Here is a 288,358-nt window from a genome sequence, read left to right on the forward strand (position 1 = left end):
TATTATAATTATTATTATTATTGTTTAGATCTAATTATGAGCAATGCAAATGTATTCAACCTGTCAATGTGATAAATTTTTAGTGCAAAGGGTTATTCTGTGGATAGGCAGTGATGTAAGCATTTTTCGCCAATAAGCTTTTTGTATTTGTAAGTGAACTCATAGCGCTTGAAAATAAAGTTTCTCTCAATTGCTTTGAACGTGTCTCTACTGTGTTATCAATCAGAGATTAAAACAAAATATAAACTAAACTCAAGTCGTGTTTGGGACTTTAACGCATGAAACTTAAGGCTGCGCGACAACTTCTGGGCTCGAACCGGAGACTTAGTAATGATTAACTTTTGAAACTTCCTGGCAAAAACTGAATCCAGGCCATTTTTTTCTCGTATATTTGTAGCTCTATTATTCACAGGCACAGTGAAAGAGAAGACTTTTGAAAAACTTACCTCTGCTGACCTCTTTTTGCAGCCAGACCCGTGCGTAAAATGTGACAGAAAACGCACTAAAATCCCCAAAATGCGAGGTGGCTTTGGCTTTACAGGTATATAGGCAAGGCTGTAGTTGGTAAAAATCTCCCCCTTACCAAAGATTGTATAGGCCTATATTACTTACAGACTGTGAAAAGTCACGTGAGGTCCATAAAGTTGGTTTTATGGTTTTGGGGAGTAGACAATGTACTATATAATTCACAACCTTGAATGAAAGTGACGGCTTAACTGCGTGGATGGGACTGGAAAGGCTGGACTGGCCAAGGAAGTAGTGTCCACTCATATGTTGATGCCTTTGAACTGCTGGAAAATACAATTTTATTATTAAATAATTTTCAAAATGCAAGTTTAAATATTTCAAAATGGCTAATCACCTTGTAAAAATATTATTTACGCTTTCACAATTAAAAAAACCAAAAGCCAAATGTATCAGTAAATATCCACACACTTTATTTTTATTCTTAGAACAATTAATTTAAATGTATATATTTGAACTTTTATGCTTTAAATATGACTTTACAGGCACTAAATTCTTCAAACCTTGCGCAAAACCTTTGTTTTCATAAACTATTATAAAAGAATGGTAATTGAACTGCTTTAATTTCATTAACTGAAACTTTTATAAAGTAAAATGAACTCTATTGAAGGGAAATATGTGGCTTTTCTGAGAGGGAGGGAGGAGGGAGTTGACATAACACGAACTTGAGCGAGCTCCTGGAGTGATTTATTCCGATGTGCAGAGTCACCGAGCGGCCAAAGGTGAAGTCTCGGACAGCTCGGAGCTGGACGCAGGCTTCACTGCTCCAACATAAAGAAAACTCGGCAGCGTGGCCCTATAGAGCTTTGTCTACCGGCCACTAATAAAACATAATGATATTACGCGCAGGAAGCTGAAAAGGCAGTGAGAGGACTTGTGGAATATTTTCAAAACTCCTTCCAAAATCTAATCTGCAGGTAAAGAAAAAAAAAATAATTAATGAAATGAAAAAGTTAAAAGCAGTGGTGGGCTATATGGGTCCCAGACATTCTCCACATATTCATAACTATTAAGTGGCAATTTAGCCTGCGTAATGAGTATTGCATATTGATAGGGGTAATCTGTACCCGGATCTCATGCATAATTCATGGTGCGGGATCATCGCTGGGTCAGGAGACGCAGGCTGCAGCCGCAGATGCGTCAGGAGGGACTGCGCTGCGCTGCGCACTCTGCACAGTCACCACCGTGGCGCAAAAACCTCTTGTAGCGTCACTTTAACGTGGATTTATTGTCATTTTAGTAGAGGAATCACCATGAACACGATGCGTAATTTGAAACAGGTTTGGCTCCGGTTCAGCTCCTACCTCTTTGTTTAAAAATGTCAGGAAAGTTGTAGAAGTGAAGTACGTGAACGCATCACAGAGGCTCCTAATTTAAGCACAAAGTGCATGTAAACCCGTCATCTTTAAATCTGTTAATTACTTGTTCTACATGTTGAAATAGTGAATATAGACAAAGAAACTGAAAATATTTGACATTAAAATGAACGTTAATGGTCAAAAAGCATCGAAACGCCTCTCAGCAGGACCCGGAGCGAACAGGGCCGGAAACATGTTGTCATTGTGTGAGGACGCATTTCATCCAAGAGTATCTCAAAAGCAGCGTATTTACAGCATTTTAAGCTCATCGTGTCTGGAATCAGCACAAAGGCATTTACTTTTAATTATGAAATTGTCCAGAACTAGTTTCCCAAAATGATCAAATTAGAATCGATGATATGTTTTTTTGTAGGGTGGTACCCCGTAAATGTGTGTGTTTGTGGGCGGGACAACACATAGAACACACACAAAATAACGTATTTGATAAATCGCAATGAATATATCATTTTACTTGATGTACTTTAATTGGACCATTATTATGTGTGTGTGTGTGCATGTAGTTAATCCAGCGAATGAATCTAAGGGGTGGTGGGTTTAAAAACCATGTGTTTCTCTAAGGACAGTGAGATCCAGACCGTTTTAGTGTGTCAGTACTTTTCATGAGGTCTGAGGTTACAGAGATTCTTGAAATGAGGCCCATGTACCAGCTTGTGTGTCTTCACCCAGATAATGAGTCAGAAGAGTTGATATCACAAATCCATTGTTATATGAGTTGAAACAATGAATTTAGACAGTAAAGGTGTTATTAACCAACCTTTAGAAACAGAGAAATATTCATTTGAGGTTCCTGTTGAGGTAATGGGGAGTGTGGAGATCATCATGAAGGCGGTTGGAGACGAGTTGTCGAAAACCTTGTTTTCACTTTGCACCAGTGCATTTAATTCTCAATCATCATGTTCTCTGATGCAGTTTCTTGAAATGAAGCATCGTTTTACACAGGTTGGGATTCAAACCATTTCCCCCTAGAAACAATATACGAGGAATAAAGAGTTCAAAACTGAATTTAAATATTTCTAATTGAAATTCAGTTTTGACTTTGATATGTCATTATCTTACTTCTAAATATAATTATAATCACATAGGAGAGAGAGAATGCGTGTGTGGGGGGGATAAATGCAGGTTTTGGTGTATATTTTAGTACATCTAACGCTTATTATTTAGTTTGAGATTAGACCTATGCGTGTTTCCACAGATTATGATTAAAATCAGGTAATATTAAAATAAAAGTTGCTAAACAGGTTGAAATAAAAAAAAACGTCAGGAAGGAATCTGTCCTTATTTTACCTTAAACCCAGAGGAAATGTCCACGTCCTCCATTAGAGCACGACAATCTGCTGGAGACTTGATGCAGGCAGATTTAGAAAAGCAGAGAAACATTTTCCGTGTTTCAATGGATTTTGAGGCATTTACAGTTTCTTATAAATAAAGTCCCTGAGAGTCCCACCTTATGTGTGTGTTTGAGCTGATTTTGATTCAGATGAATGCCTTAAAAATATGTTGTAATATTAGTTCAAATAAATCCAGAACTCAACTGTGGAAACTCTCAGATACTTGCTGCATGTGGCTTCGCAGGGTTTTATTCATATAATTTGTGCATTAACTCCTCAATTAGCGAAAAATGTAGTGACGTGTCTGTTATGTCCACGTGTGTGTCTTCACACAGATTTCGAGTCGCATCAGTTCCTTCTAAAGTTGAATTCAAATAATGAATTTAGAGGGGGAAACTAGAAATTTCACTTTTATATTAGTAGAAATAGTCAACGATCGGCGCTCGCTTCTCTTTTAAAATCTAATGCAGTCTTATAAATTCCAAAATAAACATTAAATGTATGACTGTGGTGTGTTTTGGTGTCGTGGATGCGCCTCATTAGTGTACAGTACAGCCGCTCGGCCAGCAGAGGGCGCCTCAGCCCTGCCCCTGATGATGATGGATGAGTTTTATTTGCCCTCAGCTCGGCTGTTTGCAGCGTGTCCGCAGGCCAGTCAGGCCAGGGGGGGCATTTAAATCCTGCTTTCAGTCTGAGCTGCTGCTTGTCTTCTCACACTTTATGATCCTAAAAAGTCAAAAATTCTCACATTTAAAAACTTAGCGGAGCCCTGTAATGTCAAAGTGGTAAATATAACATCTGGTAAAATGACTGAAACAATGTTGAAACGAACATTTCTTTTTGGGTAGCAAATTGAGTTTTCTTCCAAAATAAAACAAAAAAACCCTGACAAAGACTCTTTGAGGGACATGAGCCTCAGTTTGGGAAACACAAGCATGTGACCTTTCTCACACATAGTTAAACTTTTAAAAGCAGAATTTACAGATGTAGTGTCTCTCATGGATAAATAAATGAGGTTGAATCACTTCAACACTGTTTTTATTCTTGACCCAATGGCTCTGCCGCAGTCACGAAGTTACTGCAGCTGCAATCTGTCCACAACCTAACAGGTATTAGCTGAACATCTTGGTTCAGCTAATACCTTTTGTTATCAGTTAAAATACAACATGGGACAAATATTAAATATGATAAATATTAACGTTATGGTTTGCAGATTGTAAAGTTGTATTTTTTAACTGCAGATCTGGACAAAGTTTGTTTATTATCACTTTTACAGAATAGTTACTTCATTTATTATATTCAAAAGTGCATTTTGATGCATACAACTCTTAAATAATGACTTATTTACTATCATAGTTATAAAGTAACAAGTTCATGTAATTACAAGAGCTTGGAAGCTCGATATTAATTCTTTATCAACATAAAAATGACATTTATTAGTATTTAAACCTTCTAATAATGACTAACTATCATGTAAACCTTCAGGTCTCACATATTGAATGTTTTTTTTTAATGTTTTCAGCTTCGCTCTGCCTGTGTTACATATTTATAACAATTCATTTACAACAAATGCTGCAAGATGTGGGTTTTAAAATGGTTATTTATGAGTATTTACAGCAGTGGATAAATCCATTAATGACATATTGACGGTCAAACTGCAAACAGGATGAATTAACAAGTAATTTTTTAATATTTGTAGCTGCAATTTGGCTGCATTCAGACTTTGATTATTTACTTATTTATGAGCAGATTTTGTGCTTTTTAAACATTGTGGTGCTTTGCAGATCCTTTTAAGGCTTTACTATTATTCTTAAGTGTAAACTTCATTAATTCTAGATCCTGCACAAATGTATTATTCACATTTATATCTGAATAACTATTGATCAAACAGCATTTATTCATTTATTTTCAGCCCTTTTAACTTTATTCCTGGTAAAATAAAGCCTTATTGTTATTTGATGATTCAAACATTATATTTACATAAATATTGTTTTTATTTCCAACTGGAATAATCAAACGATTAAATGACTATTTCGTACTCATAGTACCTGTCATATTTGTGCAGACTTTGTTCAACAACATTTTATGAAATATTTATGGATACTCGGTTATAAATCTAAAACTTTAGCAAAGCCTAATGAACATGTATATTTGCTATTAAGCTTTTTATTGACATTTATAACTCAATACTTAATGTAGCCATATTATCGGTGAACTAAACTCTTTGTTCATGGTCACACGTAATTAATAACTTTGAGTTAAAACTTCATGAACACGTTTAACTTCTCTCCAGCAGGTTTGACCTGTTTATAGTGAGATTGTAAATGTATTTCGGGAGAAATAAACTTGTCCTGTCTGATAATGAAATCAGTGATTAAAACATTCTAAAAGCTTATAAGATTTTCCTAAATGTGCAAATGTGATGAAATAAGACATTGCTTCAGAAAGACTTTGTGCTATATATATATATATATATATACTTCTATATACACTTAATGCAATGAATCTTTTTTGATGCGTCATTAGAATTTGTGAAAACAATTGATCAAATACACATCTACTGATGTAATGACTCCAACTGTTTATTAAAGCCTTCTAACTTTATTCATGTACTGACATTGTTGATCACACACTTGTTGGTTTAAGCTGTAGATTTCAGTTCAGGAGCGTTTGCAATGTCACTCACTAATATGAGTGCCTGGTCTGGACGTTTCTTTGCAGGGTTCAGTGAGTCTGCGCCTGTCATCTATATTCACCCTGTAGATCCGAATTTGTGTAAATTCATCAGCAGCCACAAATTCGCACCTTGGGGAGCATGTAGGTGATGACACTTCAGCCCGAGCAGAGAAACGTGTACGCACATGCTGATGTTTCCTGAGTGAAACACTCAGAGTGCAGTTTCCACTCACACAGCCGCAGGCCGCCGTGCAGTTTGTGTCCGCTCTCTCTCCTCTTTAGCGCCTCTCTGCTGCTGAATATGACATCTGGGAAGAGTTGCAGGGCGAGCCTTCAATGTGGGCATTGTTCTGCACGTCATTCATCACCCGCTCCTCTTTTCACTGGGGCTGAGCCCGGCAGGAGGAGGAGGAGGAGGAGGAGGAGGAGGAGGAGGAGGAAGAGGGCTTGTTTTCTCCTCCAGTTTGCAGAGGGAAATGTGAGCCGGACCTGGACAAACAGCTCGGATGGGCCGGACACATCATGGAGAGTCTGCTGAGGAGATGAGACAGAGAAGGAGGAAAAGTAAGTTTCGTCAAGTTCTACTTTAACACAGTTTGTGCTTGTTGTTTAATAAAAATCAATGCAGAGAAAACATGATTTTATCAGTTGAATACAGGAGCCACAGACACACGAGTTGAGCCCAACAGACCAGTGATTTGGCTACATGGCTACTAAAGTGATGCATGGTGAGGAGAGCTTCTCGGTTTGAGCCCCGGCTGGGCCTCTGTGGAGTTAGTATCTTCTTCTTGTGCATTGTTCTCTGGTTTCATGCCACAATCTAAATACATTTGAGGTTGATTGGTAACTCTAAATGTATGTGAGACTGTGTGTGTGTGTGTGTGTGTGTGTGTGTGTGTGTGTGTGTGTGTGTGTGTGTGTGTGTGTGTGTGAGTGTGTGTGTGAGTGTGTGTGTGTGTGTGTGTGTGTGTGTGTGTGTGTGTGTGTGTGTGTGTGTGTGTGTGTGTGTGTGTGTGTGTGTGTGTGTGTGTGTGTGTGTGTGTGTGTGTGTGTGTGTGTCCAGTGATGGACTGCTCACCTGTCCAGGTGAAACACACACTCAGCTGGGATCAGATCCAACACTCTGCGAACCTGATGAAGCAGAACAGAAGATGAATGAATGAATGAATGACCACGTTTAAATTATTTTTTTCCTTCTATATTTATGAAATGATCAGTATTTATAGCACCCTTCTTCCATGTTTGAAAATCTTTCATTTTGCATTTCACAATCATTTTTCAGTCGATATTAACATCATGAATTAGTACTTCCCAGTGTATGTAACTTCAGAGAGAGAAGTACTCAAACAACAGCAAACAAGCGTCTATTTAGTCCAATTCAGTTGAGGAGAAATGTGCCGACGTGCAAAGAAACAAAGGAACTGTTGTTTGCTGCTGAATACTTTGCTGGAAGACAATGATTCAAATTGAAATTGGGTGATAATGCAACTTTTCCGACAGGCCAGAAGGAAGCCGTTCTATTTCAGTCACTAAGTCGACTTTTGAAAAAGTGTCTGAGTCTGTGATGCATCGTCCACAACTCAGGTAAACAAAGGTGAAGACATAATCCTCATGAGTTCAGGACTCATTTCCCAGATCTCCCTCGTCTCTGTGTCTTACCAGTTCATTTTCAACACAATCTGCTGGCTCCTTCATAGTGACGGTGTGTCTCTGACGACTCTGTTCATCATAATAACATTTACTGCATCATGCCGATCAGAGTCTGACCCAACTCCAACCCAGAAGGACCCTTGTGTCAGCTGATCCTCATTTCTATCACACACGCTGACTCGGCTCCTCGTTTCTCTTAAACTACTACAGGGTTAGGATTTGTGGGCCAAGTTATGAAATCTGTGCTGACATGAATTGTGAAATGTAACTTTTTTGTGGCGTCCAGTGCAACATGTGGAAACTGCACTCCTGTGGATGCTGGAGGTAATGTATGTGCGTTTGTGTGATGAAGAGGCTTTTTCTGGCGGCGTGAGGGGGAATCCACCGGCTGCCAGTGTTGATTCAAGTCTCCTGCATTAATTCAGAGCCATAAATCCACTTCTCTGCAGACACGTGGTTCCAGCAGCTAATTGACAGGAGAGGTTGCGGCTCTGCATTTGTCAGCAGGGCTGCAGACTGGGAAGGGGGGGTGAGGAGGAGGAGGAGGAGGAGGAGGGGTGAGGAGGAGGAGAGGGGGTGAGGAGGAGGGTGTGTGTCCATCAAGGATCAGACAGCAGCCTGAGGACTGATGGGATGTAAAGTGCAGCTGCAGGGATGTTGTCATATGTGAGTGATTGGCTGCAGTCTGCAGGGATCACGCATGTGTTTATATTTATCCGGTACGTCTTTATTCAAAGTACACAGACTTATCAGATCGGTCCATCTGCACCCCCCCCCCCCCCCCCCCCCCCCCCCCCCCCCCCCCCCCCCCCCCCCCCCCCCCCCCCCCCCCCCCCCCCCCCCACACACACACACACACACACACACACCTACACACTCATATATCAGAGCACGTTTATTTTACTTAAACAGCACACTTATTGCTGATTTTCTTTGTATTTTTATGGCACTTTTTATGGGCCATCAGCGAGAGTTATGGGCCATATGCACCATGTTACCAGTTTATAGGTACGCCACCTGTGTATCCTCCAGTACAGTACTTGAGTACCATTTTGAGCTACTTGAGTATTTTCTCCTTCTGTCACCTCATTATTGAGACGCGTTTCATTGCCCCTTGTTCATCTGAGATTAACAGCAAACGACATGTGCAGCAAATTAATATTTATTAAACCTAATTTCATAGGACAAGATAATAAAAATCTTTATTGATATTTGTTGAAGCTGAACCAAAACTCCTGCATCCACTTAAGCACATCGCAGGCTGTAAATGTGCACGTGTAACTCTGAATACATGACTTTTAACTGGCAAAGTAATGAAGTTACTTTTGCAGGAAGATCCTCTAGACGGACATACTAACACACAGGAGGACATTTCACACACAAATTACAGCCCCCATTGATAAAAACGTGTCTAATTGAAAGGACATTTCCAGAGCTTGGAGCCATTCTTATTGGATTCATCAGGTGTGAGATCCTTTATCTGTTAAGCCATTTCCTGTGCTTGTAAATGTATTTTTCACTCTCTATATTTCATCACAAAAAGCCATTTATACTCCAAATAATTAAATATCATGTGCAAAACTACAGACTTTTTGCATTATACAAAACCATTGTGACTGCATTCAACCTGAATAGATAGAGCAGCAACATAGAAAATCAGTCTGCTTCGTATCAGTGCTTTATGAAAGACCAAAAGTTAATGTGCCAAGACATTTATCCACAGATTGGGGTAATAATTCATTTTATGTGCTTGATTATGTGTTTTTTCTCTCTGATTTTTACCCACTGTCCATATTTTATCTCAAGCAACAACATTTGCTGTTGATATTTGAATATTTGGAAAGAGACTGATAATACTTTTTCTTGTTTATTTCAACTTTCAGACTGATTTTTAACCTGAATAGATGGAGCAACAACCGAGGGCAGAGCCCGCTTTTGTCAACACATCAATACTTTATATTTCTTAAAGACACAAATGTGCAAACACTGGACAAAAGAGCAAAATAAATTACTGTCATTTCTGTACTTTACACACATTGCTGCTCATACTCATACTTTTTGCCATAAAAACTTCACAGACTTTTCCAACAAGCAACAAATTCCTGTTGCCTCCCTGGTACAAATCCATCTAATTCTATTCCTGTTGCAAAAATTCTTCATAAAAACTTCCTGGCCTCTAGGATGCATCACAGATCAGATGATGTTTACCAGCAAGTACTTTGGACTCCTGCTTGCCTTTAACTTTACTTGTTTAAAGTTTGCAAACAAGCATCATAAGTACAGATATGCTTAAGAGCTTGAGAAGTTTCCTTGCAAATTAATATTGTCAACCACGCCCCCCCCCCCCCCCCCCCAGCCCCAAAAGTTGTACACATTGATATTTTGTATTGACATTACATTTGAGCCTTGACTTGTTGTAAAGTTTGCCTACAAGCATGTGTACAGTGGAATTTAGTTTTCCACCTCTGTATAAAATTGCTTTGTCTTCCAAGGGTTCCAGAAGTGTTGCATTAAACCGTATGAGTGCTCAGTTTGTTTGCGTGTACATTTTAAGGCTGCAGTGGCATTAAATACATCGATCTATTTTTCCTAATGGAAAAACTAGTTTAAATTGAATCCTTGAAAAAAAAAAAAACAACCTCGGTGTGATGCATCACAGATCAAGGGTCTCCATTTGCATGAATTAGTGCTTCTTAGTTAAATATTATCTTTAAAAGCCAATCAAGGCGATCGAGCTAAAACGTGTAGATGAGAGATCAAAGCGCCGCTGATCGATCCGCCTTCAATGTCCAAAACCTGAATCCTGCTCAGGCCTGATCACAGCATCCACCTCTCACTGACCGCTGCCTGCCTTAAAACCATCTGATCACTCATTTAAATTAGAGGAGCGAGAGGGAGAGAGAAAAAAAAAAATCTCATTACATCAAAGAAGATGTAATGCATCTGGTATGTGAGTGTGTGGAAACTAAACACTGAGTGATGAATCGCGTCTCTGGCGTGGCTCCTAAAGCGTGCATGTTTGGATTTATTGCTCCAGAGCTGGACGGCTTCCCGGGATTTTTTCAGCAGAACAAAGCTGTGGCTGCCCCAAGTGTGATTTCTGGGCACCGAGTGTGACCTGAATGCATCAGAGTGAAATGACAAAATCTGGAATCTTTTGGCTGGTTTTAACGCCGATGGTGATGGTGGGAGGCGTCGTCTTAACAGGCCATTTTCCTTATCTAAATCCACTTAAAACGAAGCTGAGTGCCAAAAATATGTCAGCTCTGTTTGCCCTCCGCTGAGCCCCCCCTCGACCCTCCCTTAGATGTTTTTGGATTTTCATTTTCCTCTAATTGCCGCGAGGATGTAGCCAATTTGCCATATAGAAATGCGTAAAAACGCTTTTCCTGACTTTATCGCGGGACCATTATCATATATGAAACTGAGCTTGCATGATCAGCAGAACGGGCTTTCTTTTCTCTCTCTCACACACACACCCCCACACCCCCACACACACCAACACTGTGTGCAGAAATGCTGTAGCAGGGCGGTTTGAGCTGCAGGAACAGTGTCCAGTCCGCTCCAGCCGCCTGCAGCCGCACCACGCAGCGCGTTACGCACCGGCTGCAGCCGCTCGGGATTATCTCGCTGCAGGGTCCAGAGTATCCTGAGCCGGGGAGGCTTTCCTGAACAGGTGAGAGGAGCCATGTGTTTGTGTGAGGATTTGGTGGATGGATGTGTGCTGGCTGTGGAGGTGAGGCGGCAGAGCTGCTGTCGCTGCGCCGCGGACGCACAGAGCGGGTTATGTGTCTTTATGATTTACGAGCGTGACTCCAGCCGCGGTTCAACCAGAGTTCATAAAGCTGCATGCCTCCACACTTCTTCTCACACTCACTGCTCTTTTTCTCTCTGCACCCTCTGCAATAATCTCATGAGGACTGACGTCCGTTTGAGATTATTGCAAAAATGTCATTGTTTATCCTGGATTTTGCGTTTTTGTTTTGCATATGGAAAGAAAAATATTATCAACAGAACACAATAACTGACTGGAGGCTTTTCTTTCTCAACAACCACAAAGGCCATAATGTAATATCAAGAAAACAGAAACAAATTAATATCTAGTCTCTCTTAATCCCATCGATGCTTCTGTAAATTAAGATATGGTCATTCCATGTGTTTATATTTTCCTGAGAACCCATGTGATCCAAACAAAAGGCTCCCTCAGTATAAATGAGGAACACTCGTTTTACACTCTGAAAACATTCAAGAAGGGAATCATGAGGGGAGGGAGAAGAGGTGTGGGACCCCCCCCTCCCAAAAGAAAAAAAAAGAAAGAAAGAATAACACACTGCTTGTTGACTGTTTTTAATTCTTCGAAGGTCAAATAACGACCCTTTAATGTGTTGAAACTTATCATTTGTAGTTACAGGAAGCTCTTTGGTGTTTATGTAATTTAAATCTATTTCTTTTTAATATAAAGACATAGTTACAAGGGGGGCAAGGAGGCCTGGACACCCCCTGCCAGATTCCTCACACTACAAAAACTATCAATCATTTTTACCCATTCAGTGGTAAAGTAATGCACATTTTCTCTGTTAGAATTTTTATTCACAATTTATTTACAATTTGAATCGTAATCTGCGCAAAGAACCTGAGATGACATGAGCAGTGCAGGATGTCTGACCCCTCCCCTTTGAAAATCCTATTTACTGGACTTCCTTTCAGTATAAGCTTGTTGATAATTTTGAAAATTTAAACATTTTCAATAATGATTGTTTATGCATATATGAAACGTTAAGATGAACACATTTTGCGTAAAGACAGAATTAACAACAGCCCCCTCCTAATTCTATTCCTAAATTTATCATGTAAACATTACTGATAGACTATTTGAAATTAAATATACAATAATTCAAGTTTTTTTTCTTTACGAAAAATGGGGGGGGGGGGGGGGTGTACAAACCTGCTTTCCTGGAAAACTACTGTCCCATTTTATATATGATTTGCAAAATAGAATGATAAAAATTAAAAATTAAATAATTGTAATTTATGATATATATATATATATATATATATATATATACGCTATTTACTGAAATGGCATCAATTTAAAGATAAACTGATTTGGTTATGGGTAGGTGACATTTAATATATATTGCTTGTGTTTTCTACTAATTTAAAGATTTAAAGACAAAATAATTGCATTTTTTTTTACAGCGGTTATTCGTACAAAGAAATCCGTCTTACTCAAAATTGTAATGAATTAGTTATTTTACTACAGTCATTAACTATGATTTTAAAGCAACTTATTGTCAAAATGAATTAATTTGAATGTAAACCTGCATAAAGAAACAGACAGGAGTCACAGGAGGAGGAACAGGAGAGGCTGGACTTCTCTTCCTTGATAACATTATTTAGCTGTTTTGTGCCCCCCTGTTTCATGGCATGTTTTCCTGTCGATTATTTCCAATCTAATAATTTAAAAGAATAATAAACGTATTTTTCTTTGTTCCTTACTATTATGAAGAACATCAACATTTGGTAAAGACGCAGTCAGAAATCAAGAATACATTATTGGAGTCTTAATATATATTTTTGTGATTTCTTTTTTGGTTTCTGTCCATATTGACAGAGACCCAGCTTGAATATTCGTGCTGCTTGCATCAGTGAATGACACAATAAAAAGATAACGAGTGGCAGTGAGGCTTTGCCTCTTAAGATCGAATAAACATAGAAGTCTAATTGAATTTCTGCACAGCTTTTACAGGACTGTCGTCTCTCTGTGTGTTTTTATTCCACAACAAACGCTTTCTTTCGGCCTCTCTGGCCTGGAGAGGCTTGGCTATTCATGTCAGCGCACTATTGAGTTGATAAGATGGATCATTGAGTCTCCTCCCTGATTCTGTCTCCGTCTTTCTTCTCCCTCTGGATCCTCTCATGCAGGCCAGAGGCGCTCGGCTCTCTGGAAACCTGCCATGTGACATTTGGCTGCCGGCTCCGCCAGAAGGTCAAAGGGGCCCCGGCGCACATTTCATGGAGATGCAGAAAACCAGCGCAACGACTCACGACCTCCGCCATCGCGCTCCCGGCCTCCTCCACCTCCAGCAGCACCTCCAGAACCCCCTCCAGCACGCCCAGCAGCAGCAGCAGCAGCAGCAGCAGCAGCAGCGCTTCTGCAGCACCTCCCTGGACTCTGTCGGTGTCGGGGGGTTTGGCTGCGCTCCGGCTCAGGCGCACCAGCAGCAGCAGCAACAGCAGGCGGAGGAGGAGTTTTCCAGGAGGTCTAAACAGCAAAGCCTCAAGTTTACCCCGACCAAAAAAATCTTCCCTTGGATGAAAGAGTCCAGACACACACAGCAGAAAGCCGGCAGGAGGATCGCAGGTCTGTATGACGTGAAGCAGCAAATGGAGCTTTTTCATTTACTCTCCCTGTAACGAGCTCCAGTGGCTGCAGTTCATTACGGATCTTAGATTTCCTCCTTTTCGGGTTCAAAGGGTCAGTTAGCTATTAATTAAGCTGCAGGCCGTGAGGGAGGAGGCCTGGGCTCACTGGCTGAGCATATTTAAAGAGAATAAAGACGAAAAACAATAACATTAGTTGGCTTTTGACCCTGAAACTTCACAGAAAAATTCTTACATTTACAACTATACAACACACAGGCACAGAAACGAACCCAACAAAATTATAAAACTGACATTCAAGCCAAACACCAGTTTTAGAAACATTTTCATTTAAAATGTAAATGTTTTGCTGATTTGATTATGATAAACTGCTAAAAAAAAAATTGTTTTTTTGTTTTTGTTCTATCTGACCACAAATCATAGGTGAATCTTTTTATATGTACCGATGACATCGAGGAAATGTGATTGATTAGGAAAGAGGAAAAAAGAGGAAAACATCCACTATTGGTGTTATTTTTCCAGTGTCTGGAAAAATAACATCTAAGTGGAATACTTAAAAATAGTCTCAAATTTGCTCAAATAAGATAATTATTTTACATTATGAATAGTGTATTCAATTAGTTGTTGTGGTTTATTTTTTAATCCACATCTTTCTGGGTTATTATGTTATTATTGATATGTGTGCTCATTGGTTTATTTTTTTAATCATGTAACAAAAATTGGTTTATTCTTCTTATCATTACGCAACTCCTTTAATATTGTCAATAAACAGATAAAATAGTCACAAAAGGTTAATGGTTGATGCTGACTCTGTGGAAGTGAGGCTTCATGTGAATGAGCTTCATAATAAAAAAGAATGGGTCATTGTAAAAACAAACAAAAACATATAGTGTATATTTGGTGCGTAAGATTACATACAGTGTTTGCAACTCGTTCAGATTTCCTTCCGTTTGTCACGTTGTCTCCACAGACTGCACAGTCGCTGAGAAGTGTCCAAGCGCGAGCCCGGCCTCCAAGCGGACGCGCACAGCGTACACGAGCGCGCAACTAGTGGAGCTGGAGAAGGAGTTTCACTTCAGCCGGTACCTGTGCCGGCCGAGGCGCGTGGAGATGGCTGGCCTGCTCAACCTCCACGAGCGGCAGATCAAGATCTGGTTTCAGAACCGGAGGATGAAGCAGAAGAAAGACGAGAGAGTCCAGGGCCTCACCTCCACCACCACCACCTCCTCCTGCTGCTCGCCCCAGTCCTCCCCCTCCGCCCCGGGAAGCCCCACTCTGTCGAGTCTGGGTTATGTCCATCTGGGAGGGGATTACCAGCCGGCCTCTCCTCGGCACAAGCCCCAGCAGCAGCAGCCGGCGTACCCTGCAGAATACCCCAAATACCCGGCTCCGTGCGTCACGCAGTTTGACGCACAGTTCAACACGCACAGCCCAGCAATCGGAGAATTGGAGCTGAGCGGCTCCTACTTCTCACAGAGCTGCTTTCCTCAGGACAGAATCATGCAGGCTCCAAAACTGACGCATCTGTAGCAGGAAGTTCTGTTAAAACCTGGACTGTCCAAAAAACTAAACATGAACAAGCACACCACTCTCTTGACTCAGTGCATGAATTCAAATCTTTTTATTCAACTGATAATTCCATATGTATTGAAAAGTTTATTTAGTGGTTTCTTCTTAATCATTTAGCCTGATGTGTTGACTTTTGGCCTCCTTCAAATTACTTGTGAGCGTCTTAAATTAAAATGTAAGCTGTTTTTAAGCCAATACAAATAAACATTTATATTTTGACATTTCAAATCAGTCTTAAACCTACACAGAAAGTGTAAAACCAGAAAACCAGTTGGTGAAAAATCCTTTGCGACACTTTTAGAACGTTGCAAACAATAAAAAAAAAAAATGCATATCTGGTCTTGAAACAAATCTAATTAACTCAAATTTTTACTTAATTCAAGGGTTATATCGCGTGAGAGTGGTAATTATAATGTTGCTTTTGGAAAGGTTTAACATGATAGTTTCAGTGTTGTTAGCTCTCAAGCAGGAAATGGAATCCGAAAAAAAACGCCTGCACGGTTTTTAAACTCGTCTTTTGTTCTTTTTATGGGTCAAACAAGCTGTCAGTCTTTAAAAAGAGGCATGATGGATCACTGAAGTCACTACGCTGCAGCGTTTCTCTCCGCAGCAGTCATCTGTTGGGTTGTGTGTCTGTAATACGACATCACTCCCTATGACCAGGCTCACACTTAGCCTGTCGACATTAAGCATATTTAATGGTTTTACGCATAATGTGGTTTACGAATTATGCGTAATGAAAGCGCGACAAACTATAAAAACCTCGGCCAAAACATACCTAAAAACCATAAATTATGATTACAATCAAATATCGAAAGGCTTAAAAGACAAATTAGAAACAGAAGTCAAACTGAAACCAAAATCCACGACTGGCATTGTTACTTTGAAGCTAAGATTATTTAAAATACATTTCAGGAGAACAAAACTGTAATCAATTCAAAAAAACTAAATGGAAAAACACTCATCCATTGACTAAACATACAGTACAGTAAGCCTAAAGTATGGAAGAATTTTGATCTGTACGAAGCACTTTTTTGCTGCTATTTTAAGATATTGATATAAGTATTCTAACAAGTAGTCATAACGATAATACAACCATGTTATTTATTTATTTATTTATTTATCTATTTATTGCGAGGTTTATTTGATTTTTAGTCATTAATTAGTGATGTTTCGCTCGTCTCACGCTGCAGGCTGAAAATGTGTCCTGATGTTTGTGTTCTTATCAGATGGATGAGCGAGTTTGATTGAAGCGTTTGTCATGTAAATGCGAGCCGTTTGATGGACGAGAGCGCAGACTTGACAGAGTGCTGCAGGTCCTTAGCCATTGGCGTGTAGAGGGTCACATGGTGTGTCAGGAAGGTGATATGAGGGTGGAAGGCAGTTTTACAGCTTTGACATACTACCTAGAAGGCTTAGGGGCAAAGGGAGCACCGATTAATGACCGCTCGGTCTTGATCAGTTCTTGAGCAAACAGCAGGCCGGGCTCCAGGATGAGCTCCTATCTAGATTACCCCGTGTGCAACCGAGGAGCCAATATCTTCAGTGCCAAGGCCGGATACCATAATCTGAACCATGGATACGCGTCGTCCAACTCGTGCGCAACAAGTGATACGTACGCAACGGACGGTCGCCTTGTGGCCCCCTCGGCCTCTGGCCCCCACCAGACTCCGACCCTCCCGCTGCACCACCAGCCACACTTGGATGTGCAGTTTGCAGCACCGGGGAGCTCCATGTACGCCTCCCCTCTGGAGTACGGACATCACCAGTACGGCCTCGCTTCAGAGCAGGACCGGAGCTTTATTCACAGTCAGGTTTCACCTCTCGGGACAAACATGGCTCCCTACACCGGGGACAGCTGCGGGGCCGGGGCCGCGGCGGGAGGCCAGTATCTGCACTTTGGCAGCGGGGATCAGAGGCAGCAGGAGTATCCAGAGAGCATTTACACGAGGTTACCGCCGCAGTGCAAGGAAAGGGATTTGGAGCATGTGGAGGAAACGTCTAAAACCTTCGACTGGATGAAGGTGAAGAGGAATCCCCCCAAAACAGGTTTGTTTCTATTGAAATCACTCCTGTACATTGTGCGTAAACACTGCGTAAAACCCACGTCTTTCAGATTGCTCTGAAAACAAATTGGAATCTAATATTTTCCTCAATGTCACATTTTTTCATCATCATATCTCAGGTGTCCCCCATTCCCCCTCCCTCCATCATCCATTCATGCATTTCTCACCCCTCCCGCAGCCATCGTGTCGGAGTTCGGGGTTCCCGGCCAGCACAACGTGATCCGCACCAACTTCACCACCAAACAGCTGACGGAGCTGGAGAAGGAGTTCCACTTCAACAAGTACCTGACGCGGGCGCGACGGGTGGAGGTGGCGGCCAGCCTGGAGCTCAACGAGACGCAGGTGAAGATCTGGTTCCAGAACCGTAGGATGAAGCAAAAGAAGCGGGAGAAGCTGGGTGGCCTCCTGCACAACACCCCCGCACCTGTGGAGAAAGTGGCCGGCTCAGATTCGGCCTCTCCGCAGGGAAAAGGAGAAAAACTGTGAAGCATGATCAGACTGGATAAAAAGAAAAAAAAAAAAAAAAAGGTGGAGGCCTGAAACGTTTGTTTTTTTGCACCATTCCAGAGAAAGAAAAAAAAATGCTTGTGGACTTGTCAAGTATACAGGGTTGGTTAATGTCTGTGTCTGCTTATGTGTTTATATTACATTAAGTGCTGAAGTAGATGCAGAAGAAAACGTTTTTAAATGATATGTTGTGTTTTTGATCCACCTATCATGAGGCCACACTGTTTTTTGTGTTGGAGCACTGACTCTGTGTCATTGTTTGCACTATTTATTTACAGGGTATTTTCCAACAGTTGTTGAGATGATTTAGTTTAATAAAGTGTATAAAATAATGAAAAATTGCTGTGATTTCTTTGCATGTGAAAGAGAAAATCAGCATCCATGAGTTAATTCAAGTTTTGGACCCCAAATTAATTTTAATTATTAAATCTCTGCGTGGCCTTTTAAACTTCCAAGTTATTTACTTCCATTAATAGTCTCACCAAAGTTCCCTTGCATAATGTGACAAGCGGAATCTTTCACAACACATGGGGTGGGTCCCAGCTGACCTTTTCACCTCGAAATACCTCTGGGGGCTCTAAACATGACAACAAACTCCAGGGAGGCAGGTCTCACCCCCAGTTTCTGCTCGGATACAGCTGACACAGGTCACCACAGAAATCTGCTTCAATTATATATCATTTACAGTAACATTTATTATGTTAAACACTATCTTGGTGGGTCATTCAGCATCTCTGAGCTCATTCTGCCCTCACCTTCCTCCAAACCCTTGCCGGACCTGACCACCTAGTTTCTTGTGATGCTGAAGGGGCAGCAGTTTCAATATTTGCACTGGGTGTTAGGTTTGCACACAGTTCCTGTCCCGACAGCACTGGCCTGTTGTTGCCCTTTTTCTCCCCCAAAGCCGAGGTTCACACAGAGTTCAGGCACAAATGAATGCAGAGGCAATCTGTCAAGACACCAGTGATGCTCGGAGAAATAAACACTGTCCCCCTCACACCTCCTGATTCTCACAGGTATTGCTTTTAATATTGAGAATTATGAAGATGTCGGGCATTTTTGGTCGAACTTTAATCTTTTTAAGGTATCTGAAAAACACATTTTTGGGGAATGAAAATCAGCCATCATTCGAAGCATATCTGCACGAGTGTGCACTTTCCTCACAACGAGATTAAGTACTAATACACATCCACAAATAGAAGTTACAGTTGAAATAGCATACAACACATTACTGTAGATTAGAAAAAGGTGGAGAGGTTTGTTGTCATGCATTTCCCCCTACAAGCCAGCAGCCTCCTCTTCGGATGAGTCACAAGGCCAAGGACCGAGGAGGTGACAATCGATAAGGTGAATAGTGACAGATCCAACAACAAAAAAAGGAAAACAAGTGTGGGACTTCATTCCAGAAGTGTGATCCCTGCCATCTCTGTAGGTAATACCTCAGCGCTCCCAGCGGGCTCTCCATCTGGAGGTGTCAGAGTCTGTGCTGCAGCCAACGCGGCGGAGACAGATGTTCAGCCGGGGGAGAGGAGGAGGATGTTTTTCACCTTCAGATCACCAGCACTCGCCTCTGCCTTCTGCCGGGGAATGTAGGGCAAAAGGAGAAGATCAGACAAGGGCACAACGGACACAAAGAGGCAGGAGGGAAGAGCTCTTTCAAGTCAGGAGAATACAATCAAATGGATACGACTGAGGCCTCATCAAGATAACTCAAGTGTTAATTCTTAATCATAGACATGAACCCTTTATTTCATATTCTGATACTGCTGATAAGTTTGGCATGTGTACTTCTCATAAGAACAGCTCGGAGACTGTGTATGATAGAAAACTGTCAGAAATCAGATGCAGTGGAGCTTTGAGAGCATGTAACCACTAAAGTGGCCGTCAGGGCTCGACCAGCGTGTCGCATATATGCAACAGGAAGTTCAGCTACTCCGGATTCTTCCTACAATCCAAAACCTTGAGTTTGAGGTTTTTTAATGACTCTAAAATTGCCCCATAGGTGTGAAGGTGAGTTTGTGTGTGCATGTGCGTGTGTGTGTGTGTGTGTGTGTGTGTGTGTGTGTGTGTGTGTGTGTGTGTGTGTGTGTGAGTGTGTTTGTTTGCCCTCTGATGGCCTGGAGACCTGGCCAGGGTGTGTCCTGTCTTCGATCTCATTCAGCTGGGATAAGCTCCAGTACGCACAGCGACCCTGAATCAGAAGACGGACAGACTGATGAATCAGTCCCTTGAACTAACTTGGAGGAAAACATGCCTTGCTAAAAGAAAGTTGCAAATCATAACGGCATCGCAATACTTCTCTCAAAATTCATCATTCAATCCTCAATTTACAATCAATAAACACTAACAAACGTCCATTTGATCAAATATGGTGCCTTGTCCAGTAGAGGGTTAATAGATGGAGCATGATCTTCCTCTTTCTCCTCTGATATCTCTTCCACGCTCTGGCGAATGGATGACAACCCCCCTATCTGAGATCCACTAAAAGAAAAGCTATATCAAAAAGTACCATAATAGAAAACTATTAAAGAGCAACTTTATGAGCTGGTTTCCATTGATTTTCTGCATTTCAATGCTCTTTCATTTTACCTAGATTGATGGGATTCATTTTGATTTTATGTTTCTAGAATTGTGAAAATCATTTTCCAAGATAACTTGAGCTTTTATTCTTCTTCAGTGTGTCATGTGTTTTTGACATTACTGAGAAACTCATGTTACAAGTGTGTGACACGCTGTTGAATCTTGTCTGTGATTGAAAAAAGGATTTAGAGGAAGTCCTTTTGAAATGTTTAGATATCATGAACAGTCTGCAAAGTGTGGTTATGAGACGTACACGTGCCAGATTTTGTTTGTGACGAGTGAAAAGGCGAGCAGATTTCACGACAGATTAATCGACAGGGTGGCTTCAGGTTGAACAAAACATTTCATGACATTATCTTGCAAACAGCGGCCTCTTGAAGCTCTTCATATATGATGCCTGACCTGGAGAAGTAAGATCATAATGAGACTGACACGGTCACTCAATCACACAAAAATCCTCATAATTCATAAAAAATGCGGAAACATGTCCTTTCTTATGAAGATTACCACGTTTATTGATTGTTTACAAGCATTGCAGGTTTGCAGATGCAGAAGAAACAATTGCATCATGATATTTAGAATGCAGAGATTACTTCGTTACACATATTACACATCCATTGAATTCCCTGTACACTTTGTCAAATCTTGTGAGCAAAACGAGCTGCCCTTTTTTCTAAGCCGCCCAAGATTGAAAGTGGAAGCTGCCATGCAACGTGGATCACCACCGGGAGAGACCTGGGGTTCACTTTGGCACGTGGTCTGGGCTCCAGAGCCCGGACTCAAACCGGGTTCAGGGTTACTGTGAGGCGAAATCACTTCACCAGCCGATACTCCGCCATATTTGATCTCCAATCAGGGATTATTTTTTTTAATAACAAGTTGCCCTTTGTTCAACTCGGTATCCATGAAATAGCTTTCAGGTTCAGAAAGGTTGCTGAGGAATTGTTTAAAGGAAAAACAAGCGACTATGTGATGGATTATATTTCTGTCGTTTTTTGTAGGAAATATGTTTGGATGTATGTAAAGAGCTCGTCTTCCTTTGTTGTGCCACTGAGCCTCTTTAAAGCCCAGTCTGGGAGATTCTTGACAACCATCCCCCATCCGAGTCAGGCTCAATTGGATCTGGAAGCGCCGGCCGACCTGAAGCTCTCGTCTCCTGGGTCCCCTCCCTACGACTGCATCCCTCTCTCTTCTCCATCAGCATAGTAACTGAGAGAGACAAGTGACTTGGCCTGGGTTAACATCTTAATACTCCCCGGGATTGCCTCCAGGATCCAAATGGCTACCCCTAATAGTTTTCCTCCTCTGTGTGCCTGTCAGGCCGCCAGGACTGTACGCCGTAAGAAAAACAAGACCAGCTGAGAGGCAGAGTAACGAAGCAGCACAATGAAATAATGAGGGGTGGTGAGGAAGAATAGAGCGCACGCCGTGAAAGGGTTTAGGGGTGAAGATAGCGGAGTAAAGAGATGCTGAAGTGACGCCCGATACTTTGCATGGGGAGGCGGTACACTTGAAATTAAACCAGCTCCTTCCTTCAGGAGCCAGAACTCAATCAGTGTCACGTCACATGGTTCAAAGCGGCCAATTCGAGGCTGCCAGGAGGCTGAGAAATGCAAGGTGACAGTTCATTTTACCAGTGACAGTGTGTCGGTCTCGCTTGCTGGTTCCCCAGTCAATTCCCAGCGAGCAGTGAAGGTTGCTGGAGACAGACAGCAGCTACCCCCCTCCCTGCTGCTCCTCTGCCTCACCACCACCACCGCTCTCTCATCGACCCCGCTCTGCTTTGTATTCCAATTAACTGGACAGAGGGAGAGGCGGCAGTGTGCAGGATCACAAGCGAAGGCAGACACATTCTTCTGGCGTCCTTCCAGTCTCTCAATCCCACCACTATCAATAGTGCTGTGCTTCCCCTTCTCCCGTCCCCTTCCCTTCTTCTCGGCTTATGACAAGGGCCAGTTGTTCCAGGGGGATAATTCATGGATTCTTCTTTAACAACCGCCTCTAGGGACAATGTCTCTGTAATGAAAAATAGGTCCCTCTCACACATTCATATATCACATGTAATAGAGGTGTGTAATCACTCAGTCGAGTAGACGCGCTACTAGCTGTAACTGCTACCCTTAACAGACACCTCAAATAATGCTGAATTAATATTTTGAAATGGCTCATATATCCTAACATAATACAATTTGAATGATTTTCTATTCAATGCTCTCAGGGGTAACATTGATTTGAGAACAAGCTGAGGTAACTCCGCGAGTCAGTCAATGCGAGGCTGACTGAAGGTTGTGGATTTAGCGCAACACATTTGCTCCTCTGTCTTTTGTGTCCTCAATCTATCATCACCTTTTTTTTCCTCCTTTAACTTTGCCGACACCGAAGTCCTCCCCCCCCCCCCCACACACACACACACTGACATGTGTTTGAGCAATGGGTGGGTTGGGAATACAATGATGCCGAGGATATCCGAAAAGTAAACTAGCTCTTTTTATCTCCTCCAGCAACACAAACATTTACAACAAACCCTCAAGAATCACACCAAACATCTTTTTTTTTTTTTTAATTAAGAGTTTGAATATGCAGTGGCGTGTTTAAATCAGGGATCAATCTGAGCTACAACATGAGATTAGGGCTTTTGTAAAAGGTGACAGAGTGATTGATAGCAAGAGTTTGGAATTTAACGACTTTTCCAAATGACTTTTTGGTGATTTCAAATCTGTCTGACACTGAAAAAGTCCCAAAAACCTGACATTTCTTTAGCAATTCAAGCTACAAAATCTGTATAAACAAAGGCAAACACATTATGAATTATTTACACTAATCCAGCTGCAAACACAGATGTGTTTTAAAGATAAACCAATGTTTTAATACATCAGTCAGGTCATATAGAGAGCTATTTTCCCTCTTATTGTTTCCCAAATCAAATAAATTGGATCTCACATCTTTGAGAGAAGAAAACGTTTTATCACTATGGACAAACCTTTAACAATCAAATAAAAACTTTGTTTTAAATGTAAAACCTGAAGTAAGTCTGGATATATTCAATTTAGTGCCTTGTTTGAGCTCCAGCTTGAGATTTTCTTTGTTTGGTGAAAGCTGCTAAATAGGTTAATGAGAGTGATTTCTAAATCTTGCTGTATTTTCTCTGTGTTTTCATAAAACTTTGTCCTGGAAAATGTCCTGAACACACATGTTTGTGGACATCAATGTTAATGAACTGAGAAAAGGACTGTAATTGAAGCTGTTTATAACAGTCAGGAAAAAAAAAAAATTTCTGAACATTTTAGGCAACGTTTTGACGTCACTGGGTCAATATTGGGTGATCAGTTTGGAAGATAAGCTCCAAAATGTGCAATATTACAGTTAAAGACATAGTGGACCATCAGTGGGTATTCTATTCAAGCTGACTCAAGACACAATATTGCATCGGTAAAGGAAAACACTGGATCATACCTTGAAATATAATTCAGGTTCTGTTTGACACTGTTTTCCCTCTTTTTATTTACAAAAGGGTAAAAGAGTAAAGAGTCAAAGTGTTAAAAACAGTCTTGAGAAGTTTAAATTAGGGCGTTATTTGAGCTCCAACTTCAGATATTTGCTTTTGTGAAGTGGTTTATAGCAATATTTTTAAAATAAGATTGATTTGATGATATCTAACATGAACACTCTGCCTTTTTTTGTGTAATTTCTGAGGATTTTTACTTGGATAAAGATAATTATCAAAATTTTTTTGGGGTGAAATGAAGATTCCTGGCAATATCACAGGCTGATGAAGGAATTATTCAGAAGCTCAGTGTTTAATTACATGACACAGATCAGATAATTAAATATGAGATCATTTGCAGAACAGCAGCTAAAGTAGTTTTGTTGCACAATGAGTTGTTGTATTTTATGTCTACATCTGGCAGCGCACCATCACAATGAGAGTCGGCACCATAATGAGTTAATTCCACCACAGGAAAGGAAGGAGGTTTGCTGCAATTAGGTGAAAAAATAGATGCATTTATTAGTACCAGCTTCCCAAATTGGCCTGAACAGTTGGGAGAATTGAGCAATTCTAAGTTGGAATACATTTTCCAGGGTGGAAAAACAACAAACTTTTAACCCTTAACAGGTTTCTTTTTTAATTAAAATTTTTTTTAAGATAATAAAGTGAATGTAACATTCTTAATAATGTATTTGCACTTTTTTGTATCGAAATAAATTCAAACAACTGGTGTCATTTTGCTGGTCGAGATCAAATTGACCTTCATGTGACCTTTGAACTGAAGTAAATTTGACACTTAAGATATCGACTGACAGAAACTAATTGAACCAGAGAGAAGTTGAAGACTCTGTCGGAAGATGACACAAACAATGGAAAAAAATGAGAAAAACATTAAATAATGAAAAGAAATTCCACGAAAACATGCCAAATGTCCTGTTAATTACTTAAATCTATCAAAGGGAGCTTTACAAGGGAGCTATTACAAAAGTACTTGTTGTTTTCTCAGTGTCGCCACAAGTGAGCCTACTTTATCTAACCTTATCCCATTATATGGCACTCACGAGAATACTTAAAGGTGGACAATTTACAAACTACTTTGAGGGTATTTAAAGGGTCACTTTTAAAGCCACAAAATCGTGATAAAATATGTGTTAAAGCTGCAAAGGACGTTGACACAACCCATACCACGGTCTCACAATGTGTTATCTGTTATTCACGAAGGAAAAAAGCTAAACAGGACTGTGATCAAACACTGTACCAACCATATTGAATCGCACTTTCAAAAAGCCTCAATCAGGTGACCTTGTCCACTAACTCGAGTTAAGAGTAGCTCCTCCAAGGCAAATGAGTAAATCAAACCAGTGCTCACGTCCATATGTGAGAAGTTTGAAATAGAAGTATTGAGCTTTTTCATTCCAACACATCTGTAAAAGACAGGCGTGGCTGCAGCCGTTCCCGGAGAATGCATTGTGGTGTGTGTGTGTTTGTGTGTGTGTTTGTGTGTGTGTTTGCAGGGCATCACACACTCAAACGCAGCACCTTGGTGCCTCGAAGTCCCTCCCGCATCTCTCTCTCACTTTCCTGCTTGCTCTATCAGATCAGAGAGACCTGCCGTCCCTCCCCGCACCGCAATGCAAATGAGAAGGAATGTGCTGATAAAAGGCCAGATCCAAAAGATGAGAGGGCAGAGGGAGGACAGAGGCAGCCAAATGCCACAGGGAGGAGGGAGGAGGGGGGTGAGGGATGGTGGAGGAGTCAGTGTTGGTAGTAGCGGGAGATCATAGCCCTTGCTCCCCCTCAGCGGCGTTTGATACAGGGCCTTTGTCGCTCTTTCAGCAGTGCATTGTTGGGTGGTGTAATCCCCGTCGGATTACAAAGGGCTTCCCTTTTCATATGGGGCTCACCCAGCAGGCAGGTGGCTGCGGCTCTGTGGAGCTGTCAAGGGGAGGGACCCTCTTTTCCAAGGGAGGGGACCCCAGTTCCTCTTACCTTCACAGGGGCTTTTTGCTGGGAGGCCAGTCAGGCCCAGGTCAGCGTGGGGACAAACCTGACGTGGAACTCAACTCGCTTTGACCCTGCAGCTTCCCCGGAGAGAGGTGACAGGGAAGGAGACCACATCTGTCGGGGACATACTGGAAAGAAAATAACGCCAATATGAGATTATCGCCTCAGTGAATCTTTCAAATTGTGATACAAGCTGGAACTATTCATTAGGCAAGTGACCAGAACTCACAATGAAGAGCTAATAATAATCACAGAAGCCATGAAAAATGAAATCAGTGCAGATTGTGTCAAAAAACAATTGTTAATATTGATAAAGCCTGACACTTTGATTTGAAACTTCTCATTTATTAACCTAAACAGCCGTGTGTTTTTCCCTCTTTCCTTGGAGAAGCACCTCTTACTGATTGATGCCATCATTTAGAATATATCATCAAATATGAACGATCAGGACAGTATAGTAATCACAGTGCCTATAGAACAAGTGAGTATACACATCGGGGGCTGCTTTGCAACCTTGTATTGAAATAACAGATTAAACTGTTGGACAGAATAGTAGAGGTACAGGTTGTAAAAATCCCATTTTTCAACCGTTCAATCTTAAAATACCTATAATCTTGCCCAGCGTTACCCTTTCACCCCACATTTTATTAGAAACAAGAAATAACAAATATAGGAGTTGACGTTATGTTTTTGTAACTTCTAAAAGTCCTGGGTAAAGATTCACCTTGAGAAAAAGTCTCAGGGGTTGAAATTTCCCACTTTGAAGTATTTTTGCGAACGCCCTCGAAAGGGTTAACCCTAACCCTAACCCTGTCAAGATGAAATAAAGGACATTTCTTAAGATAATTACCAAATACAATCACTTCTATTTGACTTTGTAATAGAAAGATGTTATTTGACATGTTGTATGTATTTTTCCCATTTAATACTTTTGACCTATTTTTCTATTGTTTCCATCCATTTCTCACAGTGTCTTTAGCTTAATTTTGATCGGTTCTCTCTGGATCAATTAGTTTTTATATAGATTTTAAGGTCACGTGCATCCCAAGAGGTATGAGTACATTATACGTATACCCCTTTTAATAAAAAAAAAAAAAAAAAAAACAGTGATCCAAGTTAACTTTGTAAAAGACAAATAAGTGGAATTTCGACATTATTCCGTCTAATGAGTTTAAACATTTTAACATCAGTCCAACGATTGATTGAAATCTGGTTAATTCATTCGACATGAGCATCGCTGATTGAACTTTGCTTACTTGATGGCTTCTGTTGTGCTCTTTCAGTATAACAGGATCAATAAGACCATGTTGGGCTCCAACACTGTTTCTATCAGTAACAGTGATTCCACTGCTGCTGCTTCCTCTGTGTGTGTGTGTGTGTGTGTGTGTGTGTGTGTGTGTGGGTGTGTGTGTGTGCCCAGTCCAGTCCATCCCGTTGCCTCTACTGGTAATCTAAACCATCCATCCTTGCCCTGTCAGATATGGTGAGAGACCAATTTAGTGATGCTGCATTCATGTGTTGTCAGAAAGATCCTAATTAGTTTTTCAGTTTCAATCAAAGAAGCATGAAAGTGGTAAATTCACACAGTGAGGGGGAGAATTTCTGAAACCCTGCCTGACAAGACGTGCAGCTCACTCTGAAGATTATTTTCAACCATTTAGAAATGGAGGGTTTAGATATTTCTGGTAAAATGCCAACAGCTATTCATATTCTTATCTTTGACACAAGACAGTTTTATTACACTGGGTTTCTATTATCCTTTGTTATTATTCATTGTGAAACATCACTTTAATGCATGGAGGGATGACTGAATGAGCCTATTGTGCACATCCTCCAGGGACCAGAGACTGACACAGTCCAAATATGTCACAAATTTAAGATGGAAAAAGAAATAAATACACACAATTAAATTCTGCCAGTGAGATGCTAAATACCTGCAACAAAACACAAAACACATACAGGAAACCACAAGGAAATGCAAAATCACCCCAACCCCAGGCCCCAAAAGACAAATACACAAAATAATAACTGTAAAACAGTATAAAACAACCATAACAAAAGATGCAAAACTAACACAAAGACTGATAGCGAGAGAGGAAGAGAAAGAGAGAAAACCACAAGATAAAATGACCAGAACCGAATAATAATAATAAAAAAAAACTAAATAGCATTAAGATCCAAAATTATAACCAAGAGACAGGACAACTGGAACTATGGAAGCTAAGTTTGTTTGGCCTACTGCCACCTGCTTGATTGTGACAGCCATGAATTGCACAGGTGTTCACCATCATAGTAAATTAAATTAAATTGCCCAGTTTTCTAAATTCACTCATGAACAAGCCTGCACACACCAGCTATCTCTGTTTGTTTGCCCTCAACAATGGCAGCAGGATTGTACCTGAACGCATCATGTGCACAAAACCTGCATGCAGGCCAGTAAAGCATCGTTGACATTGTTGCAAGCACTAAGTTGAAAAAGGTAAGAAGATTAAAGAAAAGCTGTAATAAAATGTATAAATCCAGGGACAGTTTAACTTACGAGTTTTGATTTTTGTGCGTTTACCATGAGCCCTTGAACGCACCATGGAGGGAACGTTCTGGAAAGACTGAATCGCTGATCTGAATGAAATAAAGCCATCTAAAAACGACGCGTTCGAATCCAGAGTCGATTAGAAAAACCTTAAATTATTAAAGGTTAAAGCGATGGGTAAGTTAAAAAGTTAAAGTGAACGGTAAGTTAAGATAGCTCGGCTCAATGTTGTTTCTCAGTAACTTTCCATGGTTAGCATGAAGCTAATGAATGCTAGCTTGTTAGCACATACTTAAAGGGAATTTGGGGATTTAAACTTTACATTTCTACGTTTACAGTCATTTTCGCCTCCAAATACAATGTGTCGCTTTATGATAAATTGAAAACAAAACCCTTCCATTATTTAAATTGTTAGTTAATAAGTTGTTACTATAATATTCCCTATAAATGATGCCTAAGTATTTTTTATTTAAAATACTTAGCCATCACTTTAGGTACTAGTAAATTTATTTTAATGGTACCTTTATTTATTTTTATTATTTATTTTAAAAGTGTCTTCGAAATCATGCAGTTTAACTCAAGTATTATTTACACCATGTAATCTACTTTCCAATTTATATTGTCAAACTGCCTAACATTTCAATTTATTTATAGTTGTGTAATTATTATATAGTACTAGTGCTTTATTTAAGTTTGACAAATGAGCTTTTAAATATTCCTCTTTGAATGAATCAAATGCAAGTTTTAGAAAAAGCCTATGGCTATTCTTGTATGTTATTTGTAATGGATTATAAATTTATAATTTAGATAATAGAATGGTATGGTCTCAGGAGAGGATTATAGAAGTTTAGGCTCATCCACCAGAAGATTGAAGCACCCAAACAGCAATGCGAAAGACACAAAAATGTACAGTTTGGGGTTGTTTTGCTTCTTTTCAAGGATGATTTGAACACAGAAGTTTACATGTCACGTCAATTACGCAACATGGTGGATTCAGTACTTGTTTAAACTTTTAAATAATCAATTGACAGCTTTGCTCTTGTTTAACCTGTGAACTTGCTTAAATACTGAGTGATTTTTAGTCAAATAAGTGTTTCGATGGCACAACATTGTTATATTTGTAATTTGTATGTATTAAATATATAGTTCTCTGAGTGATTAGCAACCGGTCCTGCCTGCCTTCACTCATATTCAGCTCTATTACCCTGAGACCCGAAAGTGGATAAAGCAGGAGATGGCTGCATGGTATGTTTAAGATATACTGTTATACTTGGATAGTATTGAATGTGAAATATGTTAACTGTATCACAGTAACGTCTATTTAGACTGCATATGTAGTTTAACAGTGGGCGAATCCCGGTCCTCGAGGGCCACATTCCTGCACGGTTTCTGTACCCTCACTTCAACACACCTGGTAGTAATGGATATCTCGTTATCAGGCTTCCTACAGAGCTTCATTATGATGCATTCATTAAATTCAGGTTTGTTGGAACAGGACAATATTGGAAACATGTTTAACTGTACCCCCCCACAGGACCAGGAATGCCCATCCTTTTATTATCATACTATTTAAATATAATTTCAACACTTTTAAACATAATGCACATTCGCTGTAGTTCGTAGCATTACTGCCAACTAGCATTTCTGTTCTTCACAGTGATCTTTATTATTCGAGTGTGAGATTAAAGAAATTAAAGGAGACTTTGTAGTTATGAGGCTATGTTTACACATACCTGGGTATTTACAAAAATGTGATGTTTCTCTGTGTTTCAGCTTTCAATCACCACAAATGATGATTTTGAAAAGCCCTGCGTGTCCATTTGCATCTAAAGAGGGGTTACAATTGGTGATGTTGTGTTTTTTTCCAGGATTATAATTGGCCATCATAGCTTCATGCGTCTCGTTATACTGCGCCCTACAGGTTTGGCATGCTCATGGTAGCTCTAAACCAGGGGTACATCCGAAAAGTCCCTCCTATCTCCTTATCTATGGACTTTAGCTTAACCAAGTGAATGATGTCACAGGTTTAAGGAAAGGTGTTAGAAGGCTTCCTAAAGGAGATAGTGAAAGGCGATCACGGTGGTGTGGCAGTCGGACCGCACTTTCAATTGGTGACGTCATAATAATGCGACAACGGCGCAAGTTAGTGACGTCTGCCGTGGTGGGGAAAGAACTACAAGTTTTCTAAAATGGACTACAAAAAGCGCATTTGGGTTTTAGATGATTTAATGTTGTTCAAGGCAGATTATTGCTTTGGTAACTTACATGAGCTGCTCCGTTTTTCCGACATCTTGAGTTTCCCTGAACGCTCGGATGAGCGGGTCCCTTTAAATGTTGTTGCCGGAAGGAATTGTGGGGCAGCATGAGCTCGCCTCCTTTGCTAAAGGAAGCATCAGTGGTTCCTAAGCTAAAGGAGGCTCTAAAGGAAGCCACGAGCCTCCTTTCCTTTGCCTGTTGAGAATTCGGACAGTCCTTATCATGGCCGCCACACAAAACACTTCCGGGTTAAGGAAAAATCGATAGATAAGGAGATAGGAGGGACAATTCGGACGTACCCCAGGTGTATATGTGGTCAGTGTAAATGAAGATTTTTTTTTTTTTAAATGTAGGGGGGTAAATTTTTGTTTTTAGAAAAACCTACTGACATGTAAATAAGCCCTGAGATCAAGTTAATAACTGATCTGGTTAAAGCAATAAGGATATGAAAAAAACACAAAACCAAAAAACAACACACCAGATGTGGCTGTAGGTTTTCTGAGGTTGACTTCCTTTAACCTTTCTTTTGCTAAAATGTACGTGACCTCAATCCCTCACTGCTGAACCTAACTGTGCAGCACTGTGAGCACACAGAGGGGGTTTTCTCACGTCAGTCAAACCTTCATCAGAGTGCAGAGGAAGTTGTGCTTGTGCACCTGCTCCTCCCCATTTGGTGCAAATGTAGATGCATGCACTGAAGTTGAGTTTCATTTCAAAAGGACACACGTGGTTCGATGGCTTGCCAGTTGATCTTCTGAGTGTGTTAGCACTGGTTCTTGTGTGCCAGTCTTGTGTTTCTGCCATGGAACTGTAAAGGATATGACAGAAGCTGGGAAAACCAAAGTTTGAAGGCAAAAAAACTCCAGATAAGTCATCGAATTGCAGCGTGTCAGGTTGCACTGCTGAAAACCAGAAATGGGGTCAATCCCGAGTGACATCAGGAGACTTTTGGATGGTAAAATATTTATTTTTTGTTGCTGGTACATCTTACTTTACACATTCTTAGTCGTATATTGTCTATATTTTCTTTGTATTATGTCTTGCAATTGAAAACAGCATATCAATGTAAATATAGTGTAAGTACACACATATTTCAACAGAATGTAAGCTAAAATACAGCAGTTTTACAGTCATGATGACACAAGAACAGCTGCCCCAAAAAAATGTGCATTGTCAAATGAACTGCAAAAACAGTGTACCATAAAACTAGTCATTTCTCCCCTTTATTTTCATACACAATAAACTGTTAGCAGCAGAATGATAACCTGGCACTTGCCACATTTGCATGTGCTTCCAGGCCAGTGAACACGCGTTTGAAAAGGAGATTTGCATGTGTCAGTATATTTATGTAATATCAGAGAGGCTACATAAAGAAATTAAACCAGATAAGTGATGTGACCTGACCTGTTTTGGCTTTGCTATCAGGAAGATGGGACCCACAATGTTCTCTGTAACGTCAGTGTGACTTGAAATCCAGTTAGCTTTTAGAGAAATGAGTTTTGACAACAGTATCTGTCTTTCTAAGGTCAAAACTGGAAAATAACAAAAGGATGTGTATAGTTTTAGGAATACAGTACAATGGTGAAATTAAAACGAACTAATTGGGCAGATGCTGCAATTCTTGGAAGGCAATTGTTATATTATTTAGAGTATGAGGAAATATTGAGGAAGTAATTTTAGAATACAGGTTCTCAGTTATTCACATTATTCTTTTAAACTTTTGACTTGAGGTTCTCTCCATATTACATCCCAATAAAATTGCAAATCTAGAGTAGCTGAAAGCTGTTTTTGTAAGGTTTTTTGGTTTGTGTACATTTTAGGACAATCAATCGTATTTCCAACTCATTTAATCGATTTGATGTCTCTTTAAATATGATCGCATGGTTGTTTTTGTAAAATAAACTTTCAACACTTCAGATTTAGAAGTTTTGAAAATTTGTGAGCAGTTGTAAGCACAAAATCTTACTGTTTCCAAACGTTTTGTCCTCCTCAGACTGTGAGATGTTTGTATCTGAGATCCTTCAAGATGAAAACCTGAGTGAAGAAGTTGAAGAGACCCGGCAAGTCCTGCTGAATAACTTCAGGGTTGTCTACAGCAGGTAGGATTCTAGCTCCAAAAACAAAGACACAAAAAGCTGTTTTGCTGCTGAAGCGGTGCAATGTAACTTCACCACACCATTATCCATGTTTTCTGTTAATACCATGAGCAAAATACCTATAATTGTAGCTGTAATTGCCTTAAACACAGTTTTCAAAATCACATTTGAAGGAGCTCATTTCGTCTAATCGTGTCACCTTCAGAAGTCCAGACACAAAGCAACGCTTGCTCTTATTGTTATATTAGAAGTTTTTAAAGCTCTGTTGTTGTAATCTGTTGTTGATTGGGATCATTTCATTAGAATGTGTTGTAATTTCCAAGCATGAGCTCAAAATTCTGACAAGAAGTGTAATAGTTACTCCGGAAGCTGTGTTGTCTGTGCTGCACGTTGAGCAAGACAATAGTTCAGATGCAGAATTATTTCCTGCACATAAGACCACAAAACTTGTGGTTGGTTGTAGTCCTCTGTGCAGGAAACACTTACTCAATTTGAGAAGTGAACACTAAAAACTGAGGTGCTCTAAACCAGAAAGACTATTGAAAAGTTTGCAAATCATGCAGGCAAATGTTGATTGTGTCTTTATCTGGATTTTTACAGGAACCCTCAGGAATTCCCCTCAAGATGTAAGTGAAATCCATCGTCACATTTTACTTAATATACACAAGTGATGTTGACTGATTTGGGTCTTTCTTTCCCAAAAATGTGGACCCTTTCATCAAGTGTAAACAGAAAGAAGTTGCTGGTATATAAGTCATACTGGAGCAATATTTGAACCAAATTTTTGCTAAAATTGATGACTTACTTTTTAGAATTTTTGCTCATTATCCATCATTTATATCTGCTTGATCTATATTAAGATGACAGAAGCCAGCAACATCTAAAAGGCATCATGGCTCAGAATTTGCATCTCATTGCTTTTTTTAATTGACCTTTTTACATAATGTCCGTTTATATTGAGTGTTGTGTTTGTCAGAGGTGCACTTATGTGTCCATCAGTGTTTCACATAATACTCAACATGAGTAAATGACTAGTTACTTCTTCAACAGAAAAACTAACACTTGCATCAGTTTTACATGTTTCCCTCTGTTAACCCTGTATAGAAAATGTGCAGAAGTTATGTAGTGTTGTTGTGACACATTAGCTGTGACACATTCTAATGTCAGGGTCTCGTATTAAGTTGAGCGAAGTTTCTTCAGTTAGTGGGTGGATGATTCTCTATTACCACATTTTTGCTGAAACATATCATCTCTAGCGCCCCACAACCTAAATGTGGTATGGAAGATGGATCAATACACCAAAGTACATATAAGAATGGAATAGTGAGACGTTACATCACAAAACAGTAAAACCTAATTCTTAATCAGTAACATTAACTGACATTGGTGATACTGGACAGAGGTTCACCAACCTGTCAAAAAAAAAAAAATCATCTAACAAATGTAGAACAACTGAAGAACAATTTTAGAAAAATTGTTGTAATTTTGCCAAGACTGAGGATTTATTTTTGATTTTAAAAGTTTACCGTGACATATCTAACTGTTATATCTAACATATATAACATTTTGTCTATTAGGGCCACAAACAGGTTTTTTCTTAATTTAACGTAAAACCCAACCCTCATACTTTCCCCATTAAAGAAACCTAAGAAATGAGGGCACAGAGACAGCAATTGGGAAAAATAGTTTCTATTAAATACAAACTAACTTTGAAGGTATTTCAGTGTCACCTATAAAAAGCAGGGTCACGTTGGGCTGGTTGTCCTTGGAGAGGGACAGACAGCCACACCGCGGTGCCCTTGAGGTTAGAGAGGCCAGCATGTGACCAGAAGCTGTTCAAAACCCACCGCTGACAGGATACCACTGTGGGTGCATACTGTATTTTTTGTAAACTATGAATATGATGAGTTGACAGAAATTATTTCCCCAGTGGGATTGATAAAGAATTTTTCACATTCAAACCTTTGCGATTTTTGGGTCAAGCCAATTAATCTCAAACGGCTGGAAAACCAACACTGTCACAGCGGCGAGCATAAAGCTTGACAGAAAGGCCCAGCCTGTTGACTCCAGTTGAGGATTTTTTCCCTGTGAGGAGAGGTGCTTACCACTACACCAACATTAGGGTGCCTATTGTCGTTATATATAGCTTTATGGAAATTGCAAATAGCTGTGTTAGTTGTTTCTTTATATTTAACATATTGTCCTGATGTTTTTGTAGTCTGGGTTGTGCAATCTGTTCTCTGTCTGGATATTTTTTGACTGGCTTCACTTGCTTCTCTTTCACCCTCAGTGGACGACGATGGTTCTGATGATAACCGCAGCTCCAGTCTGGGTCGCTCTGCCCAATCAGACGACGCGTCAGTGGCCTCTGACTACCAGGATGATGGAGCTCCTGAGTGTGAGTGAACAGCAGCCGTGCCGCTCAGTCTCTCTGCGTGTTTGTGTTTCATTCTATTAGCGCAATGCGGTGATCAGAGCTCAAAAATGCCTGATTATAAATGAGAGTGTCAGTGCACTAATGGCTCTTTGTGCTCAAACAGTAAATGAGAAAAGGAGAAAGGAAATTTGTTTCTGAGCTGTAAACATGAGGCCAAGACAATCCAGAGGCAGCGCAGCACAGCGGGGTGAAATTTCAACCCCGGTAGAGTCACGTCTATATTGTCATTATGAACACGTGTTTGTGCTGAACGGCTACAGGACCTCAGGGTGGACAAAGGAAAAGGTAGAAAGGAGGAGTCACAGAGGACGCTGCAGTATTCCTCAGAGAGCAGTGCAGTTTGAACCTGCCCACATGCCAACACCTCGCCACAGGAAGCACAGACGCTCCATTTTGTTCTACATTGCATTGGCGCTCGCCCCCTTAATTTGAAAAACAGATCACATTTGAGAGATTTCCCTGCTCTGTGGCCTCCTACCTCTACTGACATCAGTGGCTCCTCCTCTTTCGCTAGGCCACAGTTCAGGTAGACCAGCCTCACAGAGACCTGAATGGTGACCTAGAGCTCCCTCCAGTGGCAGATCCTTTGTTCCTCCGCTGCCTCGTGATCTTTTCCCCCTTGAGCTGTTGTGTGTGGACTATTCACGGCATGGAGGCAGCCCACACAGGGAGGAGGCTCTGGAGCTGCAGGCTAATGCAGTGATTGATTGACCCCGATCCCCTCTATTCTTTCACAACTGGGTTTGAAATACAACACTGTACCTGAGGGGCCATGTGTGTTCCATCCCTCTCTGCCTTTATCAATCTTTCCTTCTATCTTCCCTTCGCTGACTCGCCGCCCTCCCTTTCGAACTTTTTGTATGACTCTATGTGCCAGCTAATAGCCCTTGACGTGACATGCCGCAGGTGGGCATAATTGACTCTGCTGCCTCAGGTACCCATCCAAACAGCCTTTTTTTTTTTAGCTTCTTTCCGGGGGTAAAACCAAGATGTTTGTAGAATTTCAAGACTAGAAAAAGAAATATTTTTTCACTGCTTGTTAATCCCAGCTGGACCCAAACCCAAGCCCCCACGTGATTTTATAATTGGTTTAATGAACTCAACGGACGAGGAGCTGCCGCGTATCCCCGCAACTTTAGAAAACAAACCCCGGCAGATGGTGCGAAGATCGACCACAATAAGACAATGATGATTCATTTTTTTCCGAATTGTTCATTTCAGATTAAACATGGGGAGATTTACTTTGGAGAAACAAACAAAAAATCAAACCATAAAACGCTTAAAAATTTCCCCTTAAGGCCATAATGGTTGCGTGCCTAACTACAAACGGTGCCGTCTGTTACAGTGGAAAGTGATGGCTGTTAAAGCTGGAACGCGATGTCATGATGTTGTCTGTGTTAAATGTGAGATGCAGCCAATTATGCAGCAAAAACCAGAATCCTTTTTTCCCCCTCTTTGCATTTTGCTTTGAATATGGAGAATTAATACCCCTCCACGCTTAATAACTGCACGTTTTACTGTTTGATCGATAATCATAACATTTGACTTTGTGAGAAAAAATGTACACCTCCCAGCGCCGCATGGTTTATTGCAGCCGTGTTAGCGTAGTGAATGGCCTGTGTCCTCAGCGAGAGGGCATGCGGAGTTCATAGTTCATCCTCTGTTCACCGGCGGTTGAAAGATATGGCTCACACTTTGCTGCTGGGCGGTCCGTTTCAAGGCAAGAGGGAGCGTGAAATAATGACCAGACCGCTTAATGAAATAAGAGACATTTCAGGAGGAACGGGAGCGACTCTTTGGGTTTTATTTAAATTTTCTTTTCATCCTTTTAATCAGCAGAATGCCTTTGTTTTGAAAATGAATGATAATTTTGTGATTTAGGGAGGAGTGTGTGCCGTGTAAGGTAGAAAATTGAGTTTTTCTTTTTCCTCTTTTGAGTTTAATGGTATCGTTTCATTTGCGCTTACTGTACACAATGGAGACTTTGTGACTCGGAGGATGTATTATGTGTGGTAATCGACTGCCTGCCTTCGCCGCTCTCTGTTCCCTAACCAGAGAGTGAGTGAGTGTGAAGTCGATGGCTGCTTTTACACGCAGGAGGAGCCTGTGCCATTTGATTAGATGCGCCGGCCTGTTGTCTTCAGCGAGCTGGGTGACACCAGATTTGTAATAGCTGACAGGAACAGATGGAGCCTCCATTGTTGGCCCGGGTGTCTGCATGGTAATGTGAACTGAGTTTCACCCGCCGACCGCACCAGTGACCTGACCACGCCTGCAGCCACACCCCGGCTTCGTCTGCCCCCTCCAGCATTCTCTCTCACTCTCTTCTAAATATTCGGGGCTCTCAGGATTTTTTTTTTTTCGTCCACTCGCACTCCCACCATCACACGCTCGCAGCCATTCCAGTGCATAATGCATACACAAACAAATATAGGCACAGCATTTCTCCCTCTGGTGTGCAGGGTCTCTTCACATGCCCTCACGCACATGAAGAGACCCCAGGAGACAGCTGGAGATGTTTTGCTTTTAGCCCCGTCATGCTGTTTGCAGGTCAAGTTTACCAAGTCGAAATGGCCTGTTTGTTTTTCCTGTGATTGGGGAGCACCGCTGGGCACTCGGGGATGTTTGCTGGAAAGCTGCAGCAGTGACAGAGCACTGCACGAGCAGCTTTGTTTCGGGAGGCATGCAGAAAAGATGGCTCTTTAAATACGTCTCGTAATGATTCTGCTACAATGCTCCGTATTTACCCGGGAAGGATTGCAGACATCAGATATGTAAAACCTCAATTCTGCGTGTGGTGCTGTTTCAACCATCTTTTATCAGACTGGACAAATTAAAATTCGAGTCGATAAGACAATTAATCCCTCATTTTTTATATCACTAATGTACAATTATAGATATTTTACATAACTATTTTTATATTTCATCACAAAGCTTGAGATTTTAAATTTTTTTCTTTGGGATTTGGCGTTCTATTATGTATCATGATACATTTCAGGCTGCACCTAAAGGTTTGACAAACACTTGTTTACAATTTCTTGGCTTCTCAAAGACCAAACAAAACATTTTAACAAAAAAGAAAACACGATAAGCAGATGAAAAGACATTAGATCAGGAGTAGCTATTACAACTTCTGCACAATTTGTGCAAACTTTGTGTAAACTAAAGAAACATTTATTTGTACCTTTCATATTTCACTTAAAATAAAAGAAAAAGATCCAAACATCTACAGTCTGTTAGTTCAACAAACGATTCGGAGAAAATGCTCAGAAATCTTCCCGGACAAGAGACGAGTCTGACACCTTCAGACAAGTTTCGACCTTTTCTTCTCGGTATTGGGCTTAAAACAATACGCTATTCAGTAGTTTCATTTTACAGTGTTTAATTCTGTAAGTTAGTAGTGTAGATTATTCAATTTAGCATGTAGCTGGGTAGATATACAGGTCACAATGTTTTTTTTTTGTTTGTTTATTACTGATAAAACCAATTTTCATCTTTCTTTTCTATTAAACTCATTGTAGAGTAAATGAGCATATTTGGTAACTTGTGCACATCTTTATGTTTGCTTGCTAAATTGAAGGAAATATTAGAATTCGGGAAAGATAGTTGTGCCTACTGTTCGGACAGGGGTTATTTTTGTAGTCTTTATTAAAAAAACATGAACACAATAGTGTTTTTAGTGATCCAGTTAGTGCACATCATTGATGCACTTTTCTTAAGAATATGAAAAACTCAAGTAGTTTTTCATAACATTGATACACTGAAAATGACTGCAACTATTTTTGAAGAGACACCTAATATGTCTAATATGTCATATTCCGTGTGCTTTATTATAATCCATCTTTTATTAGTATTAAAGCTCATTTTGAGAATTTTGTAACTGTAAATAGTGTTATTTGTATGGTTTTGTCAGTTCTATTCCTGTTTGCAAGAGATTTGATTGTATTGTTGTCATATAATGGAGTGTCTTTATACTAACTTTAAAGTCTTGAAGTCTTTAATTCCGCCTTCATTTTTCAGTAGGAATCTATTAAGAGTGAAACTAAAATATTTGCTACTTTTACTGTAACAACAGACTAAAAAGCACCATCTTTAAAAGGACCCATGCCGATCATTTACAGATATAAATAGTCACAGATTAATATTTCTTGAAGCTGATTATTTGATCATTTGAATGGAAGTTTCTGCTTCTTGTGAACGAAGCGGTGATGTGACTTCTGTCAGTGATTGCTGTGCTGGCCCCAATTTTCCTAAAGCAATTACCGAATGCAGCAGGATAAACAATTTGAAGTTATGTCTCGCTGTTGCCTGTTTCTCATTTGAATATGCGGAGCCAGTGCACAGTAACAACATTATTACACTGCGCTGGTTAATAGAATATTAAATCCGAATTCTGTCCTTTTGGCTGAGGCTTGAAAAAGCGATTGAAGTCGGAGTGTTTGTGAGGTTACGTGCCCGGGTCCCCTGGCTGGTACGAGAGAAAAAACCCATGATGCCAGCTGATGGATTGACGCTCCATTAGGGGGTTAATCAGCGTTCTTTAATGCACCAACTGGCTGTTGTGTGTGTTTGAAGTTGAATTAACGCTTGGAAAAAGGTGAAGTTTGTGAAGACACACAGAAGAATGTTGAAACGTTTGCATGTGACACTCTTGGTTGTGATTGCCCCGGTTTCCCTTCTTTTAACCCTTTACTGGGCAAAAAGTCAATTAAAATAGTTTTTTTTACCATGATTTGTTGTTGGAGGATAATTCTAAAGAAAAATAAAGACACATCATTTGGTGCGAATTGTACGATCATATCTCCTGCAAAGTGAATGAAGGCTGACCGAAAACACGCATTATTTCTTGTAAGAAATTGCTCTAAATGAGGTTTATCCTCCCTTAAGGATTGCATAGAGAGTATTGTTTGTACATTTAAAGATAGGTACTGTCACTCTCAGTGGGTTTCTGAGTACAGTGCTCATGTTGAAGAACAGTTTTATAAAATATGTAAGATAAATACATCACTGCTAAATGTTCTAACTGGGAATAGATGCTTTAAAGTAAAGGGGCCAAACACTTTGCTGTTTATGCTATTATGAGACTAAAAATAATACCTGTCCTAATAATTAGTTGTTTTTTTTCCATTGAAGTGAGAACAGATGCACAAGTAACCAAGTATGCTGACCTGCAGATAGAAGGTGAAATGCAGAGCCTGGACAGTGTTTTGGCTCTGCAGATACACCCGCTGTGGGCTTGTCAGTCGTGCTGTCTGCACCCACTTACTGAACTTTTGACCTCCGGCCTCTCGCTCGACCAACCTGTGACCCGTCTGCTCTCCGTCCAGTCGCATGAAGGCGTGAGTGACCCTCCTCGTCACATAACGCCCATCAGTCACAAAGTTTCTGCGCACTGGCTGATCACCGTCTACTGTATCTGTTCGTCACAATATCTGCCCGGAGAGTCATTTTTCACCGTATTCATCGGTGTATGGATTTTGTGACATTTGGATAGTGGCTGCTCGTTTGCGAGGAAGCGAGGAATATGTTAATGACCTCCACTCTTCCTCATTCTCCTTCACTCTCCTCTCCTCCCTTCAGTCGCTGTCTGTGTGCTTTTCTAGAAAGACACACACACACACCACGAGGCAGAAGCAGGCTCTGCGCGTCGTTGCGACTGCTCGCCATCAGGGTTCAAAAGTTCATGCTATTCCCCTAGGGCTACTGTGCTGCTGCAGATGCTGATAGTCTTTTCTTTCTCCCTCTCTCCTGGCTGCCTTTCTTTCTCTCTCTCCCTTGCTGTTTACACTATTAATCTTGTACACTCTCTCTCACACACTCACTCACGCTGCCTGGCAAGAAGAGAGCGGCTTGAAGGGGGGATTTGGACGTGTTTAACCGAAGGGCATCCATCACTCTCATCTCTGGCTTCGCCCCCACCAATGGCCACACTGTGTAGTTTTTGCATCCTCCCGGTTTGTAAGCCCTCTGATGCAGCTCTCCCCTCATTTGCTTTGTTTTATTGTTGCACTGCATATAATTACATCCCTCCGTTGCCTCTGGTGCAGTGCCGTGTTGAAACCCAGGGAAAACAGGCGAAGGTAAATGTGCAGCAGTCCATCTGTAAAGAGGCACATAGGCAGAATGCAAAGTGGGAAGCTGGGGCAGGGTGGCTCCTAATCTCCCCCAGAGCTGTCAATGTCACAGACAAATAGCAAAACTATCAGATGCGGCGGGTTCACCCAGAGGTTAGCGTTCCCAGGTACCTCCTGCATTCACTCCCTCTCTTTCTCCCCCTGCCTTGCAAATGAGAATTTGATTTTGCCCTCCACTGGAATCCATTTCTGGAGATGAATGAAGTTTCAATGCCAAGCCCAGGTGGCCCCGCTGATTTCTTAGGGAAATAAATGGAGATGGGAGAGATGTGTTGGCCTGTACACAGACAGTGACACGGCAGCCTCCAGTACCTTCGGGATTCCTGTGTTTAATTGTTGCTGTAATGTAGCTCTTTGAGGTCATTAACATGCCCTTGTGGTGGAGTTATCCGGGTATGTGGAGGATGCTGGGTAGAAGTCACCGCGCTCTGTTTGTGTGCCCAGTGGGATCAGACGCTCGTTTACTGGCATTTCTCCTGGAAGGATGCTTATCTACCGTGCTTATTTTTACCCATGATTTATAGCAGCCTTTAGTGTAAGTCAGGGACCAGTTTCATTGTGAAGGGATTGAAAACATTAGTTTTTATTTAAAAAAAAAAAAAAAAAAAAAAGCACTCAGATAATTAACTTTAAAATATAAATTCCCTGCAGCGCCGATCACAATTAAAGTGAGTGAAATGTCAGGCTTAAATAAACACAATTGAATTATTTATTTTCAAATGTACTATATCAGGCTATTTGGCTTCATTTAATGGCCTCAGTGATTGTAATCTTGTAATCTGTTGTGTGGACGTAATTTTAAATTATTACCGCTATTCTTGCTGTTTTATGGTACATATATTTTTCACAAATGTACGCTCGGAAAGGAACTTCTGCCACAGATGCATTTGATTTACCGTTTTGAATGAAGAAACACAAAACACATGTTTTCCGTTGTTTTCCTGATTAATCTCCTCAGTATTTGTGAAAAAAAAAAATAAAAATCCAAGAATGGAGTCAAATCAGAGTTTCTGAAAAGTTTTTAAAGAATTAAAATAGATTGATCCAAGGGATTTTTCCATGATTACCTCTATGTGTCAGTTGAAATAATCTAATAAAATTGTAATTATGTGATAGAAAAATGAATGAATAACTTAATCACAGCTTTTTTTATAAAGTTGATACTAAACAGAAAACGTAAACAAAGAAGATCAACAATTATGTGTGTGTGTGTGTGTGTGTGTGTGTGTGTGTGTGTGTGTGTGTGTGTGTGTGTGTGTGTGTGTGTGTGTGTGTTGTATAAAAAGCAAAAAGTTCAAGAAAAATTATAGAAACATAAAATAATTTTGGCTATAAATTGATTTGCCCATATTAACAGTAACATTTGTTTTCATTCATATGAATGAAAAAATAAAAACAAATAAAAGTCACTGGTTTTCATTAACATGTGGCCCATTTTTTCACTTCAAAAGAGAGATTTGTTTAGTATCACCTGTTGCCAATGGACCTGCTGGTGACTTCTGAATAAAGTAAAAAAAAAAAAGAAAGTATCATGTAATTATTTATTGATATATTATGTACCAGGATTGAGTATAAACTGAGAGGCATTTGTGAAAAATGGCCATGGGTTTAAATTATTGCTCAGTGATCACACTGCAGGGCCACGGTCCTTTCTTAAAATTACATTTAAAGCATTTAAGTGGAAATAGCAGGAACATTTTAAAGGTGCAATAACTGTAGACTCAGAGGGCAAATGTGTTGATTTTTTTTCCTGAGTGTTTTTCCCTCCAGGCTCTGTCGTAGACTGCGTTATATCCCATTTTTATCGCAGACACGGAGGCTCCTCTGTGGGCCCGAACTCCTCCATTGTTGGTATTTATATTCTTACCACTGTTTTTTTTCTTTTTTCTGTCTCTTGTCAGTGAAGCAGCTGAGAACCATCCCCAGCGATTAGAGGATCATTGTATCTGCAGTTAAGCATTTGAATAGTGGTAGTAAATCTAGAAAAGGGAAATTCAGGGTCGCTGTAGACGCTGCTTATGGCTGCCCAGGGGGAAGCCGATGTCACATAGTAAATTTAGCCCCTTAGTGTCTTTACAGTGGCCGGCCTGTGATGTTTAAATGTTGGGATCCAGCGAAATGGAGACCAAAACGGCTTTACATCTATTCTACTGTAGAAGCTCTGAAATCCACTTTTTTATATCTATTACTGAGTAAGTCAGTCAACTTAAAGAGGAGAAACACTTGGTATCCTGGCATGACAGCAGAGATGCAGTCTAACTAAATGGGGATCATTTCAGAAGAAAGATAAAATATTTACCAGATTATGTCTCTGTACTTTTTATTCCTTTGTTCTCCTTCAATTTTATTTCATTGTGAGATTATTGTCTAATATGATTGGCGTCCCCTGATCAAAAAACAAAACAGACCCTAATCGTTTCTGCATAAATTCCGGCTCCCATTAAACATTATTAGGCGGTGATGCAGCCTGATATAATGCACTGCATGTTTTCTTTGGTTCAAACGCATGCATTAGGAGGTTCTAAACATGGTTTATGTATCGATGACTGAAGTCCTAATCAAATCAGGGGGAGGGAGGAGGGCAGGGAAGACATTCTGCCCTTAACCTCAGTGCCTCTCAGTCTCTCTCCGCCCCTCTGATGGCCGCCTCACTGGAGGGACATGCAGCCAAGGCCTCCTACTGTAATGAGGAAAAATGTATCAATTTAGCCCGGCCTGTGCGCAGATTGAGCGCCGGCTGGGTGAAGGTGCACCGAGTGAATCCTTTCTCCTAATCAAGGACGGTATCGAAGAGTATTGCGGTCTCCGGCTGGTAGAATCAGCAGCATTCCTCCTCGCAGCCCCCTCGGGGCTGGGGAGCCTCTGCCTTCTGTTTCACCTCATCAGCAGGGTTCACCGGGGGGTCAGGTCCTGCCCCCTGATGCTGCATTCAATGCAATACCTCTGCTGTGAAAGCCCCGCTCTCAAGGACTGAGCAGAGGAGAGCGAAAACATATGATAACTCTCAGATCTTTATTTCTACCTGTGATTTCAGGCGAGGTGGGGGGGGGGGTCACCTCACCACATCTCTAACAATACCATTCACAGTGTTAATGGAGGCTTTCCCTTGTGCTAAAGGATTAAAAATACATAGTTTCCTTCACATTTCTGTATTTCACAGTGAAAAGCTGATGCTCTATTATATTTTTAATTTGTTATGAGACAAGTAAAGCAGTAAAAGATGATGATATGGTGTAAACATGTATTTTCACTCTCCGTCTGTTGGCAGGTCGATTTTAAGAGGACAAACAAGACAATAAGCAGACGTCCAATAAAGCAGAAAGAATAATCGTTTTTAAAGAATTCTGTCACTAAAAAATGTCATATATTTTCAAAATAGGAGAGTAATTCTGTAAATTCTAACAGATATATCACCTTTCATAGTCAAAAGGTTTAATATGCAGTAATAAAACAAATAAAACAAAAGGTACAAGCAGCTCAAAAACACAATACAACTACATCAAAATCCTCCCAAGATTACCTAGTAGTAAAAACTATAAATTTACACTGCAATCTTATATTTTAAAGGCATCTCAAATCAATTTATTTTGTCTTCAAAAGTGGCTTTTTTCCTCTTTTTTGATCTGCAGTTTCTATGTTAAAAGACCAATCTGTAACTGTGAGATAAATTGAAAATAAATCAATAATGGTAGTTGCTGCAGCCCTAAAGCAAATAAAACAACACCTGATATCAGTTCTATACAACAAAAGATAAATCCATTACAACCTTATGAGCAAAACTACCTGTAATCGTCAACTTTGACATTCAGAAAAGTCTTGTTTTAATTTCATGTTTTTTTTAGGCCAAATGATTGATCCATCAACAAAAAACAACATCCGAGATGATCACATTCATGAGCTTCAGAAATTAAAATAATTCCCAGAAAGCTACCTGCAACCTTCCAAAACTTTGATATCAGAAATAGTATTTTTAAACAGTTATATTTTATATTAGCCAGAAGACTGAAGTGCAGTCGGGAAATAGAAAATTATTTTTTTATAAAAAAACCCCCCCCAAACAATTGTAGCCTATAAAACATCAACAAGTATCACAGTGAAATAGAACAAATTTACAAAAACAAAACAAAAAAATCCTACAAAGCTATGGAACGTCAGAATTAGAAATATACCCATATATTTATATAAAGATCCTCAGATTGTGACCCTTGCTCTTAGGAATGTGGTCTGTTATAAAATGGATGACAAAATGAATAATTCCTGACATTTTATATTAAAGGTTATAAAATGACATCTGACAATATTATTTGCAACTTTATTTTCGGTGACATTTTTCAAAATCATATCATTATATTGGCTATATTACTGATATATAATCAGACAGAAAATAAGGAAAAACTGAATTAGAAATGATAAAAGATAAAAAAAAAAAAAGAAGAAAGATAATGAGAGTCAAAGGCAGCAAAAATGAAAGTAATCCCGGTATACAATGCAAATTTCTAAACACAAATGTCACAGAAACTATTTGAATCTGACAACTTTGGCATTTTGGAAAACATTTTTAAAAACTTTTTCACTACATTTTATCGGCCTAAAAATTCACTTGTGTCACTTTGTCAAATGGATCAATCATTTTAATGCTTGTTAGTTAAATCTGTGGACGACCAAAACTACAAATATACAGTGCAGCCTTAAAAAACAAGCCCAAAAGTCTGACTTATTTATCAGGAATTGCATTTTTCACTGTGAATTATGTAGAATTTTACAGGTAAAATGACTGAATTGTAAGCAGGAAATGAGCAGAAATTGAATCAAAATGATATAAATTGCTCATCAAAGTCTAAGGACACAAAAATGTTATTCCCAAAAACCTTTATATCAACCAAAACTACAAATACACAAAAAGAGGAGCCCCAAATAAACAGCTTGATCTGCAGGAATGACATTTCTCACGGTTTAGTGATGTTTCAAAAACATTCCAAAAATAAAAAGATAATCTGACGCCACAGCTCAGGCAGACAACAAAAATGAAAAACATTTAAAAAAAAATGCCAAAACGACACATATTTATTACTCGAGAAATATAAATACTAGACTATTATTACAAAAAAAAAAAAGGAGATATAGGAGGAACATGAGAGGGTAGTATTGACAGACGTGACAAAATATTGCTACTTAATTTTATTACCACATCTCACTGAACATTTGGTTCACCCTGCAGGAAATGACACTTATTCCACGTGGAAGCAAGATGCTTTAGGCAGAACCATAAGAAAATGCTGCACTGGCCTGCATTTTCCTGCCTTATCGTATTTTTCCACTCATCGTGCACTGCTTCTCCCCAGTGTGAGTGTGGTGGATGGGTTAGAGACGCGGTTCAGGCTGGAGCATCAGAAAGTGCACGCAGCATCAGAAAGTGCACGTTTCCCCGGCTGCTGTCGCTCCGATCGGCCGCTCCACTCCCTCAGAAGCACGATGCTCGGAGGATCTCTCACTCTGCACCAGCCTTTCCATCTTCTGCAGCACCATCAACATCTCCACTGCATTTATTTTGGGGTGTTTTCATAACATCTTTGTTGGGTTATGACCACGGTTAGATCTAATGTAACGTATTAGTCCTCCCACCCAACCATTTCCCTTCATTTTGATTCACTCTCTATCCAGCCTTTGATTGACTTTCAGCCTAACTAAAGTGGATTTTAATGAGAGAATACATTAACTCCCTCTGGTCATGCTAACATAAATCAGCCTTTTCTTGCGGGATCAACTGCTGAGCTCATAACACCATGCTGAGAGAGTGTGAATAACCAAATGAGAGATTGCGACTGGGGCAAACCGCTGGCAGCTCAGATGCATTGTTGTGTTCCCCCTCGGAGGCGAACACGAGTTCAGAGCAGAAGCAACAGAACGCAGCGCTTATCAGCACACAGGTCAGCTTGCTCAAGGAAACGCTGCTTTGTCGGGATCAATTAGACACATATCTCCGGTCAATTTCTATTGATTATTCCCCTCCATTTGGAAATGGGGCAACTGAAATCTTTTCTTGCTGATGGGCGCCGAGAGATGTTAGATTCCGTTAGCCAGGCCCGTAGCAACTCCTCACCTTGATTTACGAAACGCGGGGATGCGACTCCAACATCACATCTATCTGCTTCTCTTTGTTGGTAATTGCACTCAGCTAAATAGGTTATGCTGAAATATCAATAAATTGCCATCAAATTAATGTCAATACCGAAGCTGTGGATGGTGCTAATTAAAAAGCAAAAGGGATGAAAATGAAGTCATGGCATCGCCCTGAATAATTGATAACGCAATTTATGATTTTTATGAAAGAGTGCCGTCTGTCTGGGACTTTGATGAGGCCTTAATTAGATGCATTAATGTGTCTCTCTGTGCCTGCACTCAAACTCCAAACTCAAACAACCATGATGGTTTTCGGAGGGTTTTTTTAACGCTCTAAATTACATGTTTTCAAATAACATTACCTCAAAAGATCCACTTAAGGTTACATCGGTCCCAGAGAGGTGTTAGTGTGTAATTTTCGTTTAAAGAGGCATTGTTAGCTCTGGGCCAATCAGCCTGTGCTTCTGTTTAGGGTGGGATCATGGACTTGAGCAAGGGGAGGCGTTTCAAGGTTGTGCAGTGACTCTGTGGCCGGATCCAGAACTCTTGTTTCTGTTATAGGCAGTGTTTGCGCCACGCTTAAAAAAATAAAGGTTCATGTCAAACTAAAGTGTTAAACAGGATTGTTTTGGAGTTTTTCTGACGCTCTCAATGAGACATTTTAGTGTGTGATTTTCATTAAAGGAGGTGCTGTTAACTCAGGACTAATCAGGCTGTGCTTTTATTCGAGGTGGGATCAAGGGGATGTGCAAGGCTTTGTGTGGTGACTCAGTGGACGGATCCAGAACTGTTGCGCCCCCTCCACTCACTGTTTTCACCCACTCTGTTGCACCCCTGTTTATTTTTTTATAGAGCCCTCAAAGAAATAGAATTTTGACCAGAGTGTGTTGTTGAACTTAGTTTAAAATCTTAGAAGTCGTGTTAATGGAATAAAATCTCTTAAAACTTAAGAGTGACCAAATGAAGAACCATTTCACAATTTCTACCTTCAAAAATTGGTAACTAAGCTAAATTTCCTCTGTGAAATATTCCTTCATATTCAGCAATATTATTTTTAAACAAATGAACCTAAATATGTTAATAAGCTGCTGCACATGCTCATTTAACCTTTAAAGGGTAAAGATTTTAAAGAAAGTTTAATATTGGAAGTTGGAGGGTCATTTTAACGCCTAAGTTACACATTTCCAAATAACGTTACCTCAGAACATCCACTTAAGCTCACAGAGACGTTAGTGGGTAATTTTCATTAAAGGAGGCTTTGTTAACTCGGTGCCAATCACGCTGTGCTTTCCTTTTAAGGTGGGATCATGGACTCAGGGGAACCAGGATTCAAACCGGTGTCCCACTCACTCAGGGGCGACCACCAGGGTTGACTACTCTAATTATAAACATTATTACGTTTATACCTAAATTATTAAGAAAGTGGGGTAGACAAATCATAACACATCAAGACAAATCAATAAAATGTGTTCACATGTCACTTTTCTCTAAAAAAAAACATTTTTCAGCCAGGCTGAGATTAGAGAAGGATCAGGTGATTTCAGACTTCAGAATATTCTTTGGCCAAGCCACCTCAAACTTCCAAACAAGAGTTTTTGCTCAAAAATGACTCATGAAGGGTAAGGTTGTATTATGTTTCACATCCAGGTCGGAAAAGTCCCAAAGATTTAACAACCGATGTGTTTCAGACTTCGTATCACAGCACATGTTTAAGACCTGCTGGTATGTTTCCACACAGGTTACATTTAGTGTCAGAGTCGGGGTGGGAGAGGTGTTTACTGTGACTATGGAATGATCTAAAGCCTTTGTGGACCCTACACTCAATGTTTGCACCCGCTTTGTTCCAGCCCTGTTAAAGATTCATACAAAGAACAGTCAAGTGAGGTCAGGTCACCTGCGTTAACGTGTTCAACACGCATGAATGTGTAATGTTTATTGACTCGAGCAGATCGGCGTGATCCCGTGTTGATTTTGCACCTCCTCATCTATTAGCCAGACTCGACCTTTGAGATAAATGAAGAGCGAGGGAAGCAGACAGATGAGGGGATTACAAGTGGGCCGCAACAGGGAAGCAGGCCAAGGAAAAAAATGGACGGACTGCCGGCGGATAAATGAGGTGGAGGAGCATAATGGCCGCTGTTTGTTATGATGTACTGAATCAGGTTCTCTTTGACAAAACAGTCCTTAGCACCCTCTGTATTTATAGTGTCACTGGTCAGTCCATCCACAAAGGCAGGCTGATGATATGTGAGCGTGTTAGTGCTGTGAGGTGTCTGAGGCTCTGCTCTGGAATGACCCGCTCATCCGTCAGCACTGCAAACTGAAGCAGCGCCGTGTTAGCGGATCACACATCAGTTTGGTTAGGAACTCAAATCTCTGTTTGATTCTGAGTTAGCTGAGCGCAAAAAACAATATCAGCCTGACTTTGCGCTCTGGATTAGAGTTACTCAAATGAAACTCATTCAGAAAAGAAACACCAGAGGTTCAGAGAGCTTTAGCTTTAAGTAGAAATACAGATATCAATGGAAGAAAATACTCAATGTACTGAAATCGGTTCTCAAAGTATGGAGGGTTTTGAGTTTTAATCTCATGAATCTGATAATAATGTGATAACTGTAGAAATTGTATAATGAACTTTAATGTGAGTGTGAACAGGCTCAGTGCAATTCCTCACGGAGGTTAAAACAATCCAGTTTGAAGAAGGTAAGGTGGATGAAATACAGATATTTGTCCACAAACTTAGACAGCAAAAGTAAAAAAATCCTCAGACAAATACTAAAGTGAAGTACCTGAAATGTATACTTAAGTACACTCTCAACATTACATTGTTTCTTTGCCCCTCTGAAAAGTGAGTACCAGCCTCTGAAGTGGACATTCGGCCGCCTTGAATGCCCACTCGGTTTTCAGATTTCTGTGAATGAGACTGAGGTTCCTGTTTGTGTGAAGTCGGGGTTTGCTCTTTGTTTGAGCCAGTTGTGGGATGACATGTTTGGTTTTTCCCAGCAGTTAAACAGGCCTCTCCTGAGGGGGATGGACTCCAGGCATTCCCCTTGTCATCCGTGCTCTGAATGGGGGTGTCACACCGGCTGTGTAAATGATCTTCCAATGGCTTCTGCGTTTCATGCTAAAAAGGAGCTTTGCTTTTTCTTCCCCTCTCTTGACTGATGAATTCAGAGGAAGCGGGGATTTTTTTCTGACATGCAGGAAAGCCAGGTACTCCAACCCCTCGAGGTCAACCTGAGGTCAAGTTCCCTCTTCTTATGGCAAAAGGCTTGAAATGAGACGACTAATTAGATTCTTTAGTTAAAGTTTGGCCCTAACCTCATCGCGGAGCAGCTGGTTCATAGTGAATCTCTGGAGGCAACCTGCTGTGAAGTAGTTAAGACACGTCTCACTCACACTGCACAGCCCCGGCCAGCTTCCAGCTGCCTGATCACAAGGAAATAAAACCCAACAAAGTGATCTTCTCTCCCGCACAAGTTACAAAGTAGACTAAAATCTAAATTAAGTTCATTGTGCATTACCGAAAACGACTTCTCTAATTAACTTAAAGCTCTCGGGCTGTGCCATTGTCTTATCATGTTTAAAATTTGAGTTTGCAAATGGAACTGAGTTGTTGAATTCCCACAGGACGGCTGCTGTCGTTAAGTTGCATTGTGAGCAGATGAACGGACTGCAGTGCTCAGCAGCACTGTACGAGTATTGATCCCAGTTTCTTAAAGCCGAGCGGGGATGTGTTTGATCCACCGGGGTTGGAGCCTTTATATTCCCAGTGAGCGTCTGAGTGAGCGTCTGAATGAGCGTGTGTTGGACAAAGGTTTATATGCTGGGAAATATTTTACTGACATTTGACCACATAATGTGTTTTAGGGGATTTACAAGGAAACAATAACAACTTTCTGTATTTTGAGCTTCTCAAATATGATGTTTTGCAGTTTCTCTCTTTTTTTAATATGAATGCAAATTACAGTTTTTTGCTCATTGGATTTTTAACCAGCTGATCTTCCTGTGCTCACAGACTTTGGTGACATCCCCCCAGTGGCAGCCCAAGAGCTCAGCAACATCCTGAAACAAGGATACCTGGAAAAGAAGCGAAAAGGTACAGCAACACACACCAAAGCTTCAGAAAGCACCTTCTGGACAAATCTCATATTTCTACTGATTCATTGCTCAATAAACTCACGTGATTTTTAATTTGGAACCTGCACTTCTTCCTCAGACCACAGCTTCTTTGGCTCAGAGTGGCAAAAGAGATGGTGCGTCCTAAATAACTCCATATTCTACTACTTTGGCAGTGAAAAAGGTTTGTTTAAATGCCCACATGCAGAGGGAGACTTTATATTTACCTGCTTTTAATGACTTTACATTGTCCTGCTCCTCCATTTCCTCCTCCCCCCCCCCCCCTCCTCACAGACAAACAGCAGAAGGGCTCTTTCTATATCAGCGAATACAACGTGAAGTTGGTGACCAACCTAAGAAAAGACTCGAGAAAAAATGCCTGCTTTGAGCTCAACGCTCCGGGACAACGGCCTTTCCAGGTCTGTACTACAACAGCTAATACGTCCACGTTCTTCTTCATAAAATTACATTTAGAAAAACAATGAGTGGATGAAAGATAAAAAACACTCAATAAATGAAAAATAATGAATGAAATGTCAAAAAATGAATGAATACGTTAAGAATAAATGAATGATTGAAATATATAATTTGAAAGTTAGATCAAGTTTAAATAAATAGATGATAAATGAACTTAATGAAATTCAGAGGTGAAAAGAAGAAAAGAAATAATGACAAATACATATGCGTTTGAATTCAGTTAAAATATGAGGTCAGAATATTTGTGAAAAAGCAACATGATGTACATGAATTATATTTCAGTTTAGGTATCATCTTTGAGCTTTTCGCATATTTCTGAGTGTATGCAGGCCAATAAGCCTCACGAAATTACAGTCCTGAAATGCTCCTGTTAACACCCCTCAGAGGTGTTGTTGATAATCAAGACAGCTGCTCACATACAGAGTAAAATGATGATTTCAATCCATTTTTGGGTCACAATGTGCAATAAAAAAAAGAAAACATTTTAATACAATATTTATACGGCATATCTTGATGTTTTTGTTTACGAAAATTATTTGTCATTTTTTTTATTGAGCCCTCATGAAAAAAACACCTCATATAAACCTTGAGCTCCTCATTTGGACCTTAATATTGTTGATATTAGAGGTCAATTACGAGCAGATGATTAAAACAAATTCATTTGCAACACTGTGCACTTGAGTGTGAATGGAGTGATATTAACAATGTGTTATTCTCCCCTATTGTATTTTTATTATGAGATTTTGATGCTCCACTATCGGCACAGCTTTATTGGAAATATTTTCATTTTATTAATTAACACCCACACTGACAAACATCGCATTCCCCGGTCACCACAATTGAATATGTCTTAATTAAATATCGCAGAGGGGAACCATCATGCATCTTAAAAATGTCCTATTTTTAATCGTCCTTTTTGGCCCTTATTGGCCATGTGGAAAGGGATTTGATGAATGTCACAGTGATTACAGATCTGTGTGTGTAAATGCGTGCTTGGCTGTGATGATAATCACGGTGTTATTGTCTCTCTCTCCCTCCAGTTCACTGCCAGCAGCCCTCAAGAGGCCAGGGAGTGGGTGGACCAAATCAATTTTGTGCTCAGAGGTCAGCCTGCACCCTTTTATGCTTCTTTGTTTCTGCTCCTTTCTCTCTCAGGAGTGTAAACATCTGCTCTTCAGGCTCTAAAACCTTTTGAATATTCAACATTACAAGTAAAGCAGGCTAACTTTCAATAAAGCATGAGCAAATTTTTTTCTCCACATTTCTGAAAAAAATCTATCAAACATAATAACTGGGAACCGTTTTTAGGTTTGCAGAAAAAAAGGAACCAAACACTAAGATGTTTCGACTATTATAAGAAATACAATAACAAATAGCACCCATGTCAATATTTATCAAAACTGTAAGTGATGCACAAGTTAGCAAATATGATCACTTGCCCAATAAAGGGTTAAAAATGTCATCTTAATGAAAAATGCAGGTGAAGCAGCATAAAGCGTCGAACATTTCTTTTCCTTCCACTGAAGTTTTCTCCTGTTTTCGAGAGGCAGAAAGGTCACAAGTGCAAAGGAGTGCTTTATCATCTCTGACTGGTATGAAAACCACCCGATCCATCACCGCTGACTCAGCCGAGCACACCAGTCCTGAATCTCCTCGTTCGACATGTCACCTGCCGTGTCACACACGCCATCACGAACCTTTAGTTGTAGTCCAGCCCCCCACCCCCACACAATCCCTCCTTCCCTCTCTCCACCCCGAACCCTCCTACCGAATTCCAACTTACAGGAAATTGATTGGTAGACGTTCTGGTTACCCTCCAGTGACATTGATTTCTGCTTGGCTGCTGGTGCTCGGCGGAGGACCTGATACCCTGTGTTGCAGTGTCCAGTCGCCTGCAATGAGACAGCTCCTCCATCTGAGCCAGCGCTCCAGCCTCCACTACTCTAAAATGGGCTCGGGCCGGGCCACTGATTTGCGGGAAGTAACAGACACTCTGCAGTTTGTCTTACTTCCTCCCAGCACAGTTTTTACAGTCTGATCCCGAGCATGCAGAAAATTACTTATCCCCTTCACTTTTACGTGAGAAGAAGACTGACTTTGAAAAACACGCAGTCATTTCTGTGTGCGACGACGGAATTTCAGGAATTTTAACAACATTTTGGAGGCTGTTTGCCTAAAATGCTGGCCATTTTACATACATCGAACAATTCAAGTGCAGTAGTGCCATCCAGTCCCGGTACTGCGTGTTTTTGATGTGCAAAACATCTGATAGTGACAAACTCACGACAAATGAAACATGTAAAACATGCAGGCGCAGCATTACTCCAACAGCAGGAGGGGACAACACTGAATTACAGTCATGTGAGTTCAACCAGAGAAAATACTTGGTCATCCCTGAACAATCACTGACAATAATGCTGTCTGAGACAAGTCAAATAACACAGAAAATGACTTTGTGCAGAAATCGTTTGGCGAACTGTAATGTTTCTTGGATGTCAAAGAGGTGAAGTTTGCATAATCTTTTCTGATTGTTACATTCATACCGATTGACATGTGCAGGATTAAAAGCTACATGCAGACCTTGTGCTGAAGTCTCACCTTTTGATGGTAATTGTATATAAATAAGCAGTCATCTGAAATCTATATAGCTTTATTTAATGTACATCATTTGTTTATCAGTTGACACGGATTCAGAAAGAATCAAATGTATAATTCCTCAGAAATGCCCTTTTTGAATTATTCTTGCACATGCATGACTGTGCAATATGTCTTCATCAAAAACACATGATAGAAACATGATTTAACAGGAAAATGTGGGGAAGATGTGAAAGGAGAAGCTAATGTGCACTGAAGAGCAGTAAGTTGATTATTTGTTTGGTGAAAATAAACAAAGAAATATGCTAAATTAGTTAATATTTGTCAAAGAAAAGTGATGAACATCTGATGAAATCTTTAGTTTTCATACGATCATATCATGTGAATGTCAATAGAGGCATTTGTGTAATTTTCTTCTCATTTTGAGCTGTTAGAAATAAGAATTGAAATAGTAAAAGCTCACTTTCTCATGGCCTGATTAAATTCTTACTAAATAAAAAGATGAACACTACATGCAAAGGGAAAAAAAATGAAGTAAACGGAGTGTGTGGTGCTCATGGCTGCTGTGCGGCTCGTGTGTGAGCCTGTTGTGCACTGCGGTCCCTTCAAACATTTCTCTTACTTTAGCCTTTAATGCATATCTATTGTCTTTTGTGCCACGCTGCGCTCCATCTTGACGCTAACGCCGCCTATGGCCTCGTCTCGCCCTCCCTCACAGATCTCAGCTCCAGCTTCATCCCTTTTGACGACGATGAGGAAGAGGAGGAGCCCTACGATGACATTGAGGGGCCGTTGGGCTCCGCTCCTCCTCTGCCTCTGCCGCCTCAGCCGACGGCCAAGGCCTCCCAGAGGGGCTTGCAGGACACGGGGGAGGTGGACGAGGAGGACGAGGATATCTATGAGGTGCTGCCAGGTAGGAGGACGTGGCAAAAGACACTCCAGCACAGACCCTCCTCATACTCACTCAGATGAATACCCAGTCCCTCTGACTCACTCCAGCCCGGAGGGATATTTGCGGCGGGATTTACTTGCGATCTCTCCAGGCTGCGAATTTTGTGTAAGCAGCTGCCCTCCTCGCATCACCCACACTCCCAGGCTGATCACTCATTTTAAATCAAGCAACACTAATAAGCTGGTCAGGGCTGAGGCGTCTGCTGCAGAGGCACACAGAACAGGAAGAGCAAGATTCACTTACTCCAAATCTGCTTCCTCTGCTCTCCCCCAACACTTATGTTGTTGAAATCAGTGAGAGCCAGCCGGTTTCAAAATGTTCTGTCATACAACGTCCAATTAGCTCATGTTGCCAGGCAACAAATAGCCACAATTCAATCCACTTCCACAGTTTTTAGGCTAAAATTGCCTGGCAACAGCAATTCAGTTGAAAGGAAGTGAAAACTGCATCTCCCAGTGCTTAAAATAGTTCTGGCACTCCTAATGTCCCGTCTTTAATAGAGATTAGAGTTTGACTGACGAGACGCCGGGACAGTGTGTGAGTCTCCTACTGTGGGAGGGTGAAAGGGTGAGGGAGGGGAAACAACCGCATGTGTCAGGACGGCTACAAGATCCCAAGAAGGACAAAAGGGGTGATCCGATCTTCTCAGGGCCGTCGTCCATCACGCTCCCTATTAAATAAGATACATCAAGATTCAGTTTCACTCAGTGAGTACATTACCTTTGCCAAAATCACTGGCGAGAGGGAAATCACTCTTCCAACTGTCACGCTGCCGTTCAAAGCCATCTGGGAAAAGGTACAGACCCTGACCACAGATGGCATATCGAATGACCCGCTCTTTCTTTCACTTTCTCACTCCTTCGCTTATCAATCACTCTGCACCACTCTTTGCTCAATTACAGCTTTTACACAGTGATTAGAGGATGATTGGTTATTGTAAGGAACTGATCAGGCTGGGAAGAGCTTAGCAAAGATACCTATGCTTACCAGGGTGGTTGACATAGCTCCCTTTCTGTTGAAAATACTTTTATAACAAGGGGGAGGGCGCAAAATCTATCCTCTGCCTCATAGTGATTATTGGCCTTTACCAGCAGAACGAACAAAACACATCAATAATGCACTGCTAGTAAGAGCTGCTAAACATCTTCTCATTTTATCAGAAACAATGACGATAAACTCCATTCTTTCAATCTTTTACCACTTTGTACTACTCAGTGTGGAGGGGGACTGAAAGAAAGATGTCGGTTTGAGTCCGGGCCTGGCCTTTCTATGTGGGATTTGCATGTTCTTCTGTGTGTGCAATGGTATTTTACAGCTATTCCAATTTTCTCCCACAGTCCAAAAACATGCATTTGAGGTTAATTGGTGACACTAAATTCCCAGGAGAGTGTCTGTCTCTTCTCTGTGTTTGTGATGCAGATTGTATTTGTTAATTTTTTGATGCAAAGCACATTTCATGTCATGAGAGCTGCTCAATAAGTGAAGCTTATAATTATTATTTATTCTGAAAGGCGTCTTCCTATTTAGCTTTCAACCGTCACACCTTTTACAGTATTGCTTATATACACGATACAGTAATATACATCATAGTGAGGTCAAAAATGTCCGAATTAATCAGAGCTAGGTTGAATACTGAATAAATTTCCCATGGAAAATTATTATTTTAGCAAAACATTACTTGAGGAGGAGTAATAAAGTATTTAGATGAAAACCTACTTAGTGAGTATTTTCTATGTAAAATTCAGATTTGCAAAATTAGATACGATGACAAAAATAATTTCTTCAGTTTGAAATAAACACATCTTTCCAAAATAATACATTAAAGCAACTTTATACGCAAAACGAATTATTATGTGAATTATCAAGATCTTTTTGTAAAATGTGTCCCTCAAAAACATTCTTGCCAGTCTTTTTCTTTTCAGTTTTGAAACTGTTTAGTTTGAACATAAAGACATTTTTTTCCAACAAGAGGCCAGAACGCTGAATAAAGTAATTTTACATTCCTTACGTTAATTTTGACAGTTAACTCGACCACCGTTTTTCATTTTCTGAACCGGGTGTTACAGTCACCATAATTTTCTTAGAAACTCATGAAAACCTCTGTTTTTTTAATTGTTTTTTAATTGTGTTTTAATTGACTTGTGCTTTGTGTGGATGACTATTGTTTGTAATTTGTTGTGTGACATGTAATCCCCAAGAGGCTGCCCTGTGATGCTCTGCTACTGCGACAACCACAAAAAGAGTGAAACGGCTTTCTGTGCTCACAAATAGTCTGAGATAAGATAATATATATATATATATATATATATATATAAAATCTGTCAAATAGACGTCGAAAAACTCTCATCTGCCTACAGAGTCCTGAAGTGATTTTACAGGGAAGGCAGGAAAATTTTAGTATTAAAAGCATTGACTAAAAACTAGAGTATTATTCACTATTTGATTTCATGTTCTAACGGCTTGAAATGTTTGTTAAAGTGTCAAAGTTTTGATTCACATTAACATTGATGAGACCGTTGGGGGGTCAGAGGTGAACCGCCTCCTATTGGACAACATAATGAGCGGATGGTGAGCGGCTGCAGCAGAAAGCTTTACCTTCTCTGTCCTAAAAAGACTCACTGTTGTTGATATCGAAGTGTTAAGTGTTTTTTTCTTCCTGCTGCTGCTGCAGAGTTTGTGTGCAGCCACATGACTTTGAGGCTTTGCCTGATTGGTCACATGCAATCCGGGGGCGGAGCCTGAGGCAGAAGCCTCTCCAACAGATAATGAGATTATTTTAACATATACCAGTTAAAAGTAAAGGTAACTAGTGGCTTAAGTTTTTCTTCAGAATCGTACTCAAGTGAAAGTATTCCTCTCATCAGTCCAATTCATACTAAAAGTTACTCATGTAAATGTATTGAAGTGAATGTGGTGTGTCACTTCTCACATCTACCTCTGGATTCAACAGACTGACGTTTCAGCGCTAATTCTACTATTTCGGTACCATAATGTCCTGCCAAGATTTACAGAGGACAGAGGCATGCTGGGAAAGACGGGCAGCGTGATTATAAGAGTCTTTCTCTCTCAATAAATAGAAATATTCCTCTCTCCGCTCATTTATAGCTCGCATGAATGTTTAAAATTACATCGCCAGAGCTGTCATTCAAGTTTTTATTTCCTGATCTTGTTAATATTAAACATCCAGAAATATTAAGTCTTTGCAGTATTCTTGACTGCAGCATAATTTTTTAGGTGATGTGAACCCCCCCGACCCCCACCACTACCACCACCACCAACCGCTCATCCACGCACAGCCTCCATCGGTTTTGTTGCAGCATTACTCCGAACACGCCTCGGTTTGCAGGCAGAGTTCAGAGCGACGGCTTGTATTGGCTCCGGCACTGATGACTGATTTTATTGACTGGAAAATTAAATCACTTGGATGTAGAAACCGTTGGCCCGTGGCGGTGGCCTCTGGATGGAAATGATTCTCCTCTGTAGAAGAGTCCCGGACAAATGTTCAAACCTGCTGCAAACAACATCATGAAAAAATGTGGCGCAGGAAATAAGTGACTGTGTTTCAGCTGTTAGTTGGAAGAAGTCGGGAGTTCAAAAGAAAGGAAAACAGGAGAATGCTAAAGAGCTTCAGGCATTTAAACACAAACAGAACCACAGATATGCTTGCAGATGCAAAGTGTGTGTGTGTGTGTGTGTGTGTGTGTGTGTGTGTGTGTGTGTGTGTGTGTGTGTGTGTGTGTGTGTGTGTGTGTGTGTGTGTGTGTGTGTGTGTGTGTGTGTGTGTGGGGTGTGTGTGTGTGTCATCTCTGGTTCTCTTCCTGGAAGCAGAAGTGCAGGTTGTGCTGGGAGGTGGATAGTGTTGCTGGGTTGTGGCACTGCTGTCAGGCCGCCCGGGTTACGGATGGATGTGGGAGACCGAGGGCAGGCGTATCACTGTGTCACCTCTCAGACCACCGCGAGCCACGCCCCACAGTCAATGACACGTCCGCCTCCGCACGCCTCAAAGACAGCCTTTTTAACATCTCCTGCCCCTGATTAATGCAAACAGATTGATCCTCGTGGAAGAGTTAGAGAAAATAAATACGTCACATGGATATTCATCAAGGATGTACTAAAGACCCTGTTTATTTTTTTTTTTTATTTGTCTTAGCCTGACAGGGTGACTCCTTGCTCATATGTCATCCACTTGTGAGGCAGAAATTAATACATTGTTACAGTCTGGATTCCAGCAGGTATTGTTGATTATCAACATTTTAGTCATTTATCACATTTAAAATTGACATATATGACTTGTCTGAGAAATGTTTCGTTTTTGTTTTGTTTACCAAACATTTGATCGTCTTTGAAACATTGACTACATTGATTATATTTGTTTTTATTAGACAAATGAAATGAAAAATTAGAGAAAGAGGCACAATGTTGCTTTTTTTCTGTATAAAAAAAATTACAGATTTATTCATTAGACTTTATTATCAATTAATCACAATTAAAAGCATTTTAATGTTATTTCAATCTCATCTCAGTATTCCATTCAAGAAGCAAGCTTTTTCAATTCAAACTGATTTTGCTTGTTGTTTAAATGTAACACTCGGATAACCTTGACATTAGCGTTGGTATCCATACTGTTTAGCATGTTTAGCAGGGAGGTGGTCCCAGAGACTTGAATTTCTTTGGTTTTATTTAGATCCTTTGATTATATTTTGCTTTCAGCCGTGCTCTCATCCACTCTTCAAATCCTCAGATTTTCTAAACTGAAACTTTTCATCCACAGAGCCAATTAACCCACTCTCATTCATTTTCTAATTTCTACTTTTTACACATGGTGGTCGTCTGATGTAGTGGGCCAGGGTGATCGCTCGACTGAAAGAAATTTTCTCATGTGCACTGAAATGAGAAAATCTTTCTTAAGAAGTAATTTTTCTGGAATTAACCAAAATTAATACATACTTTAAACGATTCTCAGTAGTTCCCAACCAGGGGTGTGGAGCCCGAAAATCAGGTTTGCACACTTCAAAGAAAGCCAGAAAAAGACCCGGGAAAATCCCCATTGCTTTCAGTTGGAAGGCTCCTGCTTTGGTATGTTGGTGAGAGTGGGCGTGTCCTCCAGCGTTTGGCTTCACTGTAATCGGAGAAGGAGTCCGCAGACTTTCTTTGAGGCAGTCATCAGACTCCAGGGAGAAAAAAAAAGTTGTAAACTGCTGGTTGTGATACCACAAATCAGATCAAACAACTTTGATATGAGTGTTTAAAAGCATTATAAGGATGGCTATTGTTTGGTTCAGAAAACATGTGCACAGCTACATAGTTTGATGAAACAACAGTTATTACTCCAAAACCAGGAAAAGACTTCACCGCTGTACCTTCATGTTACAAATGTAAGATTGAATACAAGATCATCTATCGTGGTATAATCTTGTTTGATCTCCCAGCATTATTAATTTGTGCTTCTAACACTGTGTCCTGTCATGTATGTTAATGAGAAAACTAAAACGTGATTATTTTCTTTATAACAAAACTGTCATTCCAACCTGTTTTACTGGGTCACATTAGACTGTTCGAGTGTATCAACTGAAATGTGTCCCAATCACAAAAACAGACTCAGCTAAATCTCTTACCTTTGCAAATGTGCTTTATCAAATATGATTTCTTTCATCTTTTAGAGGATTTTGTGGAGCCATCGGATGAGGGCGCTGAGAGAAACAGCAAATCAGGTCAGAAGCTCATGTCAAACGCTCATTGGGAATTATTTTGGCCTTTGTTTAAAATGTTTAAACGTGTGTCTTGTATTTTCTTCTTGGTCATCAGACTATGCTAACTACTACCACGGTTTATGGGATTGCCAAGCGGATGAGCCCGACGAGCTGGAATTTCAGAGAGGAGATCTCATCTACATCATTAGCAAGGTCAGCATCACCATCAGCAAAAATAATCTGGGAGGTTATTTAAGTTTCTTCCTGAATTCAGTGTTTTCTGGACCCTCATCTCCCAGTCAGTTCGATGGAGATTACTGCTCTGCTCTTCCTCCCTAATGGAAATCCATTCCTGATTGCCCCCTTGACTCGCAGATATAATTACAGTAGTTTAGGATGAGTAAAATGAGATGCAGACGTGTAAAATGTGTAATTATTTAAGGGTTAAACAACATCAGCTCCAGTAATAGTCTTCATTTCCCCCCTGAACATGCTGATTTCCCCAACATCTAAATTCCTCCGTTAGCGGAGCGCGTGTCTCCGTGCAACAGAGAAGCACCAACAGTGGCATTGTCTATTCCCGGGCCACTAGGGTGAAGTGCCGTTCGGGTGCTGCGTAATGGTGCTGTTGTTCATTATGGAGCCTCTATCACAGGGGTTAATTGAGTAGGCAGCCATGCGAAGCTCTTCAGTTCTGTTTGACGTAAACTGCAGGTGAAGCCATCCTGCATCTCAGCTCTTTTTCTCTCAATCTATTTCCTCGTGTTTTATGGCCATTGTGTAGTTACATGCAGAGTATCTACCAGTGAAAAGACACCCTACTGGAAATCAATGGCTTGTAATTTGGGCACTTTTCCTCCACTGTGTACAGGGACTTGTTCCCAGACTGTTGCTATTGGTCGGCCTCAAATTGAATCATCATGCTCTGCGTTTTGGCCAAATTATCTGAAGAAGAGAGGCAAGAAGAAGGAGGCATTTTCCTTAGTAATTATGTGTTTAAGGTTAGAAAATGATGCCTTTAATGTTCTTGCATCTTAAATCACTGGTTAAAGCAGTGGTTTTTCAAGTGTTCATTGTTTGTGAAGCTTACTTGATAATATAACTTCAGCATCACCTTGTGCTCTTTGCTCATTTTTTAATTTGGATTTATTTTGAAAATTCAGACAAGATCAAAACAACAAAACAAAGACAAAGCATGTGCACGCAATACATGGTTTAAACAATAAAAGACAAACTTATTTTATCCATGCCCATTCTCCATACGTTATAGGTAAGTCGTTAACCTGTTCACCCTTGAAAATATACAATGAACATCAAAACAATTATAATATTGAATACATTATCTATGTATATATATATAATGCCCATAAATATACATATATCATAAAAATGAAATTCAATATTGTCAATATTCTAAAAGTATGAATAAATCTATGTATTCACACTTACATCTAGTATGATATAATACACTATAATTTAAATACATATGAAACCAGCACTGTTGGATGGTAAAGCAAATCAATGTTCTCACATAGGATGAAACTGTTAATCTTTAAAGCTGAGCACAGGTTGGTCTGTTTGTAAGTTTGCATGTTCTCCCTGTGTGTGTGTGTCTATTGTCTCTGGCTTCTCCAGAAACATACATTTGCAGTTAATTGGTGACTCTAAGCTGCCTGTCTGTTTTTTCCCTGTGATGGGCTGTTGACCCAGCAGCCTCCGACCCTCAGTTAGATGGGCTTGGTCAGACGGTGGATGGATGAATGGATGAACGGACGGATGTTGTGTTTACAGTAAATTAAAGGAGTGAAGGTTTCAGGCTTTGACAGTGTGGGCCTGCAGGAATACGAGCCTGGTGTTTGTAACAGCAAATAACTTGCAGGTGAAATATGTCCTTCGCAGAAGATGGACTTTTAATTGAGGCTCTGGTGGCAGTGGCGGATAAATGAGATGCCAGCCGTCTCTGTCTGCGTGTGCTGCTTGATAGGCGAAAATGTCAAAACAGCCATGTTCATTTTTCACCCACCGATGACGAAGACCTGGCACTGGCGGGAAACAAAGGGGAGTCGGCTGTGCGCTGGCAGGTCCGCCTCACACAGCCTCGGCCTTGCTCTGCGGATTACTTTCCTCGGTATAGATCAGATTACTGCTTCACTGAAAACCTTAAAAGCAAAGTAAGTCCAGGTTGGAGGCAGGACTTGGTTGTTGTATCTCACAGTCTTAATGGCACAGATTACTCTTGTTTTGTCAAGCTGTAAGCTAAAGTCATAACAGTGACACACTATAAGAGAGTATTTTCACTATCTTCTAATGGACTCACAATGAGGGTCAGGTTGTAAATTATTTAAAGGTGATCTCCCAACTCCTCCTCAATGTTTGGTTTTCTGTGACGACTACCCGTGTCCTATTTTTTTGTGTGTGTGTCCTAACAGCGTCACATTCTTCTCATGAATAGCATTATTTGGATTATAGCTCGTAATCGGCGATTTATTTTAACGAGCCCTCGGGGAGGGCTTCCCCGCGTCTTCTGTGTGGACGCCGCAGACCCTGCCGCTCTTCAGCTTTTACGGGGGGGATCCCTGAGAACCCTGACCTCGATGAGTGAAATACGGGCCCTTGGCTAGAACTCAAGTCTGTCACTTAACTGGGGACGCAGACACGCGAAATGGCCGTAATAAAAGCAGGGCCCATAAATTCTCTCAGAGGGTGGGAGGCCTGGTTGTCTGTGCTGTTATGTCAACACTGACCATAATTACAAGGTAATAAGGACACGCTCTAAGTGCTAAATCAATGGTGCTAACAAACTGTTATTTTTAAAGCGGGGATGTGATTGACTGCTGAAGTGCAGAATGGGATAGCCACAGGCGTGGTGTCATATGGCTGTGAACTGAGGAGAACATGCCGATTGTATAAAAGGCCCTCATCCATCATTATTGATCTCTCACTTACTGTAAAGTGGGGGCATTTTTACTGTATCTGTGTGCACAGCCCCCCTTGTGAGTTGCTGTGTGTGTGCACATTTCTGTATCACTGACAAAGTAAATAAATTAGTAACCTCACAACTCATATGAATCCCATTAGTTTGAGATTATTAATCTGGCAGTTTGCCTCCGCTGCAGGTTTCTGCAGCCACTAACCTTCCGTCTGCACCGCTCCACGGCGGCGACGCTGCTCAGCCCGCTGACACACGATGTAGAAAAACACTTTGAAATCCACCCGACGACTTTGTTTTCCTTTTGTTCCTGCCTTTCATTTCTACGGCCTTACATTTTGCAACGCACATCATAGCTTTACAGTGACATTTTACCAAGCGCTGACAAATTCAACCAAGCTTAGGTTTTCTTGCAATATCACACTCAAATGTTCTTCGATTGCTTACACACGTCTTCACTTTGCAGCATGATCTATTTGAGGAGAAAAAAACTATCTGATTCACTAGAAGTTTGTCTTCATGGAAACCAGCGTAGACTTGATATTGCACACTGATCCACCAATAGGAGTTTATGGTAGTAGGATAACATACAATGTGCAGTGATTCAGCATTTGCATTGTTTATGATTGCATCTGTTTCAGGATGAGGATTAGATCAGGTCAGCCTTTAGCAGGGATTCTGCTGTTTCCTCAGTTAGCTCCTCCCATATTTTATTATAAGATATTTTCTCTGTTGTCACCCTTCTCGGTCCTTGCAATCTTTTCTGAATCTCTTGTGTTGCTTTTTTTTTTTTTTTTTCTATCTTTTTCTATCCAGCTTTGACTTTGTGACAGATAGTCCTAGATTTATTTGCAATTTCCAATGTGTTTGATAACTTTATCCACAAACACGTCTAACTCCATGGTATCACATTTCACTGTGTGCTTGCAGGAGCTCAGCGCTCCGTCCAATCACTCTGTGGTGAAAGCAGGAAATAATGCACGCAAAGCCGTCATTTGAATCCTCCTGTCTGCACGTGGTGGCACTGATGGTATCCTCGGTCGATCACTCGGAAAACACATGCAAACCAAATCTGCAATCTGCATGTGTGACCTTGAAATTTAGCACTTTATGCAGCATCTTACTTAATCAGGCCATATTAGTCTCAAAAAAATATTTAGATCAAGTTGGGCAACTGGGCGACATAATTCCCCAAAATGGTGAGGCAAAGAGGAAGGTCAATTAACCACATTTTAATATCGTTTGCCTTTATTCCTTAAATATTGTAAACCTAACTGAATTTTAAGGTAGAAAAGTATCAAATACATGCGTTTGATTCAATTAGCTTAATTTACAGCCATGCAGTTATTGCTTTACATTTAATTAGAAGTTCCAAACTGTCATGCATCATTAAATAGTCAGTTATAATCTGGCCCTCTGGTCGACAGGAGGAATTTTTCGCGGCCCTCACCATGATGGAATTTTTCCGTCCCTGTTTTAGATCATCACTGTTTCAAACTTTATTCATTATATAGGCTGCAAATCCTCATACATACAAACACATTCTGCATGATACAGAAAAGAAATGGAAGAGTGTGTCACACATATCACCATTCGCTGAACCATAGTCTGCAGGATTATTAAGGTAGTTGCAACAACAACAACAACAACAACAACAACAACAACAACTGTACATTGAAAATACAAATATTTATCTATTTATTCAACCAACTTTGGCAACTACCACAGTTGCAAAAGCCGTACCGATGAATTGTTTTTCTGTCTTGTACTGTGACTATTTACTATGAATACACTTTAGATTACTCTGATGTCATCACAGTTTCACCCTTTACTGGGAGAGAGAAGATGAGAACGAGTTTATGGTCTTATCATAAGTATGAAGCAGCAGTGTTGCCATCATTTTACAAATCACCCTATTTATTCATGTATTACAGTATGTCTTTCATGATTTTAGGGTTGTTGGTTTGTCATAAACTGGAAGAAATGTGAAAGTTACCAAACATGGCTTCTTGACCAGTAAGGCTTTAAGGAGAAAACATAAACTGTGTGTTTATATTCCTTCACATACGACAATAAACATATTACTTCACTTTGAGATAACAAAATAATAATAGTATAACAAAAGCAGGTTGACGACAGCTACTTATATTTTTCTACACGTCGTCACGGTGTATGTGAAATAACTTTGACCTCTCCAACAAACCTACAACCAAAATCTCAGGTCATGTGTACCCCACCCGAGTGTGGGAGGGGGACATATATTTACTGCGACTTTAAACGGAGCCTTAAAATGTTACACCTCTCATGTAGGGGTGAAACATTAATACAGATTAATAAATTAAAGTCTATATAGTAACACCAAATACCGGACAGAAAACACAATAAATCTAAATAAATGCTGCAAATGTGGTGATTTCCAATATAAAAGGGTGTTCAAATAAATAGATATTTATTGCTGTTTTCTTAACTTTTATTTTTTTAAACTGCCTCAATAACCCTGATAGCCCTGCTGACTTTGCTTAAGCTAATCGTGATATACTGTCGCTTGTCTGTATCGTGCACAGAGGTGTTAGTAGTAGGATTTACAGATGGTTGTGTCTATTAATTTATGGCATCAGCTAAAAGCTATCCTTTCACTTCTCCCTGACGTGTGTAATACCTGTGTACTTTGCCGGCCATGGCCGTCACTGAACCATAAGGTTGTCCTGCATTCTTGCCCTCTAATTTATGTATCCTGAATCAAAAGACACTACAGGCTCTACAGGTCAGCTGTCACATTCCTGTATTCCCACAGGCACTCATGGGGAACGGCGGGATGGAGTGGGAAGAGATTTATGGCCACAAACCCTTCCAGGGTCCTTTAAAACTGCCAGGCGCTGCTGCTGCCGCTGTTGCTAGTGCCGGTGCTGGTGTCTGTGTTGGTGCCGCCACCTCTCCCCTCTTTACCCTCTCTTCCTCCTGCATCCACCGTCCAACCAGAACCCTCGGAGAACGGAGACAGGCCAGCCAATCGGCTGCTGCTCCCAAAGCCAAGCATCACCTCATGTTTGGCTTCAGCGTTCAGCTTCAGCTGCAGGTCGGAGACAATGACAACGTGGACACCACTGACACCTTGTGGTGGTTTTTAGTTTTTAGACCTTTTTTTTTTTTTTAAATGATAATTTACACAAACATTAAAACCTGATTTACAGCTGTGTAAATTTACTTACTTTGATTTATAGTGACCTAAAAAAACTAATTCAAATTAAAAAAAAATTTAAGTTAGAAAATTCTTTGGTGTGTAAAAGGCTCAAATTCTTTCCGATTCTGTGGGGTCATAACAGGATTATTCTGTGTTTTACATACCACTTTGGCCTGCTGCCCAAAGGTCACACTGACTGAATGTGGCCTGAAGAAAAGGAAAGAGTGGGCTTAACAATCAGATGGGAAAAGTCAAGCAAGAGAGACAAAGAGTGTGTGTGAGGGGGGGGATCCCTTTATTCTTTTGTGTGAACTCCTGTCCCCCTCTCTTTGCTCCTTTTCTCTGTCACACACCCATTTAAAGACCCCTAGCTGCTATTGTGGCCATAGACACCACGACGCTATAGACAGGCAAGACATCCTATTTACCACCCAAAGTAGCAGGGGGTGAGTCTGGGGTTCGGGGTCATGCAGGAGGCAGCGGTCATCCCCCGGTCAACTACAGTAGGTCATTATTCAGCCCAAGCCAATAGCCCAGAACCGCCGTCCGAGCAACCCACCCCCCAATCCATTCTGCTTAATTATTATAAATGAGGGGCGGCGTAAACAGCCATCATTACAGACACTCAGTGGCATACACAAATCCACTTTAAATTGCTATTAAGTTAAGGAGCTATCTGTAATCCCAGGCGTGCATTAGAAAGGAGCGAGTAGGTTTTTCTTTTTATTAAATCTCATCGTCCCTGAGATATTTTCAAACGTTCTCATGCTCTGTCATGTTTCCAATTTGAAACCAATTCACTGATTTAATTAAAAGCCCACTTGGAAAAAAAAGTGGACACTAAGTAGCCATTTCCATCTGTGGTTATGCTGAGTTGTCGTCTATATTTCTGCATGGATTTCAACGGGATTACAAATTTTTTTATAACCTCTGTCAAATTATTTATTTTTTGTCCCCGACATGGTTTGAGGTGGAGTGAAGGTTCAGGATGGCGGTCTACGGATCCTCTGCGTTGGGCGCGAACATGTTTATCAGGGGAGCAGTGATGGAGGAACTGCAGAGAGCTGCAGTGGGTCCACATGGAGGAGAAGGAGCAAAAACAGAGAGGATGCAAGCAGCTTACAGGAGGGATGGGGACGACAGGAATGGGAGGAAAAGGAGGAGAGGAGGGGAGGAGGGAGTGGAAATGGGGAGGGAGAGATTGTAACACCCAGGCGGCGGGTTCAGCGGCAGGGCAATGAGAGACTTCCTGCGCTCCATCACGCCCAAGGCCTGCCTCAGTCAGCTGGTGGCCGAGGAAAGATGCCTCATGTGTCAGGCTTATTAGCACTCCCCCTAGTTTGTATGCATTTGGGATTGTGTGTGAATGTGTGTGTGTGTGTGTGTGTATATATATGTGTGTGTGTGTGTGTGTGTGTGCTTCATCTGTGAGATGTTTGTACGTGTGTGACGAGAAAAGGGTGGAAAACAGGGGCATGCAGGCCGGGTCTGTTCAGGATCGTACCCCCCGTGATAGAAGGTGTGTTTTCAGGGGGTGCAGACAGGTGTTAAAGAGGTGTTTTTGTTTGAGGTGGACCTGGAGTCACCTTCCCTCCTCTCCCCCGCTTCAGGCTCGGCTAGCTGTCAATCTGTCCTCCGGTCGGCAATGTGAGCGATGGGCCTATCAGGATGCCACCATTAGCCAGCCCCCTGAGTGGTAAATAAACGATCGCGCCGGTACACTGCAGGTGTTGTCATGGCAACCCGCTCTCAGCTGCCGGCCCCGCCCACACCCGTCCCCCCAACTCAAACCCCCCCCACCTCCCTCAATGCACTCGGTGGAGGAGTCACCGGGAGGTCAGCGAGTGAGCGCGCCGCAGCCGCCACGACACGGCGCTGTTCAGCTCCCCCGCACTCTGCCCAGGTTGTCGCAGCAAACACAGACTCCTGTGTGTGTGTGTGTTTGTGTGTGTTTGTGTGTGTGTTTGTGTGTGTGTGTGTGTGTGTTTGAGTGTGTGTGTGTGTGTGTGTGTGTGTTTGTGTGTGTTTGTGTGTGTGTGTGTGTGTGTGTGTGTGTGTGTGTGTGTGTGTGTGTGTCTGCGCGCGCGCGCGTCACCTCTCACACTGTGCAGATGCAAAGTGTGTGCCGCTACATCTTCTTAATGAGACAAAACCAGCCATTTCCCAGAAGTCTGTCGCTCAGGGGACGCTTTGATTTTCCTCAACCTCAACGCATCTCCCACCTCGCCTGAATACTTAACAGCTTGTTGGCGGTGCCGCAACGAGCCCCCAAAATGTCCCCTTTTCTCTTCCCGCACCCCTCCACGCACAAAATCACAGCTAAACAAATCAAAGCCCCCAAACACCAAATGAAAGAGACGACAAACAGAAGGAACGGGGGCATCGAGGAGTTTGCATAGTTTTTGTCATTTGGGTAATTTACCCTCCACGTCGTTTGCAATGTCCCTATTACAGCAGGTGTACTCTGGATGAACCCATTTCAAGAGTGAGGAAGATGGACTCTGCACGCCTGACAGACTTCCACTGCCATTGGCACCCACTCTGTGATGTAGCAGTTGTATTAAAATGGCGGCGCTGATAATCCAAAAGACCTTTCTCAGGGAGAATTTGAGACCGACTGCACAGATGGGCCACGGAGATAAATAAAACTCTCTGTCACTACGGTCGCTGCAATAGTGCTGCGACGCCCCCAAGGGAGAGAAAAACTGTTTTACTCCCTCTCTCCGTCTGTCTCTCCCCCATCTCCTCCTCCTCTTCTCTTCACGGGCCCTCAAATAGGAACCGGGGCCAGCTTTCCGCAACCGGGCTTTTCCCTGCGCGGTCTTATGGGGAGCATAAAAAAAGGCCATTTCGGACCCAACTTTCACTCAGCGAATTGTCTGTTTGTCAGGGAGCCAGGTGCAGTGGAGCAGCCCGGTCTGAGCTGTCAGAGAGGCTGGTGGGGGGGCGGGGGCACAATGAGGCCTGGGTGGACAATCTGCTTATTGTGGGTACCTGTTTGTGCTGCGAGAACACTTGAGTGTCGTTGTTTATCACCGTCTGAGTGCTTCATTTGTCCTCGATGCCCAAACGCCGCTCGTTAGCTGCAGGCCTCATTCCTCTGCCGGTAGAGGAGCTAAACCTTTAATGTCACAGCGTGTTTGTGCCCGTGTCCTTACATTTTGTGTAATGTTTCATCTGCTCGTCGGTGGCGAGACAAACTGGAGGAGCTCGGGGCTCCGTGGCTCCTTCAGGCTGTGAGAGGACGGCGACCCGGCTGGTGCCTCCTCTGCAGGCTTCAGCCTCCCTCTGGGCTTCGGCCAAATATTGATCCAGTGCAGATCAAGTTAGAGGCCCAACTGCTTTGTGTGTGTGTGTGTGTGTGTGTGTGTGTGTGTGTGTGTGTGTGTGTGTGTGTGTGTGTGTGATGTGACTTCAGTTCCTTAAATGCTCCAAGCTTAAATGGGTCTATATGTATGTACATATGTATAAAATGATTTATTGTTGAGGTGGAATAGGGGTAGGAGTACATAAGCTTAGGCTTCGTCCTCCTCTTTTTCAGTTATAGTTGGGCTTTATCTACTGAACCACTTCATTTTGGCTTGTTTCGTTTTTACGTTATTCTGTTATGGTTTGAATAATTTCATTGGTGCCCACATGCCCGAAATAAACTTAAAAGAAAGAAATAAAGAAAGAACATCTGGAAACATGAACGTATGCGTTTTCAGCTTTCCTAAATGTGCTGTAAAATAGTGACACTGTTAAATAATATCTTATTTTAATCGAATCAAGGATATTTTATCTTTGAGATGCAACATGAAGGCAATTGAGATTTATTTTCTTCCTAAATCTTTCACTTAGGTAATGAATTTATATTGTATTTCTTGTGATATATATGAATAACAAAGAATATTATAGCATAAATGTAAAAGCATGTCATGTTTATCTGTGTGCTTGGTGGGTTTTTAAGATTGATCGTTTTTGCTATTTTTATGTTTAAAACTAAAGTGTCTGAGTTTTTTTTTTAAATCAAAGTGTTATGAATAAAATATCTGAATATGTGAAATAAAAACATCCATTTCTCCTGAAATATAAACAAATTCTATACAATTAATGTAATATACATGTATAATATTAACTAATTTGAGTAATTTAATCAGAGTTGTTTCCTACAGATTATAATTTTATTTAAGCTAATTCAGTTAATTTCTAAGGGGATATTGTAATTTATGTTCATAGTTTTTGTCCGTTAAACTAAACAAAATAAAATAAACAAAAAATCGTTGATAGTTAATGCATAATTGAATAATTTCATAATTGTCACTGTTTGTGTTGCCTTCTTGTCTGAAAATTATTTAGAAGTTGGATTTACAGTAAATGCTCTGTTTTTTTTTTAATGTGTGTTTCTTTTTTTAATCACCGTGAAGAAATGAAGCCGGTTGATAATTATTCTGGGGGTAACAGGCCAGCTGCGGTTATGAGCCATTTTATTCCGAACACTCTGCCTCTCCACAGCCTTGTTTACTGTTTTCTTCATTTTTAATGAAAACCCTGGAGGCCGAGCTCCTAAATGTGTCTGACAAAACGACACCTGGTTGGTTTGACCAGATTGTTTCCTCCTGTAGTTGACTTTGTGTCCCAGACGAGGCGTTTTGAACTCTTCATAGGGCGCTCATTGAAGAACTGAAGGCTGCTGTTGAAGACTATTTCAAGATTTTTTTGTGACATTTTTAAGACAAAATAAATAAATACGGCTTTATCTTATTAATCAGTTATGTTCTACTTTCCAATAATATAGCGCCGTTTTAGCAAAACAAAGGATCGGAGGTGTCTAACATGTGGCCGGTGAACCAAGAGGGTCCAGCCCTGCCGGCGTGATGATCGTAGAGGAGAAATTCACTGTAATTCTAAAATACAAAGTTACGACACTGAGGGATTAAACATCAAATAGCAGCGCTGCTCGTAGATAAACTGCCGGGAATGCAGCGACATACTTTGGAAAGGTTCGCATTGAATACGCTCTTTACAAGATCAAATTATGCACACATTTTTAGAGAGCCCATGTATTTTTTATACGCAGGTCATCATGCTGTCACGTTCCAGGTCCGGCGCCGTTCACATCCTATTGGGCTCCTTGTAGCTCCTGAACTGGAATGAGTCTGACTGCCCTCATCTATTCTATCATTGTCAACACTTTACCACAGTTTGGTCGGAAGAAATAGGGAGAAAGGCCATATATAGTATCTTATGTAGTCTCTGGCCCACCGAAGGGTTAAGCTGACAGTTTCGGTGTTTTAGTGGCTACTGGAACACGCCGGGCCCTCCTCCTGTATAATTGCAGTTCAAATCATTGGAATGGTTGTTCTTGTGCTAATAATATGGGACAAGCGGCAGTGTGGAATCAAATAAAAATGTGAGATTGGCGCTCGATCCGGCTCGGTTTTACTTGTTCCCGCGGCCCACTGGGAGACCTAACGCTCTTTATTTGCTCATTTCGGGTGCAGGAGTACAACATTCACGGCTGGTGGGTTGGAGAGCTGAACGGCACCATGGGCATCGTCCCCAAGGACTACCTGCACCCTGCCTACATCCTCTGAGCTCCAACAGGTACCCAGGCACTCTCTTATCATCAGCATTATGGACCATTACTGTGGCCTAATACACAGAAACTGTCCCCCTGGTACTCATCCAGTCGTTGACCTGCCATTTATGGCATCTGCTGGCTGGAAGAAGTACTGCATAAAGGGATCTGAGCCCTGCAATGGGCGGCGGGTGAGAATAAATACATGCAACCAAAGCATGATTACGGCGTCACTTGTCCTATTTAAGAAAATGATTCCCTAATACTGGAAGAGAGGCTCAGCTTCAAATGAAGGCTGAATTATTAATGCACCTTTTCTCTGATAGTGCTTATTTTTTTGTTTGTTTCTCCAGCACCGCTGCTGCTGCTGCTGCTGCTGACACATCCCATCATAAATGTCACACACAGATCCGTCTGATAATCCCATGAGTCTGTAAATCTGCTGCAACACTTTTAGAAATCCCGCACCTACTGAGCTAATGTGCGAAACACAGGGTTTAATCCAGAGGACGGAACTTAATCAGCTAAATGTGGGCAATATTAATACTTAATGGTTACTGTTTGTGTATCCCTGTCATTTTAATTCATTAAACCTATTCAAACTTTCATGAGTATTTTCTGATATTTTGTAACCAGTTAAAAAAAGAGAGAAGAAAAGTTCTCATTGATAATCCAGCAGATTAAAGGTTGATGAATTAAAGTGGGCTGAGGTGTGTTGGGCCATACATTTAAAAAGAAGATAGAAGAAATAATAATAAAAAAAAAGAAATTGTCTTGGATTTAAAATTGATATGTGAACATTATATTGGTTTACTATCAAGTAACTCTCAATATTGTGTCTGTTTTCGTTTTATTATTATTGTTTTAAAATGCTGGATTGTTTATACATTTTGTTAAGATTTTTTTGTTTGTTTTTTTAAGCCTTTTAATAATGTTCATACAGAAACAATTAAAATATTTATAAAATTAAACAGCTGACACATGCATGAATATTGATGAATGAATAATTTTAACGAGCAGATACATTTACATCACATATCAATGTAAATGTTTAATTTATATTAATAATAATTCATTTCATCAGTCACACTTGTGAGCAGGTACATCTGGAAGCAAAAGTTGTTCTCATTGGTTTTCGGCAAGAAACGTAACTGATTTGACTAAAATTCAAATATCACATGAAATTAAAAGAAACGTTCTTCCAAAGTAATAATTGCAGTATGCTGAGATATTCCACTTTCAACACGAGAGGAGATCTTTGTGCATTTTTGCATCAATCTAATTTCATCACTTGAAACCTGATTTTAAAATATCTCAGCTTCTTAAAATCGAGCATTAATTCTTCAAATCATCTATCAGTATTCATGCATATGTCTGGTTTCCGTTCTAATCCTCAATAAAGTTCATACAAACACAATAAATACCCAAAACTGCACAACTTAAACTTTAAAGCCCCCAAATTCTTTATCAGTCTGTTTAGTCTATAGTTTTTATTTTTAAATTTTAATGATCACAAAATAATGATTCTCTTGATAAAAGCTGTGATTTTACTGTCAAGTAATCATATTGATGTGCACAGAAACGTCACTGCTTCAAATACTAAATGTGCCTTGTTTTAACATCACTTCGGATGTTATATTTATGCTTTTGAAATGAATATTTTCCTCTTTTTTTTCCTCTTTCTTGATTCTCATAACATGACACATGATACATTAATAAAAGCAGCCGTGGTGTGTGGTTTACTCACTAAGTACATCTTAACACTTCTTCACATTACCGTTGGAGGAGTGTTGTGTGTAGATTGATACCAAAGTAATACCTGTTTATTACCAACTTGTGCCTGTTAAACTTTTAAATTGAAATCTTTGATAAACGTCCTATACCTGAACATCATGAAAGTAGGTAAATGATTCTCATGGCCACGTGGCTTCCTGACCAATACACCTTCCAGCAGAGACTCCTGCAGAACCAATAACCCCAACCCACATCCAGGACTTGGTCCAGGCATCGGAGCATGATGATGCCCCCTGGTGGACTTTTATTGGAGGTGCACCGACGGGGTCCAGACTGGCAGAAGGCGGTTGATCCAGGAGCTGGAGAGCTCTGAGGAAGACCCAAAACTCACCAGTAAACATACCAGAGCAAATAATTAATTTGACTGTTTACATTTACACCGGATATATAAACATGATCAATATGTCCAAAACGCTCCATAAAGTTTAGAAGTTTCAGGAAGAATGGGAAGAAAAAGGAGCCATTCTGTCTGAGTTACTTTATAAAACCGCATATAGGATGGGTGAACAGGAGACTTTGTTTCATTTGAAAGAAGCCTGAAAGCCAATTAAAACATTAGTGGAATATTCTGCACTGTTCATGTTCCTAAATATTGTCATTGTTTTTCAGTTATTTATTTCTGTGAAGTAAACCTTTGTAGTTTATTATTAACTTACCACACAGAACACCAAAAGAAAGGCTTTATTCACTTTTGATAATTTGTCCTCATAGGATCAGATGGTTTATTCTAAGTTATATTTCAATTTCAGACATTTAGTGCCATTTCTGACTCATATTTTCCTCGTGAGAAATCCAAAACACACAAATTGACGTCCTCATTACTCTTGAGGTAAACGCAGTGTTGACTTTCAGCCACTAGAGGGCAGAGTTAATGCAGCATTTCAACACTATGAGATTTGCAACAAAAATAAGAAAAATAAAGACAGATTCAGGAAGAAAACATATTTATTCAAAGTAAAACAAGATAATAGTGTGCATATATACATGGATGTCAACAGTACCTTCAACAGCATAAAACATGAGGTCACGTTAGAAAGAAAGAGCTTTGCATTCATAGAATTAATTAGAGAACAGGAAGGTGTTCAAAAAGAAAACAGGAAATGCCATTTTAAAGCAAGTAAATGTCAAAACTCCATTTCTCTTTAACAGCTTGTCTGGAAGCTTTAACACAATAGTAAAGTCACATTAAACTCCGGGTCCCTTTTAAATGAATGTAGTAGTGTCTGGAAACAACGATGAGGTCAAACTGCAGCCACAGACACACATCTCAAACATGATTAGATACACTCATTTCCCATCATTCAATTCACATTTATTACACAAACTGAAATTTTTTCAGCTTTTATGTTTTAAAATACAAGGGTTTTTTCCCCCCCATTAAAGGCCTAAATGATCAAATGTAAATTAAGTTTTTCTCCCAACACTTTAGCGCTATGGCTGAAGAAACAAGTGGACAATCTAGTAACTTTCCAGTAATGTTCAAAGATTTTAGATGCACCTGATGTTTCAGGGCTCAGAGAAACTAATATCTTAAAAGCAAAATAATGAACAGAAATTAGTAAAAAAAAAAAGTAAAAAAAAAGAAGTTTTTTTTATAAAAAAAAAAAACAAAAGGCAGAAATGAGTTTGTCGTTTATCATTTTCTCCTTTGGTCTGAATAAATTAAACCAAAATGCTTTGAATTGTTCAGTTTATGTGTAATACATTAAAAATATAAAGAAGTTTCACTTGTTTGAATTGAAGGGAAAATCAACATTTTGAGTGTATTGCAGTTGAGACGATGCGATCACATCATCAAACAGTGACAGAGTTTTTTCTCAGGCAGGACTGTTGTGAAGCAGCAGGTCGGAGTTTGGTTAAAACCAGCTTCTCTTTGACACACAAGAATAAAACGGTGCAGATTCACAGAAAAAGAGTGGATGTTAAAGAGATGTGACACCAATCAACACCACGGGAGAAAATAAAACTCTTATCCAGGCGAACTCAAGTTTGAAAAGTTTTTAGAGTGAAGCTTTTTGGGGTTTTTTCGTTCCTCTGATAATAAACATGATGAATTCACTGTGAGATGATTCACCTCCCTTCAGCGGAGGACAAATGAAAACCAGCCAAAAGAAACCTTTCACATGTATCTGTCTGTGAGAATCATGCAGCTTCACATCTTTCTCCAGACTAAAAATGTAAAATTAAAACTGCTTTTTCACAATGAATTCCCTTTCACTGACTTCTTCTTTCACGGCTGCAATAAAAGAGTAAAACTGAGACGCAGCAGATGTTGTGCGTCATTAAAAAGGTTTCCTGGTATGAATTTAGATTTTTACGTGTCACCAGCAGTGGGGCAATACGGGGTTAAAAAGAGAGAATTCATCCTTTAATTCAAGTGTCTTCTGTCTTAATGTGTCTTTGAAATGTGTCTTTTTCTTTTCTTTTTTATATCAGTCTGCATGATAATGCTCATTATTGAAACTAACTGAACGTGAGCGCCCTCTGCTGGTACTAAAAAAAACTAATCAGATCCAAACATGAGACAGAAAAAATAACATTTTTGATTTTCTCACTTCCGATGTGCCAAAACATCCCCACAAAAGAGCAGGCTCCGTCAAAATAAAAGCATCGGGAAAATGACTAGGTCTGCTCTGGCCTGGAGAGAGTGATTTACCGTGTTTTGACTAATGAAAACATAAATCAGAGCGTCAGCGACTTCTATGGGCTCTGCTGCTCACTGGACTACAGTAACCAGCCTACCTGAGTATAAATCTAATTCTTAAAGTTAAATTAGGAGACGACTTGCCGTTTAACGGTACAATATGTAACATTAACCAACCAACGTTTGCTGGACGCTGGCAGGGAGTCACTGTAGTGTTCAGTCTGCCTTCTCCCAGCTCAGTTTGGGCTGTTGGCCACTTGTTGCCATATCAGGCCTTTATTAACGCGACGCTCATCGTGTTGGGGTTCAGAGGTATGAAACACAAAAGGTCACTCCTTCTCTGCTGAATGTGGCTCGAGTGTACGGCACATCGGTGAGGTGCAGCGGCCCGGGCACAGATCACGTGGTTCAGGTGCTGTCAAACCAGGGGTGTCAACTCCACAGTCGGCACGCCACAACTGGCCCCCGGAGAGGTTCTAACGGACCCGCCGGAGGAGCTTCCGTGTGAAGTGTAAAGGAAGTAAGATTTCAGTACATGGGAGGAGGAGTACATCAGTAGCATGAGCATCAAGACCAATGGTCGGAGACATCATTTCAGAAAACTCGCCAGATTTAAATTGAATTAAATTGATTTAAATTGAATTAATATGAATTAAAGCACTTCTTTGGTTGCAACAAAATTCAATAGAAGATAAAATACGGGAATCTGATGGAAGCTGTGAAATGTTGCAGTGTTTTACAACCCGAGGCGTCTTAAAGAAATTAAATTATGTTGAAATTGCACTTATTTTTCTTTATGTCCAGGCGGTTTTGTAAAATGAATATTTAATAAATAGAATTTTAGTAACAGGAGATTTTTGTGTAACTTCAGCTTTCTTTTTACTAATCCTGCCCACCTCTCCTGTGTGTGGCCGGTTGACGAGATTGAGTTTGACCCCCCCCTGTGTTGAACTAAAGCACCTCGGCCTCCTGGTGCTGGTCTGCAGCGTCCAGACACAGCGAGGCCTCCTGCTCCAGACATCGACCATCAGTCAGTCCCGGCACGCTGCTGCTCTCCAAGATGCTAATGTCACTGTTTTCAGTCAGATCTCCGTCACCCACCGCTGAGTTCACGTCCTCGTCCTGCTTTTCCACAGTGCATCCGTTAATCTGCAGGTCCAGGATGCTCCCGCTGGACGCCTCCACCTCCGACCAGTGGCGGACGACCTCAGGGGGCAGCTTCACGAAGCCGTTGGCGGCCTGAATCGAGAGGTCGGCTTCCTCGCTGGCGCTCTCCTCTTCATCGCTGACCTTCACGATGCTCCCGTTGGAGGAAGGCAGTGATTGGCTGTCCTCTTCACTCTCCTCTTCGGTCCCGATCAAATCCTCCAGTGTCTCTTCAGCAGTGTCTTCGTCACAGGTTCCCTCACTGAGGGTTACGTGGGACTGAAGACAAGAAAAGACAAATTATAAAACCAGAAAGGAATTAATCGGAAACGGTTCCATTCATATCCGACACCACCCTAATTTCAGTTTCACTCCGACACACTTCCACTGATCCACAGGCAGGAGGACTTGGAGAAAAGTCATGCTCCACAAACCCGGGATCTTCTCACGGTGAGGCGAGCGCGCTCACCACTATATTTAGTATTGTGAACTTGTAAACATGAATACTGCACCTGGAGCATTTCCTCTTTGGTTTGAGCTTCTTCTCCACCCGACATGTGACTCTCTGAGGCCAGGGGATTTTCCAAAACCAGCCGCTCCAAACAGACGTCTCCCACAGCTTCTCCATCAGGTGCGGCGACATCGTTTTCCATCACGTCCTCCTCACCGGTATCGTCTCTAAAAGCTAAAATCTCTATTGAACCGTCAGACTTTTCATGTTTTACTTCCTCCCGGGAGTCCAGATGAGCTGAAGTTTCCCCTCCTGATTCTAGAGCTTCGCCACTCTCATCCTCAAACACACTGTCCACACACTCTTCAACCCCTCCTCCCACGGGCGAGTGCACCACCACAGGAGTCTGGATCTGGGAGCCGCTGTGCTGGATTCCTTCCTCCAGGCCGAGCCCCTGTGTGTCGCCCAGGCTCTCGCCCAGATAAAACCTAGCCGCCGTGGGGCCGCAGTTCTCCACCACAGCCTCCAGGTGGTCGCTTCTCTGAGAAATCTTTACGGAGGATTTCGCCGTCTGCTGCGATTCAGCCGAGTCCTGATCCCCGAGCTCCAGTAAACCTTCCAGAGGGTCCAGATCTCCACACGAGAGCAGCTCGGGGCTGAAGGCCTCGTTAGTTTGTGGACAGGGTGGATGAAGAGCCGGGCTGCACGAGCAAAGACAAAAGATTCAAGTTACTTTATGACAGGGCTTCACCAGCTTCGCCACCCAGGAGTAACATCACTACAATCCCCCATTGTGGACTGTGTTTGGTTTTACAAGATGAGACAGAAGAATTTGAGCCAATAAGCTCAAAAGATCTGCTCTAATTCTTAAACCTTCTTCCTTCAAAACCTGTTTGCAAGGTAATCAAGACTTGATGTTGGTTTGGCTGCAAAGGCGGGTCACACTCCAAACTCTTTCCTCTTCCGTTCTTTCACTTTGAGTTAAGTAATAAACTGTTTTTGGCCTTCCTGTCAGAAGCTTCACCCTGAGTCTCCACAGGAGGCGGAGGTAAAAGATCAGACTTGCAGTGCCTACCTTTCCATGGACTCATAAGAAACAGTCAAACTGGAGTCCTTGATGGCGTCGTCCTCCTGAGCCTGGGCCAGTCCCCGATTGGACGAGGCGTAGGTGAGGATGGCGTCCGTCACGGAGTACGGCGTGTGGCCCTGAACGCAGTCCTGGATGTGACCGATGGGCAGCTGCGTCTGCAGGAAGAGGTGGAGCTGGCTGTCGGACAGACACACCGTCGTGTGCACCACCCTGCAGCAACAAACAGGTACAAAAACACACCGCCACACACCCGCCTGTGATCTCTTGTCTGACAAAACATTACGGTGAAGCTGATAAGGAAGAAGCAAAAACGCAGGAGTCTTCAAAATCACATGGTCTGATCTTGACTTCAAAATATTACCAACTCTGGCACTCTTAATGATAAAAACTAACTTTTCCAAGAAGGCCTGGAGTCCTTTCCTCCGCCTCTCCAGGAAATCCTCGTTGCTGAAGGAGAAGAAGGATTTTCCTGGAAGGTCTGGTACTGGTCTGTAATGAAACAAAAAACCAGCAGTGAGACTGTAACGCGCAGGAAAACACAGATTAATGCTTTTACACCATCAGGAGATTTTGGCTTGATTTTAAAATTAGGTGAAAGTCTTTCTACGGACGCTTAGATTTTAACCAATGAATTACCATTAAAAGGGGGAATGTGAGGCTGTGAACGACACGGGTCATTTCATAAACTGGAACTAAATTCATTCAACCCGTAGAGTCTTCAGGTGATACCTCCTCAAGTTCTCTGGGACTAATCCACTATGTCTGAGGACAACTCCTGTATATTCATAAGGAGATCCTGCTCCACCATCTGTCATGTTTGTAACCGGATCACAATGCCAAATCAACCTTTTATGGGACGGACGAAAGAAGAAAAAGAATAAACAAGGTGTCGCTGGAGTCCTGTTGACACTTCAGAAGTCCAAGTCTGAGTCTTTAAACGACACCTGGACTCCGTAAAACAAAGTGTCTGTGGCTTCAAAACAGTTTTTCAGTTTGGTCCAAATAATAAAAACCTTCACGGCAGCAGAGCGTTTCTTCTGTTTGCATTTCTCAGACGCCGTTGCACAAAAAGAAAAAAAAAAAAAAGTGTCCTTTGACCGACACGGTGGAGTTGACGCGTTGGCGTTCACATGCATGAATAACAAAGCAGGAGCTCTCTTACACCAGCCCCGCGTTCTTCTGCATCTTCTTCCTGAGCCACACAAACTCGCTGTAGCGCCGGCGCACGCACGACGTCTTGGCCGTGAAGGCTTTGCTGTTGGTCTGAAAGAAGAGAATCACACGAAGTTGTCGAGCAGTTATATAAACTCTTGTTAACCGAGAAAGGCTGACAAACCACATTTTTCTCTCAGGTTCAGTACATAGACACGTTCTGTTTAACTGCACTGAGACTTACTTTGCTCTTAATACCTCCGTATGAAGACGATGGTAACATTTAGCCACACTGAGGCTGCAGGTGGTGATTTTAAGAAATTAAGTATATTATATCTTTACAGTTTTAAGAGTTTGGATTCACAGCCAAGTCATTTCCTGTGTGTTCATTAAGAAAATGTTTTAGTTTCAATTATATATTAGAATGTTATTAATTAATTAAGCTACTTTAACCGAATATAGTACAAACTGATTACATTGTGTGAATGAGCATTCACACATTATAAATGCATTGTGCATTCATGGAGTATTAAGTATAAGTACCAGATACTTGTTATACGACCTCTGGACATTTCATGACGAAATTAAGACTATTTTCAATGTGTATAGATTATTGGAAATTAAATGAAAGTAGAAACTAAAAACTGGGATTTGAACCTGTTTTCTCACACTCAACGGTAACATATTAAAACATGATGCCAGCTGAAGAGTCTGGTCTATAAGAACAAATACAAAAATAGAAAAGAAATAAAATGAACGTGCACTTTGAGATTTTTACAAATAAAAAGTATTATTATTGTTATTCTACCAACAAAGACACTGAATTTAATCTGCTGCAATAATGTTTCCTAACAGATGTTTTTTTTTTTAGAAAAATTAGCCCTTTTGAAAATAATCAAACTAACTATAGCAATCTGTTGTTAAATTTCAGCCTCTGGCTGCCGGCTGACAGTCACAAACAGCACAGGAAGACAAAAAGGTCCAAAATGACACCGTGTGCGTCCGTTAATTTGACAGTTTGCTCCAATAATCGACCTCATTCATTGTGTGAATGGTGCTCCAGCTGTTGGGAGCTGATGGGAGGACTGAGGCTCCATCACATGTCAGATTAGCTCCGGTAACGTGTGACACAGTCCAATGATGCTGGCATAACAGGCTCGTCTTTGACAGGCGGGAATCAATTAAAGCACCGGCTGTGTGGGTGGAAGACACGTCGTGACATCAGATCATCACGTTAGAGTATTAACGTCCTCCGAGGCATCGTTTCTTTAATTTCCCTGCAACCATTCCTCCAATCTGACATGTTGGAGCCGCAGTGACATGCAATGGATCAACGTTCAGCCACCTGCAACCAGAATTAAACATTGGTGGGAGACGGATGGTTTTTCCCATGTAAAACTAGTGAATCGGGAAAATTGCTGTGATTTGTTTTCTGTGAAACGAAACAGCGACACACACACACACACACACACGCACGAGAGTTCATTACACCACTGTACAACCCTGCCATGACACCCACAATAGGAGAACGCCAATAGGAGAAGAGGTGAGAAAAAGAAGTAGTAAGTATTTGTAGAAGACGCAGGAAATGTAGTAAAAAATTTGAACTAAAGAAAGAAGTAAAACTGCAAAAAATAGAAAACAAATGAGCTTTTTTTTCTTCTTCTCAACTGACTCATCTATTAGTTTCTCTGGCTCCACACGGAATAGATTAACTGAACGATGAAAGAAATCAGGAACTATTTACACAACTGAACAATGACTTGACCGATTTTTTATGTAAAGAAACCCAAACGTGTGTTTTTTATCCAAAACAAACTCTTGTTCCGACGGGGTTCCTCAGCTGGATGAAGCGATAAATAATCCACAGCAAACACAGAGAAAGGGAGAACACGCGAGGTCACCTGATCTCAGTTTCACAAGTCAACACGTCCGTCTGGACGGCGAGCCTCACCGCTGACACGGCATTCCTCCTCCTCCACAACAACCCCGCCGAGTCAGGCAAAGAGTGAACAATCAGTCAACTGCACGACACGCCTGAAGACACACGCTGAACCAGACAGCTCCAGGGACAACCGCAGGGCAGCGCTCCTGCTTCCTGCTGAATATTACCTGGAGAGACGTCCTATCAACCATCTGGTTTCATCGTGACGTGACCATTTAGATTCTGTCTGTCACGTGGAGCGAGCATTTAAAAAGCATCCCGACCATGAAGAGACGAATTCAACCCATGCAGAAATGTTCAAAGCTACACAAAGAGACACATAATAAAGCCCAAAAAAAGACAGAACACCAGAACCAGGAGACATAAAACGGCCACAGAGGAACAAAACCACTGCCAAAGCGTGCTGAAGGACACTGAATCGCAGGCTGAACAATCTGTATTGATCACAGATCATATCATGTTTACCAAACACTTGTGGAGATGACGGGAAACTCTATGGGCAATGAGATTTATTAAAAAAAAAAAAACTGTGTTATTGCTCTTGCTCCTAAATAAAGTTTGTCTGCCAGAAACTATCTTTAAAATCTACTTCATGTAAAATGTTTCACTTCTGCACAGAGAATAAACCAAAACACCAAAACAAGAGCATCACCACTCATTTCCAACTCGCAGTTCCCCAAATCGATCCCATCAAAGTCGATATGTTTCCAAACAAACCGGAATTTATAGCCATCGAATTGTACTGATGTTTTTCTAACTGATGTCATCTTGGGGAAACTTGCCGCAAGGGTTTCTGGGATATCAAAGATGGCGTCGCCGCAGCTCAATCGAAAATATCAACATTTGACAGATTCAGCCTGGAAAACAAGCCAGACTTTCTCAAAGAAAGAACCACCAAAATAGTCTCAAATGTTGGGAAACTGACGACTAATCGTTTTTCCAGTGCAAATCGAGATCTCGCGAGATCGAGTGTACAAACAGGCTCTTGTGAAACAATGCGTCGGGAATCCTCACGTCTCCTTGAAGTTAAGACAAACAAACCCGTGGATGTTCTGTGAAATTTGGAAATACGTGTTTTTATGAGTGTAAAGATCAATTGCATTCAGAAAGGTACTGACCGCGTATTAGAGATGTACATCAACTAAATCTGGGTCTTTTAATTTTTCATGATCAGATTCTGGTAATGTAACTTTAACTTCGGCTGTGACAGAAGGTATTTATCAACTTAAATTTTTTTTTTGCACGGGGGTATTCATATTTTCAGTCAATTAAACAATTGATTACAGTTTTATTCCGGATTATTTATTTTGCACACTGCTTTCAACGATAATTTTTCAGTCAGTCTATGTATATCCCCCATGTTGTTATCACAATAATGATACATTGTAATTTATTGTGCGGATCTTATTAAAACAATTTAAAACTAATAACAGAAAATAAATGTCACTAAGATTCTGAGCAAGTAGAAAAAACCCCACATAGAGACAAATCTACAACAAATGAGAAAAAAACACCCAGAAAAGTCCCAAAATAAGACTCAACATGACCACAAAGGCAATAAACTGACACAAAACTGCAAAATGACCACAGACACATGACATCTGAACGTTGACGTAATCAGCTGTAAAAAAAAAATAAATAAAATGTCGTCACAAAAAGGTGTTAAATACCAGACAATAGACCAGAATACAACAAAAAGATTCTCAACAGGTTGAAAAACAGGCAAAGAGGCACAAAAAGACCCAAGAAGTCCTCAGAAATGACATAAAACTGCAAGATACTGTGCAAAATACCCACAATAATGGCAAACTTGCCACAGAAAAACCCGGCGATATGACAATACTGAAACAAGATGATAAAAAGATTACCTGCAAAAAAAGCCAAAGGTGCAAAACAACTACAAGAAGGTACAAAGGACTATAAAGACTCAATACGAGGACAAAAACCCACATATACCAGAATAAGAAGCTCAGTGAAAAGAAACAAAACTGGAAAAATAACCAAAACCATGTTATTGTGTACCTTGTGAAGCAATTTGACCCACTAATGGAGCTTTTCCACTAGTTTCTACTCAGCCCTGTCCAAACGCTGCTACACAAATAAACTTAAAACGAGGAATAAGTTCCATAAACAATAGAAGAAGAAAAAAAACAAAAAAACATACGTAATTCCAAATTTGCTGTTTGTGCAAGAATTCAAAATGAACAAAGTTCAATGATCGGTAAGCGGATTGAAACAGAGCAGCCGTTCTGCCGGGTGTGATCCTGCTTCCGTTCGACTACTCACGTGTAGGAATATCTTGTAGTCCACGTACGAGTTCCACGAGCCTTCACTTTGGACCCGTGGATCTTGGACCCGCACAGCCACAAACTCCTGCAGGAAGGAAACGGACACAGAACTGCTGAGCGGTTTCCACGCTGGATGTTCAGCTGAACCAGCAGATCGAAGCACGACGGCGCACAGCAAGTTCCGCAAATGTTCGTAATGCGTCGGTGGAGCGTTTTAATATGCGAGTAGAAGTTCTCTGAAGGCAGAGAGATGAAGTTTGTGTAGTAAAAGTAAAGTCAGAGTGAAAGCAGAACTGCAGTGGGGAAGCTACTCACATCTTCTTCGCGGTTGCTGTTCATCCTTCCGAGTGCAGCACTGCGGAGGGGAAAAAAAAAAGAAAAAGTGAGAACACAGTTCAGTCAAGTGGACAGAAGTGGCCACGTATGTGTGCGAGTGTTTCTACGGCGTGGTCACAAGCTGCTGAGTCACCCTTTAAAAGAGGAGCCGGTCAGCGTAAATTCACCGGGCTCCTCTTTGAGGTTCATGCATTGCGGGACGCATTTCACAAACTCTGGCGTGACATGGGAGCTTCAGACTGAGGAGTTTTCTCTTCTAAAAACCAGGAATGATTTAGTGCAGTGCATCCAGGTTGTGAAGGATTTACCTTCAGGAGGGCTGATGAAGATATTTTGAGCTCTTACTTGTTGAGTGGCACGTCATGTTGTTGTGTATTGCAATAACGATAGGATTAGCAATAAATAGACATATTTTGACCTGTCCACTCTGCCTTTGTTTTTAGTTAGCTGAGATTGGCTCCAGGCAAACCTGAAAAGGATAAAGTGGTGAAGATGATGGACGAATGGACAAATATTGAAGTATTTTGATAAAGATGTGGGACTTTGTTTAAGATTATCAGCTTTTTTTTTTTTGCAGTTTTTTGTGGGATTTTTCTGAAACAATTCGTTAACATCCCAAAATCTAACCGATTGACCCTTGGACGATGACAAATCATCCCCGAAGATCTTATGCAATTCGGGTGAGTGTTTTTTGCAAAAAGTTGGTAAAATATACCAATAAATAAATAAATACACGCAGACGAACACACAACTTTCTCCACGAAAGTAATCATACAATACAACAAGGCTCAATTACGACACCGAGGGGCAAAATGACCACAAAGAGACATTAAACTACTACAGCAATGTGAAAAATACCCAGAAACCGATGACAAAACAAAGTAAGAGAGACACCGAACAACTATACAGATGTGCAAAATGACTGAGAACGGCCATACAAATAGCATAAATGAGTCAATTTAACACGAAAAGATAATAAGACGACAAACACACGTAAAATTGGTAGAAATGCGAGATAAATGACCTCAAATATTCACAAGACTATTAAATTTGCATTTTCGATCATACATGTGTACCTAATAAAACGGTAAGGGAGTGGACACTAAATTGAAATGCCGAGAGTTAAAATGAAGGAAAGAGATGCTTTTAAAAATCTAGCACAAGCAAGAAAAAGCCTAATTGAAAGGTGTGACACACAAACATCCAACACTTTTATCACTTTTCCCTCCTCATTGACACTTTAAAGTTCAGCGTTGCTGCCCAAGCTGCAGTGTTTTCCTCTTTAACAGCTGTCACAGTGAAGGCAAAGCTCAGGAAATCTGTTCAAGAGTACGTTACATCTCCAGAGTGTCTATAAAACTAAACTTCACCATAAACAAATGTGCCGTAAAGTAAAAAATAGCAGCAATTAAGTGATCAGACTTCACGAGAGCAGCTTGAGTTGTGTGGCCTGAATGATGACACTTTAAAAACCATCGGGCATGAGCCGAGTTCGACTCACTTTCACAGGTTGTTTGCTGTCTGCTGCCGCCGCTGCTGCTCCGGGGTCCCGCCGGACTCTGTCGGTGCTCTACTGCCCGTCGACGTCTCTTCCCTTCCGGAGAACAAAACCGTGAAACGCGGAGGCTTGTTTTCACGGACAGCTCCTTTCTCCATTCCGCAAGTCACGGCCAGCGACGTGCTCGCGTCATGTGCTTACGTCACTACGTCAAAAGGGGGCGGGGTAGCCAAACGGATGTTACAAAAAAGACTTAATTCAATATTTAAAAAAAAAAAAGGTTTATCATTCAATAGCAGAAATAAAAATATTGTATGTTTTTAAACAGATAAATTTTTTCTCTCCGGTGGTTTATCCAGACGCTGTTCGGTCAGCTCGGTTCATGAACTGTAGATCTCTAAACAACGTGGAAGGAGCTGCTCCTTGTGTGTGACTCTGCTCTGGTTCATCCACACGTTGCTCGATCATCTCTTTTCAGACGCTCCGACTCCTTCTTCTCCTCCAGCAGACTAAGGGGCGGAAACGACACATTTTAGCCGAGTCGAGCTAACGGCTCCGTTTTAATAACAAATACACAAACAACGACGCTCCTGCTGCGGTATTTTTACAATCTCCAGCCTGACGTGCAGCCAGACGCGGAGTCTGCACTGAACCAACTTTAAAATCATCCAGCCAGTAAGTCATCGGTGAGTTGTTTTTTTTCCCTCCTTTCTAACGTGTCGTTTCTCTTGATTGTGCGTGATGTTAGCCGCTGTTAGCTTCACACGTTCGGCTCGATTCAGACGGGCGCTCTTTAATTCAACGCAGCACGGCTCCGCGTGCGTGAAGAGCTCACGTTTTCATCTGACACACATGTCGGGGTGAGCCGCCGAGTCGACATGGAGGCGGCGGCGAGCCGCACGCAGAGGCTTTGTCATGCTTATCGTATCCCGCAGCCTCCCGCACGCAGCGGCGGCTTGACGCCTCCATCACGCAGCTTCCAGGTGTACCGTGTCTCCACGTTGGAGCACAATCATGGCCACATTGACGCTCTCACGTGCACGCGCCGCGGCTTGTTTTTATTTTGCAAGTAAACGTGATGACGTGAACCAGGTTCACGCGTTCATCCAGGTCACATCTGCACATGTAAACATGTTTAGAACGTTGTTAACATGCTGTAAATGTCAGTCTGATGCAGCTTCAAGACTACAAAACATACTGACAAGTGAAAGTAATATTACTTTATGCAACATAGACATAAACGAAGAATGTGAATTATTGGATGTAAATATCTAGATCAAACCTAATTATTCAAATCAAGTGGTGTAAATAGTACTCAAATACGAGTCTGATAACCTGTTGAATAATACCCAATAAACTACAATTTTGTTTTCATATTTAATGGATTTCTGCCTAATTCTAAATGGAAACATTTTTATTTATCTTTGAGTTTTTTTTGCTGATTTGTGAATGAGAATTTAATATTAAAGGAATGTGTAGTCTTGATGTTGTTTCCAGACAGGAATGAACTTGTTTCAGTGATAAAGTTTTTCTTACAGATATTGCTTTCTTTTGTTCTACGTTTAAAATAGAGAACTTGATGGACGTTTTGATTCATGCATTATGAAACAAGAATTTTCCTTTATTTTTGGTATGAGCAGTTTTTATAATAAATAAATAATAAATTGATGGTGTGTTAGATTGTGTATTAAAGTGCTAAATGTGTGTTATTATCCAGTTATTAAGTGATCAATGCATTCGGTTGAAAGTGTATTTTTGTAGTTTTAATTCAGATATACATTGAAATCTTCCGCTCGGTAAATGCAGCGAGTTTATGAAGTTATTGGTTCACCAGTAACGGAACGCGGAGCAGACTAGTCCGAGGCAGTCGAGTCAGACGGTGGTTGATGTTCTGCATCGTTTCTCACTGTCGTCCACGTTTCCCCTGCTGTTGAGCAGGAAGCTGCTGATCCCCGGATCCACCTGATGAGTATGAGCCTGACCACAGAGCCCCCTAACGATGCCCCCGCCGTCACAGAAGGTGGAATACATCAGTCATTATTTCCCAACATGCATTTCTGTCTATGCGTGTGTCTGTCCTCAACTCAGTCATGGCCTCTTTATTCTCGTCCGCAGGCTGCGAAGGAAACGCTAACCAGGCTCTCCTCCCACCGACCGAGGGCAAAATGACGACCTCCCCAGAGAAGAAGGAGAAGAAGCCAGATGAAGTGGCTGAGGAGGAGGAGGAGGAGGAAGAGTATGTGGTGGAAAAGGTCCTGAATCGGCGGGTGGTGAAGGGCAGAGTGGAGTATCTTCTCAAGTGGAAAGGCTTTTCAGAGTGAGACATGATGACCTCAGCTTCATCCCCCCCAGCAACCCTCAGCACCTCGCTCGTAACACCCCGCGCTCTGAATTCACAGGGAAGACAACACGTGGGAGCCGGAAGACAATCTGGACTGTCCGGACCTGATCGCAGAGTTTCTGCAGTCTCAGAAGTCGGCACAGGAAGGGAAGAGGAAGGCGTCCGGAGAGGCAGACGGAGACGACAGTAAAGCAAAGAAGAAAAAAGACGACGTAAGTCGCAGCTCTCCGACTCCGTTACTTTTACTTTACAAACCTACAAAACTCCGCCTCCACCTCAGTTCACTTTTATTCTCCTGCCCAGCTGTCCCACGAACTGCTGACTTTGGGTTATTTCCTGCAGTCGAGCTCTCGGTTTGCTCTCAAAGTAGCATGAAAACAGTCCGAGGGTGATGTCATACAAACTCACAGGCTTTAGGCTGAAGAACCCGTCTTGAGGAGCTTTCATTTACCAGAAGATAAACTCTGTTACAAGGACAGCTCAAGGTCGTCGTGCACATTTGAACAGCCAGAGAAACACAACGGATTAGTTTGTTGCAAGAAAAATATAAATTCTGAAAGAAAAGAATCTTCAAGACGTTTGACTATGTTGAATGTATTCCCTTTAAATCGTCACGTTATTGGTGTGTGTGTTTTCTTAGAGCAGAGACTTTTTTCGAACCACGTGCAGACTGAATGTGCGGTTCTACAGTGTGTCGCTCCTCGCTGGCCTGTGTAGTTTGTGTGTGTGTGTGTGTGTGTGTGTGAGAGAGAGTGAGACTGAAGCGGTGTGTTTCCCCTCTTCAGCCGGAGAAGCTGCGAGGCTTCGCTCGAGGTTTGGACCCGGAGCGGATCATTGGTGCCACAGACTCCACGGGAGAGCTCATGTTCCTCATGAAGTGGTCAGTGGCCGTCCAGCTCTCCTTCCTGTGTGTGTGTGTGTGGCTGACTTTTTCTCTCTCTCTCTGTGCAGGAAAAACTCAGACGAGGCCGACCTGGTGCCGGCCAAAGAGGCCAACGTGAAGTGTCCGCAGGTCGTCATCTCCTTCTACGAGGAGCGGCTCACCTGGCACTCGTACCCGTCCGAGGAGGAGAAGAAGGAGGAGAAGAACTAACGCAGGGTCCAGAGAAGCTGTAGTTTTCATTTTCATTATACTTTCGGATGGGGGGGGGGTCAGAGACAAGCAAGACACCTTTGGACTCATTGTTCTCGGTGTAATTCTTCCTCATTCAACTTTCACTGTAAATAAGCTGGAGCTCTGCTCAGCATTCGCCCGTCGTGCTTTTAATTCGTCCCCGTGAGGTGAAGCTTTCCGTTCTCCAGCGTGCCATCATCTCCGCTCGGCTCGTCGTGCTTAACAGGGCCGTGCTCAGACACTCGATGTAGGGATTCAAACCATTCTTCTAAGGCCCCGTTTACACGACAACGAATACGAGTGAATCCGCAAAACTTTCTTCACTTCCGGGGGGGGGTCCGTTTACATGACACTGGTGCGAGGAGCCACGTCTGTGTGGTTTCATTACACAAACAAGCAACAGCGCCCTCCCGTGGTCCGGCATACTAACTACATCGTTAGTGTGTCTGCTGCTGCAGCGTAAACGCACCACTTTCTTTTTTAACGGATTAGGTGTTGTCACGTGAAAGGTTGTCGTGTAAACGGGGCCTCCTTTGTTCATTGGTAATCTTTGTAGTGCTTTTCTTTCTGTCTTGCTTGTCAAGTTTTGGAAAATAAACCACGTTTTGTTACAGCGCCGTGTCCTCTGCCTTCACACAAACCTCTGATTGATGTTTGCTTCTTCTATTTGATTTACGGGTTAAACGCTTGTAAAGAGTCTGTCTCAAGAGTTGTATTTAAATGAACAATGACTTCAGAAACTAATCAGAATTTTACAAAATGCATTTTAAAACCATTTGAATTTGCTGAGATTGTTTTAAATTATAATTTGAAAATTAATCTTTGTCGTTCTACATTAGAGCAAAACAATTCTTTGACTTTCACTGTGATGTTTACTCAGGAATGCTGATATTCAATTACATTAAATTAGAAATCTTAACTTTTACTTTGAGTTGTTACATTTAGAAACTTTGACTTTCAATTTAATTCAGTTTAAATATATGTTGTACCCTCTGATTTTAGTGTGAGATTAAATTAAAATTGGACCACAATGTTGCAGCTTAAATAATCAATCAGCCCCCCAAAAAATAAATATTCAATACCGAAAGTTTAAATAAAAAATTAGTGTATCGAGAATTTAAGGTCGTTTCTGACTGAAATTATGTGAAATCCTCAAAACGAAACCAACGAGTTAAACTGATAAAACCTGTGTAGATTTTAAGATTCAGTTTAGGAATAAAGGATCACAGCAAAGGAAAACTGGAGCGCGAGAGTCACAGGTGAAAATAAAAACACTTTATTAATCAATAAAAACAATTCTTGATTGCCAGCAAATATCTGGAAACTACATCCAAACTCAAAGCCCGGGTCAGACTCGTTATGGGGACGTTAGACGAACGACACAAATCAAAACCAACATGGAAGTATTTACAGAAACGAGACGGACGGGGAGAAAGTGCACTAAGTAGTAGCAGTACTAAATAGTCGGTGTCGCACTGAGTTACACTGAAGTGAATGTTAACCAGAGTTTCATGCCTGAATATCACGTTTAATGAGGACTTCTTCTCCTTTACTGCTCCCCCCGTTTCCACGTCAGGTGAAACGACACACAAACACACAAACTTCATTCAGATAGACGATAATAGCACTTCTACTTTGAGAACGTGTTTTTTTTTTTTCTTCTTTTTTCTTTTCTCCTCTTAACTCGGTTCCCAAAAACCCTTAAAGGTGAAGATACTGTGATTGTAAAATGAAGGCATTCACAAAGTGGCCACGAAGTGCGACCTCAGTTAAAATTTGATCTGGAGATCCGACGTGGCCTCGCTCCGTTTGAGAAAGAAAATAAAAATAAAAATAAATAAAAGTGAGGAATTGAACCCGACAGCTTGGCTTCACAGCACTTCTGTTAGAAAAAGGTTTCACCTGTACGAAGGTCGAAGAGGGAAACATTCGAGAAAAACTACGGAGGAAAGAGATTTCTCTTTGTTCTGCATTTCAAGATTTAAGTTTAAAGTGACTCGCGGCACCACCTGGTGGTACAAATCAGTATTACAAAGAAAATATCAGGGCTCGCTTATTAACTTAATTATCACCAAACGAGGCTGTCTTTGGAGTAAGACTCAAGAATAATAAATACTGCATAAAACTCAGGTACTCAGGTTTTTCCTAAAATGTCATGACTTTAAGAAACTTCAGCTTTAATCATGGTATTTGGCGTTTTTCAATGTAAACTTCAACTGTAACAGTCTAATAAAAAAAAACAAAAAACAAAGTTCATTTGGAAAATTTCCCAAAATCTTAATCTTATGTTTGAGTGTGTTTTGGGTGTTTGAGACATGAACCTAACTTTTTTTTTAAATTTGCAACTTGATTCCTGGTTCTTGTTGTCATTTAACTTTTTTTAAACCTAAAATTGAATTTAACGGGATAAAAAATATCTACGTTTACAATTTTAAGTTTTCCTTAGGTCACTTTAACCTGTCAACATTTCAATGACTTCAATCACAACATTTCCTCCTCGTTTCAAAATTCTTTTCTTGGCCAATTTATATTCACCAGTCCTTCTTATTCCTAATCAATTCACATAAAATGTTTTTTAAACCTTTACTTTTGTCATTTCACTTTTTCTTCATTTTGATTTCAACATTACTAATAAATATAGTCAATCATATTAAAGTTGTTAATATTCATCGACTTTTTACATTTTAACTTCGTTCTCAAAATGCACTCTAAAAGTTTCCTCTTCCTCGGAGTTTGTTTTCCCCTTAATGTGGCACTAATATGCCCTCATACAGGTGAGTAACGTTGGCAAATAAGTTATTAATGGATTTTGCTTCGGCATCAACCGAGCCCGCTTCACGTCGATGCCTAAACTGGGGAAATTGAACTAAAGTGGTTATCTAGAGTCGACCGGTGACGACCGGCGGATGGTTGAGTCTTACAGTACTTTCTGGAGCTCCTCAGCACGTCACAGTCATTTCTTCAAAAGTCTTCAAATCAACGAAGAGTGTCGACTTTTTTTTTTTTTGTTTTTTTTTGTTTGTTTTTTAATGTAAAGCTGATGTGGCTAAAATCCTCTAACCTTGTTTATACTACAGATTATGAACAGTTAATAAGAGCCTTCCTAAACGCAGCTCCCGTATTTAAACCCGCAGCGAAGGAATAGCGACAGACACAGCAAAATGCATACAGCCAAGCCTTTTAAGGACAAATTACAGTGCTATGTATAATTTATAAGGAAGTTGATACATTTTGCAATGCAGTGTGCCTCCTCCTGAAAACATTCTCTTGCAGGACTTCCTGGGCCTCTTTTCAGCGGCGGCCAGCCCGGGAACACTCGTCTTCCTACATACCGATCCTTTCTGGGCGCCTCCCACCACCACCAGCACAAACCCACCAGAACCAGGAGAGCACCACCCAACCTTTGGTTAGTATTGGTGTTAATGAAGGACTCTTCTTCGTGCCTTTGGTTATCTCGACCCTCCCAAACAGAGATGCTGTTCTTCGCCTGAAGATTTGAAACTTAAAAGCCTCGATGACCATAAAAATCTCCAGGTGGGATGTGATCGATCGGTGCATAGGTTCTCCAACCGTCAACCTCACGCTGTTCACTGACCTCCACTCCAGTCCTCTCCTCCTCCCTACAGATTTCCTCCTCGCCGGTGGTTTGGTGCAAAAGGATCAAGAGCGGCTAATTTTTTTTCTCTAATAGCTCATTTCGTGTCCTTTTCGTTTCCCTCCTCTCCTCACCTGCACAATGAAACTCAAGCAAGGAGCCACTTCTGCTTCAAAGTTGTTTCCAGGAAAGAAAATGTAGGAACAGAATGAAAAGGGAGAAACTAATGCAGGAAGAGTAGTCAAACGCCATTCTTCTACTCACCAGAATCTTCTTAAAGGAAAAAAGGACATCTCTCTTGCATCTGCAGAAATCTTTCTTATTGATTTTAGCAAAGTGATAGAATAAACTGCAGCTGGTCCCGCCCTCACTTCTTTTTGTCTTTCTGTTTTTTCTCGGGCTTCCGGCTCTGCTCGGCGGCCGTCACGCCGCGCGGCATGATGAGCACGCTGCCGTCGGAGCCGTACTGCAGCGAGTACTCACTGGGGGGGTAGGGCCGGCCCTCCTCGTCCCGCAGCTGAGTGAAGACCTCCTGGTACAGGCTCTGCATCTTCTGCTTCATCTGCCGTATGGAGCGGATGAACTCCATCTTCTCCTTCAGCAGGCGGGCCTTGTCGCGCCGCAGGTCATGCACGCCCTGCTCCAGGTTGATGATAGTGTCCAGCTTGCGCTTGCGGCAGTTCTGAGCCGCCAGCTTGTTCTTGCCGCGCCGGCGGATGTCGCGGATGAGGGCCAGCTGCGCCTCGCTCAGGTGATGCTTGGCCAGCAGCTCGTTGAACTCCTCTACCGGCAGGTTGATGATCTTGTCGTTGGTGAAGGGGATCTTCATGGCCCGGGCTCGGCGCTCGTCACGGCTGGAGTGCTTGTCGAGGAAGTCCTGAGGAGGCTGGAACTTGGAGCTCTGCTTGTCGCGGACCGTCTTCTTGCCAGTCGACAGCGGCAGCTCCGGGTGCTCGGCGAAGGCGGAGGAAAGCGGCAGGTTGTAGGTGTGATTGTGGCTGATGCCGTCCAGCTGAGGCAGGTTGTGGAACTGCGAAGGGTCCTGGAAGCTCATGCGGCAGAGCTTGCTGTACCCAGGCTGATAGCCGCCCACCGCGCCCTCCTCGGGCTCGGCGGTGGCCACCTCGGAGTCGGTGCTGTAGCCCACGGCTCCTTCCTCCGAGAAGGTGGCGGAGGTGGAGGAGGAGGACGCGGCGGAGGAGCAGGACGTTTCGGAGCTGCTCGGGGAGGCTGGGCTGTGGCTGGAGTCCAGGGAGAGTCCGGAGTCCGAGTCGAGCTCGTCCTCCAGCTGGGACGCCTGCGCCTGGCTGAAGCCCTCCTCCATGGCGAGGTCCAGCAGGCTGATCTCGTCCAGCATGGCCTCCTCCAGCAGGCTGCTGAATGGGTCGGGCAGGACCGGCGTGGCCGTCACGTTGTTGGTGGAACTGTTCATGTGTGGCGGGAGGAAGATCCCGGTCAGGTTGGTGGCTCCGAAGGTGGAGTTGATGTTGGAGGAGTTGCTGGACGAGAGTCTGAGCATGGTGGCTCTCTGCGGGACGCTGACCGAGTCCAGCTGCGGGTTGAAAGGCTGTGGGAAGTCCTGACTGCAGCTGGGGAGGGAGGCCTGGTGGAGGCTGACGTCCTGGTTGATTGGCGTCGGGGGGGTGAGTCCAAACTGTGCGGCCGTGTTGGAGTCCGGTGCCCCGGCGGTGGAGCTCACACTGCTGGAGCCGGGGAGTAGCGACGAGCTGTTCACCTCCATCGCCTTCAGCACACACAAACACACTCAACTTACATCGAGTTTTCACACTATAAAGCACATTTTTATGTAATAATGTCAAAACAAACACATTTTTAGATTACAGTAAAACCTCTGATGTAGGGACGCCCTAACATGCAGGGGAAAGTGTCCCCTGAAGACAGGTGTCCTCTCTTCAGAGAGACGGTCACGAAGACAAATTATAGGATCAGTTGATATTGAACGAACCAAACACCAAATATGTTATGGTTATTTAACAGCACATAACTGAACCAATACAAGATGTATAAATACATATATACACATGTATATAAGATGTATAGAAAATAATTATTAAATAAGATTTAATTTACTTCAGGGACCACATACAGTCCAGTTTCATCTTGAGTGGACCACACTGGTAAAATATTGCTATAATAACCTTCAAAGTGTGGTCACAGTGTACATGATTACATTTCTTGATTGTATTGTATTGATCAAACAGTTAGTACTGAGAATGATTACAATTTCAACATAATGTCAATTTTAATGAAACATTCTGGTGCAAAATACAATGAAATGTAAAAAAAAAACCAACTTGTATAAATCCTTTATAAGCACCTTGCTTTGTGGGACCAGATTGGAGCCTCTTGGTCGGTTTTGGCCCACGGGCCTTATGTTCTCTGCTGTAAAGGGAAAGTGAAACTTGTGTGTGTGCAGAGTACGCGTGACGTCAAAATCGTCATCCACCCTGTGCGCCAGGGTCCGACCGTATGCGGTTGGACGCGCGAAAATCGCGCGTCCGACTGCTCATGCGGCGCCAGAGACTACTGGATGCTTGTGTGAGGAGATCCTCCGTCTCCCCGTCTGAACAATCACAATTTAAACGCAAATAAAGAGCCAGAGGCTCAGAACTCCTGAAGTGAAACAAACTACTTGAGGAAGGGTGGAAAACGCCGGGCAGCAGAAGTGGAGATATTTTCGGGATCGGTACGTTACGGAACGCGCATGGAAGTGAACCCACAGTGTAATATGGAGGCAATAGTGTAGCACCAGTGCCCTTGATATTCCAATAATCGGGTCCAGCCCAAGTATTTTGGGCATCTTAGAGCCTCTCAGCTTGAAATTTGCCAGGAAAACCTGTTCGTTGTCCACGTTTGGCAGGTTGTCCACTCATTAAGGTGAGTTAACAGTTAAATATGTGTCTGTGCACAGTGACGTGTCCGCCAAGTACAGGGTGTCGCTCTTCCCGGGTCCGCTCCTCACAGGTTCTACTGTATTTAACTTCAAAGACCAAAGTGGGCACTTTGATCACACAGAGTCAAAACAAATGAAGCCATAAGCAAGAAATAGCTGCATTATGAACAATAAAGCATGAACAGATTCACTATTCAACATTGAGCCATGCAGTCTCTTTTTTTCTCAAGTTTTCATCACTGGCACAAAAGAAATAATAAGTCAGATCAGAATTAGTGTTAAAATGAAAAAAGGCTAAACGAAGCTCTATGGAGCGGCTCAAGGCCCAAATGTGGCAGCACTTGTTTCTCATTCGACCCCCCAGAAGAATAACTGACAGTGTAAATCACGGTGGGCTGATTTCGTACCGTCAGGTTTCACAACATAAATAATCTTTTTTTCGTGAGGACACAGTGATCCGTCTTACCTGGAGCTCCATGATGGCCATGATGTCCTGCCACTGCTGCTCCAGGTCTAACTGCGGCTCTGCGGGCGGCACCACAGTGAGACCCTGAGACGTAGACGGGACGTCTTCATTGGAAACGGCCACTTCTGAAGCAACTACCGGGGCTGGAAACTACGGGAAAATACGCATCAATTTAAAAACCAATCAGAGCCTTCAATGACTTTCTCTCACAGGGATTGATAAGTTTTCTCTTGTTTCACCTCGGCTTCTTCTCCAAAAGGGAATGTGGCCTCCAGGAGCCGCAGGCATTCTTGTAGAGATGGTGAAGTCTGTGAGCCGAGACTCTGGAGCTGCAACCGACAACCACAACAGTTACCCGTCTTATCTTAACTGGTTTTCACACTGAACCGGCAACCTGCGAACTCTTGTACGGAGTGCAGAGTCTCTTGCAGGGTGAAAGGTGATGATGAAATGACTCAGAAGGGAAGGAGTGTCTGTTCATCCACTGGGAGGAAGACCATGGTAAGTTACAGGGAAAGTGGCCTTTGTTTACTCTGCTGTGTTGTGTTTACTCACTCATCAGGTCTCTAACGGGATGACAAATAACCTTAATAGTCGTATTAATGGCTCAGTTTCAGAGTGAAAATGGACACACAGCAGATTTACGAGTCACAGTGACCCTACATATGGAGAGATTAAAGCTGCTCTTCATGAGGTGTTCCCTGGACATATCCTATAAATCTTGTGTTTAGTGTGGACTACAGAAACTTTCTCAGCGCAAACGTTTCAAATATGCAGGACATTTGATCCACTGAATATGTCCACTGCTGCAGAAGCATCGTGGACATTTCGTACTCCGCAGTACGTTTACTCTGTAGATGTTGTATCAAACTGGTTGAATTAAAAGAAGCTGTGATGCTTCCACCTATGGAAAAGAGGCTGTGGGACTGTGTCTATCATCTCTACTGTCGTGTCGCTGACGCTGCTTCACTGTGCTCACTTTTCAGAAACTGTCGTTGAAATAAATAAAGAATTGTCAGAGCTGATGAGCTCAGTGATCTGTTAAAATCAGCCCGACCTAATCGGGACATCCCTAAAAAGGTTTTAGATTATTTTTCACACCTGCAGTTTATTTCGTCCACAGCGCCTCCTTCAAACTGGGTCACAACACACGTCTCAGCTGCAGAACATTTACACATGAGAGAAAACCAAACATCATCTCTCCGTTGTTGTGATTTACCATTTCTGCAACGGTGGAGAAAAGAAACCTGATTCTTTTGTATTTCTATGTTGGTGTCAGCTCGTCATAGGTATGAGTGTTGCCAGCGTGCAGCAGCAGTTTTACGAGGATTACGTTTATATGCCACTGGGGCTTGGGATTCTGGGAAGCGGCTGGTTGGCTAAAATAAAAAGAGATGCGGCCATTTTCTTTGCTGAAATGAAGTCGTGTCTTCATCTAACTGCACCTGCCTGATAAGCCTCGTCTCAGACATCAACACCTGGGTGATGCCATCACACAGAAACAATCACAATTCTTTTTTTTTTTTTTTTAAAGTGAAACAAACGCCCCCACATTCAGGAAAACTCCAGACGCTGATATCTTATTAGCAGAGTGCAGCTCTCCATTCTGCCTTCAGATTAATGCATGGCCTCCCTACACAGAGCTGCAGATCTCTGAAGCCTGAACCAACCTGCTCCGGGATGCTCTCTCCCGTCTCCCCGTCCACCGGCGGAGCTCCTTGTAGGTTGATGCCATTTCTCCACGTCTCCTGCTCCTCGTTGGCCTCTTTGTTCTCCTGCGGGCTGGGCTTCTCCTCCTCGCTCTCCTTCTGACGGTTGCTGTAGTTGAACACTTCTCTTCCTGCGCCGAGGTCAATGTCCTGTCGCCATAGGATGTCAATCAAGTCAATGTCCTGGAGGGAAAACAACATATGGTAAACATAAAAAACGTGAATGTATATAGAATGAAAGTAGGCATTATATGAATTCAGAAGCTCTGAGGCCAACTCCTGCTGTTTCCAAGGTTATACTCTCCATCTCTCTTATTAGAGGCCTGAAACCACCAACAGGGTTACTGAGCACTCTGACCTTTGACCTGAGTAAACTCCTCTTTGGCTCCATGGAGGAGAAACAGACCCAACAACTGGAGATACTATGCAACATGTACAGAAGAGATCGTCACCACTAACAAGGGTATGTACCAAGGTTAATTCTTTCCGAACCGGATAAATACACTGTGTGCAAAATCTGGGCTCAGAATCAGTGCAGCATGTCGAAATACTTCTACCAGCTCGCAACAACACGGAAACATCTTCATGAAAAACATCTGACATCAAGTGTCTGTTCTTGTTCAATTCAGGTTGTCAGTCTTTAAAATTATTTCAAATATTTTGGTTAACAGTGGTCTAAACTAGCCATCTGTGCCTTTTATAAATACTGTTTGGTTCACTGTAGTGAGTCTTTTTTAAAAGGACAATGTGGTCGATCATGTAACACGACTCAGATGATAAAACCATGACTGAAATGCTTTGGCACGGTGATTATCATGTGATCAGAGAAAGTCTCAGTTTGTTAAAGTCCAATAATGATTTGGTGAGACTCTCGACCTCCAGGGCATTAATGTGACCTGGAAAAACACAAATAAAAATCACATACAAGTTAAATAACAGACACTTAAAAGCAGTTATTAAGAAAAGAATTCAAAACCGAGAGTCTGCTGGTAAACACTGAATGTTGACAGAACCACAGCTGTAACAAATGTGACTCAACAGGTTTGACTAAAAATATCAGACGCAAACAAAAGATGAAGGGTGTGGACCATTTAAAGATTAGAGTGCAAAGTCAGAACTGCCAGAATAATTACAATTTCGACTGGGCTTATTATTTGAGAAGTGAAATCAATTATCAGTGATCATAATTCTATGTTGTTATTTCACAATTATAAAGCTTTTCTGTTTAGAGCTGCAAATATTTAGTTAAGGTGCCATTGTCAATTATTTTTTCATCTCAAGTTCTGTGAATTGAATTAATGTGAATATTTTCGGGCTGTTTTAGTGTCTATTGGTTGCGAGTTGCAGTTCAAGACTAAACGACGAGACATTTTTCACCTTTTTTAAGATGTTTAAAGGTCAAACAACCACTAAATGAACTGAAAAACTTTTTGACGGATTAAGTGATGGAAATAAGCATTTATTAGTGAAGGATAATACTTGATACTCCAGAGTTGGTGGATATACATTAACAGAAAAATGTTTTGCCAGTCCTAACTTTGTGAGGTGACAGATGTCTGTGGTGACAACCAGCATCTGTCAGAGGAGGCGTCGCCGCCGCCTCCTCTGACAGATGCTCTCCAGGTGTTGTGGAGGAGAAAAGGCAGAAACGTGCTGCAGTACCTCTTTGGTCAGGTCGTCATTGCTGTCCCTGTTGCCCTGTTCCTGGTTGCCCTCAGGGGCCACGGCTCCCAGGCTGCTGTCCGCTGCGTTCAGGTTGTACGTAGATTCAGGCGCTCCACTTCCTCCCCTCATGGCCGGGGTAGCGTCAGGGTTGTTAGAGTCCTCTAGGCCGGCCCCATTGTCCAGGGTGATGCTGGGGCTGGACTGGCTGGTGGCCGACACCACAGTCTCAGAGTCCCGATGCACCAGCCAGGTGTTGAGCTCGGTACTGGGCACAAAGAGGCGATCCAGCTGGCGCACCTGGTTCAGCAGACGTCGAGTGGTGAAAAAGTGGTCCAGGTCCACACTCTTTGGATGGATGCCATAGCCGTCCAGCGTGTTGCGCAGGTTGTGAAACTGTGTCTGGGTGTAGGCTGAGCTCGGCCCCAGGATGATCTCTCTCAGCGGGGGCAGCTGATTGCTTAGATAGGTGTCAACGTCCACCCGCACCCCAATGAGACTCAGAAGGATGGTGAACTGAATCAGGCCCTCTGTGAAGTACTTTTTCAGGTAAAGCATTTCTTTACAAAGGAACAAAAGGTGAAAGTAAAAAATAAAAACAAAAAAGGGGCCAACTCTCTTGGATCAACACTTCAGTGCTATCACTAAAAGATAGGGTCAGATACATGAACACAAAAAGTGGCTGAAGATCGTGAGGGGAGAGGGTCTTCAGCAGGACTGTGTGTGTTTCAGAAAGCTTCACAGGATCCAGGGGAGGTTTCCACTTTGCTCTTCATCAGGATCTCATCTTCCCAGTCCTGACAAAAGTGAGAGAAGACATTTTATTGCTCTGCATTACATTTCCACTGCTCTCAGCCCTGACACTTTCCACCTACCTACATTTGCATCAAGCACATGTTAATGGAAATCAGGACCAGCTAGCAGCCACTCCATCCTCCCAAACATTAGAGAAGTGATGTCGACTGGCACCGCGGGCTGCCCTGCCCTCTCATTGTCGCAGCTTCAGCGGGTCAGACATGGTGAGCAGTGATGTGGAGGTCTCACCCCACCCTGGACAGGACACTACTTGGTGGGCGCTGCTGAAGGTGAATGAGGGAGTCGGTTCGGCGGCGGCTCGGTCCCTCCCTCCTCTCCACAGCTGCGCCCATCTCTGTCCATATGACGTGAGCTGCACGCAACCTCAAGGATTCACACGCGGCTTCAGCCATCAAGCCCGTGAATCCGCTTCGCCATAAAGCTTAAAGTACGTCTGAAATTTGGTTTCAGAGTTAAGTTGCGTTTCTGTTTACCCTGAAAAGTGACAGGTAGCGCCGCTGGTAGCATCAAACAATCTCCCTAGCAACAAGTGGTGAAAAGATGATCGACACCTTCACCAGCCAATCATGGAGCTCGAGGAGGCAGACGACAGATGACTCCAGCAACCAACAACCAATCAGAACAAGGCATGGGCGGGGCTATCCCAAAATGCTAAACTACTATTGGAACTCAACCTACACTCCAGGTTAGCCTTAAAGCTAGTCCCATGCTAACTACCATCAAAAGTAATTTAAAGCAAAGCATACAAACAAACAGACGCAAACACCCAATTTATTCAAGTCTGCCCACAGTCAGCTTGCGCCACGAAACACAGCACCTCATACAACAGCGTAAGCGATCGTTAGTTAATTGAAAACCTCTTGGTTTAATACTTACGCATGAAGATTTATCAACTGTGTCTTCATGCCCAAAAGTGCTCTAGCAGCTAAGAACAGCACTCAGGTCCGGTTAAGTTCGGAGTTATTCCCCAGTGCTGCCGGATTTCTCATTCTCCAGCCTTTCCTCTTTGAATGGCCCACCATGACTTGCAGAAATGTTAGCTGGCCCGGTTAGCCTAGCATCGAAACACGCTTCCACACTGAGCATGCGCAGAACATTCTAGTAGCAACCTTTCATCAGAGGGCTTTAGACCTCCCCGAATGATAAAACTATACAACAACAACAACAAACTGTTATTTATTCATTTAAAATCAGCTAAACGTCCACATTCTCAAAAAACTAAAAAATAAACATTTGGTAAAACACGCTTTCCACTGAGCGTGCGCCGAACATTCGAGTTTCAAGTTCTCGTCATCCAGCTGAAAATCTCCCAAATAATCAAAATATGCAACAACAAAAACTAACTTAATCGAATTTAAACCAGTAAAACATCCACCAAAAAGGAGTGTGATTTTTTTTGTTTGTTAAATGTGCACATATAACTTACACAAAAATAAAAGCTACACCTCTGGGATGAATTTCATTCCTGAAAAAACAAGACTTGGACACTATACTTCATTTTTTACTCGCTGAAGGTTATCTCAATAAGCTCCGAAAGTGTCACTTAGAGACACAAACCGACCTGAAATACATACAAAAATACAAAGAAATAAAAACAGGATCAAAGATGTTAAATGGCAACAAAAGGACACTAAAATGCAAAGTGAGACTACATCTAAGTTATGAATGATCACAAAAAATAGAAAGAAAAACAAAAAAACCTGAAAACAAATTAGATTAGATCAGACAAAATGATCAAGAAACGCAAATGACATCAGTTATATATAAAACAACTACAAAGAGAAACTAAATTTAAGTAAAGTAGCACAAAAATACACATAAAAACAAATCATGGACAAAATAAATGTGACAAAATGACAATGCGACTAAAACGACACAAAACTACATGATTTCAAGGTTTAGAATGACCATAAAAACACATAACATGACCATAAAAACATACAGAATTACTTTACTATTAATAATTGACATAACAAAGATGCTACACAATCAAGATAGTGCATGAAACAGTCAAGAGACCCAGAATAACCATTAAAATACACAAACTCACCAGAAAATCAACACAAAACTCCACAACTACAAATGACATCAAAGACACAAGATAATCAAGATACAAAAAAAAAAGCACAAATAGAAAAGCAGCAAAGCACAAAAAGACACCACCAAATCACCCTAGATGATAAAGACAGCAATCACAATAGGACTGATGTAAAATAACGATGCACATAAAACAAAAACACTGAATAACTGCAAGTTATTCTGAAAAGACCAAAAGAGATAGGAAATTATCACAATGTGACACAAAACAGCCAAGAAGCCCAAAATAACCACAAAACCGCTAAACGTAAAGGTCTACTCTATAAGAACGCGTCAGTCACAAAAGGACACATTGTGACCACCAGAGGGCGCAAAACTATTACTGTCCAAACTTACAAGCAACAGCAGACATACACAAAAACTACAAAAATAGACAAAAGCAGTAAAGAAGCACAAAAAAGACAAAAACAGGAGAAGTAGGAGACAAAAAGCAACCCATGATGATAAAAAAAAACATTACAAATGAGAACAAATGATGAAAAAAAAGGACCAAAAGAAGGCACTGCATCACCCTGAGTAATGCAGCCAAGAGACCTTAATTCAACAAGAGAAATAACGAACACAAAAGCACAAATGAAATAAAAATACAAGAATCGACCACAAAAATACGAAAGTACCACAAAGAAGCAATAAAATTCAACTAAAAGTAGAACTAGATCCCAAAACAATGTGATAAAGAGACACTATATGTTGTGAGGGTAGTTGTCAGGCCTTAAAATTAAATTACAGGGATTGAAATTTAAAATGAAAAACTGAGATTAAGAAGTATTTTTGTTATATATTTATGAAACCGTCAAAACAAATTGGCAAAAAAAAAAAGTTTGAAAACGGTAATAAGTGTTAAAAATTCACTGAGGGAATGATGTAAACAACACACAAACTACAGTTTGAATTAAATATCACATTTTATTTCTCCATAGAAACTGTGACGAAGTTGTTAAATACTGACTCCCATCAGGTTGACTGGCCGGCTGTGGTATCGCTTTGAAATGTCTGCTTCAATCTGCAAAAATAAGAATTCAAAGCAAGAATTACAGGTAATCATACGCATGATGTCAGAGATACTGAAGATGTACAGTTTATTAAATCTATGTCTTCAGTGCAACATGTAGTCCTTCATATTTATAGTTAGAGTTGAGGTTTTTTTTAATGCTTCCTGCCGTCTCCTCACTCCAGCGAGCTTGGAAATGACTGTGAGCATGAATAAATGGAAGCAGTAATTCATTACCAGTTTCTGGAGCTCGCGGGTGCATCCTGCCAGCAGGTCGACTCGAGGCTCCAGGCGGGACTGCTCCTCCAGGGCTTCCTGCCTCCTCTCAGCCATCGTGGCTCCTTTCAGCACCAGAATGTCTGCCTGCTTCAGCTTCTGCCGCAGGATCTCCGACACTCGTTCCACATACCTCAAACACAGAAACACAGAGAGCACGTCGATTATTCCGCTTGGGGAAGTTTTTTTTCTCTGCAGGAAACCCATCCTAACCGTAACTGCGTACCGCGGCGAGGCCTGGATCATGAACAGGTGCTGCATCCGGAGATTGGTGAGCCGGCCCAGCAGGTCCTGGACCTGGGACAGCAGGTCCCGGACGTGTTGGCGGGTCTGGCCTTGGATGACGGAGGGGGCGAGCTGGAACTGACTCATGGACACCACGTCGCCCTCCTCGCCCATCTCACTGACCCGCTGCATCAGAAACACCTCCAGCTGCAGCACAGGACCAAAAGTCTTTCAACTGTTTCAAAATTCTTTGAAGGTGTTTAAGAGCATCGTTGTCTCTCGTGTCGACGCGACTCGTCTTCACCTCCGTCAGCTCATCGATGAACAGGCTGCGTGACTGCGAGTTCTCCAGTAAACTCAGAGCGTCTTCGCCCCTCGCCACGCCCTCGGGACCTACGAGAACGCACCGTTTTCTGATTTATCCAGCTGTTCAGCATGTAGAGTGACGTACTGGCAGGTTTTAGAGGGTACTTACAGTCTGTGCCTGCGTCTACTACTTCGATTTCAATAGGAGGCGCTCCACCGTCGCCCCAGTCGATGCCGTTAGCACTGGCGTCCTGATGAAAAGGTATTTAAAGAAACTGTTCCTCATGCATTGGAGGATCCAGACACTTAAAACAGCAAAATAAACTTCCTCTGCTAATGAATCTGCAACCTTTAATATATTGTCCCTTTCTGCTCTGAGCAGCAGCTTTTAACTGGACATTAATTGATTCATAATACTGGAGAGTTCTGCAATTAAATCTTTTTATCCGTCTTGTAATTTTTTAGCTGAATGAAGCATTGAATCTTAGATCCGAACAGACAAAAAGAAAATCAAAAAGCAGGTAAGTTGAGGCGTCTCACCTCGGAGCTGGGCTCCAGACTGATGCCCCAGTCGACCCCGTCCTCCATCGTGACGCCTGCGCTCACATCCACAGTCTCCGCCCCTTTACCAAAGTCACCCCAATCGATCTGAAGAAGAGTTTTAAAACACAAACCTCAGTAACGACGGATTTGAATAAGTCAGACCTGTGGTGACTTCATTCACACGAGTTCTCTGAAGTGTTTTAAGAGGCTCGTGTTGGCTGAAGAAATCAGCCCCGTCATATAGGATTAGTTCTGACACTAAAGACTGACCGTGTCCTCAGTGATGGTATCAGCAGGAGCGTCCTCCACCGCCAGCCGTTCAACCACGGAGGGGACTTTCCCTGTTCTCCACTCATAAAAGGTGGCGTTGCCTTTTTTCTGTGCAAACGTCAACATGGGCAGGACTGCTTCAGACCTGCAGGAAGAAAAATGTCAACACAAGTAGAGTGTTTGTGCCAGTTTTACACAAACAAAGAGAAGAGATCTGACTTCTGAAGAGCTTTGATGAGAGGAACGTTTATATAAAGTCATTAACTGTGTTCACCGGGTCATATTTCTGTCAATCTGATCTCTCAGATTACCGGGTCAGACTGTCCGGTAAACATGTGCAGATTTATACAGAATGTGCAAAGAAAATCTTCTGATTCAGTCAGTGGAGATTTCCCACAATGCTTTGCTGCGACATGTGAACGCGGTCTCCCGTCCTGCTTTACCTCCTCCTTTCCTCTTTTATCATACTGTCAATCAAAAAGAGCCAACCTCATCAGATCAAGGTGTTTACATGATGTGATTTTAATCAGATTACAGATGGTCCATATAACCGCAGCTACTGTGGGAAAAGGAAAACAAAAGAAAGTCAGATACTCACCAGTCGCATACAAAGTTTGTGAAAGCGGAGTAAAGTTGGATGTGTTCCTCTAACTTGGCTGCGTCACTGCCGACTCCATCCAGGACTGTTGGTAGGTCTTTCACCAGAGCCTGAAGCTCTCGAGGGACGTTATCCCCCTGAAATAGAAAGAACAATCCGTCGATCACTTCTTCTGAAAGTCGAGCAGGGATAAATGAGCGGCAGGAGACAGAAGCACGGCTGCTGCTGCACCGACCGTGATGCCGTACTGCTTGCAGGCGGCGTAGTAGCGCTCCCTCAGGTCCGCAGCCGAGCTCTGGCACTCCACTTCACGCCTGCTCAGCTCCTGCTGCAGCTGCTGAGCTTTAGCCAGCTGCTTCCTCAGAGCCGGACCCTCGTAGCTCACGTTGCGACTCAGCAAGCTGGCCACCTCCGCTGCAAAAGACATGCTTATCTCACTGGACAACTCCACTCCTGGTAGTTTCTCCAGATGGATTCTTGCTGGTGTGGCACCAATACTGACCGTTTCATGAGATACAATACATTTACAATAGTTTTCAGTTATAAATGTCGATAAGAGATGACAACTTACCCAAATAGATATTATCTGTTTCATACAGCGATACAATCTCCTGCCAGTCCTGGAACAACAAAAGATTGAATTCAAATCCATTATTTGAGTTGTTTTAACACAAACAAAAGTTTGTAGACTTAAGTAAAACAAAGTGCAGAACGTATATATAATTGGTGGTTGATTCCTTTCACCTTCATCCTCTGAGAAGAATATCTGCCAAAGATGTTTTTCGATGAAGCTTCGGTTCCCTTCAGGATCTCCACGATCCTCAAGCAGTGAAAGTAGTGAATGTCTGCCAGTGAAAACATGAAAACGTGTGATGATTTGTAAAGAGGAAGAGGAGAATAAATGCGGCAGCCATAAGAAATCAGCTGTTTTAACTGGTTAGAACACAACAGTTCGAGACCTTGGCTGGTGAAAGCTATGACACAATTATTACATTGCATTTCCACAGTTTCCACACTGCATCACTGTGGAAGTTGTGTGGCAGGAAAATGTTTTCTTGCAGCTATGATCTGAACCAGGGAACAACATATGACTTTAAGAAGCAGTGCGAAGAGCTGCGCTTTCACACAGGAGGGAAGAGCCTGGATTACTCGTAGTAATGAGCATCAATTGAACACACGTTTCATGTCCAATTTCTTGTTTGAAGATGCTAGGAATACATTCAACGCTGTTAAATGCTGTCAAACTACTTGATTTTGTGTCCCTCGCGTCTATGACCTGTAAACAAACACAGGAGATGATCACTGATGCGGCGCTCTGATTTAACCCACAGGAGCCGGAGAGAAGCTGCTTGATCTCCTCGTTTTCAGGCATGTCCTGAATGGCTGCGTTGATCTTCTCTCTGATCACTTTCACAGCACTCTGCCACTTCAGGTCACAGTGGCGTCGATCCAGCAGCCAGTCTGCAATCACACATTAATTCATCAGGTAATGTGGCATAGAATGACTGAACTTGTTGATACACTTATTATACAGTTTATTATTACTTCGCTTCTCAGCTTTGGAACAAACGTGCTGCTTCTTATAAATCAGGATTTAAATCATTATAATGCGCTCGGGCTTTCCATCAAACAATAGATTTTACTTATTGTATTGCTTTTACTTTAATAAATCGATTACTTAATTTATTCTCGTCCTAATGCCGTTCTTAATCGCTTTGTTTTCATGTATTTTTTAATCTTAATTGCTCAAGATTAGATTTCTTTATAAAGCAAGATGAACTGCTTTGAAATAACACATTTCAGTTTGTGAGTAAAGACAGAATTACAACTAAACCCTGTAAAAATAAAAGGCAGCTGGTGCCTTTAGCAGCATGTGACTGTCCTGTTGCAGTGATCACTGGTTTCCCAAAACAGATCTGCACGTTTCAAAAAGCATGTTTGCGTTTTCTCACCTAATAGCTTGCTGGTCTGGATGTCGATGGGGAGATTTTGAATATTCTGTTAAAAGGAACAAACAAAATCAAGGAAAGTGTGGCATCAATATAAAACCTGTAAAACCAAAACAACAACAAACTGAGGAGATGGAAACTGTTAATATATTAATGTTGTATTATGAGTGAGTCAAACTGAGTAAACGCAGCTCCCAGAGTCATTAAATCAACCGGATGTAGTGAAAGTGTGTCCCAGCTTACCTCCATTGTCAATCCACCTCGCAAAAAACAGAGTTTAACGGTTTAAATCTGCATTTCGCAAGTGTTGTAAACAGATTTACTCCTCGTCTGTGACATCCGGATCTCACTGTGACACGTTACGAGAAGCACAGCCAATAGCAGGACGCGATGTTACCGGAAGCCACCATCTTGACCAATCAGGATTCACCTTACTGAACGCTGCAAACCAATCGGTGAGGAGTTTGGATGATATAATGCTTAAACTATCCGCTAGAGAGCAGTGTGGTGTAGTAGTGGTAGTAGTAGTAGTAGTAGTAGTAGTAGTAGTAGTAGTAGTAGTAGTAGTAATACTAATACGAATACGAATACGAATACGAATACGAATACGAATACGAATACGAATACGAATACGAATAATACTACAAATAATAATAATAATAGTAACAATAATACTAATAATAATGATAATAATGTTAATGATAATAATAGTTTCATCAGTAGTTTCTGTACATTTTGAGATTTTACCTAAACTAAATCATTTTAAGACATTTTTATTTTTTGATAGGAACGTTTAACGACATAATAAAAGATCAAATAAAATGATGGTGTAACAGTATTTAATTTTATGTGCATAAATCTAAATTATATGGAATTTTCACAGTTACAATCATGGGGAAAATAAACTTTTCCTTTAATTTTTTTGATCCTCCTATACTGTCTAACAATATAATAATATTACTCATGAATTCTTTGAAGAACACAAGGAAACTTTATTGTAACCACATGCAGTCACATGAATGGAATTCCTTTCATATTTGTCGTTCCAGCCAGTGAACATAAAAAGACACATTAAATGCCTGTTACAAGACAATTTAATACTCTAATACATCAACGTACTTACATCTGTAACCTCAGTAGAAAAAAAATCACAATGTTTGAAAAGTTTTAAAGTTACCATTACAATTTAGATATCAATGTGGGAGATTCTGAGATGTTTTTGTTCAAATTACAAATAGATTTCAGTATTCACATTAGAACATTTTTCATTAGACTATATACACTCGAAAAAAGTGTTGTTTTTGCATTTTATATGATCATCTAGGTTGCGTGAGTCCTTCTGTGTTTGTTCATTTATATGTTATAGAGCCCTGAATCCATTTGCTTGTGGCATGAAACTCTTTTGTTGTGTTGACATGGAAGCATAAAAAGCTTGTGCGTTACCGGTCTGGAGCTGATGTGTCTGCAGTGTGCCTGCTGATTGCACAGCTTAGTTATTGTCATGCTTTCATCTGCCCATTCCGCCTTGACTAAACACAGATTAAACACACAAAGCTTGTGCGCGCCAAATCCGGACACAAACAAACAAACAAACAAACAAACAAACAAACAAACAAACAAACAAACAAACAAAAACAAACAAACAAACAAACAAACATACATACATACATACATACATACATACATACATACATACATACATACATACATACATACATACATACATACATACATACATACATACATACATACATACATACATACATACATACATACATACATACATACATACATACATACATACATACATACATACCTCTCTGCAGCCAGTGACCCTATCTGAGCTAATTTGATTGGTGACCAAATCTTGCAAAGTGAGCGTCCATCCACTGCATGTGATTTTATACAGCACATGCAAAATGGCTGTTTGTGTATCTGTTTCCCTGAAGCTTCATGCAGTTACAAAGATCTCTGCAACAGCCATTAAAAGGGTGATTAAACCTGAAACCAAACACAACAATGAAGTAACATTTTAGTTTTTTAAAAGTGAGGACTGATGAAGAGATTTCAGTTAATTTAACTCTGGAGTTTGAAACCTTGATAATGACGAACAGAGGAAAAGGTTTCACTGAATCACATGACAGAGAGAGAGAGAGAGAGAGAGAGAGAGAGAGAGAGAGAGAGAGAGAGAGAGAGAGAGAGAGAGAGAGAGAGAGAGAGAGAGCGTGTGTGTGTGCGTGTGTGCGTGTGTGCGTGTGTGCGTGTGTGCGTGTGTGCGTGTGTGTGTGTGTGTGTGTGTGTGTGTGTGTGTGTGTGTGTGTGTGTGGAGGGTGTGTGCCAGAGAGGAGTACAGGAACAAGGTGAGGGGGAGAGGCAGAGAGATGCTGCACCTGTTCACGATCACCTGAAGAGGAGGAAGACTTTACAGGAGGGAAGAGCAGAAGAGAAAGAGGAGGACAAGAGTTTCCCAGCATGGTGAAGTTTCACATGTGAGAGAGTCTCATTCAGAAAACTCACCGTCCTAAGGTAAGAAAAATAATAATCTATGTCTCTACTAATATTCTGCTGCCGGGAGTTTAACTCCAGGAAACAAAATGCAGAATGAAAAAAACCTGTCATTTCTGATGATTTGACCTGTTTTTCAGTTTAAAAGTCTTCGTGTGAGTTAAAGCGCTCCACTCTGACCGCTGTATAACATCTGAGCTGCATAATAACAAAACTTTGTGTCGGTAATGTTTCCCAGAGGTCAAATGCCTGCCATTTAAAAAAATGCACCAGTTTGAGACTTTTGATGGTTTCAGCTGCTCAGATTGTCTGTTTTATACCATTATATATATATATATATATATATATATATATATATATATATATATATATATATATATATATATATACACCTTCAATACATTTTTGAAGACATTTTCTTCTGAGTCTTCTTTAAGTTCAAGTCTAATCATGTAAAACAAAATGTATTTCTCTAAACTGCTTGATGGTTTTCGTGCCTGTACTGCTGCTCACTTACATATTGGTAAACTGATCCATCCGTCTTCTATCTCGCTTCGTTTAAATCGGGCTGCGGCTCACTGGACCAGTGCAGCTGGTCGTGGGTGAAGGCAGGTTACACAGACGGACAGTTACACTCACACTCAACATTTAGAGTCACCATGTAACCTGGAATACTTGTAGCTGGAACTGTCGGAGGAAACCTGGGACCTTGTCACGGAGTGCTAGTACTAACCACTGCACCACCATGCACCCTGGGAAATCGAACATTGGGAAAGTATTGAGGGATCCAGACTGGAATTAACTACATTTTCAGACGTCAAACTTAATGTTATCATACAGAAAATGCAAGATTCTACATAATAATCCTATATTCAGTCAGACAGGAAATTAAAAAGGGTTTTTATTTGTGTTTTTGAAGACACTAAAATTGAGAATTTATTTCATTCTAACATCCAGTCGTATGACAATACTCAGGCACAAAGTAATTCAAAGATCTTTACAGAAGCTAATAAATTAATTAAAATGATATTAACGATATTAAAGAAGTGACTGTTTTAGTCGAACAATATTTTGGAGAATTGTTCAAGTGTAAATAGTTCTGCTGTAATGTAAAACGTTTCCATCAGTTTTAAAAAAGAATACACGTGTCTTAAGTATTTAAGTCTAGTTTTAAGAGTCCAGGTTTCGTGATCCAGGTCTGGGTTTAGCTTTAATAATCTTTTGTCTGGTTTGAGCAACAATTCTCCTTTTGCTCCTTGTGAGTAATAATAATAATAATAATAATAATAATAATAATAATAATAATAATAATAATAATGTTTATTTATATTGAAATCTGATCAAAAGGCCGTGGCGTCTATCAGTCAGCTCGTCTAACTTTGTGGTTGTGGGTCGGTTGTGACTCTGGCACAGGAAAGGAAACCTGAGCGTCTCTTGGACTCGGTGGTTTCTGCCCTTGGAGCCCGTCGTTCTCCCGGCAGCTCAAACGTTAGACGGCTGAAGGTCTTTGGAGCTGGTTAGTGATTCCTGAATGTTCTCTGTGATCTCTGAGGCTCGCCCCGGCGGCTCGCCCACACACATGACACAATAACAAGGTAACTTATTAAAAAGAGCCATCGCAGGGCCTCCAGTGTGTCAACAGCCAGTCGTTTGTGTCTCAAAGGTCACGTCTCAGTCAAACACAGTCCCAGAAGTGTGTGTGAAAGTGCTGCCTCGTCATGTCGCTCTGCAGAAACTTCTCCCTGACAGCCAGCAGCTTCATGCAAATGCTCTGCAAATGTTTGGCCTCTTGTCGGGGGATGAACGTCACGCGTACAGTTTGAGTCTGAATCTTCTGAAAGTAGATTTAAACTCATTATCAGGTCATCAAGCTTAGAGACTTACATTTCAACCTCGGCGAGCTGCATCAAGATCTGGCTCATTTTCACTTTTTGACACCAGGATTAAAATCTTCTGCTCTTTCATTTCTGAATCTGTTGGAAAAAGAAACAGTTGCAAAAATGGGACAAATTCACTGATTCACTTTTCAAACCCTCAGTGTGACGTGCGAGTTGCACTGGGAGTGTGTTTGAAACTGTTCACAATGCCTTCTGCAAACACTTTATCTGTTAATCCACATTCAAGTTCAGTTCACAATTCAAGAAAGTTACATGACTCAGGAACAAAAGTTTTGTAAGGCAGTTTCAGGCTTTGTTATAGTCTTCACTCTACAAATCTGACACAAGCAACAACTCCGCACATCAAAACTACACACAAAAAGTATTTTAGAAAAATGCGTTGGTGGAATATTTCTTTGTTGTAACAACGCTTTTTGACAATGATTTAGAAATTTTACTCTTTAAATGGTAGAGAAGATGCTTTTGTGGGTTGTGCCAATAAACCTTTTCTCTTGAGTTTGTGGTAAAACTATAGTTTATTTGATTGGTATCTCTAAATGTAGAGTTATAAAGAGATGTAAAGAGGCTTAAAGACGAGATTCTGCATCCAGATGTGATCTTAAGTCTGTCCTCCAAGACAGCGACGTCCCCACAGGTTTATCAGACAGAAGCTCCAAAATTATGATGCTTCAAACCCATTGAAATGAGGATTTCCTGAAGTGTCGCTCTGCTGCTCATCCCACAAATGCATGTTCACTACAAATGTGGGTAATGTGGTTTGTAAGATTTATTCTTGGGGAAGCATTGTTATGACGAGGACATGTTCACAAATATCCCCACTCTTTGTTCTTTCCTCATATATTCTTCTATATATATCAGTTAAAAGATTCCAAACACAGTCATTTAGTCAATAAAGGGTTAAAATGTGACATGAGTGAAGCAGCTTATCTTAAAAGCTTTTTCTGGGCTGGAAACGATCCGTTACCTGAGTGTCTGTCCACATCCTGGTCAGCCAGACCTACAATTAACCCACAGAGTCAATGAAGACAAGCTTTTATATCAAATGTGCTGTTTTGTGTTGAGACTTCACTAAATGCATCTTAAATCATAAAAGCGTGCGCGTATTGTGAACCTTCGCACGAACGGTCCCAGCTGCCAAAGCTCACGTGGCTCAGATAAAAGCAGCGGAGTGTTTCCTGAACAGGGCTTGGATTCTTTATTTGCATAGGTGCTCGGTGATAAAGTGACCACACTAAAGGAGGATTGGCGTGGCTCTTTTCTTCCTGCCAGCCGCGATAAAAGAGAAATCAGCTTTTGTAAAAGGCTGTAAAACCCAGTTTACAAGCAGCGCTCCAACTCAAACATGGTTTCATAAGAAGCTACAGTATCTCGGTTTCAAAAATCAACAGGTCGGTAGCAACCCGGGAACATTTCAGCCCTTTTTTTCACGTGTTTGAGTTTCTCAAACCTCAAATAAAACCCTGTGTTGACAAAGGTGCAGCTGACAGCGAGAAATGAACTTTATACTTTAAGTTTGATCAGCAACTTCACTTTTAGCGATAACAACAATAAATGTTGAGTTTTATAAATTCCCTCCATTGTCTTTGACGCTTCATCCTGTTCAGGGAGTCGATTCCAGCTCACTGAGGGCCGGAACACGTTCACCTCCACCCAGTTGTACAAAATTCCTTCTCATTGGAATTAATTCCTTATTTCAACATCTTAAAGTCACAACATGAAAGTAAGAGATTTAAACAGACGCCTTAATTCAAGGCGACGAAGGAACAAAGAGGGCATTTTGGAAACTCTGCATCAGAACAAAAGCAACTCTGATGATTGTAATATATAAAAGTAGTTTTCACTGCTAGAGTGTTAAACTGTGACGAAGACGAGTGACATTGAGGATTTCTGAGATTTATTTCGACTGATTCAACGGAAAGAGCAAACGGTGTGTTTAAAGATTATTAATCTTCCTCTTTAAAATTCATTTAGTAATCTATAAATTACTGGATTAGGGTGAATATCGGCTTAAATTGTGATTAAAATGAAAGGATGTTTTAGATGTAACACTGATAAGTTTTTTAATAAATCTTTTGGAAATGGAAAAGCATAATGCGAATAATCATTTACTTCAGCAAGTGAATATTACTGCTCAGTACGCAACGACCTCTAACAGGATTACATATCTTCCATACACTTTAATTCTAATTTACTCAAAGTTTAGCCGCTGATTCTCATTGCTCACGTCACGATATAGTTGTTGTCACGTTCGAGTCCTTCACGGTTCTGTTTGATGACACGAGTGGGGTTATAAAGCTGCTTGTCGAGTGTGATGTTAAACTGACAGATTAAGAAATGCAGAGGTGACACAGTGAGAAAGGGGCTGGATCGTTTAATGCTGAGTTTGCATGTTTTTCCTGCGTGTGGATTCTCCCTGCTTTTCCTCACACACTCCAAAAACGTGCGTTTTTGAAATGAACTGGCTGCTCTAAAATGATCTGGCTAACCTCGACTCCCCCACGCAGACGACAACGACAAATAAAAACCTCGAAAAACTTCTTTTTGGAAACACAAACAAACGTAAACAAATAGAGTTTCAGCATCGTCGCTGGAGGGAATGAGAGGGAGTCACTGTTGTAGTCTTGTTCCTCCAGTTTTTCTATAAAGAAAATAGGATATAGTATATAAAGAGGATAGCACTGTAATAAACAAAGTTAGATGTTATTTATATAGATTAAAAAAGACAATAAGAAAGACGACAGTGTGATGATCAGTCACATCCTTCTGTGTTTCATAAAACTTCTATTTTGGGGGTTTTGAGCAGATCATTGCCTGTCGGAGGAAAACCTGCACAACTGTACTCATGGAGGGAAACAAGTTTCACACAGAAAGGCTCTCAACTGGAATCGAACCACTGATTTCACAATGTGAGGCAGCAGGGCAAACCACTACACTACTGTCAAACCCTGAGGCTGACCTTTAGTTTTTCTTTCTGATCAGGTGACTTTGTTACACTGAACTGATGTTTTCTGATCTTTAGTTTCTTTCCTCTGTGAAGTAAAAGAATTATCTGTAAAATACATTTTCTGTGCGTTAAGAACATCTCCTGGTTGATTTATCACACCAAGGGAAGTAGAATGTTCCTATTGGTTAAAACAATCTGAGTCCTGCAGTTTGCATGTCCTTCCTGTGTTTATGTGGGTTTTTTCCTAAAATCTCTGGTTTCCTCTGACAATGCAGAGACTTCATTGTGTTTATCATTCACATTAGATCGACCCCAGGAGTGTTTTGATTGGCCGTATTGTTCCTCTCTGTCTGAGCAGAATAAAGTCTTCTTCTCCAGACAAAGCCCGGTCATTGTTGTGTCTGCTCTGTTGTAGCAACGGACGGTTTATTGTCAGCGCTTTGATATTTGTGTCAATAGATGTATTGAATCATGATTTCAAGGTGCAGCTATTGCAGATGAACAGTTTCGTGTCTTACTCCCATCATAAACTCGTTGTTTGAGTTGTGTGGTGACGGGGTGACGGGGACAGAAGCGGCCGGTGGAACGTCGCCCGTCTGCGCCGACTCAGCAGAAACTGGACAAACAGAATATCCACATATCCTCCGTTCATGTTGTGGATCTTCCTCCGCAGTGCCGTTATATAACCCAGACGACCAGTTGCTCCTTCATCAGTCGAAAGCTGCTCCTTTGTTTTCTGACTTCATATCAGATCACACGGGAGTGAAAGAGGAGCCTGTTGGGGCGATTATTAATTCACCTGCCGGCAGCAGAGTGTCAGGTGTTGTTCCCCCGTCAGGCTGAACACTCAGCCACGGCTTCTACCTGACTTTCTAAGAACGGGATCTGCTCAGAACATTTTGGCCTCCATGGCCTGGCTGATCAGCACTGATGGAGCAGTAATTCATCTAAAGCATCATTTCCAACATGCACCTTGCAAAAATGAGCAATAATCTGCTGCAGATTAACGCCAATTCATAACAAGGAATTCAGACAAATGTTAACTTTTTATCAGTCAGGTATTCATCAGGAGTACGTTTTGTACAAGGTATTAATAACACATTTTTAAAAATACAGTATGCGGCCAGTTGCATAACTGTTCATGTTATGTGTGAGTAGGTTTTGTATTTTCACGACTAAATATGTCTGTGGTGTCGTAGTTAAACTCGCTCCTCTGAGACGTTTCTCTTCTGGGTCTCTGCTTTCCTCTGTCAATTTTCTGCTGTGAGCCGCATTTGAAGTTTTTCATTCATTTATCGTTTCTTCTCCACAAACTATTTTTTACAACAAAGTTTTTTAAATGTGCCCTTAATGAAGACGTGTTAATTTTATTATTACTGCCACTGATTTGTGGACACACTTGTGTGAGACGTTTCCATGCGTGTTTAACTGTCCGTTTCGGTCCCTGCAGGTCCGTCCGCTCTCTGCTGGTCCGTCCGCTCTCTGCTGGTGCCATGGCCGACCCGAGCTGGTGGAGGCTGACCTTCTCGCGCAAGAAGAAATCTGAGCCTAAAGTCCTGTACGAGATCCCGGCCGAGTACGGCAGCAACACGGGGAACAAGGAGCATCCGGGCTGCAACGCCGCCGCAGACCAAACGGACAGCCAGTTCAACGCCCGGCTGGAGAAGATCGTAGATAAATCTGCCACCAAGGGCCGCCACGTCAAGGTCTCACACTCCGGCCGCTTCAAGGAGAAGAAGAAGGTCCGCGCCACGCTGGCCGAGAACCCCAACCTGTACGGCGAGCACAAGCCCAGTGACGAGAATCACAAAAAGAACTGACGAGCGCCAAGAAGCCCATACTTGATGGTACACGTGTCATATCAGTGTCGCTCCATGAAAAGCTCCGAGGAGGCTCCAGCACATGCGAACAACCGCATGTTGCACCGCACGTGAGGTTCTCCTCAGATCAACGGACTCACAGCTAAACAATCACGTCATCGGCAAACAACATTTACACATTCGACGAAATCAGAGGATATTAAACAAAGCACTGGAGATGTTTTTTTGTTGTTTTTTTAAACTGAGTTCAAATGACCTTTTTTTTGTGCTGCACTGTTGTTTTATATTAAAAAAAAAGTCCAATGAGATAAATGACAAAACGACGCTCAACAACCGTCAAGATGTAAAATTTCTGTAATGAAGGTTTTCATTTTTACTGACATACAAACATAGAGAGATGTTTTCCTTCATTGTTAAGGTTTTTTATTTTATTTTGCACAATCATGTAAAGAAAGTACAGTCACTTTTCAAGTGGAGTTGAAAAAAATGAAGAAATTGATTTATTGCTTGTATGTGATTTATTGTGGCGGAAAGTCCACATGCAGTGGCTCCGAAAGGTACAAGGTGAAATGTGGTTTACTGATTAACTACAAATAAAACCTTCTAGAGCCAATGTATGTTAAAAAAAACAGTTGTTTTATTGTTTTTCTGGAATCCTTGTTTCTAATAAACATAATATGTTGATATAAAGCCGCTCTTATTTGTACGTCACACAGACGTGTGTTTTAACATGTAGATGGTTTACGCAGGTTGATTTTAGTGACACTGCAGTTTCCGAACTCTCCCGAGCTGTTCAGAGAAGCAGGGTTATGTAAATAGCCTGAAGTTTTGAGCTGTGTGTCGTGTTGACATGGCGACTGTAAGCAGACACTGATATTTGACCCGTGTGTCGTGCTGCTGCCCCCTTTTGTGTTACAGCATTCCTTATGTCAGTGCACACACTCATTCAGCCATTCATAAAAAACATCAAACAGCTGTTAAAGCATCAGTCCAATTTCATTTTGTCGATTTTACTGCTTTAAATTGTCAAGGTGCTGACGTCTGCTAGCAAAACATCAGATTCTATGAAAGAAAGTACATTTATGATGAGGTTTTATCTTCTGTTTTGAAAATACGCGTTTAATTATATTTGGATTTGTAGCAAAAAAATAAATCAAAACAATTAACTTAGAAGAAATTTCATTTTGAATTCACAATTTTTCTTGTAAAATGGTATTAAATGAAAGGAGTCAGAGATCAAGAGTCAAAGAGTCAGAGCCAGTGGTAGACATTGGTAACATGACGTTCTCCTGGTAGGAACCTACGTCCACCGCCACAGCATCACCGCCGGACCCTTTACCTGCTGCACCGTGTTGAACATAAATAAACTACCAGGTAAGATATAATATTATAATATCAGAGCTCTTCCACACATTTAAAGGAGACATATCATGCTTTTAAATCCTTCCTTTTTACATATAAATCATACAGTTGTGGTCTATACAACGCGAAACTGCAATGCTTGGGTCTGAATTCCTCATTATTATAGCTCCACAGGCCCCTTTTCAACCCCTTTTCTGATGCGCTTCTGAGAGCAACTCGTTTTGGGGCGGTCTCTTCAAATGCAAATGAGACACTTCATACCCCGCCTCCTCTCCAGGTTGCAGAGGTCACACTCGGTTCAACGTCACCCTGTTCGGCCATCTTTGTAGTTTGATAGAACAGATACAATTATCTAGCGGCGCAGAAACTTTATATTCACACATTATTTACAAAATGTCAACAACGGAAGATTTGTCCATCCAGCCATACATGTTGGAGCCAGAGTCGGACCCGGCGGAGCGAGATGAAAATGACGATGATGCACCTTCAGAACAACGTCTTCATATGGATGTAACGCAATGGTGTGTTACTATATTTACACTAACTTCTCCATCCATGCCCACTACTACAATACTGCCTGTATTACAACGACTATTTAACACAGAAGTTACATTATAATCTAAAACGAGCACACAGCGCTAACATATGAAGACGGTGCAACTGCTAATGCTAACAAAACAATGACAGGGACGTCTTATCATCACACTTTTTAGCGTTATATACAGCTTACCGAAGTGCTCTGTTCGTCGTCTCCATAGATAGAAGGAACTGACCGCTCAATCAGACCAAGTCTTTCGGCAAATCCTTCTTTATACTGGCGGAGGTTGCTGAAGCAGTCGTCCTTAAAGTGATTCGCGCACACAAAAATGACCTTACCCACAGATGTGGGTACATTTCTGTGAAAAATAAAACTCAACCAGGCACTTCGAAAAGGTTCTGATGCTGGGAGACGGTGTAACGAAGCTTGTGGGTTACTACATCCAACAACCGAACATTTCGACTTATCCTCTCGTAACTTCGGTTGGACTACAAAATCGCAGCGAGAAACAAAAATGGCGGATTGCTCGAAACGTCGATGTCCTAATTTGGCAGTTCCGCTGAGAATACTGTGACGTCATTGTTCAAAAAACGTAATAGAGAATAGAAAAATCGAAACCGATCGCAAAATATGACCAAAACAGAATATAAAGATATCAACGGAGCACCTGAAGAGACTACTTTGAACTTTTCTGTACTTCTAAACACTCTAAATATACACCAAAATGCATTTAAGGGCTAAAAAAGTGGATTTAGCATGATATGTCCCCTTTAAAGATGATAAATATTCCCCGAGTCCTTGCTTTTAGAGAAGTTCAATATGTCTTCCTGACGTTATGTCACTAATTATGATGTCCGTTAGCATTGGTTAACTTTTTTAGCCGGCATGTTATTTTCACAACTATAGACACGTCACTCCGGCTTTTTATTACTCGAGAAAGCTATTTAATTAAAGTATATGATCAGTTAATTTGTCCTAGTGGTCAGGTTTCTATCTTATGTCTGTTGTGTGGTGCTTTATAGATATAACGGGAAACGGAACACTCCGCCGGTGTTACGGATTAATTGGTTCCCCTGTTAACTGGAGACTTCTTTAGTGTCTATAGTTGATGTGAGAAAAATAAAAATGTATAAATTAACAGATACAATAAACACAATGTGGTCTTCTTACACAGATAAAAAAATCAAACTGTCTGATTAAAAATAAAACTTTATTTGTACTTAACATTAAACATCGCCATCAGCTCCCTTTTCAAACAGTACACACAATAATTGGCACAATTAACACCAGTGACTCTTTTATCATAATTTTCTGAACACCACTTAGATTCACTGCTTCATATATTAGACCACTACAGTTAACTCATGTTGAATTTAAGACTGTTTATAGACTATTATGCCAGGATACATTACTTTACAGGGAGTGAATTGTACTTTAACCTTTCAAAACCTGATGTAACGTCACATGAGCACAAGTGTTTCTATTATTTAATCTACTTCAAGGAAGTATTCAAGTAAACCGCAAACATGACTGAAAAAGTGCAGATCAAGCAGGTCATGTGACCATCAGCCCAACGCCAAACAACAACACTAAATACTCATTATTATCAAACCAAATGTAATCGACTTAGTTTTTCCTGTTGGTAGCACAAGCTTAAACCATGTAGCAGAATGTATTGAGATTATAAAATTAAATCCCATGTGCTTACATCACTGGAAGAATTGCTGATGGCGACAAGGTAGTTTGTGCTATTTTAGTTTTCCTGTCCTGCAGGTCAGTGACGCCGTCGTTCACCACCTGCCAATCATTATTCCATGGACCTGGTGAACTTTGCTCTCTTGTCTCTTTCAGGACAAATTTTCTTTATAATTTATAGGAAATGTAAAGTTGCAGTACAGATATGATGGGTTATTTTCTAATCCAGTAATCCACAGTTACACACAAGTTGGTTTAAAGACAACTTGGTGACGAGTTTCACACACCGCTGCACATCAGACGAACAGTGTCAATTAGGTACATATGATAGTTACATCAGTGACTTGAGATGAGATTTCAATCATTTTTAGTCCCCCCCCTGTCACGTCCTGTGCAGGTTCCTCTCATGGAGACAGTCTCTGGTACACCCAGCCTCCCTCGGCGGCGTGCTGAAAAGCTCCGGGCTCCGACTCGCCGTCCTTTGGCCGGGTGAAGACGATGCGATCGTGCAGTCTGTTGGTCTGTCCCTGCCAGAACTCCATGTAATAAGGCTTCACGATGTAGCCGCCCCTGTTAACAGCACAGGACAGTTACCATGTTGTCAACAATATTTTCACCACTGCAGCAGGTTGAAATGACGTTTACACACTTTTACTTCAAATGTTTATTGAACTTGAATATAAAATAATAATACAAAATAAAAGCTGCTCCTGCTTTCACATAGAGAAGTTTATCTAAAGGTCAAACTGATCTTCCAGGACCTCGAGTTAAGTTTGGATGCTAAGTAAAACTTAGCATTAACATTGTTTTAATGTTGTTTTTACAGCTGTTGGGTTTTGTTTTTTTAAATAATTCACGTTGACAAATATATCTGTACTAATGTTTCCTGAAGGTATGAAGTTGTTCTTGTAAATGAAATATGAAGTGCTGTTTTATAAGATAATCAAAAAGAACTACAGCGGGATCATTAGGAAGATGCTCTATAATCTGGATGTTAGAGGAGGAAGATGCTCTATAATCTGGATTTTAACTGAAGGTAAATCAGTCAGTGGAGGAAGATGCTTTACGTTCAGATTTTATAGATAAAATGGACTTTCAAGTCGAAGTGATGCTCACCAGTAGTCGGGCATTGGCACCTCTGTGTCCTTGTACTTCTCTTCCAGCTCTGCGTTTTTCTGCCTGAGGTACTGAAGAAAGAAACCAGCAGGTCGGTTTAGGTCTCGACCTCGGCACCTCAGATCATATCTCACATGTACAAACCGAGTGTCTCGTTCTTACGTTTCTGTCGGGAACCGCGGTGCTCTGTCGGCTCACGACAGCTCCGATCTGGCTGCTCTTCGGCCGGGAGTGGAAGTAATCGCAGGAGCTCTGATAAGGGATCCGCTCCACCGAGCCCTCGATCCGAATCTGCATGAAACAAACTGAACTGAGCCTCACGGAGGAGAAAAGACGGGGTTCATGAGAGAAACCTCAGTGGACCATCGGAGCTGCTCTACCTGTCTGTTCAGAGGCTCCCAGTGAAAAACCAGGCATGCGTATGGATTACTCTCCTGTGGAGCACAAACAGGAAAAGAGGAAGTGAATATCCACAATAATCAAAGTATTAATGGTCTCTGTGACGCTAAGAGTTTTAAATATTAGCCTCTTAACACAGGCTTCTGTAATAAAGAGAAAAACTGAATATATATATATTTTTCAAAACTAAATAAAATCAACACTTTTTAAGACGGGAAAAGACAACAGATGGAAAAATAAAGGATAAAACAGTAATTCAGGACACCAGTAAAGACAAGACTATTTTAAATTTGATTGTTTTGATGAAAAAAAAACTCTGAACACATTGAAAAATGCATATTAAAGATCCTCAGAAAACAAACTGGAATGGATTTATTTGCTTGTGAAAGTTTGTCTTATGTTCAGTGTTTCATTTACGTTTTGAATCACATTTACTTTGTGTGTTTTATCTTGTCTGCGGGTGAATTGGTTTTAATCTCCATGAATGAGGCTGGATTAGAACCAAAGCAGTGGATCGGTGTTATAAATCAGAGGAAGGTGATGTGCAGTACGTCCCTCCTCGTCCACCCTGTGGTGGCCTGATGCAGAACCAACGTCCGCAGAGCGGCAGCAGGATGTTCTAACGTGTTTCTCACCAGCTCGGAACCTTTTCTGCTCTCGTAGTTTGTGAAGAAGCGGAAGCCTTCGTGGCTGTAACCTTTGAGGAGGACCATCCGAGCGGAGGGCCGTCCGTCCCTGCACACGAAGACAAACTCGTGACAAACTGTACCACCCGATGGAAATAAACTTTTTTCGGCTCACACACTTGGTTGCCGTGGCGATGCACATGGCGTTGGCTTCGCCGATCTCAGGACACTTTGTGGCTTCGTCGAACCAGTTTCCAAACTGCGTGATGGGGTCCAAAGACGCCAGCTGACTCTCCTCGAAGCACTGCACACAAAACACAGCAGGTTTAGTCACAGAGAGACAGATTCAGTATTCACACATTACACTCCTTAGTATAACTCCATTACATTTTATTATTAAAAGCACATGAAACTGATTTTCATCTCGAGATTCAGGGTTTATATTTCTAAAAAGTAAACAAACATGTGGAGGACATGAAAACAGCTGTTTTCTCTAATACCTGTCCAGATGTGTGATTATGACAACCTAAAAACGTATGTTGTGGGTTTCTTTTATCGTGACCTTGTAGATTGCTCAACATGGAGATCCGTTAGTTTTGGGCATGTGCATCTTGGATTAAGTGTGTCCTGGAGAGTGTGATCCAGGACCTGAAGGGGGTGATCCAGGACCTGGAGGGGGTGATCCAGGACCTAGAGATTGATCCAGGACCTGGAGAGGATGATCCAGGACCTGCAGAGGGTGATCCAGGACCTGGAGAGAGTGATCCAGGAACCTAAAGATTGATCCAGGATGTGGAGAGGGTGATCCAGGACCTGGAGAGATTGATCCAGGACCTGGAGATTGATCCAGGATGTGGAGGGGGGGGGGGGGGGGGGGGGGGGTTGGTTATCCAGGACCTGGAGAGATTGATCCAGGAACCTAGAGATTGATCCAGGACGTGGAGAGGGTGATCCAGGACCTGGAGAGATTGATCTAGGAACCTAGAGATTGATCCAGGACGTGGAGAGGGTGATCCAGGACCTGGAGAGATTGATCTAGGAACCTAGAGATTGATCCAGGACCTGGAGATTGATCCAGGACTTGAACTCCTCTTACCTCTTCGTCTCCCTTGTACTTCTTCCTCATGTTGCTCAGGTCCATGGTGCTGTTTCCTCCGCTCGTCGCTTTGCTGCAGAACTTGAGGCTAATAACGCTCCTTTTCCCCGCTGTCAAAGGTTCATGAGAGAGTGGTTTTAATCCCAATCTGCCGATTTGACGGAATAACGCCGCACTGAGGATGCGCCTCATGCTGCTCACTGACGTAACGACGCACGCCGCTTTACGTAAGATGTTACGAAAACTAATTTTAAGATTATATTTTTACAATTTACCACCTGAAAGGTGATAAAATAACAGCGGTCGATGCAGCAGATTTTTTTAAACGCATAGAACGTGAAAACGATCATTGAAATCATAGACATACACAAAAGCACGTCACGGTGCGTTCATGAATAACCTGTAAAAAGGTTACTACTTGTATCTTGTTTTAAATTAATGCTGAAGTAAAAACCTCGAAACATATTGTCAACATACCTTGTAATTAAACTTACAAATTCTCTTATATCTATTTACCTTCAATAATAATACAAATACTAATAATTAAAGTATATATTTTAGCCGACGACATGAACGCAGCGTTCCCCACCCTGACGTCACAGATCACGTGTTTCCGGTCCAACATGGCGGCGACCTTGTGTGTGAAGTTTCTACCTAAACAGGGTAAATTAAATCATTTATTTAATTTAAAACACAACTTTCTCTCTGTTTTAGTTGCATGTTTTTTATTGAGGAGCAGCTGCTTCAGTCTGCTTCACTTCCCGCTTCCGGTTGTGTTTGTTTTGTTGGTCGTTTCATTGACAGCCGCCGCCGCGGCTGCTTCGGGTGCTTTAACCGGCCGTTGTGTCTCTCAGGATGGATTCCCCTCACTCAGAGTGTCCGGCACGGCTCCAAGGCCGTCACACGGCACCAGAAACCTCTTCACATCCTCAAACAGAAGCTCATCGCGGTCACACGGTACATCCCTCCCCCGAGGGCCGCTCCGCTGGACGCCTACCCGAGAGAGAGGCTGACCCAGCAGGAGGTAACACACACACCCGCACACACGCACGCACGCACTCACACACACACACACACACACACACACACACACACACACACACACACACACACACACACACACACACACACACACACACACACTTTAATAATAACTAATAAACTAAACTATTATTGAGTTTTGACTGTGTTATAATTCATTCCTGTGTGAGAGTTTGTGATATCTGTTTTTTATTTGTTTCTTTGGTCCTCCATATGATCATTTTGTATGTGTTTATCACTTAGTGTGTCTTTGTGGTGGTAATGCATCTTGTGGGTCACTGTGATTTATATTTTCTATTTCTCCTATGGTTAATGTTATTTGTTTTGGTTATCTTGTGCCAGTCTGTTTGTCGTGTTGTCCCTTTGGCAGCTGTCATTTTTCATGCTCATCTTCTCAGGAAATTCATCTTTTCTCTTTGCGATGATTTTAAAAGTTTGTACTTATTTTGTTCTTTTCTGATCAATAACCTGTTCTGTATGTTTTTGTTGTTGTTGTTTTGTGTCCTTGTCTCTTTCCTGTTAATTTTGTGTCTTTCTGGATCTTTGTGTCTCTTTCTCATTTATTTTGTTTTTTATCCGATCCTCTTGTGTCTCTGTTGTTGTTTTATTTTGTCTTTGTATTTACTGGTGTAACTTGTGATCGTTTCATGTCTCAGTTCAGTGTCATCAGTCCCTTGATATGTCCACCAAAGACGTAATAAAATCATCAGCGTATATTTGTCCGTCTGTATGTCTGATTATGTAAAAACTACAAAGCAGATTTTGTTGATGTTCTCACCACATAGATATTAGGCCATGGAAGATTCCATTACATTTTGGAGGTGATCGGGAAACTTTTTTTTTTCTTTTCTGAGTCCAGCTCAACCTTTGGTGGACATCAGAAATCTCTGATTGCTCTTGCTGGTTATTCTGTCTTTTACTTCTTTTTGTGTTTTTGCTTTGTTTGTGATCATTTTGTGTCCCTTTTAAACCGTTATCTCTCTCTGTGGTTGTTTTGTGTGTCTTTAGCTCTGTTGTTAATATTCACATGTCACATTTCTTTTAGTGTTGAAAGTATCAGCACTTACTACTACAACTTTTAGGCTCCCGAATAAAGACTTCAGAGGCTATTGGATCACATGATGTGATTATCTTGTTGGTGCCTTGTTGTGAGATATTGTCTCTTCTTGTCTTCTTGCAGGACAGTCCTCTGATGGCAATCCTGAAGAGAAATTTGAAGAAATTGTTTGAGGATTGTAAAATGATCGCCGTGGTTCAGAACAACAACAGCAATTCTGAAGACATGCTTTTGTTCAAGCACAGACTTCATAAACACGGCATCTTCGTCAAGTTCTTCCCCAACCAGGTAAAGCTGAAGAGACCCGCTGTGAGTCGGGGTTTGAATCTGCAGAATGTCAGCAGCACTTCCTGCTCCGGCTTTCCTGACTCCATCTGATCTTGTCTTCAGGTGAAGCGGTCGTTCGTCAGAGACACTATCTACAGTAACATGGCTCCTCTGTTCATCGGCCCCACCGTCCTGTTGGTCAGTGAAGAGCTGAAGGTGAAGGAGATGCTGAAGACTCTGAAGTCCAGCCCACAGATGACGCTGCTCGGTACGTTTGATCCAGCAGCTCTGTTTCAACAAGTAAAATGGAATTATGGCAGCAACACGCTAGAAACTGATCATTTTTATAAAATCAGTTAGAGCTGATGCAGGCTATTATAATTAGCATTCATTAGTTCACTAAACACCTGTTTGCACCTAAATCCTGAACTACCTGAACTACGGTTGTTAAATACGAGCGACAAAATCGACACATGACAAGGGAAAGTAGAAGGAGAGTTAAGAAAAAAGAGAACACAGCTTTTAACATTCTGGCGGAGCCACTTCCTCCGGCGCTTATCTATGACGTCAGTCACGTCAATGACGAAGCGGTCGAAAAATATCAGAATTGGTACCACATATGAGCGAGGCCTGGGTCTGGTGTGAAAAAAATGGAATTGGAGCTTTCACACGGCAACAAAACCGGTTGGATATGAGTCACTGTGACTAAAAAATCTGAATTGGGTTGCATTTCCTTGCAGTGTGAACGAGGCCTTATATCCAGATTATAGAGCATCTTCCTCCTCTAACAACCAGATTATTGCGGAATTGTATTGCATTCACATCAAAAAATAAAAATTGACTCTGTTTTTCTTAATTAATGACATAATTATCTCCTAATTATGAGAAAAAAAATTATTATAAAAAAAATTCGGCTGTTTTTCTGAATTTCTGAGATAATTATATCAGAATTATGAGAAAAAATAAATTGTAAAAAATGGCTGTTTTTTGAATTCATGAGATAATGTTTTCTGAAAATAAAAATTGGCTGTTTTTCTGCATTAATGGGACAGTAGTGTGCATAAAATAATTTCTCCAAGGTGATCAATAAAATATGTTTTCTTTCGTTCTCACTGTAATTAAGTTTGATGTTTGGTCGCTGGTTGTTTGCCGCAAAAGCTTTGTTGTTGAACAGTGGACACATTCAGAAATACTAGACTTCTGAAACTTACTATACTAGTTGCTTGGTAAAATGAGATTAACATGATATAATCTAAAACCTGCAGCCTGATGAACATTCTGGACCTCGATAACACTGAAGGGATCATTTTGGTGCTATTTGAAAAAGCCAACAGTTTCAATACTCTCGACAGGAGCCTGCATCGAAAACACGCTGCTGAGCTCGCAGGGCGTCGTGAACTACTCCAAACTGCCGTCTGCGACCGTCATCCAGGGTGAGCTGGTCAGCGGGCTGACCACCATGACCGCCCGCACCGCCTCCATGCTGCAGCGCCACCCGGCCCACCTGTCGGCGCTGCTGCAGCAGTACGTCAAGCAGCAGAGCCCGGAGGGCAGCGAGGATCAGAACGCTCAGGAATCGTAGAGGCCGCAGAGGAACCAGCGGGTCTCCACCAGGGGGCGTGGTTCAGTTTAACGGCTGCAGAGATTCCTGAAGCTCTTGAAGTGGTGCATCAATGCTTAGGGGCAGCAATGACTGTTTTCACTGGATGTCAGCCTGGAAGTCACAGAAGGACAATGCTGCGGAAACAATAGTCTCACTCTGTATTCAAACATGTTTCCATGTATTAATAAATTACATGAACTTTATTTGTCATTTGGGTTAAACCCTGTTTCGACTTAGAAATGTTTTCTTACCATTTTTATTCAATCTTGCAGAATTAATTTCTTCTTACCTCGTCATACATCAGTAAAATACATGCAAATGATAAGTTTACCCCTCAAACCCTGTTGAATATCATCGCATGCTAATTATACAATCAAATCTCTTGCAAAGTAAAAAAAACCTCATAATCACACATCTTTCAAGTTAAAAAGTTCTCTAAATGGAATTAACTATGTTGAATATTACTGAGTACTACCACTCTGTAAAATATTATTATTTTCATAACATTCAACAAATGGGACTTATCACTTGTATTAGGTGTATGTTTAAAAAAGATTCTGTCCTTTTCACTGGGTTTCTGTGCACACTGCTGATGTTTAAGCAGTTTTCCACAAGTGGCACAGGTGGGCCAGGAGATGTTCGGACAAACGCTGAGGACCTCGCACTTCTGCAGCTCTTATATGACACAAAATTAACTGTTGAAATAATTAGTGTAAGTAATTTTTATGTTCTAGCAATTTATCATTGTTGGTTCAGAAAAAAGTTAAACTCCTGGATATTCAAAGTTTATTTACACTAGATGTGCGTGTGTGTGTGCGTGTGTGTGAGAGAAGCTTCACTGGAAGATGTAAGTGGCATCATTAAAAACTCCTCCAGCCACAATAAAGTGAAGCAGCTCCAGGCCCTGATGCATTAATCTGCAGATTACACAGCATGTTAATCTGGGTCAGTTGGTCTGTTATGCGGCGCTCTCCAGAGGGAGACAGACGTTACTCAGACAAATCCACGCACTTATTCAATATAAATATTCAAGAACTAGGAAATGTATTCCATCATCATTGACTGTCCGTTTAGCCACTTCACTGAGTTCTTTTGGTCTGTGGGAGGAAACAAACAGACCCACACATACAGGCCTGAGCTTGAACAGAGGATCATGTCTCTGTGAGGCAAGAGTGCAAACCACTACACCACTGAGTGGGCTCTTTGGAAGCAGATGCCTATAGAACTAATGTCATACACATTAAAACAACACCTGATGATAAATAAAAGTAGAAATTAGGACCTAAAGTGAATGTTTAGTGTGCAGGAAACAAATATTAATGAAGATAAGTTCTTTTAAGAAAGTTCTTATCGTTTGTCACCTCTGGTAAACCATCTGGATGGAAATTTCAAAACGGTTCAATTGTAAAAAGCACAATTTGTTTGCAATTCACGTCCACAAAATATTTTATGAAAGAGATGATGAGCATGATTTAAGAAGAAAAGATGAATTTCAAAAGCCAGCAAACAATTAAAAAAATTCTCTATATATAGATGTGTGTGTGTGTGTGTGTGTGTGTGTGTATTGCGTGTAATATAATATATAACAATTTTAATTGAGTGAAATGTAACCCTGAAACACACTGCAGCTAAAACATTGTCATCAATGTCAATAGAAATACAAACTAAGAATTTTTATAATATACAAGGAGAATGAAGCTTGAAAATAACCTTCAGGGTCTGTGCATATGTGATGGGCGTGTGTTTGTATTCATAGATTAATACATAGATTTATATCAAGTTTATTTAGTTTGAGAATAGTTTGAATAATATTTCGTGTATTTCAATTTTTTAATAGTTATATAAGCATGAAATAAGAATAATAAATATATTTATGCAATCACGTAGATTAAGGATCTATATTGACATTCATTAATTAATAATGTATAGCCATTTCTATAATCTTCTACATTTTGTTTTTCTTTCTACTTCTTCTGAGGCGAGATTATTCCAGCTAATTATCTACATTTGGTTGAGGCGAGGTGAAGTGTGCTTCTCCCTTCAGCTGTGTAATGTGTGCCGAGGAAGAGGAGCTGGTGGATTTACCTCCTCTGCCTCCCGCAGACAGTCGCTGTAATTCCAGCTAATGCGGATAAAGCCTCGGACACATTGCGCACTGTGCGCACGGTGCGCAGTGCGCAGCGGCTGCGACGCGCACAGCCGGTGGCATTTGGAGGAAGCTGCTGTCAGAGACACTGGCTGCCTCTCGGAGCCTTATGTGAGCAGAAACTGCGACTTACTGCACTCAACATGTGAAGCTTTTAGTCAGTTTCTTCTTATTTTTTTTTTTCATGTTTTGTAGAAGAGAACGAGAGAAATGCTGCTTCACTGCAGAGTTGGATGTTTGTGGGATTAAGACGATGAAAGCCGGTGGTTCACTTCAGGTAAGAGTCTTATTCGCACAATAACCTTTTAAATTAGAAGTAAATAAACGGAAGTTTGGTTGAAGTGTCAGACGGAAAACAAAGAATAAAAGCAACTGAACTTCAAATTTATAAATTACTGTAATTAATAGCGTTAATGCGCGTTAAATATCCTCCTTGCATGATTAACATTTTAAATTAAGTTAATCTCAAATCTTTAGAAACTTTACTTTTTTATGTAGGGTTAGAAAAAGTACTGAATATTCGTTACTTAAGTACAACTTTAATCTCTATTTATGTTGTATTATTCATGTCAATGTGTGTACTTAAAATATTTACTTTTAAAATAGATTACTCAAACAATATAGAAGGTATAATTTACATTATGGTTAAAAACATCATGACATTAAATTATTTTCCAACAAAATCAAATAGTTTGAATCTCTATTCAGATGTGTTCTCAGTAGTTAGATGACATGGTGTAACTTGTACTCAAGTATACGAAAAAGTACAACATGTTACATACTTTTTTGTCCAGAGTAGTTAAAGTTTTAGTTACTTTATAATTTTACTGAATATTTATGTCAAATGCAGGAATTATATTCAGTTTACGACATTTTCAGATCAAAGCACATTTGAAGATTATATCGAGACAATTGTACACAGGAACAAAATATCACACAAGTAGACAAGAGTACTACTTAATGAGAGTAATGAGAGTATTTGTAGTTTGCTGCACTTGGAGGCCCTGCCGCCTTAATGGGCTTTAGATTAGAGACTGTCCAGCCCTGAATAGTTCACAGGGGCCTTTAAATGGCCGCTGAGCCTTTGACTCAGTCTGCAGACCTGAGAGCCAAATCCAGGGCGGATTCCTCCAACAGTCACTCCTTCCTTCATGCCTCCACACAGCTTGAACAGTTTCAGTATGAGAAGCAGATGAAACCGAGGCTTCAGTCATGCAGCGGTAACAGACACGTTAATGCTCAACGAAATGGCTTCAGCATCAGGAGCAGAGCGTCCGGGGGGAATTTGTGAGACTGTGTGGAGTCTGCATGTTCCACTTGTGCATTCGTGGGTTTTCCTGCGGTCTCCGCCCACCGCCCATAAAACGTAGACTTCAGGTTGAGACGGTGAATCTGAATGTGAGCGAGTGATTGTCTGTGCTTGTCCTGCGATGGATTGTAATCTGAGCAGGATGTCGAGTTTCATCAAGAAGATGAACGGATGGTCGTCTTTTCACAAGCAACAAAACTATTCTGCACATGAATTGTTTAAAATGACTTTAATGTTGAAAAGTGCACACATTTGAGCTGATTCGGGTTTTGTTAAGAAATATATTTCAATCACTGTAGAACGTTCCCGTAGTGAAGGCTTTTACTTTGTTGCTTTTTTAAAAAAAAGGAAAACTTTTGTCTTCAGTTCTGGGTTATTATGCTTTAACTTGGCCAGTAATGGGCTGCGTTTGTCCCTGACCAACACTGACTGCTGCTGTAAAGTTGTTGAGGATAAAAAAATAAAATTACAATTAGTGTAATATATTGTTTATTAGATCAGCTCCTTTATCGTTTATTGTTGTGAATCACCAGCAGAACCAGCGGACACTATGAGAAAGCTTCCAGCTGTAATAATCTGTGAATCTTGACTCTGGCGTGATGAACTTCACCTCGACCGACTCGCTCTCATGGTGTCACTCAGCCGTCTGCGGGCATGTTGCTTATTAAACCTCAAAGAAAAGGAAACACAAGTCAGAAGACGTCCTCAAGCCCGGCCTCCAAACCAAAACACTGTTCAAATGGACGTTATCTAACTTTGTTGTGAGACGAATTGAGCTTTCACGTCTCAGGGGCCAGACACCAGTATCATTATGACAAAATGAATTAGTTTAAATTGTGAAGTCAAATGTCCCAAAACTTCAAGTTACAGGGTGGAAGCAGCTTCGTGGTGTCTTTTATTTGTATTTGGTTATAATAAACGTCGTGTCTGTGAGGCAACAGTGCAAACCGCTTCGCCACTGCGTCTCCCTTAAACAAGCCGAGAAACCTGCAAATCCCTTCATCCTGTTTCTGCCTCATGCTTTCATTACTCTCATCCTCTCCTGGCCTTACGTAACAGCTGGACAGATTTACAGGGATATCAGCTCAAATTACAACCACCAAACAAGCAATTGTGTTTCCTGCAGGCTGTTTGTGTTTTTATCCTCTCCTCCCTGAAACACGTCAAGCCAAGAGGAAGTCAGCAGAGGTCAGAGTCTGAGCATGAAAGGATTCATTCTTCGTCTCATGGAGGAAACGAGTTCGTCACAGATATAGAGCCTGATTGTGTGAACGGCCTGATAAGATGAAGTGACGTCCAGTCAGAAAGCTGCACAACATCTTCTTTTTTTTTTTGCTGGACTCCATGTATGTGTGAGAACCTACGGTGCAAATGGTGCAAACCTCAGAATCACAACCGTTTCTTCTCATTATTTTTTACTGTGCACGACATCAAGCTTCAATCTGTGAAAACACTTTATTCTCTTTAGGTATCAGGAACTCCTGTTTTCAGTTTATAGATGCTGAACTCTTAAGTTTTATTTAAAGTCGTAGCTTTATTTCTTCACTGAATCAAGTTGAAAAATGACAAACATAGTGCCAACTTGTATTCTCATGCATTTCTTTGACATGTTTCTGCTGTTTTGTTGTGACGGTGATCGACATACTCGCAGAGTTTTATCTGGGAGTTTCCCTCCAGCAGCCGCAGGACAAGTTTCATCCAGTAATCTGCAGTGATTGTTTCGTTCCAGCACTTTAAACCTCAGCGCATGTCTGCCCAAGTCGCCCCGAGCAGCTAAAAACAGCTCCTGAAAAACCAATTAAGCGGCGGTTAAGCTGCTCCTTGCAGGTGGCGTTTGCTGTGGCGCCTCATTGTCCACAATATGCTGGATTATCAGCCCACAAGCTGCACGTTCAGAAAACTCACCGAGGTCCTGCGCCTCACCGAAAATATATTACATCTGTCTGAATGAGGTTTAATATTAACTGAGCCGTCGTTGTCATTGAAGCAGTTTAAACTGGAGCGACAAGCATTTGAATCTCTGTATCCACATTAATGTGAACTTTGTTTTCATCGATTGTCAATTAGATAGACGAGACAGTGAGAATCTCATAGATTAGGATTTATGATTGTAGTTTCTGTAATCTGGCCACATCTCTTACAAAACATTGAAGATATAATTTTCACTGGATTTAATGCATCAAACACCAGAAAAAAATACACTCTTGTTGCATATTTAGTTTTAAATATTTAGTTAAATGGAACATAAAACTGTTACTATATACAGACGATTATGTGCAGATTATTACTTCATGCTGTTTTCATAGTAAATTATATTTTTGTGTTGATCAACCTGCGAAACTTGATTATAACGGAAAACCACAATAGACTTTTGAAGACATTTGTATCACTGACAAAACAAACAATTTAACTTCTTTGAAGTGATTTTTACTTTTCCTCCCAGCTGTGTGTTTATATAACTAATTCAAATTACCAAACTATATTTTCTATGATATGACTCAGTTGTCTTTTCGTCCGTGTCTGTGTACACTGCAGGTTGAATGTATTCATTACTTTTCTGTTAACCACACAGTTTAAATTCTTCTATAAATCAATTTACTGCATCAGCATCTCCTACAGGCTTCTAATTGAACATACCGGAACAAGGTCCACACACTAAAATAGATTTTATAGTCCCAGCTGTATATTTGTATATTTTGGTGTAAAATGTGCTGATTCAGACGTTATGCTTCACTCCATAAAAATACATTTCTGTTCAACTTTTCAAACTTAGATCTTACTTTACACCATTTACTGAAATGGTCTAAACTTACTGGAGTTTTGTCTGTACGAGGATTTTGTTCATCCTCAACACGACTGAGCGTTACTGTCTCACAATATCAAGAGTTATTACAGAGGATTGATCCGAAATCTGATGAACTTGATGTGTCAGGTCTTCTGCAGCAGCTTCATTTTCTTTCCTCCGGTTTTTCCAGATAAAATGCGGCGCCACATCTCATACTTTCAGGTTCAGAACATCAGTTAGATGAAGCAGAAGTGTCAAAGAGCACAAAACCTCAATGTTAAACAGTTCTTTAGTCCTACACTTGTTTTTTACAGTGAGGCGTGAGCAGCGAGACGAAATGCGGAAGCTCTGATTTATCGGTCGTTTAATGACAAAAGTGACTAAAAGTTGCTCGTATGACAATAGATTCTCCTCTTCTTAATAAATTCACAATAAAGTTTTGCCGTTTGTTCTTCCGTAGGTTAAACTACACAAAAACATTCAACCTGCATCCAATTAAAAAAAATGCAGCCAAAACATGAAATTATATTTTCAAATGCATTTTTATGCATAACTCAAACATATTGAATAGAACTCCTTTCTGGAGCAATCTTCTTGGATGCATGAAACAGGTTACAAATGACCCAAGATTCACTTCTGCACCATATTAATGAGGTGCAACATACACTTTAAAAGGAATGAAAGCTTCATTAACATTTCTTTCAAAAGTTTTTTTTAGGTTTATCATGCTTGGTGACACACTTTACAAATGATTCAATAAACAACCAGCACAATAAGAAATATTGTTGATAATCTGTAATATCGAGCTAGCGACCATATTTGGTAATTTCCTGTTTCTTCCAACTCAGTGAATGAAGAGTTTATCAAAACTCGACTCAGCTCTCTTTAGAACTTTAAAAACAAGTGAAGCAGCTGAAACAAAGTGCTGCACAGAAATAGGCATAAAAACATAACATAATACTATGGTACTCAATAGTTTGCAGGTAATCAGTAAAGTTGAAATGACAGAATCTCGTGTGAAGAAATGTTGAATTATGTCCAAATTTGGTCAGTTTAAGTATTTTCAACCACACAGAAACTTTCTTCTGATGATAATTATGAACAATATTCAAGATTTCTTTGAAAAACTCACAAAGGTGTTTTCACTATTGGAAGTATCTCAGTTTTTTGTGTATTTTGTTAATTTAAGGTAGTTGCCCATAGAGCAGCTTCAGAAGTGTTTTAATTCATCATAATTATGCTTCTACGTGATTATTATTTACATGCATTCACAACAGAGGAGTGACTAACATAAAGACTTCAAATGATCTAAAAGTATTGATCGTAGTAGTTTATGAATTAAGGATGAAAATACTTTAAAGCTGCATGTTGAGGCAATTTATGAGATTTCTGTAATGTTGCCTCTGTGCATCAGGTGGCAGTAGTGAGTCATTGCATTTTATATCCAGATCTTTAGAAGTTCACGAGTCAATCTGACATCTTCCGTTTTGGAGGCGAGAACAGATTTGATTTGTGACCTGCAGCACTCAGACATCAATGTCTTTAAGATCCATGTTTAATCGTCAACACGGCTTCTTATTCTACCTTCTTCTCAGGAGCCACACCAGAGCGACTTCTTCTGTTGTCTCCATGTTAGTCACCATTAACCTTCTTCTTCTTCTTCTTCTTCACTCTCAAAAAAGACCTTGACTCTTCTTCTCTGGTTGTTTGAATGTCCATCATCGATGGGGAAACTCCAGTGTTGCAACAGTGATAGATAATGAGGTGAAAAAGATTAATATAAGCAGCAGTTTCAAGTAAAAATTAAATCACAAACACAAGAGTCCGTCCTGGATGAATGGAAGAGAAAAACATCTGTATTGAAACAAACTTTACCTCTTCTATATAAAAATATCTGCATGTTAATAACACACATAAAACATGCTGGAATGAAAAGTGGTGATTAGTTGAGGATGTTGATCCTCTTCAGTTTGGGTAACTTTAGGTTGCACATTGATGATGATGATGATGATGATGATGATGATGATGATGATGATGATGATGGTGCCGAGGCTCAGCTCTCACCTGCGTTAGGTAACCGGATTACTCTCGTCCTCCAGTCTCCGTCACTGCTGAGTGGATTTAACGCTTTCACTTTGCAGCTTTCTCTTCTTCTCCTGAGTCACCAAACGGATCCTCATCAATACCTTCACTCACAGTCCTGTCTTTTCTAGTTCAGTGGTTGATTTTTGACAGAGTAATCAGAGTATTAAAGACGGAAACAAAACACAAACAACATACTCAAACACAACGTTTTGCCTCATAGAGATTTTTCCTGTTATTGTTTTTTCTCATAATTCCACATGTTGCTTGTCTGATTGTTATGTTTGTTTTTGTTAATAACCAAATACAGAGAGAATACGCTAGAAAAGCACAATACCTTGAACTCTACTTTAAAATGACAGAAAAATCTGAACCAATACACACAAAGAAAGGTCCAATATTTTGTGAAATAGGACTTGTATCATGTTTATCCAATGATGCCTTCCTTCAGTAAAATTCTGTGCTGGGATAGTTTGAAGTCCAATCAAGAAAAATATGGATTATATTTGGATTCTGCATGAGCCAGCCCACGTTGCATATATGTGTTTACCGATAATGATAATAATATTAATCTTTCCGTGCATGTGCTCTCTCGGCATGTGTGGGATTCCTCTGGCTTCATCCAGCTTGGATTGTTTCCAGCGACTGCGTGACCAAAATTTAAATAAAGTTTTGTTTCAAACGGATGAACTCATCTTATCTATAGCCACATAGTCATGGTGTGTTTTTCACATGGAGAGAAAACAGTTAAAAAAATTTCATTTTTTTGCTTTAACCAATATTTATCATACAATCATTGATAGAACCATATATTATAGATAATAAGTCACTTTTTTTCCCATTAGTTTGGCTTATATAGGAAAATACCCACCGTGTTGGGCCACCAGATGTCTCTATTATTACCGTATTTCACTGACAGAACAAGAAAAATGTTGACAGAAAGAAAAATCTACAGAGGAAAATTAAAACTGCCGTCCCAACGTGGCATGAAAAAAAAATCTGTATTATAAACTGTGCGACTTTTGTGTTTGTTTCTCTTCATGGCGAGTTTTCTCTCAGATGTGTTGTTTTACTCTGGTGTCTGGAAAATACGGTAATCAGCGTCCTGTCCTTCCTACACATATCCTGCATTATTTAATCAGCGTGATCATAATAACTATTTATTTTAATGTGTATATCTGTGTCTCTCTGTGGTCACAATGTGGTGAATTTGCTTTCAGTCCACATTCGGATCTTTTCAGGCCAAACTCCAAACGCAATACAACAATTGTATCTGATGTTCTCGATGCGATCGTCCTCTCAGTGTCTGAGCTGCTCGCTCTGTGATTACAGGAGTGTTTTACAGGATTGTAGCGAGCCTCTCAACAAACTGTCTGAAATGGACTCGTATGGATCGTCACTCAATCGCAGCCAGTCGCTGGCGAGCGGCCTGGAGAAGACGTCGCCCACGTGGAACAAGCCGACTCACTCGCGGAGCAGCAGCACGTTGTCGTCCCGCCACTCCAGACAGGCCAGTCGCAAATACACTCAGGTTCTACTCAAAGAGAGAAAACACTAGATTTGGTTGTTGACAGATTTTGTCGTACGTTGGAAGTTAAAAACAGCGAGAACATGTGAGTGAGAGGAAGCTATGTTTGTTCAACATACAGTATATTATTTAAAAATTCAAATGATTCTAATTACATCCCAGTTCGTTCAACATTAATATAAGCAGGAAATACAAACATCTTCTAACGTGAAAAACAAGAAAATTGACTTACGACCTCGATTGTTTGGTTTTGTCATAGAAAACCGAGTTAATCCAGAGCGAATGGAGCGTTTGATATGTTTGGTTTTTTTTGTCTCCAGATCGTGAAGGACTGGGAGGTGATCGACGACCTTCACGCAGAGACGCACGCGGCAGGAGAAAACCCTCAGGAGATGACGACTCCGGGAATCTGTGAAGGTTACCTGCTGAAGAGGAGGAAGTGGCCTCTGAAAGGCTGGCACAAGGTGAGAACCGCCGCCTTCTGCCAACAGACGTCAGGTTTAGTGCTTCCTGAAGGATTCTGACTTTAACACAACGGTTGTTTCCTTTCTCAGAGGTACTTTGTCTTGGAAGCAGGAATTTTACGATACTCCAAAAACCAACACGATGTGAGTAAATATAATTGATCTTCATGTTTACAAATTTAGATCCATTCTTCAATTTTGTCCTGCTACACTCTTGTTGGCAACTTTATAAGAGTACATAAAACAAAACAAATAATATTAAATATTTTCCCAGAAATGTTTAGTTAGAATAAACATATTTAAACAATTTAAAAAACTTCATAGGAAATATAAAGATGAAATTTAAATATAATTAGACATATATTATATCAATTAAAAAGTGTTGCATTAAAAGTAATATATCAATAAATAGATATTATTAAGTAGAAATAACTTGTGTCTACAAACAAACAGATAAATAAATGACATTAATAAAATATAAAAATAGATACACAAATGAAAATAGACAAATAAGTAATGTAAAGATTTCATGCAAAAAATTTTTTTTTTATAAAAAGATCAAAAGTAAGATTACCTCCAAAAGAATAAATGAAAAATAATTGTTAAAACAACTTAATTATCAATATTGAAACAAATACACAAATATAGATAATACAATAATAAAGTATGACAATAATATCAATAAATATATTTAAATGAGTTGGTAAAAGTGTACCTGCCTTCATTTTTTAAATATGCTTTATAATGATTAATATCAATATAATTTATTTGTTGTAATGTAGTTGTGGATCCATTTGATATTTTTTGTTAATTTATAGTGAGCTGACTTTAACACATCAACACAATTTCTCATTTGATTGTGACTCGCCCATAAAGCCATGAGGACCCGTCTCAGAGGAATCCTGAGCTCTGAACGCTTTGTGTTTTTCCACCAAAGGTCCCGAGAGGAAGAGTCCAGGGCTCCCTGGACGTGAGCCTCGCCGTCATGTCCATCAACAAGAAATCAAACCGTTTTGATCTGGACGCCGGGGATATTCTTTATCACATGAAGGTACACGCAGTGATCTTCTGCTGCTTGCTGCTGCTGCTCGGCTGAAGGAAAATAAAAAAAAAACACTTTTGCTTCTCTCGCCAAGGCAAAGAGTCACGAGCTCTTCTACATCTGGGTGACCAAGCTCCAGGCTCACCGGCTGTTCAAGAAGAACGAGGCGGCTCAAATCCAGAGCGGCTTCCTGCAATGTCTGTCCAACGCCTCCACGGCCGGCCCGACTCAGAAGAACGGAGATCTGGTGAGCAGAGGATAGAGGCAGACCTGCCAGTGGGATCTGTGAGAGGAGAGTGACAGTAACTCCCTCCTGTCTCCAGAGCTTCCCGGCGGCGGATTCACCTGGAGCTGCAGGAGTGCTGCCGTCGGCTCGCACGCCGGTCAACAGTAAGGTTTCTGCATGGCTGCAGCAAAGCCACGACCCCGACACCTGCGTGCAAGGTAACTGTCACACAAACACCGTGGCACAGCTCCAATGCTCCTAAATGACTGATCCATAGATCAATACAGAGACAGAAAGTCAGAGGAGCTTGAACCAAACACATTCGGGGATTTGTAAACAAAGCTCATATTGACTCAACTCTTGAATATTTTTGAACAACAATAGACTAAATTGTGGAATTATGCCTTGGTCATTCAGACACATTTATGCTCCTATTAGATTAGTGCGGGTGTTTCAAACATTGGTGTGGTTGTTAATTAATACATCCAGTAGGGGGCAGTGCAGTTTAAGGTCATGTGAGCTAGAGGCTCGGTCTTCAAAACTCTTTTTGTAGCTTCTTTATCCTGAAGTCCAGCCGAGGCCAACGATCTGTTTGGATCCACATTCATAAGGTCTTTCCTCAAAGCAGTCCCTCATTTCTGTTCTCCTCGTTGTTCCTTTCTACGGTCAGGCATGTGCTATACTGTGCAACACTGCCCCCACAGGCCTTCAGTGGTATTACTCTGTTCAACGCTGCCTTCAACACGACCAAATATACATACTGAGTTTGAGCAAATACAAGTAAAATGTCAGAAATATGAGGTGGAAAATATATTTTTTTGTAATACTTTAAATATACAACTCAGCGAATGATATTTTCTACTTTTACGTTGATGTTAAGGTAAAGCTTTTTCAAAAGAAATTTATGCATTCTATATTCTATTGTAGGTATTCTTTTGTTTGTATTATTTCTCATACTTTTATTTTAATACATTCTCAATACTACTGGAGATTGTGCTGATTATTTCCAAAATTATTGATAATAATTTGTAAAAGCTGTCTGAAAAAGAGTGAAAAGTACCTGTGAAAGCCGCTAAGAAACTCAGATGGAACCTTCCTTAAAAAAGAAAATTTTCTGACAGATTCATGATCTATGTGGACTGAGAAATTAATTCACAGCAATGCTGGTTGTAAACGTTCTGTTTTGTATCTAAAGGTTTTCGTCTCTTAAATTCTTAAATCCAGTTGAAATGTTGTTTTTAGGTACTCTGGTTACATTTGCGCCTTGGGTGATTCTCAGGACGAGCTGTGTGTCGTTGCAGAGTTGAACCGGTGTCACGTGGATCTCTCCGAGCTGAACCGTTTGATCCAGAGGCTGCAGGCGCTGGAGGCGGGCCAGGCGTTCACTAACGGAGAACTGCAGCGCATCATCAGCGTACAGGTTTCACACAGCTGCTTTATTTTAACTGAACTCAGACTTTTATAAGTCAGCAGACGCGGGTTTAAATGTCTGAACTGCTCTAAACTGCCACACAAATACATCGGTGCACTCTGTACTCTTTGTGTCACTTCTTTCTTGTGTATTTACTGTGTATTCTCATTACTTTGTACATAACATTCCATTTAGTCTACACCATTCTGTGTTTAAATGTAATATTTTACTGTCTACACCGAGACTCAAGTTATTCTCTCACGTTGACAGTAACGCTGAATTGGATGATAGGTTGGTTAAAGAAACAAACCTGTGTGTTGCTGCAGAATCTCTCCCTTGAAAAGCCGAAGAAGTCGAAGTCGGCGAAGATGTGGGGTCACTCTCGCACGCTGTCCCGGGTGGAGGCGCTGGGAATGGTAAGAACGGTCTGTACCCCACAACTTATGCAAACCAAACCATTTTGCAGTGATTGGTGCATTGATTTGTCAGTGTTAAATAGTAATGTGTAATCATACTGTAAGTACTATTTACATTTGTTGTAACTCATACATTAACTGCTATTGTTACTGGAAACCTTGTCTTTGAAAATACGACATCCAAACCATTTTGGACCTTTCTTTAATCCAATTCAAAGCCTATTCGTGGGATTACTAAATCGGTGAGTCAATTGATGATAGTTGAAACATGAGACAAGTTGATGCATAATCAATGTTTTCCACTCACACACCCTGCAGGCGAGCCCCTCCCTCATGCAGCAGAGCCCCTCCCTCATAGAGACATGAGATCCCTGTGACAGGATGACAAACTTGTTCTGGTGTTAACGTTGGTTTAGTGTGCCCGTTGTAGATGACCTCTCCACCCACTTCATCCTGAGAGTACGTCATGTTTCTGACAACAAAAAGGAAGGACGTCGTTCAAATCTGTTGGAAATCTGATGCGTTGATCTCTGGGAATGTTTCCAGATGGGAAAGTTTGATTTACAGATTGGCGAGGGTTCCCGACTGAAATCTTTCTCTTCATCATAATGTTATCATTTCTTAAAGAAACTGATTTGTGCATCCTTTAACTTATATTAACACATTTTCTGAAACTGACCCCACAGTGAGGTTTTTATGCTAATGCTGTTAATGCTAATTTAAGGTGATTAGTTTTCACTGCTGCGTCACTGATCCCACATCTGGCCTCAGGTTTAAGTGATGTTTTACGTTTACCGAATGACTAAAGCAAGTCTGTACAAGTCCTGCAAGCCAGAATCGACCCACCGGCAGGCCGCTTTTAACACATGAACCACATGTTTGACACCATTGTCCCACACATACAGCTGTTTTTGTTGTTGGAGGCTGCCTATTGAACTTCACCTCAGATTTTACGGTCCATTACATATTTTAAAAAATACAACTTTTTCTCAACTTTGGTGTAGTTCATGTACTTAGTGGTCAGAAATGGATGCAAAATCACCACAAATGGACACAAAACAAGCACTACAGGGAAGATATGATGGAAAAAGCTTCATAAATAACTATGCAAAATGAACACAAATGCACACACAGATTCACCAGCTGCAGTTTTCATCTTGTCCCAAAACGATTTTCCTTGTTGCTTTATAAACAGCCCTGATTTCACGATGTAGCTAATGAAGACATTGAAGAAAGCCCGCAGGACTGTGGTTGTAGAGGTCCATAACAAGGTGTTCAAGCTCCTGTGACGGTGTCTCGCCCTGAATGTTTTAGTTGTTTTCCTGCTTCAACACCACAATGACGGCGCTGGTAGGAATCTTCTGCAGAAGCCACTTAGTAGAACGGTCATTTAGTCCGTCCAGCTTGTTTATGTCAGACATGAGACTGAGGATTTCTGACCTAATTACTAACAAAAATCACAGATGTGCATTAGATGTCTTTCATATCATAGTTCATCTATCCTGCTTCAATCAGTCGAATCAGGCAGAGCTGGAGTGGACATTAAAGTCCAGTTAATTAACACAATAATTAATAGAAGCTCCACAGTATTTTTATATTTAAGTACATCCAATTTAGTGTCATTGAGGACAAAATCCAGAGAATTTAAGCTTAAAACAAGTTCAGTTTGACTTGTATGAAATGTAAACTTATCATTTATTTGGTTTTATTGATTTAACTTCACTCTTTTACTAGTTAGACTCCAAGTTAGTCTGCTACTTCAGACTCTTGAGTTTATATTTGTTTATTAATAGATGAGGGAGAACATGGAAATGGTTGGAGATATCACGTTAAGGGAGCTGGTTTACAGATTAACAACACATTCTGTGATCTGGGCGTCATACATGCAGTGTACATGAACACCGACAGACCTGAAACTGAGCTGGACTGTTAATCCAACCGTCCTTCATCCTCCTCCTCTTCACCTCGCAGCTCTCCTCCAGTCATTTGGGCAACTCGTCCCACCTCGGTGCGTCGGTCCCCTCCATCCCCGAGTACGTCTACTCTCAGCTGTCACCTCCCACCGTCACGTCGCCCGAGGGCAAGAAGATCCAGCAGGACATCTGCAGCATGTCACTACGAGGTCAGACCAGCAGATCTTCTATCTGTATCGATACATCTCTCTGTAGGCAGCTGTATCTCTATATGAAGATGTTTACAGAAGTTGTTGTGTCGCTTGTTTTTATTAAGATCTTTTGGATTTCGTCACAGAGTGGGAAGATGTTGACGTGTCCACCTGGAAACCTAATGCATCGTTAATGTTAATTCCTTCTCCTTTCAGTGCTCACGTCTCTGAAGTCTGTGCACGACGCTCTGTCTCAGGAGCGTCAGAAGCTGCAGGAGGTCTGGGAGACAAACAACATCCACCAGTTGAACACGTTGGCTCCGGTAAGAAGAACTCTGATCCGTCTCCCGCATGCTCTGCTGCGTTGTCGCGTCCTTTTTTTGGGGGGGATATTTTCTGATGGATTTGTTCCTCCAGCCTGCAGCAGTGCGGCGCTCGTCTCACGGACCGCCTTCAGTCGCAGATTCAGCTGCAGAGTATTTCGATGCCAACGACGACATTGTTTGTGGAAGTTCCTCCGATGTGTCGGATGAATCTGGACTGAGCGATGGAAGCACCTCCAACTCGGAGCCAGAGGAGGGACACGGTGCGTATATATTTCTCTTTTCTGTGCAGCCTTTAAGTCGTAACCAAAGAAGTGTTCCAGTGTCGCTTCTGATGCAGGATTAGGAGGAGATATGAGGTTGTTTTTTTTAAATTGATCAATGATCAGCACCGAGCACAGTTCTACTCCTACTCCTGAGATTTAGTTTCCAGTTTTGATTTGAATGGTTTCTTGTCATCATGATCGCAGCTTCGGCCACGCGTAAATACCGTGCGAGCATCTCCCGGACCCCGAACAGCGCCGTTCCCAAGAGCACGGGACGGAGAAGCAAACTGCCCGCAGGCTGCCCCGACAACAGCCACGTGGGCCTGATGGCGATCCTCTACAACAACATCGGCAAGGAGAACGCACACTGATGAAGTCAGGCAGGATTAGAAAAGGGTCGGAACACTAATGGCTGTGTTCTGCTGTTCCAGGGAAAGATCTGGCTCGGGTGTCGATGCCTGCGGCTCTGAACGAGCCTGTGAACCTGCTGCAGAGGCTGTGTGAGGAGCTGGAGTACAGCGAGCTGCTGGACACCGCCAACAACACACCCGACCCCTACCAGAGGATGGTAACGCAAACATCCACCATCACACTGGACCTCTCAGTCCTGAATATGCATTTTGAAATGATCATGGATATTTCACTTTTATTGGAACTCACTTTGCTTGTCGGGTGACTTTGTTGTTCCAGAATGAAATGGCAAATGAATCAGAAAGTTGAAATATATTTTGTATTTGACGTCACGCAGGTTTACATTGCTGCCTTCGCCATCTCCGGTTACGCCACGGCGACGTTCAGGAACCGCTACAAGCCCTTCAACCCGGTGTTGGGCGAGACGTACGAGTGCCTGCAGGAGGGCCGCGGCTTTCGCTTCATCAGTGAGCAGGTAGTGCCTCCAGGAGCGGCTTCATCCAAAAAGCCTTGATGGCCGCTGACTGGATTCTTCAGAGGGAAAAGACGGGATACCGTCATGTTTGCATGGTTACACTGAGCTCTACAGAGTGAATTATTGTTTCCAGAAACACGTGTCACTCAGTGAATTTTTCTTTGTTTTGCTACACGTTACCAGGTGTGCCACCATCCGCCCATCTCCGCCTGCCATGCGGACTCTGAGAACTTCTCCTTTTGGCAGGGTCAGTCGGACATACATCTCAATGTGTGCCCCTTAGTGGTTTTATTCACACCTGCTTCTGTCCTATGACTTAATGACGTTTTATAAAGCTGCACATGGACATATTTGGATTATAAACCGTCATCAGCACCTGTTTGTGTTTCCAAACAGACCAACGATGGAAGAATAAATTCTGGGGAAAATCGCTGGAGATTCTGCCAACAGGGATGGTGAATGTGACTCTTCCAAGGTCAATAGTTTTCAGTTTTCATTCCGAAAGGCCTTTCAATCTTTTCTCTTTGACTTTTAACTCAGTTTGAGATGCCAGCTCTTTGTGTTTTGGCCCCTTTACTGTTTGTTGATGATTTAAATGAGGCGATGGGTTTTAATCGTGTTAGGTGTTGTATTTGTTCTCGTGTCGGTGTGCAGCCCTTTTCCAGTTCCAGCTGAGTTTAACTTTGATTCCAGTTCAGTACAGTCTAAATATGACGTTTTGTTGATGCGTTGTGCAGGTATGGAGATCACTACGAGTGGAACAAAGTGGTGACCTGCGTCCACAATGTGCTGAGTCAGCAGCGATACCTGGAGCATTATGGAGAAGTCACCATCAAAAACATCAAGAGCAACGTCTGCACCTGCAAGATCACATTCGTCAAGGTGAGTTTCATCACAGACTCCTCCTCCCGTCATGTTTCTATCTGACCGACATGCTGTCGCTCTGCTGCAGTCTCGTTATTGGGGCTCAGAGACGAACAAGAACGAGGTTCAGGGCACCGTGCTGGACCAGAGCGGGAGCATCATCCACCGCTTTGGAGGTCTGTGGCATGAAGGCATCTTCTGTGACACTCTGCCCACCCCGAAGTGCGTCTGGAAGCCGAGTGAGTTCACAATGATCACCAGCACGTCTGTAAAAAAACTGGAATAGTGTGATTAACTTAATGACTTGGATCAGCTCTGGTGCCATTTGACTCAACTCTAGTTTCCTGGAGAAGGAATCTATCAATAATCAATACTTATTAATATGACAAGTGAGGGAGGCAGTTAAAACATATATGAGATTCTTCTTTTTATAAAGTCACAAGGCACTACCGTCCTTAAAAAGATCAAAATGTAATCAAATATGAATTTGCAGTGACTTAAACAAAGTGTCTTTTTATCTGTAACTTCGACAACGTGCAGTTTAAACTCTTTGCGCTGACGACGGCTCTGACGGTGGAGAGCTTAAGCTGGAGGGTGAAGTGAAATGATTAAGCTCTCCTGCTGCCAAAACAACTAATCAGCACAAATCCAAGTGTCACGTGTGCGTGGCAGCTCACCTTGAGGGCTTGTGTCACACCGCAGATCCGCAGCCAAAGGATCACCTGCTGTACTACGGCTTCTCCTCCTTCGCCTTCGAGCTGAATGAACTAGACCCCGACCTGAAGCCTCTGTTGCCTCCGACCGACAGCCGCCTGCGCCCGGACCAGAGGTGAGGAACGGCAAGATATTAAAAAGAAAACAATATTCATGTACAAAGTGAAATAGCATGATGGGTGTGCAATGCATTGCTATATATAATCATGAGTAAAAATCACAGTGTTTTTAGTTGATAGGCTGCTCATGTGGCTTGTATAAAGTGTTTAAAGTGACTTGTCTAAAGAAGTGATCGAAATATACTAATAAATACATTCTGTGACCACAAGGTGTCACTGTGTGACCATGAAAAGCTGCTACAGTACCACAGAAAAACCTCCATTATGACTGTATCTGACTGACAGAGCAAAAATAATGTGACTTCTACGGCAACTGATAGTCCAGATAATACGGTAATCACACAACCGGAGTTGATGCACGGCCACATTTAATTCAAACACTGGAAAATGAACCTTCACTGAACGATAACGCAGATCATCACGACAATGTCAGAAAATGAAAATGATCTTTTGTTGAAAGGTTTCAGAACATCAGTGAAATATTTTAACTCTGGGTGGACTGTATAAGAAAAGACGGAAAGCTTCATTTTTACTCAAAAACAGCAAAAAGCAAACAAACACAACTTTAAGCTGGTTTGTGACAGATAAAGATAAAATAAAGATTAAATCCACCAATGATCTGTCTGGATAAAATAAAGAAAATATATTTTATAGTCTTGAATTTACCAACAAAAATCTGTTTTGACAGATTTGGATCTTTTTGTATTTTGTTTATAACAAAGTGAGAGGTTTGAATCTGTTGTCTGTTCTCATATTTTAATCCATATCATGATTTGTTCATTTGTTTTGCTCAGTTTTATTTTTCTTGATTTTGTTGGTTGTTTAGTTGAGTTATTTCAGTGAATATAAACTTCGTAGATTAGGTTATCACTCTGCTATATATTATACCATATGTATAATACATATTTTTGAGAAGTTGGCATTTTTTAGAACTGGAAAATGATAAAATAATTAACTCAACCCAGTTTCAGGTATAAACATGACATTTCTATCTTTCTGTCTTTGTCTCGTTGCACTTGGGAGTCACATCCAGTAATAAGTGTAAATGAACCAGAAGCTTTTTGAACTCCTTCTGGACGTCTGTGCAGGTTGCTGGAGGAGGGAAAAGTGGACGAGACGGACAGAAAGAAAGATGAAATCGAGGAGCTTCAGAGGGAGCGCAGGAAAGAACTTTCCAAGAAGGGTGAAGAGCACGTTCCTCGTTTCTTCAAGTAAGTACCTCCACTGGACGGCGGCAGTGAGAACCCATGTCGTCGTCACATCACCTGATAGTGTCAAGACCTGCTTCTTCTTTTAAAACTGTTTTCAACACGTTCAGAGTGTTTTGGAGTCTGTTTCCACGACAACGATGCTCGGCGTCACTTAAAATGCAACTCCTTGAAAACTGCTCCAAAAGGGGTACATTTTCTAAAATGGTCTGTCTCCACGGAAACGAGGGAACATTAAACTTTTTGTTAACGCTCGTGCTCCGTCTTGGTGTAGACAGTGGAAACACTGCTACTGGTCCTGCTAGTAACTAGTAACTAGTAGTTCTGCACATGCTCAGTAGAGTCAATCGGAACAAAGTTTCCTCCGTCGTGTCATGACTCCCAGTCCATATTCTCCTGGGACTTGGTAGTTTTATAGTTGACAGTCTCCGTAATAACAATCCGACTAACAAACCAACTCAGCGTTTCTGCCGTTGCCGTGTAAACGTGAAACCTTTCTGAAGTGAAAACGTAAAATTTATGTGTTTTCACTTGAAACGTGGTCCTGTAAACAGGCTCTAATGGTGCTTTACGTTACACAGTTGCAGCACCGCTCGCCCAGACTCAGTTTCGGTCGTTTTCCACTACAATTTAGTTCCACCTCGGCGTGGGTGGAGTCGTCAGAGCAAGGCGGCCTGAAACTCCAGCGACATAATTGTTGGTATACCTGCTGCTCGGTCTGTGGTCTTTTGTGAGACGCAAAGCGAGTGAAGACAACCAGATAAGGCCGCAGGGAAAAATGATGGAGTCACTCTCGGTACTCATCTAGTGATGCCACGCCCGACATCACATTTCTGCTCGACTCAGCTCGCTTGGAACCGCGGTCGAGTAGGTACTAGGAAAGTACCTGTTATCAGGTACTAACACGTGAAACAGCCTAAAAGCTGAGACGAGTCAAGCCGAGTAGGTGCCAGTGTAAAAGCCCCATTAGTGTCAGCAGGGATTAAATTGATCATAGAAGGTTTGGCGGATGGGAGGATATCCGCATACATTAATCATTTCAGAAGAAACATACCTTCATGTTCTCCGTCTTCCTCCAGAAAAGCCAAAGACTCGTGTGGACGGGACGTGTGGCTGACCAACGGGACGTACTGGAAGCTGCGGGAGGATCCAGGTTTTGCTCATGCAGATAATCTGACTCTGTGGTGAGGAGACGAAGGCCGCGTGCAGAGAAAACGACACATCAACAGACTGAAACGGATCATTGGCGGATGTTTTTGGCAGCATGCATGAGCCGCTCTGATGGAGAGAGCGGGGAGAGTGCTGTTGAATCCTCTGGCTCCTCTGCACACCCGTGACTGGTTCACGGTTCAAACCTCATCCACAAATCATCACTGTCAACAAATAGAATGAAACTTTTATAATACCTTGATTTTTATTTTTTTTTAGATTACTTCATTCCACATATGTATTCATATATATATATATATATAATTTTTTTTTGTGTGGGGGGGTCAAATTGAACAGTTTTCTGATGCATACTCAGCATCCAGAGACGTATTTGACATATGACATTTTTTCTGTCATTTTAGTAAGAAATGGGCTGGATTATTGTGTTATGTATAAACATTTAATCCCATTTGCCTGGTTTTATAAGAAATAACATCTGATTGATGGTAGGAACTCACTTGACTGGACCCTGTGATTAAAACACTATCTACAATATCTGTCTAAATGCAGATACATCTCAAAAGAAAGAACTTTTTAAATTTCAGTTGTGATAATTATGACCTGCAGTCAAATAAAGAGGGATTCTTCTGATATTTTCAGATACTGTATTTGTAATTTACATTACACATAACATAAAACAAATTGAAGAACAAAACTAAAAAAATGCTTAAAACATTTCCTTTTAACTCTTACAGTTTATTCTAGTTTTTTTCTTTTTAAAGATGCTTCTGTTGAGCCAAAATATGGTGTGACAGTTTAAAAAATACAGATTGTTTATTTTTTTGATCCATTGGAAACAGCATTAAACAACATTCAATGTAGATTGTATTTATGATGAAATATGATATAATACTGTATTTTTATGTCATTAATAGTGGAACGAGAATCCAGCTGGTTGGAAACGTGTACATACAGTATTCATACAGTTCAATAAACTGCTTATATCAAAACGGTCTTTTAGGACTTTATTTCTTACCAGAAATTGATACAGAGACGAGTGAAAACTTTTGAAAACTTTAGTCCAACATGTTTACATTAAAAAAAGAAACAGATTATCATGAGCGTGTGATTTATTGAAGCGAGATTTGACGGAGAAAATTAGACCCTGTCCTTCCATTTTCTATACATTTCTATCTCGGTTCAACACACATCTCATAAATGTAGTTCGAAGTATAATTATATGAATATCAATAATGCTAATAAACAGCATCCGACTCAAACTGAGAAGTAAATTTCCTGGACTTGTATGTATTTTCACTTTAATGCTTCAGAGAAAACGACCATTGTTGTTTTTTTTTGGTTTCTTCAGAACATTTCTGAAAAAATGAGCTTTTTTTATGACACATTAGAAACAGAAATAGACTTTTTTTTTCTTCACATTTATGAGAAATATTTCTTAGTGTATATTTTTGATGTTATGATATTTGATATTTTGTTTAAGTGGCAGCCATGATAAGGAACGCTCTAATTCTCAATACGCTAAGAAAAGGAGGCTCAGTGCTTCCTTTAGAACCTCCTTTAGCCGAGGAAACACTGATGCATCCTTTATCAACCTTTATCATCCTTTAACAACTTTAGATAATCTAAAACCCAGATCCCAACTATGAATGTTATGCGGATGTTGTAAAACGAACACAGTAAAGGTTCTGTGCAGCTTATTCTCAGTTTGATTATATATTCACTTGGCAGCAGTTTCAGTTTGGTTCCTCGTAGCCTGGCAGCCTCTTTTCCTTGTGATATTTGAGATTATATCAGCGGTTAGAGGCACATGGGAAAGTGTTAGAAATGCACTTTTTGTAGTCCATTTTCGGAAATTTGTAGTTTTTCATGCGAAACGGCCTAAGAATTTGGTCAGTACTTGGTCTCCCACTGATAATGTGTCACGGGTACACGAGAACACAAGTATCGGCAAGTATGGGTATTGTAAAATGGCCATAGTGGTTTTTTTTTCCCAGAATTCTGATTGTCCATCATGGCTTCCTGCTTCCTGCTTGGAGCTGTGCTTGTGTGTAAAAGCAAGGTCCAAATGCAGAAAAATAGAAAAAAAAATTTAAATACCCATGTATGTGTAAACAAGGCCTTATTCTGATGTTTATCTTGAATTAAGAACTTAAACCTGCATGGTGCTGCCGGGAGTTTCCAGATCAGTAACAAAACAGATGAAGCCGTGAAAATGTGTTTGTCTCATAGAAAAAGAGTAAAACAGCAAAACAAAGCAGCCGGGATCATCTTTAAGCTTTAATTTCATGAATAAAAAAAAACCAAACAGAAGTACAATACACAATTATGCCATCTTTTTTAATAAATAACAGGGTCTGTTATCCCCTCCAGACATTTTCTCTTATCCATTTCTGCATCGCAGTTTCAAAGCTGTGAGAGAAACACTCAGGATTGTTTCTCCTTTCAGCCAAAAACATGGATCACACACAAGAAAGAAAAACATGCTTGTGGCTCGAGCTGCTCTCCGTTTCTATATGACGTCGTAGAGTCTCTAGAAAAAGAGTCTGAGCTCACAGTCTTGCTCAGACTCATGGGAAGTGGAGGTATTTCCAGAGGTTCAACATCTGGGTCGAGGGCTGGTTGGCTGAGCGTAATAGCTGAGATATCCAGCAGGGGGCGGTCCTGAGGTATCAGAGCAGCTTTTCTGCTGCCAGTCACAGAAACAACACACAGCACATGAAACATAAAGAACAAACTCATTCACTGGGTTTTCAACGCCAACAGGAAGTAACTCACACTCCATTAATTGCACTTAAAACATGAATCGTTGTCTGTACAGCTTCGATTTCCTCTCACGGGTTTCAACAAAGACATTAACTCAGATAAACACAGACATCTTTTCATCGTTGGCTGATCCAGTCTGAGAACTGGAGGACTGAAGCGTCACACAGTTTGTCAACGCAGCATCACGATTAAGACCTTAAAACCAGGTTCATGTGTGTGTGTGTGTGTGTGAATCAGTGTGTGATTTTGAAATCAAACTTCTGTTCAGATTTCATACCTTCACAATATTTCCCCTTTTACCAGGTGTGAACTCAAACTTTTCAACAAACTGCTTTATAGGCTATAATTTACCTTTGTAGGTAAATTATAGCCGAGTTGGTAAAAGTATCTTTACTTAAGTAGGATTACAGATACTCCTGTTAAAGTTCAGCTTATTTCCTTTACTACAAATAAAAACATTAAAGTTCTGAAATGTACTCGAGCACAAAAGTGAAAGAAAATAGCCTTTTTAGCTTTTTTGACGCACAATGCCTTTTTTAAAAAAAGAAAAAAAAAGAAAGAAAAACCTAAAATCTTTTATTTGAGTGAATCGTTCAAGATAAAACAAATAACGAGACATTTTGAAGACAAAGTGCAGATATTAGGAGTAAAAGTAGAAATACTTAAGTAAAGATACGGGAAAAATGTTCTTCAATACAGTCATGAAGTTTAAATGTGTGCCATCTCTGTGTAATAATATTTCTAAATAGCCCATCTGATTATTAATCCTTAATCCAAGAGTGAATTTTTGTTGTTTTGTCAAAGCAAATTTTTGTCGAAAACTTCACTTACCAGTTTTAATTATTTAAATAATGTCCTGTTTATATGAGACATCCCAGCACAACAGCTGGTTGTCAAATCTGACTGTCACAACTCAAAATGTGATCTGAGCCACAATAAAGGATCTAAAATCGTCTCAACATGGGTCAACGTTTAGGTTTAAGATGTATTTCTTCATGAAAGGGCCCATGTGTATTCATGAAAATATTCAACATTTCATCCATTTACAACTTCACAGGTCATTAAAACAACGTGTTGTTTGACTCATGACCGTGTGAACAGATTTTTGTGTAATTGAGGTCATTTCGGGGAAATAAGTCATGAAATTTTAGATGAAATGAACAATCGTGGTTTTTCTCCTGTTAAAGTTTGACCTGAAAAGTCAGGAATGAAACACATTCATCATGATGGTGCCACGGGACAAAAACAAAAGACAGAAAATTGTTTTACAATAAGTCTTTTTTTTTTAATATATTTCACCGTCTTTATTGACTCTTTTATCGTTCAACCCGAAGCTGTAAATGCTGCTTTAAAGTCTCCTGCAGTGAAAGAAAAAAACCTTGGCCAGATGAGTTTTTGCTCTCGTGAAAATGAACATACATAATTTGAGATGAAAAGTTATTGCAGCGTTCACAAACTGTACAATTTAACTTTACAACATTTTCTATAAAAAGACGCACAGCGCGACCCAGTGTCCTGAGCTTCAGCCCAAAGAGGAATTTCTCTCCACGTGTACATGAAATGTAAGCAGATGTGCGCTCCCGTATTGTTTATTGTTGTCATGTATCAGCTCTGAAAAGGAAAAGCTTTTGAAATTTTGGAAAAATACAATTTGATGTGGAAAAACAGGGGAGCAGCAGCTCATCTTCTGAGCTTAGCGTCAAGGCAGGAAACAGCTTGGTGGTGGAAATTCTTCAGTGTGGTTTATTTTAATCCCTCAATTTTTAAGTAATTTCTCAAAGTAACCCTTATAAAATCACTGTTTGTTGTCTTGCTCTGAAAACTACTGTGTGTATGTACTTTTATGCCCCGAAGAGGCTAAACTCAACAACAACAAACAGCAGGTTTGAGAAGTTTTAAAAGCTAATAAACTGTTTTGATCCAAATCGAATATATTTCAGCATTGTAGCTTTAAAATGATCTAAATGTGAGAGATTTCTGACTGGATTCATGTAAAATACACACTAAAGAGTCGTGATCTTTCAGAATAAACTGTATTATTTACAAAAAAAGAGCTTAAATCAGATTTGAATGTAACTCTCAGAATCAACATTCACACTTTGAAATAGTTTGAACATTAACAGTATAAAAATCACCTGACCTGGCCTCTCTGTCAATTTGATTTAGTTTAAAATAGTCTTTTTAATTTCAATCTTTGTCCTTTAAGCTGAGCCTGAGTGGGGATCTGAGTCGGCCTGCTGGACACCGGGGGTCCGCCTGTCGCCCCCGGTGTTGTCCGAGGCCATTAGCACACCTGGCGAGGAATGAGGCGCTCACATCTGATCGGCGCCGACTGGAGCCTCACTCTTCATTTCTGTCACCAGGCCGGGAGCCGGGCCTCTGTCAGCCGGTGTCACCACATGATCGGGCCGAAGACTCGGGGGGAAATTCAGAGTGTCTGCACGGTCACTTTGTGCTTCCTGTTTGCGGCGGTGTGACGGTGACAGTGCCTCGTCTGGTTACCTACAGGGCCAACGTGGGCTGACCCACTTTACACACGTCTGCAGCAGCAGCAGCGGCGCGACAGAGATTTGGGGAAAACCTGGAGAATTTGGGCGAAACCGTGAAGGAAAAGTCATGCGGGGCTGCGCTGAAAACCAATGAAGTAATCTTCTCTCAATTAAACACACGATGCAAAGTCACCGTTTGACATGTATCTTGTATCGTCTCTTGTATTGTTTTTAATGCACTAACTCTGATTGTACGGCGTCCTTGAGTGCAGAGAAAGGTGCCTTGGAATAAAATTTATCATTATTATTATGACGTCATATTACAAGGTGAAAACTCAGCCGCTCCCAGAAAGGGAAGCTCATGTTTGAAATGTCGTTTTGGCTGCTTGTTTTTCACCGTCGCCACAGGAAGTCATTGCAAGTTGCACAGTCGACAACGCAACTGCAGCATTCCCTCCAGACACTGCTACTACTACTACAAAAAAAAGGAATATAATGACTGGAAATGATGTTGTCTAATAATCAGGAGGCGAGACTTTTTCAGGCTTTGTTAGCATGCGCCAACGGCTTTTGTCTGGGACGTTGTTCACTGCATGATTGTTCCTATTCTGTGGATAAAATGCACCATGTGGAGGTCAAACATGTGGACAACAATTCAATCCTGCAAGATGCTTCAATCCTGCCTGCAGGAGTCCGATTTTATTTCTTCTTCCAACCGTCTTTCAAAGTGTTACCGATGCTTTTTGTGCTAAATCACATTTTCACACACTTCTCTTCTGGGTGATGTGTCCACCTGTTCTGGGATTGGAGATAACAAAGTTCTCAATAATCACGTTTCACACCTTTTTTTTTTTTTTTTTGCTGTTCTGCTTCTGTATCATCATTGATTTGCATGTTTTTCCTCCATCGTTCACCAGTGAGCAGATAGCAACACAGCAGTGAAAGTTAAGTGATCTTATTTCCCGGGATGTGGCATTAGCATCGAAGCTAATCAATGAATAAAAACTTAAACACTGCAGAAATCCTGTTAGGAGAAGTTACATGATATATATTTTTTTTTAACCAAACACTGATCACACATTTTTGTCATAGATTTTTATAAAGAAAAAAAATGTATTGGAATTTGCTTATTTTCAGAAGGTACTTGTGTTGTTTTGCACTCAAACCAAAGGATTTTGTCTATTTATAGTTTATTACGCTCTAAATTTCCTGCTGTGGCCTGATTCACATCACAGTGAGGTGAGCGTGACCTCTGAATTGAATTAATTTGACGGGTGATCCTGCTGTCAACAGTCTAATAATCAGTTTTCCAAGAGACGAAGACATTACAGGAGTGTAATTTCTACATTAAGAAAGAGTTGGAGTATCTGTAGAAAAGGCTTGATCAGCATTTATTTGGTGTTTCAAGTTGCCACAGTTTTCCAATCAGCGCCGTGATTGACTGTTGGCTTTATTTGTGTGGCGGCACGAGTGTTTTCAAATCGACGGACCGCAGCAGGTTGGAGTTTCAGTCGTTTATCCAGTCAGCTGGATTTATTTATGCCTTTTATACAAAAAAAGAGTTACACTCTTGTGATCAGTCAAAACACAGGGATTATCTCGACAGTTGGATGAACTCTGCTTCACCACCAGAACACAAAAGACACTAAACAATGAATTGACTTCATACTGATGCTGGTTATCCTGTCCTGGATCCAGGTGATGCTCCTTTTATTCTCACTTCATCTTCTTCTCAATCTGATTGAATTAAAATATTGATTTTATGATCTTCAGTGTTGCTTCAATAATCTGTGGATGCAAGCAAACAGTCTATTGGATTTACCATGTGCACTAAGACCCACATTTATAAATAAATAACTAGTAAGTTGCACTATTGCAAACCTTGGATTTGAACTAACTCAGATTAATTACTTAATGTTTGACCTTACAGGCATTTATACGTCCATCCTAAACCTGTGTGATATGTTGGATTGCATTCAGCAGTTCAGACTCACTGAAAGGTGGCACTAACATGGTTGAAACGGATTAACCTCCCTTCAGTACAAATGCTCAAGTTAATCTGTCTTAACCCCCCCCACCCCCACCCCATCCAGCCTGAGCTCTGCTCCTCCTGCAGTACTGCATGACGGCCACTAGTGAGGTAAATTAGGCCCAATTGAAGAGAGGGTTGTGTGTGTGTGTGTGTGTGTGTGTGTGTGTGTGTGTGTGTGTGTGTGTGTGTGTGGGTGTGTGTGTGTGTGTGTGTGTGTGTGTGTGTGTGTGTGTGTGTGTGTGTGTGGGTGGGTGTGTGTGTGTGTGTGTGTGTGTGTTCAGCAGGAGGAGATGAATACCTGGTGAGAGTGTGTGACTGGTTGCGGGTGAGAAAGACGAGACAAAGCCAAACAGACAGTTTGATGCAGGAAGAAGAGACAATCCCTGCAGGCGTCTGTCACCAAGAAGATATGCAGATCTTTTTTGTTGTTGTTGTTTTTTTTTTTTTTTTAAATCTCCAGATGTTTGAAAGGCTTTAAGTCACAGGTTCTGTACGAGTGTTTGGTGTTTGTGTGACTGCTGGCGGCGTCGCAGTCACATCTGCTTCTGTCCCGCTAACTTCGACACCAACCTTGAAAGTTCCTGCTGACACTTCGCAGACGGACTTTGGCGCGCGGCGGGATGGCGGTGTTGTGACACGAGACGAGGTTCTGTTTTGTGGTTCTTGTGTTTGTCTGCAGCACAAACAGGAGACAGTTTGGCGCCCATCCTGGTCCGGCTGACCGCGGTGGCGTGGAAGGGCGTTGGGGCGCCGTGAGGTAATCAGTGGGTGTAATAGCCGTAGTAATCTGCGTCTCTGTTGCTGTCTTTCTCGCAGAGCTCGCCACTGCGTGGGGGCGGGGAGTTTTCGGTGCTGGACGTGTACGGCGACACCCTCCTCTTCTTGTTGTCGCCCACGCCGCCTTCGAACAAGCCCGAGTCCACTGAGTCTGCCGACTTGACGGAGGGCGGCTCGAGCCAGGGGTCCTCGGCCAGCACGCCGTCTTTGGGCTTGTCGGCCAGCAGGCCGGACTGCAGAGACTCCAGCAGCGAGGGCGGGTGCAGCCGCGGGTTTCCAGGCGATGTGGACGATGAAGAGGAGGAGGAAGAGGACGATATAGGTCGGAACCAGCCCAGGCCGGGACCCGGCTTGGTGGCGTGGCTGAGGTACTGTGGGGTGGGCCGGCTGGTGCTCCAGCCCGCGGACGTGGCGCCGGACACGCTGGTAGAAGCAAACGGATGGTCTGGGTAGTAGCTGAGCGCGTGGTGAGCCGACGTCTGCAGTGGGAAGGGCTTGTAGAAACCGTTTCCCGAGAAGTCGCCGTCGTAGGAGGAAGTGAAGTCGAGGCGGTTGGGGGCGACGCCCTGCTGCGGCGTCAAGTACCAGCGGCTGTGGGGTCCGGGGCTGGAAGACGGGTCTTTGTGCTGCTGGCCCATCCCGATGGCGTCGCGTGAGTAGAAGCGGCTCTGCGGCAGCGGGCTCATGTACTGCTCGGACAGGTAGCCCTGAGGGTAGCAGCCCCCCGCCAGGAGCTGCTGGCCCTCCGTCGGGGATGGCGTGAGGCGATCAGGGTCGGGGGGAGCGTACAGCCTGAGCCGGAGATAAGAGAGTGTGAGAAGAAGACGTAAAAAAGGTGTTACTTCCTGCCCAAACCTCAAACAAGAACCAAACATCTCGCAGCCCCTCACACCCTCTGACTGCAGCAGCAGTAGCAGCAGCAGCAGCAGAAAAAAAAAAATCACATTTCTTGGCGGTGCTGCAGCTCCCCCTATGAAAGCCAAAGCACCCCCAAGAAAATTTTTTTTTTTTAAAGTGGTTTATTTAGATTTTTTATTTCATGTGTGAAGATTATAATTTGACTGATAAATACCACAATAAAACTTGTATTTTTTTAAAACTAAAAAGCAGTGTAATGGGATTCAACCAATTGCTGCAGCGGACGCATTAACCTTTGAACTTACAACTTCCTGTTATTATGAGCGCATTTTTCCTAGTGACTACGTAACTTACTAATAGTAATGAAACATGGAGCGCTTTTGTCCCAAAAAAAAAAAAAAAAAAAAGTGTCAAAATCACTGATGCCTTTGTTCTAAACCACAACAACCAACAAATCGTTTTATTATGACGGCTCATGGTGAGTGATGCTTATTGCCTATTTGGTGTTTGAAATCCGAATTCTGACTCCTGGTTCTCTCTCTGCAGTGTTTATTAATGTCATTAGATCCACTGAACCAAATATTTTTCTTTCAGTGGAGGTTTTGGGGACTGGCAGCAGGAGTTAGTGTCTTTGGCCCAAATGAAAACTCGCTGTGTGTTTTGCTTCCTGCTGCTGTTGAGGCTCCATCAGTCACATTCCTGCGTGAACGTTTACATTCAGTGGTGAGTTTAAGTGGCAGGCTTGTAAACCTCTCATCACTTTGGCTAAATATCTTGCGGATTGTGTCGCATAGTAATGTTTTAAATAGTGGCGCTTTTACTGTATGTGCGCGACTGTTACGTTCACGGTGCGGTGCGTGCATATTGTCGGTGCTACGGTAGAAAATAAACTAGAGATCCCTAAACTCCCCAGCACCCTCACTGAAAGATGGAGCTCCCCCAGAGCGCCAGCAGGAAAATATATCTGGCGCCGCCACTGGTGAAAAACGGTACTTCTGCAGCCATTTTACCATTCTTACCCACTGGAGTTTGACCGATGTCCCAGGGGAGGAAAAAAAGATTAAAGTTCTACTTGTATGCAAAAGATTAAAAAAAGAAAAGTTTAAAAGATGACTTACGTGTCGTAATTGTCACGGAAGCCTTTTGCGAAGGGGTTGTGGTCTATTTTCAGCTGAGTGATCTGTGCAGAGAGAGCGAGAGGGAGGGGAACGGAGAAGTCGTGACTGGCAGCAGAAACCACAAACATAATGTATGTGAGCAGCAGTTCTGATATAGTGAAGAGCAGCAGTTCTGATATAGTGAAGAGCAGGAGCTCTGACATAGTGAAGAGCAGGAGTTCTGACATAGTGAAGAGCTGAGGTGACGTGACTCTCAGTTGAACCTGACGTACGTACGAACGTAAATTCACCCACGCAGACACTTACATGAGATGTAGGAGTGCAAATTAGTGCTCATGCATGACTGATGCAGGCCTGCATAAATTAGAGCCATCCACAGTAAAGCATTTTTCTGACATGAATAATTGACCCTCATTTAGACATGTGTTATAACAAGTGTTATTATGGCTTTTTGAGAACAGTTGAATCCAAATAAGGAAGATCATTTCAATTAAAGTCGAGCCACTGTAAATTAATCTTCTAGTAACTAATATTATTGATTGAACTTTATTCAAAAATAAAGAAGCTAAAGGCTCTGAAATGACGCAAATGCTTTTTTCTGTAAATCTCCTGGTTTCCTTGTATTCACGCTTCTTACAGCTGAAGAAGCTGTCTTGATGTTTACTATAACATATTGTGTTGATGAAAATACCCCAAAAGTTTTCAGATTCTTACGAACAAATTTCAAGTAAAATTAAATAAATAAAAAGCTTTCACTGAGTAACCGTAGTGTCCGATAAGAAAAGAGAAGTGATCTGTAAAGCCAACTAGAGACATTTTTTCCCCATTATTTATATATATATTTCTATAATCTTCTGAAGACATGAACTTGAAGTTTGCGGGACTCACGTCTGCGTTCTGATAAGCAGTGACGGCGATGAACTGCGTCTCGGGGAAGATGAAGGTCTGAGCTTTGGAGGACAGGAAGGGATCCTCCGAGCCGTCCTCCTTCACCTCCACCACGTGCAGCCGCGGCTGGTACTTATGGAGCGACTGCAGCACGATCATCTGCACACGGAGACGATATGACGTCACACATCACCAGAAGACAGAAGAAGCCAGCACTTTGTCACAAAGTGCTGGAGAGGTTCAGTCATGATCAGAGGAAACCAGAAGACGATGTCCAGGCCCTCACAGGACAGACAGACACTGACAGTCACCCAAAAACCCTGACACGCAAGTCTCTGGATTGTTGAAGGAAATGGAATAACATGCAAACTTCACTCAGAAAGGCCCTCGAGGTTCATGTCCTCAGGCCCCGTCCACACGAGACAAATCCCGGTCGTTATTAAAAAGTTTTCCCGTCCACGCGGGAAACATCTTTGCACACGCAACACCATGAAAACTACTCAAAGTGATGTAGTACATGTAGGTGGTACTGTAACGCTGCCACAGAAATACACCAAAAACGTAGAAGAAGACACAAAGCATGAAAAAACAGAAAAATGGGACAGATTATTAAAGGGACGAGCATCAGTAGCTCCTGCAGCTCGATCTGGAGCAGGTAGTCCGCCATGTTGTTGTTAAGTGACGTCATCGAGAGGGTTGCAGGGTTATAGGTCAAGAGATGGGCCCATGACATCATCGTTTTCAGCTAATGTACATCTAACCCTGTCCACACGTCAAAGCTGAGGTGGCGTTTTCAAATTCCTCCATTCTGGAACCCGTTTTCAGGCTCCCAAAACGGCGTTCCATGTGGATGATTGGACAAAAACGATGGTTACATGAAACGGCGTTGTCGCGTAAACAAGGCCCGAGTTTCTTATATCCTCGCTGAAAGCCTCCAGGCTGCAGACGACCTCTCTGAACTTTGACTTGTCAAAACATTACAGTGAGACCAAACATAATAGACGCATCCAGAAACTTAAAACCAGAACCCTTCACAATAAAAGCACCAGGCAGCTTCCCAGAAATGCTAGAAAGTGTCTTATTCATGTTTTCTTCAAGAAGGGCAAATTTAGTTTTGACAACATAAAGCAGACAAAGCATCCAGACCTTGAAGTGAATATAAGAAAGCTGGAGTATCGAGTTAAAACCTGGAACCTCAAAATTCCCCTAATCCCAGTTTACGCAAAAACAAGTGTAACCACTAAACCTTCTTCACTTTGGGTCCGTTTACACGACAGCGGTGTTCGGCTCCACTGCAACTGTGACTTGTTTTATACCGGCTCCCAAGGCGGGACATTTCTTTCTCACTCGCGATTCCCCCCCACAGAGCTGGACCGAGACCACGGAGCGCTATTAGCGCGAATGTGCACATCCGCCGTGGTAAATAGTTCTCCTGCGCATGTGCGAGTAACAAACATGGCAGCTTCCATGGTGGCATGACTCGCAGTCCGTATTCTAGTTTTGTAGGCGATATTGGTGACTCATCTCTAATAGCATCCAATTTGTCATCTATCCACACACAGGTGATGTACTCCTGATTTTTGATAAAGTATTTGTTCTCAGCACACATGTCTGTGTGGTTTCATTACAGAAACAAACAACAGCACCCTCCCGTGGCCTGGCATACTAACTACATTGTAGTCAGTGTGTCTGCTGCTGCAGTGTAAAGAAGAACATGCAAACTCCACACAGCAAGGCCCTGAAGCCTGTGATACAATTAAAAAGATGTGAATTCACCGTAAAACCATAATTGAAATTGCAGAAACTTGAATACCGAAGCTGCAAAGTGCCCTGTTAATGCACAAAAAATTGAATTCGGAGACTGAACCTACAAATACCGTCCGTACCTGCGCCACGTTGTTGGTGCTGCCCTTGTTGTTGGTGAGCTTGAGTTTGCTGAACGACACTTCTTGCCTCATCCAGTGAGCGCCCGTGTTGGGTGAGTCGGGGTGCATGTACATCCTGTTTCCTGCAAGAGGCGAAGGACATTCAATACATCCTCCACGTCTTTACACAAGAAAGACAAAACAACTCAATAAAGCCTTATTTACAACAAATCAAGACAATAACTTTAAATAAATCAGTTTTTTGCATGCTTGCATAAAGAACTGAAACGGTCTATTCCTCTATTACTCTTCTATAGTTTTATTACTGATCGTGCCCTGTTGAAAATGCTTAAAAGGTGATAAAGATACTATGAAATACTCTTTAATGACTGTAATTCCACTTAAATTGGTGCTATTTTCTCATTTCAAGCAGCTTTATGTCGCCAAATTGTTTAATTTTGAATTTCTTTCTAGCAGACATCCTATTTGACTATTTTATTTCCCATTTTTGAGCTGAATAACCCTTTTTTACGACGATTCGTTTTCCTTTGTCTCTCTGTTTTCGTTCATACATAGTTACTTATCTTTTAGCTGTTTTAAAATGTAAATGTGAAATTGACAGTTTAAAACCTCAAACTAAACAAAACATAAAAACTCTTTGAAATACATTTTGAATGAATTCCCCCAAAATTTATTAAAATAAAAAAACTGATGCAGCTAAGTGAACTGCATTCACTTAGCTGCATTTACAAACAACCAAAAAATTTGAATATCATGATGAAAGATTTAGTTGAACCAAAATGTAAATATTGTTGACTTAAATTGTAAACTTCAATAACAACTTTAAGAATTTACAGTTGTTCATATGTTGGCGTTTCTTTAAATATACTATATGATCAGCACACCATAAAACTATGCAGATCAGTTAACTTAGTGAACAGAAAAGCAAAAATTCATGTTTTTCTGTGCTTTTTTTCAAATTCATGTTTGAGCAAATTATTTAGTGTGTATTTATAATATAATAATATGAATAATATGAGATTAAAAGTATTTTTAAGTATGTGCAACAAAAATATATAAAACTGAAGTCGATGGAAAATAAAGTGTGACAATGGACAATGGACTGTAAATGTTTCCTGTGAGCAGGACTGCTGGTGTTTTTGGTGCGTTTCACGTTTTAACGAGTGTTTAACAGCGTTACCACAATGACCTGCGAACCTATGAAGCCTCCGCCACATCAGTCAGCTATTAGATTTAATTAAGTGGGGCTGCTACACCACAGTTTCCACCTTTAGTAACACCTGACTGATGTGTGACAACACCTTTCACTTTCTTGTGTTCACCTAATTCCGGTTTATTTTTCACCTGTTAAACTAAAACTGTGACAAACTGTACCATAATAACAATATCGTCGAATACGATTTTGAAGTTGTTACACCGTCCGTGTGGAGTCTGCATGTTCTTTGTGTGTGAATGTGTGTGTGTGTGTGTGTGTGTGTGTGTGTGTGTGTGTGTGTGTGTGTGTGTGTTCCCTGGATGACTTTTTATTACTAATTATACTGCAGCTGTAAGAAATATGTAATAATTATACACATGAATAACAACAATAATCCACAGGTTCATTAGATCCCATTTTGAATATTAGAGTAGGGAAACTTTGTCCACTATATGAACAAGAATGTTAACTCGTGTGTGTGTGTGTGTGTGTGTGTGTGTGTGTGTGTGTGTATATATATATATATATAATTCCTATATTATTATATTATACATAATTCCTTTATAATTCAGACATTTGATGTAATTTCAGATCAACTTTATCCGTTTGTGCAGAAAATCTTCACAAACACCAAACCAGTGTTGTTGAAATGGAACAAATAAAAAGAGAGAAGTGAAACTATATAATAATTATTCAAATTCAATAATGGTAAAGTAATGAAACATGCATGTTTGAGTACCTGGCATGTTCCCCTCTGCTTTCCCACACTGGACCCACTTTCCGCCCTGGTACCTCCAGTGGTGCTGGTCCGCCAGAACCACGTCCACGTAGACGTTATAGTGAGCCGACGGGTCCAGAGCGCTGATGTTAAAGCTCAGGAAGGGAAACATCCTCCTGCACAGAGAAAAAACACAAATAAAGACACTTTTTAAACATGTTATATGTTTATCCCGTTTAGATTTCGGTTTGAGATTCAAACTGTGACGTGAGACAGAGATGGTGACAACAAAGCCATTCAATGTGATTCAATTCATTTCCATACATTAAAACAATCAATATCTCTACAGGGTGTTTTGAAATAACTTAATGAGAGCTGAAAATGTTAAAATAACAGCTTTCAATCTCCTCTGCGACCATTTATTGTCCAAACAACTCCCCCACCCCTACCCCTGCCCCCCAGATGGATTTTACAACTGAAATAGGCCACTAAGACTATTCTAATACGTCTCGTGAAAATTACACATGTAATGCTACTAAATAAGTGAGGCGCTGTAACTGCTGGTGTCAGAAGTGCTCTTTGAGGGATTAATGTATGTACGTGAAGCTCAGAGGTGATTTTCCTGCTCAGACCTTGAAGGTTACGCGACGCGTTCAGTGTCATCCCCAGCTCCAGTGGAGTAATGGGCGAGAGGTGGCGCCGACGGATGACACTGTGCTGAATATTTAACGCTGCTGTTAATAAAAGATGCCCCAGAAGATGCTCTTGATTGCTGCGGCTTTACATGTTGAACTTCCCCCTGATCACCGAAGGGCTTCAGTGAGACGGGTTTACCGGGAGGTCAGGGCGTCCCGGAGCGCCGCGGCCCAGGGCGCCGCGGCCCGGGGACGCCTGGTTAAAACCGCCAGAAGGAAATGCTCGATAACATGAAGACGGGATGGAAACAACAAACACAATACAGCATTAACCTGCATGCACAATAGCTGTGATTAGCATTTAACCATAAAGTTGATTGTCCTTCTTGAACTGTCTGCAGCTGCGTGCAGCTGGTAACAAGATTTTAGAGCATCTTCCTCTCATTATCTGATGTGACATCAGCTGAACTTCACGAGTGAATCAATTGTCTAATGACAATAAAAGTGATACTTGTCTTTCAATAACTTGTCAGTTAAAATCTTTTTGTTCTGGAAGATATTTGTATTGATTTGTATGGGTGTTGTAAACTCAGGTCAGATTATTGTACTTGGTGTAAATAAATGAGGGCAACACGTTTGACGTTTTGTTTTACACCAGCTAGAATCTCCTGGGGCTACGGAGCAACTGTGCTGAGTGTAGGGCAACTCGATAGTATTAAACTCTGAATACGAGCGCGTACAGACGCAAACAAATGTGTTGCTGCAAAAGCTTTTCTCTCTCTGTGTGAAACGTGTGAACGAGATCAAATATGTGTGTGTGTGTGTGTGTGTGTGTGTGTGTGTGTGTGTGTGTGTGTGTGTGTGTGTGTGTGTGTGTGTGTGTGTGTGTGTGTGTGTGTGTGTGTGTGTGTGTGTGTGATCACTGAGGTTTACTGTGATTGTATTAAAATGCAGCCTGTACTCCTTGAATAAGTTTTTCAATTTAATGAGGTCAAAACAAGTGCTGTGTGTAGGAATGTAAAGCTGCAAGCTGCAGCAACGTCTGGAGGAGTGCATGTTCTGGAACTTAACGACAATTAACTTACTAACTGACTAACTAACTAACTAACTAAGGATGCTTAAGGTCAATACAGAATCCCACTTTCAGCTCCACACTAAACAGCGCCCCCTATAGGCCACTTTACATGGACGGTTGTTCCAGAAAGGAGAGATGATGCAACGCTTCAAGCTTTTTGAGGAGTCTGAACAGAGCTCAGCTGCTGCCTCAGGCCGCAGGAGTTCTACTAAACCTGCGCTCGTCTTTCCAACTGCAGCACTGCCAACGTGAAACTGAGCAGCCTCAGCTGAGGACCGGCCGTCCAGCAGCCGTCCAGCAGCCGACCAGCAGCCGACCAGCAGCCGACCAGCAGCCGACCAGCAGCCGACCAGCAGCACAAGAGCTGGACAGGATCAGTTCAGAGGTTTGGAAAACCGGTCAGTAACCGCATGCTTGATGGTTTGCATCTCACCAGCATCACTCTTGACCCACGGTGTTTCCGTTGGATCACTGACGGGACTCCTGGGTCGTAATCTAAAGTTTGTTGGCTCTGATCCAGACGGGTCGCCACTGAGCAGAACCCTGAAATCTCTAAATGCAAACAAACATGGAGGTCACATGAGCCACTGAGCAAGTGTTCAGATTGTGACTGTAGGAGAAAGGGTTCCCTTCTACTTCGAGAGATTATCTCTCCCTTAAAACTAACTACATCCTGGTACCTCACAGATTTCTGGTTTCATGGATTGAAGATGTTTGCAAATGCAAGTTGAGAGAAATCTCTTGATGCATTAAAACATGTTTCAGTGAAGTTTTGCTTTGATGTGGTTTCTGTCTCTGAAAGGCAACTTATTATCCCCTCTCTCTCTCTCTCACACACACACACACACACACACACACACACACACACACACACACACACACACACACACACACACACACACACACACACACACACACACACACACACACACACACACACACACACACACACACACACAGTTGGGTCTTTGTGGCTAAACGTTGGGTCCAGTTTAACAATCCGTCTCGGTTCTCAGTGAAACACAATCGTGGCAGCAGCTCTTGTAAAGAACAGGTGAAATGTCTCTTCTTCCACTGCACCGGTTCAGAGCAGCGGAAGCAGGAACTGGACTGCTCAACGCATGAATGGATGAATCCACCTCCGCTGTGACGGAGTCAAATCTAGAAAGTAGGTGAATATTGTCAATTCACTTGAAGGCTTTTATGGGAAATCAAAACTCCACTTTTGTGGGGAAACTACTGAAAACACAGAGGAGCATTTGCATGCGGGGGAGGGCTGATAGAGCTGAAAACACGTGATAGCATGTAGTGTGGTGGTGGTGTGGGTTGGTGATGTGGTTATGAAGGGTAAAAGTCACTGTGCTTCTGTCTGTCTGTGCCACACAACACACGCTTTTATTTTCACCTGACGGTTCCAACCAGAAGGAAATGGACTGTCTGAAACGTCTGTGGAGGTTTAAAACAATGCACTGCAGCACATGTGGGAATCAGACCTGCGGCCTCGCGGCCAGCAGAGAGACTCCCTGGACAACCTGCCAGCGTGCCGCTGGGCTCAGAGAAACCTGACAATAACAACAAACGTCTGCTGCTGCCTCCTCAGTCTGATCCAACAAACCAACATGACGACTCATAACTGAAGCCTCTCTTCAGACGAGTGTGGTGACGCAGCCAGTAATACAGAGACGGTGACATTTAGGAGGAAAAATCAAAATAAAGTGTAGACAGAGGCAAACCGGACGGGAGGGGGCGCGGGGGTTTGGGTAGACAGAGGGGAAACCGCAGGGGGCAGATGGAGGTTTACAGAGGGAGGGAGGAAATAGCAGAGGGTGGAGTGGGGTGGGGGTGGGGGGCACTGGGTATCCACCAGGGGAGAGGGAGGACTTTTCCACATGAGCGCAGCCGCTGATTCATCCGGACAGGAGTTCAGGTCCAGTTTTTGTCACCGCGCGTACGCTTGATCATCTGTGTCGAAAACATGCCAGTCTACAGCTGCTGCCGGACACAAGCACTCCCTCAGACACTCCTGTCCGCCGCGCCGACTCATCGCAAAGGAATCCCTCCACCGGACGCTTCGTTTTGGACGAGGTGTTACCGGATACTCTCGATTTCATGCTTCATGTGTCAATAACGACAATGATAAGAAGGACTTTTTTTCCCTCCACACAGCTGATTGGAAGGTTTGAAATCAGACCGGTGAACAGTACGAGAGGCAGCACCAGGATGTAGTGGTCTGCACTGTTGCACGACTTCAAACCTGTGATATGACTCCGCTTCTCTAACCACGAGGCCACCATCACTGCTGCGTGTTGTCTCTGCATTGGTTTCCATCGGTTTCCAAAAGAGTCCAAACACAGGTGTTAGTTCAACGGGTGAAAGATGGAGTAGTGGTTCGAGCTGTCACCTCACAGTCAATGTGTCCTTGGCTCGTTATCGGGTGCAGGAAAGAGACAACAGTTCATCTTTTTCAGCCTCCGGGACAGTTACTGTCCATGTAGAGTTTGCATGTTCTCCCTGAGACTCAAGTGAAAACAGAACATTTTCACAGCATTTTGGGTCCGTTCACACGATAACGATGCTCGGAGCAATGGAAACACAACTTTTTGAAAACGCACCGACTCCGTCTTCGTGGGAATGGGGGAAAACACAACTTTCAGTAAATAGCTCTTCTGCACATGCTCAGTAGCTGGACAATAAGAACAATGTTTCCTCCAGAGTGTCAATGACCCCCAGTCCAGATTCTCCTGGGACTTGGTAGTTTTATTTTGACAGTCACCATAATAACAATCCAACTTGGTCGTCTGTCCACGAGAATGTCCGTGTTCTCTCGTTGTTAATTTTAAAGCGTAATATTTTCTTCTGCGCGCGTGTGTGTGTGGCTTCAGTACAAAAACAAATAACAGCACCAACTCATGGCCTTTCATGTTAACCACATTGTTTTCTGTGTTTCGGTCGTTTCCGTGGAAACAGACTTTGTTTTTTCAAAATGAAAGATGAACGTTTTGTGAAACGGAAACACAAAAACATTATGTTTTCTCTTGAAACGTTGTTGTGTAAACGGCGCCTTAGTTAAAACTATAAACGGATGCATGAAAACCTTCAGCTCCGACTGGGAACACGGAGAGATTAAGTCACAAATTACTGTAATTCTCTGAGCAGCTGAGTTTTGTCGCAAGTCGACGAAGTAAAAGGTAGATTTCCTGGGGTCTATTTTCACTGGTGGATGAATACATGTTTGTTTCCAATAGCGAGACATTTGAGTGGGAAACATTTTAGGAACAATTTGGTTCAGTCTTGAATCGTTTTTTGGAGGAAATCTTTTGCCACGGGAGCAAAAGACACGTGTGACATCAGTTCAGGCCTCCGTCATGTTGTTCACGTTCAGCTCATGCCAGGTGTGAAGCTATTAAACAATATGGATCAATACTTCTGCAGCTTTGATGGTCCTTTATTGGCGGGTTCCCACCATAAAATATCTCCTCAGAAATGTTTCTGTTTATTACCAACAAAGACCTGAAAGTTTCACTTTTACCTGAAGCTCTTTGTTTGAACGGGATCCGTCGGACTAGAATGTAAAATAACAAAGTCGCCAGATTAAACACTTATTTCAGCTTCCTCTCAGAGTTTATATCGCCACCAGTTCTTTTGAGGTTTGTGGCTCTAAAATCAGGCTGGGCTTCATCACTCAGGTATCACAAGAAGGTTCTTGAAGCGGTGCAGAGGAAGTGCTTGTTTAGCCCTCTGAAAATATTGGCACTCTGTGCTTCTATGCACACATAAACAGCTGAACAGGAAGTGACAGGTCATACTGTCAAAACCTTGAAATAGTCCCACTTCTGCTTTCTAAAACACACACAGAGAAGGTGGATGGATCAGACTCCACCTAAAAAAAAAAGCTTCTTTCATTGACAGTAAATGTTTAGATGTCTGCAGCAGTTCATGTTGGTCTGCAGGAAGTGTTCAGTCATTCCTCCTGCAAAGGCTTGTATTTCATCTTTTTACTTCAAAGTTACTTTGTTTGAGAGTTAATATTTGTTGAGATGAAGGTTCTGAACGTTGCATGAAACCTTTGGGATTTGCGTTGATTTGGTTGTGATGTAACATCCATTATATATCTGGCTTTGTTTTCTATTTAGCAAACACACTTTGGACACTTTTTGATTTAAACATCCTGTAACTGCAGGAGTAAATTCGCAGTGACGTTCATGCAACAAAAGCCTGACTTTGAAATTCAATGTGCGCATTGATGACTGATTTTGTTCTGGTTTATCAATCCCACAGTCGCAGCACCTTGAAGTCTATAAATGAATCAGGGGATTATTTCCTCGCAGACGTTGGACTGATTCATTACAGTTTGGAGTTAGTGGAGCAGAGAGAGCAGAAGGGCACGAATCCTCTGAAGTGCAACTTTACATTGGTTCACCATCGGTCTAAGAGCCTCTCTTTAGTTGACAGTCGCCGTAACAACAATCCAAATTCGTCACCGGTCCATACAAATGTCCGTGTACTCCCATCGTTAATGTTCTCTGCTGCACGTGTGTGGATTCATTACAAAACAACCAACCGCACCAACTATTGAATCAACGTGATAACGACATACTTTTCAGTGTTTCTGCCGTTGCCATGGAAACAGACATCATTTTCAGAATGTTGCTGTGTTAACGTGAAAGCTGAGATGCGTTTTCACTTGCAACTTTCCGAAAACGGGGCCTGAAATAGACTTTAGGTATAAATGTGGTTGTGTGGTTGTGTGTTTGTCCTGTGTCTGGACTGTGGTAGGAAACTGGAGATAAAACACACACAAAGCGAGAACATGAAAACGCTTCCCGTCGGCCTTGTGGCTCTGAAGTGAGAATTCTAATCAGAAACTTTTTTTTTTGTGTCTAATAACTCAGAGGACTTTTCCAGGAAAACAGGATAGAAAGTTTTAAAAAGCCCTTAAACACACTGATATTGTCTGCACATGAAATTGCTTTAATCACTGTGAATGCTAAATATCTGCACGATGATATATAAAGTCGAAATACCTTCACTTTCAATTGGATTCGTCACAATCAGCCAGCTTCTTAGGAAATTACTTCTTGACTCATTTCTGCACCAACACACCAGGTGTTGCTCTCTGGAAAATACTATGAATAATAGGGGAATTCTTTCGTTTAATGAGATCTCTGGTTGTCACATCCCTCTGTGTCTTGAGCTTGATTGAATGTTTGACCTCTTGCACGCTCTTGGTCTCCTTGAACTTTTGCCTCAAATGGCATCAACTAGTGAGGATGAGAATTTTGCTTGTGAGAGGTGCAGATGAGTCCGGCTTCCTTTTCTGCAGCTTAGAAAAATGTGTGTAGATTTCAAAGCCTCGGCGTGGTACATGAGCCAAACTTCTGAGAGGTGAGTGCAGGCTGCAGCGTCTCGTGGAGGCTGAAGGAAAAAGAGAATGTAGTCTTTCACTTCCTGCACTTCAAAGCTGCTCGGCGTGGCCATCTGAAGCCTCGGCGGTGTTTGACCCTTCTCTATGCATCTCTCTGGAGCTCCTCTCACCTCTCGGCTCCAGCTACCAGGGTTTTGATTAACATTGCAGACCCTCTCAGTCTCCTCTCCAAAATCACAGCAAAATTATAGTGGCAGCCCGAACCCAAGATGAAAATTTAAGGAGGATTTTGCTTCTGATACTGAAGGAAGAAGAAGGAAAAAAAAACAAAAAAAAAAAACCCCATCTTTTATTAGTGTTTCTCTGCTCAACTCTTCTAAAACTCTTGCAGAATTTTTGTTCCAGAAAGTTTGTTTTTTTTGGATTCATTTAGGTTTGTCTGATGTTGTGCTGCAGCTTCAGATGAAAAACCCAAGAACTTTTTCACCGTCAAATTTGTGTATTTTGAGGTTTGTGGGTTTCTTGCACGAAGTGAAAATTGAGCTTTGGAGGGAGGCGACGCCTCCGACGTTTCACCAACGCTGCTATTATTGAGGGTTGTGTTTCCTCACAGAAGACTCGAGTGTGACTGAGTTTTGCACATTAAACTGGTTCATGTTAAATAACAATAGATGAGCACAGACAAAAATAACTTAATGAAATGGACAAAATGCACCACAACTACCTGAATATTTGTCTGTTCTCACAAAATGAGCCTCACACGTTTAGGACATCACTGGAATTCTTCATAATGCTCCAGTGAAGCATTAGAACAATCTCATAACGAACTTTTCCAAAAATGACTTTAAAGAAGCATTTCTGTTCTCCTATAACTACTTCAAGCATTTTCTTTCAGTCATCAGTCAGTAAAGTTGTCACGGGATAAAGAAGGTTTGCAAGCATAAAGAAAACGCACAAGTTTTATCTGCTTTCAAAAACCATCTAAAAACCTGACATCAAATAGAAAAGACGCGTTCCCAGTGTCCACGGAACTATAATTGAGCTGCACAAGATTGATGATGAGAAATAAAGCAATAATCCCCGAACGGTCTTAACAGAAACACATTCTTCATTTAATTCACACAGCTTCCCTGAAGTGTGGCAACAACTTAGTTTATCAGAAACCTGATAAGACATCACATAAGAAAGAATCAGACTGAAAATTAACCTTTCGCTTGAATGCAACTTAAAACTGATTAAAAATAACTAATGCGACTCAAATAGAAACTTTCTCCCCCCGGATGAGTCTGTATTCACAGAAACATACACACTTCTTAAAAACGCTTATTGATGCCTTCAAACAGAATCTGAAGCGAGAAAACAGCCTCGTTTAAGATCCAGAAAAGAAACGACATTAGATATGCTTCTTGACTTCCAGAAACCTCTCTCATATAGTCCAGCAGAAAGAAAGGAATCATTTCAAATAGAAAATAGAATCAAATAGCAAAAATGTGAACACAAACCTCTACCGTCTTTACACCTTAACTTTCATTAAATCGTTGACCAGAAGCAAATCGAGGAGACATTTCTGACGTTCACAAACCTGAGCTGCACTTTAACTCTCATTTCAACCAGAAACTGTGACGTAAAGAGCATATATTATTTGTTTTGTTTTTTAGGAATGTAACTTTCAGTTCATTAGAATCACAGCAGGAGCTTTTATAACAGAACTGTTACTGACCTGCACTTAAATAGTTTCCTTTTTAACAAAACAAAATTAAGATTTCTCTGAATTAATTTGACTTTCATTTGACAAAAATGACAGAAAATGTTGACACTATTCACCACAAGCTAACTGATTTTGTTTCACAAAAACAATAAAAGTTATAGTCTGCATAATGCTCCAGTACAGTGTACAAACGGAAAGCTGTCATATTACACAATAAAAAAAGAAAAAAAGAAAAGATAATAAAAATCACCACATACCAAAATCTTCACCTGGTTGCACAAAACTAAACGCACCATTTAAATGAATTCTGGAGTGTTTGACAGGCAAACGTCCAGACACTCATTAAGTTATAACTTAATAAGTTATATTTCAGATGTAACTGAGCTGCTCTGAAGCTGCTCTCAGCTGTCAGCAAGAAATTAAATAAATCTTTCAGGTTAAAAGAAAAAGTATTTTTGGCAGGATAGCTGCAGATGTCAAACTGAAGATTTTTGCATTGAAGACATTAAAATCCCTTCCGGTTTCACAACAGGAAAAACAGACACAATAATTTAAAAATAGTTTAAGGAGTGAAAAGAATCGCGATTTAAGATTTTTGTTGTCTTTCTAATTTAAAACGAGGCTTAAAGGAGCTAAGTGAAGCCATTGGAAATATCAGTGTCTTATTATGTGACAGCGCGCGCGTTTCCTGCGCACAGATCCGAGACATGAGAAAGCCATGGCCTCAAACCTTCTGTCAAACACAAGTGTCGCATATTAGTGAATTAATCCTCATCGACGTGACTGCAGCTTAATGCTCGGTGACCTATCAGAGAGGCCCGGCAGCGCAGTCTCTTCAGGTCAGAAGCTGTCTGCTGCTGCTGCGCTCCAAAAGCTTCCGCAACTCTTTCTTTTACGACTATTTTCACTGTAATCCCTTTTAAATACACAATCAGGTAGTTTATTGAATACATGGAAAATAAATACACGGTTGTTTTTTTTAAATTCAACTCCAATTTCCTTATAATAACACAATTAATACTGAAATTACAAGAAGTTAGCGCATATTTTAATAAATTTTGCCGGAAAATTTTGGGAAAATATTAAGAAAGACATAATTCTGCCCACTGTATTCGCCTCAGAGAATACTTTTCCCACTGTGAATGAGGTAACGCATCGTTTTTTCACCTGCTGGGATGTAGTGATGCCCCCCCGCTGACTTCAGGGGTCAAACTGCAGCTCACATCGGATCCACTTTTCACACCATCAGCTTTGGTCCGCAACCAAATTTGACGCGGAAAAAAAGCGCGTCTATGGCGTGAACTGCGGTTGATTAGCCAACAGAAAAAAAGGCCCATTTCTAATGGGAATGACAAATTAAGAGATTTCTGCAAATGTCGCAGACACAAAAAATATCTCTCATGTATTTAAGCTTTTAACGCAAAATAAGTAATTTGTAAATTCACCTTTGGACTATTTCATACTTAATATGAGAGTCTGTGTTCACCCGTTGTTGTTATTTCAGCCTTTATAGCGTCAGTTGTATTTTTGTGTAATTTCTAATGGTGGAAACGAATCCAAAAGAACATTTGTCCAAAGAGGTGAAAGTGATGATGATGATGATGCGCTCTTGAAAGTTAAAATGAGGTATGTTGACTCTCGAGCACATTTATTAAAAAATTAAAAAAAAAATAAGGGCAAAGTGCTTTTTAAAGTGACATTGTATGTGTCACTGTGGCGTGGTGGTTCACGCTCATTCTAAGGATTATTTTGGTGAATGACTAAACTGGAAGTGCGTAAAAGCCAAAAGAAAGCGGTGCGAAATTTGCACTTTTACTCATTGTCGTTTAAAGATGTGTGACACTTTGTAAATTGGATATTCCCGGCTTACCTCCCCTGTTTGGTGATTATCATCTCGGTTTGGAACTTGTGGAACTTGGCCCACAGCGGGTAGTTATTGAGCAGCGCCTGCGTCTTGCCGCACACCTGTAGCCCAGGTAAAGGGTACAGAGGCGCCCGCTGGTAAGCGTGCTGAAAACTGGAGGGGTAATTCTCCGGGGAGGGAGAGTACACGTCTTTCCCCGGTGTAGGGAACCCGTCTCCTGCGGCGGGGATGTAACCCTGCCCGGCTGCGGTTCTTGGCGGGGAGCGCACGCCGCCGTACGGGCAGCTGCTCAGGGTCTGTGCGTAAAACCTGCCGGGCTGCGATCCGTACGCCCCCACCGCCTGGTCCGAGTGGTACGGCAGGGTCAGCGTGTCCTGACTGCTTTGGACCGAGTCCGGGTAGTAGAACCTTGCGTCCTGAATCCCCATTTTAAAGTCGGTTAGATCCTTGCTGCTGCGGTGGAGGTGGCTGCTGATGTCCGCGCTCTTTCCGAAAGTTTGCGTTTCAGTCCCATTCAACATGCTGAGGTAGAGGTTTCCACCTATGCCGCCCATTTGCAGCCGCGCTCCTAGGCTGTGCCAAAAGTCATAAGTTTGCGGTCAGGCGTCCAACTGGCTAAAACATGTACAGTGGAAATAAAAGACTCCAAACAGCGCGGAGTGGACTGAGATCCTCAGCTGGAGTCGAAGCGCAGCGACATGATCTGAACCTCTGTCACCGCCGCGCAGAGGCTGGGGAGCGCGCACACATGACCAACACCACCCAAAACACCTAGAACAACCACTTATCAGAACACTGAACTCTTAATCACTCCAGCAGGTGCTTGTCTTGTCTTTTTAAAGTGTGGAGTCGCTGCTCGAGACACAAACACACAAACACGCGCCCTGCTGTGTAACCTGTCATATATACATTTAGTAAGTGGCCACATTCTGGAGGAGTGTCTGAGGACGTGATAGGCTCCAGATATGAAAGAGACACATCCCCCTCATCACACACACACACACACACACACACACACACACACACACACACACACACACACACACACACACACACACACACACACTTTTATTATCTGCGCACTTTGATAATTAATAGAAATACATTTTAATACTTTGATGCATCGAAGTGACACGTTAAATTGAATCCTCATCAATATTCATTAAAACATTAATTTGCTGGTTTGCAGCTTTTTTATTCTTTTGCTTATAACGTAAAGTTAAAATCTGATATTATCAGTCGGGCTTTTATAAAGTCCACAAAATGCATTACTTCCTGCTTGGTTGTTGTATATCTAAAAGTTGTCGCTGATTTATGACCAAATTGTAGTTATTCCTATATAAAATGAAACACGCCCTGTGTGCGGGATTGTTCCCACGTTTTTTTAACCAGTCGACAGATTGAGAAATCATCAACCTTAATTTTCAGTTTGACTCACTCAACGCTCCCTCAATAAAATGTAGTTACTGCGTTATCTAAAATTAATATGAAAAAAGAGAAAGATGTTTATTACATCTGATGAATAATCTATTATAAAAATTGATTGTTCTGTCTCTATGATTCGTGTTTTCTTTGATTTGTAAAGACCTTTACTCACATCGTGCTTCCTAATCCGGTCACTAACACACGAATAGGTCCTGAAGTATAGCAACGTATTTAAATAAAGCAATATTTATTTTTATGTTCTTTAAAAAAGTAAAACAAAACCAAAAATCATTGAACGCTCTGATACAAACCAGTCAAATACGTGTTTATCAGTGGATTTAAATCTGGACTCAGATGAAACATAATCCAGTTTTAAAGTTTTAAAACTTTGTGGAGGATTTTCACCTGTCGGGGCGCCAGAGAGCTTCAGTCAGAAAACCTGCTGGTCTGGGTGGAACTTTATCCCGAGAATCAGTCGATGAAATCAAGGCTAAAATACAAAAATTCAGGGTAAAAGTTAGAGGTTTAATTAAAATACATGTTTTAAGACCAGTAGGATCTAATGGAGGCAAATTGATATAAGTCTAACAGTTATGACTTTTGCAGACTATATGTATGAAAACACGGTAACATTAAAAATATTCTTCAGGTATTTTAAAGAAAAGACAATTATTTAAAACATGAGAAAACTGTGAAAACTCGGGATTTGGGGTTTACTTTAGAGATTATTGCAGCGTTTTAACAGGTTGGCAGCAGAGTTCAGGCAGAATGAGCTGAGTGAGAGTTAAGTCGATGTCAAATGAGGAAACTTTCAGAAATGTCAATGTCTCTTACAGTTTGTGTAAATCGCACATGATTTGATGGATGTAACAGGAAGTGGTTTTGTCACTGTGCCCAGCACCCCCCCCCCCCACCCAAAAGGTGGCTTGTTTGGAAGTAAGCGGTGGGCCTGGCCCGCCCTGCACGCAGATCTGCTTCATAAACACAGATGAAAGAGATAACCCTGAGGTATTAGCAGCTGCATGTGTGTGTGAGACCACACCACCATACACACATTAATAGCTGAAGCCCCCCTCCAGTGCAGGTATGACACAGTTCTCCCCCTTTGACGCTGTCACTGCTCTAATCCCACTTCCTATGTCTCTCCTAGCAAGGTGAGCTCACAAGGGCGCACGCTGAAGTCATCAGTGTTGACACGAGTGGCGAGAAGGCCACAGTGTGAGCGACACCGCCGCTGCCATGGCTAGCCAGGCGCCCCAACCCCCACCCACCCACCCCCCGGCTGGAGTCACCACTTCCCCTGCTCGTCACCTCCGGCTTCCAGCGAGCGCCCGAGGCCGTCACCTTGTGAAGCACCAGCAGCTTTCGTTTTCACGTTACAAGCAGGTCAGGAGGCAAAGAGCAGCTCACATGTGTTCAGAGCTGAAAGTTTCAGCGCCACAGAATATTCGGCATTTAATACGTTTTACAGCCAAAACAAAGTCTTAGTGGTCAGGTTTATTGTTCCTCCTTACTTTAGATCTAAATTTGTTATCATCTTGAGAAGGAGGTTAGTAAGTCCTCTGCTTAATATATAAAAAGCACATTTCTTTGTGTTGAGTGTTTTATAAATAATATCCAAATCAATCCAAAAAGAACAAAAAATCAAAAACCAAAACTGATCCAACAGTCACATGCTGTATATGAATACTTAGACTCCGTTTCCATAGCAACGTTTTAGTTAAAAACATATAATTTTTGTCTTTTCGTTTCAGAAAAGTTTCGTGTTTACACGGAAACGTTCTGAAAAGCTTGCCTGTTTGTCACTCGACCCTACTGAGCATGTGCAGAGCAACTATTTGTAACAACCGTGGTGTGCATGACCAGTGGTAGCGTTTCAACTGTCTACACGGAGACGCAGTCCGAGCGTTTCTAGAAAGTTGCCTTTTTCCTCGTTTACACGACGATGGAGTCTGAGAGTTGTCAAAAAGTTCCACCTTGGGAGTCGTTTTCAAAAAGCTGCATTTTCAGTGGCTCCGAGCGCCATTGTCATGTAAACAGAAACACAAAATGCAATGCATGTTTTGTGTTTTCACCTGAAATCGTTGCCGTGTGAACGGGGTCTGAGTGTCTGTTGAGCTGCTCTTCCACCACAACAAGTCAATACAACTCGATTCCACTGGTTTTATTCCTCAGATCTTCAATACTTGAGTTGTACAGAATCGAAACACACAAAAGAAACTGCTCTTTAACCCTTTATCTGCCGAGTGACTGCAGCTTCCACAATTCTACTGTGCTCCTTCTCAGTAGGTAAATGCATGGCAATAATAGATTCGCTACATATTGAGATCAGTGCTGTTTTGTCCTGTTCTTCCCTGTCAGTGCATTTAAGTTCCAAGAAAAAAAGCATGTTCAATGCTTCCTGGAAATCATATTCTGCTTAAATATCTGCATGAAATGTATAATATAATAAGGCAGTGGCGATCAATAGTGTGTACAGAAACATGTAAGAAATGTAAACCATTGTCTTTTAATGGTAAGTTGTGTGTCATTCTGATCAGCAGGATGCTCTGATACTTTCATCAGACTCAGATTGTCTCTTCGACTGAGGTCAGAAAACCCCAGCCTGTGTTTTTCCACGGGACATAGAGCAGCAATCCTCCATCATTCATCTGTCTTCTCCACCGCTTCTCCAGCTGTTGGGCTGCTTAGTCTGGATGAAGGCAGGATGCACAGTGGACCTCCTCCTTCCTTCAGCAGAACGTGGTGTGTTTTAATGGAGCAGTGAGGTGACACTGTTAATGAAGATGTGAGGACATCCGATGATACTCGCGTCTCCCACATCTAAATCTGTCGGCGGAAGCCGAGCACGAGCCGACCACACCGGCTTTTACTGCATTCTTCGACAAGCATCAAGGTTTTTACGTCAGGGTCCAGTTGCAGCGCCGCTCTGGGTACGAGGATGGTTGTGATTCACTATTTATAACTGCTGTTGGGCTGCAATGTGATGTGGCGGTTAGAACTCTGAGGCTTAGTGACGGGAGTCTACATGTTCCCACTTCCCACTTTCAGAATCATGTGAAATGGCTTCTTTAAATCAGAGCTATCGTCCTCGCCTTATTCCAGGAGCCTCACAGAGTCCAGATTGATCTGGAGTGGGTCAGATCATTAACAAATTACAGGATAAAATGTTTGCTTAAAATATAAAAATTTAACTGAATATCTTTCATCACAAATCCTTGGAAAGTTTGAAGGAAAAATGGGGGAAAATTTCAGCATATTCCCATTTGAATGCTGCAAAACACAATTAAATTAATATTTAGGGTGAATAAATCTGTAAAACATGAAATAACAACAGTGTGTTTATCCTCTGATTAATAATCCCAGAAGCCTGAAGCGTCTCAAAACACTTGATTCCATGATTGTTCCCCCTCTGATGATTCTGAGCAGCCGAATGTTCAACACCGTTGCTCCAAGTCATCTGTAGATGTGAATGTGAGTATTTTCTTTTTATTGCCCAGCAATATACTGGTGACCTGTGACCTTCACCCCTGCATGGATAACTCACCTGCTGTGTGCGCGCCACGCTTTACAACACAACGTTTCATGGTTCGAATCCTCCAGTTTTCCGCTTTGTTTTGTCTTGACCATCCAGGCCTCTGAACTCACATTTACAGTATATTTAATAAACACAATATTTTAATGACTCGGATTATTTAATAGCGCTGAAGTGGTTTCTTTATAGGCTTGTACTTTAATCCTGCTATCCAGAGTTTTAAAAAGAAAACTGTCAAATCAATCAATAAATCAAACTTTATCAATATCCATGTTACAGTTTGAAATGCTTCACGGGTGATTGGCAAAGTGATTAAAAGACAATCATAAAAGGAGAAAAGATAAACAATAAATACTTAAAAAAAGAATTGGAATAATAAAGGAAAGCTAAAAAAGATAGAGCAGATTTAAAATGAATAGAATACAAGGATCAGATATCGACATAAGGTAGAAGTGAAAAACTAGATGAAAAAACATTCTAAACATAAACTATAAAGATTTTATATTATCATGATGATAGCAAAGTATAATTGAAATTAAAAACAGAAAAAACAAGTAAGATAAAGGGATTTACGAGGAATTAGACAGTTAAAATATGATTTTTTAAAAAAATGTATTTACATCACTGGATTATTTGTTCTGCTTCAATCTGACCGACACCAAGAGAGTGAAGCTCGTGTGTTTCCCTCCTGTGAGCCAAAGAAAAGACTTTAACCTCACGCTACTTGCCTTTTACAATGTGTAAATAAGCATCAAAATGCCTCAAAACACCAGGAGAAGGTTTTTATAAATAACAAAAATGAAGCAGAATTTAGTTTCTTTCAGCTCATTTAAATCAATCTGCTGATTTCCAGTGAAATAAGTAGAATTTATTGGGTCAAACTATTTTTCTTTCTGTCTGCATTTAAAAAAAAAAAATCTATTTATTCTTGATAATTTGTTTTTAAACCATATCTAAATACAATTTATGTTAGATATTTCAATATATATTTTAAAACTTTTTATCTTAATTATCTGAAACATAATTTGATTTAACATATTTTCCACTTCTTGGGGATTTTTGACTGAAACACAAGCCTGTCTGTTGCTAATATTTCTCTAATAGCTCCATTTATTTATATTGCTATCATGATTACTAAACACATTTGACTGTGCATTTACAACCCAAGCCTTTTGAATCTGTTGATGATTCAGCAGAATTAATATTACTAAGAGTTGATTTTATATATTTTTACACTTGACAGGAACTTTTGTGGACCTTTTTTTTTTTTTTGTCTTTGCGTCTCTCCAACTGTGAAATATGTTTCTCCTGATTGAATCGTTCAGATCTTCCTGGATCTTTAAGGCAGGTATGAAGTTTTCAAGTTGACACCACTTCGTTTACAGCCTGGTCCTGCTGAATCTGCACTGGAAAGGCCTCCAGCCCCCGTCTGAAACCCGAGCAGGCAACGTGTTGCTCTAACTCATGAGCACAATGTTCACTATGTCAAATTCACATAATACTTGTTGTCAATAGCCACTGGCCCTTTCATTGGATGCGAGCCACAGGTGTGCACAGGTGAACCTCTTCATGGAGTCAAAACGATGATAAGTGCAGAGTTATTCTGTCATTTTCTGAGTGTGTTATCCTCCCGGCTCATGATTTAAGTCCGCTGCCCACCGGGTGCTTAACCCCCCGGCCATAAATATCTGCTCCTGACATGAGGCCGATGTGGGTGGGCATCACGAGCCTGACACAGTCTTCACAAATCAAACCTGCACAGCCTGAACCAACGCATTCATTTCACTTGAGCAGCAGCTTGGCGCTTGCACCAATCACACCAATTAAAAAATATGGTGTTATCATCACATGCAGACACACGGGAAAGATTTATCGCTCACAGATTCATCTCGCACTTCCAAAAAAAGAAAATGACCCAACAATCAATATATCAAATGTACATTTCAAGTATGTCCACTCTGCACTTCTTGACACCGTCTCCTGATGTCTTCCACACAGGGGGCACGGTGGTGCAGTGGTTCGCTCTCCCACTGACTCGCAGCGAGGAAATACCAGGTTCAATTTGTGAGATTTGAATCCTCTGATGTTCGAAGCGCCTACTCGTACAACAGGAGTTCTTGTGACCAATTCATACTTCATAAGAACAAGAAGAGATTTCACCTAAATTGGTCCGGCAGTGCCAACAGTCCGGGTCGAAGTTTGGCAGTGCTGCACTTCGGCAGTGACGTGTGCTGCACACGCGTGTTCCAGCTCGCTAATGACTGTCAGTCATATGTGAATCCTGTTGAACATCTAGCCTCACTACTGTATGAGCCCCGCAGTTTGTAACATGTCCGAGGGTGGCTTTACGTGATGGCCCTGAACGCATCACTCAAAGCTGTCAGCTCCTGCAGTTAAAACCTGCTGTTGAAACCAGACCAACATGGCGGCTCTGATACAAACTTTCTCTTTTATTACTGAAACCGTTCAGGGAACTGTATTTCTGAAAACATTGGAGGCGAGAATTAAGCTGTGCTGTTGAAAAGTTAAAGTGCTGCTTCACAGACGTGTGGCTGCGAGTTCAACAGCATGAACAGTCCAGGCTGACGTCACGGCCGAACTTTCTCCTTGTTCTTATGGCTTCGAAAAAGGAGTATGAAGGGGCCTTAGATGTGCAGTACAGACGGGATTGAGCAGTTAAAAAGTTGTGCAATAGAAAGCCAGAGCTAGTTTGGGAGCGATTGGCCGTCGAGTGTTTCTGGTGGATGTGTGGAGTTTGCATGTTCTCTCTGTGCATTGGCTGGATTTTCTGTTCTCCACTCCCCGACCCTGCAAGATGTGAAGTGTGTGTGTGTGTGTGTGTGTGTGTGTGTGTGTGTGTGTGTGTGTGTGTGTGTGTGTGTGTGTGTGTGTGAGCTGCAGGGAGTGAGCTTGAGCCCCTCTTAATCATCATGTAAATGTTTCTCATTAGTTGATCTGGAGCTGCAGCTCTGTGCGCCGGCTCTCCACTTCCTGCGTGACGCTGCTGCGTGGCACCGGCTCTTAATTAACGCAACATATGTTTATTCAAATGTGGAGCGGGGTGTGAACAAGGGCTTCGGGAGGCACCACCCACCGAGGCTGTGAAAACAGAGGGTGGTGGAATTAAGTGAGGAAAGAGAGAATGGAGCAATCCTGCGAGCGGCAGATAGAGCGAGATAGAAAAGATAGCACTTAGTGCTCGACGGAATTCGCACCCGATAGCTCATGAACTCTTGGTGAAGTGCAAATGTATTCCTCAGCAACCCAGAAACAAACAAGCTGCTACTTCCTTGGTCTATAATTAGCTGGTAATCAATGCTGGGTAGGTTTCTGTCCTGTCAGACGTCCCCAGCCATCGTGGGGCAACACTAGACCTGCAGCTGTACTCCAACCTCTCACATGACAATCCAACATTAAGCACATTAAGCCTGCTTTCCTCGCTGTTCCTCGCTTTGCAGAGTCACCTGAGAAAACACGGAAACAGGATGCAGAATTTATCATTTTGATGTATGTTCAAGTCAGGCTCTGCAGCTTTTGGGAGATTTTCATGATTCATATGTAAAAAAAATCCCTTCAAATGATCCTTGAGTCTGAGTGCGTATCCCCGGTGAGTTCATAAATACCTCCTCTGCCACATGTGATGGTGTGAGCCCCTCAGACACTTACCACTTTCTCTGAGAGCTTGTTTTAGAGGGGGCGCCGCGGTGGGAGAGTAATGGGACAGTGTGCACTCTGTGGTTGACCTCTGACCCGGCAACAACCCCTGTAAATACACAGCACGAGTTGTTAACTGAAGGCTGGAAGCAGTCAATTCCAAGTCACCGCCTCAAACTCCGGAGCTGACCCCGAAGCCTCAGGGCACGTTCACACCAGCCGTTTGATCCAGACCAGAGTTAATTTCAGGGACTTTCAGGGAAAGTCCGCTTCGTTTGGTCTGGTGTGAACACGACCCTGTATTCTGATCCGGATCAAACAAGTGAACTCTGGAAGAAGTAGTTAAGAAGACTGTGATAAAAATCTGGTCTGAAGACTACACATCGCAGTTGTTTGTGGTTAACCATTAGCCACAAGCTAATTAACCCTTTTAGCTACCACTAGCTAAAGGAGCGGGACTTCCACTTTTGGACCAGACCAATCAATGAGCCACGTTTTTTCTTCGTCATGCTTTTTTTCCCTCTCTGGTCAGTGTTAGTTTCGGGCGATAGCACAGCTCAAATGAGCAGGTGTTAGCAGGTGCGTGACGTTGTCCAGGCAGCTTAATCCGCTCTCTAAAGAAAACCAAACCAAACCAAGCCAAACCAAGCCAAGCCAAACTAAACCAAACCAAACCAAACCAAACCAAACCAAACCAAACAAAGCCAAACCAAACCAAACCAAACCAAACCAAACCATACCAAACCAAACCAAGCCAAGCCAAGCCAAGCCAAGCCAAGCCAAGCCAAGCCAAGCCAAGCCAAGCCAAGCCAAGCCAAACCAAACCAAACCAAACCAAACCAAACCAAACCAAACCAAATCAAATGAAGTTTTTTGATGTAACATGTGGAAAATGTGGAACAAGTGGCTATTTGTTATGACATAATGTTTTTTTTTCTAATGCATTTTGTCGTCAAAACCCCCCCCAAAGACTGAAAACATAACTTCCTGTTAAAAACAGGAAGCCACGCAGAAAACTCTCCAAGCCCGAAGACACAAAAGAATATCTGACATTTTCAATCTATTCTCAAAACAACAATTATTGAATACATTTTAAATAAATGTTTGTACCTCATTCACTTTGATTATTTGACATCAGATTGGACTGTATTCAACCACTTAATGGTTTTGATAAATAAAGAGTGATCTGTGAGCAGGTTTCTGCAGGTCCAGCAGGGTTTCTGCAGGTCCAGCAGGGTTTCTGCAGATCCAGCAGGTTTCTGCAGGTCCAGACAGTGCTCATGTGACTTGGTACCCACATCGGTCCCTTCATGCTGGGCTGAGCGTCTGTGGCCTGTGGGTCCCTGGGAGGTCCCTGCACATGAACACACAACACTGGCAGCTTTATGTTACCCAGACGGACAGCACAGCGCGCAGCATGACAAAACAGGGCAGCTGTGCACTTCCCTACATTCCTCTGGCCTGCTCCATGAATGCAGATCTACCCGAACCAACCCAGCTCCCGCCCACCCCTCGACACTTCCTGACTTCCCTTACAGACACTCAGCCCTTCAGACACTCCTCTTCTGCAGACGACCTCCCTCCTCGGTCGTCTTCCTCGTCACATTCCCAGTGTCTACATTAAGAAATCATCACCCTGCTGGGTCAGGGTCAGCTGGTGCAGGGGTCAGCTACTGTTAGGGATGCAATTACAGGCAAATGAGAGATTTATTCTGGACATTTATGTGTTCAATTGTGGTTACTTAAAAAATGACTGGATGTACTGTAAACAAAAAAAGAGTCGGTGCTGGAGGAATTACAGCCTTCAATACTTTCAAGTGTCTTCTTCATTGTGTGTTATGAAAAAGCAGATAACTGGATTATTGTAATGTGATTCATTAGTTGAGCCGTCATTTTAATCACTGATTCACACTTTAAGATAATGGGAAGAAGATACTTTGTCATGTTAGATGAGGAAGATGCTCTATAATCTGGATGTTAGGAGGAACAAAAGGTTAAAAAGAAAAAAACACCAAACAGCAACAACAGCTAGAAATAGCTTAAATGGAACAACTGAATTAGTTAAAATATCTTAAACCACTTAAAAAATTTGAAAAGGAAAAAAAAGAAATCTACTTCAAAAGCTGAAATACTTAAGAATACATTAAAATGCTGACCATATTCATTTGAACAAAATAAGATTAAGTTTTTTTATATATAGCAAACACATGTAAGCTTATAAGCAGTGTCATCTTCATAGTATCTTCTGTAATAAAATGTAAAGAAAAGAAAGAAAAAAAACTTTACATTTTATATTAACCCAAACTTCCTGTCTAAGACTAAAACCCAGTGACAGATCAATATACATGTTTTATGACGATATGTTCACATAATTCCTGATGCCTCGGCGTGTAACGAGGTTATCCAGGACACAGAGAAACGCAGTGTTGTGTTGTTTCTGCGTGTCCAGAGTGACAGCTGTACATCAGCTGCCTCTTTTCCTAATGCCTCATTATGAGGTTATAAATCCTGCTCAGATAGGTGCCAGCGTCTGACTCACCTCTCCGGACCAAAGTCACATCCAGTTCATTTAATAATTGATCAACTGTCACACAGTCGCAGCGCTGCAGTCATCTAACACAGACTCTGTGGAGCTGCTTTTATAATCCAAACGGTGACATGAGAAATGTCTCTACATCACTGAAATGTGGCGCAAGGTAAATAGAAACCAGCAGAAATAAGAGTTGGTGGAGCCTATCAGAGGAATGTTTCTTTCGTTTTTGTTGTTGTTTTTGCTGACTGTGGCGTGTTTCTGTTTTCTGACCTCAGCCTGTGAATACTGGAGCTGCACTCAGATTCACACTGACCTATTTGGCCTCTTTTCCTTGTTTTATCTCCTGTCCGTCCTGCTAACCTCCACCTGACGTCCCCCATGTCCGCCGCTTCGGCTGTTTGTAGTGAACTAAAGAGCAGCGAGAGCCAGCAGTGGTCTGTCCAGAGGGAAAGAGATGGAGCTGATCGACTTACTACCAAATCTGAAAATACATTTTCTTTAAATTAGGTTGATAGACTGGCGACACGTTCACGTGATTTGATCCTCTGTCCAGTGATTCTCTATCTTTTTGGGGTCTTTCTTTGGGGTTGGTGACCTTCATCCTCAGCATGTGTCACCTTCCCCATGGCAGTTTGGATAGATATATCACACTGTCGGATCAGCGGCCACAAATTGTGAAATCCGCTTTGTTTTGTTTTTATCCATTTTGTATGTTGGGACAGAATCTAATGCAAAAATGATTCAACTGATTGTTCATGACCATGTAGAGATGAGAGTCATTTTCTGTAATAGTTGTTTTTTGGGAACTCATATATACGCCGCGCCACAACAACGAAAACTTAAACGTTTAAATTTAAAGGTTATTATTGCTTTGTTAAACCGGTCCGGCCGACTAAAGTAACTGGACTGCTTGTGGCCCCTGAACTAAAATGTGTTTGACACCCTGTTATAGTCGGATTAATGGATCTCTACCAAAGTATGATGGGGAACAACAAAGTGCAAATGGATATAAATAAGACAAATTAAAAATGCCCAATAATCTATCATGCAAAACTTTAAAAGTTAGAAGCTCCATGTAAAAATCAGATTCTGTCCCCTTTGATCCTGAGTTGAATAAAGAAGACCAATGAGTGGAAAACAACAGACGCATCTTAAACGTTCAGTGTTGAAGGAGCAGATGGAAACAGACGAGTGGATGAGTGGCACAACGCAAACTTTTTCACCTCCCAGTTTGAGGTCTGCGCACAACTTTTGATGCCTCTCGCAGCCTCACTCCGTCTTTGAAGAACACCGCCTCAGAAGGTGCAGCAGAAATGACTTTTGAAGCAAATCTGATCTGAATGAAGTATTAAAATAATCCTGCCCCCTTTGCTCCCTCAGCTTCCTGCAATCTTGACGCTGGCGGCCTCGATATTATAATCACTGTAATGAAGCTGGGATTGATTGAATGATTGGCAGCTGGAGACATGTGCGGTGAATGACCCGCGCCGTGGACTTTACTGCAAACACTCAAGTGATGGACACGGCGTTCTGGGCGACGTGAGGCCACGGAAAGTGCATCGGGGCTGGAGCACAAGAGGCTGAGGCAAGACTGTGTACGTGGAGGCCGGTGGCCGCCATTTGTTTTGCCTGCTCCTGGGCAAACGCTGGCATTTGTGTGCAACGTGAGTGTGTGTATTTGCGTCTGTGGCTTGAGTGGCAGGAGGCAGAGGGGCGCTGCTAGCGGTGGTCACGTACAAAAAGTGCAGGAGGAGGTGGGGGGCTGGTACCAAGGTGGCGCATGTGTGCAGATGAGACGCGGTTTAGCCAGACGCGGTGGCTTTAAGCGGCGTTTGAGCTGACAGCAGCCTGCCAACCAGAGGTCTCGCCCGCCCTGCCACCACCTCAGCCTCTGAATCATCCGCCCCGATCAGTCCACTGCTATCTGTATCAATCACTAGAAATCATTTATTTTTAGTGGGATGTGGCCTCTCGCCCTCCTCCCTGCCCTCTTGCCCCCCCGGGGGCCTCCTCTGCCTCCCAGCCCCTCACTAATGAGTGTCAATCTGGAGGGCTGTGGCACTTTTACTGCAGACACCTCCCCTGACAAACGCAGGGCTCCAGTCAACATGAATCACGCAAACTGACGCCAGCTAAAGTGACAAGCGCCCGATCCTCCACTAAACCGCCTCGCTTGGCTCCCACTCAGCCGCTCAAAACTTTCTTCATCAACGAATCAACTTCCACATTCTCCATTCACAACACATTGTGGACTTCAGCCATCATTTCTTTTTTAAAAATTACAAGTTGTGATAAAGGCTTAGTAAGCACACAGTTAAACCATATTTAACTTTTTTCAACTTCAGCTCATTCATTTATTTTGTTTGACGACCATTTTGGGAACTCACTTGTTTTCGTGTGTTACTTGACCATTGAGCAAATGGTACCCTCATTTGCAAATTTTTCTAACCTTCTTTTATCAAGAGGGCTCATTGATCAAGACAGTGTTAAAACAAAAAAATATACAATACAGTATGTCGTATTTAGCAAATACTACAGACATTTAAGGTTTTCAGAGTTTTGAAATTTTAAATACTAGTTTATTGATTTCAAATGTTCTTTTTAATGACACGAACACTAAAATGTATTAATTTCTGTTTATGTGAATATTAGGATATAGTTCTTTGAGGGTGGCTTTGAGACAGATAGACACAAAATGTAGTTTTGAGCCCCATAATAAATTTAATTAATTATTTCTTAGAGGGAAACCTTTGAAAGTTTGGAGTCTGATCCTTATTTGAAAGAATGACGACAAGCAGAAGTCGCTCATAGATATATTTCGGGATTAATATTGAAATTCAAGTATTCACAAATGTATTTTCAAGTCATTGCACACACAAATGAAAACATGGCTCAGAAGCTTTTCCCGACGCACACACAAATAATTATAGTTTACCATATGTAAACACAGCCACATAAATACATCTTCATCAAAACATTTGCTTTTCTTATGCAAAACGTATAAATTGATCATTGTGAATTGGTACTTCTATCCACATTTGTTAGTGACTTCCTGTTGGTGGATTTGTGCATTTCATTTGGACTGGCATGAGCCGAACCACACATCTGTTTTAATGAAACTGAATTCTCTGCAGCCAATCAGACATATCCATTATTTTCAGCCAATTACGGCGACTGTCAAAAGAAAACTACCAAGTCCCAGGAGGATATGTACCGGGAGTCATGATTTGACGGGGGAAACATTGTTCTGATTGTCCATCTACTGAGCATGTGCTGTGCCGTGGTGACCTGGACTAGGATCACCACTTCAATGGAGTCATTTTCAAAAAGTTGCATTTTTCCCCCTGAGATGACGTTAAAGTAATTTCAAATAGTTCCACTGTGGGAGTCATTTATTAAAAACTGCCTATGGCCAGCGTTCCTGCAGTCACACTCCTCCTGTGACACAACAAGCTGCCATACGATCCCTTCATGATAGATCTGTTCGTATAGCGGCGTGATCGTGTATCAGCCATCAGAGAAATGTAATTACCAGCTGTGAGTGACCTCGGATATCGTGGTTAAACTCTTGTTGTGTTGGTATTTGTATTGATAGTATTGATATGTGCAGTTAACATATGGGGTCAGACTCTGGTCACAGTTCTGACCTCTGTCGCCCCGTCACAGTTTTCAGGACTGTCTGAAGGCTCTCGGTGTTACACTGAACGCTGACGGCTCTCTTCGCACGCTGTCCAGTGTTCAGTGGCTGCATTTTAATTCACGTGTGTTTTCATTCTGTGTGTGTGTTTGTGCTCGGTGTCCCTTTGATTCTTGGGACGGCGGTATATTCTAGTAACCGGGCGGACGTCAGAGATCTATTCTAGATGCCCGCTGCGACAGCCGGCCAGCAACAGCAGCAGCAGCGGGGGGAAGGAATGCGTCTGTCCGGAGGCCTGCGTACAGCGAACGCTGATCCCGGCGCAGGAAGCGGAGATGATGGCGGCTCTCCTGTTTCACGGGTTGTGGAAAAGAGAGAGAGGGACGACGGAGGGAGCGTAGCAGTGGTGGTGGTGTGTGTGGGGGGTGGTGGTGGTGGGTGGGTGGGTGGAGGCTGCAGGCATTTGGTTTGGTGCCAGTCGAGCCAGCGCTCTGGCATGTTGCATTCCAGGAGATCAACACCACGGTGTTGCCTTTCACCCCCAACACACATCCACCTTCCTGCAGTCCAGCATCGTCGCCGCACTCTTTTCTTTTCTATGTGTAACTCAATTTTATCAAACAAGAACATTCAGTTCAGTTTTATTCGCACCGCAGCAGTTACAGACAGAAAATGAGCAAGAGCAGGAGGCATGAACACCTGCAGAACCAGAGGTGGAATCATCTGAAGATAGTCAGGAAAAGATCAACAAGCAAACAAACATATCAAACAGTCAGATAAACCAGTCAATGTAGATGATGAAAATTCAGTTCTGCGAAAAATGCCGAGCCAGAAAAGAGAGTTCAAATCCCAGTTTGGGTGGTTGATAGTGAACTACACGAAAGCTGATCTATTAACTGTCATGGAACTTCTGTTAGAACCTCAGTGTTCGGCCACGTTTACACGTACCCAGATTTTTTCAAAAAACGATATTTCCCCCTCTTCGTTTACAAAAAATATTAATTGACACGGACCACATATACACCTGGTTCAGAGCTGCTGTGGGCAGCGAAACCTGTAGGGGGCAGTGTAACGAGAAGCATGAAGCCATACAGCTAATCAGAATCCTGGAAAGAAACACGAGATCCCCCCTTCAGATTCAAACAGAGGCACTGAGTTTTTCTAAATCTCCAATGTGGCCGGAGGTTTCCAGGAATCATGGTTTGCGGTGCCTCGAAGCTGCGTCACAAGCTTGATCACCATCATGAGCCTCAGGTGAGCTGAATCTAAAACACGAACGACGGAACTGGTATTTAAAAAACTGTGCTATTTCTCTGTGTTTGGGCCTTGCATTTACACATAAACGCATTCTTCTTATTCAAACATCACTCTTAATTTGTTTTGCCCAAATCTAAAACTAAACCCGACACAAACTGACAGACGCTAAAACTAGAGCTGCCAAAGACAGAAGACATTTTTCTACTTCCTGTAGCAACACAAGCCTTTAGCGAGGATGTGAGCTGCCGTTCATGCTCGTTCTGGCAGTGCCTGTGTTGGTTCTTCTCACCAGCAGAACCAGGCCAGTTTGTGTCGATACCAATGTTGTTTTCTACCGGAATCCACCTGCAGTTCAGAGCAGGACTTTCTCCAGGAAGCTTCGCCTCTCCTGTAAAGCTTGGTCGAGGCTGGTTCATTGTTTGAACTGCTTTTGGATGAACATACAGGACACGTTCCTGCTTTCATATGTGTAGTTTTGAAATAATTGTGCTTTATGTGAATTCATGTGTATCAGCAACCACTTTTTAATTTTTTTTTATTACATGCTAAACATCACGAGCATTACACATCGGTTGTTCCCCTTTAGGCTTTTTTTCAGCTGTTTTTGCGGTTGAGCTTCTGTTATTTTGGTTTTGCGGCAGTTGCAATCATGCACACTTAATCTCAAGCCTTTGCATGCAACACCTGAGAGATGCTTATCAGCGCTACATACATCGTGAAACATGTTATTAGCTGTGTGTGATGAAACTATGTCCCTGCAGCTGCAGTCATTTTAAGCTCCTTACCGCACTCTTTCCTCTGTTGTGTTGTTGGGTTTTGTTTGAGTTTGGACACACGGTGGTTTCTAAACTCAACAGTCATCGCAAATATTAACACATAAAGCATTGACTGCATAATATCACCTGTGCTCTGCATCTGTTCATGTCTATTTAAGAATCTTGGTGCTGCAATAAAAGTATCCTCAGTTGACTCCCGGCCATCTGTCGCTTTCACTGCAGTTATATTCATGTGCTTGCTAAACTTTTACATGCTGACACGAGATCTAATCTAGATTATGTCAATTTGCGTTATTTAGCAAGTGCAATGAAAGCATGTGTATCTGCATGGTTGAGTTTAAGAGGATTTTATTCCAGTATAGATTCTCAGTATTGGTATCTAAACACGACATTTATCTATGATGATAAGGTCCTGTTCATTAATACATATTTTTTCTGGTTGAAGTGACACCAGACACCATCTGAGTATTTCTAACAAATGGCACGAAAGACGTCAGTGTGAAAATGTAAGTGTTTTTTGTGTGTGTGTGTGGAACATTGATGCTTGTTAATGACTCACATGACAAGAGCTGAGGTGACATTTTAAACATTATGTTGCTCCATTATTCCACCTACAGCCTCCCACCGTGGCTGCCAGGTGCCTTTGAGCAAAGTGCTGATCCCAGCATGCTGTGGGGTGTGTGAGCAATGTATGTGTGGTGATACACAGCTCACAGAAAACAGAGCTACTACTATAAAGTGCAAATGATGAGAGATGAAGTTTCAATGATTTCCTCAGATTTAAAAGACATGTCACATGCTCCTGTGGAGGTGTGTATGACCCACATCAGTTTCCACTCTCTGTTTCTAATCTGGATTCTAACCACATGATGCTCACATGAACACACTGGGTGTGAAAAGCATCACATCCCCTCCGACCTTTGTCCTCTTTTTTTTTTTTTAATTTGTGTGATGCACTGACATGTTCCTGTAAATACCAAGATGGCAGATGGAGGATAAAATACACACTTTGAAATGCTGATCAACCCTATTAAAGTTTATTGGAGCCTGTTAATAGCTGCTTTGGTGGCGAAGCTCCAAGAATGTTCCGAGTCTTTATATAACGCAGACATTTATGTTTCCTCTGGGATGAAGCCGGAAGTCATCATTTGTAATTCCATGAATATGGCAGGTTTTAACTAATAATGTAAAACTAATAATCCGGAGAAATATCTGATAATTTTATAGTGAGCTGGAACTATTTGTAAGTACACTGTATTCTTGAGTAATAGTCATCAATGTGCGGCTGATTTTAAGATGTGTTTCCACTAATGATGTATTTTTATATTGATTTTAAAGTCTTGGAGTACAGAAACATGTAGTATAAGATCTTGGAGATAAACTCACACATTTTAACCCGAACTACAACCAAAGTTCTTGTTTATTGTTTAAAAACTTCCAGAGTGAAAAATGTTTTACAGTTTTGTGCATTGAGGCAGTTCTGTTAGACGCTAACATCAGAAAATCTTATCGAATGATCCTCAGATGATCACAAATCATCTCTGAAAATTTCGTGCATTTCGGGTGAGTAGTTGTAAGTGAAAAGTTGGTAACATACATACATACAAACCAATAAATAAATTCAAGCAGACGAAAACATAACCTCATAGCCAAGCTTCCTTTTGTAAAGATAATAAAAAAAAGAGAAACTAAATGAACCAAACAAACTTCCAGGTAACAGTCCACGCTTAAAATAAGTTTTTATGGTTAAAATAATCAAGAAGTTTAGTATTTAGCAAGAAAATGGTTGTGTGATTTGCCTTGAAACATTGGAAATTAATTCGTTTTTCTAAACTCTTTTCAGTCTCATGAAGGTAAACACACTTTATGGACCGTTTTGTTTTGTGTCAGATGTCAGTGTGTATATACAATATCGAAATTGTGATTTAAAAAGAAAATATAAATGTGCATATATCACAGTAAAAGTCTAGAAGGTCATTTCTACTTTCAGTTTTTAGTGTCATTGTGCTGTTGAGTTCCCAAGTCGAATGAAGTTGTTTAATCTCAGCTGCAGGCCATTTGTGGATTTTGGCAACAACTGGCTCTCGCCTAACTCGCTCTTCTACGTCCATCTGGTAGCGATTTAACAAACTCCAAGTCGCAGGGTGTTGGAGATGAACCGGTTGATTGCAGATGAAAGAAGGCCAAACCCCGTCCATCACAGGATAAACACACGATCACACACACTCACATTCACACCTACAGGCTGTTTAGAGTCGCCGCTTCACCGCAAAGAACCCGGAGAACTGAGTGCACAGGGAGAACATGCCATTTCCACACCAGAAAGAAAGAAAGAATGAGAGTGTTGACCATCACACTGCCGTGTCCAAGAATATTCATGCAATTTGTGCTTTCATCATCTCCTTTCCTCAGATGGTTTATTGATGATGATAACGGGGATTTTAACGTGTTGCTCTTCACTCGTGTGACTGTGTGTTTGCGTGTGAAATAGGTTTTGTGAGGCTGCGGGTATTTTTATGAATCCTTCCATGTGCATTCATGTGTGTGTGTGTGTGTGTGTGTGTGTGTGTGTGTGTGTGTGTGTGTGTGTGTGTGTGTGTGTGTGTGTGTGTGTGTGTGTGTGAGCGCAGCTTGGTGGACAATCTGTCAGCTCAGGTTAACCTGACGCAGCGCGGCCACACCTCGGGGGGGTGCAGGCCTGCGAGGCGGGCTCTCTCTCATCAGCAGCATTAGGCCGCCGCCCGTGATGGCTGCTGACCGCCGGCGGAGCGCGGCCATGACGGCCGGCCGGTGTCGGGCTGGGCCAGGCGGCCATGACACCAGGCGGCCATGACGCCAGGTTCTGGTCTCACTTCCTGCCAGCAGCGGCCCTCACTCTCCTGCTGTCAGACGGTAAAGATGGCACTCTGGCTAATCCGTGCAGGATCTCATCAAGGACACCGTGTTGTAATGTTTTAATGCCTCGTGACTCTGGGTCATGAGCCACAGACCCGACGGATGACGGGGAGCCACACAATCTATTTCAAAGTTCCCTTCCTTCACGTAACAAAAGGATCAGACAAGTTTGAGAAGATTATCCAAACATTTACTTAGTCACAAAATACTAACCTGCAGCTTCTTCACTTGTTTTGAGTCACAGTGACTGAATTTACACTGAAGAAAAATCAACATAAGAAAAGCTTAAACCTTTATATATATATATATATATATATATATATATATATATATATATATATATATATATATATATATATATATATATAAATATATACAAAAGTATACAGCTGAACTAAACTCTCTCTCTCTCTCTCTCTCTCTCTCTCTCTCTCTCTCTCTCTCTCTCTCTCTCTCTCTCTCTCTCTCTCTCTATATATATATATATATATATAGAAATAAATAGATAAATAAATAGATAAATAAATAGATAAATAAATAGATAAATAAAGAAATATGATGCCTCAGAACTCAACTTTAAAGAAAAGGTCAATTTGAGAAAGAGAATTGCTCATATTACTAATACTAAATCCCCCTACAGAACATGTGCAGATCAGGTCTAAAATGGTAAATACAAAGGTTTAAAGTGCAGAAATCATTTTAATGATGGTAAATTTGTGACTGATGAAAAACATTGGATTCGGTTCAAATTGAATTTCCTCAAGGATTAAAAGATAAATATAACATTTTAAAGTTTTTGCTGCATTACTCCAAAATTTCATACCAAACTTGACATGAATAAATAATTTTCTGCACGTCTACATCACCAATTCTAACTTCGGATTAACGCATACACGGACGCACGCACGCACGCACGGACGCACGCACGCACGCACGCACGCACGCACGCACGCACGCACGCACGCACGCAAGCACATCAGTGCTTATAGTCAGAAGCAGTGAACATGTTTGTGCTGCTGTATTAAGACAGATTCTAGACTCTCTCGGTTGGTTTCCTGGATCGAGTTCAGATCAATGATCTACGCATGAAGACTTTTGGCCTCCTGCTGTGTGGCGGTCAACAGTGGCAGCAGGTGCACCACAGGGAGGACTGGCGGGGGGCTGGGGGGGGGCACCACCAGGAAGTGACCCCTGCCACAGAAACAACAATAGAAAAAAAATCCAGGGTTTTGGAGCCTTGAAAATATGAAGTGACAAACAGTGGCCTTTGTGTGGGAATTGACGTGGCAGCAGGCTGACACCGTGCACCCTCTAGGGGTTGATCTTCCAGTCAGGATCAAATGCCAGAACTAGGTCAGAGGGAAGGGAGGAGACGAGGGAGACGGGGCGGGGGGAGACTCCTCACAGTGAGCAGATCTGTGGCAGGTTATTTTTGTGCACAACACCTGAACCAAAGCAGAAGCACCGTTATCATCCGCTCACCGGTTCTGGGCGGTGCTGGCGATGTACAGGTTGCATCCACAGCCGGCAGAGAACAACAGACTCGTGGTCTCACTGTCTGTGTTGGTTTGGTCTGAACTGTTGAGTCGACACCTGCGGTCATTACCGCAAACAGAGGGCAACATACACCGGCACCGGCAAGCAAAGAAGAACCAACATCCAGATTATAGAGCATCTTCCTTAAATGCAAAATCATCTTGAATTTAAAGCAGGCCAGCTGTGATGTATGTATTGTAATGTAATATGGAATTTTATACAGTGCATTTAGATGAACCTGAAAGTTGCTGAAGTTACTTGACAAAGACACTTCCTCAACTAGTTCTCTGTGGAGGAAAGAAACAACAAAAAAAAGAACAAAATAATTTCAATGATTGCAGCTGACAACTACACACATTTTTCTGAAGTTTAATTTCAGGATCTATATTGGTTTTTATCTGTATTTCCACAAACACCAACACAATATGACATTTTCTGGCTAAAGCCTCTAAAATGAACCGTGCTGGTTGAACAACAATAAAGAGATTAGTCACAGTCAGAGTCTCTGTATTTTGCGCAGAATCATCATCATTTTAATTAGATTAGTAATGGACATCATAGCAGGCTGCAGCATCGTTCTCCAGTAATTTTTATCCCCAAAGAAGGACAATTCCTGTAATAAATTGCTCTAACGAGGTGGTCTGCCAACTTCGGTCCCCCTCCAACCCCGGTCTGCCTACCAGCCATGACTTGCCTGCTAAGTTCTCATCTGGGAACGAGCGGCTTTGGCCTGGTGAGATATGATAACAACAACCCCCCCCTGGAAGAGCGGGGGTCTGGTGGGGGTCTGGCTGGTCCAAGCACACCGGCGAGCGACCCCGCCCCTCGGCCCTCATTTGTCACGAGCTGACCCTTCCATTTAATTAATTAAAATTAGCATCTGTCCCCGTGGCATTGACTTGTTACGTCAGATAGAATCAGCTTTTTGTACCAGCCGGCCCCCGGGGGCCTTCTGGCCCTAACGAGGCCCAAGATCCTAATTAGACGGTGTAAGATGGGGGTGTGGGGGGTGGAGGGGGTAAAAAAAGGAGCTGGACAAGGAAGATGGAGGAGGCGGTCTGAGCGGGGGGGGCACAGAGGGTCCTGCTGGGCTGAGCCGGCCCTCAGGGGGATAACAGGGTATTTATATAGGACGAAGAGGAGAAAGATGAAGATGTTGTGTGTCCTTTCTCCTCCTCTGTTTATCTCACATGCTCCCCCCCGCACCCCCACCCCCACCCCACCGTCCTCAGAGGAAAACAAGAAACACACGATCAGAAAAGAATCACACGATTTCAGGGGATTTCCATTAGAAACCAGACGATCCTCAAAGGCCTTTTACTTCTGAAGTAATATTCTAAAGGAGTGGTTTTCAGTCCAGACCACATCTAGGGGGTTGGGGGGCGGTTTGGGGGTTGACGGTAAAATCAGGAGGGTCAGGCGAAAGACATTTGTACATGTTGCATCTTATCTCCAGCTGTTGGGTCTTCGTCTCATCTGTGGTGTGATCCAGAAAGAAAAACAGAAAGAAAAAAATAAGCCTGAAATTGAGGGAAGCAGATTCATACCAGTGAACGTCATTAAAAGCAGATGAACAAGTTAATGAATCAGATCACATATTTAAAGGCCTTGAAGCCTTTTGATGATCTCATATAAAGACATGTTGAACTGGATTAGGTCTCTCTCATGACACACTGTGACTCATTGCTGATTGTTGCTGCTGCCAGTCTGAAACATCGATGAACCGCCGGGTTGGCGGCCCTGCCCCGGTGTCGTATCCTGCTCCCCTCGCTGGCCCGGGGTTGGTGGAGACAGATGCTGGTGCTCGGGCGGCGGCGGCGCTGACGAGGGACCGGCCAACAAGAGCAGACAGGAAGTGGCAGCAGCTCGTCCCACACAGACGTGTGTCAGTAAAACAGCCAGCGACTTGAGAGAATGCCTATGTGCTTACGGTGGTCCTGATTCACCCTGGAGCAAAGATTGAACAAGACTGGGTTCAACACAAGGATCTTATGTATTGGTAACAGTCCGTTCGTACATCCGTATGTATGTATGTATGTATGTATGTATGTATGTATGTATGTATGTATGTATGTATGTATGTACAGTATGTGTATCGATACTAAATATAGAATAGCAACGGAAGTTAGCATTCAAATCACAGTTGAATTAATATTGTAGGAGGTGAAACTAACAGACTGTAGAAGATTAAGCAACATGAAATAGTGAGCTGGGTTGTAACAGAAGGGAAATTAATAAATAAATAAATACACTTTGCTTCTTGTGACTGTTTTTCAGAAATGACTACTGTTCTGTGGTATGAATGAGTTTTTTATACAGCGTCATTGTAGGAATATGGGTGGATTTATATATTTACCATGTACATAATTGTGAATATATACATGTCTGAAATAAACTCATCCTCATCATCCTTATCAACATCATCATCGCCCTGCACAGACAGCCTGCAGGCCACAGCAGACACAACAGAAGGTATATTGACCTTGCAAAACAATAATAAAAAACAACAACAACGAACAACTATAAAACAAAATGTGACATTTCTTTTTAAAATAAAAGCAACTGTGGTTATTTATTCATATAGTTGGTGTTGTCATTTATAGACTCTATGCTGCCTCCGTACTGATGAATCAGAGATGAGTCTGTCCTATAACGGACACATCTTGGAAGGACCAGTCCTACTTTAGCAAAGATCCAGTTTTTCAGTGATTCCACATTAAACAGAATTAAAGCTGCAAGCGGCGTTGAATGGGTCTTCACATCCTTGCTGGTCAGCAATTGGAAGCACGTCCCCCAGGTGGCGCTGCCGGTGATTATACATGTACATTTTGAGGCTGATTGGTGCTTGTTCAGGAGCAAGTCCTTGTGATACTAACTTTGAACACAGATGAAGGCAAGAATAAAATTGAAACTGTATTTTATTAAATCAAAAAAACTCCCTAATTCATTGATTTTCAGATTCACTTCTCTCCATTCAAATCCAGTTTTTCGATTCAATGTTTTGTGCCACGCATCCGGGAGCTGGCGCTAAGCAAGACTAGCCAAACACAGATGGGAAGAAATCGCTTTTACGACAGCAGCGCGCTTTACGATTGTTACCTGGCGTAAACTCCACCGATACAAATATCAATTGGAAATTCGATTTTCCCGGTGGTGCACTGGCCGGCTGGTATACCGGGACAAATCCCAGGGGGTCGACACGACTTTATTATGATACCAATTCAAACCAATAGATTCAATTTCAAATCAGACCATTCCGATTGAGATTTAAAGAATTCAAATTCACTTCCAGCTGGCCCAAGATTGATCCCATATCTATGAAGGTTGTTTACCAAGCTAAACTTATGCTGCATTGAAATTACATTAGGAAAGTAGATGAGAAAACATCTCCAGTGAAGCTGAAGCGACAACTCAGAAATAAACTCGAAGTAAAACCAGAAACTAAAGTTTATCCACTGTTGTGGAGTTTTATTTGTGCTGCTAAGCATCAAGAATCATCGGGTTAAAACAATAAATATAAAATATAAAATAATGCTACTCATAGTGTAGTAATAAAAACAAATGATGATAGAATGGTCCTTAATTATTTTCATTTTTATTAATGTATGGCAGTTCAGGGCGGCAGCAGGGCGGCAACAGGGCGGCAGTGGGGAGAAGCTCAGTCACAGGATTCTTTCAGATCCTCTGGAATGGGGGGATGTGGACATGAGGATGAAAGAAGGGCCGGATGTGTTGTTTATTTATGAAATGTTAACGTCAATAGTTTATATCTCCCACGAGCTGCCAGGCGACGGTCTTGTTGATAATTGTTGTCATTTAACCTTCAAATCTACAGAAATGTGTGAATTCTGCACATATTGTTGCCTTTATGTCTGGATTGGTGTGTTCACACGTCAGACGTATGTGACGTGACCCTCTGAATGTGTGTGTGTGTGTGTGTATTTGTGTGTGTGTGTGTGTGTGTGTGTAGAGTGGTAAAAGTGATGACTGGGTGTGTATGTGGTCAGTCATCACCCCGTATGTGAGTAAGAGAAATGTGACCACTTGTCTTTCTGTTTGCTGTCAGATTGAAGTTTCCTCTTCAGATCACAGCAGCAGTTTCACCTCTGGTCACTTCACCTGCACACACTTTTTTATTTTGCTGAACATATTAGTTTTTTGGGGGGTTTTCATATCAGATGAAAAAACCTTGCATTCTCATGCTGATGTTTTTAACACGAGAGCAAATAATAAAACTCCTGTGATGCATATTCAGCAACATAATCTCCCAGAAATGCTGCATTGAAGGAATTTTTTTTATTTATGAATAAAAAATGATTAATTTGCATACATTTCTTATTTATGTATTAATAATAAATCGGCACACCACCAGATAAACTGGAAATAGCTAATACCAAAATATCAGTCTCGTTTGTAAAAAGTTTATTTAAGTTAGTTATTATTTCTGCATAAAATATAACAATCTTAAATAAATTGGAAGGTGTGAGATCCGAGCACAGACTGTTACAAACCAGTGAATTGTCAACAATAAATACACACTAATCACCAAGAATCGTACAATTCAGCTAACAGGCGTTTATTAATAAAAATGTATTAATTCATAAATCATTCATAAATCATCTCATAAATCAACACATTCAAATAGCAAACGACATCTAACACGGAGATCTAATCTATTAAACAGCAAACACTATGTACAAAGAGTGTGTGTGTGTGTGTGTGTGCGTGTGTGTGTGTGTGTGTGTGGGGGGGGGGGTCTAGAGTGAGAGGGTGTAATGACCTCGAACGTCCACCAGGTGGAGGCAGATGTCGGCGGGTCAATGCGGTGACTGTGACGACCACTAGGGGCGTGTGGCGGCGCACAGAGGGAGAGCGCAATGACTTGATGTGTCCACCAGGTGGATGTCAAGAGGGATTGCGATGACCCACGCGACCACTAGAGGCGTTTGACTCGCTTCTGGGGAAGCGGCGGTTGCTTAGCGACCACATAAACAAGACGTCCGTCGAGTGCGCATGCGCGAGGGCGGTCTCGGAGAAAGGCAGTCTACCGAAGGCGTAACGAACGGGCGGTTCCGTTGGCCCGGTTCTGAGCACCGGAGTCCTAAGTGGAGGTCGGGACCTGCAGTTAGAACTCTTGTGATCAAGGCAGATCTGCTCTGCTGCAGATAACATGCAGTTGTATGTGAGCTTATCTTGATCAGATAAGAGGAGAGCAGGGCTGCGAGGAGATCCAGGTTAGTGGAGAAAGGGGGAGAGTGAGAGAGGAGGAAGACAAGAGAAAGACAGAGAATTCTGCGAGGCTCGGTTCTGAACCCTGGTTCCTCCTCACAGAGCTCCCAGTGGGCCTGGAGCTCACTTGGACCTCTGGTTCTGAGGTGGAAAACCAGAGTCCTGGACTTGGTTGGTGCGCGTGAATGCGCGTACACAAACATATGAGATGCTGCGGCCTTCGGAGCGGCACATTGAAACACATTGCATTTTCAACAGAACATCATTCTAACTATTGTGCCCAGACAAAAGCTCTCTCACCGTCCGGTTCTGTTGGTTCTGTGAGGATGTGGTAACTGGTTGTTACTGGGTCTGAATTCAGCATCCTGAATTCAGAGGCTTGGCTTCAGCTGCAGGAGTAGACAGCTAAGAGGGTGATTTTGGAGAGGAGACGATGGCTCTGGTCTCCAGAATCCCCCAAAAACAGGAAAAATAGAGGAACACAGAAGATGTAGTCCAAACTGGGTCCTGCTCGTCCAGCGGGCTGGCCTTGATGTTTCTTCTGTTCTTTTGCTCTCTTTACCATCCTGAGGCAAGCAGAGACTTGTGTCTCCCTCGATGGTCAGATTGAGAAGCCGAGAGTTTTGGTAGAAAGTGAGACTCACCAAGTTGAATTTTGGACCCCTGTGGTGTTTGGGTCGGATTCGACCATCCTCATTGGTTATCAACCTGGGGGGTCGTAAAACTGGCTCGCTCCCCTGCTGTTTTATGGCCTGTTCATTGTCCTTGGTGTTTCTCCTCAGTCAGAGAAACTTCTGGAGGAGTTCACTGGAATCTTCAGCCCAACATCCTTATGGAAACGGCTCTGGGTTGTTTAACATCCCAAATTCTAATCGATTGTTTCCTGGATGATGAAAAATCATCGCTAAAAATTTCATGCAATTTGGGTGAGTAGTTTTTGCCAAAAGTTGGTAAAATACATAGACCGTAGAGCGCAGGCCCTCGCCAACGCCACATTTGTTTGCGGAACCAAGTTAGCATCGCCAGCATGTTAGCCATAAGCTCAGACCGATGCTAACTAGCCTGTCAGGTAGCAACATCACTGTGTGAAACACTGAGCAGGAAGCGTCTCCGTGACAACAAACGCTGATCTCCTTTCATCTCAAATTTTCCTCTTTTAGGGGTATTTGTTTTACAGAAACGCTAAGCTGCTAACGTCCCAAAATCTAATGGAGTGGTCCTTGGATGATGACAAATCATCCCTGAAAATTTCATGCAATTCGGGTGAGTAGTGTTTGAGAAAAGTTGGTAAAATACATGCAAATCCACAAATAAATAAATAAATGAATGAATAAATAAAGAAATACATAAATGCATACAGACAAAAACATATCCTTCTCGGCCAACTTCGTTGCTCACCCATTTTCGTTGCCTGCCCAACTTCGTTGGTAAAAGTAAAAATGTCACACGACTCCACACAGTTCATGATCAGAGTTCTCTCGCTGTGTGAAAAAACTCAGGGGAGTAAAAACAAGCCACAGTCCACTGGACGGTGAAAAAAGAGGCGACTAAGAAAGTGTTGATTGGTCAATATTTGTGTGTGAGCGTAGCCCTTTAAGTGCGTGTGCGTGTGCGTGTGCGTGTGCGTGTGCGTGTGCGTGTGCGTGTGTGTGTGTGTGTGTGTGTGTGTCATGGCTGTGAGGAACTCCTTCAGCTCTTCTTAGTGTTTGTCAGCTGGCAGCCATTCTCAATATAAGCTCTCTAATTGCTCAGAAAATTACAGCTAACGATGATCACACTTGACACAGGCTGACATTACGGTGACACCCCCCCACCCCCCCTGGATGCTGTGCCAGCCCCCATTGACCGCCGCCCTGCCCCCGGTGACCGCCGCGTGCCCTCTGCTTGTTGAGGCGAGATGTCCTGAAGTTCAATCTGCTTTGGCATCGCTTGGTGCCACCGCTCATCAGTCAGCCGACACGTTTCCGAGCCATCATGCAAACTGCATGTGTGATCAGTGTATTGTTGTCAGATCATGCGTGGAGGAGTGACTGCTAATGTAAACATAACTATAATTCTGGGACTTGGTTGAATGCATTTACGTTTATTTTAGAAGGCGTGACATTAAAAGCTATTCTCAGAGAAATGTTTCCCAGGCTCTCATTCAGTAACATTAAAAGTGAGAAGGTTTATGCATTTTTTTCTGCATATACTGGTGGATGCTAGTTATTTAGGTTAAATTGTAAGATCTCCAGCCTTCCACATCATAATAAATATTGGAGTATTTATAGTCTCTAAAGGATGGTGGTTTTCACAAGCTGCTCTTCCTGCTGTTTCCTTTCCCAGTTTTGTCCATTATTGGTAGATGAAAGTCTGATCTCAAGAAAATATTCAAAAGAAACCTACGTTCTGACCTGAATCTGGCTTCACATACCATGAATACTCATTTTAGCTCCGCTATCACACAACGACAAGTAAAGTGTTTCATGTGCAGTGAAAGAAATCAAGGCAGATATCTGTAATATTAAAGTAAAGCAGTTGTTTTGCACGCAACATGGACACAGATTTTCATTTTGTTCTTATAATTTTAAATTTCTCTGGACCTGATGCTGCATGTGGTCTGCTGTTGTACAATACAAATGGAGAAAAAGTCATAGGGACACAAATTAGGGGTTGTTGTGTTTTTTTAAATAGTTTTTGGTTTTGCTGGAAATGTTTTTGCGGGTAACATTTGTAGGATGAGCATCAGAGACTGCTATGTGACTTGGACAAATGAAGAAATACCCACAGCTTTGACAACAATCTAATAGTTTATTCAAATGTTTCATGTGTGGAGAATTCATGTATTAGTTAATTAAGAAATGTTTGATTAATGGATCTGAGATATTCACATGCTTGGTCACCAAATCCAAATTTTTCACAGTTTCTTTCTCATTCTTTTAATGTTTTTAGTTTTCCCGTGCGCGTCGCACACACTGACACAAACTGTAGTTGTGCTTGTGCACATGTGAATGTGAGTAAATGCCTGCATGTGTGTGAACGTGGCCGCGCGCCCGGAGCCCTGCAGGCCGAGATGTGTCACCTCTTTGTCTTGTCAGTGTTAATGTGAGTATGGCCAGCCAGGCGTGGAGCTGTGACAGATCAGCAGGCGAACCCCCACCCCCCCCCCCCCCCACCCCCCACCCCCCCACCCCCAGCTCTGCCGCCCTCAGCACGGGGATTAAATATCCTTTACTGTCCAGGCGTCACCTCCGGCACGTAGACATTTTATTTAATTTCAGGTCAGAAACTGTCGGTCTGTGGCGCTCGGTGCATCGCGGTGCAGAAGATGCCCGGCAGGTCGTGGTGCGGCGGCGGCGGAGAGCATCAGTGCTGATCGTTGTGTACAGCAGGCACCTCACAGGCGTCACACTCATGGCTGAGAGCCACGGTGTCACAGCAGCTCTCTGGATGCAGGGCACAGATGCATTGTGGGTACTCCAGTGTCAGGCAGGTAGAATGCGCTCATGTTGCTTCACCTCTTTCCATCACGTACACAGAAACGCTGTGGCTTTGTGGCCAAAGCAGTTGAAATGTGAAGATGTTTCAAAGTCAGACCTCAGATTTGTCCATGATAACATATTTCATGAGAGAGATCAGGCAGCTTTTTCTACCCCTTAAATCCTCATTTTTGTCAGATTATCTTGATTACTTTGACTGTTTTCCACTCTTGAATAAAGCGGGCTGACATTCACCCAACAAATACGATTTTAATATCTAATTTGAAATTTCTCATTTATCAGTTTTTTGATCTGTAATGAAGTTATAAGAAATGTTTTTTCTTAACTTTTTAAAAATATTTAACAGTGATCCTTTTATACATACATGCGAGAGAAACTTATTACAGGACATTATCCGCAGAAGCGTCAATATATTTACCCGATCAGACAGAATCAGAGCATCCGCATTAGAAAGAATAATAAATAGAAAATGTGAGGTCAAACCAAGAGTTCCCTGAAATTCATCCGGATTATTTCTCTAGAAGGCTTTCATCATCATGTTCCAAAAACTCTCCGTTATTACCATTATTGCACATACATTATTATTACCATTTTATGAAAAATAAGAGGCTTTGCCACGAAAAAGTTGGGTTTATGTTTGAATACAGAAGAGTTAATAGAAAACCTCATACCTTCAATGCTATGCTCAGGATGCAATTTGGGGAGAGAAAAAAAACAAGAATTACAGATAAGAGATAAAAAGATAAAGTCGCAAGAAAAGGGGTGTAAAAACAAAGTTGAGGTAATGCTGACAGGTTCAACAGTAAGACTGCTTCTCTCATGATAGCTTTTACATTCAAAGTAACATCTCCTAACGGCTGTCAACAAATGTCATTTATTGCATATTTATGTGTTCAGCAGTTGATGGGAGAAATGGTCTGATTTTAAAGATAATCGATTGAGTTTCAGTCTCAGGCCTCGTTTCCACCACAGCCTCTGACTCTGGTTCTGCAGCGGCGATGTTGGCTCATAATCATAAGACTATGAGTTGGCTCGGCTGTAACTGTTGCCTCATCAATAAAAACATGCAGAACATCCCACAATAAGCTGTAAATGATCTCTACTAAAGATATTCAGTTCTGTTAATGTCACTTCAACATACACACTTTTACTTGACTTTCACTCTGGTTTACTGTAATTTATCTACTGAACCACTGAAGCAGACATTGTGGGCGGAACCCGGACGCGCAGGGCTGATAAGTTCGCTTGTGGTCGCAGCTGGAAGCGTCGTGACTCAGCCTGAAGACTACTGAGACCAGTCACTATCAAATCCACATCACAGCAGCACAGTCATCTCGTCGGCCACAGCGATGGAGGATAGTCATCAATACAGAGGGGAAAATATTACAGGCATTGATCAGTAATAGGTCTCTTGTTTTCCCATTGTATCTGTTTTTTCTGTCTCCATGTGGGCGTCCTCCTCTTTTGGGTTGATTCAGTTTGATTCATATTCAGGACAGTTGTGTGAGACGTCTCTGAGTGGACACCCATGAAACAGCAGGCCAGAGTTAAACTCACTTATTGTTTAATCAGTGAAGAAACGATACAAATCTGCAGTTTCTGGTTCTGATCCTGAAGGTTTGTTGTCTGTGTCGCCATCTAGTAGAGCTGTACAACTCTCAGCACTGAGCCTTTCGGTAGAATCACGTGAGCTGCAGCAGAGAAACGATTAAAGCGTTCAGAGTAGAGGATCTGGATTAGATAACAACGGACTGTATGATGGTGTAGTGTCCCTGTGCTTGCATGAAAAACTTGGATTATTGACTCTGAATCAAGTAGGTTTTTCTGTGCATTACCTTTATGCAAACACAAATGTAAGTACTTTCTCCTCCCTCCTAGTTGTAACTTGTATGAGAACGATTCAGAGTTACAGTGAAAGGAACAAAGCAGCTGATGGTCACATGTATCCACTATCCAGAAGAAGATCAATACTTCGCTCGTCATCTCAGGTTTAATGAGGAGAAAATGTACAATAAGAATGAAATTGAAAATGCTACTTTGACTAATTCAAACATCAATAACACTCGGTACACTTTGTGCCTGCTTGGTTGAAATAATGACTCATTTCCTGCCAGTAAAGCTGGAACTAAATATTTAAAGTAAAAAAAATAATAAAAGGCCTAGAATCCTCCAATGGACTTGAATAACAAATATGATTACCACTATTGTAAATTACACAACTACAACAAATATAATTATAACTGCAGGAACATAGATGCAAATAAAATTAGAAACTACCCCCACTTTAACTAATACTACTGTAACTACTACTGCAATAATGACATTGAATAATATAGCTTCTGCTACAACGACATGAACTACAACGTAGTACAACGTACTACAACTAGTATTTCTGAAAGTATTACAACCTCCACAACTCCTAAAGTACAATTACAATGAAATCTACGATACATACAAGTTCAACTGTTAAAACTACAATGAATGCAACTACAACAACTACAACTAGAAATACAATTACAACTGTGAAATGACAAATACAACTGCAATTAATATAATCACAATTATTAAAATTACAACTACTGTAACTACAACTGCAGTAATAAACTTCAACAACTGTCAGTACCACCTGAAGTACTACAACTACAAAACTGCAACTGCAATAAAAACTACGAAAGTCAACCCAAATTACTACTAATAACACTTTTACTGTGACTATTTACTAACAGCTCTGCTAATATAACTGCGACTGCGACAACTATTGTGACTACTACTTCCTAAGATATTTCCCAGGTGAGTTAATAATCTCTGCAACAGTCTTTAACTGTCTGAAGTTCTTTTTTTTAAGCACCTCAACTTTGAACATCTGTTTTATGGTTCAGTTTGTGTAAAAGGTGACCTGCTGGTGACTGCAGAAGTCCTGTATTTGATTTAATTACTAGTTTATGTGCACAACGCTCATTTTTTCTCCTCACGGGTAGTTCTTTTTTCTTTTATAATTTTCCATTCAGGGAAAACAGTCTAAGAGAAGATGATAAGTTGCTTGTATAATCCAATCAGCAGCAACGGGAAGAATCCAGTTTAGATTTGCTCCATAATCTCTCCACTTACCAAACCAGAGCTACTCTTCATAATCAATCATCCTCTCGGTGGAAACTTTTTAGTTTTGCCGCCGGAGGCCCGCGGCCCTGCCGCGCGGCGCTGCTGTCACTCAGCCGGCCCGCTGATGGAGGTGTGGTGGCGAGGAGGCGGTGGCGATGGTTGCTGGGGATGCGTGATGTGTTGTGACAGCGGGAGCCGGGGCTGGCGGGCGGTCACCATGCGGCACCATATTGCCGGGCTCCCCGGGGAGGAGGGATCAGCATGCCAGCCTTGCCAAGAAGTGCTAATAGGCGCAACACGTCTTGCTTTCACACATTAAGGCAAGCGAAGGGCGACAGATCAGAGCTGTGATACTGCCGCCTGAAAGGGGGAAAAGGGGGCCACGCCGCCCCGTTCGCCATGAAGCACCAGCTAATGATGAACGTTCCCCCGAGTTGAGCAGTGTGCCGGCCAATCGCAGCGTGCAGGCGGACAGACCTCCATCTCCACGGCGTCAGAGTCGATACCGGCCCGTCCTCACTCCGCGCCGCTGACACTCGACTCCATATTGTAACTGACAATAAAGCTGCAAGTGTTGAAACGGGATCAACACTTTTCACGTCTCCGCCAAAGCAGCCGGGGTCAAGTGGGCTGCTCCGGGCCACAACACCTCCGTCACACGAGTTACCAGAACCCATCGTTTGAAACCCACAGTGTGCCGAGCTCCACTCCTCACTGTGGAGAGGAAACGGAGCGTCTGTGCTCCCACTCCTGTTACTTTCACCTCGGGGGCCATATGCTTGATTTGGCAGATTCTCAAGCACCTGCCGCCGTTTGTTTTCCTCAAAGATGATCTGAAGCTGTTTGAATGGACCGTGTCTAAACTGCAGGGCGACGGATCGGATTGAAGTTTACTGCTGCTGTCTGATTCGACAACAAGTTTTTACAGTTTTTTCAACAACCAATTAGTGGTTCATACATGGAGTATGAAGTGAAGAAAAAGTGGATTAATGTGTCTATTAGGCTTCACTGCCATTTCAAGTGAAAACGTATCTTTTTGGAATTTTCATTTCGGAGTAGTTGGCTGTTTCTATGGCAACAGCAGGAACACTGAAACGTTAACATGTTGGTCTGCAAGTTGGTGCTGTTGTTTGTTTTTGTAATGAAGCAACACACACATGCAGCAGAGAACAATACTCTATAAACATTAATGTCATTTAATCATGCCACACATTTCCATCTATTCAGATTAAGTAGATTGACTCTCTTTGAATTATGTTATCTGAACAACATGGATTAGAATGAACCATTCAACAAGGAGAAACTCAATATGCTCATATCAATCAAACATATTTCTCATATGCAATATAAACCACTGATTTCGCTGATATTTTTTGAGTGTGTCAATTATAAAACTACCAATTCCCAGGGAAAATATGGACGAGGAGTCATGACCCTGGAGGAAACATTGTTCTTTTAGTCCATCTACTGAGCATGTGCAGAACTACTAGTAACTACGGCCATAGGGGCACTTCCGACATCTACTCAGGATGGAGTCGAAGAATTTTACAAATGTCACGTACTCTCAGTACCGTAGTTGTGTAACTCGGCCCCCAAAACACTACAAAAGCTTTGCATTTTAACTTGAAATCACTGCCTTGTCAACCGGCCTTCAGCTGTTACCTGAATGTGAGGAACATCGCTAACAGTCGCATGCATGATCACATTCATCCTTTCACGCCTGGATACCACAAAGTGTTCAAGCTATACTTTATCAATTCCTGGGGGAAATTCTTGAAAAGAAACTGCTGGGATTCAAACCCAGCATCTACACAAGTAGCACAATAAGAGAATGTTTCATTTGTGTTAATGAACTGAAGATATACGTAGTTCTTGGAGCACTCTTTAATTGACTAATTATAGTCAACAAACAAAACATAAGTCTGTGTAAAGACATGACAAGACTGAGCATTCAACACACTTGGATAGTATGTAGTATTTTGTGGAGCGACCCAGTGGGTATATTCTTGTAGGGTTTCTCTGTAAATATATATTTGGTGCTTTATCAATACAATTGAATTGGATTCTTGCTCGACTCTCCAGGAACATTTTGTCTGAAAGCATTTAATTTGTGCAAAAGTGAGTGAACTTGAAGAAAATGAATTCTAAAATAAACTTATTGAGCACAGATTGGCGTTCAGTGAGCTTTGGTTATTGTTGGGTCACGTTCAGGAAATGAGTAACGCTGCAGCCCGTCGCCGAGGTTCAAACAAAAATGTGCTTCAATTTTTAGCCGCAGCACTTTGACCTTTTAGCGTAACAATGCCCCCGTGCATAGCAAGTGATTTCCCGATTTGACGTGAAAGAAGTTGACTGCTCTGCAGAGAGTCCCGATCTCAACCCGATGTGACACCTCTGGGGTGAGCCGGGACCAGACAGTACGACGGGCCTGATTATCACCCGACGTCGATGCCCAGCCTGCGTAATGAAGCCAAATTCTTTCACTCACCCCCTTTTTTGGGTTTACTCTCTGTATTTTCTCATCTTTTGCTTCTAGCCCCGATAGACTTCATGATGGCTCATGTCAAACTTTCTTTTCCCGCTGCTGTCAGCTTTCATTTAGGTGTCTGGTTTCTGTGATTCTCCTACAAACAGAGATGAGACTGAGACGATCAGAAATGCCACTCCAGGTCACTCCTTTACATCATGACCACTTCATGACTCATGTTTAGAGGTGTTGAGGGATTTTTCTGAAACTTATTGAGTGGTCAAAGCAGTAGAAACATCTTGACATTTAATAACTCATTCATTATAAATTGCACTGCCATCATTGGAACATTAATTGACTGTTATCAGAAACAACACAGACTGATATTAAACCCTCCACGACTCAAACCAAACGGCACAAACATCTGAGGGAAGCTGAGTGGAGGACGTACAGGAAGGAGTTTGTGACCCAGTGTAAAATCCTCTTATAGTCTTCAGAGATAAATATTCTAAATTAATTATTAATATGTGTGATGTTTGGCTATCCAACCTGTACAGTATATGACAAAATTAATCATTTTAGTAAGTATTAGATCCCCCCTGGTCTGTTTCCAAAAAGGTTATTTCTTCCATGTCAGTGGACAGAGAGGAAGTGGGTGGTACGATGCGTCAGGCATCCGGGTGGACACCCTGCAGAGGACCCGTACGACATGTCAGCCGCTGCTTGTTCCTGATCAAATATTAAAACAAAAGGTGGTGCTGACAGTAAAAGCGTCTCCATTCTTAGACTGACTGCGATTACCTTGTGGCATTGGCTATTAATGATGTGTTCTGGATAAGAACATGTTAACGTGAACGTGTGCGCTGCATTGAGCCGCCGCGAGAAGCTAAATGTTTCATGCCAGATTCTGGACGACATCCGCGGCTCAACAGTGTCGCGTTAGTGCAAACTTAGAAAATGAAGTTGAATGATTCATGGAAACGGGACTAACCTCTGTGTCACCCCCAGAGCTTGTAGAGGGAGAAATCTGTGGGATGTCACATGACCGCCGACACACGATCTTGAACATAACAGACGATTCACTGCCAACATGAAAGATATTACAGAGTTTTAGGATAATATAGTGGTTTGAAAACATCTTGCTGAAAGAGCAACACTGTTTTGTTCAAAACATCACAGGAGCTACACCAGCTTCCCTTCTTCTCGTCATGCATAACGCACAATCCCTTTAGTCTTAAAGAAAACATGATTCTCACACCTGACCAACGACGATCACTGCTCCGTTGTCCAGTTCTGGTTATCTTTCCATTGTTGAAGCTTTTGGTGGTCGACAGGCTCCAACATGCAACAAGTACTAAGCTCTTTACAGTATAAGAATCAATAACGACTCGCACATGTGCAGAAGAAATATTTACTGGGGTTGCGGTGCACAAGACCAATAGCAGCGTTTCCGCCGTCGGCATGGAGACAGAGCGTTTTCCAAAAGTTGTGTTTTCAGTGGCTCCGAGCGGCGTTGTCGTGTCAATGGACTCCTTAACGCGACAAAGGTTTTTAGTTTTCACTTGGAAACGTTGCTTATCTTGTCTCAGTGTTTAAAGAGAGAAACCAGTGAGACTCAACCTGTTCTCCTTCCACCAGTGACCAAACCCTGCAGACACACTGGAATGTCTCCCTCTTCTGTCTCTTTGTCATCCCACCGTAACACCTTCACAACTGAACTTGACTGGTTCTATTTTCCCCTCATCTGTCACCCCTCCATCCCTTCATTCATTCACCCACCTATCCATCCACTCATCCCTCCCTCGTCCCTCCCCTCCTCCCCCATTGACGCCTGCAGTCCCCGGGGCCACCCTCTGCTTGCTGGAGCGCTGTGTTGTGCTGGCTGCCATCAATATGGGTGAGTTACAGAGGTCAGCGGTTCAAACGCAGTTCAGCGCCTCACGCCGACACTAGCTGTGCCTCAACCCGTGCAGATTACGTGTGCTGAAGTGTTGGAGCGTGTAACTCCGTGTGTGTGTGTGTGCGTGCGTGCGTGCGTGCGTGCGTGCGTGCGCTGGGATGCACATAAGCATGCGGATCTTGTGTTCAAGTGTCTTTGTTCTTGCATGAATACGCCGTCAGTGTGTCGTGTCATTAGTCTGTATGCGTTTCTTGGTTGGTGTGTTTACTCGCAGCATGGAGAGCCTTCGATCTGTGGCCCAGGCTCCGTGCCAGATGACATGATGAACCTATTGCCAGTCGGACATGTGTGGCACCAGCACTGATTTCAGCTTGAACAGCAGGAGGTGAATCGGCGTCTGGTCAGTTGAAAGTCGCTCAGTTACTGAGAGGTAAACGTCAAAACAATCAATTCAGGGTTGCAGTGCATCACTTTACCTCTTTTGCACAAGTCTTGTGATCTATTTGAGTCGGCATATGTTTCCTTTACGGTTTCTGGACTCTCACACACACAAAGATTTAAATACTTCATCCACTGTCATTAGACAGGGATTAAAGAGTCTATAGCGGAGTCTGGAATGGACCAGGAGCCCTGATGACGGGGTGCGCAGCTGCAGGGTGGAATCATAAAGGGGACTTGAGGTGTAGAAGGAAGCAGAGCGGCGTCCGTCGGAGTTCTCAGGAACACCCATGATATTACCGGAGGGATCCACTGTGCTCCTCAAACCACAAAGGGGTAGAGTGATTTCAAGAAAAGTCACCATGCAGTAAAATAACAAAATGCTGACACTCCACAATATTAGGAACAGCTTATTACTCCACTCTGCTGCAAAATACAAGCATACAGATTTTATATTACAGACCTGTTTGAATGTGTAAGAGTGCCTAATACAGTGTGTTTTAAATATATATTCATGAAATTATTGCTGATTATCTTCTGGAAAGATTTGGAATCTTTGGAAACCACTTGTGTCAAATCACTGTTTTGTGGTATTTTGCATCTCACTGCTGCTCAGTTGATGGAGCTCATCATGTTTTAATCTAGATGTTGGTTTGATTCCCATCTTGTGTGTGTGTATGTGTGTGTGTGTGTATGTGTGTGTGTGTGTGTGTGTGTGTGTGCGTGTGTGCGCGTGCGTGCGTGCGCGTGTGTGTGTGTGGTGCTTTAAATCTGGTTAAATAAGTCCATTCATATAAACGAGTTGTGCCAAACCACTTACATTTGACTGGCTTCACATTGTCCTGCTTTTGTTCATGTTTATTCATCCTTCATCTCGCTGCAGTTTCATAGAGAGTGAGGGTTTTTGTCGGCTGCACGAGTGTTTGAATAGTTTCCATTGGGGAACAGCGGGTGAATGTGAGCTGACTGCAGCCTGCTGAGGTCTGTAGTGGAGGCGCTTCATGCTTTATGGTTTCTGTGGTTTCTGTGGCCATCTAGTGGGCTCACGACTCACTTCCCACATGGAATCTACAAGAACAGCATGGAAACCATTTTCTTCTCACCTGTGATGATGATTCACTGCTGAAACAAACAGGAAGCATGAAGTTTTCAAGAAATAAAATCTTATTTAAAACTTAAGCACATGCCGTGACTTACTGTTCTCAAGTGGCCAATAGTTAACCAGTGTATCTAGAAATAGGTACACTACTCTTCTTTTCCCGAAAGGAGAAAGGAGGTTTACACTTACCAGACTTGGTACTCGTTGGGCAGAACATCTTAGGGCTATAAGTTTGTGAATAACTAATGATACAGACTCTGCAGTGTGTGTGTGCGTGTGTGTGTGTGTGTGTGTGTGTGGTCATTGGCATCTTTGCTGAGAAAAACCCTTTTCAGGGTGATTAAATCCTGCAAAGTAAAATGAATGAATAAGGAGATTCAAAGGACTCATCAGAAATCATTTGCTCCAAAACATAGATTGACATATTTTCTAAAAGGACATAAAACGTTGAGACTGAAGATGCATTTGAGTTGATTGCATCTCTTCCAGGTCATCTCGGATCTCATCAAAACTGTCACTTTATACAATTGATAATCTCTCTGCAGCTGCTTTGACGTGCAACTTTGGATGGTAACTTCTAATTCTCCTTTATACTCACCTTTAGAAGGAGTATAAAGATGGAGGCAAGCACACAAACAAACTAACAAACAAAAAAATCTAACCAAAAATGCAGAAATTAGCAGAAACAGGAAGTCCAATGAGGTGTGGTCAGATAGAGAAGACAGCAATGGAGGAGAAGAGATCAGTTCTGTGCAGTTAAGATTAGCACGTAGCATTAGCATCGGAGCATTAAAACAAGGGTGAGTTTGCGAAAGTGCAACCGAAAGGCTGCAGGAATCGTTGTAGATAGAAATACTGAAAGAAGAAGAAGTAAGAATTCATCTAATTCTGCAGTCCAGGCAAGCTTGAAAGCCTTTCTGTGGGGAAACCGGTGCTGTTCACGCTGCCGCCATCAACGTTAGGGTTGAAAGTCCAGCAGGAAAATCTGTAATGCGAAGAATCCACGGTGCAGCGAAGTGTTTCCCAAAACACACCACTTGTGTGTTTTTATCCACCAGATCTAAGCATCGAGTTCTATCATCGCTGAAAAGAGAGCAGCTTCACTCTTTTGCAATTTGAATTTTGATCAAAAGTGATTGGAGGTAAATTAAAAAGCTTTCTATTGCTCTGGGATTGAGCTTCAGAATCTATTCATAATGTGCAATTTCACTGGCAAACAATCCAAGTGGGTTAAAATGAAGCGATTTTACAGAACGTGGTGGTCGGCTGGATTACTGGAAACTCAGCGATGTCAGGAACTTGACTTCTAGTAATCGTGCCTGCCGAGGCGGCGTTTTGATTCGCGTTTGTGCTGTTTTTGATCAGCGAGCACAAACTGCAGCTCCTCAACACCTATTGACAGTGTTTTTGAGGCTGGTTTCTCTCTGCGCGCTGCCAGTGGAGCCTCTCGGGGTTTGTGGTTTTGTGGCCCGGATGGGTGGGTGCGTTTCTCTTTCCTGAGGTAGCCTCAGTCTTGAAGTCGACAGCGCAGCGCTGAAGACGAAGGAAACCAAGTTGCTCAGAAGTTTGGCTGCTGAATGATGGAGGCCAATGACTTGAGGTAAACAAAACGCCCTCAGCTTCGAGCCACGTGTGGAGCTCTCAAAATGTCGACGTTGTGCACGTCAGAGGCGCTTTCAGTGAATTGATTGATCTATTTTGAAATGATGCTGCCTGACAAGCTTTTGTTTACAGATGAAACAAGAAGAAGAAGAAAAACAGGCTCAGCTGACAGGCAGACTCACTGTGAAGGCCGCGGTGACATTTTAATAAAACCTGTGAAAAAACAGTCTTGTTCTCAGATTTCAGGAGCAAACAAACAATATTGAGAGTTTTGTTGTTGTGGCGGTTGAAAAGTTATTATCAATCACCTGAAATCTTGCTGATGTGAAAAGCATGTTTCTTAAAGGGAAGATTGATGATGGCAAATGACAAAATCAGCAGCACTGGGCAACTCAGTCAAATTAGAATTCAATTCCAGTTACTTCTGTGAAAAGGTGGGTTCATTTACTCAGACTTTACTTAGAATATGAAAACGTATAACATTTTGGATTCATGGATGGTAGATATTAAATTAAAAACATATTCAAAATAAAAAAAATGAGGAAGTAGGAGTATTTGAAAACATATGAACACTTTTGTCTGATAGGTCCAAACAAATGAGTGAAGAGTGAATTAAGAATTTGTGATTAAATATAGTTTTAAAAAATGTTGGCAGATTATCTGTTAAAGTTTCCTGTTGTCAAATTCTTGACATTACTGAGTACCACCGACATGGTAACAGGCCCATGGTAGAACGCAGACCTTCACCAATGCCACCTGGTAATGTTAAGGTTCAATCATGTTCCGTTGGTTCCCATTTTTTGTGTTACTTGAACGCACCGTTAGAGGGAGTTGGCCTGTGATTTCCTGAGAGTGGAGAAGAGGGTCGGGTAGTGGAGTTACCGGTGGCTCCAGTGCGTCACCATGGCGACAGACGCTCATCTTCTTTGATCTCCCCCATGAGGTGCCATGGGAGCGTTTTTTCTCAGGTTTTTGGGATCGATTCGGAAACGGTTAGACGTTAACATCCCAAAATCTAATCGATTGTTCCTTGGATTATTGATTTCATGCAATTTAGATTATAAGGATTTGCGAAAAGTTCATAAAATACAGAAGTAAATGCACAAAGCAGCTTTGTCTCTAATAGAAATGTGAATAGAACCAAATTTCTTGCCAGAGAGTTAAAAAGAAACTTCGTCTTTGGAGATGAATGAGTGAGCTCCTCAGACTTCTTGTTCACGCTCACTATTGTTGCTTTTTATGAAGAACTTTGCATAAATGTCCTTGCGGCTGCAGGAAGCTGCTGTCTGATGAAATGGTCCCACTGGAGGGTTCGACAGGGCGCCTTTCCTCCTCACCTGAGATCACATGATCTCCCTGAGCTCGTCTGGATTTCCTTGTTCTGTTACCTGACGACTTGAAACTCTCCCGTAAATGTGAATTTCTTTGCTTTTTGTCAGATTGTTGGTGGTATTCAGTAAAATTTCATCTTAATTTCAGCTTCATTGATTTATAATATCAATTTTACATAAAAAAAAAAAATCTTTTTAGTCATTTAAATAAGTTTCTATAATACTATCTTGTTCTTGAACATATTTTCATCTTATTTCCACTTGTTTCTATTTTAATCATCAACTTACACTGATTTCCCCATTTGTTCTGGATTGTCTTCTGTTTCTTTGTGTTGCGATCACTTCCTCACTCTGGATTGTGCTGACCTGCAGGAGAAGTGCTGTTTGAATGACGTTTGATTGATTGAAAACCAAACTCAGAACAAAGTGTGTGAAGAAGATGGACGGATGGACACAAGGAGTCGTCGTCACTTTTGAATGTGTGTAAGATGAGCTCAATGTATGAATTGGATTTTCTTTTTTTTTCTTGTTTCCACGTCGCTCTCTGGCTCTGAAATAATCCCATCAAAACACATGGTGACATCAGAGTGAAGAAAGAGACATGAATTCAGTGCAAGTCTCAGTTTATTAAGTAGAATATTTACAGACAGACGGAGAGAAAAGTCAGTGTTTGTGTTCCTCTGTGGTCACTCTGTGTTGTTCTTGTCTCTTGAATGCCAGCGGTGCCTTCCTCATGTGGTTCTCATGAGTGTTTGTGGAGAGCTTGTCAGTGCCGAGGTCTCCGTGTGCGCCTTGAAACAACCTGACTCACGTCAACATGAGAGCGGAGCTGTACAGGAATGAAAAAGATCTTCTGTTGGACCTCGGATTTGTACCTGTAACTCTTTGTTGGACCTAGCCGTTTATCTCCTGAGTAAATCTGAGAGATTATGAGCGAACACAGGCAGAATCGCAAGGCTGCCCCGGAAAATATATATATATACAAAACAATGCTTGGAACTTTCAGAAGATTACTCCGTGTATCAGTTGATGAGAAAGACAGAAACAAAGCACAAAAGCTGAAGAAAAGAGTGTTTGGTGGATTATTTCTTGGTGGCAATAGTCACATTCGGTGCCGGCTGGACCAGTGCAGGTATTTTAGGTCTTGTTTTGTTTTTTTACGTTTGTTTCGTGACAATTTAAATCCCCATCTGGCAAAACAAGAACTTCAGTGACTCTAAACTTACCAATCCCATGTAAAGCTCGACCTTTTAATGCTCCACTTCAGATTGTTCACACCACATTCAGTCACAAATTCAAGTCAAATGCAAGATTTTTCTCTGTTGGATTAAACCTGTGTAAAACACAGAAAAGTCACTTTCTTGCTGCCAATCCCACAAATGCATGTTCCTTACAAATGTTGTGTCGTTTCTATTTGAAAAAAAAAAAAAAAGGGATTTCAAGCATTCTAACCAGGAAACTATGTTACAGCAAAGGAATAATCTACCAAACTCAAATGTCCTCACTTGTTGTGCTCTGTGATGTTTCAGTTGTTTGCTGGCAGCTGTGAACAAACCGAGGAGTCCGAACAACACAATCGTTTACAACAAGAGGCTGAATTTCTGTCTGTGGACGAATGAAGGAGAAATGAAAAGAAGCAAAAAGTGGAGCACAGGGTGGATACCGTACCCGGTGTGACCTTACTTTATCAACATACAGGAAATAAATTTCAGTCTTTGGTTAAGAGCTGACGTAGGTCCTCCAATTATAATCACCCTACTGCAGTTTCTTCCAAAGTGACAAATCAAAACGAAGGTTTCAAATGCACTACTTGTGGTTTCTATATTTTCACGAGTGAGAACTTAAAGCGAGAAAATAAAGTCAGAAACTTCTCTGAAATTTTGGAAAAACATTCATATTCAGACTGTAGCTGGACATTAGTACCACCCTGTAGTGGGCGAAAGAGGAAGTTTCTGTGTATATAACTGGCATATTATTGTGGTGTTGGATTATATATGTATATATCAATTTACACACACTCCAATTTGAAGTTGTATAATAATAAGAGTACACGTTGCATTCGCCTTACACACTTGCACAATATCCGTCTGTACACAGGTTTAAACATTTGTACACATACAGGAGCTGACTGTACATACAGTGTCGATACTCGGGAGTCAGAAAAGCCCTCTTATGGCCCAATCAGAGTGCGTGTTTTAAGGGATAATTCTGGTTTATTCCTATTTGTGATAAATGTTGTTTGAAAACAAGTCTGAAGTAAAATTCTCAAGCCCTCAAAAGTAGCTCAGAAAATGATGTGTTGAGAAACAAGGAGATTAAATGTCTTCGTTACGTTGGAAGTGAGACCTTTCTTTCGATATGTTAAATAATATTTATTAAGACTGACCAAAATGGGATGGTTTTTTTTTAAAACTTGTAGATTCTAAATGAGTGTAAATGATAAATTTATTTGATTCCACATCATACACTGCTGCGTATTGCTGTGTTTGAACTAAGTGCAAATATACTACAAAGCATAAAGTTGCATTAATAAGTTGCATTAATCAGGTGCTCTGGATCAACATTGTAATTCTTATCATTTTGAATTACATCTCCAGGTTTCTGCCTCCATCCTGTATTTTGCGTCTTCAGTCATCATCAGTTTGGCAGAACGGCAGAAGACACCAAACACAATCACTAAAGAAGGGCTCAACTATTTTTCTTTCTTGTTTTTTCTCTGTTTCTCTGAACTTCACTGTTTTCTCGTGAAATTCTGAATTGTTTTCAGGGTTTTCCCCAGGAAATTGGTTAACAACCCCATACCCCCCCGCCCCCCCCCCCCCCCCCCCCCCCACACACACACACACAAACACAATGCAGTCACATACTCTTCAAAACAAGAAGCGAAAGAGAAAGAGAATTGTCTTTTTGTAGATTTCAAGATGACTCAGATGACCCTTTTTGAAAAGAAAATCGGTCTCATCGATCAGACGTGAATCAACACTGAGCTGCTCTTCAAGGAAACTAAGTAGAAATAATTGAATTGTGCTTCATTGTGCTGTGAATGAATGAATAAATGGATGGATGAATGAGTGATTTTACCCCAAAACATGTAAAAACAAAAGAAAGAAAAGAAACAAAGAAGTGAAAATCAAAATAAGTGAAGCAAAAAATGAAACATTTCTTTAGCGATAGCACACACCAATCTTCATATATGGCACTATTTTTACGTGTTAGAAAGGGGGTAGGAAGAAGTATAGATTTATTTAATCCTACCCCATTGCATAGTCATTGTTAATAATTGTTAATAATAATAATGTTTGATGGAATAAATAGAAACAGTTTAACAAGAAGAATCAATAAAACCTATATTCTATAAATATATATAAAACTGTGTCATTAAGTTAGTTGCTTTATTTCCTACATTTTATTATTCCCAATGTATTTATTTGAGATAACTGAGGCTTATCTGACTGTTCAATTTTGCTTAGAAATATCATAAGTTTATGAATTCCAAAATAAAATCAAATAAAAATAAATACAATCAAGAAAAACTAATATTAAATAATGAAATTAATTAAAAAAATTACAAATGTCAAAATGATTATTGTATGATGAGTCAGTGGTTCAGATGTTTGAAGCTTTTGTCTTTTGAATATATTACTGTTTATTTGATTATTTCCTTGAATCTTTTTCATATGATGGGAAACAAATCCAAATATTCTTGTTTCAAAATAGTATAAAACAAACACAACAACAGCAACAACAAAAATACCCCAGTTGGTATATTGGATTAAATCTTGACCTGGAGTGTATGAGGACCCGGGTTCAAGTCCCGGTTGTGGGGCCGAAGGGAAATCCAGCATCGAAACTAGAGAAGTCAAATTAGAGGGACTTCCCTCATAAACAAACATGCAGATGAACAAGAACGTCTCTCCATGAAGCACAGCTACTTAATTTTAAATATACCAACAGACAACAGTGTAAAGGAAAAGCACTGATTATAACCTGAGTGACGTGACTGTGAAATAAACATATTTAATCTTTTTACGTATTTTTTCTTTTGCTTCAGCAAAGTAGGAAAGAGGACTTGATTTGACTTGTGTCTCTCCCTTCCTGGATCTCATCTGTAAACCTGCTGAACAAACTGTAATCAGCAGCAATAAAACCAGAATCGAAACGGTTTGAAAAGCAGCAATAAGTCAGAATTATCCCATTGAACTCGACTCGGATGTGAAAAGCTCCTCACGTCACCCAACACCGTCACCCTGCGTGCTCTCATCCGCCACATTTCCTCTCTTCTGCGACCGGTCTAAATGTATGTGTGGCTGAGCGGGGGACGTCCCCCACTTCAAAAACTAACTCATGTAACTGAAAGCTTCGTATTAGCTGACATCAGTGTAACGGTGTTTCATATTTCTTATTTTTCTTTTTCTCAAAAAGTTCAAGTCCCGCAGCTTGAGATTGGCTGACGATAGAAATTAAACCCAAGTATCAAAAGAAAAGCAATCGTCTTTTGCTTGAACCCTGCAGAGATCTCGTTGCTGATTGGAGATGTTTGATATCAGAGCTCCGAGACGGAAACACAGTGGAGAGCCTGACGCTTCGTCTCCGTCTCATGCGGCTCGCGCTGCGCTTCCCTCGTCTGTTGGTTTTTTTGTTGGGTGGTCTGGGCAGTCCTGACATCAAACTGGTCAGATCTTAAGGAAGACCGAGGAGAATCCCACTTGATCTTTTTTTTTTTTCTTTTTTCTTCTTTTTAAGTCTTTGTACACAAAAGAATCCCGTTCGGCGGGATTTTGAACCTCGACTCTCTTTTCTACATATATATATATATATATTTACAGTATCTGTACATGTAGCAGTGTGCAAGCACATGGGAGGAACTGGCCACCAACTTGAGACATGTGGTGCTTTAACATCTGCAAAAATATATCTTCATATATATTCTTTTGCCTTACAGATACAATATAAAGAGTAAAATATATATGGGGACTGAAAGCGGATACATTACCTAGGTTATGCTAACTTAAAGTGCTAGGATTTATTTATTTTTTTAATCACAGGCCGCAAGCATAAAAGTACATTCCTCCTCTCGAAGGTAAGCAACGTCGTTGCCCCGCCCTGCAGGGCAACGTCAAGACCGCGTCGTCTCCTGCCTGTCGGATTAAACATCAGCAGATAACATGTGAGACTGGAATGTTTTATACTTTCTTCTGACAATAAACTCGTATCAAGCCCGACAGTCAGTCTGTTCTATACAATTTTCTCTAAACTTCTATGCAAGTCACTCAGAAAACTCTTCTCCAGGTTCCCACTGTGTGAAATATCGTCTAAAGAAACCTGTGTGTTCTGTCCTTGGCACTAACTGCACAGGATGCAACTGCAAAATAGGCTGCATTGCAAGTGTGAGCTTTTAAAAAAGAAAAAGAAAGAAATCCCGGCAGGTGTGTTTAAAGCGAAGTGGTGAAAATAGTCGCCTCAGATCTCCCTGATTGTTATTCACTGAAACTAACTTTTTGGCATGCCGAGCGCCCTGAACCTGCCAGCGTGCCTCTCGTACCTCGTCTCAATCCGAGCATCGACTCTGAACGGCAAAGCGAAAAACAAACACGACACCCGAAACTGTCTCAAACTGCGAAACTACACTCAGAACGTAAGAAAAGCGACCATACAGGTTCGTCTCCCTCTGCATGTACACTCACAAATCCAAGACGGACCCGTGTTTTACTAAAAAAACGCGCCATTTTGCATCCCTCTTTATAGATGATCACACTCAGCTCACGGCGTCAGCGCCCTGAACCCACGGCCTGCTTCGTCTGCATTCGGCCCGTCACCGCCAAACTCTTCTATAAGAGGAGAGCTCGTTGCCATGGCGATCATATCTTGCTGTTCTCGAGGTGGGAGTCGATGTGCTTGATGAGGGCGTCATCCGGGTAACCGACGGGGAATATCAGCTGGCAGAGGGGGCAGCTCCTCATGTCGCTCTCCTCCGTCTCCATCCAGAGCTGCAGAAACGGAAACACGCCGGTTAGCTCCGACAAACCATCATCCAACTTCATCGACTTTCTTCACGGGGACTTAAATGTTCGTCTCCATGGCAACGTCAGTCCCCATGTGACTTTTAAGTTCCCCAACAGTGTGGGAGCACATGAACACACACAAGCTTGCACAATATTGAGAAAAATGCAATCCGATGCAGTAAATGCTAAACAGATACTCTACCAGAAAGAAAATCTATAAAACGTATCTCCCATACAAGGTTTCACTTCTGCACAGAGAATAAACCAACACACCAAAACAAGACCATTTCCACTAATTTCCACTAATTTTCAATCCGCAGTTTCCCAAATCGATATCACAACAAAGTCGACATATGTACAAACAAACCAGAATTTGTAGCTGTCAAACTGTGCTTATGTTTTTCTAACTGACGTCATGCTGGGAAACCTGCAGCAAGGGTTTGTGGGATATCCAAGATCGTGTTCTGCGGATTTAAATGCAGGAAATACGCGTTTGTATGAATGTAATGAGGAATTGACAACATATAAGAGATGTACATCTACAACTGGATCCTATTTTTCATTTTGCGTTGTGGGTTCTGGTAGAGAAACGTCAAGTGCTGCTAGTGTTACTAACCAGCAGCCTGTGGATCAGTATTTGGGCGTAGCTACAGGCAGAATTAGTTGCACGAGTTTCAGTCTCGATGATCGAATATTGATTCCTCTGTTAATGTATTAGTTTTCTCCATTTCACTGGTTAAGCAGCTTCAATCACTCTGCATCGACGGCAATAGACATTCATATCTACATTAATTTACATACAAATTTACATGATTTATATGTTGAACTCCCCTTAACGCTCAGTTTAGAATAAATCTACAGGAAATGAAGTGACTTGACAAACGTCAACCCGTAGTCTGTTGTTATAATATGACAGACGAATGAAGCCGCCACAATGAGTCTCCGTTGGTCAGTTTGCAATGAAGTTTAGATCAATACACACACACACACACACACACACACACACACACCCACACACACACACACACACACACACACACAGGATGAATCGCACGTCGTCCTGAACTTACTCACTTCACTGGATAGTATTAGTCAGACTGTGGGAGGTGGTAAAATTACACCAGTGCAGGGTGAGTGATCACTTCAGACTTACACAACAGACACAGAATAAATAAAGCGGTTGTAAATCCAAGTGGAGAAGCGCATCAGGTTCTAGTGAAAAGTAGAATAAGGAGACTGACGGCAGGACGTGTCACGGTCCAGGGAAATGGACTCCTTTGTTTTCTGAGAAGAGATCAGTGTCTGTTTAGTTGAACTCTTCTCCGCTTCTCAGTGAATGTAAAAGTGTTTTTTGATCCAAGAAAAGTGAAAATCGAGGTTTAGTTTAAAGAATAAAATTGGAATCCATGTAAAGAAATGCACAGAGTTTCTCTTCTGTGGTCTGATTCACTAACATCCTGCATAAGGTCTTCAAAATCACACGTTCACACAAACGCATTACTTCAGCTGGCAGGTGTTTAGAGGTTGATTTACGAAGCTCGATACGCACATTATCACACACGGTAAGAACAGGCGCAGTAATTAAAGCAAGCCTATTAAGAGGTCGTCGCTCATATTGTACGTTAATGTATTACCATATACTCTCAGCATACAGGCCCTGATTGAATATTAATCAGCGCAGAGGTCATTAAAGTTCACACAAGCTGAATTTAGTGGAAACATTTTTTCACCTGTGTGCAAAACATCCCTTTACTTTGCACATTTTCACCTTTTGCAGAGCATTTCTAAGGTCAGGCTCTGACATCGGAGGAATTATGTTGCAGTTCATCTCAGAGGCGTTCAAGGTCTCTGTGAAGGATGGACGAGTTCTCACACAAAAACCCATCAAATCACGTCTTTAAGACTTTCTTTGTGCGCTGGCACAAAGTCGTGTTGGACTATTAAACAGCCTTCACCAAACTGCCGAGCAACCAATAAACATCGGACAAGATTGCGCAATATTTCTTTGCATTCGGTCTTACTTCATATGGTGTTAGTGAACAATGGAAGTCGTTGCAGGACGGTATGAGCATTTCCAGGTAGGAAGAGACGTATCGACGTTGCTCTTTTGTGGCTTTTTCAGCTCAGAAATTAGTTATGGCTCAGAGTCTTATTATCAGATTATTGCAATCCTAAAAAAAACAAAAAAAAAAACCCTGCCGAGCCAACTTGATTGGCTTAAAACGGGGAAGTGTTTAATGTGCCCACATTAGTGATCAATACGAAAATACTGATACTTCTGATAAAACGTATGTCTGTTTTTGGATTTATTCACTTTTTTAACATATAAATATCTACATCGGAATAGCTATACGCAGATGAATGTTTTTTCTCAATAAATTTAAAAATTTATAGTTTTATTTCTCTTTATGAATCTATTATACATGCTTATCACTAATAAGTAATGAACATTTCTTTGACTGAATGTCGACTGAAAGATCCATCTTCAAACCTCAAAAGTGAAGTGAATAACAGCAAACGGAAGAAGATATAAGAAAGAGGAGTGTAAAACAGGAACACATTGAGAGGTGTTTCTCACTCCAACGGTCCCTCTGGGTTTCTTTCTGTATTTTGGGCTCTAATTCTTCAGGAACTGTTAAATTGTTTCGTTTGAATGTGTTGAATACATGAAGAAATGTTCTGTTCCAGAGATGTTGTAACGTTCAACATATCTTAACTCCATCTGTATACTTGCAGAGTCATGAGATGGATATCAAACTTCTGCTCAGACAAAAACAAAATATATTAAGGGAACTAAGAGCGAGACCTCGAGCTGATTGTGAAATGTCATGACAAACAAGTTGTTCTGACAGCGCAGCGTGTTTGGTGTGGACTCACGTTTATGGAGGGCCAGGACTGAGCGTGCTCGGCCGACAAGTACCCGGGCTGGGGGTGGCAGGTCAGGGTGTTGGACCTCTGGGGTATGGGGAACGCCGAGCAGGAGGCCGGACCCCTCAGGACCCCGCCGGGCACGGCGGCGGAGAGCACGCCCAGCGTCCGAGGGGGGCTGATGGGATGTGGGCAGGTCCACTCTTCCTCGTCCTCGGAGGACTGCGGGGGCTGCGGTGCCGGGGTGGAGGGGGGCGGAGGCTCAAAGTGAATGTGGGCCATCTCTGAGAGGGGGAATGGCATCTCTCTGGAGTGACGCCTGGAGCTCTCCCCGTGACCCCCGTCCCCCCCCACGCCCCCCTGGTGGGGGGACGGGGAACCTCTGTGCTGCAGGCCGCCGTGGGGAGACGTCATGTGTTGTTGCTGCTTGGCGTAGCCGTCAATGTAGGGCCGGGGCTTGGGCAGGGTGGACACGGGGTCCAGGGAGAAGCGGGGGGGGCACTGGTACGCCGAGGGGTCGGCGACCTCAGAGTAACTGCGCCGACCCTGGAAGCTGGCTCGGAGGTGCTGGCTGGGCGGCCGGCACGAGTAGGAGGCCGGCCCGTTGTTGACGTCCAGCAGGGGGGAGCGGCGGTGCATGTCAGGGGAGAGGCGCTGCAGGACCGGGGAGCGGCGTTGCTGGATCGGGGAGTGGTGCGGTGGAGGAGGCACCGGGGAGTGGCGCTGGGAGATGGGCGAGTGGCGCTGAGATACTGGAGAGTGGCGCTGGTGGTGGATCGGCGAGTGGCGCTGGACTGAGGAAACAATGGAGAAAAGAAAAACACTTTACAAAGTTGTGTTGTGCAGCAGTTTGACTCGATGTGGCCTTGTGTGTGATGGTTAACACACTGACAGTTTTCTGAGGTTTCCACTGTTCAGTACTTTCAGTACATCGGGAAAAGTTTCTCATCCTAAGAAGTGACGATAAGAAAGCAGCTGGTTGCAGGCCCAAAGTAGGAAACCCGTCATGGCAGCAGCAGCTTTTTTCTCTTTAAACGCTGCCTGTCACCATCATTTGTTCCGTTGTCCACACACATTTCCCGGTGTAGTGAAACAATAAATAATTACAACGTTTTTGTGCCAGAACTGTCAGCGACATGAATTTGTGTGGCAACATTTCAGGAACAACGAGAGGAAAATGTCACCGTTTCCCCGTTTTCTTCCACTCTGAAGTGACATTCTCAGAACAAATTGCTGCCGCTCTCTCGGGTTTACCAATTGTTCTCATCTCGTGTGGCATTTACGCCAATAATATGCATTTCATCAGAGGGCATTACTTGCAAGTTTTGCTCAATAGACCTTCGTTCAGATGTTGCAGCGAGATATTCAGTTAATAGAGGAACACGAGGCGCAATTCGACGTGTTCATAAAAAGATTTATCTGAACCAGAACAGCCGTAGTGTTTCCTGTAATCACAAAGATGTGTTGATGAGTCAGTCTGTCTTCTACTCGAGCTCCACTCCCCATCACAAAGAGGAAACATGGTTTCTGGCTGTTTGGTGGAGGTGTTAGAAGGGAGGGGGTGTTTGAGGAGGAAACAGCCAAACGGGACGATTCATGTCACGCTCGTTCTGACAATACAACACCCGGGAGAATCTTTACGGCTCTCCACTAATTCCCACCTTCATGAATACTTTAACAGGCAGCAAAAATATTTGTTTATTGTCGAAGATAGCCAAGAGGCAAACGCAGCCGTTGCACAATCCTGTAGCTAATTGAGGCGAAATGCCATTTCAGTTATCAACATTACTCAATAAGACAAGAGCAGGGAAAATTAACCCTTAATATTCATGCATTCGCAACCATTCAGGGAGATTTCAAGATTTTAAAGTTTGTGCAAAGATTAAGAAAAAAACTAAACATGACAATTCTTTTAACACATTTCTTGCAAAGCAGCACAGAAGTGATATGAAATGGTGAAATGTACATTTATTGTTGTTGTTAAACTCGTGTGGCCTTTTAGCCACCCGAGTCGCTCCCTCAAGCCTTTCAGAGCTTCATCAATAAACACATTTATCATATTTATTTCTATTTTATTTGCACACTGCACCTTTTTTTTTTTTTTCTAGATAAAAACAGCTCAAATTGGATGGATATGCATAACAATAGCTAACACCACTACAAATGCAGCAGAGAATGACTAATAATATCTAAAAAAAAAAAAAAAAAAACATGTTTACCATCATGAGATTAGAAGAAAACGTATAGAGATGGAAACGTGTCCAATAAAGGGTTAAAAGTGAGGTTTTTGTCTGCAGTTTTTCATTCGCTGTCTGGTCGTTTTGAACCAAGGTGTTATAACGTGGTTCCTTCTGGTTGCTCACACGTGTCAGACATTAGTTGTGCTTATGTTCACATGAAGAAAAAAGGTGTCACGACTGTTTAACACTTTTTCACTCCACGTTACATCTCAATATGTCGCTTTCATTGACTTTTTCACTCTCAAAACGGCGGCGACAAATCACAACCAGGTCTTTTCTGGCTGTTTGAAGATCACAGAGAGACGTTGTGTGTCTGTGAGTTTGTTTATTTTCATGTTTACTTTACAAATCACCTGCAACCTCTCAAAGAAGGGTTTTTCCATTGTGAATGCTGAATATAAGAAGATATAAACGGGTTTGAATTTATGCATCACATTTACTTAAATACAGTTAAAACTTAGAAGAGGAAGACACTATAATCTGGAGTTGGACGAAGAAGATACTCTATAATCTGGATGTTGGAGGATGAAGATGCTCTATAATCTGGATGTCAGAGGAGGAAGATGCTCTATAATCTGGATGTAGCTGACGTTCCACAGCTCGTCTGCGAATATTTCCAGGATGAGACGTTGGCGCTCTGCTCACCTGGACTGGCCTGCTCCTGCGTGGCTTTCCTCAGGATCTCCGTCTGCTTGGAGCTCAGTGCCTGAAGGCGGCCCAGCTCCTCCGTCAGTTCTGTGTAGGCCAGAGCCAAGTTCACCCTGCATGATGGAGGAAGGAGGCAATTACCTGATTATTGCAATCATTGTTATCAGAGAAGAGGGCCGCGTTGCAGTGTCTGTGCATTCCGACTTCATAATTGTGCGTACACTGTAATCTCTGTCAGATCCCTGTCATGACGTCTGCCAGTCGGTTCAGGTCCTCCGGTTACTCCGTCAGATGTGTCGAAACGCTGCTGAAGAGCATCACATGCATCTTCATCTCCAGTTAAAGCTGAATGAGTTGATCTGACACGGCCTCACACATCAGGCTGGCTAATTGAGAGGCTTATATTTTTAGATTGCATGTCACGGCGCATATTGGGAGTGCATAAAATCCCACCATTTCATGCAGGATGTGTCATGACTCTCTCAGGAGCTGCACTGACGGAGCACAACTCTCTATTTCCAGCAGCGTAAACAAGGACGACGGACTCCTTTAACCATGGCAACAGGCTGACTTCTCTTTGCTCTTTTGCTCGATAAGGATCTGAATCTCACAATATGAATTAATGTCAGGCCAGCATTACACAGAGAGACGCACGGAATAATCTCCTCACACACTGTGTGTGTGTGTGTGAGTGTGTGTGTGTGTGTGTGTGTGTGTGTGTGTGTGTGTGTGTGTGTGTGTGTGTGTGTGTGTGTGTGTGAGTCACTATCTGATAGCTTAAAGGGGATAAAGAGTGATTTGAGGGTTTTGTTTACCACAACAGAAACAACTTCAGTACTTACTCACTGCCGGTGTAGACTGCTCCGAAATCTGATAACACAACGCTTATCGCAATTTAGGATAAATTCTCCTGTCTTAAAGTAAACCTGACTCATTCCAGCACTGACAGGCTTTGATACATGACAAGACATGAAACCTTGAAATCTAACAAGAAATCTAGGAAGATTATCTGCAGCGGTGTGATCTGTGAAGAAAGTCGACTGATGGATGTTTGCTGATTTTAATTTGAGAGACGAAATGAACAAAACGGAGGCGAAAACTAAACGTGGTGTCACTTTCACAGTCTTTATATGAAGACTTGCTCTGATCCATATTCTCAACATTAAAGCTTCTAGACCAGGGGTCTGCAACATGTGGCTCTTTGGCCCCTCTGCAGCTGAAGCTCAATAAGGCAAAACACTTGAAGCAGTCAGGATAGCTGCAATTGCTAAAAACGGATAAAATAACATAAACTAAAAAAAACAACAAGAAAAATAACAGGAAACCAAAATTATTAAAATTCCCAGTATAGCTTTTTTTTTAGCAAAAGAAAAAAAGTGGGATAAAATAGCTAATATGGCTAAAACTGCTCGAACCATTAGGAAATGCACCGTGGCTATAAATAGTTAAATAGCTGAAGAGGCCAAAATGCATAAAATGACAAAAGTTACAAATGTAATTAAGTATTTCTAAATTGTAGCTACACTTCATGAATGCAACCTTCAAATAATTTTTTTTTTCTTTATTCCAGATTATTAACAAGCTTTGGCTCCAGACAAATTCCACTTGGTGGAAAGTTGCGGAAACCGGTCTTTTGGTCATAAAGGTTGCAGGCCGCTGTTCTTGACCAACCAACTTCTTGTGGGACACAACTTGTTTAGTAATTGTACAGGCTATACAAGTACTGAACAAGTTGAAAGAACCTCATAACACACATCATGTGATATCCAGTGTCTTTGTTGATTACGATGAGTCTCTTCCCTCTGAGGAGAAACTCTTTGGCTTCACTCTCCAGTTTTCCCCCACAAAAGATGCATTCAGCTTGAATTGTGTCTATTGTGTCAATGAAGCTATATTTTGTGTAATTCTGTTGTTCCTCTCTTTTTTTTCCTTTTAACAAATTCATCTTTGTCTTCAGCCCAACGTTGTTCTTGTCTTTATATATATTATATATATATATTTCATGTATATTTTGAAATAAATAATACTTCATGTGGGAATCACATGAAGAGTGAATATAAGGTGAATGTATTTCACTTATATATTTTTACATGGTGTCACGCTACGTGGAGGAGCAGGAGGAGCAGTCTGGGGGTTGGCGGTCAGGCCTTGTCCCAGGACTTTCTTTTTTCACATTATTCACGATTAATAGAAAAAAAACCAACAACAACTGTCTGATTGTGTTTATATCGTGAAAACAGTTGCAGACAAAATATGTTGTGTTTTTACACCTGAAACATGTCAATTATTTTTAATTCATTTTAAATTAAAGGTGCAGTATTTCACACAACTGCACACCCATCCAGCAGCCATCATCAGTCCTCGTTTAGAGAAAAGAATTCAAAAAGTTATGGTGGCACAGAGAAACTGACTGCTGCGTGAAAAGAGGACGTTACATCGAGCACAAGCACCCGATTCCTGCCAGACGCGGATCTGATAAACTGCCTTCGATAACCAACTCATGAGAATTTGACTCAGCTCATCCCTGAACACAGATTGTGGCAGATAAGAAAAAATGCAAAGAACACTTCTGCAGATTCTGGAGATGATCTTTGCCGCACAAACAGGACTAGAAATGAGAATTACTGTAAAACATCAGAGCGGAAAAGAGAGAAGCTCTGAATACTATTTGATTTAAAAAAAAAAGGAAATTAGGTACACTAAATACTTTCTCACATAGTTCTAAAACCTCCCAGAATTTGCAGACTCCAACAGAAAAATCCAATCAATTTAAATTAAGTGTTTTACATAAAATCAAAGTGAAAAGTGCTTTGTTGAGTTTTGTTTTTATTGATAAAGTACTTTAAGTTAAAAAAAATAAAAAAGTGTTGGTTCCTCCGATATTCATTTGTAATTTAACAAAATAGAATAAAATAAAACAAAATGAAATGAAATGAAATGAAATGAAATGAAATGAAATGGAATGAAATGGAATGGAATAAAATAAAATAAAATAAAATAGAATAGAATAGAATAGAATAGAATAGAATAGAATAGAATAAAATAAAATAAAATAGAATAAAATAAAATAAAATAAAATAAAATAAAATAAAATAAAATAAAATAAAATAAAATAAAATAAAATAAAATAAAATTAAATTAAATTAAATTAAATTAAATTAAATTAAGGACTTGTAAGTTCCTCACACACCAGAAGGGCCCGCTCCAAAATGAAATGGAATAAATAGAAGTTAAAAATGATGCATTTAAAAGATGTGCAGAATGAACACACTTATATAAAGTCAGTTTAGAGTTTGGTTTCAGGGAAGCCCACCCTGTGAGGTAAACTGGAAATAAGTGACTGAGCGTCTCTCACTGGCCCACTTCATTTTCCAGCAACATGACTCACTCCGAGTGGGGGCATTAAAACCAAACGTCGCCACCCTGAAAACACAAAACAACCTCTGGTTGTGGCTGAAAATCTGAACTGATCAATAATAATAATGGAATCAGTGGTTTCCATTGAGTGTACTTACAGTCATGTTGGTGGAGTGTGTAGCGTCACTGCAGTGTGTTTCTTTCATCATTCGCTCAGGAGACTCTCAGCTCGACTCTTTAGGACTGAATGTGTTCTGGACCAAAGTTCTTCACAGTGTTATCTCAAGGTGATTCTTCCTTTTCACACTTTGTGCGCTCTCACTTTTCAGTCTCACAAACACGTTCTCATTCAGGGTGCCATGTGTGAACACGTGCAGTGGAGCGCACACACTAACACAGACCGGAACAGACTAGAACAGACTGGCACAGACCGGAACAGACCGGAACAGACCGGAACAGACTAGAACAGACCGGAATAGACTGGCACAGACCAGAACAGGCCAGAAGAAACTGGAACAGACCAACACAAATCCACCAATTCATTCAGTCACAACTCTCCACAGATTTCTCCACAGAGAAGTTATAACTTCCTGCTTCTCACAACCCATGCTGGAACCGATAACATAACATTTTTAATAGTTTCTATACGCACCTGAAATAAAGAAAGGCCCAGATGTAGGTTGGATGTGTTGAAACTGGGAGACTCTTTAACCTTTCGGCACCTCGGCTAAACATTTATACTGAAATCGCGTTGTCTTTCTCAGAAAGACAAAATAATGGCCACACTGGGAATGGTGGTGCCATGTTTGGTTGAGGTGGTGCATCAAAAATGACCATACCAGGCAGCAGAGTCACAGGGCAAAACAAACGGACTGAAAATGAGCACGATCAAGGCAACGTTTGCCGTTTATTATTGGATCTAGTTATTGACGAAAATATTCATTATCAGATTTCATCGTGTGACGTCATTTTTTCCATTTATTTTTTTATACGTACTGTTAGTTATCGTGCATCCCTAGTTGCAATCTGTCTTGTTTCTCTGCTTCTCGTGGAGTTCCCTGATCAGATCCTGTACGTGGAACACTATAGTGTGTAGGAGGGAGGCGATGGTGTCGACGCAGCGTTGATGAAGGGCTTGTGCGAGGGCATCGATCACATATAAGAGCTTCTAAACCATATCTGAGTTAATGTGTGGGAGACGAGCGTGGGCCGGAATCTGACCTGCGACCTGGTTACATGTTCTAAAGAAAGAGCCATCACTTCAACGTCCGCTGGGACCCGACCTTCCCTTTCTCTTTCTCACAGCAGTGATAAATGTTGTTGTTTTGAATCAGCCCGAGCTCAGTCGCTCACATTAAGGACGAGGCCTCGGGGGAAGAAAACACACAGATCTGGAGTCTTCTCTGTGTTTCAGTGGAGGCTGCCATGCAAGTTGGGCTTCAGTGCCTTGCTCAAAGACTCTAGGGGGAAGATGTGTGATTCAACCATCAAACATGGTTGGTAGTCAATTGCCTCTGCAGGTTGAGTCTCCTCAAAGGTCACTATGGCACTATTTCACTGGTCCAGCTCATTAAAGATGAAATTAGGCTGCCTGAGTAAAATGTGTTTGACCCCGGTGCTTCAGTCTAATAGAACAAAGTCATTTAACCATCTTATGATCAGGATTTATTTAGAATCTGTCTGTAGAATTCTTTAGAAATGTGAAAAAGTTGAGTGTTTTCCACATCTGGCAGTTCTTCATTATGACTGTTTGAAGAGAAACAGAGGTGTTTTGAATCCTGTCTGTGGTTTGATGACGGCACTGCAGACGCACTCCGATTATCAACTGACCCACGGTTCAGTTTGTGTTTTGAGAGAGCGATGAAATGGATTGTGTATCTCATGCAGGGGACAGGTGTCAAACTGCTTCTGACATGAGGAGCTGTCTGTTCACACTCTGTGGTCCGCACGCTGTCAAACTTCTGCTTTGTGCATCAAACACTGAGCACAACACTGCGGGGTGTCAAACAGTCTTTTTCCTCTGGCCTCAGTGACGCTTGCAGCTTTAGACATACAGGCGCTCGCGCCAGCTTCTGCCAGCTGCATTTTCACTTGAAAATGTGTAAATGAGACCTTATATGACTTTGTTGTGATCAAGCGTTTCACACTGTAAACGTGATGAATTTACCTTTGATCCCGTACGACACAGCGGACTCTCTGTCTCAGTTCTGAAGAGCCAACCTTCAGGCAATAGGCCCATGAAGAGACCCAAAGCAGAACACAATGGTTGACATGAGATCCGGATGTGTGTGGATGGTTTGTCTCGGTTTGGAACATCATGGACCTGTTTTTAGGAAAAGATTTGAAGGCCTTCAGACTGTTTTATTATGGGGGAGAGAATTCCAGGAGCGGGCTTTAATGGATGAAAGATGAGATGAAAAGACAACTCACTCCACCAACGTCCGCTCAGCTGCCCTGGTTAAACGCTGAAATGTCACAGGAGCTTTTGGTAGCTAATGGAAGGTAAAAATGAACGTCTCTGTGCTGTTAGAGGGTAAATTTAAACTCATTCGTTCAGTATCTCATGTGCTTCTTGCAATAATCTCCAGCATATTTCAGTAAAACCAGTTAATGGACAGCAGCTCTTGTCTTGAGTGTGAAACTGCTGCTGATTATGAGGTTAAAGGTGATTTGTTAAAACTCTCCACAGCACATGTTAAAATCTCCACTGTCAATCTGTGCAGTTTACACTAAATGAGCCCAATTACAAGAAGCAGCAGCAGGAAAACTGAAAGTACTGGCACTTCAGTGGGAGTCATATTGGTGAGTAAAACCAAGAGGTGACCAAGGTCTGGAAAAAAACCCAGCAGGCTTACACACACACACACACACGCACGCACGCACGCACGCACACACGCACGCACCCACGCGCGCGTCTTGAAACCATTTACTTTTGTTCTCCTCCATCGAAACACTCGTGGGTTTTCACTGTGTGGGAGTCAGTCAAACAACCTGCTGAGTTTTTTTTTCTCCCTGTGACACCTTGTAAACACACACCGCCTGGGGCAATTTGATAAGGGCGGAAAAATAAGCCACTTTGCTTCCTCTCAGCTTCAGACACACTGTCTCTCTGTCTGTAAGAAACAAGTGGAAACGAAGCAACTTCAATGATCCAGCTGCTCTTTTTCCCCTGGTTTAAGTAAAACTAGAAAGCTGAGCTGAAAATCTCATTCAAATGACTCAAGAAAAACCCAGAGGAAATGGAGCGAGAGGGTGTCCTGTGCTGTGGTAACACTGCCCCCTGCTGCAGCGTCAGCTCTTAATTGAACCGTCTGATTGATTAATTGTCAAAGCAAAGTATATATGAATTATACTTCCAATCTGTGACATTGATTTACTCTTTTGTTGTGATGGTTGTGTAATGTCACCACGGGGACTAATATATAGACACAAAGCTCCAAATCTCAATTTTTTTTCTACATGTCATAGATGGTGCTGATGTGTTATGATTATGAGAATTATGTAAGATCCTGCCAAGGGTGACAGGATAGGAGAGAAAAGAAAGTCTATCCAACTGAATCACATTTCATTCCACATGTAGTGAATGCAGGTTGATCACATCACATCCAAACAATGAAGTTCTTTTATATATATAAAAAAAATGTTTTTAATTGAACTCAGCTAACCAGAGATGGAGACTCTTCTTCGTTCTAATGAGACCTCTGGAGAGCATCCTGAGCTCCTCACAGCAGGAGAGCAAAGAAACAGATGAGATGTTTCTCCGCTCCATCTCATCATCAGACTCGTCCTTTTAATCACTGCTGTCTCATCGCTGCCCTCTGACCAGCATTTCTCCCTCCTGGCAGAAACACTGATGTATTGCAGCCGCTGCTCAGTTATTATCATGGATGAAATGTGTCTCTCCTGCATGATGGTTAAAGTTTCTCCACCGGCAGCTGCAACAAAACATGTCGAATAAATGTATATTATAATCTCCCTAATGAGGCCCATTTACACGTGAATACTTCAAGTGAGAACTCATCGTTTTGGCATTTTCATTTTGGAAAAGTTTCGTGTTCACCGGGAAATGTTGCAAAAAAGATGTAGTTAGCTTGCCAGGCCACTAGTTGGTGCTTTTGTCATGAAACCACAAACAATAGAACAAGAGAAGAATACGTTCTAAACATTAACAATGAGAGTACAGACTCTTTTGGACAGACGACCAGGATGTTCTTATTGTCTACCTACTGAGCATGTGCACAACAACTAAGTTGTTATGGAGGAGCTGCATTTTCCTCCGTCTCCATGAGACAGAGTCGGAGTGTTTTTGAAAAGTTCCACCTTGTGAGCAGTTTTTAAAAAGTTGTGTTTTCTATGATTCTGAGCTCCGTTGTCCTTTAAATTGAAACGTAAAACACAACAAAGGTTTTACAATTTCACCTGTAAACGGGGCCTGAGTGACTCTGTCACGTCTCGCATGTTAAGAGGAAAACATAAGCGATTGACACTAACCTCACACTTGTTGAACTGTACGAGTTCCGGGGCTTTCACGCTTTTACTTTGAAGTGAATTAAGTTTCAGCAACTGACACACCTGAAACATTTGGTTTGTTTACATAATACACATCTCGAGTATTTTATTTTTCAATAGGAATCAAACCTTTTAATGAAATCAATGTTATTTTTTGAAAGTATTTGTTGCCTCCTTCATCCGAACATCTTTTGTTGTCCCACCGTGAAAGGGCTTGGTTGGTAGAGCGGTCGTCTCCCATTTGGAAGGTTGCAGATTCAATTCCTGTCTCCAGATGCCGAAGTGTCCATGAGCAAGAAACTGAACCCCAAATTGCTCCCATTGGAGTGACAGTGCCTCGCATTGGTGTGTGAATGTGATTAATGTTGCAAAGCGCTTTAAGGCTGCTATATAAGTGAAGTCCATTTACCACATCTTCAATTCAAAAACATCAGCCGTCTGATTTTTCCACAAATCACACCTTGTTCCAGCTTTTCCAGAAAACGCTTACCTTTGATTTTGCTCTCTATCCATCCATCCATCCCTCCCTCCCTCCCTCCCTCCCTCCCTCCCTCCCTCCCTCCATCGTCCTCTCGGCGGTGGTCACTTACTGCTCGTCTCCCACCTTCTTTATCCACTCCACATCGCACTGCTTGCACGGGGAAGTCATTTCCTGTGGAAGTAGAGCGTGAAATGAGATTAGCTGCAGGTTCTGGTGCAATATGAGACCCAATCTGACACCCAGAGTCTATGAAGACAACAAGGAAAAAGGTGCATTGATAAATGTTCGTCAAGCATCGTGTGTTTATACTGTTGCTGTTCTCTGTGTCGTTGAGACTAAAACTGTTTGATGAATGATTATCATATAAATTAATCTGTGAATGTAATCTGCAGCTTTGACAGGGAGCTTTTACTCTTTTCGGAACATTTGAGGCAGATCTTCAAGGTCAGGCTCAAGGTCGGGGAACGCCTCCCTTGAAGTGTCTCCAACCTGGTTCAGGCTCCCTAGGGTGAGTAAAACAAGCGCACACTGACCCTCTCCCTCTGGCTGTTCTGCAGCTGTCTCATCTCCCCCTTCAGCCTCTCGCACTCGCCCTTCAGCTCCTCCTCACGCTGGCAGGCCCCCTGGGCCTCGTGCCGGGCGCCCTCCAGCTCCGCCTCAAGCCGCTGCAGCTTGAGGTCCGACAGGGCGTCCAGGCTGCGGGAGCTCTGCAGGGTCAGGGCCGGACAGTCCAGCACTGGGAGGGAACCAGGGAGAGGAGAGTCAGTGTTTCTCCCTGTTGACTCGCCAGAGCTTTTCATACTAGAGATGAGCATTAGAGAATAAAAGAGTCGACTCTTCCAAGGGCAGCGTCTTTCAGTTTGTGCCTAGGTGATGTGATGTGTGTGGGCACGTCAGTGATTCAGCTCCGCTCACACAGACTCAGTCTTCAGCTCCAGAACACTAACAAACAGCAGTAACATCGTTTTACCTCAAATGTGGAGCTGCACCTGGAATCATCGCAGCTAAGCCATCACTTCAAAATTATACAATTATTGCACCAATAACAATGTACAAAAAAAGGCTTTCTGAGAAAAAAAATCTATCTGAACAATAAAATTATAGATTTTTGTGCACAACTCATACAAAACCTCTGATCTGCAGTCACATGGAGCTCAAACACGGTTGTCTCATGAAAACAGTGAGTCTCTCTTACTCGTTTCTGTGTCCATTAATGTGTAAATGTCTAAAAGGGACATTTTTCACTGAAAAGATTCCCAGTTTGTGATCTTAATATGGAAGCCAGTGGAGGTTCTGGGGGATGGAGGAGATGAAGTCTCTAGAGAAAGGGTTGACTGAGGAGCCAAGTTTGAACTTAGTGAAGTTTCTTTCAGGGTTTAGAGGTGGAAGCAATAGCAGCCGAGGCGAGAAGTGGCAGGAATCAGTGTTTCAGCCAATGAGAAGGAAAAGAATTCGGAAGTGAGATTGGTCCTCAATATTTTACAAGGTTATGAAAATGTGTGGAAGGTTATTCTTTTCATTGAAGATGGTGAAGTGGGAGGACTTTATGAAGATCTTTAGCCCAGTGATGATTAAATGCGATATTTCGTAGTTTAACTTGATGAAGGACAAAAATGAGGGGACCAAGCACTGATCCCTGAGGGACACCAATGTGCAGTGGAGCAGTTTTTTTTTTTTTACTTTTGTTACAACATTACATCTGTTAGTGAGGCAAGAATTATAACTGCAATGCCCCATTTTCTTTTGGTGTCCCTCAAAGATCAGTGCTTGGTCCCCGGGCCTTTATCTTGAAACATGACAATCTGAGGTTAGGTGATTCGTCTGGTAAATTCAGTACAAATGTCCAGTATAACTTCCTAAAACTCTTTCATCACAAGGTCAACTTTGCCTCCTGATTTAACAGAACTTTAACCCGGTGTGATCAAACAAAGGAAAATGTCAAGAGAGAACAACAATAAATCATTTGCATAAAATGACTATTGATAATTAAAATCCTTTACTTTTCTATAAGCTGAACAACTACGGTCACTATTGCAGGTTATTGAATGGTTATGTAAAAATATGTGCAGCCGTGGCATTATCTATAGAACAAGTTTACATAATCAAGACAGATCCAGGTCAGTTATCTCAATTTTCAGCATTGTGTTGTTCACAGATGCGGTGATTTCGAAATGAAAGTATGTCATCAATATATTTCACTGAGAAAATGTGTGTAATAAATGTCGGCAGCATAAATTGTACGACTATAAAAAATGTTGAATGTTCATCTGTTGCGGAGATTCGCTACAGCTCCACCTACACACACGTCAACATGCCGACGTACAGGCTGCGCCATAGCTGTCTACTGCTGGCAGGTGCTACACAGATTTATTTTTGAAGATAAATATGACACCAGTTATTTATTTGAAGCTTCTTTGAAACCGTCGTACATTTCTAACGGAGGCATTAATTTGCATTGTGACAAGTGGAAATAGTCACGCAGGCTTTTGGAGCTTTTGGTAATCCAGACCAGTCACAATAGACGATGACTTGGTGGCACAGATGGACGCAGCAGGCTGAAGAATACAGATATAATCCTACAATTTCTTTGCTGTTTCTGCAGCCAGAATGAGTGAAATTCAATGTGCAGCAGCCAGAGAGATTACAGGCTTCTCTTTCTACAGACACTTTGGAGCAGGAACTGAACCTTCGAGTCGATTCTCTAAAGAGGTCGAGGTTTAACCTTCACACAGACAAAGAAAGAGACGCATTTCAATATAAATTGCAGATGAGAAACGGAACTTTTGGAAGATATCACAGGATTTTCTTTAATGTAATAAAATGCAGTTATCACATATTAACCAGTTTTTATTCCTTTTAGTTACTTCTTAATTCAAAGTAGTATCCAGTTTAACATCTGTGTTTTTTATATCTTCAGTTTTCTCTTTTGATTTCACCTCTGAACATCACGTAAATTAAATATTTTCATTGAATTGATGCATCAGTGGGTCCGAACACCGAATAAACAGGCGGCCAAAACACAGAAAGATTTGCATTTTCACTTGTTGTTGTGTAAATGGATCCAAAATTGTAAAGTAAACTTACAGTTGTCTGTATGTGTTAAGAGTTTCCAAACATAAAACACTGACTAAATTAAAGTAATACACTCGTCTTTGTTTTTCCAATTGTAGCATCCTCGGGCTGAAATCATACTAGCTGTATAAGTCATACTAGCTGATGGTAGGTTGGATGACTACACGGTGCGGTTGAAACATCAGACAGGTCGTGACGTTTTGACTCATTCCACGACAGCGTTTTCCTCCCAGCAGCCTCTCCAGGAAAGCAGTCGTCATGTCGCAGCCACAGCTCTGAGAGACAGGGAGTCCAGGCTCCTCTCTCACCTCTGCACAGCTGTGAAGTGGGTGTGATGTTACATCCAGCCGCTCTGCTAGCTCAAAGGGACGAATACAACGGCTTTTTTCAAAAACCTGCTGAGGAAATCTGCTTCAGTTCATTTCAGTTCACGTCGACTCGTGTTCAGGTGGATAATCTTGAAGTAGATTAATGTATTATTGTGACAACACCCGTTTTCAGTCCGACTCGAGTGACAGATTACTGTCATAAAATCAGTCACGTTGTGATAATTCCTGATGTTTCCCAGCTGTTTGGTTACTGCTTCTATTTGTTGTCGTTCGATAATAAATCCATTTCATTCAAGAAGAGCTAACTTTCAGTTTATAGAGCATCTTCCTCTGAGAGAAAAGTAAAGACAAGAAAAGGAACAAAAGTTTTGCTGCAGAATTTGATGAATGTTGTCGACCAGACAAAGCGGAGAAAGACAGAATCTGAACATCAAGATGATGAATTTCGCGAGTTGCTGATGAAGCCGTTGAATGAAAGCCCGACTTCACACCTCACTTGTATTTCAAACAGTTTGTTACTGATGAAATGATTCATCTGGTTACTAACTTGTTCAGTTTTATAAAAGATGAAGAAAAAAAAGCCCAATAAAAACAACTGAATCAGTGAATCAGTGATTGGACTGTCCCACACAAAGCTGACAGCTCTGATAAAGTGTCAGCAATGCTACAATAACAACTAAATGCACATTGGGACACATTAGTAACTTGATTAATTCAAGTAACTAGTTACTTGTTTTTCACATTGACTATTAAGTAACTCAATTACTTTTCAAGGAAATAATATCCTATCTGTTTGGCCACAATCTTGAATTAAAAACATTAACCTCTCACTCATCTGTCCTCCTCTCGGGTGTTCCTCAAGGCTTTGTTTTCAGTCCCCCCGTTTTTCCTCCCATTTTACTACAAAAACCGTAAATATAATTATCTGTCAGGATTCGGTGGGTCCGGTCCTGGCAGTTTTGTGTTTTGTGTTCTGTTTGTTTTGGTGGGTGTGGTCTTTCTGTTCTGTGTGTGGTGTTCCTTCCTCCCCCTCGCTTTTGGACAACAAAGCAGGCGCAGCCGTGTGAGAGGATAACTCGTTTCACCTGTGGCTCATCAGCGGCTCCGCCCTTAAAAGCCTGGAGCTGCCAGTCTGTACTCCTGCGATGGTAATCGTTTGTTCCAGCGCTCTTCAGTTTTTTCCTAGTGATGAGCCCAGAGCTTGCAAGTTATAGCATTGAGCCCAGACTAATCAATACTGGGTTTTGTACCTTTGGACTTTTGTTAATCTTGCCCCCCCCCCCCCCCCCCCCCACCTGCTTTTGCAGCATTTCCTGTTTCCCTGTGGACTCCCGGTCCTCGCCATCCTCTCCCATCCTGCGCTGTGGAGAAGCTTCCCAGCGGTGGTTGTCTGGGAGCTGAAGGATCCCCCTTTTTTAATAAACTTTAGATTTTTTTCCCTTTCGAATCTGTCCCACGTTGTCTCGTGTGTTCTGCAACTTGGGTCTGCCCTCCCGGAATCATGACATTATCAGCTTGAAAATGTTCTTTCAATTTGCCCTGTCGTTATTGTAAAAAGGAATCTGTTCCTAGAAATGTACCTGGTGAAGTGAAGGTTGAATTAAATTAAAAAGTTGTATTGCTATGTGGATGATAGACAGCTCTACGTTTCTAATAAACCCAACTGTACTGTGTTTTAAAACCTGGACACAGACATATGCATGTAGGTAGGTAGGTATGTGTATTACTAATACAACAACAACATCATCATCATCAGTAACCAGCTTAGAATTTTCTGCCCAGCTGCAAACACAATGACCTCTTCTGAATGTTTTGTTGGACTGTCTGAGCACCAGCACTTGACTGCATCATACATCAAAACCGATGACAAACAGAAGAAGCACGTCAGGAAGCGTTACTTCACTCACTGCGTGCGTCTGGGCCGGCGTGCAGCTGCAGATACTGCATGTCTTTGCTGTGCAGCTGCATGTTGAGTTTCTGCAGCGAGCTGTCCCGCTGCCTCAGAGCCGACTCCAGGTTCAGGATTCTCTCCACGTGCTTCTCCACCAGGGTGGTCTGCAACCCACAGAGGCGTTCACACCATTTAACAACAGATACAGAAGAATTAAAGAGGGAGAACCACAACTTGCCAGAGTCCAGTCAGTTGAACAAAACCAGAGAAATGAACCCTCATCGGGTCTTGCGTCACACACATTTTCAGTATATGTGCATTTATATCTGTGTACAATGATATCTAAGGAGTTATGTCTTCTCCTGCTGCACGGATTTAACATTTTCAGTCATTTTTTTCATAGGTGTCATATGGTGTCATATGTAACTTTTAAGTATTGTCATATTTGTGCATTAGCCGTCAGTTAACAGTCGATCTAGTATTTACTAAGTTTCTAATTAATAGGAGATCCAGCTGCTGTGTTTACTATTAGACTGATGATAGATGGGGGATGTCAAACATAGGGTTTGTGGGTCAAAACCGGCCCAACAGACGCTCCAATTCGGCCAAACCACCAAGAAAATGGTAAAAATTTCAAATAAAACGTTGATTTTTTAACAAATTTCTTGAGGGTAGCAACACAATTTTTTGGTTTTGCAGAAATATAGACAATTCCATCCCGTATAATCTGCACTGCAACAAAGAAAACTTTAAATTTAAAGGTTATTGTGGCACTATTTTACTGGTCTGGCCCACATAATGAAATTGGGCCATTTGTGGTCCCAGAATTAAAATGAATTTGACATCATTGATGTCGCTGCTGGACTGGCCGTGTTAACAATCCTCAAGATTTATGTCTTGCAAGAATCAAGGCTATTGTTCTTCTTTGATTGACTTATTTTACATTTTACATTATTTTACTGTAACATTGACTCACTCTCTTCCACTTCCAGCATCTCTGATGCGCTTAATCCTTTAATCACACTTGGCACATATTAACTGCTGAGCTCGGCAGAAATGGCATACTTCACTCTCAATGAGAAGGTTTATTATCACAGAGGGCATCCGAGGAGGCCGACAGGCGCACGGTGAGAGGGAACACGGTTTGAAAACTACCAGCAGAGGAAAACATTATGAAAAGGAGTTCATGAAGTGGGAAAAAAAATACTACTGGAATGATTATCTCATCAAAACCTTTTCATTACTAGTTGGGTTTTTTTTGTCTGTTTTCCCAAGATGGGTAAAACCTAAAAAGCATGTTTTTGGGCATCAGAGGAGAACTTTTAATGAACACCTTGTTTCTCTGAAGGACTCTCCTCTGAGTTTCAGGATTAATGAAGCCGGCTTTACTCTGAAAAGCTAATTAGGCTTCTTTGAAATGAAAAGTGCCGTCGCACAACCGGTAGAATCCCTCTGCAATGAGTCCGTGTGCTCGGCGTTTGAAAGGGTTTGCAAGGTTAAACACAAAGTTTTAGCTGAAATAAGTTTTAGTTTGAAGTGAAAACGTATTGTCTTTGTGTGCTCGTTTCAGAAAGGTTTTGCATTTACACAGCAACGGCAGAGTTTGCATTATTCATATACGTACAATACAATGAAAGAGCTCATTTTTAGTATTAACTGATTAAACAAATTGTTATTTAAAAGGTTACACATTAAAACGATCGGAAACAATAGCAAAGGATTTAAAATCTAGAATATAAACTTCATATTTGGCTGTTTTCTTAAAACTTTGCATGACCTTCATTCGCAGACAGAAGCATGAAGACTAAACGCTGCGTCACAACACCTTTTAGATTTGGTCTCTGGTTTTAGCAGAGCAGCTCCAGGAGACCTGACGTTTTATTTGAGAGCTTATTCAATAAGCAGTGAGACAGATATCAGAGTGCAGGGCCATGAAATGTTTAGAAACCATCATGGAGTCTCAATAGATGTTCCATTTTGTGTTTATCTTCTGTTCTCCTTCCACTGCAAGTTACTTTTCTCTGGGATTAATTCCAGCGTCTCACAATCCTAAACTGGATAAAGAGGCAGAGCAGGAAGGAAAAGGTCCAGAAAAAGCAAAAAGTTTGCGACAAGAGGAGAAGATAATAAACTGCAGAAGATTTTGGTGTTTTCTTCAGTGACGTAGTGAGACTCGGATGAGTGGCAGGCGGCTCTTTTAAATTGTTCATCCTGTAATGTCGCACTGCCGACTCACGTTCTCCAACAGTCAAAACTGAAGAGAGCGAAGTGGAGACGTCCCTACTTTTACTTTCTTATCTGTCAACTTTCCGACACGCTGAAATGGAAGCAGGCTTTCAACCAAACTGTTGCTGCTCAGAGACGCGTCCTCTTAATTGGAGCTAAATGAGAATCCTGAAAGTTTCCTTTTATTTCTACCTCGTGACGCTCGGTGTTGGACGTCTTGTCTGCTTTCCACGGCAGAGTGTGAAACTGCAACACGTTGATTAATGAGCCATATGGCTCGTGTGGAAAGCGACTGTAAGATAACAGATCGTCGGAGCGGTGAAGTGGAAACAGCCTCTGACCATCTTGTCCAGATCCCTCTGCATGTTGCTCTTCTCCATGTGGATCTTCTCGTAGGCCTGGATCACATCCTCCAGCTGCTCCTCGCGCTCCTTCCTCTTCTGGAGCTGAAACAAACAAAAGACTTACTTTACAAAATTATTATTATTTTTTTTTTTTTTTAGAAACTAGAGTAATGAAAACCTTAACCTCATGTTATTTAGGGTTGAATTTTGATGACTGTGCACATAGAACGAATACCTTGATATCTATTGATGTGTACAGTTTTTCAAGTCAAGGCATATACAGACAGAATCAAAGCTGCAAGCCGAGATGAACGGGCTCGCACAACCACCTATGTTGGAACGTGATGCATGTTGAGGTTTGGTGCATGTCAGCGTGCAAAACCATTGTTTTTACATGAAGATTTTAGGTGGTGCTATGGAGCCGTTTTGCATCTGAAACTGATGAAATACATACATTTTCAAGCTATCTTTTTTTCTGCTGTTGGCTTTAGCTCTGGATCAGCTGTTGGTTAGAGAGTGTGGGTGATATTTTTGTGTGTCCTGATGTGCTCCATATCTCTCAGGTTTGAGGCCACGGTATGTGAAAATATAATTCCTTAAACTTCCTCTTACCAACAGGTGGCGCTATAACTCTGAATGAACATTGGCATATGGATGTATTCGGGGCAGCACTGTGACGACACGTGGGAAGTTTCAGGCAGGTCGCAGCATGTAGAGCAGAGTTACACGTCACTTCCTGTTTCATGGCGAACCATCAGATATTCATTGGAGCGCCATGGCCACGCCCTTTGAGATTATAGTTTATATTTCTATAGATTTTTACAGTAGTCAAAGTAGCTGTTAACCTTGTAGTTAGTGTCTGATTCAATCAAAATTCTGCTGTACACTGTCGGACGTAGAAATAATTGTCACTGATTATTTAGCACGACAAACCGATTCTGCAGCCAAGCACAAATGTAAAAGGCGATAATGAGAGTATCTTAAGGGTTTTTTTGTTTTTATTTTATTTTGGGGAAGCGTTGCCTGTGTGAGCAGAGAAGAAACGACAGCGCCGCCGCCGCCGTCCTCCTCCGTCACGACGCCGTCGACAAGGCGTCCGCGCTTGGATGCCAGTTTTCCTGCAGGCATATGTTACCATAGACACGCGGGGAGCCGGCCTCTCGTCACACGGCAGCCACGTCGCTCTTTGTCCTCTCGTTTGTCTCACTGCCTCGGCAGCTGCTCCCTCTCTCATTCTCTCTGTTAGTCCGAAGTGACCAGCCTCTTCGATCAGAAGCTCTCCGCTCTCGGCGTCTCTTCATTTCACTCGATTTGCTGCATGTCGCTGTCAAACGCCACTGACTGACACTCAGCCTCTCATCACAGGACTTCCCCTCATCTTCTCTTGAGACTGTGCTGAGTATCATTGTTGAAATCATGACTTCTCCCTTCTTTCCCGTGCACATGCTGAGGTGTGAGGATTTCCGTGTCCTACATTTCCCGGGTTACACAACAGCTTAAGAGACACATTTGATGACTCTCACAATGAAACTTTTTGTCTTTTTTTTTCCCTCTGTCAGGAAGTTTGAAACCTTCCAATGAAGGAGAAAAAAAGCGCTGATATTTTGTGTTTCTCAGTTGGGGGTGGGGGGGGGGGGGGCAGAGACTGAACTTAACGGATCCTGTCTGAGCATCAGTTAATGAGACTCTGATCAGTGAAAAGACAAACACAGGAAGCTAAAACTTCACCAACAAGCTCATGTTGATGTGACGTTCAGAGACCTGAACACATCATAAAGCTGCATTTTCAATGAAAGGACAGAAACTGAGTCCTAAAACTGAGAAAGTTTCCATTTTGAAACTTCAGTCAAAAAGGCACTAACACGGGGTTCTGTATGATGGAAGGTGAAAATCAACTCTTGAGCTGATGTTAACTTCTCATCAGACCGTCACTGTGTTTGTTGATTTTGTGTTTCTGCCAACGTCACAATAATCGGCTGACTGACTCTTCATGACCAGACCAGAAACTTTCTCTGCATTTAAAATAACAGTCATATTTCATCCATTCTGACCTTTGAAGACCTTCTCTGGCAGACAGAATGCCACGTCTCTTAGCTTTTTCTTGATAATTGGCGCTGACTACTTTACCGGAAAGAAATTGTTTGTTGTGCGGCCGAGGTCGTTTCCCCGACGGAGCCCGCTCGGTGAACCGCCGCACAATTCATCACTCTGGAAAACCCAGTGTCGGCGCCCTGTGACCTTGTGTCCCGCTCTAATCGCTCCTGCTGTTCCGATAAACCGTTTTCTTCCTCGGTCTGACTCCCTGCCTTCATCTCTCTTTCGTCCTGCTGCGGCCTCGCCGCGGCCTTCTGCTGTCAGTCGTTTCTCAGAGGTATTTCCCCGAGCTCTCGTTCAGTCGGACACAGCAGGGTTACAGGAGAAGGGAGGGAGAGGCCCGAGCACATTATGGGCTCTGCTGTTCTGCTCTCGCTCTCCAGACGTTTCAGGCAGAAGCAACACTCGTGTTTGAAGCAAAAACTATCCAGTCTTTACAGAACGAAGCCTGGGAGCGGCGTCCACACACACTCTGGTGTCGCCCTGTATGATCCAATATGTCCATCTTCTGCGCCGCTTTATACAACTCAGAGGGCCGGAAGCAAATCATAGTTAATTATGGATGATGGCGAGGAAAACCCTGGATGATTCTCCAGTCGATCACAGGCCCCGTTTACACAACAAAGTTTCAAGTGAGAACACATCGTTTTTGCGTTTTCATTTTCAGAAAAGTTTCAGAAAACGTTTCTGCCATATGCCGATGTAGTTTTCATGTTGGGCCACTAGTGGGTGCTGTTTGTTTTTGTAATGAAACCATACACGCCGCAGAAAACGATATGATGTAAAGTTGGATTGTTATTCTGGCGACTGTAAACTATAAAACTACAAAGTCCCAGGAGAACATGGACTGGGAGTCCTGACACAACATTGTTCTTATTGTCCATCTACTGAGCATGTGCACAACTACTAGTTACTACAACCGTGGTACGCATGACCAGTAGCAGCGTTTCAGAAAAGTTGTGTTTCCCAGGTTAGTTTTAACAACTAGAGTCTAGGTTAGTTATAACAATGAAAGTCTAGGTTAGTTATAACGCTGAGAGTCTAGGTTAGTTATGATAACTAGAGTCTAGGTTAGTTATAACAATGAAAGTCTACGTTAGTTATAACGCTGAGAGTCTAGGTTAGTTATAATAACTAGAGTCCAGGTTATTTATAACAATGAGAGTTCAGGTTAGTTATAACAACGAGAGTCTAGGTTAGTTAAAACAATGAGAGTCTGGGTTAGTTATAATAACTAGAGTCTAGGTTAGTTATAACAACTAGAGTCCAGGTTAGTTATAGCAACGAGAGTCTAGGTTAGTTAAAATAACCAGAGTTCAGGTCAGTTATAACAACGAGAGTCTCGGTTAGTTATAACAATGAGAGTCTAGGTTAGTTATAACAACGAGAGTCTCGGTTAGTTATAACAATGAGAGTCTAGGTTAGTTAAAATAACTAGAGTCGAGGTTAGTTATAATAACTAGAGTCTAGGTTAGTTATAATAACTTGAGTCGAGGTTAGTTATAAGAGTTCAGTTCAGTGTGGTTTCAGAGCTCCATGTCCGAGAGCTGGTCCGGATAAACACATGCACACACGTCTTCCTGCTCATCTGCATGAAGCTTTAAGCTTATTTATTTTTTGGGGAAAAGAATTATCCAAGATATATAAATAAATGTAAATAAAAACTGTCCCTCGATCCTCAGAGTCTACACGTGAGAAAAAACCACAACAAACTGCATCTGCGTGAGATTTGATGTAAACATTGAGCAGAGTCTTGGCCAGGATTCATTCTAATTATTCAGCCTCTCAGAAATGGAGCAGCAACATGAAAATCCCACGTCGCACTGCACCGTGCACAAAGTGTGCTCAAAGAAAATATATAAAAACCAGCCAATCTGAGTAATTGTGCTCTGACAGCAGCTTCAGTGCTTAATTAGTTGTGGACATCTCTCCACGCGTGTCCACTATTAATTCTATTAATTCACACCAGAGGAGTGATTTCTGCCGGACGGAGGCTGATAAGGTTTTTTTTAATCCACTGTGAAATTGTGAGGAGAGGAGAGACTGTGGTGAAGCTTCCTGGTGGAGCCTCTTGTCCTGGCGTCCGCCGGTGACCTCTCACCTCGTGGGTCAGGACGTTGACTCTCTGCTGCAGCGTGCCGTTCTCTGACTGCAGCAGCGCCGTGTCTTTGCTCTCGAAGGAACAGTACGAGTTGGTGTCCTCCCCGAACTCGTTGATCATGGGGAACTGAGGGGAAGAAAAACAGGACGCGGCAGACGTCAGCGGACGTAAACTTAAAGCAATCAGCAAACTCTGTTCACTTATTTACGCTTTCTGTTTGTTGCTTCAATTCCATTTTCTTTCTGCAGTTTTTCCTGATTTCACGCTGGCGTTATTAAACATTGATCTGACACGAGCGGCGGCTTCTCTTCGACCCAGAAATCCCTGACAGGCTTTGATTAATGTCACGTGGTCTGTTTGTCTATTCATGTAAATATCTTGAACTGGATTTAAATCCTCAGAGCTTCTCGACTGGTTTCCATGCCCGATGACGACGGCTGTTTGAAGTCACTGAACACAGTGTTTTTCTCTTCTTACTTTACATGTTCTTTACGTATATATTTAGTTTTGTCATGTGATTCTCTAAACTTTTTTGTGTTTACTTAACTGTAAATAGTCAAAAATGTTCATCTTTTACACTCGGTGGTGGATTTTGCTTTGGGCAAAATGGGCGTAAACTCAACAGGGGCGTTTATTTAAAACATTTGTTTAAGTGATTGCCTTTCATTTCTAAGAGAATTAACATGCTGAAGAAATTACAAGTAAATACATCAAATAATCTGAAATACAATATGAATGACAAAATCATACGTACTCGTGGCCTGGCATGCTCACTACATCATCATCAGTGTTTGTGCCGTTTCCATGGAAATGGACGTTGTATTGTAAACGTGAAACAGAAAATACTAAAACTATGACTTTTCAATTGTCGTGTTGTGTTGGGGAATAAAACATGTAATTGAATATCATTTGCTTTACATCAGGATTTTTATGAAAAATCAATATCAATAAAATCATTATAATAACTGCAGATACCCACAGGTTGGAGTTATTATACCTTAGACCTTTCTCCTGCATTATATTTTATATATTATATCATATCTACATTATTATATTATATCTACATTAGGTCCTATAACTGACTGACATGGTAACATTTTCATGAGCTTTGTTTATCTAAGAAATGTGCTTTAGATATAGGTATGGTGTACACTTTGGTTTATATTCCTGGTGTTGACAATTTGTGCTTTTAGTGAACCATCTTCCTGTCTGCGGTGTGATGAGTACAATTAACTCCTTGTGTATCAGTAGCTGCTCTAGACAGATAGATGGAGTGACAGTGCCTTGCACGGCTGCAACCTCCAATGGTGTGTGAATGAGTGTGGGAATGGGTGAATGTGATGAGCTGTGTAAAGCACTCTGGGGCTGCTCACACAGCTGTAAGGCGCTATATAAGTGAGGTCCAGTTACCATTTTAAATGTCAATGCTTTTATGAGCTCTCGGTGATCGTAGGATTTATTTAAAAAAAAGAAGAAAAAAAAGAGTTTTCTTTTCTGAAATAAACATCCAATCAGCGAAACCACAGGAGGTGACAGAATTCTTCCTAATAGACTCACTTCAACTCATTTTCTATGAAGCAATAAAAACATTATCATGAAGGAAATCAGAAGTGCAACAATAAAACAAGTAAAATACGTGAAATATGCAGAACTGTTTGTGTCGCAGCCACATTTATACACTGAAATGATTGATTATGTAACCAGAAGTGGGAATGTGGGGGCAATGGGCTGTATCTCATTTGCTATTGTTTTACATATGAAATAAGCAATTTGTGGTGCTAAACTCTCGCAGTTAGCTGCTGCAGCAGAAACATACAGGACGGTTATATAACCACGAACCGTTCGACCTAAATGAACACATTTACATTTAGAGTGGAGACCGTAAACATGCAGGGCTTTCCACTTTCTGAGGGAGGAGATGTGATGTCTATTTGAGGAGCAAACAACCCTTTTCCATTTAGCGGAACAGAACACCTCTCTCTGCTCAGTTCAACGCTGAACATTTGCAACACGGACGGTCCTCCCATGGGCCGGAGGAGTGTCAGGAAGCGAAGAGCAAACCTCCGTCCGGCAGGAAGCAGCTCCGTCTGCGGCAGGAACACCACTCAAGACCACAGAAGAAATAATATGACTTCTGCATCTCTTCCCCTTTCAATGGCACTGCAAGTTCATTCAAGAGGTGCCGGCTATTGAGTCGTTCACTTCAAGCAAGATTTCCACTTGAAAACTGAACCTGAGTAAAACCTGAGTAAAATCAGGAACTAAGTCATAAAAATGGACGGATGATTATCTTACTTAGACATTAGTTTGCCTACTGAATGAAAATATTAGTCCCACCAATATTAAAACTATGTTCAATGTATTTATATTTTATTGTTAACTTTTTAGTTCTCTCCATGTCTCCACAAACACCAAGCTGATAAAGCTTTAGAGAATCCGAATGTATGAACATGAAACTTGTGTGATTTGAGTCAATTATTTATCAAATACAGTTGGCACGTAGGTGTGCTAATTTACTTCCTGACTCCCCATAATAATAGTTAGAATAACTGAAATAATTGGAATTGTTTATCAGAGGCGAGAGGTAAAATAATATAATAAAGCCATATTTTAATCACTAACAAACAGGCACCTCGTCTAAGTATATATGCACAGGTGTGACAGGCTCTGTTTTAAACCAACAGCTGTCTCTGGAGGAATGAGCCGCGAACAAACCTCCAGCAGCAGCAGCAGGACGGCAGCCTGAAGCCTTCAGTCACAGCTGCTCACTAAAAGGAAGCAGCATTTCTCCAAACCCCGACACGTCAAAATGAATTTACCGCGATGCTGAATTCTTCAAATCAGTCATGCAAACGCCAACAGAAACATTCATCAGTGGAGTGAGACTTCCTCCAGAATCAAAGTTCTCTGAAGATTGAATTTCCCATCAAGAGCGATCACAAGGTCCCGTGATGTAGCAGCGACTTTCCTCTTTTTTTTTTAAGCATCTTTTCAGTGTTTTCAAGCGAGTACAGCTGCGTCTTTCATAACTTTATGTTTCCAAGCCTCTCGTTCTTTCGGTTACTGAGATAGAAATCCTGCAGTACAAGTTTTCAACTCGCAATGTAAACAGAACATCTGCGAAAACTGGCTGCTGATGACTTTGAAAAAGGTCACATGAGCAAATAGTTAAAAAAAATATATGTATATTTACTCTTTGAATTGTTTTTCAGTAAATTTCAGAACTTGTCAAAATTGAGATGATGTTGACACCCGGATGTCTCCATGTTGGTACTTTGTCTCAGTTGTTTTGTTGCTGGATCTTTCTTTAAGTCATCATTCAGATTATAGAGCATCTTCCTCCTCTAACATCGAGATTATAGAGCATCTTCCTCCTCTAACATTGAGGTTATAGAGCATCCTCCCCCACTAACATCTAGATTATAGAGCATCTTCCTCCCCTCACATCAAGATCATAGAGCATCTTCCACCTCTAACATCCAGATTATAGAGCACCTTCCTCCTCTCACATCTAGAGTATAGACCATCTTCCCCCAATAACATCTAGATTATAGAGCATCTTCCTCCACTAACATCTAGATTATAGAGCATCTCCCCCCACTGACATGTAGATTATAGAGCGTCTTCCCCCACTAACATGTAGATTCGAGTATATCAGAGTTGCTGCTGTTTGAGACCTTTCCTCTCTCAACCACGTTTTTGAGTGCACTTTAATCGAAAATAGTTTCTAAATTGTAACCCGTCTTAATTCTTGAAATCTTCTCTGACTCTTTTCTTTTGTTCTTGATGTTTTTAGTTTTGACTTTATATTTTTAATATTTATAGCAGTAACGTTCTGGTAAGTTATATTCATGCGACGGCGATGACCTCAAGCAAGTTAACACAGAAATAAAAGTATTTCCAGCGGTTTGCTCTTGCATAAACGACCTAAAGTGTGTAAAACCCTCATTTAAATACTGCTTCAATACATGATGTGATATTATTCACGGGTAATATAAAGTACTATCGAGCAAACCTTATAAAACACATCCTTCCTTTACTTTTACGGCCATTTTTTGCCCACATGCCTGATGTTTGTCACCCTGCACTCTTGTACCTGAACTATATTAAGGGAATAAAACATTAAAAACAGTGCAGGAGAGCTCCAATGTCACAGAGTTCCTAGAAGAAGAACACCACGGACTAATAAGAATATTCAGGTTTTTTTTTTTTTTTCTCCTTTTAATCCTTCAATGTTCTTAATTTCAACACATTATCGCCCCTCTGCTCTTTACATCATTATCTCTTTATACGCTCTAATTTCTCCTCATTTCGTCGTGTCTGCCGGTGCCTAACCCCTCCCCACACGTCTCTCCTCTTTCCACTTCCTCTCTCCCTTTTCCCTCATCTTCTCGTCCTCCCACACTCTATCTTTACACGTCTCATCCCTTCGTTAAATTCGTCCGGCTGCAGCTCCAAATAGGATTTTTGCATCAGCTGAAATATTTTGTGGGTCTATTCCACGAAATTTGCACATCTCGGAATTGCAAGAATATTCACCATATTACTCTGTGCATACATTATTCAAAACGTCTGAATATTGGCTCAAAACAGAGTCAACGCCTCCGTTAATCCTGAATTCCGAAACTCACATGACCCAATGAAGACCTTTGACTGCCTGACGGGACGATTCCTCATGTAGAGCCACTGTTTCCCATATGATTTTGTGTCCCACCAGTGTCAGATGATGCAATTAGACGTCTCGGGGTAGTATTGGTGAACAATGAGAGAAACGATGTTCACCTAATGCTGGAGTGATTTAAAGGCGAGTGAAACAGCCAGGCAAAGCTTCCTGTTGATGAATATCGTACAATACCAACATGTTTTCCATTTTGAACTGTGAAGTCACACACCATGGTATTCTTAGTAAACTACCTGCTAAACGCGCACGAAGTGAAAGAAATCTGTTTCCATGAGCAGTTTAGCAGAATGTTAATAAATCAAGCCCAGACTCCGCTTCCACTTATTCTATAAATAACATTGTTCCTGTTTTCAGAGCCACTAAAGCGACTGATTAACATTCCTCAACAATTAATCTCAGCCTCTGACTCGATATCGAACCGCCAACCTGGATTAGGGGATGACCTATCAAATGAGCCGCAGTGTGCCTGAAGCTCAGGTGCTAGAAAAGGTCATTTCCAAATCCCAGTGCTGTGGGATTATGTCTAATCTCTACTTCTAACCATGTGGCAAAGAATCAAATGGGTTTTAAAGAAAAAATCTTAAGAAGACACGGACCCTCAGATGGACGTTCACATGCGGAGCAGATGTTCCTTTACGAGACTTCTAAATTGTTTGCTTGTTACATACAGTTTTGTTTTTTTTGTCTAAAGTCTCCAGCATCCTCAGATTATTTCTCACTAAGATCTGCTGCCTCACTGGTTTTGGCTGCAGACATTGTTGTTCTCACACTCCGGTTCTCATTCAACACACATGAAGTAACATAATAGATCCAACTACTAAGAGACCTGCATGAACGAGGAGTCTTTCTTGGTCTCACAATGCATTTGACTCGCTGGCATTTCTATTTACATCTTCCAGTTAAACCCAGCAGCCCTTTTGCCCTCTGAACACAGAATGATAATTGCCTCCTTTTGGATTTGTGTTTATTCGGCGGCTAATCCAGGATCAAAGCCCAGCGAAGCCGCTTCCCTTTCATCTTCCTGAACAATCTCACTGCCCCAATAAAACAGGGAAATGCGAAAGGGTGAGCGGGGAGCGGGCAGCTCTGTTCTGTGAAAAACATCTAATAAGTCTAGAAAAACAGGCTTGTGCGTGCGACCGACCAGAACGAGAAGAGCTGTGGTTATGAGGCAACTTAACACCATGCGACTTTAAACGTCCCTCACCTTAATCTCATAGATCTTGAGCTTCCTCTTGATGCTGGTGTTCTCTCGCTCGAGGCAGGACAGCCTCGCCTTGATGTCCTGATAGGCGGTGATGAGGGCCAAGTGGGAGGCGGAGTAGACGTCGTCGGGGGGCAGAGGCGAGGACCGCCACGCCACGCTGCCGCAGCCATCGTCTTTGAGGCCGCCGCCGTCGCCGCCTCCTCCCAGCAGCCCCAGCTCGCCGCCGCCAAACAGAGACTGCATCACTTACAGTCTCAACCTGAGCAGAGACACAGACAGTTGTTTTGTGTGTTAATAATTCAAAAGGGTGGATTGTTTCCATTCAATTAAATGTACCAACCCAAAATAACGCTTTCATAACCTGAGCAGAGGTCGGCGTTCGGTTCTGCTGCTCGAAAGAAAAAGAACAAAGCAGTTTTCATCTGAGTGCCGTCGGACATGGACACTTGATTTCAAATATTTAAAGGAAAGAGGCAGGGAGCAGGGAAACTGTTGTTTTGTCACTTCAGCTTAATGGTGGGGCAATTATTCAGTTCGCTGCGGGTGGGTCAGTGTGTAGCATGGTTTCCATTGTGTTTGGGAGTTCACAATGAAAGACAATCCTGCTTTTGTGAATACTGAGAGAAACGAAAGCATCAGACAGGGCGAGATGGTGCAAAGATGACGTGATGGTGTTCAAAGTTTGTATTGTGCCCACTTGGTGGGCAAAAGGTTTTCATCCAACTATCAACCTTCATTCACACTTCGAGCCGCCTTGATGACGTCGCCGCTCAAAACTTTCCCCCAAACAAGGAAACAGAACCTCTCCGATTTTTCCGTGATGGACCCACAACTCCTGGACGGTCAATCTCCTGCCACCTTGTTTAAGAAACTCTTATATCCATCATCTGACACTAAACATGATCTGAAGTTCTGGACGATTAATGACGGTGGAGAAGTGGACCGACCTGTCAACACAGAGAGCTTTGCTTTCAGGCTCAGCTCACGTCTTAGTAAACAATCTGCTCCAGCAACCTCGTTACTGCGGCAAATTTCATGATCCATCCTACCATCTCCGGTAAAAAATAAAAGACCCCGGGATACCTGAACGCCTCCACCTGGTGGAAGACTCTCACCTGAAGAGAACTGCAACTGTTCAGTCCAATTTTGGATCGAGTTCATTCTGCTGCTTTAACTCATCAGTGTGACACATGAGGCTAAATAAAACGAAGTAAAATGGTATACATTAGGGGGAAAAAACATTTGTGGGAGTGTCCTTTTGCCCTGAAAGATATGTGTGTTTATATTGCCACTACAAAGCTGCCACTAACTTAAAAAAACAAACAAAAAACACCCAACTCTGCAACTCAGACATTATGTCTTGGTGGCCTCCATCCTGAGAAGAATTGTGTGGTGTCTCTCACACCAGGATAGTCCTGGACTGGGTCCGATTGGGGGGAACTTTTCACACGTTGGTGTCTCGGGGAAACGAATACTGAGCAGAGAGGAAGGAAAGCATGACGAAGAAGAAACACGGCTCATTCACTGGCCCAGACCAAAAGCGGAAGTTCCGCCCCTTTAGCCAGTGGTGGCAAGGCTCATTAGCTCATGGCTAATGGGTAGCCAAAAGCAACTGCAATATCTAGTCTTCAGACCAGATATCAACGTTTGTCTTCCTCACTTCTTCTTCCTCATGACTTCACGTCTGCCCATGAGATATTTTCCAACTTTTTACTGGAAAGTCCACTGATAGTCCCTGACGTGTTCAAATTGCAAGAGACCCAGGTTTCCAAGTGGACCAGAGTTCAATTGTTTGATCCGGATCAGAGTTCAGGGGATCATTCACCCCAGACCAAACGAAGCAGAAGTCTCTGAAATAAACTCTGGACCGGATCAAACAGGGCTGGTGTGACCGCGCCCTGAGGCTTTCTGAGTCAAGGTTCATCCTCCTACAACCTAGTCTGGACGGTAAAAGACACAAACTATGTCTTCTTGACAAAATGAGGGGGAAAACAAAAGTGTTCAGTGAAGATTTTGTCTGTAACCTTCATCGTTAAGTCAATTAGCAAGGCTCGCTAACGCCTGTCTTCTACAGTGATTTAATGTTGCATTGCCAAAATATTTCTAAACTGCAAGCAGGTTTCCTTCTTTCTCTCAGTCTTCACCCAGACTTCGGGTCTCTTGAGAGCCGAATGTTCCCGGGTTTTTTTTTTAACATATTTCAAGTGGTATTACTTTCCATCTCTTCCATTTCATACACAAAAACCTGTGATGTACCTTGAAAACTCTTCTCAGCCTGCTTCTACACTCTGCCGTGCAGAATAGCGATAATGTTTCCTGCAGGATTACTGTGTAGAAAATAGTCATTTGAGTGCATGAAATCAGAGGAAAATTTGAGTCTCAGACTGAACCTTTGTGCCCGAATTGTTTATTGTTTCAAACTTTCCACTTTTTTTTTTATCGCATCATGAACAACACTTTCTTCTATCTGCATTTACATGACATTAACATTTCATTGTACATTATGTATCAATTTTTGATTTTTATATTTTTACTTTTAGCTTTTAACTTTACATTGTTACAACTTTCTTTTGCATTTTTTGTATTCAAGAAAATGTGAGATCTGGTCTGTTCTAGCAGAAACTTTACCCTTAAATGTGCTGTCATAATGATAATATAGAAGTTTATATAGAACTCTTGAATCCCTGCAGGACCTGATGACATAACATGCAACCTTATTCAGCCACTTGTTAGCAGCCTCCTTTTTTTAAAGACTCTTTAAAACTTAATACATCAAGAGTGGAGCTTTAACGTGAATATTTCATGACTGAGAATAAAACCTTGAAAACGTTCCAACCCCTGTGCCGGCTGCATTTCAGACACTTTCTGGGGTCAAAGACCACCAAAGATCACAGGGGCGGCGTCGAACTTAAAGCAGACCTGGGAAAATGTTTTTACATTCTGCTTCCAGGTTCCTGCTTTCAAAAGTTTCACGTTCATATAGCAACGTTTTGAAAACGATGTCCATTTCCATGGAAATGGTAGAAACGCTGAAAACGATGTGGTTGGAGACGGAGCCTGAGCGTTTTCAAAAAGTTTAGTTTTCAGTTACGCTGAGCACTGTTCAGGTCCAGAGACTTGTAAAATGTATTTTTGTCAAAGAAGAAGGGAAAAAAAGAAGGCACATACTGTAAATTAGGTATGAAAATCACAAAAAAAATCAAATCAACATGTAAATCCAGAGGCAGTGTTCCTGCTTCATTACTTTATCAAAGTCTATTTTTGGGTATCTGTGCTTGAGTATTTGTTTGTTTTTCATTTTCAAATGTGAACAAGTTGTATTAACAATGGCTGAATATGAAATTAAGTTCAGTTGTAATTAATTGTACAAGAGCCGTTGCTCATAATAAAGCTGCTGTATGCATGTTCGACGTATGACAACTGTACTAATGTGTTTCTGTGCACATGTGCATCCATGTACGTTCAGATCACCAGCAACGTGTTCGGTTTCCACACAAATGCATCAAGTAGCTCACAACCATGAACTTACCTTTGCACCTCTCTTTTGAAATGAATGCATTATTTTTCTAGTGTGAACTCCCCGACGGGAGCATGAGTAAGCAGCGTGTGCGCTGTCGCCTATATGTTAATCAGTCTGATTTACATATGAGCTCGTTCTGGTTGACGGTACTTAAAAATACATGAGCTTCGACAGCCTGCGCTGCTCCACCAGCATGATGAATGAGCTGCTGGTTAGCTGACCCCACCCTCCCCCACCCCACACCCCGGACTCTGGGCGATGCTGTCAAACATGATAAATGACACCTGTGATGTCACTTCCCCGTTTTTAATTGAGCCACCACTAGGTCACATGCTCGGGAGTCGTGGTTTGATTTACAGGTACTGGAGGAGTTACACAACAGCCCGTTGATTTGATGTATACTGGAATGGATGCCTCCCTGACTCCCAGCATCGCCTTGTGAGTCAGCGATTGCCTACTGAGCTATTTTCATCTGCTCCCTTCCTCCACGGTGCTATTTTTCTTGTGTTCCGAGAGCGAGGGGAATAAAGCCTCAGCCAATCGACGGCTCTTGGTTTTTTTTTCCCTTCCTCACACATACACACACACACACACACACACACACACGCACGCACGCACGCACGCACGCGCGCGCGCACACACACACACACAGGTCCTCGGGCAGCTGGCAGGGGACTGGCACGGTTTGATCAAACGATCCCAATGAGCATTTCACTGCTGTTTCTGTGTGTGTGTGTGTGTGTGTGTGTGTGTGTGTGTGTGTGTGTGTGTGTGTGTGTGTGTGTGTGTGTGTGTGTGTGTGTGTGTGTGTGTGTGTGTGTGTGTGTGTGTGTGTGTGTGTGTGTGTGTGTGTGTGTGTGTGTGTGTGTGTGAGCCATCAAGCCCAGTGCATTTTTCTCAGGCAAACATGACTACGAGGGACACATCATATTTTGCAGGATGAGAATAAAAAAATATTTTTGAGGGATGAAATGCAGGATAAACGTAGTGGCACAAACAAATAGTTTCCTCCTAATCTGTGTTTCCATTGGCTGCGGGTCAGATTATTATCAGTATTAAAATAAAAATAGCACCAATATGAAGTCTTAAACTTAGTTTTGATTAATAACGTTTTTTTTTAATATGAGATTGCCTGCAAAATTCCCTCCCTATAAGGAGGCAGAACTGTACAGTCATATTACATATAACTTGAATCTCCTCTATGTAACATGCAGCTGGAGCATGGGAGTCTCGGGATGGATCTTGCTGTTTAAAAAGACAAGCTTCATCCATTTATCAGTATTCACAAACAAATCAAATCCAAGAGCTTTCTGGAAACAGGCTTTCAGGCTTCCTCAGAGGACTGAAGACAGATTATTGTTTTCTCGACCAAAGATGTGTTGCTAATTGTGTATTTCAGTGTATTGTAATCATAATGGAGGAAAGGCTATTGCCCAGCATGATGTGTTTAAATAAATCCATCATTGAAATGACTCCTTCATAAAGCCTGTGCTGCACAGGGCCTGAATATCCCGAGCATCAGTGGAAGTCATGGCAGCTCGGTCAAGGCCGGCTCTTCCAGAGATAACAGAGTCCGGATCAAAGTGGAAACTGCGGGAGTGAATGTCCCCACAGACTGATGCTTAAAGCTGGAGATGCAGCAGCCGCTTTCCTTTTCCACCTTCATCCCCCCGAGCGGGCGAACGTATCTCCCTGTTTCTGCCTCCTGACTCCTACGAACCTCCTCTCTTAGATCACCTGTGATGTCCAGTCTATAACCACCAGTCAGATTAATGTAAGCAAAAGTTAAATTAGTATAGTTGGTGGAAAGTGAAACCTTTCTTTTAGTCATGAAGGTTATAGACTCCTGATTTAGACAAATATAAAAGAATCCAACAACGAGACCATCGATGTGAGAAGGATGAATATAAATGATGAAGTGAATATTCAGCACTGTGAGGTCCATTAAACTGGAATTGGCTGCATAAATCTAAAAAAAACAGAACTTCTCCAGCAGATTGAGACAAAACAGGAAGATAGTTTTAGAGAACACACGTCACCAACTTGTACCCGATGTTAGTTTTTATTAAAATACATGGTTTGTCTGCTTGACTGCAGATGCAAATTTAAAAGTGTGAAAAAGAAATAAAACAGCTTGCACAAGCAGGTGGTGTCATTTCAGTGATGTGGAAGAAAAAAACCCTCCTTCACATTTGGAAATCTAATTTTATCCGCGTTAGGGCTCACCGACTCGCCAACAATTGCAAGTGAAAACGCAAAACTTTAGTTGTGTTTTGGGCATCAGTTTACGCAACAACTGTGCTCAGAGCCAGGCAGTTTTATAGTTGAAAGTCACTGTTATAACAATCCAACTTGGCCGTCTGTCCATATGAACGTCCATTCTTAATGTTTAGAACAGATTGTTGCATGTGTGTGTGGCTTCATTACTGAAACCACAACTGCACCAACTCTTGGCCCAACATACTAACTACATCACTTTCAGCATCTTTGCCATTTCCATGTGAAAAGAACATGAAAATGTGTCTGTCCCAGCCTCAGTCCCCTTCAGGGCAGGAAGCTGAGAGAGTCGCTGGAAGCTGCAGGAAGCTGACCGAGTTGCAGGAAGCGACAGGAAGCTACAGGAAGCTGAGAGAGTCGCTGGAAGCTGCAGGAAGCTGACCGAGTTGCAGGAAGCGACAGGAAGCTACAGGAAGCTGAGAGAGTCACAGGAAGCTGCAGGAACCTGCAGGAAGCTGTGAGAGTTGCAGGAAGCTGCAGGAAGCTGAGAGAGTCAAAGGAACCTGCAGGAAGCTGAGAGAGTTGCAGGAAGCTGCAGGAAGCTGCAGGAAGGTGTGAGAGTTGCAGGAAGCTGCAGGAAGCTGTGAGAGTTGCAGGAAGCTGCAGGAAGCTGAGAGAGTCGAAGGAACCTGTAGGAAGCTGAGAGAGTTGCAGGAAGCTGCAGGAAGCTGCAGGAAGGTGTGAGAGTTGCAGGAAGCTGCAGGAAGCTGAGAGAGTCGAAGGAACCTGCAGGAAGCTGAGAGAGTTGCAGGAAGCTGCAGGAAGCTGCAGGAAGGTGTGAGAGTTGCAGGAAGCTGCAGGAAGCTGTGAGAGTTACAGGAAGCTGCAGGAAGCTGAGAGAGTCGAAGGAACCTGCAGGAAGCTGAGAGAGTTGCAGGAAGCTGCAGGAAGCTGCAGGAAGGTGTGAGAGTTGCATGAAGCTGCAGGAACCTGCAGGAAGCTGAGAGAGTTGCAGGAAGCTGCAGGAAGCTGTAGGAAGGTGAGAGAGTTGCTGGAAGCTGCTGGAAGCTGAAACTTGCAGGAAGCTGCAGGAAGCAGAGCGAGCCGTCAGGACGGCTCGGTGGGCGGACACATCTGATCGCTGTCAGACTCGGGGACAAATGGTAAAAAACCGTGTTTGTGTGAACCTCCTCCTCCACCAGAAGGGAGGTGGGTGACATCCTGGCAGCGGAGGACTGGAGTGATTATCAGTGTTCTTGTTCCCTTCAGGAGACGACGGGTTTCTCAAACACTGGAAATGAAAAGCACTCTGGTTGGCATGTTTGGTAATAATCTAATGACTGGTTAATAATCTAGAATCACCCCTGATGTGAAAAAAGTGAGTATTTTAAAGTGGTTCAAACGTTCTCATTCATCACAACATCTGACAGCAAACTTATGTTTTTTATTTCACTGAGAGATTAACTTCCTCCCTCTAACTGATGCAACTTTATCCAGATTATAGAGCATCTTCCTCAGTTTTCTTCTATTTAGGATGAAATGATGTTTAATGCTGATAATGATCAGATTACGGCTGAAATCAGCAGCTGCTCTGAAGCCTAATCTGAACATGTTGGGTAGAAACAGCTGCAGCTGGGCGCCGCGACGGAGCGAGCAGAGTGAAAAAACACCTGAAGAAGAGTCAGGAAGACTTGACAGCACTTTGTGGGTTCATCGCTCTAATGCTGCAGTTAATCATTTAATCCGGCAGTAATCTGGTACACACATTGATTCCATGTGACCTTTTAGACTAACTGCATACGCGGCTCCATCACTGTTTATTTTTTTTGACGAGTCTCATCTCTGCGGGGCGGCATGGCTCCCGATTGGAGGGTTACAGGTTCGATTTCCATCTCCGAATGCCAAAGTGTCCTTGAGCAGGACACTGAACCCCAAATTGCTTGCAATGGACACACACACACACACACACACACACTCCATTGTTATGTGAATAAATGTAGTGTTTTGAGACCGCTCACCAAGTTAATAAGCACTTTAGAGGTGAAATCCATTTACTGCTTATGTACAGAGCAGCCATGTTTCTCTTCAGCCTGCCTGGCGTTGCACTCTCCTTCCTTAATGTGTCTCCTACCAGCTAAGACCAAATCACAGGTTTGTTTCACCGGGAAACGTACTAATACTCATGAGTCACAGCGTTCACTCGCCGTGATGGCGTGCATGCGTGTCCTGCTCGCTCTCTGCATCAGTGACGACCTCGTGAGGCCGTCGTTAATGGCGGGGGCTAAATGAAGTTGGACTTTGATTGCAGCCGAGGGAAAGTAGAAGTCATCGTTATCTGGACCTCTCTGTCTTTTCCTCTCGGGCAGCTTTGACTCCCGTTTCAGAGCGAGAGGAATCCAGGGCCTGGATTGGTTGTGGTAATAACGAGGAGATTAATGTCCTTTGTGGGGAAAGTTCTCATAGAAAGTCCACATGAAGTTTTTTTTAACGCTCAGGGGGAGCGGCGGTGAACTGCTAAATACCAAGATGGATGAATGGATGGGGGCGAGAGAAAAAGAGAGAGAGTGGAGGTGTGTGTGTGTGTGTGTGGAGGTGGGGAAGGGGGTGGCGGGGGATGGGGTGGGGGGTGGCGGAGGGTGGGGTCGGGGGGTGGGGGGGATTGACGGTTTGCTTCTTCAGCTTCATTGGAAAGAGAGATGAGGAGAGAAAGAGACGGAGGAGACAGAAAACAGCAACACAACTCATTGTCTCCATCGTGCCCCTGCCATCAATCTCCCAAACGACATCTGCCTTACACACACACACACACACACACACACACACACACACACACACACACACACACACACACACACACACACACACACACACACACACACACACACACACACCCGCCTGCACACACGGCTGATCCTCCGGTAATGAATCATAGAGCAGTATGGCGCGGCATTTGTTAGAGGTGGTGTTTTTCTCTCCTGACAACCTGTGTGTGTGTGTGTGTGTGTGTGTGTGTGTGTGTGTGTGTGTGTGTGTGTGTGTGTGTGTGTGTGTGTGTGTGTGTGTGTGTGTGTGTGTGTGTGTGTGTGTGTGTGTTGGGGGGGTGGTATATCTTCATCAGCCTTAAAAAAAAACAGCAGGTTTGTGGTAGTTTTTCATAAAAAGTCATAAAATACTCCAAATGTAAATATTTTCATCTTATATCACACTTCTGTGTATAGCAGTGAAATTATCATCAAACATAAAAATCACAAACCTACACGGAGAACATGCAAATTCCACTCGAACCAGACATATTTCCACCGTGAGGTGGCAGTGTTAACCACCGCTCTTCCATTCCCTCAGATTACAGCGAGGGATTACAGCAATTTCTTTGGACCCAACCTTCATTTACTTCAGAGTTTTTCTTTTTAAAGAAAGACAAGCAAACAAATAGAAGAAAACCAATGAACAAAGCTAATTTAATTGTGTGAAGTGCAAACCACTACACCAAATAAACAGTCGGATTCAGTTTACACAAGTTTAGTTTTCTCTTGTTATAACAACTATAAGTCATTAAATCTCACGCTGAGGCCCCGATCACATGACAGCTTTTTCAAGTGGAAATGCAAAAACATTCATTATGTTTCTGGTGTCCGTTTGCACGGCGACGGTGCTGGGAGTCACTGAAAATCCCTTTTTGCAAACTTTTTGAACTTTTCAAAAATGTTAGAAATGCTTCGTCTTTTAATCGGGAGAAAACACAACTGGACTGGTGGCCTAGCAATGACACTACATTGTTTTCTGCAGTTCTGCCATTTCCATGGAAACGGACATCGTTTTCAGAACTTGATCGATTTTCCCTGATGGAGACAATAAATACTTTCTTATCATAACATACATCAGTGACTTCGCTCTCTCAGAGAGCAGGCAAAACGTCACCCTCACTCTCAAAGGGCCAAACTATGACCGAGCACATCGGCTACAAACACCCAGAGGCAATATGGCAGCTGATATAATAAGATGGATTATACATATAAGATTTTAATCTGCATGCATTCTGCTGGGAACGAAGACGATGATTCAATAATCTGGAGTCATTTTAATTCTTACCTGGTTCAACTCGCCTTATAATCCAGTAAACTGTAACATCAACAAATAACATCAGTTCATTTTTGTTAAAATGGTTCATGAGCATTGAAATATTCAGACTGGTGCTGCTTATGGGAAACCAGATGTACACGTCTCTCTAGTCAAAGCAATGTTGGTGGATGATGCTGCTCCAGCAGATGAATGAATGTTTTCCAGTGCAGCACGACTGCTCCAATAGGAATCTCTCTTATTCTGTGAAGTGGTAGAAAGCAGAAGAGATCCTCTTCCAGTGCAGCGCTGACATAATGAGTCAATTAGCGAACCAGTCTGACGGACAGTTTTAGTTTTTCCTCTGACATTTTGACTGATGAATATTTAAAACCCTTTACTATTTCCATTCACTCGTAATGAAAATAATTGCGCTTGTTGCCGAAATAATTTCAAGCTTTGTGATGCCACATTGAAAGCTCGGCAGGAAGTGATGGATCTCATGGTTTATTCAAGAAGAGTGTGTAGTCTTTCTTTCATTTTTTTTCTTAAAGACGTAGCGCAGTGTGGTTTGTGGTTTTACGCCACAATCCAGTACGTTTCATAACCTGCTGCAAGGGAGGATCAGGTGGCGGCGACAGTGTTGTAACGCAACGCGCTACAGCGTGTCATGGCGTCCTTGAATTATCAGATCCCAACACACACACACGCACACACACACACACACACACACACACACACACACACACACACACACACACACACACACACACACACACACACGCACACACACACACACACACACACACACGCACACGCGCACACACACACACACACACACACACACACACACACACACACACACACACACACACACGCGCACACACACACACACAGAGCGATGCCAGCCGGAGACCTTGACAGCTGGATGGGCTCAGATCATTTCAGTGCCAGTGGCCCTGACTCGTACTTGGCTCCCACTTTTCTCTTGTTTCCCCAGCATCTGAAGGCGTGAGCGCTTCACAGAACATCGCATCCTCCTCCACTGTGTCTGTTCTGCTGTCAGGCACTGACTGAAAGACAGGCTGAAGGTTCGACCCGCCGGGATCGTACACACACACACACACACACACACACACACACACACACACACACACACACACACACACACACACACACACACACACACACACACACACACACACACACCCTAACACATCAAATGAAACCGTGTGGTGTGACAAAGAGGCATGAAGAGGAAAAAGGAAAGGAGAGCACATGGAGACAGAACTGGAAAACCACGAAGGCTTAACTCGCATAAAATCATCTGGAGTGGAAATTTCTCCGGGCAACAGATGCATGTTTAGCGCACCAGAGGAGCACATGTAACGAACATGCAACTTCACTGCGGTGTATCGCGTGGCTTCATGCTGATATCAATGCCTTCACATTCCTTCATGAAGCTTCTTTAATTCAATCACATCCAACATCTGATGATATCAAAACATTTACACACTTTAAACTGTGATCAACAGCAGCCTGACACCATTATCTCAAGGTGGTAACGTCTATAGAAACCTGCTAAGCACAGAAAATCTAATGTTTAATAGGCTGCAAATGCTGATGAGACAATATGTGGCTGCTGATTAATTAATGGCTGGTGGAGGTGGAGGGTGGAGGGATGGGGAGGCGGGGATTGCTGGTTGAGTCCAGAGACATGATGATGTGGGAGGGAAGAGAGAGCAGCGGCTCGGATCAGAAAGAATACATGATAGACGTGAGCATTGCATTGTGGGAGCAGTGTGTACGGTTCCCATGGTGTGTGTGTGTGACGTCATCTGTACTCTATAGACCTCTGCTGGCTGAGGTGACATGAATAAAACAGGACTGTGTGTGTGTGTGTGTGTGTGTGTGTGTGTGTGTGTGTGTGTGTGTGTGTGTGTGTGTGTGTGTGTGTGTGTGTGTGTGTGTGTGTGTGTGTGTGTGTGTGTGTGTGTGTGTGTGTGTGTGTGTGTGTGTGTGTGTGTGTGTGTGTGTGTTGCCCCGAGCTGCACATGTGCCACTTTGTCACGGCCTCACTACATTATTGTAATGAAAGTTGCTGCCCTTGGTAAAGGACACGGCTGCTCAACTGTTGAGGTTCTGCTCTTTTACTCCTCTTGTATCAACACATACTTCACTTTGTGTGTGTGTGTATAAATGTCCAGTGCGCGTGCAGGTCAAACCTCTTACACACACATTAAACCCACAGAAAACAGACCTGACAACATGCTGACATGTTAAAAATGGGATTGGGGGGTGGAGGGACAGGGGGGGGGGGGGGGGTAACAGTAAGCTGTCCTGCCTCCTCGGGCCTCATTTAACTCTTCATTTTATTTGTTGAGCAGCTCAGTTTCAGTTTGGGAGGCTAATCTTGTCTCAAGTTCATCCGGCTCACTTTCTTAGTTCTGCTGCTGTAGGTTTAGGCCTCATTCACACAACAACGTTTCAAGCAAAAACACATTACTGTCGCATTTCCATTTCTGAAATGTTTCATTTAGAAAACGAAGTTTGTTGCCGCAGAAAGATTGAAAACGTTGTAGTTAGGATGCCGGGACCCGAGTTCGCGCTGTTGTTTGTTTGTGTAATGAAACCACACACACACACATGCAGCAGAGAACAATACCCTATAAACATGAACAATGTCAATACACGAACATTCTAGTGGACAGATGACCAACTTGGATTGTTATTACAGTGACTGTCAAAATAACACTAGGAGAATATGGACTGGGAGTCCAACAGTGTTCTGATTGTCCATCTACTGAGCATGTGCGGAACAACTAGTTAATATGGCCGTGGTGGCCAGGACCAGTAGCACTGTTTCAAAAAGTATGCATTTCCCCCCCGTTTCCATGGTGACGGAGTCATGGTGTTTTCAAAAAGTTCAAAAAAGCACCGTTGTGTAAATTCGCCTCAAAAATGCAACGAAGGTTTTGCGTTTTCACTTGAAAGCGTTGTCGTGTGAACGGGGCCTAATGGTCTCTTAGTCACTTTCTTAGCTCAGCTGCTTTAGGTTTGGACTGCTGCCAGACATTCTTCCCTCCACTGACCTGCTCTCCTCTCTTCAGTCTTCACTTTTTAACAATGAGCTGATATTTTACATGCGGTCACATAAGCGTCTCGGTCTCAACATTCGATATTGTCTTTATATATTAAATGTGTCTGTTTGAAATTGGTTTTAGTTAAATATTCACTCATCGCACTGGTTTCTCAATCAGCAAATGACTTAATCATCTGACTATTTCGGCTGTGCAGAGCCGGTTCGAGACTGAGGAGAAGAAAGTGACGGGGGTCAGTGGAGCTCCTGCGTCAGTGTTTGTCCTGCGGAGGTGAATCCAGCCGCGTGTGACAGCGGGTTAATCCGAGGGTCACACCGGCACAGTGGTTTCTGTCTGAAGGATATCGAGACGCACGGGCCGAATCACAGCACTTTCACACAATAACTGTGAGGGGAAAAGAACATTCCAGATAACTACACTTCAATGCGTGTTTAAATTCAGAATATTCTGAGTTTCATTGGTGTTTCTAAAGCCAATTTTTGCATCCAGGCACTCAAACAGGAGCTGGATGTTGGTGGTTTGAGGCAATTTCACTCTAAATCTTCTTTTTTTTTTTCATTATCTGTGCTGGATTTTCTTTTGTAAATCCGAACCATACGCATGAAAACGGTTTCCTATTCCATTATGCCAAACACAACTTTTACTTGTACTCCGTCCATGTAAACTATCTGTGTGTGTGCGCATGTGTGCAAGTGTGTGTGTGTGTGTGTGTGTGTGTGTGTGTGTGTGTGTGTGTGTGTGTGTGTGTGTGTGTGTGTGTGTGTGTGTGTGTGTGTGTGTGTGTGTGTGTGTGTCCAACCAAGCAATCTGTTTTCAGCACATCTTGAGAAAAGCAACAAAGGGAGGACAATATGTGCAGGATCAAACCCAATAAAAATCTGTTTCAGATCAGATTCAGATTCAGTGTTTCAGCTCTGCTGCAGCTCACAGACGCGTTGCGTGGATATAATCAGCGACTGTCAGACACACGTAATGAAATAGAATTGAGCATCTAAGAAAAGCTGAGCTTCCACTGAAACTCGTGCAATTAGCTCTAAACTGTCACACATATGTTGTACTCGTTCAAAGTAGTAATTTGGGTTGAAAGCCAAGTCGTTGCTTCACATTGAAATGCTATTTTGGACCCAGAGGCGCGAATCTGCTGACATGTGTTCATTAGAGACTAAAAAGCGTCGTCGGGCAGATTAGTTAGAGAGTCGTGTATCTGCTTGAGCATTATATGGTTTGAGTGAGTGTGATTACATTTCCGTTCATCAGTTTGATTCTTCTCTCACGCACAAAAGCCTGACGATTTAATGGTTTGAAATGACAAACGCCGGCGTCTCTTCTCTTCTCCGAACGATAAGGGACGTGACACACGCTCTGCGGAGACGAGAAGCGGGAGTTAACCTCCAGCAGGGTGACCCCGGGGGAAGACGTGGACATGCAACACAAACGAATGCAGTGGAGGGGGAGATGAAGAGGAACAGGTGGAGGTGGAGGAGTCGATGGCCGGCTACACCGCGCAGACACAACGAGGCAGCGGACTTGTTAGACCACGAACCGTGACGTTCCAGTTCACGTGCCTTTGCAGACGTCACACAAACAGACCCACGAGGAAAAACAACGAGCAGCAACGCTCGCCGTCTCACGCAGGGAGGCTTTGCTCATTTTCACCACACAAAGGCCACAAGAGTAGCAGCTTTTGTCATCGAGCTCAGAAATAGAAGACGCACACCAGACCTTTGACTCAGACATCAACAGCAGCGCTTGAAAAAAAAACCCCTGCAAAGTAGTATGATAGTAGAAACACGGACCGTTAACTCTCTGAGCTGCTCTATTTTTTGTATTTTTTAGTGGGACGATGTGTCACGCGTTTCGCATCTTGTACTGTCCACGGTAACAGGAGGTTTGGCAAATACGCAGAGAAAAGGTGGGTTTTTTTTTTGTTTTTAGAAGCGTTATGTAAGATATTTTATCCCAGTGTGAAAAAATAATGAGTACGAAGACGGATCCTCCACAGGTGTCGATAGTATTGCATTGATTTGCAGTCGGAGGAATAATTTCATTTTGTGTCCTGCTGGTGATTACTGGCGTTCAGCACACTTCCCACACACACACACACACACACACACACACACACACACACACACACACACACACACACACACACACACACACACACACACACACACACACACACACACACACACACACACACACACACACACACACACACACACACACACACGAGCGAACACAACCAAGGACTTCCTATTTCAGATGCTAACCCGCTATTTGGTCCCTCAGTTTTACATTTTAGCCTATTTCTGTCCACAACCATTCAGAAAAGACTCGATTTAAGTACGATTTGTAACAGCCTGCATAAAACACTTCAGAAACTACTGACCAATTATTATTATCCAAATAGAAATCAACACCCAAATAAAGATCTTCTGTAAAAATATGCACAAATACAGTGAGAAACTAAAGAGTATAGAGATAAATAGAAATAGAAACCAGCACCATTTCTATATAACACAAAAATGTCCATTCTAATGTCTGTAAGTGTGTATTTTTTTTTTACAGTGTGTATAAAATACCCTGAAATCTGAAGTGGTGTAATTAGGAACCACATCAGTTTGTGCCAGTATTTTCAATCTGGCTAATTTTCATCTGCTCCCCCCTGGCATGATTTGTTAAGTTCCCCATTAACAAAACAAAGAGGAGGAAAACATGGCAAAATTAACTGCTTTTTTATTTCTTTTTCTTAAATAATGTTCCTCAGTGTTTGTTCCTTCTTTCTCTCAGCGTTGACTCATGGAACCCTCCCCCCCCCCCCCCCCCCCCCCCCCCCGGGGCTCAGAGTGCACTCGCTGTGGCCATGTTTGCATTAATATTAACATGTTGGAGTCTGCGTGAGCAATTAAATGTGCTTCAAAAGAAAACGCAGGATTGCATCTGCCCTTTTGGAGCAACTCGAACATGCTCATGGCCATATTTTGTGTAATTTCAAAGGTTCAGACAAAGCAGCTAAAGTGTTTCCCCGGCAAAGTGGACGTGAAAACAAAGGTAGAAAAACAAGCATCAGAATCACAATGCTGGCTGCAGTATAAAAGAGAATTTTCTGAACATTTTGTGGTTCTGTCACTATTGAGTTGAACGAGAGTGTCCTGCCTTCTGTTCAGTAAATCGACCAAAGAGCCGACTTCAAACGGGCCCCTGCCTCTGTTTCCTGAGCTCAAGGATAAATAACAGCTAATTGGATTTTTGGGTCTTGATGTATAAAATCCTAACCTACTTTGTGTTTTTGCTCCAGTCAGCAGTTTCTCCATCTTTCCTGTTTAAGTGACAGTGATTGAACTTGTCTTTGCACTTTTTGACACTGATTCACAAGTACGAAAAACATTTTGCAAGCTGTACGGTGTATAATTGTTTGTTTGTGACGAATAAAGGATTGACTTGACAATTTTATTCAGCATTTCCTTTCAATATGAGCCCATATAGCGATAATACGTCCATTATTTTCCACCCATATGTGTGGGAGTGCTTGCGTGCGTGCGTGTGTGTGCGCGCACGTGCGTGCTTGCGTGTGTCACACACTTCGTGACACTTGGATGTGTCTGAATTGCATGTCCGCCGCCACTTCGCTGTTAAGCTGCATCATTTTTCTCGTGTGACTCGGAGTCCGTCAGGATTCCTGCCGCACACTGAAACGGCATTTATGGATTTAATAGATGTCCATCCACCCATTCCATCCATCCATCCATCCATCCATCCATCCATTCCATCCATCCATCCATCCATCCATCCATCCATCCATCCATCCATCCATCCATCCATCCATCCATAGCAGACTAAGTTGACAGGTATGGTGTAAAGCTTCATCCAATCAATGGAAACATCACCTCAGAGTGATCAGAACCCACCTGTTCAAACCTGCTTTTCCTTTCCCTCTTCATTTCATTATGTATTGTTACCTTCTTTACTTCCTTATTTTTCTTTGTTTATGTTTCTCCTATGTGAAGTGGCTTTGAGTTTCCACAAAACCACTGTCCAAGTTTGATGTATTATCATTATTATTATTATTGTTATTACAGTTAATAATATGTTATCTTGCAGTTAGAAATTGTTATTTATGTTCACCTGACGGAAGCAGAAAGCCAACAAACTGTTGGTGCTCCTGAACAAAACACCCATATCTTCGAGGTTGTAAATACAAAAGAGTCTTTTATAAAGATGACACACTGCCGGTCTGATTCTTGGGGCTCGATGTGCATCACCCTCTCTGATGTCAGCTGTTTTTCTACGACACCTTTATTGTAAATCTCTGCCCTGTGGCTGCATCCTGCTGCAAACACTCAGATTGTCCCGCAGGTGAGCGGACACTTGATTCCAACACTTTGTGAGTTCAAATCTGACTGCAGACAGAAGTCGGCCTTGTTCTATAAGCAGTTGTCAATATGTATGACTTTGCTCATTTCGCGTCTTTCCTTTTCCAAAAGGTTTGACTTCTCCAGTACAAACAGGACAACAAGTCCATAAAGTGCTGATTGAAGAACATTAAACTCGACAGGCACTTAAGTGTTTTAAGATTTATTAAGCTGCTGCAACAATGATTTAGATGCAACCAAAAAGCATTTTGAAATCTTTTACGTTTTATAAAAGTAACTTTTCCTCAAGTATTACAATAAGTAGTATCAGTACAGTGAAACTCCTCCGGTCCGAACATGACGGGTGTGCAGGTATTTTTAGTGGCACCGCAGGGAGCTAAGGGGTAACAACAAGTGGGTAACCTGGTTTTTCCTCGGAATAAAAAGAATTGCGCGAATCCCCAGCGAGCTTCAAGACTGAAGAGCAGAGCGGGCTCGCTGCCTCTTTTACAAACCAGAGTCTCTCAGCGTCTCACAGAGCAGATTCTCTTATTTATATCTACTGTTTCTACTGCAACTATGTGTCACAAAACCAGAGTGAACACGATGGCTTAAGTAGCAAGATGTGACCTTTGCTGCTCTAAGCCACTGATCTCCTTATCACACACACACACACACGCGCGCACGCACGCACGCACGCACGCACGCACGCACGCACGCACGCACGCACGCACGCACGCACGCACACACACACACAGCTCTACATTAAGCCTGAGTGGTGGGCAGGTTGCCTGCAGTGGGAGTAGAAAGCGAGTGGTCACATTACACTGCCGTTACATCACATTCCTTCAGTCTCCTCGGCAACCAGGTTTCCTCCATCAACAACAGCAACAAAGCCACGACGCCGTTACGCCTTCGCCCCGGCCGTCACGCCGCCTTTCAGGCAGAGAAGACATGAGCCCACCCCGCCGTGGTCTGCTCGTGCCGCCGTATCCCAGGCTGGTGGTTTGGTGCCGTCAGTCGGCTGCCGGAGCGCCATGAAACCGAGCAGGACGGGACGGTGGGAGGTGTGAGTTTTGTTGCTTCTCGGCGCAGCAAAGAATAGTCTGGAGAGAGGCGGGGACTTTTTTTGTTTGTTTGTTTGTACTGAAATGACTACGACTACGATTATGAGTCATTTGATGCCCGGAGCTGTGATGGAGAGGAAAGTGTTGAGGCTGGTGGTGCTGGTGGTGCTGGTGGGCCAATCCGGGCAGATGATCAGTGGTCACTGCTTCAGACCAGCCATTTCATACCACCGTTACATAAAAGATAATGAAAAATGATTAATGTAAGAAATATAGCTGGACAGTGAATTCAGGCTGTTGGCGAAGTGGATCTAGAATATTGATTGTCTACAGAGTGAATAGAAAGATATGATGGAAAGTAATTTCAGTGGAAATTGACGAGAAGATGTAGGCGGTTTGCATGAAAGCTTCTGTACATTATTCCAGGCTGAGTCATACGGGCTTGTGTCTTTGCTTTTCTAAAGATGTTTTTTTAGTGCATTTTCTTGAAACGTTCAGAAATTTGGTTAAAACACAGAATCAATGTCCGTGTTTTCCCGTGAGAAACAAACCTTTGTGAGCTCTTATTAGATTACCATCGTCTCTCTTCTGTACCTAATTGTCTCATGTCCCCCTCACACACCTAATTCTAATCCAGGTACACTACATATTCACAGGCTATCAATTTACGGAGAAAATAGATGAAAATTCCGGATAAAACTGATACGGTTATCATTTGGTGTTCTGAGATGAATATGTAATATACATGCATATACCGTATAAACGATATAGTTTGTGTTAAATATTTACAGAAATGGTGTTAATTTCTTTGAGCTTTGTTTTTCCAAAAAACTGTTGATATTCTCATTTGGCTCTGGCTTTCTGCTTGTCAATCAATTAAAAAGCTTAAATTTTATAAAGATTTTTTAATGTTATTTCATATTTCAAACTCAGTTATTTTGAATTTGCTGAGTTTGTACACACAGTGACCCGAAACATATTCCTTCAGTTTGTTCTTTTGCAACGTGTTCTGCACACGTTGATATCACGATGATGATAAATTTGTGATATATTTTGCAGTAACAATAATTTGAGGCACAGAGTCAAAAGGAGGAGAGTGTTTGGGTGAAAGGGTTTCTGTGGGATTTGAGTCCCTGCTATCTCCTGAAGGTAACGAGGAGGATCCCTCGAAGTGCGTGTGTGTGTGTGTGTGTGTGTGTGTGTGTGTGTGTGTGTGTGTGTGTGTGTGTGTGTGTGTGTGTGTGTGTGTGTGTGTGTGTGTGTGTGTGTGTGTGTGTGTGTGTGTGTGTGTGTGTGTGACCTTTATTTGGACTGAAAAGGCAATCTGTACTCGGGAGCCAATTGCTTTTATCGACTGTTCCCATAAAAACACGTCTCTCCTCTCTGGTTTTCTGTAAGTGCGTCTGAGGATTGTTCTTAATTGCATTTTGCTCCTTCTTGTATTGAAAATCACGACCTCTTAGTCACGAGTCATGCTTGGGGAGGTTCTTTTGGAAATTGTTTTCCTCCCACAATGATGTACAGTACAATTGTGAGGTTATTCTTTTAAAAAAATCTAGAAAAAATGAAGCAGGGAGACGAGGTGCAGTGACGTCCGGCACTCCCCGACTCCACAGTCCTGCCCCCTCCAGGAGCCGAGAAGTACAACACGTTCCCAAAAGAGCGGCACAGTGGTGCAGCACATCCTCTCTCCCCGTCTCGCCCTTCCTTTTGCCCCCTGTGACCCTTAAAAGCCCTCCATCAATATTCCATCAGCCAGCAGGGCCTCTGCTCTCACTCTTCATTTAGACATTCAGGCTGTAAGTAGCTTACATAAATGTTCATATGTATGTGTGTGGACTCAGTCATGGCCTAAGTGTGCAGATTTACAGAGTGAGCGGAATGAGGGACGGAAAACTAGCTGTCAAATGAGCGTGACAGAGACACGAGTGGAAGGAGAAAAAGGTTCTCAATAAATTATCTGTGAATTATGTCAGCACTATCTGCTGACATACCATGTGTCTGTGCTTGTACTTCCACCCTGCAATCATTGGAAAACATCCTGCTGATGTACCTGGTGCACTAATGTAAAAAAAAAAGAATTAAAAAAATAAAAGTATAAAACTTTAGAAGGCACCCCAGGAGGTAAAGCCTGGTACTGCATGTGTGAACTTCTTACTGGGGTCCAATTTTCAGACAGGTGTGTATATGTGTGTGTACTTTATGTAATAAACCAGCAGGAAATGAATATAAATCCATACATTCTCCCCATAAGGTATTGCAATATAACATCTGAAAAGCTACCATAGAACCTAAGCCTGCCACCTCCCTGTTCGTGTGTGTGTGTGTGTGTGTGTGTGTGTGTGTGTGTGTGTGTGTGTGTGTGTGTGTGTGTGTGTGTGTGTGTGTGTGTGTGTGTGTGTGTGTGTGTGTACTGTAATAGTGCAGAGTGAGATAAATCACCTCATATTCTTGTGGCTGAGCCTGACACTAAATCTATTTAACCTACAGCATGATCGCGCTGCTGAGTGACTAATGTGTGTCTCTCATGCATCCTCCAGTCAATGACTTATTGTAAAGTTCAATTGAAAGTTTTCTGTGATGCTGCAAAGCTGAAATCCAACTTTTTGTTCATTAGTGGTAGACTGGATAGAAAATAATTGCTTCAAATTTTGTTAAATCAAAACTAAACATTCCAGCTCACCAGGCTACTGTGTGTGATTGCAAAAAATCAGCAAGGGTACAAAAAGAGCTTTCAGATTTATGCAAAATGAGCGCAAACCCTGAAACACTGAGTTCATGCTGGCAGAATACATTAACAAGACAAAAAGACAAAAAGTCTTTAAAAAAATTCTATTGAAAAGCAGTCATACTGACTTGAACAGAGACAGTTTTGTTCATAAATTCCATTTGAAAAAAATCTGTTCCCAAATCCATAAGAACACTAAATCTGTGTCTATGCACTTTTAAAAAATTTGCTCTGTTGGTTAAGTATGACAGTTTTTAAGCTTTAAATCTGCACAATTTCCATTTCCATTCCAACACAAATCTGCTTGCTTTTAAGATACTAGCTCTCTTATTTTATTTAATTAACTTATTTATTTATTCTCTCTGATGCCTTTTATGTATCGCTCTTTGCCCACCTAATTGCCCCTCGGGGAAAAAATTTATTTTTTTCTGATTCTGATTCTGATTCTGTTGATGGCGGCGAATATAGACAGTGATCAAATATTTTTAAATGTCATGGATGTAAAACCAAATTGTAATCTAATGACACAATAGGATGAATGTGACAGTGATATTTATGCAACTTTCTCAAGTCTCATCTGAGATGTACGATACAATACAAACAATGTGATATGATACCACACGACACAATATGCCACAATACAATACGTTACAATATAAAATGACATGGTATGATACAACATGATACAACCCCAAAAAATTCGAAATGATACGTTAAGATACAAAACGATATATTACGACATGAAATGATACATTACAATATGAAATGATGCGTTATGAAACGATACAGTCTGATACAATTCAAAACAATACATTACAATACAAATCGACTCGACTCGGAATGATACAGAATGATAAGATACGGAATTATTGTCAGGATTCGTTGGGTCCGGTCCTGGCAGTTTTATGTTTTGTGTTCTGTTTGTTTTGGTGAGTGTTGTCTTTCTGTTCTGTGTGTGGTGTTCCTTGCTCCCCCTCGCATTTTGACAGCAGAGCAGGCGCAGCCGTGGGGGAGGATAACTCGTTTCACCTGTGGCTCATCAGCGGCTCCGCCCTTAAAAGCCTGGAGCCGCCAGTGGTCGTCGCCAGTCCGTACTCCTGTGAGGATAGTCGTTTGTGCCAGCCCCCCCCCCCCCCGCATTCAAATACAATTTACTGTTCATTAGGGACTGTTTGCCTTGGACTTTACACACACACACACACACACACACACACACACACACACACACACACACACACACACACACACACACACACACACACACACACACACACACACACACACACACACACACACACACACACACACACACACACACACACACACACACACACACACACACACACACACACACACACACACACACACACACACACACACACACACACACACACACACACACACACACACACACACACACACACACACAGGGTATAATCCACGACTCACTATTGCATAACCCCTCTGGCCTTCAGGGCATTTTGGATTCTGATTGAGGGAGGCACCAATAAATTCTTCAAACAGTTGAGCTTGTCATGGAGGCTCTCCAGTGTTTCCCCGATAACAAACTCTCTTATTCAGACATGGGTGACATGGCAGTGTTCACAGTATGATGTCTGAGTGTGACTCTGGACAGCGTGCACTTTGAATCGTTCTCTCTGTGCACGCTTCAACTTGCTCTGGGTGAACCTGCTTCCTCCCACAGTTTCAGGAGGTGTGGTGTAGTTTAATATGTGTCCGTGTTTTGTTTTGTTTTGTGGTGGGAGCAGCAACCTCTCCAGGGTGTGTCTGCATTAGGAGGAAGGAAAAGATAGGTGGGGAGAAAGTGACCAAAGATCCCCACGACGATAAATAACCTGAGAAGAAGTGTTGGCATGTTTCACTCGACCTGCACGATGATCTGGAGCAGATCTGACAGAAACCCTTCCAGGTCGTTCAGTCACAATCAAGAGTTCAACTATGTATGAAGTGGAACTGACATTCAGACAACCAATAAAAAAACACTCAAAAACAAGCAAACGACACACAATGTAAAGACGTTTAAGTTTTGTAGATTCTTCTTTTTTGTCACAATGGATATTGTCAATATAAGCTTCCTTTTAAATAATATGTTCTCTTCTCACTGGAGCCACATTTGTAGGGAAGAAACATTTGTGGGATGAGCAGGAGAGACGACTCTGTGGGTTGCACACATGAAAAATGTGCCTTATTTTACGACACAATACAACACAACAATGCAACATGACACGGTGCAATACAATACGACGTAATATGTCACGATGCAGCACGAAACGACCTGCTATGGTAAGATGCAATACACTATGATGTCCACGAAGGAAAGCTTGTTGTCAAGAGTTGTGCTGAAAGTGTAGATCAAAATTATTGTATTCAAGTCACTTAATTAGGATAGAACGGTTAGAAATGGCTTAAAGTCGTGTGAAAACAAAATGCAGATTGAAAAATGATATTAGGTATAATTTGACATGACAGCAAAAGAATCTAACCACTGTGGTTCCAATGGGCGTCTGGGCTTCGGGCTCATCCCTCTCAAATCGATGTGACATCATTGTCTCCACTTTAACACTTAATTTAATAGCGATTCATGAGAGTTGAATTCATTTAAGCTCAACTCGTCTCCCCGTGACACAGGTGGGAACAATAATTAACACCATCAATGAAGCTGACGAATTCTCTGGTCCGACTGAACAACCATCAACCAAACATTCACTGTCTGAACGGACGCAGCCGACGCGCAGGAAACTCTAAAACAGTAGAAAAGAGGGGATGAAGAGGCAAAGTTGACTGGGTTTAAACTCCAGGCTGCTTTATGGCGGTCTGAGAAACAGAATCCAGAAACTCAAGCAGCTCGAAAGCTGGAAGAGACAAAGAGTACCAAAGTCGCGAAGTACGCGGCGTTCTCGTATTATAAAAATATTCTACTAATCATAACGGTGTCATGCTTCCTTTGTGTGATTAGCACAGTCTCCCACTCACACACATTAACACCAAGTAATCAATTACCAACACGCGGTGTTAAAGTAACATGTTATTTAATATCATTTTTAATATTAAACCAGCAGGTTGTTTCTTGAGTCAGATTATCCCCAAGTCGAGTCGGTTCTCGTGCAGTTTGCATGTTCTCCCTTTGTCCCTTTTCTCTCGCCGGGTTATTCCCACCGTGAATGGTGTACGGATTTCGTGTATAAAGTGCGTAGTTATCAGACACGTTTGAAGAAAATCACAGTTCACTTATTGATGAGTGCGACAACTTCCAGCGATGCATAATTCAATAAAACATCATCTAAGTTGTGGAAGATTCCTGCAGACGACTCGTATCAGAATTTAATTTGCAGAAAGAAAAAAAAACAACAATTTTAATAATAAACAAAAGTCATAGCCTGCGCGCTGGTGTAGTGGAGTGAGGATGTCCTGTTTGGGTCTGAAGGTCTTTATGAGGGGAGTTTGCATGTTCTCCCTGTGCCCGTGTGACTGGAGTTGGGAATGCCAGTCCGACTGATGTCTTCAGCGAGCTGTGACCCCCAACTCTAGAAAAGTGGTGTAGAAGATGGTCGGCTGGAGTCAATGAATAATGCTTGACAGGTTGCAGGGTCAAGATTTTGATATTTTTGTCGAATGCAAAAACTATAAGAGAAGTTTTTTGGGGGGGGGGACATATCACCGTATTTTGGATCTAAATGTTTCATGAAAATTGGCTTCATGTTGAGATTGAGGGGGGGGGGGGGGGCTGGTGGGGCCCAAAGGTCTTGCTCGGAGATGCATTTTGTTTGGACTGTGGGGTCGACCCGCACACACAGGGAGAACATGCAAACTCCACGCAGAAAGGCCCTTCGCTGTATTTGAACCCACAACCTCGTCGCTGTGACGCGAGAGCACTAAACACTGTGCCACCGTGTGGCCACCAATTACACTTTCGATGTTCAATAACAAAAAAAAATACTCCCATTGTTGCACTATATAATGGATCTCGTGCAAAAAAATAGTAGCATAAATATGTCTTGTTAATTAGCGCAAATATTTGAAATTGGTCATGCAGTCACGTTCAGGAGCAGAAGCAGCGCTTATAGATTACTGCATTCGAGAAATGTTGATGAGCAACAATTCAGAGAGATTGTACTTTTGAATTAAATCATGTTAATGTTTTAAATGATATTGTGATATATATACCTCAAGTTGTTTGACTTCTGCTCGTTACACCTCTACAGATCTCTCGGCCAGAATAAAACCACGCAGCTAAATGTGAGTAATGTTTCATATTCCGCAGTTTCGCCCAGAACGTTGAACACATCGTGCTCACAGCTGTGATTCCCGTTTTCTTCTGCAAGTTAATTTATTCCACACGGAGAAAAAAAGGAAAAAAAGACACACCACACTCTTCCTCTCTTCAACTGAAGGTGCCAATGTTCTCTGTGTGACTGCGTCAGTCAGCATCCGAACACACACGCACGCAGACACCGACTTTAGCTTCATTACAGTCCTACTCAACGCCGCCCCCTCAAGGTCAGCTGCCACGACACGATCACAAAAAAAACCCTCTAATTAACAAATAGTTGAAAGGCGTGTCACTGGCAGCGGATCATCTCGAACCGCTGCGCTGAACCATATTTTCTTCTTCAAAATGTCAAACATAACACAATATATGCAGCACTGATATGACATACAGAGTCTAAAATTGGACTGGGACAACGTCCTTGATTGAAACCTAATAATTTCCCAGGCACACAAAAAAAACCTGCCTCAACAGCACACAAAACACATGATACAATAGCTTTGAGTGAGCTCCGGAAAAAGAATTAAAACATGATTGTGGAGGGTTAAAACAAGCCGGGGACCCTCGAGAGGCCGTGCAGCCGCAGCACGATGCCGCGATTGGTGATTAGCAGGTAAAGTTCTGATTCAGCTCCTTCAATTAGCTTCCTCAGACGACGAGACCTCCTGGGACGGACTGAATCAGCTGAAGTGTGAAGAGCGGGGGGGGGGGGGGGGGGTCAGGGTGTGCAGATGGAGGGATGCTCAAAATGGGAAGGACGTAACCATGACCTCTGTGTTAGACACACAGACGGTGAGTGGCAGACCCGGGCGTGGAGGTTAATATCAGGGCCGTCTGAGGAGGTGAGGTAATAACTCGGATCGAGGATCACATGAGCCAAGACCATCTTCTTTCTCCCCGTCGTTCTTAAACTGTTTCCTGTTCACATGTGAAACATCTGCGTCCACGCAACACCATGAAAACTACTCAAAATGAAGTCGTACATATGCCATGCTGACGGGTGTTAAGGGACGTCGTGGACAGGGTCGTGGACAGGGTCGTGGACAGGGTCGTGGACAGGGACAACGTCGTTTTCAGCTAATGTGCGTCTTGTCCCTCTACTTGTCAAAGCCGAGGTGGCGTTTTAAAATTCCTCCACTCTGGAACCCGTTTTCATAGGAAACAATTTTCAGGTTCCGAGAACGCCGCACCGTGTGGACGATTGGGAAAAAAAGCGATGCGGTTACATGAAATGGCGTTCTCGTGTGGACAGGGCTCCAGTGGCAATCGCAGCATTCAGGCCTGAGTTTCACTGAACAGTGAAAAAGAGTCATTTTTGCATTATTGTTTAAGAAATGTTTTGCGCATAAACGGCAGAAACAATGAAAAAAATTTCGTTTTCATGTTGGGCCACACGGTGGCAGTGTTGTTTGTTTTTCCAATGGAACCACACACACACACACACACACACATACAGCTGAGAACAATCCGTTCTAAACATTAACAGAGGGAGAACACAGACATTGTAGTGGACAGACGACTGTCAACTATAAAACTAAGTCCAGGAGAATATGGACCGGGAGTCATGACACCACGGAGGAAACATTCTGATTGTCCAGCGACTGTCGTATCAACACACCCTCAAATGAAACAAAAGGTTTGTTTTCACTTGAAAGCATTTATGTGTAAACAGGATCTATATGTTGTCTCCCTGCTTGTGGAGCCAGTGACGATAAAAAAAAGTCTGTGAGGATTAAAAGCGTCTGCACTTCAGCACCCCGCCGCTGTCCACTCTCACTTTGCTCTTTAGGAGAAACTCTCCCCGGCGCCCTGAACTCGCTGCGTGATCATTTCCAGTGCAGCTGCTTCCACACAATCTCGCTCTGAACAGTGTGTTCTTCTCCTCACAAGGAAGAGATGTTTCATAAAGGCAGCCTCCCTGACGCTGTTTACACATTCACTGATCTGTACAGCCGAGCATGCAAAGCAGGCAGCCTGCATGATTTAGCACATTTAGAGCTTCAAAAACAAAAGAAACACGTCCAAAATAACTTCAGGTGCTTAAATTTTAAATTGCTTGTTTTTGTTGAATTTTCACTGGTTATATCTTATATATTGTTGTTGTATTCAAAATCACTTCATTTCAGGTTTTTTTTTTAATTAATTGAATATATTTCACTGTTTCCTTCTTTCATTTCTTCCTTTAGAAGTTTCTTTTTTTTTTTTTAACACGACAGTATAAATCTCTACAGAACAAATCTTCATTGCCCCTCAATAGATGTTATATGAATCTTGGATAATACCAGCAATGTTTTCATTATCAACTGTAAAACGTTTTTTTAATATGAGCCGAGTATTTGATCCCTCAAATGCATATGTGGTGCTTTAAAAAAAAAAAAAACAGATTAAACTTATAAATTCGTCAATTATTCAATGAGTTATTTCGATTTCAACGGAAGATCGCACACATACATTCATGCAGGACAAGTTCACTGAACAGTTTCATATTTTTTGTAAATGTTTAACTTTCTTATATATATACTAAGGCCTCGTTTACACGACAACGTTTCACGTGACAACACCTAATCCGTTAAAAAAGAAGGAGCATGTTTACACTGCAGCAGCGGACAGAGACAACGATGGAGTTAGTATTCCGGGCCACAGGAGGGCGCTGTTGCTTGATTTTGTAATGAAACCACACAGGCGTGTGCGCAGAGAACAGTGCGCTATAAACGTGAAGAAAATGGAGGGCACCCGACTTCCGCAAAGATTGATGACACATAGGATGCTATCAGGGGTGAGTCTCAACAATAAAACTACTGATATGGACGATAAAACTAGAATATGGACCGCCAGTATTACCACTACGCGGCCGCCATGTTTGTTTACAACTGGTTGAGCAGGAGAGAGGGGGAGAGATGCGCATGCGCAGTAACAGACGCCATAGCCTCCATCAGTCTCTGCAGGAGGGAATATCGGCCGTGAGAGAATCCTTCCACCTCGGGAGCCGGATTAAAAACTTCACGGATACAGTGCATCCGCACCCCCAAAAGTGAAGAAAGTTTTGCGGATACACTCGTATTCGATGTCGTGTAAACGGGGCCTAAGTCTGTGGATAAGAACTTCAAATCCACTATCTTCTGTTTTAAAGTCTTCCTACCTGTATATAGAGACATTGATCGACTATTATAAATCATGTTATTTATCGAGATGTTGGAAAAGTTTCAAACACATTTCACTGCTGCCACATCAATCGTACAAGTGACAAACCACGGGAGACACAGATGGAAGACGCGTGAACTGATTAAAAATAATGACAAATGTGTCAATTATATAAATATGTCATCAATAACATTCTGAGGACAATTTTGTCTTTTTCCAAAGACTTTGGGAAACAGAACCTTTTATTTCTACAACCTGCCACCTAATTACTACAATCCACGAGGGAATAACAAAAAATCACGAGACATTTTCACCCTTTATTCTTCACCGCTGACAGGATGAGTATCTCTCATGACTCCTCGGCTCGTAATGATATCTACAGGAGTCAAAGACTCCCAGAAAGCAGAGATATGGAGCTTTGAACCTAAAGACTCGTCATTACAGCGGCACAGAGGACTTCCTCTCACGATGATCTCCCTCAGAGATCATCACCAGGGCATCACACACACACACACACACACATAACATGAGCTTCACCATACAGTTTAAATAAAGAAACCGCTCTGAATGTTTTCTATGCTGTCGTTTGTCATTACACTGGCGTATTAGGTCTTGTAATGTTTCTATGGTTTCATGCCTTTGTCTTTATATATTTCCTGTTTGCTGATGTGTCTTCGTCCATGTCCGTGAGGTATTTGTTTGCGGCGTCTCTCTCCCTCGGTCTCTCTCTCTCTCTGTTGTATGTTCTGCCTTGTTTTCCACACCTGTGTCATATAGTGTCAGTATTCTTGTCACGCTTCATCTCGTTCTGGCCGGCCAAGTCTCAAACCTGCTGGACTCCCAATGAAGCGTCCCCCAGATGTCAAAATAATTTAGGACATAAGAGGTTTTTAAACCGATTAACTGTGGAAAAGAAGAACAACTGAGAGCACTTGTGCCAATTAATTATAGCGGAAGATACAATTGTAACTTGTAACAGGATTACACACACACACACACACACACACACACACACACACACACACACACACACACACACACACACACACACACACACACACACACAGCTTGGGATCTGTTGTTAACTGTAGATTACCATAACAATAAATATCGTGTCCACTGTTTTTATTTCCTGCTACTTTTCCTGGCAGCCTCTTGGTTCACTCCATTACGTGGCGGCTGAATCGCCCCTGCGAAGGCAGCGGCCGAACAAACAGACCAGGCGGAACGAATCATCGCCACTCGCTGAGTCTTCAGCCGTTTTACGGCAGCTTGCCTTGATACAGCTCCAAGAAGCGTGTTTACACAACTAAACAAACACTCTGCAGATAGTAACAGTAAAATCTCAAGTTTCTATCACTATATTTTCAGTTTTATCTGTTACGTCCAGTAATAAGTGAATCAGCCGACCAAACAATTCTTTCCTCTTTCCTTCTTCAAAAGCATCTTTCTTGTGAAAAGTTTCTGTTTCTTGCCACCAATGTAATCCCAGTTGTCCAAAACATCAACAATTTCTTCATCGGAGGCCAACACAGGTCAAAGTAATAAAACATGACAGCAGTATTTGTTTTGCTGGATGGGTTTCTTTAACTTTTTGTGCCGTTCAATCCATAATTGCATTCCTTCAGTCATTCTATCTGGATTTTGTCAACAAAGCTAATGAAATCCTGCTTTATATTGGTTCACAGTAATGTTATTTTTATACAGTTGTAATTGGAGACACGTTAAACACAATGAAATGCTGACACTGGTTAATACTCTGAGTACTATTACTGCTCATTTTAAGTAGTGTAACGCAATTTTCAGTGCAGTCGCATCCGAGAATGTCTTTGACTGCCTTTCTTTTAAGGGTTTGAACTACATCCCATCTTTCATCATTTTCTTACAATAAAAAGAGAGAAAAAAAATCTGTTGTGTGCATTTTGCACACGAAGGATAATTGATTATTGTAAATTGTAACGGTCCATATTTACTCACTGTGACAGTAAACCTTCCCTCCCCATGCAGCCTCCACCTCGGCTGTGTCTTTCTCTCGTTTCACGCTGGAACTCTCCGGATGAGTGGATGAGTGAGTGACTGAGTGAATCCGACTGTGACAGCGGGTTAGAGGACAGCCACCAGCCCACAGATGTAGTCCACTTGTGCCGCTGACCGCTTCCCGTCAGCACTGGGCTGAAGTTAAAGGTTGCCTGCGGCCAAAGCGTATCGCTCTGTGTGGTGCTGATGTTGCGCGCGCGCACGCACAAACGCACACACGCAAGCGCGCGCGGACGCACGCACACACGCGTCACCTTTAAAGAGATGCATGCATCAGCTGTGATCGCTGCAAATAGATCGAGAATGAAGACAGGGGATGTTTTGGGTGAGGATCAGTCGTGTTTGGTCCAGGGTGCGCGTGTGGAACATGGCTGTGGCGCGCTGCCTGCCTGTCTGTCTCTCTGTCTGTCTCTCTGTCTGCCTCAGTTTGCACACATTGTGTCCGACACATGAAACAAGATGAGAACTCACGCGCTCCGGATGATCGATCCGTGGATGCCATCGTGTTCGGGGGGTGCGAGGTGGGAGGCGGGGGAGCAGCAAACCGCCTCCCCCAGGAAGAGAAGCGCTGCGTCCGTCACGGTGCGTCCGGCGTCTGGGGGGAAAAGCCTGCTGGATCTGTGGATCTCTGCTGGGTGTCTGTCCGCTCGCTCCAGCCCTCCTCCTCCTCTTCCTCCTCCTCCTCTTCTTCCTCGGCTCCCGTGGTAATACGCACGCCTCTTGAGCTGCTGCCGAGCAGGACTGAGCATCACACCGGAGCGCCACTCGTGTGGGATGATGATGATGATGATGCTGATGATGATGATGATGATGATGATGATGATGATGATGATGATGATGATGATGATGATGATGTCGCGGGAATAGCTTTTAACGAGAACATCTATGTCTTCTGCCTGACTCACCCTGCATATTTTTTAGAAAGGGAGCCAAGAAAAACTGCATATCCAGATAGATTTTATCCTCTTCTGACTTTTACAAAATAATCAAATAATAATAAACTGCACCTTATGCACAGCAAGTTTGTGCAGGATTAAAGAAATAGACTGAAATATTTATAGCAACTAATTCAACAGCTTACATTTAAAGCCACATGGCTCCTCCGGGGTGTCTATACATCAACATGTTTCACACCTTCTGTTTTCAGGACTGAGGAATGAAAAATGTTTAAATTGGCACCGGAGGAGTGTCGCTGACTTGAAACACTGTTTTACTTTCAGTTTCACGAGTCTCCTGCAGATGTGACCTGATGTAGAATATTTAGGTCATTGACCCACTTTGGTGATGGAACATAACCTGTCCCGCCATGAGAAACTGCTATTACAGCAATGCCAGGTGGTTTCAGGGGCGACTCTAAGAAATCTGCAGTGTGAGGGCTCCAGGGGGATGATGGTGGTGGTGGGGGCGGGGGCGGGGGCTCGAGGAGGTGAGGGGGGGCATCAAGAGTTAGGCCCTGTCTACACAAGCTAAAATAATCGTTTTTCTGCCCGTCATTCTTAAAAACATTTCCCTTCCACATGGCACCATGGAGAATGACTCAAAATGATGTAGTGCATATGTCAGGCCTATAGGTGGAGCTGTAATGCTGCCACAGAGATACACATTAAACGGAGAAGAAGCGACAGAGCATGCAAAAATTAAGACATCGAAAAATCCACCATCAGGCCTTATTAAAGCGACTTGCATCAGCAGCTCCTGGAGCTCGATCTGGAGCAGGTCGTCCGCCATTGTTGATGTTAAGTGACTTCGAAGAGGATTGCGGGGTTATCGGGTTGTGAGTTGGGGCTATGACATCATCGTTGTCAGCTAATGTGCATCTTGCCAAAGCCGAGGCAGCGTTTTCAAAATTTTCCACACTGGAACCTGTTTTCTAAATAAACGAATTTTCAGGTTTCTAAAACACCGAGTGGATGATCCGGACTGAAAGAAATACATGAAACAGCGTTGTCGTGTGGACAAGGCCTTCCTGAAAGTCGCAGCATTCAGGTTTCATTTACACGACAAAGTTTCAACTGAAATAGTGCCATTTTTGCATTTTGATTTCAGAGAAATTTCACATCT

General features: G+C 41.9%; 13 protein-coding genes across 20 annotated transcripts; 7 read left to right on the forward strand and 6 right to left on the reverse strand.

Moving 5' to 3' along the window:
• Window positions 1–13,477: 13,477 nt before the first annotated feature.
• On the forward strand, window positions 13,478–15,472 carry LOC308120174 (homeobox protein Hox-B3-like; the record flags this gene model as incomplete). Its single annotated transcript, XM_080480617.1, has 2 exons — window positions 13,478–13,922; window positions 14,913–15,472. 2 exons carry the CDS (start codon window positions 13,478–13,480, stop codon window positions 15,470–15,472), a joined length of 1,005 nt encoding a protein of 334 aa, XP_080336743.1.
• A 1,532-nt stretch (window positions 15,473–17,004) lies between these two features.
• hoxb1b (homeobox B1b) lies at window positions 17,005–18,063 on the forward strand (the record flags this gene model as incomplete). The annotated part of the gene is made up of 2 exons (XM_080480629.1): window positions 17,005–17,560; window positions 17,756–18,063. The coding sequence occupies 2 exons, from the start codon at window positions 17,005–17,007 to the stop codon at window positions 18,061–18,063; spliced, it is 864 nt and encodes a 287-aa protein (XP_080336755.1).
• A 13,468-nt stretch (window positions 18,064–31,531) lies between these two features.
• Window positions 31,532–73,837, forward strand: skap1 (src kinase associated phosphoprotein 1). 3 transcript variants are annotated; one of them, XR_013935893.1, is made up of 14 exons: window positions 31,606–31,896; window positions 32,935–33,040; window positions 33,638–33,663; window positions 35,328–35,435; window positions 51,747–51,827; window positions 51,948–52,031; window positions 52,142–52,266; window positions 53,365–53,428; window positions 55,638–55,832; window positions 61,532–61,582; window positions 61,677–61,774; window positions 73,155–73,257; window positions 73,343–73,422; window positions 73,585–73,837. XR_013935893.1 is itself a non-coding variant. In XM_080478059.1 (13 exons), the coding sequence occupies exons 1-12, from the start codon at window positions 31,857–31,859 to the stop codon at window positions 73,245–73,247; spliced, it is 1,071 nt and encodes a 356-aa protein (XP_080334185.1). In that variant the 5' UTR covers window positions 31,532–31,856; the 3' UTR covers window positions 73,248–73,257; window positions 73,585–73,837. The 3 variants fall into 3 exon arrangements, 2 of the variants coding, with proteins under 2 accessions (XP_080334185.1, XP_080334186.1); XM_080478059.1 differs by lacking the exon at window positions 73,343–73,422 and having other exon boundaries at window positions 31,532–31,896; XM_080478060.1 differs by having other exon boundaries at window positions 31,649–31,896; window positions 73,343–73,837.
• A 1,414-nt stretch (window positions 73,838–75,251) lies between these two features.
• On the reverse strand, window positions 75,252–87,749 carry snx11 (sorting nexin 11). Its single transcript, XM_080478047.1, has 8 exons — window positions 87,579–87,749; window positions 86,057–86,096; window positions 85,740–85,826; window positions 81,519–81,619; window positions 80,750–80,845; window positions 80,342–80,566; window positions 79,328–79,967; window positions 75,252–79,094 (listed from the first exon to the last, which is right to left on the reverse strand). The coding sequence occupies exons 2-8, from the start codon at window positions 86,078–86,080 to the stop codon at window positions 78,621–78,623; spliced, it is 1,647 nt and encodes a 548-aa protein (XP_080334173.1). The 5' UTR covers window positions 86,081–86,096; window positions 87,579–87,749; the 3' UTR covers window positions 75,252–78,620.
• A 211-nt stretch (window positions 87,750–87,960) lies between these two features.
• cbx1b (chromobox homolog 1b (HP1 beta homolog Drosophila)) lies at window positions 87,961–93,524 on the forward strand. Of its 2 annotated transcripts, none has more exons than XM_080478084.1 (6): window positions 87,961–88,261; window positions 89,514–89,595; window positions 89,691–89,892; window positions 89,975–90,128; window positions 90,702–90,796; window positions 90,868–93,524. In XM_080478084.1, exons 2-6 carry the CDS (start codon window positions 89,541–89,543, stop codon window positions 91,007–91,009), a joined length of 648 nt encoding a protein of 215 aa, XP_080334210.1. In that variant the 5' UTR covers window positions 87,961–88,261; window positions 89,514–89,540; the 3' UTR covers window positions 91,010–93,524. The 2 variants fall into 2 exon arrangements, with proteins under 2 accessions (XP_080334210.1, XP_080334211.1); XM_080478085.1 differs by having other exon boundaries at window positions 88,073–88,250.
• nfe2l1b (nfe2 like bZIP transcription factor 1b) lies at window positions 92,284–103,263 on the reverse strand. Of its 3 annotated transcripts, none has more exons than XM_080478016.1 (6): window positions 103,069–103,263; window positions 101,377–102,173; window positions 99,676–99,897; window positions 98,245–98,334; window positions 98,006–98,155; window positions 92,284–96,369 (listed from the first exon to the last, which is right to left on the reverse strand). In XM_080478016.1, the coding sequence occupies exons 2-6, from the start codon at window positions 101,932–101,934 to the stop codon at window positions 94,993–94,995; spliced, it is 2,397 nt and encodes a 798-aa protein (XP_080334142.1). In that variant the 5' UTR covers window positions 101,935–102,173; window positions 103,069–103,263; the 3' UTR covers window positions 92,284–94,992. The 3 variants fall into 3 exon arrangements, with proteins under 3 accessions (XP_080334142.1, XP_080334143.1, XP_080334144.1); XM_080478017.1 differs by having other exon boundaries at window positions 102,256–103,248; XM_080478018.1 differs by lacking the exon at window positions 103,069–103,263 and adding an exon at window positions 102,252–102,985.
• Window positions 103,264–103,677: 414 nt separating this feature from the next.
• Window positions 103,678–109,819, reverse strand: cdk5rap3 (CDK5 regulatory subunit associated protein 3). Of its 2 annotated transcripts, XM_080484657.1 has the most exons (14): window positions 109,691–109,819; window positions 109,451–109,496; window positions 108,828–108,959; window positions 108,243–108,343; window positions 108,070–108,118; window positions 107,734–107,912; window positions 107,499–107,635; window positions 106,901–107,045; window positions 106,628–106,735; window positions 106,257–106,338; window positions 106,086–106,174; window positions 105,783–105,988; window positions 105,518–105,689; window positions 103,678–105,292 (listed from the first exon to the last, which is right to left on the reverse strand). In XM_080484657.1, the coding sequence occupies exons 1-14, from the start codon at window positions 109,694–109,696 to the stop codon at window positions 105,227–105,229; spliced, it is 1,518 nt and encodes a 505-aa protein (XP_080340783.1). In that variant the 5' UTR covers window positions 109,697–109,819; the 3' UTR covers window positions 103,678–105,226. The 2 variants fall into 2 exon arrangements, with proteins under 2 accessions (XP_080340783.1, XP_080340782.1); XM_080484656.1 differs by having other exon boundaries at window positions 105,178–105,292; window positions 105,518–105,988.
• A 1,823-nt stretch (window positions 109,820–111,642) lies between these two features.
• On the forward strand, window positions 111,643–119,590 carry prr15lb (proline rich 15 like b). 2 transcript variants are annotated; one of them, XM_080484676.1, is made up of 3 exons: window positions 111,818–111,973; window positions 113,366–113,468; window positions 118,245–119,589. In XM_080484676.1, the coding sequence occupies exon 3, from the start codon at window positions 118,288–118,290 to the stop codon at window positions 118,612–118,614; it is 327 nt and encodes a 108-aa protein (XP_080340802.1). In that variant the 5' UTR covers window positions 111,818–111,973; window positions 113,366–113,468; window positions 118,245–118,287; the 3' UTR covers window positions 118,615–119,589. The 2 variants fall into 2 exon arrangements, with proteins under 2 accessions (XP_080340801.1, XP_080340802.1); XM_080484675.1 differs by lacking the exon at window positions 113,366–113,468 and having other exon boundaries at window positions 111,643–111,973; window positions 118,245–119,590.
• Window positions 119,591–121,705: 2,115 nt separating this feature from the next.
• Window positions 121,706–126,060, reverse strand: pnpo (pyridoxamine 5'-phosphate oxidase). Its single transcript, XM_080486895.1, has 7 exons — window positions 125,447–126,060; window positions 124,530–124,654; window positions 124,360–124,459; window positions 123,706–123,759; window positions 123,488–123,616; window positions 123,326–123,396; window positions 121,706–122,779 (listed from the first exon to the last, which is right to left on the reverse strand). The coding sequence occupies exons 1-7, from the start codon at window positions 125,636–125,638 to the stop codon at window positions 122,614–122,616; spliced, it is 837 nt and encodes a 278-aa protein (XP_080343021.1). The 5' UTR covers window positions 125,639–126,060; the 3' UTR covers window positions 121,706–122,613.
• Window positions 126,045–130,454, forward strand: mrpl10 (mitochondrial ribosomal protein L10). Its single transcript, XM_080486883.1, has 5 exons — window positions 126,045–126,109; window positions 126,301–126,470; window positions 127,668–127,832; window positions 127,935–128,079; window positions 129,164–130,454. The coding sequence occupies exons 1-5, from the start codon at window positions 126,070–126,072 to the stop codon at window positions 129,391–129,393; spliced, it is 750 nt and encodes a 249-aa protein (XP_080343009.1). The 5' UTR covers window positions 126,045–126,069; the 3' UTR covers window positions 129,394–130,454.
• An 8,660-nt stretch (window positions 130,455–139,114) lies between these two features.
• Window positions 139,115–151,462, forward strand: osbpl7 (oxysterol binding protein-like 7; the record flags this gene model as incomplete). Its single annotated transcript, XM_080465936.1, has 22 exons — window positions 139,115–139,246; window positions 139,585–139,728; window positions 139,819–139,872; window positions 140,666–140,779; window positions 140,865–141,017; window positions 141,094–141,214; window positions 142,298–142,416; window positions 142,734–142,823; window positions 143,042–143,065; window positions 144,795–144,945; window positions 145,144–145,250; window positions 145,345–145,513; window positions 145,721–145,867; window positions 145,948–146,084; window positions 146,265–146,402; window positions 146,586–146,649; window positions 146,799–146,877; window positions 147,140–147,284; window positions 147,355–147,505; window positions 147,969–148,095; window positions 149,188–149,310; window positions 150,387–151,462. The coding sequence occupies 22 exons, from the start codon at window positions 139,115–139,117 to the stop codon at window positions 150,493–150,495; spliced, it is 2,598 nt and encodes an 865-aa protein (XP_080322062.1). The 3' UTR covers window positions 150,496–151,462.
• Window positions 151,463–157,236: 5,774 nt separating this feature from the next.
• Window positions 157,237–176,727, reverse strand: tbx21 (T-box transcription factor 21). Its single transcript, XM_080484495.1, has 6 exons — window positions 175,855–176,727; window positions 165,223–165,377; window positions 163,289–163,410; window positions 161,403–161,561; window positions 160,515–160,576; window positions 157,237–159,330 (listed from the first exon to the last, which is right to left on the reverse strand). The coding sequence occupies exons 1-6, from the start codon at window positions 176,400–176,402 to the stop codon at window positions 158,523–158,525; spliced, it is 1,854 nt and encodes a 617-aa protein (XP_080340621.1). The 5' UTR covers window positions 176,403–176,727; the 3' UTR covers window positions 157,237–158,522.
• A 46,871-nt stretch (window positions 176,728–223,598) lies between these two features.
• On the reverse strand, window positions 223,599–256,033 carry tbkbp1 (TBK1 binding protein 1; the record flags this gene model as incomplete). The annotated part of the gene is made up of 9 exons (XM_080458772.1): window positions 223,599–223,727; window positions 226,620–227,404; window positions 229,496–229,611; window positions 237,955–238,016; window positions 238,379–238,581; window positions 243,154–243,301; window positions 245,705–245,809; window positions 249,903–250,028; window positions 255,791–256,033. The coding sequence occupies 9 exons, from the start codon at window positions 256,031–256,033 to the stop codon at window positions 223,599–223,601; spliced, it is 1,917 nt and encodes a 638-aa protein (XP_080314898.1).
• Between the last annotated feature and the right edge of the window lie 32,325 nt (window positions 256,034–288,358).

This window comes from Lipophrys pholis, assembly GCF_963383615.2.
Source record: "Lipophrys pholis genome assembly, chromosome: 1".
In the NCBI taxonomy this organism is placed as follows: Eukaryota; Metazoa; Chordata; class Actinopteri; order Blenniiformes; family Blenniidae; genus Lipophrys; species Lipophrys pholis.

Bases quoted from the DNA above. Each gene is read 5' to 3' on its own strand.
- skap1 (XM_080478059.1), top strand. From the start codon at position 31,857: ATGGGGTCAATCCCGAGTGACATCAGGAGACTTTTGGATG. The intron at 33,664-35,327 runs GTAAGTGAAATC...TTTCACCCTCAG, and splicing joins TCAGGAATTCCCCTCAAGAT to TGGACGACGATGGTTCTGAT. The intron at 52,032-52,141 runs GTTTGTTTAAAT...CCCTCCTCACAG, and splicing joins CTACTTTGGCAGTGAAAAAG to ACAAACAGCAGAAGGGCTCT.
- snx11 (XM_080478047.1), bottom strand. From the start codon at position 86,080: ATGAACAGCAACCGCGAAGAAGAT. The intron at 81,620-85,739 runs GTGAGTAGTCGA...CTCTTCTTTCAG, and splicing joins ACTACAAGATATTCCTACAC to ACCAACAGCAAAGCCTTCAC. The intron at 80,846-81,518 runs GTAAGAGAGCTC...GTTTCATTACAG, and splicing joins CAGAAGAACGCGGGGCTGGT to ACCAGTACCAGACCTTCCAG.
- cbx1b (XM_080478084.1), top strand. From the start codon at position 89,541: ATGAGTATGAGCCTGACCACAGAGCCCCCTAACGATGCCCCCGCCGTC. The intron at 89,596-89,690 runs GTGGAATACATC...TCTCGTCCGCAG, and splicing joins TGCCCCCGCCGTCACAGAAG to GCTGCGAAGGAAACGCTAAC. The intron at 89,893-89,974 runs GTGAGACATGAT...CTGAATTCACAG, and splicing joins AAGTGGAAAGGCTTTTCAGA to GGAAGACAACACGTGGGAGC.
- nfe2l1b (XM_080478016.1), bottom strand. From the start codon at position 101,934: ATGCTTTACCTGAAAAAGTACTTCACAGAGGGCCTGATTCAGTTCACC. The intron at 98,156-98,244 runs GTGAAACAAGAG...ATTTTCCCGTAG, and splicing joins CTTTTGGAGAAGAAGCCGAG to TTTCCAGCCCCGGTAGTTGC. The intron at 96,370-98,005 runs GTAAGACGGATC...TGTGTGCTGAAG, and splicing joins TGGCCATCATGGAGCTCCAG to GCGATGGAGGTGAACAGCTC.
- cdk5rap3 (XM_080484656.1), bottom strand. The intron at 108,344-108,827 runs GTGGGTTAAATC...TTTCACTGGCAG, and splicing joins GCAGCTTCTCTCCGGCTCCT to ACATTCACTACTTTCACTGC. The intron at 106,175-106,256 runs GTAAGTACCCTC...GCGTTCTCGTAG, and splicing joins AGTAGACGCAGGCACAGACT to GTCCCGAGGGCGTGGCGAGG.
- prr15lb (XM_080484675.1), top strand. From the start codon at position 118,288: ATGGCCGACCCGAGCTGGTGGAGGCTGACCTTCTCGCGCAAGAAGAAA.
- pnpo (XM_080486895.1), bottom strand. From the start codon at position 125,638: ATGAGGCGCATCCTCAGTGCGGCGTTATTCCGTCAAATCGGCAGATTG. The intron at 123,760-124,359 runs GTGAGAAACACG...TGTGCTCCACAG, and splicing joins GCAGAAAAGGTTCCGAGCTG to GAGAGTAATCCATACGCATG. The intron at 123,617-123,705 runs GTAGAGCAGCTC...TGTTTCATGCAG, and splicing joins GGGAGCCTCTGAACAGACAG to ATTCGGATCGAGGGCTCGGT.
- mrpl10 (XM_080486883.1), top strand. From the start codon at position 126,070: ATGGCGGCGACCTTGTGTGTGAAGTTTCTACCTAAACAGG. The intron at 126,110-126,300 runs GTAAATTAAATC...TGTGTCTCTCAG, and splicing joins GAAGTTTCTACCTAAACAGG to GATGGATTCCCCTCACTCAG. The intron at 127,833-127,934 runs GTAAAGCTGAAG...TCTTGTCTTCAG, and splicing joins TCAAGTTCTTCCCCAACCAG to GTGAAGCGGTCGTTCGTCAG.
- tbx21 (XM_080484495.1), bottom strand. From the start codon at position 176,402: ATGGGCGGCATAGGTGGAAACCTCTACCTCAGCATGTTGAATGGGACT. The intron at 163,411-165,222 runs GTACTCAAACAT...CGCCTCTTGCAG, and splicing joins AGCAGAGGGGAACATGCCAG to GAAACAGGATGTACATGCAC. The intron at 161,562-163,288 runs GTACGGACGGTA...CTCCGTGTGCAG, and splicing joins GCACCAACAACGTGGCGCAG to ATGATCGTGCTGCAGTCGCT.